This window comes from Neocloeon triangulifer, unplaced genomic scaffold (assembly GCF_031216515.1).
Source record: "Neocloeon triangulifer isolate White Clay Creek 2 clone unplaced genomic scaffold, ASM3121651v1 ptg000015l, whole genome shotgun sequence".
Lineage (NCBI taxonomy): Eukaryota > Metazoa > Arthropoda > Insecta > Ephemeroptera > Baetidae > Neocloeon > Neocloeon triangulifer.
Window position 1 is genome coordinate 6,227,427 of NW_026775557.1, and position 244,286 is coordinate 6,471,712.

Below are 244,286 nucleotides of genomic sequence, written 5' to 3' on the forward strand. Positions count from 1 at the left end.
CTTTTTGCATTTCTTATACTCCAGGATGTTTTTTATTGATTTCTATTTATTTTATACTAACTAAAAGCCTCAGACAAATCCATCCATATCAAATTTTAAATTTTTATAAAAGCAATATGTGCACACAAACAGTTTTTATATATTTATAAAAATGACTATTACAATAAATGCAAAAAAAAAATCACTGTAATCAGTGACTTGAGTGAAGTGGATTTAAAAATTTCAAGTTTAAATCCAATCAATTTAAAAAGTATTTAAATAAATGAAATTGTAAAAAGTAAAAATATAATAAATAAAATTTTATTGGTTAAAAGTTTAGTCCCACAATTCATTAAATAATAATTAAATTTGAATAAATTTTAACACTTAAATTACTTCTTATTTTATTTGCAGGCATGTGATTTTTAACTTTGGTTTAATTATCAATGATTATAAAATGATACGTATATATTAATAATCACAATTTGATACTAAAATATAATATGATGCATAATCATGGTACGATAATATTAAGACTTCAGGGAAAAAATATTATAACTAAAAATCCATATCTATGCAACGCGCCGATTCTTCTTGTACATCCTGGTTGCATACCTTGCAGCGATGAGCCATCAATAAGGTCACAGCTTTTACGACTCTCCACTCTTAGCAGCCATTCTCTAAACCTATACCAAGATTTTTTATGAAGTTATTACATTTAATTGTGCAGTAAAATGTTTATATTTCCGGCATAATTCGCGATCGTTTGTCCAAAATGGCCGTTTGCAGGTGACACATTTCTCTCCAATGCTGCAGCAGGAGTTTTATATTCCGTATCCGACAACACATGAAAGCAATTCAACATCAAGCGCACTCGTGTGTGTGTTGAAAAATTGTATAGGCCAGTAAACATAATTCGAATATTTAACTCAATTAGCCTTCCAATTATGAGCGCAATTACGCTTATTAAAAATTCGCCGCTCTGCCAGCGGTGCAGTCGCAAATGTTTGCTTAATCAAATCAGCAGTCTGACTTGGGCGAGCACAACGTTTGCACTCTCGAACCAGAGCAGAGAGCGTTCAAAATTAATTTCTGCACTTTTGTTTGTTGCGAAACGTCGTCTCGAGATTTGTTTGGTGCGCAGTATTCCCGTGAAATGTTTGGCGGTGAATTTTTAATTACTTCTTGAGAAAGTTAGTGTCTGCGGCTCAGGCACGATTTGGCGTTTGGTGTTTAAAAGTGCGAAGGATCAACCTTGGAGTGCCTTTTCGAATAGATATAATTTGCTCAAACCAACTCAACGTGGATCGAGAAAAGGTATACATTTGTTTCAATCTTGCTGATTTATTTTAATTAAAATAAATTTCTACAAACTGATTTTAAATGTTACAACATTTTATAGAAAATAATATCAATTTAAATTACCATTATTTAAATTGCTTTAAAAATTAATATTAACTTTATTAAATTTCTTGTTTTTTTTTAAATGACCTATTTATCCAATAAAATAAAATATATTAAATTTAAAATAAACTTTAAAAAATTTAAATTGAGAGTGAACATTAGAACTGTTACATTATCTTTGGATGCTTTCATTACGAGTTCTCTTGTTGATAAATATATCAATACCTAAATATAATCAGTAAATATTTGAGAATATTATAAAATATTTATGTTGATCTGTCTAATTATTACAATATATAAACTTTGAATGTTAAAATGCATTTAAATATTTTTATTGAATTTGCTATGATCAACTAATATAGCCCTGGGGCCCCGGGGGAAAACAAATCAAAATTATTTTCAGAGAGTATTACTCAAACATTTTTGGCCACCTCGGTTGGATAATCGTTTTTGCAAAACCTTCCACGCAGATTTGCACGAATCCTTTCTTACTTAATGATCACGTCACTAAAAGGCCGTGTAATATATTTTTATCCGAAAAGAGTTGGAGTGGAAGGGAAAGAAAGCCGCCGCTATGGAGAGTACAAGGAAGCTGAGCCTCTCGTCATAAATCACTGGTCAAAGGGTAGCAATTAAAGTGCAATCACGGTGCCAGGCAAAAAAAAAATACATATACTCGGCATCAAGAGACACACACACACAGCTCAGGCACTAATCTAATTGTCACTTAGGCGCATTAGTGATGAGCACAAAAAAGACACCCGCGCCCCGAGCGATTTCCGAGAGGAGCGATACAGAGAGCCTTGCTTTGGGCGACGAGCTACCTAGCCGGACCCTCTTTGTGAAGCGCGCGCTCGACAGGTAGATCGAGGCGGATGGCGCCTCGCGGCCCAGACACAAACGAATATCACAAAAAACACAAAAGAAAAATATATATCGCCCCCTCCAGTTGGGCGAGCAAGGATTAAACGAAGCGCGGCGAGGACGGATGACCCGAGAAAAGAAACGCCGCTTTTTGCACTGACAGAGCAGGCCATTCTTTAATTGAAAGGGAAACTTACTTTTCTGCTAGGTCCACATGCTTTTTTGTGCATGCCCTGCCAAATTGCGTTTGACACAAAAAGCACCTGAATAGAGAAGCTTTATTTCTGCCCTCTTTCATAGTTCATTTTTCGCTTTGTTATGCCGCGGCCGAGCTGTGTCAATGCGCAGGTGAGTTATGTCTGGCAAAACATATTTTTCTATTATTTCGCCGCGCCGCTCGGCCTTGCCAACCCGCAGGAATAATATTTTTGTGAGCGAGAACTCTCTATGTGATATGATTTATGCCTCATTTGGCACACAATCGCATTTTCCACCCCTGTGACTGCACTTTCGTTGCTCTACAAGAATTCCAAAGGGTCTGCGGTCTGAGGAAAAATATTTGTACAGTTCCGATATTCCGCTTAAATAAAAATAAAAAAATGAGGAAACTGATGAGAGCAAAAGAGATAGACAAGTATTCCTTTCTTTTGAGACAAAAGTTATTTCTATGAATGCTTCCCAAAGCTAAATCTCTGACAAATATGGTGATTTGAATATAAAATCGACTTTTCCTCGATGGCTTTTTGTGGGTTTTGGATATCGTTTTTCTTAAACAATAAAATCTCAAAAAACCCAACGAGGAAAAGCCGAATTTAAATTCAAATCAAAATGAATCAACCCTCGATCATGAACTTCTACTACAAAACCCTGAAAAATAGTTTTAGGTATTTTATATGATTATTTATACTATGGTTTATTAGTCCAATATATATAAAGTAACAAAAAAAATATTAGCTAAAAATTATTTTATCAATTTATCTTCATCTATTAATTGTTTTTTAAGGAAACAGAAATTGTTCGTCTTGTTCGATAAAACGGCTTCCAACCAATAGCAAGACTTTTGCCAAAAACCCAACGTGAACAAGACAGGACCCATTAATCCGCTCAAATGAGCTATTAATATTTGTTTCCTTAAATAAATATTATAAAAATAAGGAATTAAATCCACTCATTCCCATGCACGGTCTAAAAACACATCTATTATTTCTTCAATATCTTCTTTCTATTGTTGTTTATTGTTTACAATCACAATTTCGGAAGCTTCCCATTGCACACATTACGAATAAAGAACAATTATTTGATCGTTTAGCGTAAAACTCTCATATAATAAAACGTACTAAATCTAAACGCTATAAGTCAACAGTCCAAAAAATATCTCTTTGCCATCGTAAAGGACCTTTAAATAATTGTATAAAATAAATAAAAATATGGAAATCTTATATTAGCTGCTTTTTTAGTTTTTTTTTTTTTTTTATAAAGTAAATTTTTTTCAATTTTTTGGCTATGGTCTATGCGTCACTACTCCATAAATGACACACTATTTAAATTTGAAAATAAAATGTTATTAAATTCCATGCATTTTATACAACTTGGAACTTCAACCTATACAAAAAATGTCTGCAATACAGCTTTCATGCCTTGACAGAACCACAATCTTATTTGTCCTTAATTATAATTATGACATTTTGTCATTTAAAAAATTTAAAACTCAAAAAATGACAAAGATTTTTTTCCTAGTATGTTATGGAGTAATTTTTTTCCTAATTATTATATCTTTAAAGAGGAGCAAGTTTGGCTACTATAAAGTCAAGAAATCATTACAAATAAATTTTAGCTGACCTGAGTAATGAATTAATTATGTTGATTTTGATATAAAATTTTGCTTCCACTATAAAATTTAAGAACAAGCTGACATCAAATATTTATAATTTGAAATTGAAAATTTAATCTGAAAAGAAATAATTATTTATTAATGAATAAAATAATGCAGAAAAGTTTACTTAACTTATGACTAACGTTACTAAAATCAAAATTAATATCTGACAAACGATTCAGTAATTTATTATTCCATCTCGATTGTGAGCAACCCTATCCATTAGTTGATCAAACTCTGGTATAAAGGGGGTGCGTGAGCAAAGCGAAAGAAATCCTTGATGAGAAAAACATATATCACGAAATCTCCAGCACTATTTGATGTTTGGTTTCCCGTATGCGTGCGTCCGGAACAAGCTGCAAACCCATATTGCAGACGCACACAAACGTACGTTATATACCTGCCGTGTGTTTCGAGAATCAGAGACGGGTGCCCGCCTTTTCTGGAGCCAGGAGGGCGGATTGCGCCGAGGGCAATGAGTGCATAAATCTCGATTATGGAGCACGGCGAGTACATAAATATTACCGCGAGCGCATAGTGAGGCCACCTCTGAACCCCAACAGCACTGCAAGCCCTCGGAAAAAAACGCGCGGCTCTTCTTTTTTATTGTGCGCGCCTGTCAGCCCCTTATGAATTTATTACCCAAAACAGACGCCGACGCCGCGCGCGAACAGTCGTCGTCACATACAAAACACGGATTTGTAATATAATTGCTTGTCGTGTCTCCCTCGCCTGCCTGTTTATTTCTGCGAGTCCATTATTATTAGAAGAGTCTATTTTCTATATTTTCTGCTCTCGCCGGGGATAAATGATTGCTCAAAGATAGTGCCGACACCCGAATTGGCAGGTCATTCAGACAAAATGGCAATAATTCTTTTTCGTTTTCTTTAATATCAGTCGCTGGCGCCGGCAGGTAGCTTCATATTAGTTTTTTAAACTCTATAATAACCTCATTTTATTTTTCGGTTCATTGCATTTTTATTCAGGTTAAGTTGCAATAAAGTCAATAAAGAAGATATTGATATTAAATGACTATTCATAATCATCTATACACAATACTTTGCTTGATTGGGGTTTTTATTTTTATAAATAATTATGTAAATTAAATATTTTTGATGGCATGTTCCAAACAAAGCTATTCTAGAAATTCTAGCCGATCTCTTTTAATTTAATTCCTCATGTGCCAGAGAGTAATTTTTTAACTGTAGATTTGGACAACAAGTCATGCGTTTTATTTTTTTTTTAAAGTTCCTTTCTTAAAAATAAAATAATATTTTAGTGTTAATATTGATATAATCATTAGTTTTATTTTAATTTATAGTTACATATTTTTACAATATTTTATATGTATTTTTTTATTAAATATCTTTAAAGACAAATAAATCAGTTTTTTTAGTAGATCGTTTAATAGAGACAATATTAAAATTTATAACACTAAATTTTGTAAATAAAACATGACCCAGTAACAATAAATAATATTTTTAAGGTAAACATACAAATTGTCGACCTCTGTAACGCTCTGTAAGTTGATTATAATTATCAATAAATGAAATCATAGCATTACATTGGCTTGCACAATGAATTGAATTGTTGTATTAATTATTGTATAATCCAGAAACCCGCCTAAAACCGTGACGCGTGCTGCCTATAGCTATAAAATAACTAAATTTAGTTTGAGAATAAAAGCTCTAATCTCTACATGAAACATAGATCAATATAACAGATTATATAAGTATTTTCATTAGATTGCCATGCAAGATACAAAAGAGTCTTATTATTATTCACTATATTATATATAAATTTATCAAGCGTGCGATATGAAGATTTAATCGCATTGTAATTTATGGCTGGCGGCTACGTTCTTGTTTCTTGTAATTTGCGTTGATTAAACAATAAAAAACATCGGTGCGTGATCAAGTGCCAGAAAATGAGAATAACTGCAACGCGACTTATTGATTTCAAACACTGATTTTTATGCGTTTAATAGCACATCGAGCGACTCCGTTTATCAAAAGCAGGGGCGGAAAGGGAAACGTGCTGACGATAGTTTTAGTTTTTAACAGGACTCAATAGGGCCAGGCAGAAAATGGTGGAAACGCAGTGTCGCGTGGTGCATTAACGTGATATCTTTTAATCAGTGTACAGCCATTTTATTTTATGTACTCTGAAATCTAAAAGCCATTATGCAGCACGCCGATTATGGAGAAAAATGGAGAACAAACGATATAAACAAAAACATTGCCAGATAAAAACGCCACTCACATGACTTTATATTTTTTTAATAAGTACCTGATTTTTTTTATAAAAATTGCGTGTCAAACCAATTTTACATATGAAAGCGGCCGAGTAATTATTTCAAATAATTGTGTGATAAATGGACAATTGTTCAAGAGTAACAAAAATTCCAGATTTGTATGTGTATGGCTTGGAAATTTACTTTTGTTAACATCAATATTAGAATAATATAAATACTTTTTTTGTTGCATTAAATTTCGTTTCAAATAAGAGAATGTTTTAAGCTGTGCGGCAATTAAGAGGCCTGATCAGGCAAAATGCGAGTGGAATCATTTTCAGAGAAAGGCAATTTATTTTTACCTTCAGACTTCAGCACAAACATTTTTATGCCACACAAGCCGCTCGCGAATATTGACTCACCAGAAGCAATCACCTGGGCTTAGAAGCATTTCAATGTCATAATTCGAGTCCGAAAGCAGAGAGAGCGATGAGGAGTTCACGTCTTCCTCTTCTCGGAAGCTGATATTGCCGAGACTCAACCTTGAATGCCAAACAACCAAAAATAATAATCATGTGGAATAAATAAACAAACGCCGCAAAGACTATTTAAATTGGTCATTGCTGGTGGCCTTTGCATGTCAAAGAGACAATAAGTGCATGATTGTTGTTTTTTTTTTACAAATATTTCATGCGTTTTAACTTTCAACATACCAATGAACACATATTTAACTGTGTAATTATAAATACAATATCAGTTTATACGGACAACTCGCTTCTTTTTTCATAAATTATCTCACGTTTTATCTTGTGAAAAGCTTTTTCATTGCTGAAAATAGTTTGTAATATGTTACAGCCGATTTAAAGATTACGTGCATGTAAATTTGAAGTAATACTAACAAAAAGTGACAAATTAATTCAGGCTGTTACTAATAGACTGTTATTTCACTTTTTTCAATTTTAAAAGAAATGAGTTATCACCTGGAGTGTTAATATGTTCTCAAAGAAAACTTAATAGTTTATTCCTTGTTGGAAATCATTGTATTTTTGTTGACAATTGACTTAAATTAATTATTATTGAATAGTGATAAAATAGTTTGACTAAATAATAAAATAAATTAAACTGTTAAAAATGAAAAGGCAATTTCAATAAATTGCTGCATTGAAATAGAGTATTAAAATGTCGCTGGGCAGATTGCATGTTGTCATAATAAAATAAAAAAATTTGACCAGCGAGCAGGGTGGCTTATGTCAGTTATGTCCAACAGCGAGGTCGGGCAAGAAGCCACGAGACTCCTTGAACAAAAACACTTGAACCTTGTCTTGGCTTGTCCACAATTGCCTCCTGTCAACAACATATTATGTACATAATATTAATTGAGGTATTTAATTTATATTGAAAACATTAAAAAAAATATTAATATTTTAATATAAAAAATTAAAATATTAACAAATCCAAAAATTTTGATCAATTTTGGGCAAATCTATCCCTTTCAGAGCCAGAGAGCATTATTTTAGCGTGGGACTCAAAATATTTCATTTCTTAGACTTTTCTCTCTTCACTGAAAAAAGAATGTTTTTGTTTTTGTATTTTGTCTTTTCGCACAAAAATTATCGTTAATTCTTTTTTGCAATATAATCTTATTAAATATCTTGCGGTCTTATTTCAAGAGAATTGAACGTGTTGCTTATTCTCAAGTGCATAAATATGTAACGCATTTCCAGACACCTCCATAATTATACTTAAAAAGCATCAGCTGTGAGCAAGTTTTATAATTTACAATCAGAAACAGAAACAAACTTGTTCATGGATATATTTGATAATTGGATGATTGCTATTTAAATTATACCACTGCTCTATTCTAATTAAACTGCGACTGACTGTTTCAGTTTAGATGAGCCGGCGATAAAAAGTGGGCAGAGTGTCAGGAGGAGAGCAAATAATTGAGCGCCGGTGATACCAATTTTGTATTTCGTTTCATCCAAACGACAATCTGCGCGAAAACACGCGTCTCCAACAGCAAACAGTTAATTTGCCACTTATTGTTAATTTTGCTGATTGTTGATTCAACACTTGTGGACAAGGAGAGAAATTAATCTAGTGCGTTGATCAAAGGGAACAATTATTATTTTCTTTCGTTATATATATTTGAACAAAATAATTGAAGCAATTGCAGTGGCTCTTTTTCCAATAATTAGCACAATTAAAATTATCTCCAGTTAAAAATTGATTAGAATCAAGTGTACAACTGACACAATTAAAATTTTCGCAAAACCGCACGTGCAAAAATTACTAAGAATTTTTGATGCAATGGCCAACTTCAAAAGTATACGCAGGGTCGCATTCCAGATTGAGCTACTCAAGTTGTAATTAAAACGCAGGTATACATCAAGAACAGTGCGCCATAAAAAGCTCCGTTCCTAACTTGCAGGGGGCAATAAAAAACGAAAACGAAATAAAGTTTTCCCCGAAATGCGCTCAAAGAGGATTATTTCTCTCATGCGTCTTTGACACAGCATCTCCCACGTGGATGTAATGTTAATGACACTTTGCACATTTTCCACAAATCTCTGCGAAAAGCGTCGCCGGCGGCACTGCTTTGACTTTTGTGATGCGTGCAAATGACTCTATTGTTGCCATAAATCTCTTAATTGATCATTATGTGTTTGTTTTATGGTGTTCTTTCACAGAGATTTTATATCTTGTTCATTATATTATAAAAAGATTATATCGCACACGGCGCTAATCACGGCATGAAGATTAAGAAAATTGCTTTATTTTTGTCGCAGCCAGATATTGAAATGCACCACATTACTGATTACTTCAGCCTCTCGCCTCTCCAAATATAAACTCAAGTAAAGAGTAGCTTTCAAATGTTTCTATTTAAAATTTTTAAATAACTTTAATTCTTTGAAGAAATTGACGCTCAAAGAGATGATCGTGAAAGTGAAGAAATTGGGCTCTTTTGTTTACTTTAAAATAAAGTGGAACCAAAAAAAAATTGAAAAAAATTAAATTGGGTGGCGCCTTCTGCACCACTAATAAAGGGCACAGGCCAACAAGACTTTGCCTGACCTTAAAAACAAAAACAAAAAAGCTCGATTACTTCGCTTCCAATTAATTATGTGTGTTTAATGTTCTCCTTTAACTTGAAGAAATAAGTTCAATTCAAAAAGCACCAACTGCTGAACTATCAGAATTAATTAGCAGAAATTGAATATGCACTTTTCAAAGAATACTTTTAAATATACATTTTTAATTAAAAGAAAATTAAAGCGTTTTTTTAATATCAAATAATACTAATCATCAACTATTTGAATATATTTTTATTACATAAATAACAAAATATAAGTATAAATTTATTAATATGATAAAACTTAAAATCTTATAAAATATTTTACAACAATAAAGTATGCAGTAAGAATTATGTACTAAATTTATATTAATTATTTTAAACTTGATAGGTTAATTCAACAAATCCAATCTCAAATTCCTGAACACCCGATTTGGCTAGTGATTTGCATCAATTTGCATAAACTCTCGCTTATACGCCTCAATATACAATGATTTTACTCCACACGGAATCTCACTTTCGTCTCGTAATTTCCTGCCGGCTGTGCCTCTTGAAAACACGCCAAAGTCGCCGCAGATTACAACAAAAGGACCAAAAATCACCTCGAGAGACGCACCATCGGGGGGCCCCAGTGCTCCAGTGGAAGAGAAAATACGCTCAGCGCAGCATCAGCTGGAATATAATAAATATGATCATTCGAGCAGCGAGTTGATCGCGCGCGGCGGCAATAAAGCGAGCGAGAAGCAGCATTCGAATGGCCCAAGGTGAAACCCAAGACCAGTAGCCGTCACGCAACGCATGCATACATGAGTATTGAAAAAGCAAAAATTCTGACGGCCGCCGAGCTACTGTGCTACCCGCCGGTCACGCTATTTCTCTTCTTTCCTGGTGCAGAGAGGATAGGGCGCGGCACTCGCGGTCCACACCTTTCTTTCTTTCCTCGCCGGCCGAGCCAATCGCTCGAGATTAAAACGCGCTCATTACGCTGGGTACGTGCGTGTCTGTGTAATTAAAACACGCACGACACTATGCCTGTCTGTCTTTCTCGCTGCCGTTTGTTTCGAAGCCATGCCGTTCGCCACGATAATTATTGCACTGGTACACCGAGCGAGCACGCGAATCGCAATGGCGGTGTCACATTTGAGAGAGCTTTGAATTTTCAACTGTAAATTAAAGTTTTCCATCAGAAATCATTTTTACAAACTATATTTTACCTGAAAGTTACTTTCGATGCATTTGATGATTTTTTTAAAATTTCTCAAAAGTTTTATTGGAAGAATTTAGTGTCAAAATTGATTGATTGGGAACAAATTTGGAAGTTTGTATAATGTTCTAATGTTGATATTTTGACAAATTATTGAAAATCATACTTTTGATATTACATTCAACTTTTGTTTTTGAAAGAGGTCAACTCGTTATTTTTAATTAATATTCAATAAATTGAATAATTTAATGTTAAAGCACGGACGCAGATACGGTTTCTGAAATTTAAGAAGAATAAATAAGTTCTGGAAAATTAAAATTTTAAAATAGATCGTTTTGTTTGCTGGAGACTCTGGAGAACAATAAATAAATAAAAACTTTAGCTTGACCGGGTGTAACTTAAGATATTTTTTATATAGAAGTTATTACTCTAAAAAGAATTGAAAGAAATATTAATTTGAGCTGGTTACATTCATAAAAGTTCATAAAAGTGACAACAAAATTCAAAATTGATATAAGTTCTTACTTTTTTAGAAACTCTGCAACTTTTTTATATTATATATAAAAAAAATGGCAGTATATATATTTATTAAATTTATAGAGCAAAAAGAGAACTAATTAAGGACCCCTTATTGACACAGCAAATTGATTCTTAACAAAAATGATGATTGACATTTTATTGTTTGCTAATAATTTCAAAAAATTGCTCCTATTGTTGTGAAAACTTCATTTGACTCTCCCATTAAGGAATCCATAAGAAATAAAAAATGCCGACTAAACACCTTACAGCAGCAAAATTCGAGTAAATTAAAATAAAATTTTATTTTATCCTCTGCAATGCTCTGCCTAAGACGATAAACTAAAATTTAAAATGTTTCAACTGAATTTTCCCTTTTTCATGAAATATATATGCATTGGAATTAGTGGTTTTTAATTTATTGCAATTCTATTTATTGCTGTTTGCTGTTTATTGTCAAATTGTTGCAAAATGTTTTACAAAATGGAAAGTAGAGGGAAGAAGTTACAACGGAAAAATTTAATTGATGCGTTAACTGAAATCTCCAAGATCAAAAGAACAACCAATTAACTTTTGAATGTTAAGATCTATAACAGTTTGATCATCAGATTACTCAATCTAAAATTTTAAGCAAAAATTATAAAAAATAGCATAAATATTGTCATGTTAAAATTCATATAGGGTGAATGCAACCCCAATACAGACAAACACAGCCGGTTGCCAACATCTTACATATTAAGGGGCGTCTAATTTTGTGTACGTTTTATACAAAAATAAGCCGCATTCTGTTTATTTAAAAAAAAAATGTGAATAAATTACAAGCGTTGGAGTATTTTTATTGTTATGATGTGGAGATGCATAAGAATTCAGTTGCATACATACAATCGTAAAATTTGTATTCACGAGGAAAATAAGAAAACTACTGCGTCCCTTCGAGGAAAAAGTGTCGGCGGTGTGATGCAAGAAACGGCTGTAAAGCAGATTGATGCTGCTGGATAAAGGTGAAATAAAATTTATATGGATGTGTGGCTGGAGGGCTTGCATGCCGACTTCATCGCGCGTAACCTGGTAGCTCATCTCCTTTATGCTTTATATTATGAGATATCGACGCTCTCTCGCATGAGCAGCTCCCGATTTATATAAATATATTTATGATTGCCAACAGCTTTTATAAATTCGGCCTCAATCATAATCATCGCGCAAAGCAGCAGCGGCGATCCAGACCTGATTTTTTTTCCACACACTCTTTTATAATGGACAATCATAAAAACAGTAGCGCTTTTTCGCACGCATGCAGATTGAAGACCCACGCTCCTTTGTGGGTGAGATGGGAAAATTACAAACCGCTCTGAAGACGTAGCGTTTTTTTGAAACAATTTAATCCGGTTATTTGACCAGCGCTCTGCTTTCGTACGTTTTGGGAAAAAAGCTCTCGTTTTCTTTCCACGGTCCTATACAGTGCATAAATTAACTCTGCCTGTGAATTTCCAGGATATCGTTTTTTTTATTGCATACCTGATGATATCAAGAAAAAGTGGTTAATAGCTTTATAAAAGCAGCTCAATCAAGTTTTTACTCAACTGCAATGCTGGTGTGGTCCACGGTTGTTAATCCTTATAAAAAAGTAAATAATAATATTAATAATTTTTGTTTTTTGTTATTAATTCTTATTCAATCAAAACAGTAACCAAATCTAAGCATTTTTGTACATCCAAGGACCAGCAAATTCCTTTCAAAGCGCAGGTGAAATAAGATTTTAATGGTGCTTCGATTATTCAGAAATTAATCCAAATAAAACGTTTGGTTTTATAGCATAAGTTAAAAAATGCTCAGATTAATTTATTTAAATAAACACAGATATAAAACAGTCGCAATAAAAAAAATGCCCGCAGCAGGGGTTTTACAATAGAAAATTGTGCACACGTGTCATAAATATTAAAATTTTGATTAGCAAAGCTCATTATCCCGTGGGCGCGGAGGGTGCGCATTGAAAGTTGAAAATCGAATTGCGTGCGGGTAATTGGGATTTTACTGCACCTCCGCTCAATGAATTCCATTAGTATGTTTTAAAAATGCCTGCTAGTTTTGTGTTCACTCTCAGCATAATATATTTTGATAAGTCGCATCGATCAAAACACATTTCCATGCTAAATATCGACGTAATAAAAATCTGATTAACAATGCGCGAGAGCGGCGAGTTTTAGTTCGGCGCGTATCAGCATAAATTAATATCTAATCAATCGCGGGCATCACGATTTGATGTATCACAAAGCACGCATTTCTCTTTTTATAGATTGTAATCGGCTCGATTCATCAAATCGGTTTTATTCATGAGACTGGAATGGAATAAAATCAGAATTAAATATAAATCCAAGCAAGTTTCAGGTTTTGTTTCTCATTGTCTGATTCCCTCCAGCTCAAGGTTAGAAATATTAAATGGAAGCAAACGTTGAAAAATACTTTAATTTATTATGCAAAAATAATACTTATTCAAAAATAGAGATTCCAGTTTTAAAATTTTAGATTTTTGTCGTAAAAATATTACTAAAAACTGCAAAATTAGAAATAAGGGAATATAATTTTATTATTTTTATCAAAACTTTTCTCATTTTATTTGTGAACTTTGTTATCTTAGGCGATTTTTGACCTGATGCACACATGAAAACAGGCTGAAAACAGTGAATATGCCACTATCTGGCCACCATTTTCCCACATTTCAGTGGATGTGTTGGAAAAGTCGCGTTTTGCAGAGTGCTGGAAACAAGAATTGCGAGCAACCATTGGTTGTTTTGCTCATTTCCTGGTAAGCTTTTGTCAACTATATGGGACTCTCACTTCCGTTTTTATGCGTTTCCTCCTGCAAAATGTGGCATGCTGAGAGCATTCGACTAGAAAAATTTAATTATTTTATGACACGTCAAATGATTGCATTAAAAAGTTTCACCTCAAAAACAAAGTGATATAATTTTATTGTATGACAATAATATTTAAACAAAATTTCACACATATATCACTAAATAAACCGCATAATTTATGGAGTTTTGATGTTTCTCAGGAAATCTATGCAACTCGCAACTCATAAATTCAAAAATTATTGTAAAATTTTAATATTTAATTTTTTTACAATTGCACATATTGATCAGACTACATTAAAACACAAAACTGTACACAAATTAAATCAAATTAAAATGCAGAACCAATTTTCTATTATAATTGTTGTTTATTTTTTCACATTGTTACATTGAATTGTTGGAAACAATTTATTTAAAAAAGGAATTGTTCGACAAAACGGCACCACCACTAGCAAGAATTTTACTGAAACTTCCGAGTTCAAAAATATCCTATCCACCGCAGTGAGCTTCCATCTCTTCATATTTCTTAAGAAATTATGAGACACAAAAATCATACCAATATTTCGAGCATTGAAATCTCTCGAATAAATTTAAGTAAAAATATTAGTTCATAGTTCTAAAGAATTTTACATATTTTGTATTAATTTCACAACATAGAATGTGATTATCTTCTCAGCGCTTCTTTCATTAAAATAAATATTCTAATATAATGAATAAATATTAGGTTGTTTGTTCCATTGCTAATCATTTGTAACCTTTAAAATCTTGGGTATAATAGAAGTCCAATTTGTGCTCATGACTGCGCTGCTTGTTTATCAAGAGCTCAATCGTGCCAAAGTTTGACCAAAATCTTGTTAAAAAAAAACAGTACGCCTGAAAATAACAGTTTGCAAATTAGCACTAATTGCTTTATTACCACAATTTGTATTATTTTTTTTTCAGCAGAAGCAGTTTATATATAAAACACTGCTAATTAAATGTAGTCATTACTTCTGACTTACAAAAGTAATTGCACTGCTCATTAAGTATTTGCTGTAATCGTACACATCCTCCCTGATATACAAATATAAAGAACCTCATTTTCCTTATCGTGCCTGAATTTGAATGAAATCTGCAGCGGGTGTTTTTTGCTGTTCACAAAAAAAAAAACGCGAGCAAAGTCACGAGAGTTTTAGAACCAAGAGTAAGTAATATAATTGGCTGCTTGTATTCGTGAATTTCTACTTATCATCAAGAAATCGATGCCGCCAATGGTGAAAGAAAAAGAATTGCTGTCGACTTTGTAAATTAACACTTGATATCAAACGGCTCAAAGAAGGTTTCTCATCACAGTTATTGGCACGAATTTTGTCGTGGCAGGCGAAAATAAAATTAGCACTTTTAGAGATTTGTTTATTTAATTTAATTCAAACGTGGCATTTCATTTTACACCTGTCACTTGTTACCAATAATAAGGAATCAAAGAGAAATTGAACATGAATATTTACTTTTTTTGACAAACTTAACAAAAATAATTTTTTTTAATTAATTAATTTTTTTTAAATCTCTATGATAATCTCGTTTTAAACATGTAATAACCTGAAATAAGTTATTTTATTATATTTTTCTTGCTGTTGGCGGATTAGGTGCAGAGAGGCGCAGGGCTGTGGTGGTTCTCTTTGCCGTTGCTCCGTCGCTCAGAGCCAAGTTGCGTGATGCAAAGATGATGGAGGTCTCCTCGCCGCGAGTTGTAAATGCGCCTGCAGCAACGCCAGTACCAAGAAATCTTCCCCAGTTGAGCCTCCACTTCGCGAGAGCCAAGAAGCTTGTGTTTAAAAGAGTTGCCGCGCCTAAGAAGACGCGCGCGCGATAGAGAGAGCATCATAATATTGTGACTTTAGAGTAAAAGTTTAACTGGCTTGAAGATCAACTGAAGTCCTTAAAATTTCTCAAAACAAAAATATCAAAATTCCACTTTTAAAGGAGATAATAATGTTAAATACATTAATTTAATTTAAACATGAATAAGAAGGAATAAAGTTATTTGATTTTTCTTGTTGTTTATAAACCAATCGTTTTTTTCCAAAACAATTTCAACCAACTAAATCTGAGCTGCAAGTAAAATCATATTTATTTACTACTTAAAAATTTATGTAACAAACTCATTACACGTTTCTTTACATTTTTGAATAATTCATGTAATATTTCCTGTGAGATGCATATCCTCCGAAACAAATTTCAAAAGGAGGATAATGCAGGTGGCGGTGATTGTGTGATCACTCATTTAACATGTACATGCATTAATAATAATTGGCTTGATATATATAGCGCTACTTTTCATTCATTTCCGAGCATAAAGTGCAACGATTTTGCGCAGGGGCATTAATTTTTATTGCCATATTCAAGTTTTATTCCGCAAAACCTTTTTACATCGTCTTCCTCCTTCTAACGCTTTTGCATAATTCGCGAGAAACTTCAAGACAAGGAAAGCTAAAAGCAGTCGTATGTATATGAATGTAATATAAAAAAAAAACACTTCATGGAGCTAATTACCGCGAGGCAGGCGCGGGATTCTCTTTTATAGCGCATCCACCCGAGCGGCGTAAATCACAAAACGTGACTACCGTGAGTGAGTGTCATTACAACAAGAGTTCATTTTCGGCACGTTAATGGAGCCGCGTTTTCCAAGATATCGGCCCACCTGTGAGGCGGATGCGTGCCCAATTTGCATGTGTGTATTCAGGCAGCCGCAACAAATGCGAGTAAAACAGACGCGGCGCTTTTCAATTACTGCTCATTAGCCATTTAACTTGACTCATTTAATTGACGGCAGTTAATTATTTTATATTATTCTTTGTGATGCTTGACCATTAAAATAATCCATCCTTACATTTAATAAAAATTTGATTCGTATTACCATAATTTTCAGACTAATTTTACTGCATTTTATTTTTAATTAACGTTTTTTAAGTTTAAAAAAAAATAACTGAAAAAAACTCAAACAAAACCAACATTTAATTAGGTTCAGCCATCTTTAAAATTACGAATGAAGTTCCCACATCACTTTATTTCTGATCAGGAGGAAATTATTTTTGCTTGTGTTATGGCAGAGTGCAATTAAATTCTTTGAACCCTTATTTTTCTAGAATCAATTAACAGACAAATCTAGGCGGAAAATAATCTTTGAAAAACTCGCTGTTAGGAATATATTGCCGTCTGAAGGTGTCCTTCAATTCACCAGCCAGTCAGTCCGAAACGCAATCGGAAATACCTTTGAAAGCCCCAAGCTGCCTGCCAGAGTGCGAGAGTTAGCCCAAGAATTGTCTTTAATTACACACACAATTCTCGCAGTCACGATAGTGCCATTCAAGAATCAATATAAGACGTTCGAGCTGCTTCAAGCATTTTATTTGTTCAAACACGAGTGTGGGTGCATGAGAAAAGATGCACTCTCAAAGGTTGGCAAAACACAATTCAATCATTGTTTTATAATAATGAAATGCAATAATTGTATGTATCTTAAAACCTAGCATTATAAGAAGAAAACTTGATGTCTGTCAAACAAGATAGAAAAATAACAAATATAAGGGCTAACATAATCAATTCTCATAAATACTGTAACCAAATTTCAAAAATCATTTCTTGATTGAAGAATTTGACACTCGAGGAGATGATCATGGAAATGAAACGATCGGGCTTTTCCTCGTTGCAGAATTTTTTTTTATTCAAAAACAAACTGGTAGAGCCATTTGTTTTTTAATAAAAACAATTTTCTGCAACGAGGAAAAGCCCGATCGCTTCATTTCCATCATTTCTTGATATATAATTAAATTAGCGACTCCAAGAAAAATGATTTTTTGATGTTAAATTAAATGCTTTATAATCATCTCATCTCACAACCGTAAACTGTAACCTAGAAACATCAACTGAGGATGTCTTTGGTTAGAATGTAAATTCAAAATGAAATGGTAAGGCCAAAGTTATATAAAAATAAAAATCTTTTTTAACATATTGATATTTTAGATAAAAGTATGAAAAATGTTTAAAATTCAAAATTACTTAATAAAAATTAAAAACATAACAATGTATATTATAGATGAATATAAAAAAATGTTTTAAATAATTTAAAAATAAAATTAAATAAAAACCCAATAAAATAAATAAAAACATTTACATTTTTCTTTTAACTTTTTCATTACATACATTCCTTTTTTAGTATGTTTCTAGACGCGGCACCAAATTATTTCGATGATTACAGAGAATGAAATATTTTAATTTCTAATTATGGTAAAAAAAAGAATGAAACGCATGAGAACAACTATGCAACCAGCGCAACTTAATAGTCAAGCGGCACAGGATACTCCTCAGGTGAAACTAAAAATGAATCTCGTAAAGCGCAAATCAATTTTTGCCTAGTTTTCAGTGATTTCAAGGAATAAAATAACTAAAATTACAGCAGTAAAATATTTTAACGTGGAAAAACTAATAAATATCAAGGCTTATTAATGTCCCGAAAAGACTAGAATAAAATGCCTTGCAAAGTCAAATTCAGTAATTATATAACAAATGATTCAAATTTGCTTTAAAGATGTTCAGTTAAAATAATATGCAGGTTTGTGTGTTTAGAAACACTTTTATTTGCTTACATGCTGCGAGTTACATACTGGTAGACTAACACATCATCAGTACTATATAGAGATAGTTAAACAGATTTTATTTTCATGTTCAGTCATTACGCAGTTCTAAATGTTCCGGACACAAGAGAAAATACAAATTACACATCAGTATATTTGCATGTTTACTGTTTTATTCAAAGTAGCATTTTAGCAGCAAAATGTGTGTCGGCGACGGTGGAGCCGCAGACAAACGCGCCTTCCTCCGCCGACCGTCCATCCATGGAAAATTACAAATTACACTTTTATGGCAACAAACATGCTACTAAGTAAGTCTGTTTATTGCAGCAAACGCGATTTTTTTCTCATACATTTATATTTTCTTGTTGTGTGTGTGAGTCTATTTGTAAACAATCTTTTAGTGAATTGGTGGCTCCTCAGTCATGAAAAACGACAATTATTTTGAATATATAGCAGTCAATACAATTAAAAATGAAGTCTATTTTATATTGTAGTTCGAGCGTCGGACCGCACTTATTCCTCCGGAGGCAAAGTCAATTTGCAGCTAGAGTGGCGGAAAAAGTCAGTTTCTCGCCCTGTGCAGTCCGCCGGCAGACAATCATGCAGCAGTCAATTAAATGTTTTTATACAGGTATATCAGAATGATCATATATATAACATTTACATATTACTTGTTATTGTTGTATCAGCAATGCAATGGTGTCTCGTGAACTTACTTTCTTAAAAATTTTGCTAAACAATCGGATCGAACAAGCTGTCGGTGAAACATAAATTGGCTAATCGAACGAATGCACTTTGAACTGAACGTTTCTACCTTTGCAAAACCTCTTACATTAAAATTCAAATGGCTAATTACATAAACTTTCCGAGGGAAATATTCTTACGATTACGTTTTTAAGAATCTAAAAATCAGCGGTTTTTGTTGGCTGATCAGACAGTTATTGTTGGCAAATTTCAATATTTTAGCATCATTCAGTGTGAGATGGCGAAATAAAAGTGGAGCCGGCTCGGGGACATTGGATGCCCCGACGGTCGGCGCTTTTGGATTCAGCAGCAGTTCTTTGCCTTGCCCCCGACCGATCGAATAAATGTAAGGCCACTCAGGCAAGCGACCGGCAGGGGTGTCAGCAATAGCACAAAATTCAGTAATTCGTGTCTTGCACTTTTTAGTGCGCCCCCTCGTCAACAAAGCGGGGCGCGCCGTTAGGTAAAAAAGAAAACAAACAAATAATTACGCCATTTAATTATTTTTCGATCCCGTCAGTTCTATGAAAAACATTTTGATGATTTGTTTGTTGTTTGTTTTTCAAAGTCTTGCAAGCCTCAGTCATATGTAATGCAATATTCTTTTCCTTGTAAGTCTTTTGAATTCAGTACAGAAATAAATTGAACTAGCTAAACAACAATCGGTAGTTTCCTTCCTCAGTTTAAATGTTTACAAGTCTCTATATAGTGTTATCATTTAGTCCAATAGTTGCTGTTAATCGTGTTTTTGCCATCTTTCCTAAGGGGAAATGGTTATACTTTGTCCTCAGACTAACTACTTGTTAATTCTCGGAAAGAGTAATCATAGGATTAAAATACGCATCCATATCTGCGATCGCTAAACTAATTTTAAAAGACTTAAAAGTGTATGCCAATTATAATTTTCCTATGATTAAACTTGTATGCGGCTAATTGCAGGGACAGAATCTTCCGATCGGGTTTCTCAGTGCAGCAAATTAATAAAATTTGTGTCAGTCCTCATTTTTCAGTAGTCAAGAATCAGTCGGTTGTGGTGTTGCAAACACGTTACGAGGTCAAGAATCAAGTTGTGAATGTCTCACAATGAGACATTTGCAAAAACTCCACACATGAAATTTCATTAAATAAAAATTCTGTCCCTGCTTATCTAAATAACTATATATGAAATATTTCATAAAGAATCTAACTACATTATTATTTAATATAATTGTCAGAATACTAAATAATATATTGAATAATAATAATAATTGAATTATCAATACGTAAGCTTAACTTGTAACAAAACTCCAAAACGAAAATTTTAGTCGCCAACACGCAATAAATTGCAATAGGGTTCTCTCGTGTGCATAATCCAACGTGTCAGATTTCCAGCCTCAGGCCTTCATCCTTATCATTTTAGTTTGTAACTTTGCATATCACATCTGACAAGTAATTCGATTACTTGGTCATTCTTTTCATCTCACAATCCTGTTATTGCAAACGTTTGAACCTCTCACTTAAGATTTAAACAAGGAACTCACGATATCAGCTGTGTTTTCTATTAATATAATTAATTGCCGGCTTATTAACATGCCAGCACACGAGTCCCCCTGTTAGTGAATTTCAGCGCAATTTATAATTCTTGTAAATAAACCAAATGAACAAAATCAATTCTGATCATCATATAAATGTTTCCAATCCTCTGGATTGCTTCTGCATGTAAAAGACTTGTTAATCAATTTAACCATCCTTTGAGGTTACAATGTTTGAGACACACTCGTCATTTTCTATCAGTCGTTCATCAAAATTGGTTTTAAAAACCCAAATCAGCCATCACGAAAAACTCTTAACAAACCTCATAAAAAAGAGATTCCAAGATTAATTAATTAAAACAGTGTGTTTTGAAAGTTTAGATGTTTGACACCCAATTTCGTCATCAGCCAAAATCCTATTGAATCAACAATTTTTCTCACCATATTTTTCTTTACTCTCAAGCTTTGATACTCCTTCCTTTTAGAACAACGGGTCACTTCGCAGACCAGCCAGCTTGAAGCCTTGAATGACCATTTCCTGCAAAATTTATTTTTTTTTTTTTAGAAAAAAAACATGAAACAAGTATTATGAAATAAATCATCAAACCTGCTGTTGCGAATCCTGGGACTGCTTGTACAGCTCCGCAGACCATTCAATGAGCTGTCGAGGTGTTGGGACAGCCAAATTCTCGGGCACAGTTGTTTTCAACCATTTTTCTCGCAATCCATTCTATATGGAAAAAAAATATTTTCAAATTGGTCCAATTTAAATTGTAAACAGTATACAGGGAAAAAATGACACATTAGATTCAATTATTCGAGGTAAATTTGCGATATATCATGAAATTGAAAGACCTTACCATGAACCAATCAGAAAATCCTCCTCTTTGCAGCGGCTGCAAGATGTTGGAACACCCGTTGGGCATGATTGCCAAGCAGCATGCCATTTTTTCCATTGCATCAGCCACAAACTCATCATTGTGAGAATCAAGGCAGTCGACAACCAGGGCATTAGGCACTGTGATGTGGCTGAACCAGATTTCCTTGATCCACTGCCTGAAGCTCTCAGTCTCCATCACCATGGTTTTCTGGGACTTGATGCGCACAAGGTTCGACTTCACCTCGGGACAGTCTTTGTAAGAGTCGATCGAGTCCTAAAAACCAATAGTGTAAAATGTCTGTTCAGAGCTTTCTAGTTGGAAAAATCTTACTGGGAAAATGAGGCAAGGTGGCAAAACTTGGCCATCCTCTAGAGCAGAGAGAACCAACAGAGCAAAGGTGTACTTGGGTGATGATTTTGGCAGAAGTTCCATTTTCTTTACGTTAATGCCACATGAGCTCAAATCCACATCAGCATCTAAAATGAAATAAATAATATTCAAATTTTCCCTTCCCTAAATTATTTGACTACATCCTAGAACAAAATAATAATTTCTAAATTATTCACCTGCAATGGGGTAGGAGAAACTAATGGGAAGCTCGTCCATACAGCCGATGAAGAACATTTTCTCCAGGGACCTTCTGAACTCGCTAACAGCTTGAGTCATGAATTCAGGATAGATGTCTTCACAAATATTTCGGTGTGGTTGCAAGATTGAGGAATAACGATGCAAAAAGCGGAACAGCCAAGAACTCGACACTTTGAAGTCATCATTGCATGTTGTCAGTTTGCCTAGTTTAATTGCTTGGTCCCTCAAAAGAATGTTCGACATGGGCTGCCACCTGCAAAAGAATTTAATTTAAATTTCAGCAAAAATTACCAATATAATCTTCACCTCTCAGTTTCAGTCAGAATCCAGTGCACAAGCTTATGCTCAACTTTCGTATCTAGAGCCAACTTCTTCTTGGTATTTACCATGTTCCTGCGGCACCACCGAGCATACCAGCCGTTCGAGCAGGCCATTTGATAGCCAGCTGCAGAAAATAGTTCTTGGGCTTTCTTGCGAACGTCCAGCTTCTTGATGGCTCCATCGCCGAATGTGATTTCCACCCACTGAAAATTGCAAATTAGAATTAAATATAGTTGAAATAATTAAGCCTGAAGTAGTAACGAAAAAATATATAAATATTGGACCAGAAAAAAATTATATTTCATGGAAATAGGTCAGCTTTTAACTCATAAAAATCCAAAATCAAAAGCAATTTTGGATAAGCTTGGTACTTAGATCTATAATACAAATTTAATAGTCATTTTCTTTTTTCACATTGTATGGTTATAGGTTGGAATTGAAATTGTGATGTATTATTTAGGTCAAAGGCTATCGATATAACCTTGACAAGTTGCTTGTCAATGTTGATGTCCGTGACTTGGCGTCCATCTTTTCTCTCCCTCTTTTCAATCTTGAGTTTGGTGTCCTGGGTGGACGTCTTGACCCAGCCGCAGACAGTGCGGTGGGACATGCCAAAGGCGTGCGCCGCTTTCCACGGACTGGAATTGGCGGCCACAAGGCGCACGGCAGTCTTGAACCACGGCGGGTAGTGCAGATGGTTGCAGCTGCGCTGCTTCTTGGTCTCGTCCTTCAGTCTGCGGAGCCACGTGGTGAACCAGTTCGAGGCGGTGTCCGAGTCGCGCACCGCCTCTTCAGCCTTTTGCACCAGGGCATCTCTGGTGATTGAGTTGACGGCTTCGTCGTTGACGCACGGCAGCAGCCAGTCTCGGAAGGCCTCGTCGGCGCTGCTGCTGTCCGCCGTGTCCATCAGTTCTGGCGCGGGCTGCGGCTCGTCAGTCAGCTTTTGTTTGTTGTCGTAGTCCCGCACCCAGTCGGACACGGTTGTGTTGTGGACGTTGAACTTCCTGGCCGTCTCCAGGAAGGTGTGAGTCTTCGCGAAAATCACCACGCGCTCCTTGAACTGGGGCAGGTATCGGTCGCCCCTGCTGCGCTGCGGCCCCCCGGCCGCCCCCTTGGCCCCGCCGGCCTCCTTCATCTCCTCGAGCGGCCGCTGCACCGCATGCACGTCCGAAACGCTCTCTTCGCTGACGCCTCCGTTTCTCCTTATCAAATCATTTTCCCAACTGCGTTCGTACGCCTTGTTGACACGCCGCCATCTTTGTGATTGTCCACTGTCCACTACGTTTACAAGTGGCGTTTTAACAGGGAGCCAAATATTTCAGAGGTACTCTCTGGTTTAAAATGTTATTATTTTGCTAAATTTCAATTAAAAAAAGTAATTTTACATTAAAAAATTATTTTTTGTGTTTTTTTAATTTAAAAAACAGTTAACTACATAAAATAGTTTTGAGAACTATAAAAACTTTAAAATCCTGTCGAATACTCTAAGAAAATATAATTGGATTTAGCGCAAATTTGCAAATTTAGCGTACCGATTTATACTGACACCTGCAGGAATTCGTAGGAACTTGCTTAGTTCGGTTTACGGTCGCTACGGAAAAGTCCAGCGCGTTGTCGAAACGATTTCGGAACCTAACAAAAGTGTCGGCAGTGAAATTTTCAATGGATCCAGTTTAATTTGCAACCTTTACGTTAACTCTACTTGCTAAAAACGCAACGCAGTTGCCAGTGAGGCGATTGAAGATGCAACGGATCAATACATCTCTCCGTGTCATCGCTTCCCGTCGCTAGGAATTTCAGGTAATTTGACCAAAAATTCATACAGAAACGAAAATATTACATGCTTAGTTTGGTGATAATGATCATGAAGGTCACACGCTGGCCTGTTATCGTAAACCGGCTATCGTTATCTCACCTCTGGTTTTCGAAATCAAATTCTCGTTTACCTTATTTAGCACTTTGGAAAAATATTTTTCATCTTTTAATATCTTTTACAACTAAATATTGTATATAGACAGGAAAATGCATCCTTTTTTAATGTTTCAATATAATTTATGACACTTGTGATTTATGGTTAATGATTGGCACAATAAGAGAATAAGAAGACATTATTATATTTTGATCATTTTGCAAAAATCTCGTATTTATCACAGTTGTCATGATATTTTTTTAAAGTTATGGAATGTAAAAATATGTATGTAAATTCGAAAAGCGAATTCAGATATATCAAAAACTAGAAAAGCTGCCTTAATATAATGAACTTACACTACATAGAGCAGTTTGCTTATTTCAAAAGCAAGTCTGGCCTCGGCGAGAGCTATTCGTGAAATAAAAAAATAAAAATAAATTCGGATGAAATACAATTTAGCAGCACATTCCTTTAGCTGGCTCTCCAAGCGCCACTGACTCGAGGCTGACGTTGCCCATGACCTCTTCGGTCGGAGGCGCCGTCGCCGGCGTTTCTGAATCGTAAACCTTCAACGTGTGTCCCCCTTGCTTGCTCAAGTTTATGAACTCCATCGCCGTTGAGAGAAAAATTTCCTCAATACCTAAGAAATTTTAATGAAATGTTATAAAAAAAAGATTTTAAAATTAATTTTACCATAGTCCTGAAGGGCCGATGACTCAAAGTAAGCAGCGCCCATGGTTTGAGCAAACTGTTGGGCTTCGTCCCTGGAAACTCTGCGTTCGCTTGCCAAGTCAGTCTTGTTTCCAACCAAGCACATCACCATGGGCTCAGGCACGTTTTTCTGCAGCTCTGTAATCAAATTAAATTTGGGAAAAAGAATGAAATTTTCAATGATTATAATTCCAAGTTGACTTTATATGTTAAATGAAATAAACTTCCATATTTTTTTTTTAATCGAGGTTGCTCTTCCGTGACAAGGACAAATAATCAAATCTGTGCAACAATAGTAATTAGAGCCTCCCTATTGACTCAGTCTAATCATGTCTTTAGGGTCAATTTATAAATTATTTGAAACAAGGAAAAATTTCAGCAACCATGGTTTTGATTTGACTGTGTAATAATAAGGAGAGTCCTTATTAATTGCTACCAGAATTTTTTTAATGAAGTTTGTTGATTTTTTAAAAAAAAATAGTCTGATCAACTTTTAGACAATATGAAAGTTTAATTATCATTTTTTATAATAGACTAATCATTTTTTATATATAAAATTTAATGATAAAATTTATTATGTTTAAAAAAATTAATTTAAAAAAATTTTTAATGGTAAATAATGTCATATTTGATATTCACATAAATTTATTTTCAGAAAACTATCAATTAATTTCTGTTGAAATAAACTACAAAGACTAAAATTAATCAAAAGCTATGAAAAGATGCCATTAAAAAATAATGATATTTGGAAAACATTGCCAAAAATTGTATTGCTAATTTTAAATTTTAAACAAATAATAATGCATACCTTTAACCCACATTCGAACCGCCTCAAACGAGTGCACTTGCGTAATGTCAAAAACCAAAAGCGCCGCGTTTGCATTTCTGTAGTACATTGGCGCCATGGCCCTGAACCGCTCCTGTCCAGCCGTGTCCCAAACCTACAAATTTAATCAATCAATCATTCCGTTTAAGTCAGTCAAAGTGAAATTATACAACCTGTAGTTTTATCCTGGTGTTGTCCAGGTTGATTTTGCAGGTGAAAAACGAGGCGCCTATCGTCGGGCTGATGTGGTGACTGAACATTTTTCCTATGTATCGAACCACCAGGCTGGTTTTCCCTACACCTGCAACACGATTAGAATAATAGCCTTTTGCTTTACTTGCAATTCGCAAACTTCTTCTGTGCGTAGCCGGGTTTATTTTGGTCTGCGCGTGTCACGTGATTTGCTGCGCTTACCTTGGGCGCCGAGCACCACGATTTTTCCCTCGATGACCTTCATGCTGATTTTTTTGGCGCTGGTTGACCCCCTCGGTCTCAGGTCACAGCATTGCTAAGCACAAAAATCGCAATTTGTTTGTTTACGTAATTAAAAAGGGGGTGACGAGTGAAGTGAAGAGAAAAACAGGTGGGCTGTGGTCGATCGGAAAGCGTTCACGTAGTTCGGCCAAAACTCAAGAGATATCTCTCGAGACCCTTTGATTGCTACGATCTCCACGTTGGGAACTGGTTTTTATATAACCCGTTCGCCCATATTTTTCAGGAAACTAGCGAAAAGGTTTATTTCGGGATTTTGTGATCAAAAACTCAGCGGGGATTTAAACCTTTTAATAAAAGGTTTTATTTTAAGCTGGTGTTCATTTGTTGCCTCATTTACATTAATTAAAATTTTCTTTAATAAAATTTTTTTTTCTTTTTAAATATAACATCATAATTAAATTTAAATCTTTAGATACTTTTTTCACTACACTGTCAAATGTTAAAACAAAAAATAACAGGAAATATATTTTTTATTCACGTAGATTATTTTAGTATTATTTTTTTTCCTTAGAGAAACGAATTTTTACAAATATTGACATTTTCTACAAGTTCGGTTGGAAATTTTGATACTTTGTAGATAAATATTTTTAAATTAAGTATTACTCATACAAATTGTTTACTTTAATTACCATTAATTTTTAAAATATTTTTGCATCGACGCAGTGATTGGCTAAAGTCAAGATTTTTAACATTTTCTTGTATTTGCTGGCACATTAAAAACAATTAAAGCTTTTCGCCAAATCTTGGTCAGTTGGTCACTTACTGTGGCCCTATTTTACATGAATGAATACAAATATTGGTAAATTTTGTTCTAAATTGAGTGCTAAAAAAAAATACACACACATTTTGAAAAGTTGACCTGCTTTTTTCTTTGTGCTTTTCTACCAAGAATACAAAAAAGAGCCGCAGCTATAGTTGGCTCTAGCTCAAAGTAAATTATTTTAATTTCCAATATTCCACTTCAGTTTAAAAATAGGCAAGCTCATCTATCTTTTTACTTCATTTTTTAAGCTCTTCCTCAATTTCAAAACAGTCGATGAGAAGTTTTGCTATTTATATACCCCTGCAGCGTCAATGAAGAGAAAAAGTTTCTATGAGTAAAATTCGCTAGCTTCCCTTTTTATACGAGTCGTAATTTAATTAATCCCGTCGCAAAAGTTTTGGCGCGCGTGGTGGGAAGACAATTCTCTGTGTTTTGAAGAAATGTTCGTGTGTCGCGAGTCTATAGTGAAATAAAGCCTTTTGAGAATCGCCAGCCTTGGGAGTTTCGTCCTTTGGTCGGTCGTAAAAAGCAGCGCAGTCTCTCTCGGCTAATGATCTCGGGGACTCTCAGCTGCAGCGCCGAGAAGAAGTTGCAGAAAATGCTTTTCTCCTTGAACCCCCTGATGAACGAGAATGAAGAGTTGTGGCTGTGGCGTAATATCCGTCTTATGGGATCTTGAAAAGATTTGGGTCAGCTCTGTGACACCTCTCGGTATAGCCTGCTTTGTATATATTTGCAATTGCATTACTCTTGAAGCCCAGAAAACATCTCTTGTTTTTATATTTGGGTCAAATTACTATGTAGTACAACTGATGTGCACAACAATCGTCTCCTTTTAAAACAATTTTCAAATTTTGGCATTATTTATTTTATTATAAATGGGTTATAAATTTTTAAACATTATGAAAATTAAAAAATTTAAAATTAATAAAAGCCAGCGTTTTAATTTTTTCTTTGTACTAAAAAAATTCATATCATTTCATTACCAAAATTTGTATTTTTCCCGTGGGAATTTGGCCATGCATTGATTAATTTGAAGGGTACAAACAAGTTCCCGATTCAGGATTTTATGAATCTTAAAAATAGCAATAAATTTTTATTGAAAAAATAAAAATTGAACAAAATAAAAAATTTCAATAAATTAAAAAAAAATCCATTTATTTGTAATTAACATTTTTGAAACCCATTTGTGTTGTAAAATCTTGTTAGCCCAATTTGATTCGAACTTGAGTTATATAAGAATAATACTTCACAAAAAAAATGCATTTTTCAATGAGGTTAAAAACCAAGATCCTTCTGTTTACTTTGGTACCGTCCGTACAGTCTTTGATACAATTTATATTAAACAAATGGAATATCGTTGAAAGGGGTGAACGCAGGGGTGAAAAATCAATCAACCTTAAAATCATACACGAGCAATCAATTATCGTAAGAGGCTTATTTGAAGGGATGTACAGAAGAATCCTTTTAATTCCAAATGGAAATGGATGGCGTGCTTTAGTATACTGCTGGGTTGACAAGGAATTGATTCTCTAAAATTAGAGCGGGTCGGAACATCTGCTCGTAGCATGAGCGATAAATAAATCAACCCCGCAACTCCGGGTGGTGAGCTGCTGCATGTGTTGGATGTGCGCAATAATTTTGCACTTGCCAGCAACTAACGCAAAGTGGACGGACATTAATAGTGTGTCGCCCTCCGGTGTGTGCGTGAATTATATAAAAAGTGCCACGGCCCAATATCCTTATAGGTCATAAAGGGGTATATATTTAGAGAGCAGTGTCCCCTGTGGCCTTCTTCGCGCTGCTTTAGTGTCAAACCGGGGGCACGTTTCGTTTTCCGACAAATGTGCCACGAGTTGGTCGCCGCTGCATGGTCGTGTTGCAATTCGCCTCTCGAACGTAGATAGATTTAGGTCAGCGGCTAAATCAGATGCATACAAGGCAGACTGCATTATTCTCGCGAGTGCACTGCAAGTGAACCTCATTTTTAATGCATCCTTTTCTCGCGCGATCGAATTGTTCACTATGAGCGCGTGTAACTTTTTAGCCTTACAAAACTTTTTTCTGCTTACGGCAATGAAAGTGCAGTTTCCACTGCATAATATTGAACTTGCTGTCATTTTATCAACTGATTGATGGTGGGAGGCAATCAGACGCCATGCAGGTGTACATATATCTCATAGTTGCTGTGCAGAATTGATTAAATGAAAAATTTATATACATGGCGTGTCATAATAACAAGCAAAATATTCGTTTTTCTAGCATTGCTCGAGACGTAAATTTTTATTTTGTTTTTTCAATTTTCAATAGGTGCGCATTATTTTAATTTTCAATTAAAGCACCATGACTTGATGACCTGTTTACTCGTTTTTTATAAAATGTAATTATAGAAAATATTAATTATTCATGTTTTAAATTAAAGAAGGGTGATCTTTTGCATTAAAACCTCAATTTTAAACAATAATTCCCCTTTAATTTAGAAATTAAGATTTTTTTAGTTCTTTTCCAACAAGCTTATAATATATTATAAGCTATATAATTATCTTTTTTAATTAAACAAATACAATATTTATGTTATTAGGAAGAATTATATTCTTGGACAGGAAACTGTTTTAGTCTTAAACCTTAAAAAATAGATATAATTCTATTTTATTGTGTCGTGCTTTCTAAAATATTAAAAGTCATAATATCTGTGGTTCGGGCACAATTATAATAAATCACAAACTATAAACGAACGATTTAAGCTTTTGGTCGTCAAATTCCAATCACTGGTGTGGCACCGCTACAATGAATATGCCTGGAAGCCATATTAATTTGGAATTCAAATTTAAAGTGCACACGCAGCAGAAATTAGAACTCTCTTTGTTTACCCATAAATAATTATCACGTGTATTATTTGCGGGCCGCGTGCCATTTGAAATCCAACGCACACACCACTCTACATTGTCATTTGCTGCGTAAATATTTTAACTGCGCTCCCTCGTAAATCAAGCGTTGGATGACACATGTATGTATATATTGCTCATTGTGCATTACTTAGCGCTCTTTGTACACGCCAGGCGTTGCAGTGAAATATGAATACAGAATGATTAATTTATCAGACCATGCTCGCAAACGCCTGATGAGCAATGAAGTAAAACATTCATTTTGTGCAAATTGTTTCGTAGAGTAAAAATTTTGGATTTTGGTTGAGCACTGTCAGTTATTACATTCAATATTTTTCATTTTTTCACAATTAGTCTAATAAAAATAATTTCGAATTTGAAAAATTTAATTTATATAATTCTGTAAGTTTCAATTAAAGCTTGATTTCATCTGAGGCTATAAATACTCAACCCGGTTGCCAACCTGTTTGTGTAAAAAAGGGTTTTGCGCACTGCACACTAAATATATAGCCTTTCCATCTCCATCCAGTGCCGCTTGTTACCAACTGGGAATCTGCTATTCGTGAGGGGAGTCTCTCTAAACTCCTCATCAGGAGTATACCTAGTGCGTAGCAACATAATCTCGAATTGCCAATTTTAGCTTCTCTCGTTTGGGCCCTAAACGATTAGTTTCATATTTAAATAATATTTAAAATCTTTCATTAAATTTAATTATAATTTTTTTTTAAACAATACTGCAGCAAAGCTCGGACCCTTTTAGATAAAAAAGGCGCAAGCATCGCGAAATTGAAAATTGCTCAACAGAGCGGCGCCCATTCTTCTGCGGTGCAAATACAAAGCGAGGCAGGCCGTCTGAGGATTTTCAGCGGCTAATTAGCAGTCTGCCGACTCAGTGACCCTCTTAACACGCAATCCGCCGGTGTGTCTCTGTACACAGCGCTCTAAAAAAGGGTTAATCCGGAGGTGTCATTGAACGGCGCTGATATTGTTCCCCTGCCTCGCTCCAGCGGGACGTGGATTTTTTGTATCCCTCGCATGCAGCAAGGCTTGGACTGTTGCTAGGCAGAGAGCAGCGTTTCCACATAGGAATAGGAAGGGGAAGCGACAATCTGCACACAGCCCGACAGCTTTCGACACGCCACTTGGGGCGCAGGGTTCGAGGCCCGGATTCGGCCCGAGGCCGCCCGAATTCGGCCAAAGTCAAAAAGTCTAGGCCGCTTTTCGGTGTCGCGATATATATTCGAAATAAAAAGGCGCAGAGAGACAAAACCATATGATTGCGTTTCCCCTCCGAATAAGACCAATGGAGAGCATGCTCGGGTACCACGTGACAGACCTGCCTGGGTGCCAGCTGATGCGAGAAGCAGCAGGGGGACCTTGCCAGAGAACAGCCAGCTCGGTGAATACGCCAGTGAGACACACGAGTCCGAACTCTGAGCGTTCGCGAATTGGGCCCATCACGGCAGTGTGAATATCGACCTGATCTGCACCTTGTTTCGTAGCACTTTGAGTTTGTTTCATTTCCTCGTAGTGTTTCGCCGCTTCAAAGACCTCAGAGGTGAGCCATTCCACCTTTATTCTCGCCCTTTTCAAATTTGACACAAATGCACCTTTTTGTGGCTGCGTGCGCGACATTTTGTGCATTCTGTCCGAACGAATTGACAGTTTTTGAATTTTTTCTTCAATTTATTACCAGGGAGTGGTATTTGAAAGTGCTCAATCATTGCTCAAAGAGAGAAAATGAACACCCGAGAGCTTCTTTTTACGTAATAAAACAAACAGCTTATGTGACATGCAAATCGAGAGCTGTCTGGTGTGTGAAGAACGACTCGAGTTGCAGACTGCTTCTTTTTATATTATGCCTCTTCCTCTCTTCCTTGACGAATTTTCGACACGTTTTGAGTTACGTCCGTATCAAATTGACGTACGGGTGCCCCGGACGAGCTTAATAACGCTGAGAAACGATTTGCATAAAACAAACGGCAGGAAGTAGGTGAATTGGAATATTATGCTGAACTGAAGCACAGTTACAAAATTGAATTTTTTTTTTTTTAAGTGAAGGAATAAAAAACAAGGCTCATTAAATGCGCCATTATATTCAAACAACTTAACTGCACGCAAAAATAATGAGAAATTTATGCAATTGAATTTTAAATCCAATAAATCTTCATCAATTTACATAATTCTCGTTAAATGGCTCTTTAAGGTCTTGCTTTGTGTTTGCATTTTTTATTATCTTCAGCTGTCAATCACACTCTTGCATGCATTAATTTGCATTACATCACATTGACAGGCCAATTGGCTTCCAATCAACCCTGTTACGCACACGCTATAAGCAATTTTCTTCAATTTCCATTTTCAAAATCAATACAATTGATGAGTAGAATTTTTACTTATTCATAAATAGACCAATCACTGATACTCTAACCTTTCAATATTTTAGTCTCTTAAAATTTGATGAAAATATTTTATGCATGCTCAAGAATAAAAAATTATGCTAAATCTAAAAAAATCTAAACCTTTATTTTAATTGAAATGTGTTGAAATGTTTGTAATTTTATAAAATTTATTTTCATTAATATTAAAAATAAAAAAAACATTCAAACTTGACACCTTATTTTTAAAATATTCAATTTTTAGGAAAATAATTAATAATTATTATTGATCTTGCCATCGATGAATAAATGTTGCTTTAGCCCTTTTCTCTGCGGACGCCGTTCGAGCACGAAAATGTGAATCAGAGGGAACTGGATCGTGTGCACAAACAGGGCGAGTGTCTTCCTCTGCCATCCTATATTGATTTTGCTCCAACCGGTATGACACATGGGGGAATTTGAGAAACACGCTCCCCGTGCATGCATTGAGCAGCAGCATTATTGGCTTTCCAAGACAAATGCCGTTGCTTATTCAAGCTGGCGAATTCTCAATGAGACACTCGAAATGGAAACGCGGCCGAGTATGATTACAGTTGGGAGAGAAGAAGTCGGCTCCAGCCCCGCGCTGCTGCAACCCTTTTGCTGCTTTTTCCGCGCCACCGCCAGCATAATAACCCAGCCGAGCCATAAAAGCCGCGGCAGCTCCATTGTGTAGTGTGTGCGGTGCATGCTGAGCGCATTATACATAATTCAGGCCAATTTAGTTTAATGATTGTTACTTTTAATCCCCCAGCTTAAATCTTGTTTCAAGCGTACCAGGAAAAAAAAGCATTTGAAAAAATCTGAAGGAACTGTCAAAGTTTTTAACAAATACCAGGAAAATCATTCACATATCTGGGAATTTGGTTTTTGAGATAGTGGAATTATTCAAGTGGCTCTGCTTTTGATGAGGCTAACGCACGTTTCGTCTTGTCAGCTGGTCTGATAAGACCACTGCGGAGGAAGAGGTTGGAAAACATGCAGGCAGTGTGGTGTAAATGTCCCTTCTCTCTCTCTCTCGGGCAGGGCGTTCGTTTGTGTTTTTATTAACAAGCAAGGCCACGGGATCTCATATCATGTGTGTTATTAAACGCAACCACGAACGTGCCACGTGATTTCTTAAATTTCAATCTCTCGCCAGCCAGAAGAGTGTTGTCGAAGGACGGCTTTTGGCACTCGAGTGTCACATTATTTTCAAACGCACAAAGAGGGCACCAACCGGGTTTTCATCAAGCTTGGAGAGAGGAAAAAAATCATTGCGAAGCCAAAACTAGTGCTTTGGTTTTGCGGCAATCTCTCAATAAAAGTGGGCCAGCGAGCGCCGTGCTAATTTTAAACATTGAAAGTGCAGGAAGGGGGTCAAACTGGACGGAAGTGTACTTTTTTTCTGCAGTGCTATTTCTATTTGAAATGTATAAACTGGCATGCCATGGTACGCTTAACTAAATTTTCCAATAGCAAGAAACTGTTATTTGATTCTTTTTTTATTTTGCAGCATAATTATTCATTATTATTATTTTTGTTTAGTACTCGAGAAATCAATCACGTTTTAAATATTATTAAATTAAATGACATATAAAAATATTAATTACATTTACAATTATTATAAAGTTTTCTATTATACATAAAATAAAATTTTGCTTATTTAATTATTTAACGTTGTTTTGAGCAAATTTATGTTATAAATACATATATTTGTATGATTATTAATTATTATGCATAATTTCCATAATTTCCATTCAAATTTTTTTTGCAATTAATAATATTCAAATACTGTCTGCGGGCATTGTTAAAGCTACTAGTTTAATCATCAAAGGATTAAAGTCTGCTAATTTATCGGCGGCGTTGCGTTTTGTTTAAGAATGAAATAGATTCATAACAATGAATTACAATATATTTAACGCTATGTTCTATGAACTATAAAAAATTAAAAATGTGTTAAACTTGAAGTCTCAATCATCTTGATGATTTTATTATTGCTTTATTGTGAACATTTATTACATTTATTAGGCAGGAGAGCAAAAATTTGATTCTCAAAACTCATAGTAGAGCTTTATTGCATTTTAATTCACATTTGATCGCTGAAGAAAATGTATCAAGTTTAAAATATTAATTAATAAAATGTACAATCGCTTCTGATTGGCCCTCAAACAGTGAAAATTGATTTCATTGTTGCATTGGAGAAAACTAAATTTCATTGTATGGATTTCCTCCCTGTTTTTTGCGACACATTTTTTGCCTGACACCCAAATTTTTGGTTGCAGTCCCTCGCGAGTGCAGCAGCAGCAGCCTGGTTGAGCCCGCGTCAATCATTCGGACCGCCACCGCACCTCCGCCATGCCCCGCGCCCCGCGGATCGCCTGTCCACCCGCCCAAGTGCTCCAACTGCAGCCCAAGGGTCCCCGCGTCCGTGGCAGCGCTCGGCAGGGTCCGTGACCTTAATTGCACCACCACCAGCGGCACCACGTCCGCGTCTGTGCCCACGCAACCTGCAGTGAAAAGTGAGTAACGATTCCAGATTTTGTTTGCGATTGCTTGCGTGCAATTATAATCATCGCTCCCATTTGTTGCGCTGACCTGAAAAATTCCCTTGACCCGCCCACACGTCAAATCGGTTCTCGCACAAGAATATTACCAGAAAAACTAACTTTAAAAAAATCGATAATCATCTCCTGGAAAAAAAATAAATTTGAGCAAAATTGGTCCCTTAATTATTGATTAGACATTAAATCGTATTTATTTATATTAAATTTAAGCATTTTAATTTTAATAAATTTGAAGTTCCTCAACTAAAACTTCAATTGTTTTAAAATTAATTAAAATCAATTTACCCATTTAATGAAACTTTTAACAGTTGGTTGAACAACTTTTCCCAGCGTCAGTTTTCTCTGGCAGTTTGAGAACTGCAGCCTCTCTCCAATGTGCATTGTGCATCGATTTTCAACGCTATTTGCGGTCAAGCCGGCACATCCACTAATCCTTTATAGCTCTATCTTGATGAAAGAAATCAACATCTGCTTGCATTTTTTTTTGCGGTTTACTGCGCTCGAGAACGGTTTCTCTCTCTTGTTAACTCACCCGCGTTTATTCGCAACTACTGACTTTAATTACCCGCGGTGCATCGGATAATTACACTTTCAACTCACAATGACAAGTAAAAGTCAAGATTTCTTATTATTTGTCTCATTCACAATTATAGATAAAATGGCGGTGACTATTAAGGAATTCAATTGCAGATAGCAGAAGTTAAAGAGCTGGAATTATTATTTCCCCATGATTTATAATATGGGCATGTTCAGTGTTTACTTGCACAATTTAATTGCTGTTGAAAGAATCAATGCATAATATACAAATTTTGTAATAAACTTGTCATAGAAGTTATTTCTTAAAGTTTCCTCAGATTTGAAATTCTAGTAATTATTTATTTTATTATCAATTTATTCATTTTAATCTGGAAATATTGTGCTGCCAATATTTGGAAGGAAAAGAAGGTGCATCGCTGGTGTAAGACCAACCACAAATTAAGTTGATTGCCATTTTAGCAAAATAATAGGAGTCATTCACTATATTGCGCTACATTGTATAGAATGATAAATAAATGCATTTTTTGTCCCATCGCGGATGTCAATAATTCTCAGCTGGTTGATTACAATTTTTATGAAATGACGGTGGCTCGAGAGCGAAAGGGAAAATATGCATTACAGCAACAGAGAGAAGAGAAAGCTGCTGCTGGTTGAAGTAGAGCCTTTTTGTGTGTTGTGCCATTCTCGCGCTCGGATAAAAGTTTTGTGCAGTAATATACGAATAGCCGCACCAGATACCTCCAGCGAAAGTTAAAAGGCGTAAAATGTCTAATTTCAATTACTAGAGTTGTACTGTACGTTCGCGTGCTCCACATTCTATTGTGGAAGACCCTGCAGTGCGTTTTGTAATGAGACTATATTTATATATAAAATATAATGAAATACAATCGGATATACGCGTTCAGTAAAAAAGAAATCAAAAGCGACCGATTTTCAACGCGTGAATCTGGAGCAGACTAACAACAATTATCACATCTTTAATTGCTGGTAATTATGATTTCCATGATGCAAGAAACGGTTCAGATTGCTGAATCAGTCATTTAGAATATGCTTGATAAGATTGAAATGTGTGGAATTGTAAAAATAACTATTTGTTTGTCAACGAGTGATAGAAATTTACATAAATAATAAACGCGAAGAAGTTAATGAGTTCAGCACTGCTGGACGAACGTTGACTCCAAGCTAATATTGTGAAGTGAATAAGGTTAAGACGTATTAGCAGTTAAATCTTTTGATATATATTTGCAACGTAATACGTAAATTTTAATTGAGGTTTAATGATAGAAACCAATTCAAAAACCAATTATAAATTTTCTATAATGCTCTAGGCAGAAGTTAAAAAATACAAAAAAGATTTACACTTTACAATGATTGAATTATTTTTGCATTATTATTTTTAATAAAAAAAAAAAAATAATAAAAATCGTTTTTCAATAAGAAGACTGTCATGAGCGCAATTGATTTATTTAATTTATTGTAAGAAGTGTCTGAAAATTCTAAAATCAAATCTATCAAATTTATAATTTAAATTAATTTGAATAAAAAAAGATTTAGTCATTCTGCATTTAATGATTACAAAATTAATCTCAAGTGCAAATGTCGTATCTCAAAATCAAGCATAAAAAATTCGTGTTTAAAATATTGAAGTTGATTGAACTCGTTTGACCTTCAAGTAGGCCCTTGAGAAGCGCGTTTGTTGCAAAATTCTTGAGCTCTCGGTGCCAACAGATGAAAGGACAAGTCCGTTTTGAGTTTTTGATGGGCCCAAATTGATGGCGCGCCTTGTGGCATGTCAGCTGGGCAGGCACCGCGCGTTTATTTCGGGATTGGATCATCTGCACCCATTGACGTCAGCCGCAGTTAGCATTCTCGGGGCTTCTTTTTTCCCTCAACCCGCGTATCAGGGTCAAGCGTGACTTTTCCATTTTCTTCGTCGCGAAGACACTCTTTTTGTCTTGGCAACGAGCGCCCGCGGGGAGCCGAGTAAGAAAAGAAGGAGGACATCAAAGGAGCAGAGACAAAAAATTGATCAGCCAAGAAAAACTCGCAGATATTTCCTCCACTGCCATTTTTCCGTCTCTTAATCGAATTGCGCATTAGAATTGGAGAGAAATAATGGATGTGTGCCGAAGTCGAGCCGCTGATCACGTGTTCAATTAATTATCTCTGATCTTTCGTTTCTCCACGCCGAGCTTAAGATTATGGTCGCTCTCGGGCCTGGGAGACAACTTGGCGCTGAGTGTTTTCGTGTTTATTTTGACTGCAGGGCACATCTTTGTTTTGCTCACGGCGAACACATGCACAGCAGTGCCAACTTCGCGAGCATAGAAGATCCGCACTTCTTTTTTGCGAATTGGTCTCGGCCTTGTTTCTTGACAGCGAGAGATATTGCACTCGTGGCGGCTGTAAAGTTCACAGCTGCTGCAAAATATTATCAAGAGGGACAGATTTAGATCGCGCTGTATGTTATTAAGCGGAGGAGAAATTGCGCAACAAAACTTTATCGGAGCAATTTATGCGACACGAGAGTAAATTGGCAAGTGCGGTTGACTTGTTTAAAATTAGCATGAAAGCTGCCGTTCATTTTTGCAGTGGGCGTTTAATCTGCCTGTGCGGAGATTATCCTTTAAAAATAAGTAGTGGTGCGATTAGCAATGAGGATAAACATGAGTATATTCACTTCCTTGTTTTTAACCAGCGCAGCCTAAAGCGAAATTACTTTTGTTCGACGTATTTACTGTAAAACAAGATAAGCTACAATCGCAAGCTTCTCAATAAAGTTCTGCTAAATATGTCAATTAAATCCGCAAAAATGATTAGTTTAATATCAAGTTTATCAATTATAATTATTTGATTTTATTAGAAAAAACTAATATGGTTAAAAATATCACTATTTTCACTGATTATGTAGTAATTATAAAAGAATATATATTTTTTTAAGTAATGGCGATCAAATGTTGAATGTTCAAGTTAAAAGCATCAGAATTTGCATTTAAATATAGATTGCCCACTCGTATACATTGATATTTTTTTATTATTTATGGGTCGCGTTCCAACTGTGATGAAATCCAATATCGAAAGCCTATACACAAAGTCTCCTCTTCCTTTCGCAGCTCAAAGGCGTTTTCCTCCCAAGGAATTTAACCGCTGCTTGGTTGTATGTTTCTTGCATAAGAGGATTGCAAAGGGCTGAAAGCAATGTTCGCCAGGGTGGTTTTGTAGTGTGAGTTTCGACGGCTGCAGCGCGCGATGAAGCCCTACTCGCGTCGCAAATATATACAATCGGCGCAAACAAGCAATCAAGTGACGCAACGCAGATCCTCTTTTATAAGCGCAAATTCTTTTCGAATAATCCGCTTTTTCGCCGATCATGGTGTGTGTGAAAACCGTTGCACGTTTTTCTGCGTGCTGTCGCGAAACGAGGCCCTTGGTCTATTTTCGCGCGAGCAGCACCAGCGACGACCAACTCAAGAATTTCGTGGTGACAAACTTACTCGTCAGCTGATTAGGCCGATTTTCAAAACATTTTGTTCTTCTCTGTAGGAAAGAAACGTCCGAGAATCGTATGTAAGGGAATATTTTTGTAACAATGACGAGGAAACACGCAAGGAAACGAGAGCAATAAAGAAATAAAGCCAGCCGATCGTGTTCACAAAAACGTTGCTGTGACCATACATTTCGCTATAGCGCCTATATTGTTACGCATTTCCTTTCCCGAAGGCCCGCTTAATAATTCACCATAGAATATACGTGTGTGTCTACGTGACAGTCACACTGAGAGCCCCCCAGCTGGATATTTTTTGTGTATATATTTTTTATTCCATTGACTCTTCATTGGAAAGCTCCACGCCAGCACCTAAAAAGGGAAAATTATTTGATAGGCATACCCGTCGTGTCTTTATCAAATCAATTATTTAGGCTAAATCGGGCTAAAAACTCGCAAAATTATTTTTCTCTATCATTTTTCTCAAGAAAGTTGTATATAGAAATTTATTAAACACAAAATGTGTACAACTTTTCAACGTACAATTAATTATTTATAATTCATTCTCGCAGCTTCAGACAAGCTTAAATTATTTTTACGGCATTCACTAAAATGATACAAGTTAAATTCTGACCAAGAAAGTTGTTAAATCCTATTTTATATTGATGTAAATGAAAAATATATGAATTACTTATACATTTGCGAGAACATTATCAATATTCTAATAAGTAATTAGTAACTTTTGACTAAACGCCTTTTACGTGGAATTACGTTCCGAGACTCAAAATACTGAGGCAAAACCAGTGTAAAAAAGTTAATTTTGGGAAATTTTCGCCCTCAATTGATGTTTTTTACTATCACAACAGGAATTTTCTAACTTTTTTACACTGGTTTTTTCTCATTATCTCGTGTCTCGGAACGTAATTCCACGTAAAGGCGCGTTTAGTCAAAAGATACTAATTTAATTATTTCCCGTTTCGAGTGGTTTCCTTTGGTTTTCAATTCTCAAAATTCTAACTTTTTTGAAAAATTTTTATATAAAAATTTTCATGATAATTGTATTTAAATTCGGCCTTTCTTTCATGAGTTGTTTGAGCATTTTATTATTGTTTTGTAGAATAAATAATGTCCTGCCCCATAAAATTTATGTTTATGGCTTTTTGCTGTTCCTATGCATATATTGCGTATATTCTGAACGGAAATTAAATAAATAAATATTATTATACGAAACAATAAACGAATTTAGCCCATAGAGGAGAAGCCAAATTTCAATCGACACTCGACGTGAAATTCTGCTACAAAACAAATATTTAATTTAAGTTTCAAATTATTTTTACATTAGTGATATTTACAATGATGAATTTTTATTCGACATTATTTAAAATACCAAAAACCTTTTAAAATGTGAGAACCACAAAGATATAAACCGCATCAGTCAACTGCAGCGCTGCGCACCGCAAATTTCCGCCTTCACTCATCATTCCCGCAACGACTTAAAATTCGAAGAAACCAAACACGGAGGGTGGCATGTGAGGCAGCAGAATTTACCCCATAGCGATTTCACCCTGCGTGCTGCTTGCTCCATCTGAGGCAATGAGAGCTCAAAAGGAAATGGGTTGGCCCATGTTGTGTGCTGCGATCGCCTGCACAATGGCACAAGGTCATCGACTCGGTTCCTGCCGGCCGAGTCGTTGACCTCCTCCCCCAGACACAGCCGGTCAGAGTCGAGCCGGCAATGAGTGCACTTGCTCGCTGCCCGGTTATTGTATTTCATTTTTTTTTTTATGTCACTCGCCGCGAGACGCATCCATATAGAAAAATGACTCACGGGCAAAGTCGAGACGCAAAAATCCGAGAATTTTTGCGGCGGAAACTTGGCTCACTTCACACTTGGTGCGATCGATGTTTTCGCAATCTGCAGAGTTGATCGAGTTGTCGTGCCCTCTTTTGCGTGTTTATCAGATAATTTCTCTCAAGCATACACGCCAAGAACTTTGAACAAGTTTTCCCAATGACGATGGAAACTTGAAGGATTTCGGCGCAAGGCAGAGATGAAGTTAATTCGAGCCCTCGGGACGCTTTGTCTGTTTATCAAAGTAATGAAATTAATTTAAGGAGTGCTGAGACTTGATAAAGTATTACAAAGTTCTAAGTTTTGGGCTCGACGTTCGCAGCGACATGGCAATAAATTCTGGAAATTTATCGTTGCATTTTAATAAATTGTGTAACATTTCTTGAGCATCCAATTTTCCTCTCGAGCTTCAAAAGCTTTAAATCTGGAATAATTATAATTGATTAAAAATGAGGAGCACTAAAAAAAGTAGCTGTCACACCACCTGACTTGTTGTGAAACATAAGGAGCTCTTTTCCTGCTATTCCTATTTAGTCGTTGCATTCGACTCGGAAGAGACCTAGTTGACATAATGTTTTTACAATAAAGTCTGATAGAAACCGTTAAACCCATTGGGAAAGATGCACCTCGCAGCCAGTTCGGCGGTTTTCGCCGCTCGCCCGAGAACAAGCGGCAAAGGTGAAATGGAGATGCCTCTCGGCCGTGAACATATAATTTGTGTATCGTGAAAAGTGTCACGCCCTCGAGGCGTCCAATTTGAAGAAAAAGAGTTGCAGTTGTTTTACCATCAGGAACAGAGTCGTAAAAAATAATAACGCGATTCGGGAGAGATTAAATTGTTAATTGGTTTTGTTCCTCACACTCGTGCTGAATATTCACGATTTGCTTTCACCTGTGGTGATAGCGAATTAAGTAACACAAACAAATTGTCTCAGCGGCAGTCGGATCCAAAGAAAGTTTTTTACCCAGCTTGGGATAATCGAGGCGAATATAGTATAAAAGTTTTCCTTTCACTGCTGCTTGAGTTATTCAACTTAGAACAGATATATGGATTACGTAACTCGCTATTGAGGCTACGTCAATGTATTTTTATACCGGGAAAGATTAATGAATATATAATATTGAAATAATTAGAAATTATAAATTAAATTTTGTGGTCGAATTTCACTATCGAGGGTTGATTCGTGGTGATTTGAATTTAAAATCCTTGAAGGGTTTTGTGAGTCATTTAAGAAAAAAACAATATCCTGCTCGAATTTTGTGTTAAAATGTAACTTTCAATAATTTTCACGGAGAATTGTTTCTTTGAATGATAAGTATTGTTAAAAGATTGATTTTTATACTAATTCTTGTAAAATGATTTCACAGCTCATGAATTATGGCTGTAGCCGAAACATGTAGAGCAGGATATTGTTTTTTTTTTTAAACAATGAACAATTCAAAAAACCCATCGAGGAAAAGCCGATTTTAAATTCAAATCACTATAAATAAAATTTTCATGTAACAAACCCTCAATAATAATAATTAAATTTTCATGGCGCGTTTTTGTCGACGTGATTGCACTCCAAGTTGAAACTAAAGCTGCCTGCGTGCAGAAGAACTCTTCTCGCCATTGAAACTCGTCTTCGGACTGGCTCTTTCTGGGCATGACATCACCCGAGGAAACACAATATAATTCGCCGCCCGCCTCTGCTTGCCCCAACAAAAAGGTTCTCTTGACACAAAAGCCCAGGTCAGAAAATCGTACAAAAGCCATCTGATATAATATATTTTATTATGTACACCGGCTATCTAAAATTACATAATGTACTCCAGTTTCCCCAGCAGCGGCGCGACTTGTAAAAAACGGGTGGTATTCCAAGGCTATATTGATTTGCGCTCGAGCTAGGAGTCGATAATTACCAGCAAGCGAGAACATGCGCCATGCAAATAAATGGAGCGATTGCCTAGAAATTGACCCCGGCCGCCCGAAAACAATGAGGAGTGTCACGTGTAACGCTAAATCAATTGGTGACACATACGTGGCATTTTTTTTTCTTTTGTACTGTGAAGAGATATCTAACTTGATATGGTGCTTTTCAACATAAACGCACGGTAACAGCTGTTGATACTGAAGTGCGATATCAGAAAACAGCAGTTTCAGCTTCCTGCTTATTTAAAAAATTTCCTGCCTTTTATCTCCCCCATGACTCAGAACTTTGATAATTATGTGCATTACTAAATTAAATGATTGATGTACATTTTGACGATTATATTAATTATTTCAAAATAAAAACTTAGGATTATCATTCAGCAAAAAATTTACTCCACCTAATAAATTTCGAGTGACGTAATCTTTTTTTAGAAGATTGAATAAATAAAATTAAATCGGGATTAAGCTCATGCTAATTATATTTTACTTTTTATATTCTTTCGCATGAAGGAAATTGATGAGATTGCGCATGTTGATTTCAACAAAAACCTCCAGAAATAGATCAGATCTATCGAGATCTATAAGGCTTAGCTAGATCTAAAAATAAATTGTGGAGGGCGAATTCCTTGTTGACCACCAGTTCTGGCACGTGTGAGTCCGAATCTTCTGGTGCCGCTGACACGTGGTGTGTTTTGTACACAAAGCACCAGAGCTAGCGGTCCGATACGTATTTGGTGGTGGCTGCGCGTCGAGTGCCACTAGAAATAAACTTGGCATGCACCGACCGTGCCATCATCTGCCGACTGCCCCTGCTAATTGTCGCGCCCAACTGACCTCTGAGGTGACCGCGATTGTCACGAATTTCCTGTCATTACCGAGGAATATAATTTAATAAAATGCACAGAATGCACATTTCGAAAGTGCATTCGAAAGGCCGAATCGACAATTATTGCCGGCGGTGAGCACCGGTGCACGTGCGAAGGACGAGCAGCGATCACCGCGTGATATTACAACTGACGAAACCTGCGCGCACCTCCTGCATGCGCTCGCGTGCAATCACAAATCCTTGACTCCACACTTTTGACGAGCAGCCACTTTGCCGGCTTATTTTCATTACCGCTCACATATGATGCACAGCAAAATGTTCACAGGTTATTGAGCACCAATTGTTTGCAGACTTGCCTTGAAAGTTTTCTTTTATTGCATCCCTTCGACTAAAACTTGATTCGAGCAATTTATTTTACAATTAATTATATCGTACATCAAATTATGCTCTTAAAATCTATTCTAATTTATAGCGTTATTCCTCACTTTTTGCTTATTTGCTTTTAAATTTAAGATAAAATGATTTTTTTTTTTAATTCTAACAATAAGTTAGAGATTCAATTTCAGGCAAGATGGGAAATGATGAATTTGTTTATAAAACAAAAATATGAGTAAGGCTGATTTGGGCTGATTATTAGAAAAGAAAAACATTAATAACAATTAAAAGCCATGAAGAGGCAATATTTTTTTATTTAGAAATTCTATATATTATCAAACAATGTTATTATTGTTGTTTATTTGTCCAAATTTTTACAAATACATTGTTTTCATTAAATTTTGAAGTCGTTTTTCGTTAATAGAAAGATGCACCTCCTTTCTAATTATTCACAAAGTTTTTTCTAACTTAATTTAAAAAAAAAATATTATTTATTATTATTTTTTTTTTTTTATTTTTTTTTTGTAAAGAAGGCTCAATCATTAATCATAATATTGTTTTTAACAAGATCATAAATAGCAAGTTTCCATTGACACCCACCTGATACCCACTATAAAGTAGAAATAATTTCAACGGGTTTCAAAGCCAATACACATGCCCTGGGTGAATTTATTGACCGATTGCGGTGAAAAACGAAAGGAATTCCTGATGGCTGAGAGGGCTATTTTTACAATCATCATGAACAGCAGGCCTCTCTCTCTCCACACACACATATTTTGGCAAGACTCATATTCCGCAGGGCGCGGCGGCGTTTAATTTAATTTCAAGTGCGTCGCTCTCGCTTCCAATGACGCAGATTAATTATTGAGCATTCAAGCACAGCGCACTTCTTGAGGTTTTTCTCGCGTTAATTACTGCCGTGGCCTTCCGAAAGAAATTGTGAAACGTCCTTGAATTAATTTGCAATTACACATATATTTATTCCGCTCAGGCGCAATTTGCAGCAGGAAAATCCACCTGTGCGTCAAACGTTCTCGCAGCTGCGCTCCATTATTTATTATTCTCACAATAAATATTGAGTGATTCAATTCCAAGCCGGAGCATTCAAACATGCAAAACAAAGAGGCTAAATGTAAACAGCGCGCATTATGTTTGCCCGGAAGGGCTTTGGGCTGCAACTCGCATCCCATTATCTGAAACGCACACTCGTGTATAGTGCGAGGGAGCAAACACGTCGTTCTGACTAATTTCCCAATCTAATGTACCTACGGTGGGTTGTTGACCTAATCTATGAGCCATTTACATCTAACCACGCCCGCTTCCAATTTAAACCTAGCATGCCGTGTACATTTGCAGAATTATATACGCGCGTATTTTCGCATATGTGCGCGACTTGGCACTCGTCCCGATTTATAAATCACGCAGCCGCGGACATAGATTCGCCTCTTTTCAAACAACCCGTTTACACTCACAAACAAACTTTCCGGTGGAAAATGTAAATGCAAAATCGAAATGATAATAACGCTGGCGCAAATCGATCGCAATAAAGGCAAAATTGGGACACATGAAGGCGTTGGGCAATCGAAAGCGTTATATTTTTTGTATGGATAGTTTGTGTACTCACTGTTAACTGTTACTTGAGAGTTATTGTGCGAACAAAACAGACAGCCAGAGTGCGAGCCATGAAAATGTGAAATCGTGAGAGTTTCCTTGGCTGTAATGATGCAACCTCGTTCATTAAAACAATAATAAGGGAAAGAAAGAAGATGCGAGGTGCTGGTAAGGCTGCTTCTGTTGATTATGTTTTTTAGTAAAATTGCTCCCGGAATAACAAGATGTGCAAGAAAATTGTCTAAATTGGTCGAGACTTTTCTAGAAATGTTATATAAGAGTTTGACAGCAAAAAAATCTGTTTGGAGGAGAGCGGGAGAGAGATCAGCTCGGGTCACATTTACGCACTATCCAACTACGCACTAAAATTAATTCCGGATCGCGCTGCACAACTTCTTTCAAGGCGAAATCTGCTTGGCAGCCGTGGAGTCAAATGCACGCATTGTATGTTGCAATGAAGCTCCTAATAAGGTTTATACTTTTGGATTTCATGCCCAATTATTAGTTTGCCGTTTTGGTTAACCAATCATAATGAAACAATAGACAGAAAGTAAGTTCAAGTGGAGTGGCCTATAACCTTGGGATAGAAAGGAATTATTCCTCTCTGATATAAACCACAAACATTTCATAATAATAATAATATCCAATAAGTTAGTTTTTATTTTTAAACGAACACAATCTTTTTTTAAATTTCTATTACGCTGTTGAACCAAAAGCTTTTTTTATGAAAATAAATGAAAAAGCTGTTATATATTCAAATAGATGTTAACGCCGATATTTAAAATTCACGCAAAAATCACGATGTATGTAATGAGCCAAATTTACAGTAAGTCGCCAGCCAGTCTTGCTGATAAAAAATCTGGTTCTTGGCCGCACATTATGATTGATGAGGCGGAAATTTGACGGCTGCCAAGAAATAAATCTAGGAAAGTCGCGCATCCATTCGGGTCGTTGTACATCTGCTAGAAAATCAAGTTTATTGCCCAACTTCTGCGAATCCAATTTCTTTCCCAGTCGGTGCAGTCGCGGAGGAAGTCGCTGGGGCGCGAACGGAACAGACATATAAGCAGATCAATATTTCATGTATAGCGCGGGCGGAGAGCGGCGAAGACGTCAAAAGGGGCACAATGGCAAAATGAATGGTTCGCATTTGCACACAAATGTTTCCCGAGTTGACTGACGCGCGCGACTGCGGTTCCGCGATCGCCCTTCTCGCCAACAACAATTCGCGCGAGCAGATGCGTGGGCGCATCCTTTCCTCGCGCACGTGTGCACCGAAAAGCTGAATCATCACTTATTTTTTTTTCTTTTCTAATTGGTCTCCTTCGCCCAAGGTGCAATAAAAACACACTTCCTTTCCGCCGAGTAGCCATAAAACGATTACGCACGTCCTCGGGGTCTATGGTGAAATTTGCCAAATTCACATCTGTAATTGAAATCGTGCATCGCGCTGCAATTCAACGAGTGCAGGCGGCCTGAAGTGGGTTAACTTTGGTTCAAGGAGCGCGTGTGCTGTTTGTGGTATCGCGGCGAGTTCGCTCGTTACCCAACATCAGTTGTTGCACTTCTCGAGGCTGCACGACGGCTAATTTGGCCGGTCTATTTCTCGCCTGGCTGCCGGCGAAGTGAAATTAAAAGCTGCGAATAATATAGAAACGCTGATAGAAATCGTATTTGCTTTTGACAATTAAGCATCTTTTAATAAAATATTTATTTTATAAACCCTTAAAATATTTTAGTCGAGGTTCACTATCGAGGGTTGATTCTTGGTGATTTGAATTAAAAATTTGTCTATTCCTCGATGGGTTTTTTTGAGTTTTTATTGTTTAAGAACAAAATATCCTGATCTACATGTTTCTTCTCTCGACTACCGCCGAGAAAGCTCATGAATTATGGCTGCAGCCCGCAGCCAAAACATGTAGAGCAGGATATTGTTTTTTCTTAAACAATAAAAACTCGCAAAAACTTCTTTGAGGAAAAGCCGAATTTCAAATTCAAATCACCGCAAAATATTTTTTAACTGAAAAAGCTTTTAAAATCATCATATAAAGGATTTATAAATACTTCAATCATAATCCCAGAATAATAACTCTCCCCAAACGAGGGCTCCCCAAACGATTTGAATTTTCTTTTTTTAAACCATAAACAATGCTATTGTGTCTTGCTCATTTTATAAATTATAGTTGCATGATTATTTATAATTTACAAAATATTTGAATTAATGGAATAAAAGAACATAGATATAACTAAAAAAAAAGATAAAAAATATATTATTACTTAAATTTAAAATAAAAAAATCATCTAAAAATAAAAAATACTAAATAATAGATTATTATTTTAAAAAATTTCAGACTTTTAATAACCTTCTTTAAAAATTTTATGATATGTTTTCATTGTGTGTTGTAGTAAAGTGCACTTGAGGGCTTTTAAATTTCCATCTCATCGCCGATATACGCCAGAGTGATTTTGTCTCAAATTAATGTCAGTTGGTTGCTTCATAATCTCCTGTAATTTAGCAAATCGCAATCTCCAGCGCCTGTCAGAGATTAGAGAAACTCGGTGCAGTTGATTAAGCCGTGGAATTAAAAGCCAACTGTGGTCACATTATTTGAAGTGTTGCACGTTAGAAAGCACATCTTGCCGCTGCAATTTATGCATGCGCGGCGACAAAATAAGTTGGTTCGCCGTACAAGCATTCTCCGTTTTACTGCGGCCGCTTCATTATTTCTTATTTCACTCGCTGCAAACGCGATGACTTTCAATTACGTTTTATATGCGGCTGTTTAACCTCAATTCTCGATGCGTTTTGTTTTACTGCGTCCCTACAGAGCTTTTTTCACCACGTGTTAATTCTTTTGGAAGTAGAACTTTTCAACTTGTGCCCCTTATTTAGCCCTGCGCGTGCCGTTTATTTCATGAATTGTTGATAAAAACGCGAGTTGCAAAAGTGCACAACAATTGCGATGCGCTCGCGCGCAGGATTAGTTTCTTTATCTAATTAGCAAGTTTGTTGAAACTCTTTTATACTGAACACTGAGCCGCGGCAAGAGCTATCTTTGTTTCGTTCTTTGTTCTGCGCGACGATCCTTATTGCTGTACACCAAGATTGTCTATTAGGTAAACGGCGTGAGAGGAGATTAGAAAGTGAATTTAGCGCAAATTATCGCGAGTCCGGGGCGAGAGAAACCATCATTATATTGGCTTCGTGCACGCAAATGGATTGATTCGGGAAAACAATTTCATGCTGACGTCAGCGATGAGAATATACGTCAAAATTGACATTTTTTATTCTAAAGTTTCTTATTCCCCAAGAGAATACAGACAAAATGTTTTTTTTTTAATTGTAAAAACATTCATTAGTTTTTTTTCTGAAAATAATTGAACTTTTATATTTTATATTATCAGATATAGATTAAAATTATTCTCAATATTTTTTGTACGTTTTTACGATCAAGCAATTTTTTCAGGACAAATTGATCACGTTTATTTTTTTACATCTTCCAATTAATTTGCTGTTCTTCACTTTTTATCTGATAATTGTATCAAATGACAATTAATTCTAATATTTTTTGTTCGTACCTAGCCCTTGACGCTCCAATTACAATAACTGACCTAAATTAAGGATAGCTTAGGTCATGACCTCTTTTTTTTGCAAAACACTTTTCCTCCAATCACGCTGCGCCAAATTAGCAATTGACATTTGCAAGTAGGTCGATTTGGGTGCCCGATCAGAGCTGGAGGTGTCACCCGCCGATCCTCTTCCGGCTTTCGTTTCAGCTTTTGCCATCACGCTAATATCAGAAAGGTTGGGCTGGTCGCGGCGACGTCGGAGAGCAAAAGCGGCGCAGCGCCTCCCGAGCGCAGCTGCTGCTGGTCTGTTGCTAGGTGGACCGGGACTCTGGCAAAGCGCTTATAGGTGTTGCTGAGGATGGCCTGTGCCAGTCGGGGCATTAAACATACACATTCACATGTATTAAATCCGCCGTGCGCAACCTTGGCTCGGTCCGCGTGTGTTAAAAAAAATATATATAAAACATTCAAATAATAATGCGCACATTATTATTTGCAAGTCAAGAATAATTTTTCAAGGTTTTTCCTCACTTGTCGGAGAAATTTTTTGACTTTTTTTTATTGGTGCAATTTTTCAGGGTGCGTGACTGTTTATTAGGGCAGCAGGAGCGAATGTGGCACGCGGTGGAAAAATAATCAATGTGCGACGAAGTGCGCACATAAGCAGTTTAGGAAGTTGCGTTGTAGAGGGGGCCAGGATCTGCTGCGAGCGCAGATAGAGGGCCTTTAAACCAGCTGATGGTTGCGAACGCAACGGGACTCGATCGCGTAAATGTCCTGCCAAATTGCGTGCAGTTCTCCGCGGGCGATGCTTTTTCGCAAGTGCAGTCGACTCGGTGCAGAGGAGGGCGCCGCGAAAACGTGATTTTTTGCGTAAGTTAATCGCTGGGCTCTCCGTACGTAAAGCTGAATGTAATAAATATTAAAGGGTGCGCCTTTTGGTTCTTGCAATAATTGTGCACTGGCGCGAGAGATGCAGCGCGGTGCACACCCCGTCCATCGAGTGACCCCGTTTCGCGTTCCCCGACCCCCGCCCTAGTCTGGAACTCGTCGATTGCCTCGTTCTTTTGCATTAGAAATGCAGTTTTTATTAAACGCACGAATGCGTCCAACAAACTCTGCGCTATATTAACCGAGTTTTTTTCTTCTCATTGTTGCAGGAGGAGGGATGCATTGCGCCGTGCTCGAGGGCGAGGATGCAGAGCCGCACGAGTTGTTCGCAGCCCTTGGCGTGCTGGTGCTCGAGGGCCGAGTGCCTGGCGCCACCGAACGGGGCTACGGCGAAGGGCCTCACTGCCCTCCACTCGGGGCCAAACCTCGCGCGGCTGGCCTCCCGCACCAGTGCGATCCCAACACCAATTCGCTGGTAAGTAAATAGTCTTATTTTTTAAAAGTGTGTAAATTCAAAATATATATTAAATTCTAATTTGTTTTAATTTTTGCACATTTTTATTTTTTGATTAGAATTTACAGTTTTGAAATTTTATCTCGATTTGAAAAATTTGGTTGTTAAATTTTTCTTAATTTTATTTACATTTCAATGATATTATTTGATTATACAATTATTATATTTCACTATTATATCACTGAACTGCTCAGGAGATTGTTTCCCTTAGGCACAACATAGATAGGAAAACCAATTATTGTGAGTCTCATAACAAGCTTCCAGAGTGAAATGATACGGAATATTAATAATAACTTTATGCAACGTAATGCAAAGCAGAGTATCAATTTTCAAGGCCTTGACTTCATAATGCGATATTCTACTCTCCGATGTAATATTTTTTTCCTTTGACTAATTTTCTGACCTTTTCGCAGTGTCGACGAGAACTGGAATTCAGGAAAAGAATATCTCTGCTGTGGCAGTCGGGGATTCCTATGAAATTGGAGGTTCTTGTTTGCCCGGACTGCGCCTGTGGAGCTCAAAGGGCGGCTTGTCCAGAGCCGTCTGTCAAACCGTCACCATCCGACTTGCTTCTCGAGCAGTGGACAATCTCAGTGCAGCCAAATACGTAATTTGAAATTTAATTTTATACTTTCCTGTGACTTATTTGCTTCTCTTTTTGTAGAAATGGAGATGAGGGAGGAGGAATGGGCGTGAGGGCGCTGTTGCAGGCTGTCCGATCACAGTTGTTCTTTTCCCAGCTGGGCGCCTGGTTGTCCAGCTCTGGAGGACGCTTCCCGAGACACATCTGCTACAGGCTGACAGTCCCTGGAGAGCCTTTTACATCACACTTTCAGCGAACACCAGTGGAACACAGCTTTCCAGCAGTCAAGATAGGCAGACCCAACAACAGAGTCACTTTTCAGGTATTTTACTCACCAAATTTTGTTTGCCAACGAATTATAAACAATTAATTTCTTCCAGGTGTCATTGAAGAGTTTGCCGAGGGGCGAGAGTGGAGTTATGCCCAGATTGTTGTGCGTCCACAAACAGGATGAAATCTGCTCATCAGTAGCCACAAACACAAATAGTACAACTGCCAATACTGCCAATGATCTCAAAAATAACGAATTGCAAGCTTTCATTTTTGTTTTATTTAATTGCAGTCTAATATTTTTCATTACTAGATTCCCATTAAGTAATGCTGGAGTGAGGAGGAAAAACAGCATTGAAGAAAACGGAGACAGTCCCCTTCTCGGAGCAAGTTTACTAGATCCGCCTCGTGAACGCAGAAGGGGCGCTGCTGGGCAATACCAGAGTCCTAGTTTGGAAACTCCGGACCATCTTTTGTTCTCCAGACCTTCTCCTGCAGAAAGTAAATAAATTAAATTTTTTTTCTCTCTGAATTACTAAACAAATTTTTTTCAATTTAGCAACAGCCAGGGAAAAGGAGCGCCCGCAACATCGTACCAGCAGACACAATCGAGTGAGAAGGAGAGACTCTTTGAGGTCCAGCGTACTTGACGACAGAATGCACGTTGGTTGCAACAAGTCTGGGAAACATCACTGCTGCACTGAAGAAGAGGTGTGTTCTATTTTTATTTTATTGAGCCCCAGATGTGAAATATCGTAATTTTCTTTCAGGGGGCTCCTAAAAAGGAAGAGAGCACATCAAAATCTCAAGAAGTGGAGAAGCAAGCCAGTAAGGAGCAGACTGCTGAAGGCCAAAAAGCGGCTCCCAAAGCTGCCAGCAAGCTGAATCTGAGCCCTCAGGAAGTGGAAGAAGTGCTGGCTGTGCTGAGGTATCGAACTCGACCAGCAACACCTCCTCTAAAGGACCAACTCGGTGAGCCAATGTTGACAGTCAACATGGCCATGGCAAAGGGACCTACACTGCCAAAGTCTTTCCTCGAAAAGGGTGCGAGACACAAACACTCTCTGGAGAACGCCAAGGAAGCAGCCTGCAATGGAATGGTCGACAAAGCGGACAAACTTCTCCAGGCAATTTTGAGACCAAGCCAGGAGGGCAACATTGCTTTGGCCGATGCTCAAGGAAAACCCACTGGGCTGGAGAGGCTGAAACACCTTTTCAACAAAACAGTTTCTGTTTCTGGAAAGGAAACTGCCAACGGTGGAGAGGTAGTAAATGTCAGCAACTCATAAATTCAAGACTAATTTCTTTAAATTTTGCAGATTCCGAACGGAGTCAAAATCCCATCAGCCATGGACAAAGCCCAGTTCAGACGATCTCTCGATTCAGCCGCATCTATGGTTTTCCGATCTGGACTGCCGCTCACCTCAAGTCCTGCCCCCGTTCGCAAAGGGACCTGCTTCGACTTTGACAGCTCACTTAACTCAGTTCAAGCCATCAGAAGGTAAATGATTGACAAAAATTGTTGAATACATTAATTGATTTCAAATGCCCTCTGCAGTGCTCTGTTCGATAGTCAATCGCTGTCAAGTCCCGCTTGCACCGACGAGGACAGCTGCACTGCCTCGCCAGATGTGGAAAACCCGCCATCTCCGTTTGCCACCCGGCACCACCCAAAACTGTCCTGGTCTCCAACCTCAGGTTCCCTGCTTGGCTCTTTCGAGGAGTCTGTCCTAAACGGCCGGCTCGAACCGGTCAGCACCGTCCACGGGTTCACTGCAGAACTCGGAGCATCCGGCTCCTTCTGTCCCAAACACCTCAATCTGCCTGTCACTGTATTTTTCTACACCCTCGGGGATAACGACAAGGTTTCAACTCCATACCTGGTAATTAGAAAATTATAAAATAAATTGAAACAATTCTGAAGATATGCTGTCGACAGGGCCACATAAACCTGGGCAAGAAAGGATACAGCGTGCCAAGAAGTGGCACCATCCAAGTGACCTTGTTCAATCCGCTGGGCACTGTAGTGAAAATGTTTGTGGTGGCTTACGACCTCTCAGACATGCCGCCCTGCTCACAGACGTTCCTCAGACAGCGCACACTGTACCTCCCAAGCCAGGAGAATGGCAATGGACAGATGCAGCACTCAAACCTCCGCTACCTCATTCATCTCAGGTTCGTTCTAAAAGCTGGAATGTTACACTTTTTCATGATTAAATTGGAATTCCAGGTTCTCAAGCTCCAAGTCGGGCCGCGTATTCTTGCACTCCGACGTACGAATGATTATTTTCCGCAAATCCGACCAAGACACCGCCACGGCCCACTCCGAAGAGGAGGGCGACTCGTCCGCGCACGAGTTGCGTTCCTTCATCAGCGGGCCGACCAACCCAAAATTCTCGCCCCGCAAGTAGACCCGGCCGAGAACTTTGTTTTTTTATTATCTGTGATACCAGCATGATGGAACTTTCAAATTGAGCCCTCTCTCAGAAAGCAAACGGTCGAAATGCTACAATGTGGTACACACTTGCAATTACACTCTCCTCAATCTGGTGGACTTCTTGTTTGTCAAATTATTGCGACAACCTGATTTTCAGTTGAGTTTCATTCACTCTGAGCTGATTGAACGTCGATCGCTCGACCCGAAGATGTTGATTTTGATTTAACGCGAATTTAATATTGATTTTTTTGATGATCGCGTCTCTGTAAAATACTATTGTCTAGTACAGTTTGACCACTTGTAAGTATGTAGGCGTTAAAAATCAATGGATGTAAAGAATAATTACTTGTGATGTGAGGTTCAATTTATCTCTCGTGATACGCCAGCTGTCGTCTGGCCCTGATATATATAAATCTAATTGTTAATTTTATCGATCATAAATAGTGATTTTGCCTCGGAAGTCTGCGCACATTGTGTTAACTTCCGCTGGATAATAGGCAGCCGTGATAACACGATTTTCCTGCGAAGGGTGGCCGTGCTTATATATCTTCAAAACCTATCAAGGTCGCAGCTCCTCTGCCGACTTGTGTATAATGTACAACTGGAATTGGGAGTTCTTCATTTCTTGTCTCGCAAGCTTTAACAACAACAGTCGGCCGCCCTGCAAAATATTCACCTGAAGTGGGAAAATCTTAGGACAGTTAAATTTAAAATTGTAAGGATGATCACCTTTTGACCTCTAGTTCTTCCACAAATCTGTAGAGAGATGTACACACTTGTCGTTTTAGCAAAATTTATTTCTAATTTGGCTTCAGTTGATAATGTGTGCATAACGTTCTCTTTGTACATTACAAATCGCACTCATCAATTTACTGCTACATTGATTTGATAATCATTAACTTTGCTTCCGAGGAAGCGTATTAATCGATTGATTATTTTCATGCTAATCATCAGGATGTTATGTGTGTTCTTTATATTATTATCCGTCGTGTATTCAATTAGCAAACATTTAACCGCAGTTGGAAATGAATATTGATTATATCTCTATATTTTAGTTTCAAACTATTCACCATGTGACATATTACTGTAGTGATTATTAATCATCATTTTTTTTTATGTACACAAGAGAAGAAATTGTGTTTTTGATTGCATTGTACTGTTTGGTTCAGCTCGAGCGAAAGCGACTTTGATTTTTTTGGTTTTGTTTGCTCCTGATTGGCGTAGCATATTTTAATTTCAAATAATTATTCTGACCGAATTGGATTTTCATATTGTAGCATGTGTAAAATTAATTAATTAATTTAAAAGGTACATTGGCTTGCATTAAGAATTAACATGATATACCAAGGAAAAAATAAACTTCAGATTTCATTTAGATAGTAGATCATTCAAAAACGTGACAGGGAATCGCAGGCAGAACATGCACCATAAATCTTGCTAAAATCATGTTTATGGAAAATATAAAGTAAAATTTATTTATGATAAACGAGTGCAAACATGCTACAAACCATTGTTTGATTACACAACAACATACTCTATGGATTGTAATAATATTGAATTATGGAACTGTATAGCATGGAATAGCAGATGAAACTTAAATAAATATATTATCCTACAAAAAAAAATACCAATGTATTCATTGCACTCTTCTCATTTCCCTATAAAAAATTCAATGTCCAATTTTCTGTCAATTTAATTGTATAACTTGCATGAGGAAATTATTTACTATTGCCGGTCAAAATATTCGAGAGAATATAATTGAAGCGGATTATCAGGAAAACGTTCATGAGATGTAAAAGGATTTGGGGAAGTGAATTTTCTTGATTTTTATTTAAAGCAAGACAATCTCTTCCAATTTAGGGTCACGGCCGATCTACGTAAAAATTTAATTTTTTATTAATATAAATTATTTACTGTTTTGTACGTTTTATGCAGAACTGCTATTGATGTGACTTCTCCACATTAAGAAAAAAAAACACCTTTTTTATTCCTACAAGTTGAAAATAATGAATTAATTTTAAATTTAATATATAGGCTGTGTAGCCCTCTCATTTTTTGATATTTTATTTTGCTAGGCGCATTTTTCACAATGCAAGTGATAAACAATTAACACGAATAAATTCATAATATATTGATTTTCACGGCTTTCTTTATAAATAATAAGCCAAAAGACTAGAATTTTGAAAAAACAATTTGCCGCTGCGGATTGGACAATTGTAAATGATAAATTTATTTCTTGGTTAATATTTTATTTTGCTAGGCCTTTTTCAAAATGATTACACCAATAAAATCATTAGAATATTTAAATATTGGCCCCCAAAAACATAGAATTCTACTAATCTAATGGAGCAGAAATTCGAAGCTAAATAAAAATAATAAAAAGGACTGTACGTTTCATTTAAAGTCAATTATTTGAACGAAAGTAATCCACTATTTTAATTTGATTTTTTTACTCTATTTTTATGGTATAAGAGTTTTGTGATAAATTCTAGTCAGTTTTAATAATTTGTTACTGTTTGTTTCACATTTACAGGGAAATTGAACTTTTCAAAGTTTCTTTTTATCAAAATCAATCAAAATGAGAATAAATCTTGATGTGAATTAAATAATTATTGATAATTATGTGGTTTTGCATAATTTCAAAAATTTATCCTCCAGGCGTATTTTTATCATCGAAATTTTCGCGGTGCTGGGTTGAATATTTTGGTGCAGCCCCGCCCCTTTGCCCCAAATCACATGACGAGAGTAGACAAAACTGACAACAATAATATTTTTTATGACATTTGGATTCGGAGAAGTGGACTTAGTCATCAATAAGATCACTAACTAGTCTCCAAAAATTCTGTAGGGTTTTACTGCAATTTTAAATTTCATCCGTCTGCTATCATATCTTAAAAATTGATATAAGAATGTAGAATGTCTGCGAAATCAGGAAACTTGACGGATCTTGAGCTGAAGGAAGAGGAAAACGCTGCGAGAAAAAGGTTTGAAAAATTCAATAGTGTTTTTGAAATTTTTTTACATTGTCAATTTTTTAGTCACGGACTTTTGGATGATGACGAGGCTGCAGCTCTTGGAACGGCTGTGCTCAACATTTATGAACCTTCTTTGACAAAGGTCAGGCAGCAGCTTGCAGAGGCCAGGTTACTTATTTGCAAATACTGAAAATAAATATGTCATTTTCAAATTGATCCTGGATTTTCAGCACCAAACAGCACTTGTTAATCGAGCAGCTTCAATGCGAGAATGAAAGATTGGAACTCGGTCAAAGCGAATATAATTTGCAAGAAACTGTAAGCAAATTAAACTCAAAAGAACAGCGGCAGTGAAAATATATTTTAACTAATTTGCCTATTTCAGTTTGCGAAAGTTAAAGTTTACCATGCCAAGTTGGTGAGCATCAAAAAAGACATGGCAATGCTGCATGAAAAGTCAACCAAGCTGAAGGTTTGCAAACTGATAAAACTGCTCTTGGCCTCATTCTATTGAATCAAAAAATTTGTTATTGCAGAAACGAGCCAATCGACTACAGGAGCATTGCCAAAAACAAGCCCTTCAAAAGGAACTAGATAAGGACCGGCAAATGCAACGGGAGCTAAAACTGGTCGAGGACACAACCAAGTGATTCACCGAGGTGCTTTGTTAATTAATAATATATTTTTGTTGATCTGCTATTTTCACATTCCAAAAAAATGACACATTTCAAGGCTGAACAACACTCTTGGAGTGCTGACAAATTCGTGCTCTAATTATTGTTAATACATAATAAATTTTATCAAGCGCTAGCAATAAATTTTTAATGAAATAAAAAATACATAAAATATTTAGGTGATTTGATTTTTTTAATCAAATGAAAAGCAATTTAATTACTATATAGGTTTTTATTGATACTGAATTTCATCTGTTGTTAAAGGAAACAAAAAACTATCATAGTAACTTATAGTTTAAGATAGTGAGCAGTCTAGACATATTCTCAAAATATAAATTTCTCACCAAAAATTATCAAATAAAATGTCAAGCTTCAATTTTCGCATTGTGTCTGAAAACAATCCATGGCTTGGCAGTACAAAGAGCAACATATAATGCAAACCAACTGGAAACATCAATAGTCTTCCCTAAACAACTAAAGTTTTAAAATAATGGATTACAACAGATTCAGCATAATTATCAATTTTCGTGATCATAAACACTGAAACAAGTATGCCTCATTGATGCTCCACTGTGTTCTTTGAGCTGATAGATTTGTCGTATTGAAGAAATCCCAAACAAAATTAATTTTAACATCACAGCCTTTTACATGCAATTAATTGGAAATTATTTTTCACTTTTTGTGTGCTTTAATAATTTTTTTTAATATTTCAATTAGAATTAGAAGTTAGAAATTAATTACAACTCTTTGCTTCTTGTGGTCGTTAATACTCCACCAAAACGTGGCCAGTTTCTTTTCCACACTGATTCTATCAAAGTTTTGATTTTTTATTATTTGCCAATTCATATGAATTCATAAGTCGCTACCTGCGTTAGACTAGACTAAATCTGTTTTGCGACTTAAAAAAAGCTTTAACTCACTAGAGCTCGCGATAAAATAATTCTGTAGAAGAATTCCTTGATCGAGGGTTGATTTATGATGTTCAAATCAAAATTCCGCTTTTCCTTGATGTGTGGTTTCAATTGCTTAGCATAAAAAACAAACAATATCGTCGTCCTCCAGACTCAAACGACCAATCAAGGAAAAGCCAAATTTCAACTAAAACACCATAAAATAATTCCTCGTTGTAAAATTTAAATCAAAATATAATTTGTAAAAAAAAAGAAAGATTAAAATTAACTTTGATAGATCACAACTTAGAGAGAAAAAGCTCTAAAATAATGTTGGTAATGAGACCCCAACATAGCCATAGACACTAAACACCAATTTGGATTGCTATGGGGTCAGAGGAAACACCAAAGATTAACACGAGGCGCTTTGCTTGGTCAGCTCTGGGCCTGAAGGTGCTGCTTGGGGCTGCCTGATTCTCGGCTGGGTGCCAGTTGTCAAGTGGCGGACATGGTTGCTCCAATCACCAGTTGGGATCGAGGTGCGGTAAAAACGACTTGAAGTCTTGTTGAAGACTGGGAGAAGCTCATTGGCTTCACTTGAGAGAGCCTACAACACACGAATTCATTTTTAGTAAGAAAAATTGATGCAGAAGCAATTTAAATTTTGATTCTTTCTTCATAATATTCTTTGTTCACCTTAAGATAGACGACGGCATCAGTACCGAGACCTTCGCAAGACTGAAGAACAAGATCACCCTGCAAATAACGGGCGTACAGACGAGAAAGGGGCAGGCCGTAACCGTAGCCAGCCAGAGGAACAGTGGGTGAAGCACTCTTTGAAGGTTGAGGGGCTGTCGAGTACATGTAGTTGAACAGCAAGTCGGTCTGGCTGCGAGGAATGCCTCCGCCACGGTCTGAGACCTATGGATTAAGAAAATAATAAAAATTTCATTCAAAATGTGCCATACAATTTTTTTTTCATTTCAGAAATAAAAATTAGCTAAAATTTCAAGGAAAAATAGTGCATGAAGTTCAATTATTCTAATTGGATTCACATCATTTCTTCACCTAAAAATTTTTGTTACTTAATTTGTTAAAACAATTATTTTATTGTCTTTTAATAAAAAAAAATAAAAAAAATTTATTACGATTTTGAGTATAAATTTAAAAAAAACTATCCATGTTAATTTTATGAAATTCTATTTAAATTTTTTTATAATTATTTAAAAAAAAAACAATAATTTAATTACATATATTAAAAAGTGTAAAATTAAATTTTAAAGTAATATAATTATTGTTTCATTCCATTTTAACATTATTATTCACTACCTTAATGCAAACGTCTTCGCTTGCCGCCACAACATGTGCAACAACAGGAGGAACCTTTTCTTTTTCTCCGTGGAATTCCATGACGGCGCGCATCGAGTTCTTGAACAACTCGAACAGCATGTGGTACAAATGGGATGGCACATAGACCACTTGGATGGGTGCGTTAGCCTCCAACCCTGAAATAATTTACAATTTTTAGAATAAATTATGTTTATGCTCAATTTAAAAACCTCACCATTGTACTCATGAAGTTCTAGCTCTGGCGAGGCCAGGTAGTATTGGTCGCAGAGAAAACGAGCATTCTCGTAAGCGTCCCTGACGACGCCAACCACATCACAGTTGGGATCGATGCTGCCCACATGACGGCTATTGCTGACCACATTCAACTCGGTTCCAAACAGCATTGCTGAAAAAATTTAAGGATAAATATATAATAAAAAATAGTGACTGGCACATAAAATCATAAAATAATTTTTTTTTTTGTACTTTTCATTTTATTTTTCTTCTTGTGATGAGATTTATTTTTTTTTAAATTTTTTATTGCTTACTGTGCTGGTTGATGAGCATTCGAATGCTGATGCGGGACATGTAGAGACGGTCCAAGAAGTACTGGATGCTGTTTTCAGTCTGTTGGTCCACGGGGTGCGACTCCTTCAGCTCGAGCACTCCCTGCGCCATGGTCTGCACAGTGTCTGAGTGGCGGTTGCGAATCATGACTAGCGCCTCGCAAAACCTTTCAGAGAAAAAGTAAGTTTTAATGAAAGATTTTTACAGCTAAATGTTTAAATTTACTGGGTCAGCGTCTTGTCTGAAGCGTCCGATTGTTCAAACTTCAGCAGGTCCTTGAAGCTCTGAGCGTACCACTGGTTGACAAGGGTGGCCGACGGCATCCTCAGCAGATTTTCCGGCAGCAGGTGGATTTCCTTCATAATGTTGGCCAGCCGGACCGGCAGTTCCTTGCGCAGGAATATGTATGACGTGCGCTCGCAAGCATTTTGTCCTAAAATCAAAGTTGATAAAAATTGATCATTTATTGTATTAATTATAATTATATAAATAAATTGTAAAGCCCAGAAAAATTAAAATAAAATGTAAAAGAAGTTATTTTATTCATATTTATTGATAATTGTGTTTATATTAACTAATATGAATAAAATATTTAACAATTAACTTCCTTTATAAATTTTAATTTAGTTTTCTGGGTTTAATAAAAAAAAAAAAAAACTAATTTCAGATTTTTAAGAGATCGTCTTTTTATCCTTTTATTTTATTTTTACAATAGTTCCTGTTATTAAAATTAAAAATTTTTTAATAACAAAAGTAATTCATTACTTTCCCTGCCAAAGATTATTAATTAAAAGATTAAAATATATAAAATCGTATTAGCTCAAAAAAAAAATGCAAATTAGCTAACCTTGTAGGGCGTTTTGCAAAACTGTGGCTTGACAAGGGGATCAAGTTGCAAATTTCGCCCAGCCACGGATAGAATTTCGCTTCCCGATTTATTTTCCACAGTCGCAAAAATTTGAATTAAATTTTTGTACATAAGAGTGCATCTTGCATTGCAAACGAGTTCAACGACTTCTTTCTACACTTGCACTTTTGCGTTGGCTCATAAAGCCTGTTATATACTGTCCGTCGTTAGCACGCGGAATTAATAGGGCCCCACATGCAAGTGACTGTGCGAGTCGATGGCCTTGGTCATAATTTCTCTCTCTCGTTCCTCCTCGACTCTTCTGCACAAGCAGCCGACGCACAACTCGCACACGCATGCGAATTAATTAAATACACAGACCAAGGACGCGCGATTAAAGTGAACTCTGCGCGTACCAAACAACATTGACAGAATTATCAATAATCCTCCTCCTCTTTTAGATGACGAAGAAGCCGTCGACTGCTTATTCCATATGAAACAAGTTGTTTGTGTACACATTTTATTACGAAGAACGCGAGATTACGTGTCTCTTAAACTGGTCTACGTGCTCTTCTGCGATAACAGATTGGAATTATGGCTTAGGAGAAGCCTTTCGAGTGCCCTGTTTCTTGCTAGAAAAATTGACACCCGCTATAGGGTGTCAATTGAATTCATTTTTCAAAACTCTAGAAAAAAAAAAATAAAAAAAAATATAATGTTTTGTTAAAGAATAATACGATCGTGGGATGATTCATGGTGTTTTGAATTTAAAATCAGCTTTGCCTTTACTAAAATAATATTCATAAAAATTCCTTAAAAACTTTTTAATGCTAAAAATTGTGTGGTTTGAAAATCTGGTTGAAAAAATGTTGATTTGATGAAAACAATTAATTTTTGTACTGAACCTAATCAAAATGATTAACCAACTTATGAATTATGGCTGCAGCCCGAAGCCAAAACAGGAAGAGCAGAATATTATTTTCCTTGAAACTACTAAAAATACCCATATCGTGGAAAATCCAAACACTAATAATTCTCACTGTTAGATTTAATTTCAAAATATTTAGAAATTGATTCATTATTCAGAGTTGGATTAATTGAAATTTAATTTAATTGGCATCGTGTGATTAGGGCCAGTGCCAAGCCACCTCGGAGCGTGTCAAGCGACAAAGTGGCAGAGAGATTTATCTCAAAGGACCATTTGCTTGCTTGGCAAGGACGAGACTTGAGCACACAAGTCTTTCATGCCAGAGCATTGAGCACAATTTGCATCAAGGGAGTTGCACAACAAGTGCATATTTGCAATAGCGGAAAGTTGGCTGAGAGAGCTCGATCGCTCTATTTGCAATCAACACAAGAAAGAAAAGGCTGCAGTGGGTGTAAATAGCAGAAGCTTTTACTTATTAATTGGTGACAAGTTTAAATTTTTTGTATTGCTTCATTCATAGCTCAAGTATTTATGTAATTTACTTATTCGTACTAAATCAAAATTAAATTGATTCAAATTATTTTAAATTGCGTTTAAAACAGATGAAAAATCACAGTAGCAGAAAAAATAGCTAGATTAATTGATTTTAATAATTAAGATTCATTAGGAGTATGTTTTTTTTGGGTTAAATCTACTAATTCCTATAATTGAAAGCATTTTTTTAAAACTAAATACAATTAACATTATTACGTAAGCTCACAATTCAAGGCGTATTAATTATGACAGCTGATAAGATAATAATCGAACTTTCACTGATCAAAAGTTGGCCGCCGTCAATGGCATCAGATATTTCCGGAAAACGCGTGGCGTCGCAAAAAATGTCCCCTCGCAAGGTCTTATCAATTGGCGAGCAGGACACTCGGCTACAGCACAAGATGAATTCCAATAAAGTCTGACGCAGCCAGCGCGCTTTATCTCCGCTCAACACGCGCCGGTTCATTGCCTTGCCCCATTTTCAGCGGCGCGATTCTGTCGCACAGGCAATAAAACGCTTTTTTTCCATTTTGCAAAAGCCACGTGATCGTAGGCAACAGGTGCGGAAAAGTTTGTAAGAAAAAATGTGGAAATTAATCAACTTTTAGCGAAATTTTATTTTTACACGTCCGAGCCAGAAATAGACGCGGCGGTTATTTTGGCCAGGTATGTTATGAGCCAGAAAAAGCGCCGGTCTGTGACTTTTGTTTGGATTTTTCAGACTGCTTGGGCAGACGCCAGTGCGCGTTTGTTTGTTTTCCGGCGCTGCAACACTTCCTTTTGGCAGCGCCGAATTCAATTCAACTTCGGAGCCAACAAAATTTCAGCCTTGGCTTTAAAAGAGTTCAACGGTTTGTAATTTTGCTAAATTTCAAGTAAAAATTATTAATTAAAATTAAAAAGGTTTTATTTATTCAAAAAGCAGTTTTAGGGTTTCATTTTTAAGAGGTTTTTACGTGGTTTTGCAAGAAAAACTTGGCTTTACATACCAATGTTTTACTTTTAATTAAGAAACTAATTTTAAACGACTAAAAATTTTATCTTCTTTTGTCTCTAAAAGGAAAAAAATGAAAATAAAATACGGAAAATTGGGCAACATTACTGGCTTTTTTATGGTTTGTGATACAAAAAGATGAAATATTTGAGTCATTTCAAATTAATTTATTGCACATTTTCAGTAAAATCGCGTCGATCGTCAGGCGGGTTCAGTCAATAAAGCCGCGTTTATTCAGCAGCAGCATTTTGTGCCCAAACAAAACACAGACGCCTGAATAGCTAATGCAATGCACACACATGACGTGACCCACTTTTGGCGCTCTCGCTTTATCACTGATGATGCCTCAACCGGCGCTCTTTGGGGAAATACAATTTAAAGCTGCCAACAAATTGACCAACCCGAAAATCGATTTTCCGCCCACGGGCTTTTCCGTAATTTCCGAGAACCGACCTGATTCTTGTTAAAAAAGACACGTTGTTTACAATGAATTTGTACCAGGGTCGTTTTAATTAAGTCGCGTGAGTTTGGTTCGCGCCGGTTTCAACTGGAATTTATATAACGAGTACAACATTATGCGGTTGCATGGCAAAATTAATGGCTATGTTCGTGGCACTCTCAGCTGATTTTCATGCTTGCAGCAAAGTTGTAAAAGAATTAACAAGGGCGCTGGACTCTCACTTTCACTTTGTCTATTGCGTCTCAGATAAATCGTAATACATGAACAGGACAGGCATGAGCTAATTTTTAAACAATCACAAACAAATTTACACCAATTATTAGATAAAAGAATTGGTAAAATTTTCTTTATATTTATTTATTTATAATTTTAATTAACAATAGCAAATTTAATTTCACTTATTTCTCATTTGTTTGAAGAAGTTGACACTCGAGGAGATGATCATGGAAATGAAGCGATCGGGCTTTTCCTCGTTGCAGAAAAAGCCCGATCGCTTCATTTCCACTTATTTCTCAATTTGAATTTTGAAAACAAGACCAATTTATTTCGCCTGTCTTCAATTTTATTTTAACATTCTTATCACCAGCATCAAATTATCTGCCTTCTAATTATCTGCATCATGTTTCATGTTATTCAATTGCAATAAGTTTCAACAAAGAAGTAAAATTAAAAGCGTCCAACGTTCAATTGTTTCCAATCGGTTGAGAAGCAGACGCAATTGAAGCGATCAAATTTATAAATTAAAACCAGCAATTATAAAAAGATCAAAGTTCAAAAGCTTTTTACAATTCATTCCAAGACGCACTTAATATTTTTTCCGCATGAGTCACGCCGCAATTTCATTATCTCTCGTTGCTCAGCGATTTCATCAAAACAATAAATGTTTTTCTCATAGTAAGCATTTTTTTTTTTTTTTTAGAAAAATAATGAATCAAACACGACCTGAAAACGAAAGGTACAAGCGGCGAGTGACGTCACGGAAACACACCTTTCTTGAGCCCACCAATGGAATAATGGAGGCAAAGCTTGGCTCTTTCACGACCTTAGAGTGACCTCAAAACAGCCGGCGCGACTTCCTCGAAGAATCGACCATTATCTGCTCTTTTTTACTCAATTTCATTCGTTTCCGCATGCGACTTTCGGCTCGAAATGAAATTGACCACAGGAAAATGTATCTGTGAAATATTCAATGTGGGTTGATTAAAATGAAAAAGTAAAAATTAATGCGGTGTGCACTTGCGTCACGGCAGATTGAGACTGAAAATAATTTTATGGCGGTTTAGAAGCGGCGGCGACATGCGTCATTCGGACAATTTTTTCTTGGCACCGCTTGCGAGTAAACATTACAGGAATTTCTGAGATTTTCCATTCATACAAGTTCAGCAAACTCGGAATAAAGTTTTCAAGTTTACTCGGATATACAATTTTAAACTAATTTTGTGCACAATTTTAGTAAATGTTATAACATTTGTCAATTATTTTTCTAATCAATTTTTTATGAATTTTTAAATTTTTTTATTAATAAAAATTATTGAAATCCCACATTTAGCTAAAATTATTCATCATTAAAAATAAAATGTAAGATAATCTGTTTGCCATTCTACATTTTGAGCGTCATTATCTCGCTGCCATTCGCCCTTGATTCAACCTCGCCGTATCCACGCAATTATCAATTTTCGCGACACGATTACTTCCTAATGTTGTTCGGAACAAGAGCGAGTTCCAAGTCTCACGGAAAATGGGTGCGGAAAAGAGGCTCTCAATATCGATCTCGCAATCAATTCGAGCATCTGGCACTGCGGCCTTTGAACACGCACGAATGAATAATTCCTTGCAAATTTAATCGAAAATAACAATCGGAAAAACCCCAACTCGGCGCCATCAATATGAATTCTAACTTTGTCTTCTCGTGACATTTCTGTTTGACCATTCAATCAAGTGCACGTTTTGCTGCGTGGGTGCTTTTGCAATTAGCACTTTCCTGAAGCTTTCGCCAGCTGGTATTAGCAAGTTCGTGCAAAGAGAGGAAAGCAGAGGCTTTGGAAATTCGCTACGCAGTTCATATCTGAAATTGAACAAAAAATCTACCCTCATTGCAACTTTCAACTCTTGCAAACATCTGAAATTTTGTAGTAGAAGTTCACGATCGAGGGTTGATTCGGTGATTTGAATTTAAAGTCAGCTTTTCCTTGATGGGTTTTGTGAGTTAATTGTTAAAAAAAAAGATATCCGGCTCTAAATCTGCTCTAAATGTTTCGGTTAAATTGTAACTGAAAAGAATTTTTGAAAAAATGGATTATTTCAGGAAAACGCTTTTATGAAATTAATTTAACCTCTCATTTTTGTCAAAAAAATTTCACAGCGTATGATTCATGAATTATGGCTGCAGACGAAACATGTAGAGCAGGATATTATATTTTTTTTACTTCTCAAAACTCGTCGGGAAAAGCCGACTTTAAATTATACAAACACTATCTCCAAATTTATTAAAAAAATATTTTCATTATCAATGATTTAGGTAAAATTTATTCATTAAAATTTTTCACATACTTAATTCGAGGTTGAAAATTGTTTCAATTTTAATTATTTCTAATTAGAGAAAAATAGGGACAATAGAAACTGCATTTCCTAATCATTTCAATTTGCCATTTTGCACATTTTTATTCGCAGAGCTACTTAATTCAAAAGTGAGAATTTCACAATTAAAACATGAAGTTGCAGTTGTCAACTTATAATTGGGCACTGACACTTCAGGGAGGCTGCCAAGGATGCGAATCTCCCAGAATTTTATTGTATTCAAGTTCATCTCGAGAACAGATCGACAAAGTCTGGCACATGCTCAAAGACGATTTTGCAAAAGTGCTTTACTTTCAAGCTGCAAATGGCCCTCGTCAAATATCGCAATGATGAACTGCTGATTTAGTTTAAATTTAACATGAATTTAAATTTGTATATACAAAATTATATTCTTCTTGTATTGCTTGTTAAAATACTCATCAATTGTTAATCATTTTAAATCGACTTATTATAATTATTCCGTGAAATTTAAGAGGTTTGAATACACATTTATAAAAAAAAATGCTTGAAATTTATATTAAATTTGACACGGATATTTTTTTCAACGCAAATTAATTTTTAGAAAGAAATGAGAAATACTGAAAAAGGAAAGGACTTCATTAAGTTCATTAAGTTTTTTTTTATTAATTTCATTTCCTCAGAAAATCATAATTCTTTTACTTTCATCTGATCTATCTTTAAAAATGAAAAAAATCATCCCCTAAATTAAAATCAATATCTGCCGTTTCCCCGAGAGTTCGTTGACCCCTGAGACCCCAAACACCGTGACTTTCATCCCGTTTTAGGCGAAATATTTATTCGGAGCCATGAAACGCATCTCTCAGGAATGGGGTGAGAAGTGCATACGTGCGGGACTCACCAAAGTCAATGAATTGCTTGGTCGAGAGGGGCGACGGGTTGAACTGCGAGTAAAAGTCGAGCATTTTGCCGATGTTCCTGACAGCCAGGGTGGTCCTCATCGTTGTTGTTGGGGCCGGGGCGGGTTTGCGAAAAAAACTGAAAGTCGGTGCTTGTGCGTCGACGACCCTTTCACATCGTCGTCCGCCGCCTCGTGAGACAAGTGAACTGACGAGAGGAAAAACGAAACAACATCAACAACAACTCGCGCCCATGCTACGAACGAACGAAAACACACTCGACAACCTTCCAGATCATGCGGGAGGGGGGAGGGGGAGGGGAAAACGGGATGACGAGCCTCCGTCCCGTGCCAAGAAGGTGCGATGCCAACCTCGGGCCACCGCAACAAAATCCGTCCGCCAACCAAAATCCTCACATTCGAAAAGACGCGCATAATTTTTGTATTTTTCTTTCTTATTACTGTCAATGCCGTTTATTGGAAGATAATTATGAACATAATTTTTTTTTTTTATTGGGGTTCCTCTCACAATAACAGTGGCATTCATTAACCAAAATGCCATCTCTTGGATATTTAAAGTACTAGCAAGAATTCTATTTTTCTATTTCACAAAGTTTTCTCTACACTATACATGCTTTTTTTAAACTTATTATAATATATCAAAGAGAAACAAAATTATATAATAAATTAATGATGCTCCGAAAATTCGCAAACTGCAATCAAAATAAAAAAGAATTAAACTTTTCGAACTTTTCAGCTTTTTCAGTTGAATGTAATTAAGTCGTATAGATTGCCACCTAGTGTTCAACTCGCAAACTACTAGGAACTCACAAAACGTTATAAACAAAAACGTAAACAAAAAACACGACACGAAGGTAGAAAAATCAGTTCTCTATCAAATTTTTGAAATTGATCTCTTTGTAGTGAAACTCTAAATTAATCGGCTGCTGGAATAATTATGTGAAAACTTCTTCTCAACAAAAAGAAAAATGGTAAGTTGCCAAGTTGGTTGAAAAATTATTTTATAATTAATTGTTATGAAAAGTTTATTTGTGTTGGTTTATTATGTAATGGAAATTTAAAGTGTATTGAAAATATTTTCACTCTGCTTTTTTTAAAGACTGAAAGTGTGGACCCGGTCGTCTTGAAAACGTTTGGTCTGCTTTTGGGAACGCACTACGAGATTATTGAGAAGTGCCTCGTGAACTTGAAACCAGCCGAACTGTGCCGAGTGGCCAGGGTGTGCAAATCGTGGAGCAAAGTGGCAAAGTCCCTCGTGGCAAAACAAAGCAGACCCATGGCCGTAATATGTGATGTTGAGACCAACCCGATGAAGGCAAATTTTTTAGTATTTTTTGTGAATTGTGATTGAAATTTTCCTTTTTCATTTTAGGAGGTGGTCACGACTGACGCAATTAAACACTGCTACGAAGACTGCATTGGCTATCAGTCCACAGTGTGCTTCTCATTTGTGGCAGAAAAATGCTTTCAGCAACTAGGTATTTTTTTCAATTTTATTTTTCATTTAAAACTGAAAATCATTACTTCAGATCTTCCGGGACTGAGGAAATTCATGTCACCGTCGTGCAGGAATTTTTGCGTGCCGGCAGATGGGATCGTCGGTACCAAATTGGATGGCACCGCTGATGCTGTACGTTAGCAGTTTTAATTACGATAAGTTGACTAATTATTTGATTTTAATAATTCGCAGTTGTTGAGCTTCCAGTTCATTCCGAACAACGCTCGCTGCAAATTCAAAGCTAGGTTGAGCAGCTTTCTGCTTCCACCTGTGCCAGGAGTGGAAATTTACACATTCCATGGAACAACTGATCCATCGGCAGAGTACAGATTTCAAAACGAAAAGGTAAAATTTCTTTCTAAAATTTGCCCGACTGATTTGTTTTGAATGCAGCTGGATTCTGGAAGTATTGCTGAAATAATTCCACAAAGTGAAAAGGTCAAGTGTGCTGTGGTTGTTGCATTTGAAAGCCCTGAGCGAGCTGCTGAGTTTTACTCGGATTTGGCCAAAAGGTTGTAAAATGATTAACAAAATTTTTGATTTAATAAATTGTTGTTCGGAACAGGCAAGAAGAGCCCTTTGCATTTGGTGGCTATTTTGCCTCGGACGAAAACTCCATGTACGCTGATTACGGAGTGGCTCAAAGCTACAGGACTTTGTCAGCTTGTGGAATTGTGATAACCGGGGACAATGTTGAGGCAGCCTCGGTCGTTGTGAAAACACAATCAAACAAAGACATCAAGGAGAGTTTGGAAAAGGTATAAAAAAATTGTTTATTAAAAGTATATTAAAATCATTTGTTTCTTTGTTTTCCAGCTCAAGGCAAGCAACTTTCCTGACAAAAACACCATTTGCCTGATGTTCAGCTGCGTTGGCAGGACGAAAACTGCAAAAGAGATAAAAGTTTACCAAAGTTTATTCCCAAATGTGCCCTTAACTGGCTGCACAGGGTTTGGGGAATTCGGCATGGACTGCTTTGCAGGCAATGATAGAGATCAACCTTCTTTGAACAAGAAGATCAAAGAGGAGAAAAGCATGCTTCACAGTTTTGCTTCTGTTTACGTCATGATTCATTGGAAGATTTGATTTAATCAATTTTTGTTTGTATTCATCATTACTCTCATATTTGTCAATCGTCGAGGTCTTAAAAGTCACTAAAATAACAATCTGGATAATGAACTTTTTTACACGTTTATTTCATGTCAAATTTATTAATTTCTTCTAAATGTATTATTATTATTAAGGGTGAGGCTTCACTTGTTTTGTAAGATTTATTGAATATTAAAATGGACTGGAAATTAGAATAATAAGACTTGATTTTCCTTTGAAAAAAAAATTACAGTCACATCTTCTTCAAATTACCAAAAATGATCTATCTTGACTGCTATAAATACTTGTTTTTTTTTTTAATTTCAAAAATTGATTATTGTTATAAACAAATTAAATATTATTTTCCATGATTTCTGCACTGCATAAATAATCTTTGTATGAGTAACAAGAAAGTTTTGAATGAAATTCTATAAAGAAATATTTCTGAAAGCCATAATTATTGCCAAATTACGAAAAATTATGCTTCCGTAAAAATATACAATAAACCACACTCTCTGACGCAAGTGAGTGATCTGATAATAAAGCATATGGGAGCTTTGCACTGCACACGCATCTGCTTTCATCATCACTCTAATCACACCTCTCCGATAATTGATAAGGGGTTTCCGTATCATGCAGAGCGAATCGCACCAAATTCACTGAACCAGCAGTTTAAGACTGGACTTATACAAAATAACTACGACTCGTTCCTCTCCTTTGCGGATCAAAGATCTACTAATATTATTAACATGGGACACTTCATTTGGCTGACGACTGCTGTGGTGATTTTTACTTGCAATGCGATTGCTCAAGAATTTGCTATCTCCTACAAAGGCTAGTAAAATTTATACATATATTATCTGTTGAAAATAAAAATTACTTTCAACTAATAATGAAACAAATTTAATTAATTTCCTTTTAGTAAACTTAATAGAAGTTAGTGGCCTTTCGAATAATGAGACAATAAACCTACTGGACGACGAATGCGGTGAAGGGTCGTACCAGGGTGAAAATGGAGTTTGTGAGCTTTGCAAAGGTGCACAAAATCTTGAATCTCTCTAGGAACTAAATTTTCTAATCGTGTGCAATGTAGATTACTTGTTTTTTTGCCGAGAAAGCAAAGAGTGCTGCAAAGTTGATTATTTAAAATGCGACGATATTTTCTTAATATGCAGATGTCAAGATGGAATGGTATGGGACATCTTCCAGGAGGCCTGCGTGTATAGAATTTGAGCGTATTTTTATTATTCTGTATTTTAATAAAATCTTTTTTTAAATACGCAGAATGGAACCTACATGGCCGACAATTATTGAAGAAGCGGTTGCATGGTGGATTTTAGCCATCGTATTGCCCGTTGGTGTACTTCTGATTGTGCTTAGCATCGGTGGCGTCATCATTTTCGTTGTTTTAAGAAAGCGAAGGAGAAGGTATTTCTGATATTATTATTTCATTTGGTAATTTAAAAAAAAAACTATACGACTTATTTTAATATATAAAGTATCCTTGCTTTTTTAGATAATTTTTTTAACATAAATTTTTAGAAGGATAAAATTATTCTGAGATGTTAACTATATTTTAAAATTGCAGTAAGATCGCGAATGCTGGCAGAGTTATAGGACCAGCGAATACGACAATTCCCTTGCCATCGGCTCCGATGGGTGACAACGTCTGGAGCCAGACGAGCCCATATATAAACTACACGCAGCCGCAAACAAATGTCGCACCTCCACAGTCAACTGCAACAAATCTGCTTTATCCTAACCTCGCGCAAAATAATGAAGTCACGGATCACAACATTTCGGGGAATAATTTTCCTCCACCATATGATGCCGTCGTCAAAATTAAATAAAGTAATAGACTTATTACATTTTCTCGCGTCTGCGTCTGTTTTCATAAGAAATTAAGTTTGATTCATAATTATAATAAAAAACCTAGTTAATCCATAATTTGTACAACAAATTATTTTGTTCTTAACTACTCAATTAATTTAAATAAAGAAACTGAATTATCGTTGATATATAATATGATATGCTGACGATTGCAATTGTGGTATAAACCAGCGATTTTCCATAAGGACTGGGCTGTATAATTATTTAATACCCAAACATTCTTTTTGTCTAAATAAAAATAAATGATGTTAACTTTTCAGAGTAATTTCGATAATAGTAAAATAAATCCCAATCGAATTTTTTCAAATAACTCCATTAACTCCAAGCTTGTCTAACCTCCAAAATAAAATTTACTTTAAAAATCAAGATATAACAATGGCAAAAAAATTAATACTTTTTATATTATTGTAGAAAGACGCTCACGTTAATATGGTTATTGATTTCCATTAAAGATAAGGGGAAATCTGAAAAAATGATGATATATCCGATATATCCTCTTATAGACTATTTGGCCTAAAGCAGCAACTCATGCAACATTCTTTGAATGGCTGTTTAAATTCTTGTTTAATTTCACTCTTTCAAGTTTATTATTTAATGGGCTTACAGTGAGCTGAGGAAGGGAATCGCGAGCTCAAAAATTACACACATATATTGGCAAAATAACATTTTTGCATGAATGTAATCTCATTCATTAAGTTCCTGCTCTAGTATAGTTTATGTACTAAAACTTAAATAATTTTTTCAATTAAGGTTGAGTACAGGGTATAGGCAATTTGAACGTCTGTGGTGTCAAGCAGGTTGCATAGATGTGAATAAAAAAAATTGCAAACCCAAGGTTAATATGATGTACTTTATACGTGACGGAAATAGCGTTTTTAGAACTCCAAGAGCGCTTTTAAAATAAACAAGAATATAAGTGATAAGAATAACGTGTCGCTCAGCGAGGTGCTAATGCGGCTGCACGTGGCCAATTGCAAAAAACAACCCATGACCGTGACAAGAGGAGTCTCGACCGTTGCTTTAGGTAAACGTTGCTCGCACAGTGCGAATGCGTCTCAGCTCCGTCTCTCCGTCGTGTCCACGTGAAAATCAACTGCCACTTCCTAAACGGCTTCTGACTGCGCTGCTAATGCAATTTCCACCTCGCTAATTAATTGAAAAGAGGCTGAGAGCGATGACGGCTGTTTACCGCGGGTGCTAATTGTCCGGCGAGCTGATATATACGAATTTGCCCAGAGAGTCACATTCTGGCTTTGGATTTCTTCGTATTCGGACGTTGCATCTAAGTGGCTGGAAAGGTAAATTTAAATACATCATCATGTAAATGACGTTTGTTTCCGGTACTTGAACATATTATAAAAAAAAAACAGAATACTGCTTAATTAATTTGCTTTATTTAGCCTAAAACAAGTATCATCTGGTTATAAATCAATTGTTTTTGCGCGTTATTTGTTTGAACTATTTCGAACATTTATTTCTTTTGTTTCAATTTTAAAATTAAAAAATAAATTATCCAATAAATTAAAAGGGTGGAGTATAAGATGTTCAGTTTGGTCAAATGGAATTAAAATCTTTGTCTGACAATGAATCTACCAAATAAATCTATGCTAAATTTTGTTGTTCATCTCTTTTAACTGTATTAATTTAATGTCAATAAATCAATTCGCAGGTTGATATGTATGATCCAAGCAATCCGCTGATCTGGGCTTTGTGCGGTCTCATCGTTTTAATAGTTTTCCTAACAGCGCTAGTAATTCGTCTTTACTGCAATTCAACTCAAAATAGTAAGCCCAATAAAATAAAATAAATGGGATTTTACCACTTAATTATTCTTATTATCTTTAATTAAGGTCCTTATTATGGCCAAGATGATAATTTCCGCGTGGTGACAGTGCTCAGCAGTTCTTGGCAAGACAAGACTCAGCCTCCCCCTTACGTTCCTTTGTCGAGACGGCTGGATTCTGAGTCAAATTCCGAGTGCATGGACTTTTCCAAAAAGTAGCAGCAGAGACTACTCCGATCTTATTATTATTGTAAGGGTGGCAATCGTGACTGAAATAAAATGCTGGCCGATTTATTTTACATTTGAACAATTTATTTCTGCACATGAAGATTTGTCGCAATTTCACAAACTATTTATATAAATATCGCGAGCGAGTCTCCTTAAAATATAGCACGAATTCCAAAATCAAAAACCGTCCAAATCATTTTATCACAAAAACAATATGGAAAACCAATGTTTGTCGATATTAAACATTCATAATAGAATTATTATTTTTTTTATTTTTACTTTTTATTATTACTTTATGTTGTGAGAGAAGGTCATCAGCGTTCCGCGTGGCTTCTTTTCATACACTTACATTAATAAATAATAATATAATCTCGCAATGACCGTTCACGTTCTTAATCAATGAATTCACACCCATTATTCGATAGCGTTATGGTTATTTTATAAGTGGAGTAGCGTTCGTAATTAAATCTCAACCAATTTTTTACAAGATGCGTATACAGGTAGATTAATTAAAATCAGCGAGATACACTTGTGTATATAATTACAATATTTATACATACATAAAACGTTTCGCTTCTTCTTCTTCTTTTTTTTTATGGCAAGATAATGAGGCAAGCGCTGATCATCAGTTATGTTTTCATAGAAAAATAATTGTAACAACAATCAATGTACGTACGTGACAAAAGCACACATAATTACTATTATGCAAAAAGAACGGGGCCCGTCTCTTAACCCTTTCAAGGGCCCTCCCGAGCGGCCCCTTTGATATGAAACAGGGATTTTTTTCTATTGGCACTATTAATTCACGCATATTTTCTTAATCAATTATGACTGTAGATGGCAACGAGAGTGGCTCTTAACTTTACACGGCGGATATGATATGGTTACACACGAGCGAGTATGTAAATAATGTGTAACAAACAAAGGTTACTCTTTATATCCGTACGCTCTCTCTCTCATCCGCTACTTCTCACCCATTTGCAGCTCAATTTTCACCTGTCTGTATGTACAAAGACGTTAATTTTTTTTTTACTGAAGACGCAAGAGAAGACTGAATCTCAGGGAGTTAGGGGTGGTTTTGGTTTTTACACGAATTATAATTATTTACAAATAAACGGTGGCTCATTGAAAGCCACGCGTCTGAGCTAATTACAACTTAAATATCTTGGCAACGTGATAAAACTATTCAAAACGATCAACAAAAGATGAATTATTATTCATAAAGAAAATGGTCTCGCCGATCAAAATTCGACGTCGATCAAGTGGCTCTAAATAAATATGTAAAATAAATCATTGTAATTATTGCAAAGTATTATTGTTGGGGCGCTGACCGCTTTCTAATACAAAAAAGTTATTGATTACTTATATAGCACCCGAATACACAAAAAAATAATATCCATTAAACGTGAGATCAATTTTTTCTTTCAATATCTTGGAATGCGTTGTTTGTTCAAGGTTCAAAAACGTTTTTGGAATTTGGGCGTGTTTGCACTAAACAAATGATTTTGGCACTTTTGCTCTGTACTTTCTTCTTTGAAACGCTTGTAAATTCAGCTACAGGAGCAGTCTTATTTTTATTGGAGGGTTAATTAATTAAGTAAAAATAGATTCACTGTGCGAAGATAAACAAAATTGAGCATTCAATATGTCTGGCAAACAAAAACAGGGGTTGAATGTTTCCCATTTTATCAGAGAGCAAATTTCGACACAATCATCATGGTATTCAGATATGTTACACGTTAGTCCTGGAGACAGTCTTTAGGAGAATTCCCAGCACATTTTGGCTGACGGGCAAAACAAAAGAGCTATACAATAAAAATCTCCGCAATCTTTGAGCTGGCGCCATTGGGCTTCTCTTCCGAAGGTCTCCGGCCAGAAAAAATTCAGCACTCCACTTTTCCCTTACATTTATGGCTAACGAATTAAAAAAAAAAACTTCAATTTGTAAGTCATCTGACTGTACACGCAATTTTCTTACACTCTAAAATGTCAAAGTGGCGCAGGTCCGTGGCACTGAGAGCAGCATAGAGAGCGCGCCGAAACTTTTTTACATTACAGCACTTGAGAACCAAAATCAATCGGAATGTTAAAAACAGGTGGGCGTTTCACGGGCGGGAATCCAGAGTCATAATATATGTATAATGTTATATGTGATGTATTGTACTTTACGCAGGACTCACACCTTTGATAACCTTGGAAGAATCAAGACAGAGTGAAGAGCGAGTAGTGGTCCAGATATAATTATATAATCAATTTGTCCATTTGTGTTGATTTTGAATGATTTTCTGAAAGCACTTTGCGTTCGTTTTACTTGAAGTGCTCCCACGAGCGGCGGCTGGACAGGGCGTCCGACGGGTGTCCCAGGGGGTGGTGGGGCGGCGGGGGCGGCTGCAGGGGGTTGCCTTGCGTCGCCTCCGCGTAATTGCTGCTGCCACTGCTGCTGGTGTGGTGGGACTGGGGGTGCGACACGGACAAGCCACTACTGCCGGCCCGCTTTAGCCAACCTCATTTCTTATCGAGGTCCTTCGGCTTGGTGTCCAGATTTTGGGACGAGGTCACCGACACGTGCGAGTTGCCGCTCGGGTACACCTTCTCCAGGTGCTTCAAACTCTCAGTCAGGAAGTTCTGCAACAAATTTCAATTAGTGAGTTTTATATATAAAAAAATTGCAGTAAGTTATTTTAAATTTTTAATTTTTACAAAGAATTTAATAATAGACATATTTTTTTTTCTTTCCACAGAGTTTTTTTATAAGAAAACTTTGTGCTCTTTGTGTTTGTATTTACATTTTAAATTCCCTTCATACTATTTGAATATTTATATGATGTATCTCAATTTTAACAGAGAATGGCAAGAAAGCCTTTTGATTCGCCATTGAACTGAATTATCACCTACATAAAAAAATTTACCCCACAGAAAGACGGATAAATATTATGTCAATATAAATATCATTGAAAGTCTGGAATTGTGGAAATGTCACAAATATTAATTATTAATTTTGTATGAAAATTATAGAATAATTTGAAGCAAATAAATATACATACTTAATAAAATAAATTAAAATAATAATATATAACAAAAATTGCGTTAATGCATATATTCAAAAAAATCCTTAAATTTAATAAAGAATGTATTTTGTTTGCCTCAAAAGACGAAGTAATTTATTTTGTATTATTATTTTTATCAAACTAACCTGGATAGCAGTGAGAGCTGCAACGATGGCTGGGCTGCCGAAGCCGTGGGTGATGAGCGAGAAATGTGTGAGGTGTCGCTGGATGCTGGGATCCAAGATAATCTGCGGCCGAGTGTTGCACAGCGGTGAGCGATCTTGATTAAGCAGGTCCATCAATTCTTTGGTTATCTGCCTGTAAAACGACAAGAAAGCAGCTTTTTACTTCACCGTCGGACACAACTTTCCCAGAATCTGCGGCCATTGGCGGCGAAATAAATAAATATATATAAAGCACGCCGCTTATTTTATTCAAATGCACACACACACACACACACGTATAATACAAAACACACGCCGTGTTCGAAAGAGAATCAAGCGCGAGATTTATCGATTTGCGAGAGCTCGCAATTCAATGCAGCTCCTGACCTCTCCGACTTCATTCCGCTTTGCGCGCTGTTTTTATTGTGAATCACCAGACCGTGCCATTCTCGCTTATTTATTTGTTCCTCGGCGTATTTTTTGTTTATCTCTCCGCGTGTGTGCGGAGAGGCTGCGATAATCATATAATAAGCTCTCTCGTTTCATAATTCTAATCATTTCTGCTGCTTTCTCGGAAGCACTTTTTGTACACGTGCAATTTCCATCTGATCTGAAAGTCGTGATGAGGCGCGCGTGATTTTGCGCGAGTGTCGCTCGACTTGGGCGATCTCGTGCCGATGCGACACAAGATTTACATTCAATTTGGGACGGTTCTCACGGCCGCGCTTTGTTTAACGTGTGTGTGCACTCGGGGCGTGTTCGTCTCGCGAATGCTTACTTTGTGGCGTGGATGAGCTCCTTGCGTCTGTACGACTCGGAAGGGTCGGCGTGCTGCCGGCTGAGGTACTCGGCGACCTGGCGCGCGGGGAATTCTGTCTCGCAGACGTATCCGAAGTCTCTCGCCAGGTGAATGGCTTCGCCTGAAATCACAGAAATACCAAATTTATAAATGTCATCAAGTCAATTTCAAGTGGTACAATAATATCTAAAATATTTCGTTTAATTTCCATGTTTTTATGTAATTTTGGTAGATTTTTTTTATAATTGATTTCTTCCTAATAAAAGACATAATAAAAATACTAGAGTAATATTTAATATAATAGATTAATGCATCAACTACATTAATTATAATAATTAATATATTTAATTTAATTTTTTGCTCAGGTCAATCTGCAATCATGGCTAACTGAGCTGATCTTCCATTGTTAAAACAACGGTAACTGTCACGTTTCTCCGTAAAAATATGCAAATGTTTCGGTCCAATTAGACCAATTGTGAGCCGACCGCTCGCAAGACTGAAATTTCCCAGAATCAATTACTTTTTTCCTACAGCCCAACGTATTTATAAGAACGCCAAATGCGGCAAGATAATTTGAATAAAGAAAGCAGGGTCTGAAGAGTCAGGTCAAAAAATCCACGTTCGCATCTCGCAGGATGGACGAATCCTCCTGCGACCGGTTTTTTCATCATTCGCGCGGCTGACGTCACATATCTCGAAGCTCTCAAGGGAAACGCTCGGCGGAATAATATATAACAATATATATTTGTACGTTTAAACGCGGCAAGTAATTCATCTGACTGAGAGGGCAGCTAGTCGGCGTGCCCATTCATTCAACACACACACACGGGCCGCTTTATCAATTTTATAATAACGCGTAAAGCAAATCTCATTCTGCGGTGCACGCCCGTCCTATCTCAGGCCTGTATCTTAAAGCGCCGCTTAATTGAGATGGATAACTTTCAATTATTTAGAGACGAGCGAAATTCATTTCTCAAGTAGCATCAATAAAAATTTATAAGCGAGCACCTCTTGAGGTAAATGAACTTTGTGCTTTACAAAAATAAAAAAAAATAAAAATGAAAATTAAGGAAATTGTTCGTTCGGCTGCTGGCCTCGATCGCGACCGGATAATAATAGTGATCAGCGCGGCAGTCTCCGAATCTGCTCGCAAACTTGCACTACGCAGCTACTTGCTCACAAACGGATACAATTATCGCGAGATACCCCATTTCATTCCAGAGTGGTTATTTTTCCTATACATTGCGGGGAATCTTTTCGAAATAAAAGTGTGCCGCCGGGGCGCACCCATTCGAGCTTTTTATATTCACCTGTTTCGCTGCTCCTGCTTAAATTATGAATGGGCAATCATAATTCATCCGTCTCGTAATGATATGCGCGTCGTGGAGGGCAATTTCACTTCAGCGGGAAATTATGAATTATTATTACGAGAGAGAGCCGAAAACAGAGGCGGAATAACAAACGGCACAAACAGTAACTTAATAATAATAATAATAATAACGGAGCCATCAATCGGACAGTGCATTGATTGGCGATGCCGCGATAATTTTAATTACGGCCGCGGCTTTTAGGCCTTTCTGCTTCTGTGGAATGGACGATTGCTGTGTATGCAGCGATTTGAAAGACGTGCATTCATTCGGGTGACAGCCGTGCTGCATTCACCGTGTGGCGAAAAGTAATATGACAAAACATAACTGTTCTCTGCTCCACAAAGCCACCGCTATTGATTAATTACACATCGCGTTCGGCCCGTAATTAAAAATTAATAAATTTCGATCGACGGGCCTGATTGAAAATAAAATGTGTAATATTCTCGTGGATTGGACTTTCTTTGTCAGGCCTGTGCGATCGACACAAATAATGATTGCTCTCAATCTTTGTGCTGGTGGAACACAATCAGATTTGTTAACGAAGAGATCTTTTCTAATTTTAATTTGTGGAAAGAAAATGCAAATTTCAAAAGTGAATGGAGAATTTAATAATATGGAAGTCGAAATGCCAAAAGGCGAATCAGCGTGTTTACTCAAATTAGTACTCGATTGATGACTTGACTACCCATTGAGACTTTCAACACAAATTTCTTCAAAAGCGTCTATAATAATAGGTATTACGCCTCCCAGAAATCGCTACTGGCGCTTCTATGCAGAGAGAAAAACACCCAGCATCAGTATAGAATAATGGGCATAGGAGCGTTCGTAAAACGGTGTTTCACCCAGGGCAAGTAAATTTGGAAAATAATAGTAAATAAGCAAGCGGGCCAACGCAAATCAACACCTGTGTCCAAAATAAATCTGCATAAACGACGCCCACCGGGGAAATTCCCGGTCGATGGCCTCAGGGGCCACCTTGAAAAGATGTTCAAGGTGCAAACCTCTTGAAAAATTCTCATTGATAACATTCCTTCGTATATTTCAAATGAAATTCACACTTGATTTTATCACACTGAAGATAAAAAGAAAAACGAATAAAAATTTGGATCTGATATTTTTTCTTTTTACTTTTTTTAATGAAAAGGCCGCACGCGTTCAAATCAAAAGAGGAAAACAAAACCCACGCGTTTTTCTCGCCGAGCGTGTCGATCTCCGCGTGCTTTTAATTACAGCGGCCACTGGTGAGTGTGTGTGTTAGAAAGGAATGCATTTACTTTTATTTATTTCGGTGTCAGAGAAACGAAAATTCCGACTCGCCTGTCGGCCGAAATTATTATTAATTTACTTTCCAAGACACCGTTCAGCAAATTGGCGAAAGAAAGAAATTTCGAGCGCTTGGAATTGCGAATTTATTTTCACGGGCGACCGCAAAAATTGTTTAACTTCTGCGCCGGAGATGCAGAAATTGCTGCGACGAGATATCATTTCACATCAAAAGCCACTACTTTTATACGTGTCAGAATCTCTCGCCGGCAAATTACGACTGCAGCGAAATAAAATAACGACCGCGCGCGATGAAAGTCTAGGATGATGATGGCGATGATTGATCCTCCCGACACAATAAATATCATAACCGCGACGACCGTGTGTTTATACCGTGTGGTGTGTGTGCGAGTGGGTAATGGAATGGGCTAAAACCACAAGAATCATATATAATATCGCTATTGTGTGTCCAACACTGTGGAAAAACGAGCTTCCAGGAACGCAATCCTATCCGAATGGGGATACGATTTTGATGCTGACCTTTTGTTTGTCTGCAGCAAACACACACACCGTGTAATCTGTGCGTCGAGGACAATTATCTGTTACTCGGAAAATGATATCAGCGCAGTGGTCCATCCTGAGACGTTAACGCGAAGGCCCACTTGAGTGTCGACGACGGGCACAAAAAAAAATTGTGCGCAGTCACTCTTCAATTGGTATTTCCGAAAACAAATAACGGCCTGGTGGATAAAATTTCTTTTTAATCTCCGCTCAAAAGGGTGTCAAGTTGGTGCGAAAACTGCGAGAATTCCTCTCCAATATATCTGAATAACCCTTCGAGAGGAAAAAAGGTTCGAGGCAAAAAAATATTAGGGTCTGATGACCATATAAAAACGTAATACGAGAGAGAGTCCTGAAATTATACTCGTCTATAGAGAGAAGGAATATAAATCTGAAGGTACATAAAACTCCGGCGAGTGCATCATTTTGTGATTTTTGTGAGAAAGAAATTCTCTCGCCGAGCTGTGTGCATTAAATCGTTTAATCTGCGTAAACGATCTGTGTGTTGGGTAATTTACAGGCGTGCATATGTGTGCTATAAGCCATAACCCGGTCGTGATTAACTCGCGAAAGTAATCCAACTTTTCCGCGGCCGTAATTCAATCAAAATAATTGCCCTCGGATTAAAGCGAAACAATTTTCTCCATTTTTACGCTAAACTGATAAAAAAAAAATAATAATCTGCTCAAAGGGGCGGAGTTTGATGTACATTCTTTTTGATCTACCTAATAATTTTCTAGCACTGCTTTTGGCTTTTGTGATGCAAATAGTTTCGCGATGACAGCTGCGATTGCCATTGCCATATTTATTATGTGTGTTTATTTCCACTCAAGCGAGCGGCAGATGCAAAGTGGCGCGTTCGAATTCCCTCTTGTGATCGCACCCCCTCTGCATTACAAGCACGACAAATTACTCTCATTTCTCTCCAATGAGGGTACACTCGTCACACGTCATCATCAACAGGGGCCTGTTGAATACGTGCTTGAAAATGAATTTTTAATTAGAGCATTAAAGAAATGAATTGAAACTGAATTTCAATTATTTAAATCAGACCTTTGTAAAAATTTTTCTCAAAAAATTTTGAGAAAAATGCACGAGTTTGTTCCTTTTTCAAATTTTGCAGTTTGTATTATTTCTTGCACGAATTATTAAAAGAAATTAAAATTTGATATGTTTTTAAATAGTTCATTTTGCTTCAAACACACTCCATGGTATATTTTCTTTACAATTAATACATACAAGATTTGTCGTTTGCGGTGGAACAGACCAATTAAGCTGATATCGGCGTGATTCAAGTCGGCACATTTGCATACTTACAGGCGCAAAAATTTCTAAAAAGGGGCTACACCTGCGAGAATAATGTGGTGCTAATATTAAACAAAGAGACGCCGCCGCCGCGACAATGACCGGAGACAATAATGAGCGGTCTTGCCTCATTAGGTTCTAATTCTTCCGCGCCAGAATAAGAAGATTGCGGCGCATTGTTCGACTTTTTAAAGGATGCGCGCGCGATTATTACACAGAGCGCAGAGAAAGAGACGAGAGGCCTTTTCTTTTGTGTTTAATATTCACGCAGCCTCGTCGCGATAATAAACCCCCCAAACCTTCTATTTTTAATAACTCTCTATTCTGGCTCATTTACTCGTCCAAAAAAATATTAATCAACCCTTTTCCTTACCTTCAACTAGCGACGTGAGCAGGGTGACGTTGGCAGCCTTTCTGCGGCCAGCAGGCAGGTTCAGCCCAATCTTTTCCAGCTTCTCGCGCAGCAATCTGCCACCGTTTTTGGATTTGGCCCTGGAAATATATTAACACAATATTATTATACCATTTATATAAACATATTTTATTTTAAAATAAACGTTATAAATTATAACAAACATATTCTATATTATTATTAATTTAGATTTTTTTTAATTTTATTACAAGCTTTTATTTAAATAATTTTATGTGTTAAATTTAATTTTTTTTATTGTCTTAACACATTTAAAAGTATTTTATGAATTAAACATATGAGAAAATATAATAAATGTAACAGAAAGTTTGAAATATACTTGATTATTTGAAAGAAAATTCCTTGCGAGTAGCTTCTCCCGTTAGTGTGCAAATAATGTGATTATTAAATTATGATTTAAGATAAAAATAAAAATTGTTGGAAATTTTCATATTTAAGTCGTGAATGATATTACGATCGTATAATACTAAATCTGAAAGAAATTCAGTTTGATATTCCGTCATTTGCTCCGATTGGCCGCAGTTTGCTCTCGTCTTTGCTCCGCTTGCAAATGAGGTACGTGCCTGATTAATCGGGGTCGGCACTGTGCACAGCGCTTTGTTGGTTTATGTGCCCATTATTTGCTCTTGTGTTCTTCGGCGTCGTCTTGTTATCAAGCAAGCGAAACTTAATGAAGACCGAGCAAGAACGTGATTTCCGACGCGTTTCCAACTTATTTGCTCTCTGCGAACGAAATATTCACGGCAGGGGAGAGCGCCGCGTGTATAATAATACGCGAAAATTAAACTGAGACGTGCGATCGCTTTTCTCTGGAAACGAGTGAAAATATTTAATATGAAATATATATCGAGTGCGGGGGAAGAATTTGATATTGGAGAAAATTTCACACCGAGTGAAAGGCGACTTGCCTAAAACCAAAACGTGCAAAGTGCGCGCAGCAGGAAAAACCACAGAGCGCTGAAATTATTGTTTATTCCAATCTATACATGCAACGGAGGGATAAATGGAGTTACATTTATCCTCGGCAGCATTTTGCCCATATTTTTATTAATGCTTATTACAGAGTGCACTCTCAATATAATCCACACAGCAGGAAAAGGCAAAAGCCGCAGCTGCAAAGAGTGTGTAATTTGCATCGATTGTTTTATGTTTGTACTGCGAGTGTCTGTGTGTGATTGTTTGACCCTTGCGCCACCGAGGGTTAGCTTGAAATGAAATTACGTACAAATCCATCTATCTGCACCGGTTATTTTTATGCCCAGACAGTTACAAAAAAACGCTAATGGCGGTGCGGTTAAAAATGGTTTTCGCAGCCGGTACTGTTCACTTTTCCTTGAGCAAAAACACAAACGCTCCTTGATTGTTTTCTCAACACAGACTCTCTCGGAATCTCAACCAACATCCGCGTGCTCGTGTATGTATATACGCGATTTTAGCGCTCAGGTTGTACACTCTCGACATGCTTTTCTTCGCCGAGCATTATTAAATAATATGAAGACATTGTCCGCCAGCACTATCAATTTAAGTCTGCTGAGCCCACTTGCCGTGCCTGAGCGACCACACCTCCAATTTTCTTTGTCAACATTTTGGGCCCGGTACTGATGTGAATAAACAAACATGCGAGAGGTCAACAGGTACGTTAAAAGAAAAAAGAAAAATAATTTGTCCATCCGCTATTTGGAATTTATATATTTTTTAGTATTATTTATAAGATTTTTCAGATATATTTAAATCATTCACCAATAACAAAAATCTTGGTGTTAAATAATATTAAAATGCATGATTTTTTTTCCAATTTAGCTGGAATTATATTCAAGATCGTGCAGAATTAATTAAGAACAACACTATATCCTTAAAACTCGCAATTAATTTTGCTCGGCAGTATTTTTTTCCAAACCGCTATTCTCCGCATTATTATTTTGGGAGAGCCCGGTGTTAGGACAATGCAAAAGTGCGCGGCCAAAGAGTTACGGGATTATTTGTAAGGGCTCTGAGAGAGAAAAAAATTGATTGGGAGACGACACCATGGGGAGAGGCTAATAATATTTTCCTTTCTTTATGCGCCTAATTATGGGCGTCCCTCCATTTTAATTACATTCCTCGCTCTTATTGGTTGCAACAACAAAAACGCAGCGATTTTCATGCGGGAAAGAAAGAAAAATATATAATACACAGACAGCGGTGCGCAGACAGACAATGCAGAGAGGAGAGCGGGCAAATTATGTTCACCGGCACATAAAATTAAATCGGTGATGATGACGAGCAAAGCCGCTTTGAAGAGAGAACGAATATAAAGAGGGACAAAACAAAAAGCGGCGAAAAATAATTTTCAATCTCTGCTCGCCTCGCTGGTAATTAATGGAGAGAAAACACACTCTCGTGTACTTAATATTTCATCGCGATTGCTCGCTCAATTAATAAGAGTGGTGATTTATAATGCGGCAGGTTCGATAAATTCTGCGTTCTTGATTGAACGGACTTTTAATGCATTTGTTGTATCGAGAAACTGCATCTCGTCGGCGAGAAATTCGCTTAAGTGTGAGATGAGCTAATTATCACATAATGCTACAAAAATAATCGAATGTAGAACTGAGCTTGCGGAGGAATTCCAGAACAAAATAATGCAGATCAGATTATTTCCTCATTACGCGGCTCATTGAAATTTCATCCTTGCAGTCGCGGATTGAATTATGAGCGCATTGAAAACGCTCCGGCACTTGATCAAATAAACAGCCTCTGGCTCGGAGCGCGCGCGGCGGCCGCGAAAAATGCTGCGTTTTATTATGCATATGCAGAGTAGAGCGTCTCGTTTTCCCGCAGCTAAACGGCTTCTTCTTATTGGCGATTAGTATCGAAATAATAAAATTTATTTACGGCTCTCTCGCGCGCGCGATGATCTATCTTTGCTTTATTTCTCTCTCCGACTGCAACTTTCAGCATTTATAAGTTATATTTTATATTAAATGGCTCTTCGTGATAAGGAAGAGCCAAGTCGGTTGGTGAAATTTACTCAACTATTGAAATAATGTACAGTTAAAAGGGGAAAGGTCATTTCTGAAATTTCAAGTTTAGATCAAATTAAAATAAATTTAAATTTTTATTAGGCGCAAGAATTATTGAAAAAAAAAAAAATTAATCAACAATTTTCTCGTAAAGGCTAATCACATGACAAATTAAAATGGACGTGGGCAAAGTGAAAAATGATGATGGCTTGTTTATTTTCGTTTATTCACGAGCAGTGACGAGTCAATAAAGAAAAAAGCAACTGAGTTTTTTTTTTTTCATTTCAAAAGTCTGCGTCGTCCGCGTATTTAATTTGCGCAGCCAAATATGGAGACGGACGAGACGCTACAATGATTTATCGGCGACGTCGGGATAAGTTTATCAACCTTTGACATTAATTTCGCCGTTCGCAAATAACTCGAATGCTCAAGATGCTGCATCTGGAATTTATTCTCGAAGCAGCTCGGAAATCGATTTGGGAGGCATGTCTAATAAGCGTCTCGCTGACGGACAGAGCGAGACAGACGGCGTGAGAAATCAAGAAGGAAATGCACTATTCGCTCATTCAGTAGAAATGGAGTGACAAAATAATTGAGTTTGTGCCACACAACATGAATGTCAATCTTGCATGGATACAAATGGACAAAATTCAATTAACAAAATTAAATTACAAGTTTTATGCAAATTTATATTTTTATAATTTATTTATTTTTTTAAATATTTAATTTAATTAATAGATCAACTTGAAAAAAGTCTGCGTTTTCTTACCTTCTGAGGACACCACCGAGGAGAGACGCGTTGAGGCACTCAGGTGGCGACAGCCTGCGCTGCACTTCACCCACCGTCACCTTATACTTGGATGTGGAGCTCAACAGGGACAACCTGCCAGGTACGCTGCAGAAGACGTCTGTTGGGGCGGAAACACCGCTCAGGACCATATCCTTTGTGACCTCGCGAGGTTTCATGCCTGAAGCAAAAAATCCTTTGTCAATTAACACTCGTCGTGTCCGAAATTAAGTGTTGTGAAGTTAAATAACTAAATATTTATCCTAATTTGACTAATTAATGTACATATTTTTTTTTACCACAATGAAGAGCCTTCAAGATTAGATTTATTTAAATTGATTTTGTTTAACCAATCTTTTCCTCTTTGAGAAAGAATTAATCGCCTCTTTAAAAAATAGAAATCTCAATAATTTCCCCATCACTCTTGGCCTGATTGCTTCCTGCAAGAATAATTTCGCCGCGGATTTACGGACCTGCAACCACCGCAGCTGAATATAATCAGAGACGGACGGACCTCATTACAAATCACCTCTCACTTGGGCGGTGCAGCATTAAAACAAACTTAACGACAGCTCCCATGCAGTTACACGAACGCACACCATTAATAACGAATCAGCATGGAGTAAATTACAATTTCATCCGCCAAATCGGATGATGATCTCTCGCGGTTGTTTGTTTTCTCTTTTTGATGGTGATCCTTCACGTCTCTCCAAAATTAAAATTGAATTCCTAGCCGCTCGCTTTATCATATTATTATTATTATTTTTTCTCTCTCTCTCTCTCTGCGCGCGTTTGATTTGAAAAACCCCCTGCGCGCGTTCTTTCATCAACTTTCGGCGCGGCAGCAGCTCTACCCCCGCGACGCGCGGCGGCATTTAATTAAAATGCCTCGGTCTTTTTAATACAATAAATAACAAAACGGCATTCCTCGCTCTCCTTTTCCGTCTGCGCTTTTGTTTACGACTAGCTCTGTACGTTTCCTCCGCAAAACGTTTTAATTAAACGCGAGCGAGTTTGAAATTAAAAAAAAAAAAGTATCAAGAAGCTGCGATGGGCGCGGCTTTTTAAGACGTTTCCTTCCGTTGGCCTCTTTTTTCTCGAAATTATACCTCGCCATATCTCGATCACCGTCCGGCCAATTGACTGGTGGAAATTTCTATACATGCGTATATGGTGTGTCCGCGCGGACACGGTGCGTGCGATGAATATTAAACAATTTGGTTTCCAGAGAGTGCATTTTTTGTGTCTCATTATATGCGCGCACAGAGAGCGGCTGCTGCGGTTATTCTTATCGGCTGCTGACTCACGAGAGAAATCTCTGCACGCTAATTTTGCATATTAGAATGCTAGTTCAGCTCTTTCACGAAACATCACTTAAAAAGTGGCTTGCTTGTTTGTATAAGTTGTATTGTTTACCAACATCAAAGAACGAAAGAAAGCATTGTTTTAATTTAAGAGTCTGACAGCAGAGCAGAGTCGTTAATAAAATATTGGTAAAAATTCAATTCTATTAAAATTTCATGCTAATATATAATGCAATAAATTTAGTTCTTTAATTATACTTTATATAGATTGAAATAATTTTAAATTGAAAAGTATTATGCATATCTTTGTTCTCAAAAAAGGAATGAATTAAATAAATAGCATCAAATTTTTTTGACAACTTTGAAATAAACCCAAAAAATTGTTTGCATTGTATTCAAAAGAATCTCTAAATCTGACCAATGGATTTTAAACAACATCCCGACAGCTAATAAAATAATATTTGAAGAGGCCGAAGAAGCTATTTTCCTGCTCTCTTGCGTCCAATCTATATTTATCCAAGATCAATAAGCGAAATATTTTCAAGCGAAAGAATTTCCCGTCCCTCTTGTGCACAAGGCGGGCCCGGATGATGGACAGAGCGAGGACGTGGAGCATGAAATACATATTATTTTAGAGATATAATAGCCGCCCCAGCTAACATGGGGCTGCGTTGCAATGTGATCATCTCTAAAGGAGGATAAATAGCTTTTGTATCGAGCAGTAATATTTCCCTCGGTACAACAAGCAGCAGAAAGATGTTTTCTTTGCTGTTTTATTTTTTCTTTTTAGATATATATAAAAAGTGGCGGTTGCGTCGAGAGCATTTCGGTACATGGATCTTTCGCTCGAGATTGAGAATTCCTGGCTGCTCCTCTTTTCGCCAACCAGCCAGACGCACGGCGCTGGTCAACTTCAAAAGATCCATCTATGCAATATACACGGCAGCACCGTTAGTTATTAAAATGTTACGAGTAGCGCAGAGTGGGCAACTTTTTTTATCACAGCCTATGCCTGCGTGCGGTCATGGCATCTCTGGCTATTTTCGGAGGCAGTAAAAATTTACTATTTTTAATATGAATAAATACGTCACCTATATTTATGTTGACCTGAATTTTTTCTATGACGAATTTTACATTTAAGTATGGATTTTTGTTAGTAAATTAATCAAATAATAACTAATCATGTCTGAATAATACATACTGATGTTTACACTTTACTTTATCAAAAAAGCCTGTGACAGGTGCACATTGATCTTATAACCACTATGTTTCCCTTAGCTTGAGGGAGTATTTTATTTAAATTAATTTTTTTTAATTCTAAAGAATAATATATAAATCAATTAATATACCTACTAAAACTAAAATGTTATAGTTGAATCCGTTAAGCTTTAAATAAAAATATAATAAGTAATATATAAAAAGATCAAAAAGTGAATGTAAAATATTTAAATTAAAAATTTTTAAATCTAAAAATGCTACTAGCTTGAAGTCAATAATAAATCTCTCATCAGAAGCAGAACCTTTCGATCGACACTGCTTTGTTACAGACGTGCATGCCGCGCGCGTCAAAAGAACCACTCGTCATTCGATTAAATTTCCCATTGCGTATACCCAATTATAATTACCATTTTTACATGTGTCAAAGGCGCGCAGCGTTTTATTCTCTCTGTGTACATTGGTTTAAGGCGCGCTGCACTCCTATAAATATACAGAGATGTGCCCGATAGATTACACTTCAGCAGATTTTACGCTCGAAACCAATTCTCGTTTTCCATCCGGTGGCGACTCTCTCTGCAGGCTCATTTCGAGCATAATGCGCATTTAGGAAGATTATACCTATTTTATTTTAATAGAATCTCGCGTGAGAATGGGAGTAAAAAAAAATAGAAGTCCGCTCTGCTCAGAAAAAGTGTTGAAAAGACTCGGATTTAACGAGCTGCAGAGATTTTGTGCTTAATCGAGCTCGGCTAATATCTTCATATATCATCATCTGAGCAAAACAAAGAGATCATTAATTTTAGCAGCATCACACCGAGAGATTGTATCTGACTGAGAAGAGCATCACAGAGATTGCCCATGGCTCAAATATGCAGCGCGCATCTTTCTCTCTCTGGTGGACCGAAAATAAAACACAATACAGTTATTATTAATGACCTGAATATATAAGCAATGGCGATTATTAATGACGGATTATAAAATATGAAATGCCCGAATTTCCCGATTTCGTGAAACGCCGCGCGCGTGATCGTTTCAGGTTGACGCCTCTCTCTACTCTCGCTGTTGCATGATGCGTGTGTACCATTTTTCAAATAACGGGCGCAAATTTAATATAAAAGAAAACCGCGAGCAATTTGGTGGAATTTGGCCAATTGTGTCTCTGCCCTGGGCGGGAATAACACAAATTTTCTTCTTTCTCCTGCCGAAATCGTCGTTTTAATTTATTTATATTGCTACTTAATTCCACCTCGTGACCTCCCGAGGCAGGCGCGCCGCACGAGCGACCGGTCCATTCGATCCGAAGCGCCCTCGGCCAAAAATGTTTTAAATGCCCGCGTCTGTCGATACTTTATCTTTAGAGGAAAAAGAGTTGATAATAATTTCGGTGGCTCCCGTGAAAGAGGAGAAAAAGAGATGCTCTTTGTTGCCGCGCCGGTGTAAATATGTGAGCTTTGTAATTATAGACACACGTGAAAATAATGTGGCCTGTGTGGCTGCAGGGCGAACGACGCGGCGACCAAAGGCACAGCACACCGAATTCCGACATGCTATCTCACTTCAGCAGTCAAAGACATAAACATTTCAGTCGAGATTTGATCAAGCTTCTTGCGTTGAAAAAGAGCGACGTTTTAGTTTTTTTTGCATAATCAAAACGTTGGACGGATTTAATGCCACATTCTATAACGGTTCGGTTGCATAGCTTCTGCCCTAAATGGGACGAAAATTTTATACCAACGAAAATTTTACAGAAGAAATATTCATAAATCGCATTCTTTTTTTAAGTCAAAGAAAGTCATGGCAAAAACAGGGCAAAAATAAAGTCTATTTTTTTATTAAATAAAAATATTAAACTAAACCCGGAATGACTAATAAAAATTGGCTTTTAAGATAAAAATTATATAATTTTATAGGTAAAATAAATTTTTCTTTAAAAATCATCTCTCCTATTAAAATATGAGTTTACAAATTTTTACGATGAGCAAAATAAATAATAACGCGCAATTCCAAGTCATGCTAAGGAAATTATTTGCTAATCGACGGAAAAAGGCCATCAATTTTTACAACTCTCGCAAAAGCAACTTCCTCTGGGTGATTTTGAACGCGAGCCGTGCGCAATTACGATCGTACAACCTCCGCTTCTGCAACAAATCTCTCTCCCTTTGGTAAAATTTATATAGACGCGGGCCTCGCTACAATTATAGATAAAATGCTCGCGTCTAGAACGGCGAGGAGACGCGACACCGGGAATTTGAATCTTCCGAAGAGTCTGATGGCATGCAATTAGAAGAGGAGCTCTTTGCCGCGGTCCATCTCATGCAATAAGACGATGGAATTTGTGCTCAAAGTGGTAGCGCAAGCGAGAGGGGAGGGCAAATATGCGCGAGGAGCTGCTCCCGATCCGAGAGAGATGATCTATAGTTGGTAGCCGAAATGTAATTTTTTACAATCTCGGCTACTGTTTTTCTACAGGGAGCTGCAGTAGATATTCCGGGGCCGATAATCACCATTCACGGCGACCGGCCAGGGCGAGGTTATTATTTATTACTGTAATAATCAATTTTTTTCACCGGCTTAATAATCGAGAGACCTCTTTCCCAGCGTCAAAATCAAGAACTCGGTCGGCCAAGACCAATTTGGCGGAAAATAAACCCGATCTTGTCGGTTGTTTGAATTAAAATATACAATCTGGTTCGGCATATAAATTCAGCACACGTCCGCGCGCGAAACGTTCTTCGTCTGGAATTCCTCTTTCAAAATTGCACAAAGTGCAGCACAACTGCATTATTTTAATCACATTCAAAATTGATTATATCGACCGAGGACGGTGTAATTACCGCGACGGGTCTAATTACGAAATTACTCTCTGCCATTTTGTCTGCGAATATACCGACGACGAATTTAATTACGCGTCTCTGGCGGCGGCGAAAATGACATGAAATTAGAGTGGCACGGTGTTGATCATCATTATCGGTCATTATTTATGGCTCCTGCATCGATAGTGCGCTCATGAATATTTATATAATTGTGCGTGTGTGTGTACACACTGGCTGCCCTCCGTAATTACAATGCCTCAGAAGGAAAAAAGAGCTGCTATATGACGTCACACGATGAAATATGAAAAATACATCAGGTACGCGCGGCGTTCTGTAATTATATTATTCCTGCATCCCGAGAGATGTAAGACCGCGACCGACTAGCTCTTGATACACTCCATCATCCATCAGATGGGACCCCTCGCCGAGAAACTATTAGTGTAATTAAAAGAGCTGCATGACTCCTCAAATATAGCAGCACCATCATTAAAGAAGTATGTGCCGTGCTTCTTTGAATCCCGGGCCACAGCCCGAACGTATTTCTGCGCGCACAATGATACCGTGTTCTCCGATTTGATCGACTGGAGCAGATTGACTATTGAGGCTTTGCTTTCATCACTGATGTTTCAGAGACTTGCTGCGACTATTATAGATTTAACCACCATCTGAGTCGTATTAAACGAAACTTTAATTTTGGTAAGAAGAAAAATATAAAATTGAAATTAATAAATATTGTATTGTAAAGTATTCGTTAATATTAGTTTTTTACGGTGCTTTTACTTTGATGTTTGTTTGCATTAATTGTCAATATTATTTTATTATTAACTAAAATTATATTAATTTCCCATAGTAATGTCATAAAAATGAATAAATTTATAAAGTAAGTCATGAATCTATAATGTGAATAAATTAGAAATTCCATTAAAATTTTTATAATAAATTTTTTTCAGTTGAATTAAATGTAATTTTATATTTATTCTTGGCTCTTCTGAAAATAAATGTACTACGATCAATTGAAAGAAAAGAGGTGTCTTCAATTAACTTTTTTTCGCAAACACAAAAAAGGATCGGTTTAGGTAAACGCTGCACAAAAAGAAACCACGCGCGGCGCTAAATCAAAGGAGTCTCACCGCGCGCCGCATTATACTGCAAAAATGCCGCAGCGAAAAATCCAAAGTTTGCGGTGGCGAGATATTTTCAAAGCGCTCTCAATTCCCCGCGTGCTGTCGCATCACTCGCGCGTCGGGTTTGAAGTTTGCGGTCTGACGCGCGGAGTCCAAGGTGCCCCTGCAGCCCGTCGTCAGCAACGGGATACCCTTGAGAAAAAAATTGCGGGCAAATCGCGAAGGTGCGACAAACACGGTAACGCGATTCATTTCGTTTGCCGCACCGAATTACTCCACTCCACTGAGCCAGGACGTTATATATTTTTTCATTCACATCGGACTTGAATGGAGGCGCCGGGGATGTAAATTTTTTGTATTTTCTTTAAAATGAGATTTTTCACCGAGCGATTCCCTATATATATAAGCTGTGTGGTCTATTTCTTGTGTGTCGGGCGGGTTGCAGAGATATCGCGAGTGCACATCCATCAAGGGGGGTGGGCGAGGGTGCGGAGTCAATCTCCGGTCTGGCCCGCACACGGATGGGGCGCCCTGGCTCGTATCTCACGCTACAATAGAAAAGAGCTCTCGGTAAATAGAAAAGGCTTCCTCTCTTAAAGGGTCATCGAGTTTTTAATGCCATCGGCAGAAAAATTGCCTTGCTTTACGGCCGCCTGCACAATCGACCCGAGGAGCAGAAAAAGCGAATGCAATTTTTATTAGATTACGCCCATTTGCAGCTCGACCAGGACGGGACAGACCTTGGCCCGCGAAGATTTCAGAGAGAGAAAGAGTGACGAATTCCGGCTGGCGTGCTGTACTTTATAATTGAGTGCTTGTTCGAGCAGCGGGAGGTATTGCAAGGGGTTAACTCCGCCTCGGGGCCTCGGTTGACACGCCCGGGAGCCATCTTGGTCCAACTGTTGGCCCAACCAACGGCATCTGGCCCTTTATTTAGCTCACTGACTTTTCGCGCCGCGCGTCGTTAATTTGTCCGAAATCCGCAAACGACGATATTGTTTGCATTTTTTGCCTGCGGTTGGGGCATATTTGAGGTTGGGCTCGTCAGATTATACGCGCAAAATCAATATCCGGGTTGGTTTGGAGTTTCGTATTGGCGTATTATTTAATTCGAGCAACGGTTTTCAGCGAAACCCCGTGATTTTATTCTTTTCTGTGTGATCTCATTGTTATTCCGGGGTGTAAAGTAACCGTCAGGGCGTGAAATAAGGGCGTGCGCAGCGAGTAGGAAACGCGACCGACGCATAATAGGCACCCCGGCATCGGCAAACAAAATATCACTATGCCCGCGAGCGGTGTCGAGTTGCAACCAGCAGATGTCTTAATGTGTGAAAAATATGTATTCAATCGCGTCACTTTTTTATGATTGCCAGCAAATTGGCCTAGTGCGTTTCCACAACGGAGATGCGGAGAGAGAGTGAAATCTCCCTCCCGCTGGCTGCACTGGAAATCGAATTTCACGCACTCCTAGAGTGCATTAGACTTGATTAACTTCCAATTTGTAGCGAATTAACGCGGAAATAAAAATGGAATAATAATTATGATTGATTATACATGTATTTTTTGTAGCAAAATCTAATATTGAAGGCTCTGTTAAAATGTTTAAAAACATTCAATTAAATTATAAATTAAATAAGAAAAAGTAATTATTTTGTACTCACTTTTCAGCAACGGAAGATCGTTGATGAATCCGCTGTCTTCAACGTTTGTGTTCTGCAACAAGAGGAAGAGGGAATTTGAAATCAGTGCACACAAGCTGTACACATAAGTACATGGCATTACACGCCGAAAGCAGGCAGCTCTCGCATATTACTAATCTAAAATGCACCAGCAGCCCCATAGGCATCGTAAACACATAGAGGGCTCATTTCAAATATCCGAGCATGGCGTGCATCATTTTGCGATGTGATGAATTCGCGCTCGGCTACGAAACCGAGCGGCCAAATATTCGCCTATAAGAGGCCGTGCGCATTATTGCATTTTTGTCATAAATGAGAATGAGTTGAGCGCACAAGCAGACGTAATAAAACGGCACTCGGCAATCGCAAATTTCAAAAAACCATCAAAAGTAGTCGGCGGCGGCACAATAAAGTGCTCTCGCGCGCGGTATTTTCACTGATGTGCGTCCGCTTTTCATGTGTTATAAATTTTATTTAATATTATAATATATATTATTTTGTGCAGCACGCGAAATATGTTGTTTCGGCAATGCGCGTGGCTGCGGATAAAAACGGTTCTTTGTAAACGAAATATGTGCAAACCAGCCGCCGCGTGCGCCGGATAAAAGGGGTTTAAAGGTAAAAAGAGACGATTATGCGTGGAATGCACACACGCTTTTGCTGCGAATTTATCCCGGTTCAAAACTTTTGTCAGCAGTCGCACGCCGACTACATGAGGAAGGTATAGAAATTAAGCAGTCCACGAGTTCAAAAATTCTAAATTGATGGAAGCAAAATTTTGTTATCAAATTTTCCAATAATGTTAAGCAATAATAATACTTCAATTCAATTTGATTTTTTACTTTGTCACACTTATTTTATATTTTATTTCTTTTAGCATTAAATAATTCTAAACTTTAATCAATGAATGGAAGATTGCAATGCTACTATTTTTAATGTTTATTAATATATTCTTCAAAAATTAAAAGGCAGCTCGCATATGGCAATAAATATGTTAGATTTACATTTTCTCTTCAATAGAACTGCATTATGCGTGTTATTATAAAATAAATTTTGGAAATTTAATCTATTGTAAGAAATATATATCAACTAATGCTATAAAATCTCTACAAGGACTGAAAAGAAAAAAATACTATATTGTTAAAATGATAAATTATATAATAAAACGAAAAAATTAAAATAAATGTTAAATTAATTAAATTAAAGATATTGCATTGAAATAATTTTTTAAATACACTTATTTCTAATTAATGTAAAATTATTTATCCATTCATTTATCTAACCAGCATTCTTCACACGCATTACATGTAATACTTTTGTGTGTATTGACTTGATGTAAGATGTGTATTTCAATGTATTTGAGCGGCGAATAAATAAATAAATAAATTTTTAAAACATAAAAACACATTGAAAACTCCAAGTATGTGACCGTTTAACCCTAGTTTATCATCTATTCACTCTCAATAAACAATTTTTTGAATAAGATTTTTCATTGCTGTTTCAATAGTTGTTTCATCAGATCAATTATGATTGATATTTTTGTCAATTTAATTTTTTTTTTAAATATATAATATATACATTTTTAAAATAAAAAACTTTTGACACCATCATGGTGGAACATTAAAATGGAATTTTAACTCTAAATTTCATGAATATTCAATTGATATGCTTTTTTTAAATAACATTTTGGAATTTAATCTTTAAAAATATTTAAGGGATAAAATGTCTAAAAGGAATGGAAAAAAATTTATTGTAAAAAACAATAAATTGCAGATTAAATAAATAAAAAAATAAGGCAAAATAAACTATTAATTTGTCACTAAAAGATATATTACAATAAAATTTTCAAAATACTAGTTAAAATAATTAATTATATAAAATTTTTAAAGCAGTAGCTTTAAAGTAAAAAATTTTAAATTCCAAGCATTTGACCGGCCGTTTAATCAACACATCTATCACTATCAATACCCGCTGAATAAAGCTCGACCGAATTGCTGAAATGGGAGAATTTTCCGCTCGATTGGCGTGAAATCACGATTGTGCATCTCGCATTGCACCGAGAGAGCCGCAAAGCCAGTGCTAATTGCAAACTACAGGTTTTGATTTCAATGAGTTAACGTATGTGCCGGTCAATTCAATTGAAACGAAAGAGCACGGCTTCGCACAAAGGAGGCGAAACGCCATAAATTTCACGCGATCAGCCAAAGAAAGAAAGAAGCGTGCGCGTTCGAGTATCAATTTAATTTGCGCCGTTTTCTCGCAGTGAATTTATCATTTACAAGAAGTCGTGTGGATAGAATGGCGCGGAATAAATCAAAACAACACTTCTCCGATTGCGAGCACTTTGTTTCAAAGCAGCAGACCTGCTCGTTCGACCAATGCGCTGACACGGTGAAAGATTGCGGACAAGAAAATTTCGTGCGAGCTGGAAAAGGCGTTCATAATTATCGGCGGGTAAAATTGATGACCGTTTTTGTCGACGGCAATAAATATCGACATTGGATATATGAAAAGAAACCAAATTAATAATTTACACAAGAGCAGAGAAGTCTCTAAAAAAGGCAAAACTCGTCGTCGATCCGCGCGCACTTGCATAATGAGCCGCGGCTGCAATTATCAGTCACTTTGAATCATAATTGAACAAGAGCGCGCGTTTGAATATCAATTTGGAATTTTTCCGTCGCAGATTACAATTTTCATATCATCATAAAGCAATTACTGCGACCAGGTAGCTGCTGTGCGTTAATGCACCGCCATTATGTCTCGGCCTGTCTGCTCTCGGAATGAAAATTTTAAATAAATTACAGTAGATGATGCTCAAGAATGAAGGGGACGACGACACGCACGCCAATAATAAAATCGTCTCTTGAGTTCATGTTTGCAGATGTCTTGTCGGATTCCTCGACTGCGGCTCAATGGTGAGACGCGCCGACGACGGTCGCGTAATTCGCTGCTGCTTAATTTAATCGCGACGTGCACATAAATTTCGCATTGTTGATGAACACAATACAAAACCGAATGTGACAATGGAATTCGCAGGTTCTTGCTAAAGTTCTCTAAAAGGAAACTATAGGAAATTCTTCCCTGAATCTGAAAGTTGTGAATGTATTTTAACAGGAAATAATTTGTATGATCAAAAGAGGCAAATAATTGTCTTATTCGAGCCTAATTGTAATTTTCAGCACCAAATTTAAATTAAGCTGGGCAACAAAAGTGTATTCAATGATAGGATTTTGACTGCTTTTCTCAATTTCTTTTAAATTTTTAAATATTCACTTTAAAAATTTCTTCCATTTAATTAAAAAATTCTAGGTGGCTCAATTAAAAAAATTCATCCATTGAGCTCTGCCTGGTCCACACCTATGGAAATTCCACCGTAACCAATTTCGCAAATTAATTCATTCAAAACCTGCTTCTGTTTTGACCTTTTTCAAACCTACTCAAAGCATAAACACGAATTTCGCGACTTTGATTGGCATCCAGGGTTGAATTCAATCTACAACCTCACATTAAAGTGCCTGATGCGTTCCGAGCAGCTCGTCCTCTCTTATTTTATATCCCGGCCAAATTACTCCTTGTGTCAAACCCAAGGTTCGAGTCCTCAGCGCCGTGTGTTTTTTTAAGGTCGAAACAAATTATAATTCCCTTACAAGAAGAGGTGGTTCTCGGGCTTATTTGTGTGGCGTGGTTTGATGCAGAAGCAACAAGCTACTGTATAATTACATACACACATTGCTGCTCTCCGCGCGCCGTAAATACATTTATGTTCGGACGGAGGACGACGCGGACACGAAAAGGAGCACCGGGCTGCCGCTGGAAACACCTCTTCTGCTCAGTTTATTATTACCCACACACACAAGCCCCATTCTTTTCCAACGCAGAAGAAAAGAAATGAGAGAACGGCGGGTCAAAGAATGGAGAACGTTCGGAAAGTAATTATACCAGCAGCAGACCCTTTTCATATAATATCGGACAGCCATTTTTTTCTTAATAAATTATTTTTTATTGCTCTATTCCTGCCTCGCATTCATAATGAGAATATATACGTCCCCGCGACTTCTTCTTCTTCTTCTCTTTTATTGTGCGCGCGGCAATAATAATTTGTAATTACTCTCCGTGCGTGGCACGCTCTTCTTTTCCTCTTTCGAGAGAGAAAAACCAGTGGACCAGAATAATGAGGCAGACACTGTAAAAACAACACTCCTTTTTGTCTGGGCGCGATGATTTTCAGTTTTTATTGTCTTTTTCAGAATAAATATATGATTAATTGCCCTAGAGGAATGTTTTCGATTCATACATCACGACGCGGAGGGATAAATAATTGCACGGGTGGGTACCAATAAAATAACGTGTATTGCATGTTCGGTTTGGGATTTTATTGCAAGCACCGACACTTTCAATACAGGTTCAATTTTTGGCTCGTAAATATAACGACACCAAGAGTGTACATAATTGTCCCTCTCTGTCCTCGGGCTGCAAGTCAGGTGTGCTCGCAATAAAACTTTTTCGTTTCGCAAAGATTGAAAAGGAAAAATCACTTGCATGCGAAGAAAGAAGAGAGATCGAAAAAAGTGCATGAGAGAGGAAATGGATCTCATGCCTGCTTTTGCAAGAAATATGGATTACACCTGCCATGTATCTCTCTCTGCCATCTTAATTAATTACTCACATGCTCACCGGTAATTATTAATAATATATTATGATCCAGATACACGCATCGGAGAGTGAAAGTGAGTCGGAATTGCTGCGTATTTTGCTAGAAAATTATTGGATGCGATATTTTTCCCGTATCAATAAAAAAATTATCCCCGTCGAGCAGTTTTATTGTTTACTTTCACTGTGATGAAAAGCCTCGCGTGGAGGCAGCTCTTCATCATTTCAGATTGACAGAAATCAATCTCACCGGCCGCTCGAGCCATCAATCAGACTCGGCGGATTTTTAATTGAAACCAAAGTCTCTTGCATATATAAATTTTTCAAAACAAACAAACGCTTTCCTCTCCCTGCATATACGGAGTGTACAAAATAAATTTATGAAAATTGTCTATGGGTGAAGTAAAGTGTTAACCAGTCACGGGCGAGGATAATAAAAATTCCAGGCGCCTCCTGCTTCATTCACAGCCGACTGCGTTATTTCAATCGTATAATTTGGACAAACAAGGCAGCTGAAAGACTGTATGGAAAGAGGAGGAAAAAAACTGTAAATGAACGCGGCAGCGTCGGCGTGGTAATTAATCAAAAAAATGAATGGCCACACGATGGAATGCGCCAACTTATTTGAATGGTCGTTTTGAGGAAACATGACTCTCGGTCTCTATGCTATTATATTAATTCTCTCTAAAATAATTACACGGATGGAAAAAAACGCGGCTTTGACTTTGACTGAGTGATCCGCGAGCTCGAATAATGGCGCTTCTTAAATGAGTGAAATTCATGAATCATCTCGCTCATGCATACACATCTCAGCGCAGAGAGATGCAAAGCTGTGTGTGTATTAAACTTTTCAAAAGAGAGTGAGAGGCGCTTAAGGTGCACAAACTCAAAACGTAGAGATGCATGCGAGCATTTATAAATAAATCATTATGCTAAGCGGTTCAAGGCTGGCTGTTTTCATAATATAAAATATAATAAAAACACGCCGTCGTGCATGTTTGCCTCACACCTTCGAGATGGATGGATGGATTGTTGGTGGCATTGCTGCAGAAAACATCGCGTTTTTTTTCGCATGCAACGAACAAGGTGCAGCAGCGACTAAATAATACGTCCCGAGCAGTGTGTCAGCGAAGACGGATGCTTTTTCTCCTTGAAAATATAGCGCGAGATTGATCTCGATAAATTCACTCGCGCGTAAGCTAATTATTATGTGAGTTTAATTGTGATTATAAATTACGAGAAAATGGGAAAGCCGGCGCTGAGCATTAATATCAGGCATTTATCACGTGAGAGCGGCCGAGGGAAGTGCTGCAGAGACTCCCATGATTTACTTCGAATGCGGTTTGAGGTGAAAAATCGATTAGTTTTACCTCCGTGAAAGATCTGCTCTAGAAAAATGTTTAAATTTTTATTTTAATATCAATTTGGTATGGTTAAATAGGTTGCTGAAAAGGAAGTTTTTCTAAATAATAATTGAAATCGTGTACTTTTTGGTACTTATCAACATCTTTAAATGGAAGATCTCTAGTTTGTATAGAATAAGTAATATATTCTCAACGAAATTCTTCAAATTTCTTTTTATTTTTAATTAATATCAATTCATTATCAATTAAGAGACATTAAGTTTAGGTAAACAGGAAACTTGCGACAAACATAATATTTTTACAAATTAACAGTGAAACAATATTGTAGAAAAAATTTATGTTTTTTTTTCCATAGCTTTGCTCAACAGTAATACAATACAACATGGAAAATTACAAAATTAACAATAATAGAATAAATAATTTAAATCAAAAACATAAAAGTTTTTAAAATATATATCTTTTAAATAAAGTTTAAATTGCAATAAATAAAAGCAGATAATAAATAATTATTTTAAAAATAAAAACTTTTTTTAACTAGTTGTATGAAGCACTTTAATAATTGAATGCTAATCACTCTCATTACCACACGTGATTAGCTCTTGAATATTATAATGTGAACATGCGCTCTCGGCCACGGCTAATTCAATCGGAGCCAGCGGTGCATGTAAACGAGAGAATCGTAATAATAATTAAAGCGCGTCGGATTACAGCACGGCACGGCTGTCTCTCATCGTAACGCCTAATTAAAGCACGTGCAGGTGCATTCATTTTCTAATTAATAATAACAAGATGATCAGAATCGCACTGCTCAAGTGAGAGGTGGCGATTGCTGTAATCATCGCGTCAGTCTGCACGAGTTAAAATATTACATTGCGTCATTTCGCACATATCAGCTGATTGTTGAAGATCCCTTTTGGATCGATGTGAAGTGCCCTCGAGCGAAGCGGGGGAGAGAATAATTTTACTTTTGTGCACTGCTGGCGATTTTCGAGGGATCACTTCAGAGCGGAATAAATAAAACCGTTCTATTCGTCGGAGGTGTCGCAAGTTTTGGGAACAAAATCACTTCTTTTACGATCGCCTTTTTCGTTCTCATTCATGAGAGGCATTTTCAAAAATTATAAACACACCTCTGACATCAAAACGTCTCTATTTTTATATGCACGCGAGTGACAGTGGCGTGCAATCTGCTTTGGGATAAAATCTTGATTAATGTCTGACCGCGGCCGTAAATCAGGCGAGCCCTTTTAATCAGTCACTCACGCGAAGGATTATTTTCGGCAGGTTGAAAAAAGTGCACGTGTGGAAGAAGAGGAAGGAGATTTCCATCGAATGCACTTTTCTCGGGCAGTAAAAATATTTATGACGAAAAATCTGAATAAGCCGTTAATTATTGTGTGTATCTCTCTGCAAAGTGAGAGGCGACTTTTAAGGCTTTCCCCCGTGGTGCGCACGTGAAAATCGTAAATTGCTCGATAAACAGGCAGAGAATGAAAGACCGGCGGGCTAAATAATAATATAAGAGAACTTTTCTCGTTTTTTTTTTCGATTTAAAACACGCGTGTGTAGGAAGAACACATACGGAGAGATCCGCTACATCCATCCACCTTTGACGCAGCAGAATAAGAAAAGAAACGAACTTTTAAGCCTTTTGACCGCCGCTTTGTTTATTACAATATTGTGAGTGTTTTTCAGCCGCTGAAATGCGTTTCACCATCTACGGTTATTACCAAACACATACATATGCCAGCCGAGCAGTACAAACATAAACAATTCAATTGTACGCGTTTTGTAATAAATATTAAACAGGAATCGGTCTCCAGAAAGAAAGAGAGGCTTCTATTTACATGATTTCACTTCTGCTTATAAACGGCTTGAAACGGACGTTCGAACCGCACAATTAAAGCGAATAAAGCGTTTAGTAATTGAACGATTTGAATTTAGCGCCAGACTATTATTGTGCGTGTACGAACATGCATTATGGTAGCGATTTAATAGAGCAAGTGAGGTATACATTGTAATAAAACAGCGTTTATGGCCACAATTGGAGAACTTTCAAATTGTATAAAATAGCTTCAAGGGATCTATTTGAATCCAAATGAAAAAATAAATATATGCTCAGGATAAAATTTTAATCAAGTTTTGCCAAGAGCAATCTTGGTTAGATTGTTCACATAAAAGGTAAATGAAAAATTAATTTCTCAGATTTAATTATAAATGATGGTGGTTTTATTTGATAATAAATGTTGTGAAAACATCAGTTTCGTTATACAAGAGGTTTATTGCATCAATCATTCCAAACTTTTTCCAATTACAAAAATTTGCAAAATTTAACTTTCCAAGTCGGTGATTAATTTTCATATCCAGGAACTTCTTTTTTATGCACAAACGATTAATTGAACTTTTCCATTCACAATTTTCAGCCGCGGCGTCAGTGCAACTCTCGCAGGATAATAACTTAATTCCGCACGCATGCAGTTTCCAATCAGGTGATTGAGCACCGGCGCACGATTATTTATAATGAGCAGCGCGAGAGAAGAATAGAGTGCTTGGCGGCGCTGGGCATTAAACGCACTTCTTCTTCTTCGGTACGATTGAGCGGCGCGATTAATGCAGAGAGCAACAACGTATTTATTACTGTCAATAATTGTAAATGAAATTTATTGCAAATAATGATGCTGGCGAGAATCGCATATCAGCAGATGTGTTATACAATATAAATTTTCCGCGCATTAATGGCATTTACGTGGTCAAGCGGCGGTGCGAGGAGAGTGATGCATAATCATTACCCGCGTGTAAATACATGTGCACTTCTCGGCGCTTACTTGCCGACTTAACTTACTTATAAGAAGAGTTGCGCTCACTCTCGTTTTAATGCCCGCGTATCATTTATCATTACTCCCTGCGTTTATATATGGCAAAATTGATTGTTATCGGCGCGCACTCTCAATGCAATGCCTCAATTAAAATATCATTATGCACTCCCACTCGCGCCGCGGCCACTTGCATTTATTATCGCGCGCACACCGGTGGCTAACTTAATTTGCCCGCTCTTAATTGACGCTAAACGAGTGGGACGAACCGCTTAATAGGACGAGTTGCACTCGAAGAATTATTTCGCAAAATATCTACCGATGAAAATATCAAATTAAAAACTTCCTCTTTTCCTCTCTTAATAAAATTTATATATATTAACGGCACATTGTTGTTGCGCATGAGTCACAAAACCTCGCCCATATTTTCGTTGCTTTTTATCCCAGGCGAATCTCTCTGCCTAAATTTGTAAGCCCGGCTCATTAATTTACCAGATTTAAGTGCGATAAGAATTATGTATACGCGCACATTTACATTCAAATGCAGCACCGCTCTTTCTTTCTTTCTTGTGCGAGCCTCCTTTGACGAGATTTATTTCCGAAACGCGGCATCCTGATCAAGCTGATTTTACAGTTATCGTATATTAAGCGAGATGGCCAAAAGGACCGTGAGAAAGCCCACTCTTGGTGCAGCGCGAAAAAGGCGCCTTCTTTCGCACATTGACAGTAATGAGTGCAAATGAGGCGATTTTCGCGCTAAAATATCTATCGGCCGTTTTATTAGAGGGTCGTGGGTTGTTTCGTAACTGTAAATTTTTGCAAGCAGGTGTCAAATTACAATAATACGAGGCATCTTTTGTTTCTCTAAAGTGAAGGAAGATAATTTGCGTAGTAAAAATTTGTTTTTATATTGTGTGCCAGAATTTTTATACCAGAAAAATAAAATTTATAAATCATTGCCCTTGAATAAAAAAAAAAAAAAATTAAAAATTGTCTTAGGGTTTTGTATTTTTTTTTTTTTTAATTTAGAAAGAGTAATATCAGAAGAAATTATCGACATTAAAATAAATAAATTGCTAGCAATAAATAAAATAAATATATTCATGAAATTTTTAGAATTTGCATATTAACACTTATCTGATGTCAATAAAATGTGTAGAATAGTAAATGAGGAGCGCGTGAGTGCAATAAAAACCGAGATTTGACCCGAGCAGAGCACGTTTCTCTCAATATAACTATTCGGCTAATTTATTTATCTCAGCCTACAGCGACCAGTGCAAGAAGGCGTGCTGACCTCTGTACTTGACCCGCAACGCGCGCCACGTGGCTTTCGGTTCGCCGCCGGGCCCCACCTTGAGTGGATAATGAAATGCGCCATTGATGCGATGGGTACCTCAAGGCGATTTTGAGGCATTTCATTCAACCGGAGTAAATCCCCCGATGCTGCAGCTGAGTCTCTCGCGCGCCGTGTAATAATAAAATAATGGCCAGCCCGCGAGCCAGACGCGGACTAGTCCCGACCCGGCGCGCCGACCAGTCACTCACTCAGTCATACGCCACCGCAGGCTTGTTCCTTGTTTTTCATTCACCGCTCATTCAAATTGCTGATGAGCTCAACTCGCTCTCATCAATGAGCGTGCAAAATTGTAGAATTCTACACATTTTTGTTCTTTTCCCTTACAAATCAATAAATATTATTTTATTTCATGAATCTTAGACACATTTGATGAGATGATGCAAATAAGGTAAAAAAGGAGCATTATGAGAGATTATTAATCTTATAGATATAATATTATTTAAGTCAGTGCTGTATTCAAACACTTTGTATGTACTAAATAAGTTTAAAATGACTCCATTTGTAAGCATAGTCAAAATTTTAAATAATTTTGCACAAAATATATAAAACAAATATAAAAAAAAAAAATAAAACTATGACAATTAGCGTAAATAAAAAATAATCATATTGAAAATTCAAAGACTAATTTAAATTTAAATTAAATAAAACTAAATACAACAATATTTACTTCAGCCCAAGTCATGTTGACCAAATACATATTTCCGGTTGTATTCAACTGACAAAATGATACAGCAGCTCAGCATCACCGTTCGTTAAGGAGAGGAAAAGGAAAGTTCGCTTCCTTCATCTTTTCTACTGCGAGATAATTATCGTCCAGACCGACAATCTGGCCGGACAAATTAAAACTTTCGCTCGGTGCGATGATCTCATTTGCTCGCTCTGACAAGAGGCTAATTTCGTGCATTCTAATGCGCGTATATTTCTGCACCTTGAATGTGAAAAGACCGGCAAAAAAAGCGCCAACGTATGTATCGGTGATGAGGCATTCAATCACTTTCAGAGCGCGCAGGAGGAAAATATAGATACGGGGAGCAGGACTGTGAGGGGCCGACGCAATCTCTCGGCCTGGCCATTGTCCCGGCGTCTCGGATGTCGCAACCGCGATCCGCAATAACTCACTCTCCGCTCGAAAACGGAAAATTTTGCATTTCGTTGAAATTTACGGCGGTCATATTTCACTCGGCGCTTTTCGCTGCACATTGTCGGCGTGTCGTCGTGAGCAGCAATAATAAAATAATAATAAAACTTCTGCACGTCATGATTAATGAAATATTGTTCGGCCGCCGAGAAATGAGAGGCACATTATAATAGAGAGCGGCGGCCGGGATGCTCCTCATCGCTGCGCGTATATGCACAATGTCGGGCATTAATTGTGTGACCACACACGGCGCATATAAAGAGAATAGAAGCAACAGCACACGCCGAGACCAAGATTCATGTGGACGAGATATATATTTTTCCATCTGCAGGTATTTAAAATCATTACCGCAAACCACAGGCCGATGTAGTCGATCTGTGCGCGCTCTGTGTGATTTTTGTCATCAATTACGGGGCCAATTTTTTGACCAATCGAGCAGAACCGATTTTGTCCGCAGGTGGCAAATTGGCCCGACGGTCTTCTCGGAATACAAATATTCGGAGATCATATTTTTTATTATTTCCATTTGGAATGCGATCGGATCGTTTTTTTTTTATTCGAGAGAGGTGCGCGCGCTGCTTCGTGGTCTCTCTTTCTCTCACGAGAAAAACAAAGGTAATCAATCTCCTACCTGATTGTCGTCCACGCTAGATAGAGCATTGTGCAGGACCAGCGAGTCCTGTCCGTCGAGTCCGGGGTGGCCGGATGGCACCAGGACGTCGGGTCTGCGAACGCCGTACTCGCTGCGGCGGTTTGTCTCGTACGAAAACGCGGCTGCTGAGTGCATGTTTGCCTGAAACAAATTAACGCAATTAACATTAAATTTCAGATGAAGCAAATATAAAATTATTACAATGATTAATCTAAATTTATATTTTAATTTTCAGTGTTTTAAATGCTTATTTCTTTATTTAATTTTTTCATAAGATAAAATATATTTTTTAATAATTTGTAAATTAAATTGTTTGGAATCAAATTTCAATTAAAACAAACACAATTCTGGTCAGCTAGTACATAATAAATATTGCAATAAATAGTTTATTTACTTGTTCTATTGGTGAAGTAGAAATAATCGGAATAATATATTATAATGAAGAAAATACAATCTGCTGTCACAGAGTTATAATTGTTATGTATATCATATTATTATTATCATTTCGTGAAGTTTTATAAAATTGAGCAGGGGAGATAAAATTTCATTGATTAATTAAAAGATCAAGATACAAAAAAATCCACGATGAATGAATTTAAGAAAATATATATTTCACTCAAAACTACCAGATGTTGTGAAAATAACTAGAGAGAGTCAAGAGTGTCAAGAATAAAAATCAAAACTTATTTGCCCATGCCCACTGGAGAACAATACAAAGTTTAAAAATATTAAAAACAGCCGTGACTAGATAATTTACACGTGCGCCCACTTTTCTTTGGCCAAATCAGTCCCATCTCCAGAGAGAGAGACTCGTCGTAAAAGTGGCCATTCGAAATAAAGAACGAAAAAAAAAATATGCACCACCACTAAGTGGCCTTTAACAATTTTCCGAGGAGCAGCCAACAGCACTTAAGAGGTGATGGGCGCGAGCAGAGGTGGCGAAGCAGGCAGCTGCTGCAGCGCGATTCCTGCGTCGACCATCAGCGCAGGTGAGATATTCTCTCTGCGAGTGGCATTTTTATGGCACGGTTAAAAATTTAATCCTCCCGAAGTGAAACAAGTTTATTTGGAGGATGATACCTCGTCGCGCGATGGGAAATAAAGTTAACAGCAGAAAAACGAAAATGTATATAAAAAGGTTGGAGAGAGAAAGAGCAGCTCTAGCTGGAGAGATGTAAACATTTTATGCGTCAATCATGGGCGTGTACGCGACGAATATCATTAGGTTAGATCCTCTTTTATGCACGGTATCAAGTGACACTATCAAATAAGGTTGGCATCCACAGCGGAGCACCTTGTGTTGTGGGGCACCGATTTTCGCCGCCTTTATCGATATATACAAAAACTTTGTCAGGGGAAAAAGAAGAACCTTTGCTTATTTTGCCCGTGTGTAGAAAAAAGCCATTCCAGGAGATTGGTGCGACGTCTTTATTTGTGATTTGTGAGATGATGGAAGATGAGAAAAACATGAAAAAATATTACCCTTCTGCTGCACCTTTTTAAAGTTTTTAGAAAGGATAAATTTTTAAAAAATTTACTAAAAATAACGAAGTTAAATTATAGGAAATTGTCGTATTTGCATAATTGATAGGATTACTTTCAAGAAATAATTTTTAGCCCAAATTTTTATCTATTCTTTTTAAATGAGAATTGTTGATACTTTTTATGAAACAAAGGTAAATCTCATTGTAAGCAATTTAATAACATTTAATTGTCGATAAAATGATATTAATATTTTATTGAAGCCTGAAATTCATTTCTTATGTATTTTTCTCGAAATAAACCCACTCCTTGAATGATTTGACTTTGAAAAACCTTGAATTGTTTTCTCGTTTACTGTACATTTTCCTATTTTTCCCATGCAGCACTTAAGACAGGAATAAACGTTATTTTCGCGCGATCGCGACACAAAATGAGATGCATAAATTCATCGCACGCAGAGTATATTATATGCACCTGCCTGCAGTTTGGCCGTGAACTCGGCAGTGCAGCATCCGTGTGGATTGCGCGAGTGTGTGTCACCTGCACGCACGTCTTCGCCGTTTAATATATGGTCATATTCTATACTAGGATCATTGGTAACGAGCGAGCGAGAGAGAGACACGTAGAGATGCGCCGCTCAGATTTTATAACAACTGCAGCCGCGAAAGACATTAGCTGTGTGTGTGTGTCGGTCGGAGCGCGCATGCAATCATCGTAATAATCGCGAGCGGCGGTCATGTGACTGCATTATTGTGTTATGGAAATGCATCTGCCGACCTGCGAAGCCTCAAGGATGAGCGAGCGGTTGACAAGGAATTAAGTCGGCCTGTCATTTTTAATTAATACGTTATTTGCCTCGGATGCACTTCGAGTATATAAGAAAAAGAAGAAGAAGAAGTGCACTCGGCTTAGTCACAAGTTGCGTGCCCACTTGAAGGATAATGCGCGCAAGATTTCCGCGCGAATACGTCAGCGTGATATTTTATTGTTTCCGTTTCGAATAACAATAGAAAATGAGAATATTTCAATGAATGGAATTTACAGAAGAATTTAGAACTCCTGGGAATATATCTATCTATGGATATTTTTCTTTTAATCTATGATTAAAAAATCAAGTGATTAAATTTATGCATTCTTAATTTTTAAGATTTTAAAATATTTTAATGCATTATTTGAACTCTTATTGCCCAGTGATAAATAATTTAAATTTGCAAGAAAAACTCTATAAAATGAAAATAAATTAATAAATTTAAAGTTGAACACAAACCCTGCTCATCAGCTCTGTTATGTTGGCCAAAAAAAAAGATGTCTACCTCCCAGAGCCATAAGGCCCCATGGCTCTGACGGCAGCAGTGTACCAACATAATTTCGGGATGAGCAGGGTTTGGTTGAACAGAAATGTTTTTATTGAGGTAAAATTTTTACTATTAATTTATTGATATTAAATTTTAATATTTAGTGTTTTTAAATAATAATTTGCTATTATTTCTTCCGGGAAAGAACCTACAAAAGTACTAGTAATGACATATATGCTATGTAAAAATTACTTTCAAAAATGTTTCCCCAAAAGTAAAACTGCAAATTATTTCTTCAACATTCTTTTCTCATTTTTAGGAAACAAATTTCCTCCAAAAGGAAACCCTTTCTTTTCGAGTATCCAGGCGCCTTGCTTATTGGAAAGTATGCAACTGGCACAGCCGCCGTGCAAAAAGTGGAGCATACTTGAAGCACGCGGAGGGGTGGGTAGTTGTATGAAATGTGTCTTCATCATCACGTTGAATGCGAGGAATGTCCCGTTGTCATCCGATGATAAGGAGGCTCGCAATGCTCTACATACATAGAGTTCGGCAAGGGGAATTTGTGTATAGCAGCCTAGCTACTCTCTCTCTAATACACATTTCATATTTTCGATTGAAAATCTGCGCGATCCCCTTTCAGCTCGGCACCCCATCCGAGCAGCAGCTCCCTTCTCGGCTCTCTCATCTCATCATCTGCTGCTGGAATTCTCCACTAAGATCATCTCATCAGCATGTATAAAGTTTGCCAGTTACTCCAAAAAGTTGTTCGTCTTATATAACTCCTTGGAATGCAGTCTGTTGCTGTACTTGATATGAGCGCAGAGCGAAGAAGAAGAAGCTCAAGCCCGACCGGATTGTTAACATTTACCCGCCAACCCTTTATTGCTGCAGAAATTCAGCGAGGGGAAACTTGAACAAAAACAAAAATCCAGACCCCTCTCGCGAAAAATACAATTTTAAATCTCAATCCGGCGAGGAAAAATGAATGACCCCGAAAAACGGATTCTTTTTTTAAACAATGGGTTGTTTTTATGCGCAAGTCATGCGGCGGTAGGGATTCGCGTGTGTATGTATTTTGTCATCTGCAGGCAAAGTGAAGGAGGCCTTTCTTATCAGCTGCTGAGCTGCCGGCCATCGGCAGGGTGTGGCTTCCAAGCTCATCATCGACTATCTGCTCATCTGCCTGCGATCCATCACTCGCGTTTCTTTCCCTCTGCCGTGCTCATTGTTGTGACCAGCAATTATTGTTACATTCCTCACTGCTGGCGGAGTGAAAGAGAGAAAGAAAGAGATGCAAAGACAATGGGCCGTCGCGCGTGTACACATTCGCGAGATAAGGTGTAATGAAGAGCGCGGCGGTAACGGCTCTCAGATCGCACCTTTCACGCCGAATTGCCCAATTAGGGATGCCACTTTATCAATATTTTCAATTTGAAAGCGTGCAAACGCCGCCCGAGGACATGACATTCGCGAGACGAATTGCACATGGCCCGAAAATAAATAATTTATGAATTAATACAGCTTACAAAATTAAAAAGAAAAAAAACTGCAATTAATTTTGTAAATCTTATCACAAACCTTTTTCCTGATTGAGATCATAGAACGATTTCCATTCAACAGAGTTTTGCAACCGCCAAGGCAGGTTTTGATCAATTGATATCACTTTATAGACAGAAAACGTCTTCACGTCCTCATATGTTCTTCCTTCGCTCAAGTACGGATTGATCTCAATTTGCTGCACCGAGTACGCTTAACAGGCTCGTGATTTATTTGGAAATTATTATTCATGACTGTGCAAAGCGGCCGCATCACTTTATGCTGCGCAATTCCATGTATGGACATATATATAACTTTTTTGGAAAGCGCTAACTGCGGTAGTTGGAAAGTCTGGAAATTGAAATTTTACTCCACCGGTTTGTCTAATTTAATTTTGATTGGCAACAAGAGCGTCGTCCGATTGATAAAAATCAACACCTGGGCGAAAATTTATGCCGGGGTCGGATCTTTTTACACGCGGGAGAGTCCCGAGACAAGATATAAAAGTCATACAGAACAAGGAATAAATCTTGCCGATCGGTGGAAACGTAAAAAGAGACTGAGAGATTAAACTCGAAACGAGCAGAGAGACGAGTTGTCTTTTTACTCGCCGAAGAGAAAATGTGTCCAAACAAACAAACAAACCCCAGCATCAGATCGAACCGAGAGCGTAGGATGCGCGCGGCTACTTTTTGTTTTCAATATATACAGAGTAAAGTACGTGCCATCAATAATTTATTAATAATATCAAAGGCCAATCAGGTAGGTGATTCAGAAACCGGCATTCATTTGCATCCAGGTCAGATATCAAAACGACCTTTTTCCGAGGAAAGCCAGAAAAGTGTATGCGCGCGACAAATTGAGTTTCAGTGTTAACGTGAAAACGAATGTGCTTCTGCTCCGCCGCTACTCTTTGTGGATCACGTCAGCCGACCGCGGCGATTGATTGATGTTTCAATTAATGATGAACCCGGATCTCTAATTTAAGTAGTGCTGTTTCAGACGCAGACGAGAAGCTGCATTGCGAGATAGAGTATCTGCACTTTTCATCAACTCGGCTGCTGCTGCGTTTTTCTCTCTCTCCGCAGAGAGAAAGATGGGTGAGATACAGTCATAACATTTTTAACGAGAGAGACCTGACGGCGCTGACCTTTTTTGCCCATTATGAGCAGCGGAGCCTACTTTTCGAATTGGTTGAAAATTTTCGTATTTAATGCCAACATGAGCGAATATAATAAATTTCTCCGGCGCTCGTTAACTTGATTCGAGCGCATTGTCTGCTTTCTTTGCGTTCATTTATCATTTAGTTGTTTATTGTGGAAGCCCCCGAGCCGCTTATTTATTTATATACGTTTGCATAATCTAAGAAGAAGCATCAGCAGAAATGTCGTCCGCCGGCTGCTGCGCGTCAAGACAAAGGGAAATATTGATAAAATATTTCGACTCCTGGATAATGCTTTATTCTCGCATGCCCATCATCAAATAATAATAATATAAATAAATACGCTCTTGAATTTAATACTCGAGGCGGCGGCAGCGCGCAATCTGATCGCCGAGCGGAATTTATCATTATGCATTATTTAGTACGTAAGTGAGCGTTTTTATCACGCGGGGACGATCGCGCATTCCTGCCCAAGATCGCGCCGGAATTGAAAAGAATCGAGTGCAGTGACCCTGAATATAAAAGCCCGACTTTGTTCAATTTGCCTGCTGATCGATCGGTCAATTCTCGTTGATAAATTATAACTTTTTGCCGCCGCCGGATTAAGAAATGACGCGCTGATTCAATTAACCCTGCTCGGGCCGTGGGCAAACAATAATTATCTTGTTTAGTAAAATGGAGATTAATAACTGCATGCCCGTTGCAGAAGTTAATTAAAATCCTGAGTGGAAAAGTCTGTTCAAATCTGGTCGCAGTTATTCAGGCTAATTACGCTGGAATGCGAAGCAAAAAATTTAAGGAGAGATATTTTTTGTTAAATTTAATTCACTTTAACATTTTCAAGTATTTCTAGGCATAAAAAAGAGTTAAAGTTACAATTTTTAGGTTTTTTAAATATAATTGTCAACTGCATATGAAACGTTTATAAGTCTTTATTATTTTTTTTTACTCAATGTGGCGGGTGTGGTCTTGTGCAGGGCGACAATCGTAAAGTCACCATCGCACACATGTTTATTGCAGCTTATTTGCATTTACAATTGCATCTCGGATTCGATAGTGTCCATCTTAATTGCCGAGTGCGTGTACGCGACGTTTTGCAAATTATCTAGATTGGCTCGCTCTCTGTCGTCTGGTCATTTCTCGTCTCTGTGTGTGTGTGTTTGTGCAGGCGGCTAATCTCACTCTCTGCGTTGCTCGCCGTCGGATGAATAATTGCGCATGCATTACAATATGTTGTACGTTGAGAGCCACAAATAATCCGACCGCTCTCGCATTTGTAATTTAAATCAATTTCTCCGCGACACATTTACAACGTTAATTGAATTTCATGCCGCCGTTCCGAATCGAGCCATTAATAATTTTCCTCGGCTATGCAGAGTGTAATTTATTTATTGTCAAATTGCTACCGAGTAATTGCCGAATTCGGGCCGAGTATGCGGGAAAAATTATTCACGGCCGGATTGCACCTGACATTTCCCGGTCAATTAGCATAGACCTAAAAAGAGAGTGCTAAACGCTTCTTTCTTTCTTTCTCTCTCCGCCCGGGTACAACGCACCATTTTTGTTTTATAACGGAGGCTCCTGCTTGATAAACATACTCTCTGACGGAGAAAGGTGCGCGCGTGGGAAAATTCGTGAGACCTCTGGCCGCGACTTGTATCTACAAACAAGCATCTGTGGGTCGCGCCGGCACCAAACTGTCACCTGCTGTGGCCCGCTCGGATGCAAAATTATTCAAATTTAGCGGCCTTGCCTTCGGCTGAGCCGGTCGTGTATTAACATAATATTGGCTTTTTGCGATACATCGCAAACGGCCCGTCGCAGATTCCTCCCTTTGTCTTATTGCAGCAAAATAAATATCGAATTCAGGCATAAAATATCATGAAGGGCTTTTATTCATTTAAGATCAGGAAAAAAATACTGAAAATTCTCTTAAATTGGCTCATTTAAATTGTCAAAAAGTATTTGTTTTTAAATTAAATGTTCAATTGAATTTTTAAAAACGGCAAAATAATCCATTGAGAGTTAAATCCAATATTTCCAATTATAAAAAAATGATCATCATCCTACCCACGATAGAAGAAGTACAATATATTGCATCATAATGAATATGGAGCAATTTGAAGTAATAATATAATTTAAAAAAAAAAATTACATAAAACTAATAAATTATAAACAAGAAGTTCCTTGAGTTTAAATTAAAAGAAAGTGAAGAATTGATCACTAAATTATCAAGATTTAATAAAATATAAATAATAATTTAAAAAAATTTCATTATAAATAAAATAAGTTTTATACAAATGTTAAAATTTTACTGGTGGCTTCCAATATTTTTATAAATATTTTTTTGGATCATGATACTCATGCTCTAAATTTTTACAATTCATTTGCTTACAATTGGATTAGATAAAATTAATTATATGAAAAAGAACCATAAAATTTGACATCATAGGTAAATGCGGTTTATTTTAGTGCTTCAATTGACAGCTATTTTAAGTAGACCAGCTTCTTTCTTTCCCAAGCCAAAGATGCATTGCGCACCTCCTCGTTCAACAATCCGCATATAATCCTGTACTGGGCCAAATCGCGATAGGGGATCCGCCGCGGCACAAAAAGACGAAACTGTTCCATTAATAATTACGGCATGTGTGAGCGCCGATCGTACCACTCGCTGTGCGCCGACAATAATAATTGCGGGCACTCAGATATGAAATGAAATTTATCGGATCGTTTTCGCGGTGCACGGAGGTGACATCGTTTAAAAGCCGGAGCTATCCATGTGAAATTTATCCAACAGGTGCTGAACGAGAATGGAAAAAAGAAAAATGATCATAAGAATTATATAAATTGTAATTCAAACAAAAAAGCGAGACGGTTTTGGAATTGCTGCGAAAGGCGAGGCATTTTTTGGCAACAGCCGAGGAATGCAGAGAGCAAAAGAATTAAAGAAAACTGGTTCGGCTGCTGGAGATGAAAAGAAAATGCCACCCAGTCCAAATGAAGCGTTCGCCCGTGTAATTGAATGATATTATGCAAATTGGCGATTATTCCGAAATTATGTCCTCCACATTTGCATACGGAGCCTCATACATCGATCGGCGGCGCGTGAAAAGAAGCAGCCGTTCTTCACACTTTTGGCGAGAATCGAGCGCCAATTAAAAGAGATGTCCGACCAGTGTTAAAAGTGAAAAAGTCGTCCAGCGTCTCTCTCTTTTTTTCTAATTGCGAGTTGCAAGAGGAAGTTTTGTACGTTTTCTTTGAGTGCTGTATAGACGAGGGAAAGTCGAGCGCAGTGATTGAATTTTACCACACACTTTGATGGAAATTAATTTCGAGGCAGCTGTCCTTAACAAAGAGATCGTTATCTGCAGGTCGGTTGCAGCAGATTTCTACTAGATATCCATTTGTTGAATAGATCCATTTCTCGTCGTTCGACGAAAGAAGCATGTTAAACTCGATGTCATACAAAGTCACAGTTAATCACTCTATATGTTTGAGATTGCGTATCGAGATAAATAACGCAGGGAGTTCACTATCACTTGGCGAGATCTGCGCTATCCATCTTACTCAATCGGCAATAAAATTTGCATCAAAGTATGGAAAATCTAACTTATCTCTCCAACATGTTAATAAAATTCAATTTCTCATCGAGAAAAATTCTCAATTATTTTTCATTTAAAAATATTTTATCCTTACAAACAAGGAAGATATACATTTTATTGCTGAATGCGTGCAGCCTTTTGCTTTTATGCAACTCTCGGGTGCAATAAAATAATTAAGAAGCAGCAGTAGCATTGAACAAAAGTGACTGCAATTATATGGTCGCCAATGCAAATAGTCTGATTGAAAAGTTTTTCTCCGCAGAAATTCCACTGGAGAGGCAGTTAATTAAAAAACGTTGAAATATTGCTAAAGCCAATTCTGATGCTCCGTTTGATACGGTGAAATTCATTCGAATTGGTTTTATATACGTTTGTGCCAGCTGGAGAATAAAAATAAAACGCCAACCGCGGTGGACAATTTAATTAAAACTGGACGAACTGTAATTTGATACTCGCGCGACACTTTTTATTAGATGTCTGTCTGAATCGGTGGAATGGTCAAAGATAATGATTAATGATAAAAAAAAATAACAGTTTTAGTTTTTATCGTTTGAAATTGAATACGTTTTTTTTTTTAAACAACTGCTTTTCTCAAAGGGTTTTCTGTGTCGTTTATTGTTTTGAAATATCTTTTCTAATTTTGAGAATTGTACTTTTCCAGTGTGGTAAGTGGAAAATGTAAAATTTTTCATAAGTACGTGGAAAGTAATTAAAAAAATTAATTTGTCAATAATAATTATTAACGTACAAATTTAAAGTTTAATATTTTTCTAACAAGCAATTAATCACAATTGATTGTTTTCACTTGTTTTAAGATAAAGAAAATCAAAAATAATTGTAAATAAATTATTTTTCATATTAAGATTGATTAAGATGTTCAGATTTGCTATTATATTTAATTAAAAACCATAATGTTGAATTCAATAAACTCTCGAAAATTAAAAACCGATAGGTTTGTAATAATTATAGACCAGCAATTTAACAAAGTCATTATCAGAGCAGAAAATTGAAATTGGTACTCACCACGTGGAGAGAGTCAGCGTCGGGTCTGCGGAGGACATCGTGCGAGCGCTGTCCGAGCTGGTGGGGCTGGTAGTGCGCCGACTGGTGCAGGGAGTTGAGCTGCGAGTACGGGTCAGGGTTCAGGTGTCCAGGGTGGAAGTCGAGCTGCTGCTGCGGAGGGAACGGCGGCGGGAAGTAGGGCGGCTGGAAGTCGGTGGTCGGCGTCATCCTGGGCGCCGACGTGAACGACGCCGTGCCCGCTGCGGTGCCGATCGCCGTGATGGAGCCCAGCCCGCCTGAGTGGCCGGTCACACGCTCCTGAAAACAAAATCAGTCAAAATTTGAATTGAATTTCCAACTTGGGCGTCAGAAAAGCTTTCACCAGATTTGAAGAACAAGTTTTGAGCAAAATTTTATAAATTTTATCCACTTTTGCGCCTCTGGAAATTTCTTCTAGGAATTATTTAAACTACGCATATAAATCTCTCAGCTATAAAAATACGCCGCTTTGAATAAACCCATAAAGCCAAACTTTCATTTCAAAACGTTTTGCAAACGCGCGGAATTTTTTTCGGTCCCGCAGAATGCCGTCGTCGTTTTACGAGCCTAATGCCTTATTATCGTCCAAACACGCACAAACGCCGGAGGAATGTGTACGCGAAATTAATTCGCCATTATGCGCACACAATAGGAATAATGCCGGCTGCGGAGAAGTTTAAATATTTTTCAGCTCAAAATTAATTTTCTCGGCCGAGCGGTGCGCGGCCCTTAAAAGGCCTGGCGTTGTGGGCTGCGGCGCTCGCTCTGCCTGATATTTTCATTTGCCATTCTAAATAGACCACACACGCTCGTCATCTCAACGCACACGTGCATATTTTAATTAAAAGCAGACCATCCGACCGCTTAATCGCCTAGGAGAGAATAAAGAGACAATGGACACAACTTGAACTGCCTGCAAGAGCAGAGAAAAATTCATATGGTCATTGTTTTGCGACGTGTTAATCATATTTTGAATAATTTTGCTGTCTGTTCTCCGGCACTGCGGACGGGTACAAATTAACCCTGGCCACTTAATATTCATTTCAATTATTCAAATGGTAATTTATTTATGGAGGATTTAAATAAATAATCCACTCTTATGCCGGACAAATTGAATATAAATATGCTTTGTGCTCATTAATTCGTAACTGCATATAATTGAAAAGAATTTGTCCAAAAGTACGCTTTCAGTCCTAAATTTAGAACGGCGCGAGGGGTCAACGGCGGACATACAAACGAGGGGCGTTGCCACCTGATTTGGCCTCGGGGCTAAAAGGCGACCAGAATATACGTGTGCGTGCAAGTACACCCATAGAACGCCAATTAGCATAAAATTATCTCATCGGCGACGACTTCTGTGCAGGAATTAAAAATCGTAATGCGCTTTTAATCGTGTCGCGCCGCCGCCGCCGCCGCGCGTGAGAACCAACATGCCGTGCATTCTTGATGCGAGTGTAATTGACTGGTCACTTTATATTTATTGGATTGCAGTGACGAGAAAGAACGAGTGACTCATTGGCTGTGCGGTAGCCACTTTTATCGCAATCGGACGCATTTGTATTAACGCCGTCGCCGCCAATCGCGGCAACTTCATGCGTTCATGTCACCCGCGACGGCTCACATAGGGATATATTTTCTGTATATTTTGCGTTAAGAAAAATACATATTTGATCACTACTGAAGTTTTAATTTCAGCCTAACAATGTAATACAGGAGCTGAATCAGGAGGGTCATATTAATTAATTTGCATTATTATGACGGGTTGTAAAACACTTGTTAAAATTTAGCCAAACGTTGACATCTTTGTTTTAATTAAAACCATATTTGGATATGTAGATTGTCATTTATCAATAATAAATTCACAATAGGTCACAGATATGCCTCGTGAATCGTATTTTCATACATAATTTTTAAGTATGTTGTGAGTTGGTCATCAGAATATATTTACTTTTGCCATCAATTCTTAACAAATTACTTTCACAATATTTTATAAACTATTAAGAACTAAATTGATAACAAAAATGCAAAATATTTAAAAATATAAAAAATAAAAAGAAACTAAATATAATCCAAATAAGCAATAAAACATTGCTTGCAGATATTTTAAAGGTTTAATTTTGCATTAAAAGTATTTGTTTTTACTAAATAATATTTCTCAATTAAAAATAATTTGCTTGCTGATCTTTCCCAATATTCTTACCTCCATAGCGGTGGACATTGTGTAGCACAGCGCCAGATTTGCAACTGGTTCGCGAATTCACTCGGGAAATCAAAGTCGATCGGTTCGACGGTTGGTGCGAATTGGCGCGAAAAAGGAACGTTGCGATCAGGCCGCGATCAAAATCCACATGTCGCGGAGCTGCGGGGCGGATGCGCGCTAATCAAGGGCCAGATCACTTCTACGGCGACAGCAGAAATCATCTCTCGTGGGGGCGGACGAGTAATATGTAAAATTCAAAAACGCGGGCACTGCTTCACAAGAACGGGGAGTCGGGAGCGTGTTTCTCTCTCTTTTGATAAAACGCGCACTGCACATGCACCAAATGTTTAATACGAGAGCACCTGAGCGGGCGCGAGTGCAGCGGACAAATAAATGCGTTCGCGGCGCGCGATCCTGGTGGCGGGTCGGTCGTTTAACTACTGAATGAAAAGGGATTTTTACAATAAGCAAGATTTGTAGTGTAGAGTAGGAGTATGATATTAAATATAGAAGTGGGGAGATTCGAGCGTTAGTAAGTGGCCGATCTCGAGTTCCCTGAAGCTAAATACGACCAAACACCGCCGCGCCTCTTGCCTGCGCTTTTCAAAAAGACTGCTGCTGCCGCCGCCGCCGCCGCTTTACCCACCTAAATACATGCCCTATGTACCGCTTGCTGCTGGTCGGGTGTACATATTTTGTGTTATAACTTTTTCCCTGTGAATTTCCCCCCTCGGGGCCCAGCTCAACTATAAAGGTTATCGCCGCTGCCGCGCACTATCTTTCACTTTGCTCAACGCAAGAAGTGCTGCGTTTTTGCATTTTCGCCGACTTCTCTGATCAGGAACCGAAAAGTGAAATAAAATTAGCGTCAGCCACCCCTCGTTTTCCTATCTAGTATTCGGGGGTTTATTTCCCTCAAATCTTGGCAAACAATAATTTGAATTTTATGTCTGACAGAAAAAAACTTGAATATAAATTATATATTATAGCGGTAAAAATGCTACAAGTAGTTAATTATTTTATTTTGCGAATATTTTGAAATGCAAATTAATAAAAATAAAATTATTTATAATTTTGTTTTTATTTTCGTGGCAATTTCCAATTACTTTTGAACACTATGTGGATTAATAAAAATAAAGAACTAATAATTATTAAAAATTATGTTCATATTAATTAGTTTTATGACACTTATCTGTTGGTAACTTTAGTATTGAGAATTTTTATATATTATTCAGAAAAAAATACTTTTCTCAGGTTTCATTGAAGATTCTCTTGTTGCTATTAAATGATCGTAGATATCAGCAGTTAAGAAAAATACAAAATGTTAAAAAAAAAGACAATGTACAGAGGCGTGTACATGAAATCGAATCTGGCACTATATTGGATCATCACGTTTATCGTTAAGCCCGACATTAATTGGCTCTCTTTCTCTCGTAATATATCACGGCGTGCGGCTGTGATTGATAAACTCTGCGCTTGTTTGAACACGAGCCAATAAACGCTTCAACATCAAAAAGCTCATACGCGAAACAATACCACATCATACTATACTGCAAATCCAATATTCAATTTTCCTCATGGAAAAAAACATTAATTAACTTTTGTGATTTGTATTCCTTAATAGGATGAAGTGACACGTGCGTGGTTTGCAAATTATGATCTCTGACGAAGTGTGACGCTTTTTAATTGAGCGGCATCTCTCTCTGGTCGTCCTTTTGATGTTTTTATCGCGAGAAATTGAAATGGCGATGAGCGAGACAAATTATTATGCGTCTGATTGATACTCGCATCAAATCATTAAATATGCACATAAATAAGCGGCACCGACTCTGTTATATATATATTTTTCCATCATAACTTTCAGATCGGTCGCTCGCCGTAAATTAAAAAGAGTTTGATATGAATTCGAAATTAAAACGACTCGTTTTTACAACGGACTAATTGCAGAGAAATAAAAATACAGCGCAGTGCTAAATGTCACAAAGAGTTGAAGTGATTATAAAATCAAGAGATTTTATTAGAATTGTCGTCGGATTAGAGCATGTGCGTGCCAAGATGTGGAAAAGCAATCACCGCTGTCGTCCCGATAGGGCAATAAATGAGGCGGAGGCGTAATAAATTTCATCCTTTTATTCTCCGCAGGATGATCTAATTCGCCGGCAGCTCTCGGCCTTTATTTTCACCAACAATAAATAATTTGCTAATATGCACAAGAGATCAAGGTGGGTGGTTCATCATGACTAACAGGCAGGTAAGAGGCAGAGCAAGAGTTCATGATTTGCCTCGCCATTTGCAAATCTATCACAATAATTGCACTCTAACCGTATTCCCGTAAATAAACGCCTGCAGCTGAGCGCAAGCGAGAGATTTGTGCCATTTGCTTGTCAACATTTTTCATTATTAGAGAGCTGCAGCTGCACCACTAGGGAGAAAAATGTAACGAGCAGTGAAAAATGCTTTCATTCTTTATTGGTTCGCGCTGACTGAGAGTTAAACAGAAGCCAAGCAATTAGCGATTAAAAATATTAATGTAATCCCACAGCCTTGTCACAACATTAACAAGTAAAGGAAATTTATTTTTTCCATGTCTATTAGTTTTGATTAATGTTTGATATACTTCACCTAACGTTATAGTTTAAAAGAGCGGAATAAAATAGAAAAAAGTGTATGGATGGGTAAATGAATAGAAAATAAAATATACAATCATGTTTATCTATTTGGAACATTTTCAGCACAAAAACACAGAAACTAAAGTGTTTTTGTGAACTAAATGAAGCCAAACACACTCACTAACAACCTTATTTAACCGTGCATTGGATACAGAGAAAGAATTGCAATTAATTTACTATTTAACACAAGAAAAACACAAAAATCGCACCGGTACACAATTGAAACAAAAAGCACTAAAACTCTGTAACTCGACTATAAAAGTTTTAGGAAGCAGACAATCAGCTGTAGGAAAAACGCCCCTTAACAGCCATAGTGATAAGAAAAACCGCCTAATTAAACCGGTAGCAATCAGGCAGTAGTGCCAACCCGAAAAATGTAGTCTGGAATTTACTAGATATATACCTTAAATTTTAAATTAGAAATGGAAGTTCCATTTAAATAGGATGAGGAGTCTCTTTGGCGCGCAATGCTAATTTTCTATACAGGGGAGATTTGCAATTTCATTGAACCGATTTTCTAATCCTTGCGGAGGCTGCAATTTCGCTTATTATTGTCACCATAGCATGCAAGTGAGAGTCGCACGAGCCAACATCTGTCCCTTCTTGTGCATTCCTTGTCGCGAAAACAGAATTTACACACAATACGCCGCCGCCGAGTACCAGGAAAAATTCAAAATGCACGTCGTTTTCGTTTGCACACGTGTTTATATAGCATTGCGGCTCGCAAGTATAAATTATCGCGCCAAGAAGTGCTTAGTTGTGATTTGCATGTGCCCACTATATATGCCTCTCTCTACTTAATTTGCTAAGAAGGATAATGATGCAGCACCTCTAGCGTTTCCATGAACGTAAGTCTAGGAGAGGCGTTGATCGTTTCTCGTTTTGTGCGTTGTCACATTTCTGCAGTTCGCAGAGTGGGTAGAGAGAGATTAATTTTGATCGTCTAGACTCGCCGTTTTATTATTCGCGCGGCCGTAATTACAATAATCACAATAATATAGCAATAATGCTAATCTCATGCATGTTTCAGAAGTGGAAGCAGCAGCAAAATTGTGCCGAGAGGAGAAACCGCGAGCCACTTTTACATTCCTCGCGCAACGTGCGAAATAGGATTAATTGTTTCACGGAAAGGGAAATTGCGATTTAATTCAAATTTAATCGCTCTTCCATCATTCCGCTGTCAACACAGGTAATTCTTTTAGCTGTAAATCAACTTGATTAGATGTAAAAAAAGCCGAAGAAGGAAATGCGAATTCATTCACATTTCATTGAGTTAAATTAAAAAAAATATATATATTTATATCTCACAAAAAATCAATATTTGCTTACTTAAAAAAAAAATATATATCAATAAATGCCAAAATAAAAATTTGATGTTAAATCACAATTTTTTTATATCAAAAAGGGAAAAAGTTAAAGAGTTTTTTGACACGAACATTTAAATTAAATAATTTAATTTTCACAGACACTTGAGATATAAAAGGCTTTGCTAAGAGTAGTGCTATTTGAAATTAATTTTTTTCTGCAAACAAACACCTAATAAAAGAGTTGTTGCCAAATACATGCTCTTTCTTTTTTGCATTAAAAAAAATTTGCGATAAATTTTCTTTATCCTTGGAATAATGGTGATGTCTTGACAATTATCCTTGTAATAATTGTGACAAAATAAATTTATTTTTTTATAGAAAAAAAAATTAAAATTTAGCAAAAGATTTCGATTTAATTTTTATAAGGAAATTTAAAATTACTTATTTGAATCCGTGACGCCCTTATAGTGCGATGTGCCAAGAGAAAATATGCACTTCTTATACTCTCTCTGGTTGAGAATGGCTCCCTAACCAGCTCTCGCGATTTGATATCTTCGGCGTGCTGCTGATGCTGCAGAAGAAAAGAGCATTCAGCAAAGGGGAATATCGGCATCTGCCGCCGCAATCAGCGAGCGCTTCTCGCCGCACCAGATACAAAATAGATTCGCGCCCGACACCAAACGTATATTTTTCTCGGAAAGTCGTCACTTTTTCGCATCGGCAGCCACTTTTATACCCACAGGAATATTTTATATATTTGTTTATTTACGGGTGCAGCCCATAACTCAGGCACGCCGCGTTGATTTGTAGGCACCGATAACAACAATAAATCTCGGCATTTGCATTTAAGTGAAGCAGGTTGGTGTACTTGTTTCATAAAATCAGACACCACACCGCATAGTGGAGGAGGAGGAGGCACTTTTTGCGCGGCTGCCAACACATTTCGCTACCGATCGAGTTGGCAAATAAATAAATTTCATTATTGTCACACCATGAGAAATTTCCGTGAAATCAGTTTGAAATCGAGGCTCACAACGATGCATGAAAATATAAAGCATATCAGGATCGATTTATCGACACAGATAGAAATATATATATAATTTTTAATTTTTATGAATTGACCTCGTCAGAATGCTCAGCTCTCTCGGCAGGGAAAATCTCGGCTCGGATTAAACAAGCGCGATTTTTCTCTGATTTAATTCGGTCCACGCGAGAGTGTGCACTTGTTAGTGCATTTGTTCCACGGCTTTGCGCGGCGAGACTGACACTTGACATGTATATGTAACCATAACAACGACAACTCTCTGCTCCGCATGCAGAGTGCAGGAGAAAACACACACACATGCATGCTCGAGGAACGGACGAGATTTTGAAAAATGACTTGCCTGCATTGTTAATCATGCATCGGCAATGAAATGAAACCCTATACTTTGAGAGGGGCTTCGCCAGGCGAGTTATTACCGGTGCGCGATTTGCATATTTGCGTTGCAATCGGCGCAACTCGAGAGCCTGATTATATATTTAATTTTATATTTATTTCAACAGAGTTAATCCCTTCCGTCGCGGCTATTTTGAATTGAAAGCTGCGTAGCTTCAAATATTTATAAACATAAAAGTTGGAATGAAAAAATTTAAAACCAAATTTAGAAACTTAAACAGAAATGCTTTGAATCATTCAAATTTTAAAGAGGTGGTGAGATATGTAACTTTTGTTAAAATCATTTACATAATTAACTTTCCACCTTCTATATAAATAAAAATTGTAATAACCACATAAATTAATTCTAACTGAGATCTAAAAAGCCCTTCAAAAAGCCTTTGTATTATTTTATGTGAAAAATAATAATAATAATCTGTAAATAAATAAATCATATATAAAATTAAAAATGAATATATTTAAATAAAATTCAATGCTCAAAAATAAAAAATCTAAATAATATTTAATTATATTTTATACCTGTAACAAAAGTTGCAGAAAGACATCTATTTTTCTTAGAAAATCAAGTATATTTTTTATAATAAAAATAGAAAAATTTCTTTCTTTTAAATTTCTATTAATTCATCCCATAAATAGACAGCTCATAAATTGTCTAACGCTTGGTCAATTAGTCTTGAGAAAATTTGCAGATGCAAATTTGATGCAAATTGAAGCGCCGCGTCGTGCAATTTGCTAATTATATAGAACACGGCGTTTGTGTGCGTTTGAATTATAATATGAGCCGGGTTTGCGGGGAATTTAATTGCGAGGCTGGTTGGACGGAGTGAATACCTGCTTTTGCATGCGAGTGCCTATATATGCACGTAATATATTTGATTATAATGGTGATATTTAACACGACATCACATACAAAACATATTTCTCCGCTCGCTCGTTATTCGATGCAGATTAATCCGCGTTCGTAATAATTGTATTAATATTCATCAAGTGCATAAATTTTCAGAGAGAGAGAGAGCATGCACTGCATGTGTCTTAACCTCTCGCCGGTCTGTAATTTAGGTCATTTATGCAGAAAATCACCTGGCTGCAATCTGCGTGCAAAAACATGCTATAGAGCGGTTCTAATTTTCTCGCGTCTTTCATGTCCGACAAGCGCGGCGAAAGAAAATGAGAGGAATATAAATTTGCATCTACAAGGAAAGTCTCTTTTCGCCAGATGAGTAATGCCCTCTTCCCGTTTTTGCTGCCAGGCCTCCCAGGTCGCCGCAGACAATTTTTATCTCTTCCATTTAAAAACATGCTGGCGAATAAAAATATGTCCACACGCCGTTGTTAAACCGCCGCGAGATTTTTTATATATATTTTTTATATACAACACACCGATGCACTTTTCATCTCGACGGGCACGCCAGACTCGTTTCCACTCCAAGTGAGAATATCTCCATTAGCCCCGGCCGTTGAAACGTCTCTCGATTACAAAAATTTCACCTTTCAACCCAATAAGTGCGGAAAACGCCTTAATTCATATGCAAATAGCCCCAGAGCGTCTTGATTCAATTTCTCGCAAACGAATAAATTTACCTATTTTAATCTGATTTAATATAATACTTGGCGTGTTTTTATGGCTAAACGCGCGGCGCTCCATATACGAGATAAGGATTTTAAATTTAAAAATTAAAAAAAAAGTCTCGGTACAGCTTAAAGCCATTAGTCGCAGCAGTTCAAACTTAATCCCGGCCAGACGGATAAGATCACTATCTGGTCATGTCGCAAAGTAACTTGGGGCCAACCGCGCCGGCATTTATTTGTTGTTGAAAATTGATGGAATTTGCCGAGCTGCTACTTTTATATGCCTCTCTTGGCTTTAATTAATGTATGTTCGCATCGGCTCTGCGTACAAATGTACAAAGAAAGCCAATTGACAAGTGGCTGTTAATGAGTAATTTAGCAGTCTGCCGTCGCATGTGTGTGTGAGAAATGTAAAATATGTTAAATTATCTCTTCATCGCGACCGCGCGGCGAGCGTGAGATGCATTCACGCGCAGATGACCCTTGCATCAGGAATAAAAAGGGACACTTGGGTCAGGCTGATTTACTTGATTGACTCCGAGTGTGGATTTGAGTACTAATTGGTTTCTAATTTAAAGTTGCTTTTTTTTTTTTTTTCAATCAATTGATTAAAATAGTCATTTATAAAAATTTATAGTTAAATGAAGGAAAATTTTTAGAAATTTATAATTTTATTGATAATTTTTCAAGATATAAAAAAAATTTGTAAAAACAGTAAGGAAAATATTGTAAACCCACTTCACGCAGAAGAACTTAATAATTAATTTATTTTAAATGCTTTTCTTATTATTTTCACAGCCCACGCGCTGCATAATTATAGATTTATGGTGCTTTTACCGATTTGAAAGAAGTTCAAGAACGATTTTTCCCACTTTGCGAAAGTGCCACTTTTCACCTGGGGCCGCTGGCAGTGTGGAATTAAATAATCAAGCGAGTACACATCATATACTGTACTGTACACCCAGGTGGACTAGTCAACCCACACACCGCTGTCCGGGTTCACCTGCGCGCGCGATGATGGTTTTGTATTTTCCGCGGTCGAACGCCCTTCGCGGCCGCAGGATGCTAATGTGTGCATTTAAGGCGATTTCTCAAGCAGCATGCAAGCCATAACTACTAATCCAGCCTATCCTAACCGGCGCCTAATAAGCCGTCATCATCTTCATCAGAGGTGCATCATTATTTTGAAACTCGCTCTCAAGGAGCGCACGCTTGAAATGCTCACCGCAAGTTTCGTGATGACCATTCCACACCATGTTATACCTTGTTGGAAATATCAGATGGAAAAGAAGCTGCTCGTTCGTTGCCGGAATTTACACTCTCGGCGAGGTAGCATTTTTCGGTCGAAATCCGCGTGTAAATGTTATAGGAGGAAAACCTTTTTGCTCCCACGTGGTTCTAACTAAAGATTTTCTCATTTTTTTTTTTTGCCACCATAAAACACGCTTCGATTTCCGACAAGGGACGAAATTTTCCTCAAAGTGCGCCGCCGATGCAGCAATATAGAATTAAAGGCAAAAACTCTCAAATTCAAGCGGTACCGCGCGTGTTTTCTTTCAACCCCTTCGCCTTATCAAGGTCAAGGTTGAAAGATTTCCCTGATATTACACCCTTTTCTACATGATGTCGAAAGGAATCTTTTTGCCAACAAAAGAGGGGAAAACAAAAAGCCGGTGGAGCCGTAAAAGCGTCAAAATTTCTCAGGTAATATAAAAAGCAAAAAGGGAGGAAAATATGGCTTTTATGAAAAAGGAACAAATTATTATTTTCCATAAGAGCTGAATGGAAAAAGTGGGTGAAAGTTTTAATCCGAAGAGGTTGTAGGTTTTCGATCAAATGCAAATAAAAAATAAATCACGCCGCTTAATGGATTAGACGCGAGAGGAGAATAACTTATTATTATATTTTATAAATAAATCCGTCCGCTCTCCGCACTGCTGCCTTATTTATTATGGGTGCTGGCTGTGCAAATAACAATGACATCTTATTGATACGGAATATAATGAGATGGAAAGAGCGCGGATAATTATTTATCTGACATGCGGCTGAACACGCGGATGACAATCGTACGTCGCGGGAGATAAAGCGCGGACAACTTTCACGCATCGAAAAAGTAATTATTGAGTTGTACATTCAGCAGAGAGCATAGATGCAGCGTTTGGAAAAAGAAATACAAATCATGCTTTCAGCACCGGCGCAGGGTATTTATTTATCCCAGTTATGGTTGTGAATCAGATTATTATTACGATTGCAAAATTGAAACGGTCTCTATCGAGTGCAGTGTCATTGAAGCAAGTTGTTTCTATATTTAATTGAAGCTAGAAAACACACAGATTGCAAATATCGGACGTTAACCAGAGATGGATTTGTATCTTTCAAACCAATTATCAATTGAAAGATGTCGGTTTAATTTAATTGGGTAACCGTACCTGCAGATAACTGGAACGGAAACGAGGAAACAAAAAATAATAAATTTGCAGAAGATAATAAGCTTCGTGTTAAATGAGAAATTTTAAATAATTCAACAAAAATTTAATAAAATTGTTTTTCACTTAAAAATTTATTTACATATTTATATAATATTACATTTAAAAAAAATTATCTTCAATCATTAATACCCTTCCTGTTGTGACAATTAATTTTACGAGGGGACAAATTGCTTGAGAGTTGAATTCCGATATATCCTCCTGGCAATTGCTGCGAGTCAATTTTTCATGCTTATCACAACGCAATTACGGTGGCGTCATTTGAACACGAGACTTATTTATAAATTCGATTCGAATTGTGTGCTTATTATTTGAGGGAGCATACGCCGGGTACACGGAACATTGCACCTCTTTCTCTCAAGTGTCAGTTTCCCATAAATTTTCATAATATATAAGAGACTGCACAGGAGATTTGATTAATACACGGCAGCTATTGCTCTCTCAGTGCGCCGCATATTTTGATCGCCGACTGATATTTCACTCAGGGCGTGTCATTCCCAGGCTCGTACGTGCATTCAAGCAGAGTGACAGCGCGGCGTGTGCGATATTTATCAAAAATATTAAATATACAATTTCGAAAATATACAAAATTAAAATAAAAGCAGCTATTTATATTTATTAATCCCAGAGAGAGATGGTTCAATGGAGCGGACCGAGCTAGAGAGAGATCGAGGTTGACATGCGTGATAGATTTTAATTGCTTCAAATCACGGGTGGTTAATTGCGCCTCTAATTACTCCCATTAACGGCCATCAATATATATTGCAGGTGGATGGAAAAGACAATGAATAAAGCAGATGGAAAGGTGATGTGCGCGGTTCATTAGCGGCGAGAAAGATGCTGGTGTCATTTTATTTATGTCCGCCGCGTCGCGACGACAACAAACTGCCGCGAGAATAAACACACACTTCGCACGGCCAAGGTGCACTTCTGCGGCCGCCAGGCATTTCTTTTTTATACCTTGAGGCAACAGATGCGCAAAAAAAATAGAAAATAAACGATCGTGATTCACCACGTCTCAAGAGGAAAGAGCGAGCGGAAATTATACTTGAGAATAAAATGAGGAAAATATGATTTTAATTTTTTATTCCAATAGAAATAACTCTGGCGTTAGATAATTGTGATAGAAATCAGGTTTGGGTAATTTAATAATTAAATTGGGAGGTAAAAATTTCCTCCCTGCAAGGCAAAAAACCCATATATATATTTTCGTCTAACTGGAAATGAAAAGCCACAAGTTGAGTTCGACGACTCACTAATGCGGCAAAACAAACACTACAAATTGCACGCTTTTTATTGCAAGTGGCCGCGGGACAAGTCGCGAAATTGAATCGAAAAAGGCGGTGGTTGGCTTTAAGTGGGTCAGCAGAAGAAATCCGCCGAGTGCCGCCGGAGGAAAATAAGTAATTTTCGTCTGGCTTTATAATAATTTAATAATACAAGCAAATTTTCGCTTTTCTACCTTGAGCAATTGCTGCAGCGTGGATGCAAGGATGCGATCGTCGTGTTGCTGCATTTTCAGTAATTCCAGGCAGGTAAGGCACGCGTGATAGCTGTTGGCAGCTCCAAGGCACGATCGAGACTGTCCGCTGATAATTTTTAGTGGGGGTGGCGGACTCGAAATTAGGCGTTCGAGCGCGAAACTGCCTCTTTGCCTAGCGGGTATGTGAGTGTGTTTTAAGAGAAAAAAGTCACCCCCTCCCCTAATAACAAGCTTTTTTTTTCAAAAGGCGAAGCGAGAGATAATAAAACCCTTTGCGCGCGAGAAGGCAGCTCGCGGGGTGAGTGCACTGCGGACAAAGAGAGTCAGGGTCGCGTCCGACAATGGCCAAAGCGTGACCCCAAGCCCAGGGTTGACGACCCCTCGGAGCGGAGGTTAAGGTCCGGAGGCGATTGTTTGTCGCGCGGGGGATGTTTTCTTTTGGAAAGAATAAAAACCGCTGGCCTTCTGCGAAGAACCAAGTTTATTGACTCGTCAACTGGCCGGAAATCGGGCGTGAAAAATGCCTGTGAAAATGTAAAATGAGAGCCGATGAAAGGTTCGTTTTGTTGGTCAAACAAATTACGCTGTGAAGCTCTGTGTACTTTGTGAATGTGTTTTAAAAATAGCTGCAGCAACACGTGCTAAGTGGCAAAAAATTGGTACTCGAGGAGAATAAATGAAAAATAAAAGGAAAGGAAAGATGGGAAACGGACCTATTTTTTGTCCTAACTGGACTAAAAGAAAATTAAATATGAAATAAAAGTCTGGCAATTTTTTTAGGAAGAATTTAAAACAAGATTGTTTATATAAAAATCCGCAGTGTAAGTCTATAGAGAAACTTCTTTTGCTGTGACAAAAATTCTCTCCATTCTTTTGCCGGAACAAAAGTCTCGCAGCAGACACGCCGTAATTTGATTTGAATAGGCAGAGTCTTTAAGTTTAACTGGATTTTGCACCAAGCGCGTCCTCAATAAAATAACTCTTTGACCCCGCGTCACACGCAGCATAATAGAGGTTGGGATAAAAAAAAAAAACAAGAGCGCGTCTCTCGAACCGCTACTGCATGGCGCGGAGAGAAACAACCCTTTTCAGCGTGGCAACGCATAATGCATGTTGCACTCTTCTATGGGGCAATAAAACTCTGTGGCATCCAAGGCCAAGTTTGTTAACCCGCTGACGACAATTGAGGAGAGGAGACAAAAAAAATTGTGAATAAAAAGCAAACGGTGAGTGATAATTAACTTAATTCCAAATACATAATAAAAATCTATTAAATTTGAAAAAAAAATCACATTTTGATATATAAAAAAAAAGATAATTGTGAACTGGCGAAATTCTCAAAATGTTCTGTGACAAAATGGGATGGACATGCCATTTACTTTTATTTCGCGTGCTCGGAATTTCTCTCTGCCTGGCTTTTGTGGAGCGTTTTCAAATATTTGAACAAAGTCAAACAAAAGCTGCGTGGCTTTATCAAAATATTTCCACGGGAGCAACAGGTGCCGGAGCAAAACACGCACTGGTTCGAAAAATAGTCGCGAGAGCAGCAGACGAATGCTTAATAATCGAGCAGGCAACAATGAGAGCTTTTGCAGCCCCGCCCGGTTTTCTGGCTGCTCGAAAAAGCACCTGCTACCTGCGGAGATACAAGGCGCAGCACCACACGGAGAAGAATGCCTCATCATGCAGCAGCAGCAGCAGCGTGTGGTGCTCTTTCTTGCCTGCCCCTTGTATGGGACCATGTTTTATATTTATATAAATCGCCCGCGCGACTAACTAACACGCATATTCTGCGCGCTATTCATCTCCGCGGACGGAAATATTATTGCAAGTCGCGGGTCGGTCTTTTCAAAGGACAATGCCGGAGAGAAAAGTGAAATAATAAAATATATATAACAATGATATGATGATTTCTCATGTTGTTCTCCGAGAGGACGGTAAATTGAGTTATGGGGAGTTTGAAAGTTTCGAGAGTTTGCTTTTGTTTCAGCCTCTGAATGCTCCCTGCTTTTATTTCATATTACAATCTTGATGCTCATTCTTCTCTTCAATGCGCAACAATTTCAATCGCCCGAGGCGCATTTTTGGCCTGACAATTTCGCCTCAATGAAAATAAAACGCTGCGCGCGGAGAAAGAGGAGATCGCATGATTTGTAGTTTTGCCTCTATAAAATGAAATTGCTCGAGCGTTATTATTATTGCCTGCTTTTTACTCATTAACTGATAAAGGTGAATTCCGGCATGCTGCTGTTTAGCGCGTGATTTGTGACCCCTGAGCTTTTCCCAAACGCTCGTTTGCGCAGCAGTGCCGGTTAGAAACTCGTAAAATTTGAGATGAATCCAAGTGGCAATAAAATTGAACTCGGGATAATGGATTTAAAAGTTGCGGGGAAACAATTTATACGTCGTATTGCGGCCTGATTAAAATTTTCTATTTAAAAAACATATATTTATAAAAAGCAATACAAATGATTAAGCTAAAGAAATTAAAATAATATTTTCTGATAATTTCGTCCAAGGGATAATTTTTATATATTTGAGTTTTAATTATTATACTTAAAACAACTTATTGATAAACAATAATAAAATTGCGCACAACTTCTCAAAAATAAGTCTTCAAATAAAAAATAAAATAGTTTAATTATGATATTTTTAATTTTATTTTCGATTTTATTTCACTTGTTTGAAGAATTTTGAAATTACTGCGCACATATTTTCATAAAGTTTCCAAATTAAAAGATAAAGAAACAAAAGGGTAAATAAAGATATTTTTTTACTATTTTTTCAAATTTATTTAACGTGTTTATTAAATTTTTATATAATTGCACAAAACTTTCCATAAATTAAAAAAAAAAATCTGCTAATTGTAAGCCTCTTCTTTTGCATAATTTTTTTTAAATTTTTAAATCATTTGAATTGGCTGAGAAGAATAAATAATCATAATAAAAAAAACCGGCAAATGAATATATTTTAAGCTATATTTTTCTTTTAATTTCACTTGTTTGTTTTACCTTCTCATTTTGTTAATTACAAAAATTTAAAATGAGTATATTATTATTTCCAGTTTTTTTAAAATCTTATTTAAAGTGTTAATAATTTACTTTCATCATTGTAGGGAGTTCTTTTTATTTCTTAATAACAAATTTCAGGAAACACGCGATTCTTCTCTGCGGTCGGCAGGGCAATAATTAACAAATAGACACGGCGCGCTTGTATACACATTATATAATTCTGCGATAAAAGCTCTCTCTCCGCTTAAAAGAATTAAAGACACAGAAAATGCCATCGGTGCTGCTGCGACACACAGGCCGGATCGGCAGCAGCAACATTTCTGGTCAAGAGAGAAGAAGAAGAAGAAGTTGTGTGTTCTCACCGACGAAAAAAGTCGTCTGGCAAGCTAAAAGTCATCCATACCATGTTGGTGTGGATAAATAACGCAAAGGGACGAGGGTTTCTGCTCTCTGCGGCTGAATTTTTCTCTCTCTTCCTCGAGCGGTAACGTCATCGAGGTGCGTTTTATTTAGATGTTTCAGCCGCAGGGTAAGTAGGGAATACCTTCGTCTTTCCACACTTCTTCTTCTTCTACCTGCTGCCGCGTGATTTGCCGGATTCCTTTCGATCAATAAAATTGCACCAAATTCAAAACGTGTAGTCTTTTTATTTATTATTATTTAAATTTTTTAATCGTTTCGATTAAAGATGCAAAGTGGACGCTTCTTCTTTCATAATCAGCCACCATATTGGGGGCCCGAATTAAAAAACCCAAACGAGCTGCCGGATTATTTATAAATAATTCATGACACGGCGTCTTCTTCTCTCGTTTTTAAGCTTCACGGAATTAAATTTCACACAGAAACGGGCTGAAAATTGCTTTTAATCTTGCACTGCGTGGCAGGTTCGAAAATTTCAGAAATCGTTCGGAATAAAACGTCGAAGAAGCAGGACGAGCGCGCATTGACGACTTGTTCTGACAGAGAAAGCGCCTCTCGTCTTTCGTTCGTTGTCTTGCATCTCTCGAATAACTTTTTAATTTGTGCAACAGCGCGACAGACGTAAAGAGAGAAAGAGAAGATGTTTCATTGTGTGTTATGTTCGCCTTGTGCGTGGAAAATTAATCGGCCTTTCCTCTCGAGTGTGTGACGGACACGTGACGAGCAGGAAAAAAGTAGAAATTTTTATATATTATTTGTCGACCGATGTTATTCGGCAATTAATGGAATGTAAAATTAGACGCTTTTGCCCTAATTTGGCGGTCCTAATGTCCTGGTTCCCGAGAAATGCCATTTTATTGGCCATTGTTAGCCAAAAAAGGCCCGGGTGCGCGGACGACGAAAGCCGGCTAATTTCAAGTATCAATCCGCGCGCGGCGGCGGCGTGATTTGCAAGAAGACGGCAAAAAATCTTGAAAAGAAAATAATAAAAAGGAGAGAGAGAGACACACACACACTCCAACATGAGCAAACTGGTCTGTCTGCAGCCGCAGTCTCTCTCTCTCTCCGGCGCTGCTTAAAAGTAACTGTACATTTTTAGGACACATACGAAATTTCGGCTGGCCAGGGCGGCCGATCTTGTAGAATCTGAAACGGGGCGAAACTCACCACTACGTCGTTGGACACGTCAATGTCCGACTCGGACCCGTCGATGAGCACGAAGGCGACGTCGTTGTTGTTGTTGGATTGCTTGCGCGGCGACAAAGCGTCGCCGTCCGAGTCGTCGACGATCTCGACCTTGCGTTTGCGGCCTCCGCCGCCCCCGTCACCTGACGAGGAACCGGTGGGGCTGTCTGCCGCCCCCAGAGGACTCAGCTGGGCCATTTCGGGGTATTGGTGCGTGCGTGCGTCTCGAAGGCTGGCCTCGGTGCAAGTCTCGGTGGTGGAGCTGCCCGGGGCCTCGCCAAGAGCGACGAGGAGGAGAAGCCGAGAGGAGATGGAAAACAGGTACACGGATGGGTGGTGGGAGAGGCGGCGCGAAGGGGAGGTAGATCATTATCCCTGACCGAGCCGCCAAAATCGGCCCTGGGGGAGTGGGTCGCGCGCTGCACCCCCTCGATTGGGGCGAAAAATGCAACCCCTGGCACAACAGGTTGTTTTCGTTTCTCTCCGGGGCTACCTGCTGCGAGGCTGGCGCCCGAAATAAAATCTTTCCTTTGTGCTCCGTGTCAGCTTTATTTCTCTGTCAGAGACCTTGAAGTAATAACTTCTTGTAAAGAAGAAGAAGAGGCCAGAGAGTGCCACCTTTGGATAATGCAAGAGTGTTATAAAAGCGGACGGAGATTTCTCCTCTCCGCTGGCTGCGGCTGCTGCGTGTAATAAAGAATCGCCTTTTTTATAAACATCAGCGTGCATGTTTTTCGTATGAGCCTTCTTTAATCGCGGTGCCCCCATCGCAGAAAAACGACCAAATGAATTTGGATGTATAATTTTTGGGAGACCCGCGTTGCTCCTAATTTCAAACCTCGTAAATGTTTCAAAATTATTTACCCTAAAATATTTGCCCTGAAATATTTTTCATTACCATTCATTAAAAGGTAATTAGAAATGATCAAAATGGTCTATTCAAGATTTATTTTTTATTTTTTAGGACCTTAATTATTAGGGGATTCGGAGTGAAAAATTTAGGACATTTATTTTTAGGACATTATTTGTATTTTTATGGTAACTGAAGATGTTGGGTTTTAGGACAAATTAATTTAGGGACAATAACGGCGACTCTGATTTTTGGGTGTGCGGACTGGTTCTACTTTATCATAGAGATCTGACTGCGAGTGAGATAATAAAAAAGTGGCCGTCGCGTTTCCCTTCGCAATTATAAATACACGCACTACCTTTATGAAATTTCTCTCAAGGGGGTGACCTATAAGCACAAAATTTGCGAAAACCGTTCGTTGAACTCCCTGCGATGGAAATATAAAATACGCGGACAATTGGACTTTTGGCAAGCGTGAGAGTCTGCAGAATAAACACGGACAGTGCTGTGTGCGCTTCGCAAGTGACAATTGCAAGAAGCATTAGCCTGAGCAAACACTCGGCACGCCGGCGAGATGAGATCAGAGGTGACACATTGCGGCCGTTCGGATTCCCGGCGGAGGTTTGGTGTGTGAGTAAATAGCGGGGGCGTGCAAAAGGCATCGTCCACAGTAGTTTTACAGCTTCGCCCGAGGGTTTCAAGAACCAGAGGTAGAGGAAGCAAGGCGAGCGCGTGCCTTTCGTATGTATACAGAGAGAAGCTTTAAATCGGCAGCCCTGCAGCCTTTACTAACCAACTGACTAACTATCCAGGCACTCTGTTTATATGTGTAGTAGTGGAGAAAGATATACTCCCAATCTGTATCGCCCTCGGGCACGTTTCATTTGAATCAAAAAAGAGAGAAGCCGCGAGAAAAAAGAAGAAGCCGGCGGCGGCCAGCGGCGGCAGCGTTACCTGACAAAAAGCGCGAGATGATATACCTCTTGACAATGGACCGTGATGATCCTTTTCAATTAAACTGCCTTTGATACTTCTCCACACTTTCGGTTTCGGGCTCGGACGCCGTGGCTTTTTATGTTTCCCAACAATAGGTGGAAAACTAACATTTCTTTTTTCAATTGCTGACAAATATAGGTCTAAGTACAAACATATAATCGAAACTTTAATTTTAAATTTGTGTAAAGAAATTTGCTTTAATTGGTTTCTTTTATATTTAAAAATTTCTTCTAATGTGCATCAGCAAGAAATTCCTGGGCTAAAAACAAGCAGACTGAATGCAGGTGTTGTCCATTAACTCAGGCAGCATTTCTCATCAACTCTCTGACCTCAAAAGCTTATTAAAAGCGAGCCCGGTCCAGCCGCGCTAGCACCTGAGAGTTCTTTTCATCAAAATATATACAAAAACCATTCTGCCGCGTGTGATACAGTGATGAGACGCTCTGGTATCAAAAGGAACAAAGCAAATGCATAGCTGAGAAAACAAAGGGACCATTTAATACGCATTTTTTTCACAGAATTTTTTAATTCCTCCGCACACGGCGCGTATATATATTAAATTCTCTTTCGTGTGCTTCTTGCGCCTGCTTTTTTACGAGATGAAATAATATTAGGCGGTGGCTCCAGAGGTTACCTAGCGGTACATGGCGGCAAATTTTTACATAGGGGAACCTCCTCCAGCATCCAAGCTCTCGAGCACAGTCGAAAATCATCGCTCGTCCACGTGTGCGTTTGGATGCCGCGCGCGCTGTTTTATTCTTATCTAACCTTAACCCGTATATGGAAGTCCCCTTTATAATGTCGGTGTATAATATAATTGCGTGCCGACATGAAAGAAAAAAATATATGCGTCAGCCGAATTTTTGCTCGGGTGATTTTAAAAATAAATAATTAAAGGATTCGTTCCAGGCATCTTCAGCACTGATGGCAAACATCCAAAGCTCTAACATATTCCTTTGAACTTTTGGTATAACAAGTTAATGCATTTGCTAGACCACAAAACATTGAAATTTAATCTAAAATAATAAACTATTGATTTTAATTAAATTTGTACTTTTTTTTAATTTTATGTTTTTAAAATTTTATTATTAAAATTATTTATCAATATTTTATTCTTTTAATTCATCAAAAGTAATTTATTTGGATCTTAATATTAATGAATTTGTGTAAGTTTTACTACGTGTTCAAAATATTAAATTCATAATTTAATAGCATTTAGCAAAAGATACTGTTTACTTGATTAGTATGATTTCACAAAGATTTTTTTCCATCCTTTGATATTTTTATAAATGCAAAAGATACAAATATGAAGTTCCCACTAAATTATCTGCAAAAATTCTTACTTTATTCAGACCGCACAAAACGTCAGTTAACTTATTTTTAGACAAGGAAAGTTCTGAAAGGTTGAGAGCTTTTCCTTTTTATCAAAAAGGCCGCAGATTTTTTTTCTCGCACTAGCTAATTACACCCCTCACTTTTTATCCCGTCTTTCGGCACTTTAAAGGCTCTCAAAGGTTCACGCGGCCTTGCTTGCATGTGCAGCGATTTTCATTTATGACAGCAGATGCAGCCGAGTTTTCCATGGAAGCTCTGCGTGCAGAGAGGGATGGATAATAATTTTGTCCTTCAAAAGCTTGAGCTTGTATATTATAGCATATATATCATTGTGCTAAGTGCATGAATTATAATTTTGCCGCGTGCACACAAGAGAGTGATAATAACACAACGCAGCCGCTGACCGTATCATTGCTAATTTAATTGTTCGCCGGTGAAAATAAATATAAAATCACATACACAGCGGTTAATTATTGCCATCGCGGCGTGCGTTTACATCGAGTGGAACACGGGTCGTGAATAAAAATGAAGCGGAATGAGAAATGACTGCGTTTTATAAAATATATATCTAGCACCTCACAAGCAGGCGGCTGTCGGTGTTTGTTAATTGTGCGGCGCATATATAATGCACGGTGCGGCGCTCACCTATACAAGAGTGTAACTTGTCATGCTCTCCGAGGATTATCTCTAGTTTATTGGCATTAGAGGGCGACTTTTGCTTGCACATTTTGCATCAACTTGTAACACAAACGGTAGCAGAGAATTATGAAGAGAGAGAAACAGGTGCATCATATATAATTGCCATATATAATTGAAAAAATTTAGGCAAAAGCTAAAACTTGTATTTATTGAATTTCTATTATCTCAGATAAGCATTATAATAAAAAGAATTTATTGATTTATTGAATTGATGGATTCATGTATAAAATATTATCTCCCAAAATCAATCCAATCAAAATTACTCCAACTGGAACTATTAAATTTAAACTGGACACCGAGTGAAAATATTTAAGTAAGATTTGGTTTTTATTACACTTGTTTTGTGAAGCACACTGTTGCATGAGTGGAGTGAGATCTTATTTTCCCTTCTTGTTGCCGCCGCGTCCTGAATATTGTACAGTGCGTGTGTGGGTAAATTCATTAAATACATAATAATCGCGGCGAGCAATAACAAGTTTTGGGACAACGCCTTTCGAAAAATTGTGCTCTTTAAAGGGCGCTCTCGTTGGCCTGATTGGCTCATTATGAATAAAACACACAGGCCAAGCAACACCGCCTTTCGAAAACTCTTTTTATTTCTTGTGTGTCCCTTTTTTCGAGTCCTCTTGCTGGCTTTTTATTGCCCGTTAGGAAATATAACGCGACTTGAACTTTTATTGCGCTTGGCAGACACCAGCTCCGTTCGGTTGCATAATAAATAATTTCAAAGCTCTTTTGTGTTTTTGAAAAAAAAAAATTGTACAAGCTAAAATTATGCATAAATATTTTTATTAAAAAAAATGATAAGAAGCGGCAACGGCATCGCCATTACGAGGCATTGTGCATATAATTACGGAATTTACATAAAAACAAGGTGACTATAGACGCGTTTACTCGATCAAATATAATTATAGATGATTTTATGTGCGCGAACGAGTAAAAAGAACGAACGCAGTCGTCGCCGCAATATAATCCTGCCAAGCGACGCGGCGCGTAAAGACTATTTATTGGTGGATAACGCGCGCTGGTAAACATGCGATTTGATATGACACATGCTTTCCAATATAATTACACATTTCCATCAGGTGCAATTCCTGTCAGTCTCAATATCAAGATTAATAATAAATAATATGCAAGAGCACACACGTAAAGCTCCATTAATGCGTTATCCGCGCCGAGACCATAAACTTTTTCATCGCTGCTCTACAGTGTGATCGGCAGTTTTCGATCTCGCACTGATTTCCTTGGGTAATACACAATAAGTCCGCTTCAATTGCAATGCATCATGTATAATACACAAATTTATATTAAAAAAAAAATACACTCCTTATGAAAATATATAATTATAGTTTAAATTTAAATTTTCATTTTCAATAAAAATAAATCAAATCAATTTGTATTCAAATTTTCCGCCAAATTATTAATGACAATTAAATATTTAAATTTAAATTTTTTTGAATGCGTGTCAATAAAATTATTTGTTTGAGAAAAGAAAATATTTTAAATCGAGATTAAAACCCAATTATTTTTGCCTCTAGAAATCATGCATGTGATGAATTTTTAAGTAAGCAAAACCAATTTTCATCAATTTCGTTGCAGACCACCGTTGCTCCACTTTTTGCGCTAGAAATTTCCGGCATCATGCAAAAAGAGAGCCCGAATATGGTGTGTCCGCTTTAATTATCGACACAATTGTGCGCCACTTCAGATTCGCACGTAATTAGACGGACAAAAAGCGAAAGAAGAGCTCCGGCAGCAGCGCGCGTGTAATAAATTACACCAGTTCAAGCGGCTGCACAGGTTGCATACCCGCAAGGGAACCGAAGCATATATCGCATAGGGAAAATTAATTTCAGACTTGATTAAAAAGGCGAGCTGCCATCGTCGAGTGAAGCGAAATTAAAAATGAAAAAAAAACACACATACTCGCGTGTGTGTCGAAATGGGGTCCAGAAACAGAGCAGGGAGGGGCCGACGATGTTAGTTTTGTTCGGGTGTCATCAACATCTCGTGCATTAGCATTTTCGGATTAAAAAATAAATTTCACCAACTTGAAATGGGCTCGCAACAATTTTATGACCTGTCTTTCTTTCTTTTATGGCTCGGCTGCATTTTGACAGCGAAACAGCCTCAAACCAGACCTTTTATTATGATTATTAAAACCAACTGGACTAGAATAGCGAGTGGAGGACGGCCCTTTATTTATTTGTGTTCCAGAATAAAAGGTTTTGGGTTGTGGATTATAGTCAGGGGTTTTAGTTTTATAAATTTTTTTAATATAATAATCTCTTTTCATTAATATAAAATCAAAATAGGCAGCAGACGCTCACTTGACTTAATAGTTGTAGAAGCTATTACAAGACAATTTTATTTTCACCATATGATTTTATTTATTTAATTATAATAACATTGAGCAACAATTTAAAAATTTAATGCAATGCTATTTTTACTTCAAAATTGTAACATCATTAATAAAATTTTATATGAAATTTAAATTGTATTTTATTAAAATTATTTTACAAAATGCTTAATTTGCAAAATATTTGTCATAAAACAGAAAAATAATTTTATTAAAATGTAAATAATAATAAATAATAGTTGTTTGCTTTATCTTTTAATATTGCTGATTAAACTGACCAATGATTTAAGTTACACAACCGCGGTCAGACAAAATGCGTCTTGACCGAATCTGGACATAAATCTAATTGCCAACAATAAAGACAACCGTTTATTTCATCCTGCACGCATGCATCGATAAATATTCCAGCCCAGTGTTCGCCCCGCGGGGACCGACTCAACATAATATTAATATCAATTTATATATATATTTATGCACGCGGTGCAATGGAAATGAATATAAAGAGAAAGAATATTAAATTTGAGCAAATGCCGGACGAGAGCCCGCGCGAACGCACAACTCTCGCGCCGCGACTGATGAAAAAGGTCGTCAACCTCAGGGCAACAGGTGCCCTTTCCCCCCACTCCGCAGAGATACCTGTTGTGATGCGAGGTGTCTTATATTTTATGCGACTTTATAAAGATTAACTCGCTGCTGTTGCTCTTTAATTAAACCTTTTATTTGTACGTCTCTCTTTTGTATTCCTTTCGCCCGAGTGTGTATCGGGCCGCTCGAATCTTATTTCTTATATTTTATTTTTCGCTCAATACACAAACAAGTCGGTTGGTTTTTTTGCTGGAACAACAACTGGTTGTTCAGTGAGTCTGGCCGATCGCCGTCAATTAATTTGAGATTCTCCATGCGATTTTGCCCCCGCCTTACACGAAAAAGTTTGACGCCGGCTAATTTGCATCCTATTCCCACCGGTGGGTATTTAGATATTAACGCACTTAAGTATCGGTTTTGTTGGTCATCTCACAAATTGGCTTCGACGCGGCCGTCGCGACCAACAAACGTGTTTTTCAAGCTTTTGTATGTAATTTGAGAGGAGCCACCGCGTAGATTTTATCTCAAATTTGTAATTTATGAAGTAATTACGCAATCTTTTTCCTCCACTCGTTCGCAGAAATTCTTCTCGTCCAATCTGCAACTGCTTGATTTCCATTTGATTTCAAAGGGACAAAGCATTAATCCAAACTCTTCGAGATGTAACTGTAAAGGCTGAATTGGTAATTAAGTTCCAGCACGCGGTTGTCAATTTTTTGCAACGCGCGTATTATGAAATTGCTTCGAGATAAGATGAGGTGTCGTATTAATTTGATACGTTGGTAGTGGCCCAGGTCATTACTTTGACAATGCTAATTTATCACGCGCTGCTTTGATTTATGCTGCGGCCCTTTGATGCCCTCGCGGAATTCGCGACCAAATGAGAAACGAGATGCATTCCGAGAGCTGCCGCTGATTAAACTGCTTTGTTCCTCCCGCCGATTGTTAGGTACAGCAGGTACAGTATGCCCTTTCAAATATGTTATTATCAGAAGACACAAAAATCAAATATAAACTTTGCAGTTAAACATTAAAATTAATGCTTAAATAATTATTATTTAATACTTAAAATATATTTATATATAATTTGTAACTTTTTTTAAAATTATATTTTTCAATATTAAGTTTTATTAATTAAATTTTTACAATTTGCAGCATGAGATTCTCATTTCTTGCAAATATCAATATTTAAAATCAAAAAAAGTTTTATGTGCTCTATTTTATATGTTTTAGGATATATCGTAGAACTGATATAATTTATTATTGCTAATTATTATTCACCGAAAAAAATGCTTCTTCAGTTATTATGAATTATTATGAAATACACATAAAATATTCATTCATTCGACCTTATAAAAATACTCTTGCCTTTATGTTCAACATGCAAATCAAATTTTACAACAGAACATTATAAATTAAAAGAGCGCTATCTGTTAAAATTTGAAGAAATAAATAAAAGTAGCAAAAGAATTATTAAAAATTTAACAGAACCCACTTTTGACCTAGGTTTCTCATTTGATTAAATTTTTGGAATTCCGAAACAGATCAAAATTCCCCACCTGAGAAATGCCAAGCCGCATTTTCGTATATGATATTATGCGGTCATGCAGAGTGATGAGGGGTCCGAGAAAGATATATAATAAAGCCGAGAAAACTGATTGTTCTAAGGCCCCATTGTGTACATCATTTGCAGCATGATGATTCCTCGAGATGGAGCGCGGCCTAATGTCCGCTCGAAATGATATCTGGTCGGGTCGGAGCATCTTTCTTTCTCTCTCTATCTCTCGTGTGGCGCGTACAAAAAGAAATTCAAAGGAGCAATTGTGTTTTGTAGCTGCTGCCGTACAGCATGTAAAATTGGACATAATATTTGCACTCTTATGCCGCCTTGATGATGATGGCGTCCATTGTTTTCGCGAAATCTAATTTGTCAGATGATATCACTGCGAGCGCTGCATCTCCACATCGCGAGCATGATTAATACCAGAACATGCGAGAAATGCGAACAAGCGGAGAACACACTTGTGCCCTCGTGGATAATAATTGCAAGTGTGCATGCGGTCGTATATTTTTAGTGTAATAATATTTCGTCCTGTTAAAACGGAGCGGTGAAATTGAATAACAGCATTGTTGGGTTTGGTCATTTGTGGCGAGGGAAATTTCGTATGAGTTGATTTCAAACATATATCTATGGAAAACCAGGCAATTGTGTAAAATTTAAAAAAAAATAGCCTCTTGTGGTGTCGAATGTTATTACAAATTAAGAAAATTTAATTAAAATAGTTTGGCAAATTGAAGACAGTTTGTATCACACAGTAATTTCTCAATTTTTCTTTAAATTTAATTAAAAAAATAATTATTTTTAAATCCGAGTTTACGTTAACGTAATCTTAATCTCTCATGTTAAATTATATTGACATTACTTGCAAAAAGACAATATCAGGAAAATGATGAGTTAGTTTTGTCTGAAATTTTAATAGAACCGGCAAGTTATAAACTAATTGTTAATATTTGATAAATAAAAAATTTAAATAAATTTTAAAAAGAATTAGACACATTTTTTTAAGGTTTGTGAATCATTGAAAGGTATCAAAATTTACCTACATTATTTGCATCTTAACAATTATAATATTATTATTAATAAAAACAACTTTTTTGCAATGAGGAAAAGCCCGATTTCTTCATTTCCAATTGTAATATTGACGTTTTTCCTAATAGTAATTTAATTTGACAAATTAATTTGTCTTAAAACACTTAAAAAATAATCTGCTTAATGAATTTATTCAAAACCTGACTTTCTCACATCCTCATTCACGGTTCCCTTTTAAGTCTTATCAGGAAGAAACCGCACTTTAAAACTAAACAAACCGCTTTTACATCCTCCCAAATTAATGTTCCTGCCGCTCTCATCTCATCTGGTCGCACCAAGAGCGTTAATCTATCGCGAAAGAATGACTTCTTTTTCAATTAAACACGAAAAGTGTGAGAAAACGGGTATAATTGCCGTTCATTAATACTGGAAAACACACATACCAAGAGAAAGAGAGACACGCGGGCTTATATATAAAAGTTGTTAAAAACCACCCCGGGGGATTGGCTGCAGCTTCTATACTCGTCGACATGTCGGGGCACTTTTTGCACTCGGTGGCCTGCTGAGCGAGCGATTTAAGCAGATGCACTCGCCGAGCTGCATAATATTACATTAACGCGAGCCGCACGTCTAATTTACCTATAATTTCAGCGCATCTCTCTCGCGTGTTTAATGAACTTCTTGTCTCGCATTGAGTTTCATTCTCACTTACACAGGCTGGCGGGCATCGCGGAGATGAATTTAAAATTGCATGCCGAGCCGATGTCAAATATATAATTCAAGTTCACCGGATTCCCATGCATGGGCTAATTAGAAGCGCGGGGACCACGGCCGGTCTCTGTGCAGCCACGTCATAATGCAACCTGTTTTTGTCCTCTGCGCTGCATATAATATGCTGTTAATGTATTTATGTGTGCATGCGTTTCGCTGAAAAAAGCGGCTGGCAGTAAACTTCTCTGCTTCGAGTATATGAGCGAGTGTAATTAAATTTATTATCTCGGCGGCGGTAGAGGACAAAGTGTGTGAGTGCAGCAGCGGAGGATGATAATGGTTCGCGGGCACTTTTCTTTCGCATGTGTAACAGTACAATTTTATTTAATTTTAATTGTGCCCGGTCGTCCGGATTGCAGCTCATTCCGCTCCCAGCTAGCTTTTCGTAGCTGGACTCTAAGCAGCTTGTTACCAGCAGATTTTCACAGATGATCGTAGAGATATGTTTGCTCCTTGCTATATGTACAGTGAGAGTCGCCAAAGGGGCTTTCGATACGCGCTCAGCAGAGTGCCAGATTGTGTTTTATTAATATAAAATGTACATTGTAAGTGGTAAACCTAATATTTATATGTTTGATATTTCATACAAGCACCAAAAGGTTTACAACCTTGATGCTGTTTGAAAAAATATAAAAAAATTATAAATTAAAATTACAAAGACAAATCATTTTTTTTTCATTTCCTTTTTGCCTTGTATTTTTTTTCCTTTTTGAACATCACTTGCGATTAAAATTGAATTCTCTAAGCATTAAAAAGGTGCAGGTGAGCAACAGTGAGCAATGCAATATGGCTTTTGTGTCTTGTGTTATGTTTAATTCGTAATATCACAACAGTAATTTCTGAATTTGCCTAAAGATTATTTCAGCGATGGGTTCATAATATTACAAAAATGCAGCTTTATTCCTCTAGCATTTCATTTGTTTTTAATAACTTATAAACATTGCCTATAAAAATATCTTTAATAAATGATTAACATATTAATTTAAAAGTTTATTAATTTATTATTACATTATTATTCTATTTATTAATTTTATTAACGATTTTTTTACATTATAGTTTTACTTTACAATAATTTGTAATTAAGAATTCTTCTTTTAAAAATATTTAAAATGTAACGTAGAAAAGAAAACAAATATATTTTTTATTGTTTCGAAATACAAAAGACTGAAAGGGTATGTTATTTGGAAGCAAACCTCCTGTGGAATCAAGTGTGGGGTAAAGTAAATTCTTATTAAAAAATATAAGATTGAAGTTAAAAATATGAATTTTCACAAAAAAAAAAAAAATATGTATCCTATCTTTAGAAAAAGAGGTTCAAATTCAAATTACAAGCATTAATTTCATTAAATTAGCTGCACAAACTTTTAATATTTAAAATAAATACTTTTGATTTGAACACCCTCACAAAAGGAACTGATCAATCAAACTCTAAATTGGCTTAATTGATTAATTTTTAGCGTTGCTTCATTTCAAAAAGTATAATTGCAAACGAGCTGCAAGGAATTTTCGTATCAAAATTCTGTTCTCTGGCCGAGTTTTATTGTGATGATGATTTCAAGTGGAATCCATTACCACACTAGTTTTACTCGGCGTTAATCGCTGTTTATGCCAACACAATTTCCAAACACCACAAATCTCGGCCGCCATCGCACAAACAAGAGGCACGGCGATTATATTGCCGGATCGCGCGTATATGAGGCTTAATGCTCTGCTTTATGTTTTGACATAATATGCAACACACGGCCATGTAAATTATTAGCACTAACGACACCATACATTTGCGCCGCGGCTGTCTTAACAAGGTGGTTATTTGTGTTGTGAATTTGCTCGCGTTTTATCCGCCGCGGCGTGCATAATGCGGGATTAAATCCTTTTATTGCGAGCAAGAAGAGCCGCACTTAATGAAAACTTTTTATATTTTCAATTTACCTCGTAATTTATAATCCTCGCAATTAAAAGGTTATTCATATGTACAATCTCTTTTGATCTTTAAAAGGAGCGAGAGAGCAGTTAGGCGTCGAGAGATGCACTTTGGACGGATGATTTTATTAGATAAGTGGGGAAGCGTCAGGAACCGTGTTTTTTAAGAGGCAATAAATTAAATCGCAGCAATAAACGTTGATTTATTCAGCCGCGTTGCACAAAACAAATTTTTATGTACGAATCCATCGGGTGCATCACTTAAACTAGCGTTTTCCGGAGGTTGTAACTTATCGGTATCTCGTTTCACCTAGCATAGAGGAGTGGTGCGCAGAGGTCACACCCTGGAAACTATTTTCGTCATAAACGTGTCCAAATAGCCGGATCCGCTCGCTAAAGTGTTAGAAAAAAGTGGTGCCTTCAAAAGAGGCCACCACGAAAAACGGCGCAGCTTGATGATTTATCAGACGCATTTTCAGCACCTTTTCTAAATCAGGAAACGCAAAAGCCGCCGAGACTAATTACAAGGGAACATTCATTCATGGATTTAAACCTGAATGGAAATTAATCTGGTAATAAGGTCAGGCTATATTTTGACGGCCCGAAGAAATTAGCACGCATTATTTTTATACACAGACAGGTGCTCTCTGCGCGAAAATCTGATCCACATCGCATGGCCGATAATTTTAAACAGTTATAGCTGCGCGGAGTTTGATTGCCCTCTGATGTATCGCATCCGCGTATTTTCGCCGGTAATGAGAGTCAATCTATCCGAACCGCAAAAAACAATCACCAAAAGTGTATACACATGACCTGGCGCGTCCGATTGCTTCCTTAATAGAGACCAAATTGCCACAGAGAGGTCCTCCTCTCTTTGCGCAATATAAACCGGCAGTTTGGCCAAGACGGATTCGAACGCATTATCTATCATTAAAATAATTACACATGCTAAAATATTAATAGCTCCGCTCGGTGTGTCATTTATGTGCAGTTTTGTACATTTTTGTAACTGCCTGTCAATTTTTTGCCGCTGTGTTGATGTTTCGCCTGCAAATGACGTAATGCGTTCGAGAGCCACTTAGGAATTTAACCGACTCCGCGAGAGGATAATGAAGACTTCAAGTATTGGAAGAGCACAAAAAAGAAGTTCTGCACTCTATCTTTTCGAGAAAATTGCTAAATTTGTCCAAATTTTTTTTGCTCAAAACTTGATAATAGAGAAAAAAAATTATATTTGAGCCAAGTATTCAAGAACCACAAAATTTGCAGTTTCAGCTCCGTTGGGAAGATTGTTAGTAAAAGAATTTGCTTTTTTTTAGTTAAAGTGAAAAGTCGTTTGAGAAATTTGCAAATTTCCCTACCTGGTGAATGCTTGGCTCATACATGTCTTCGGACGAGGGTGGCCACTGCTGGCCGTTGTTTGGCCGGACACCTTGCCTGGCCCACAGGGCGGCTGCTGCCTTACTCACCTAAAACACAAACAAGTTATCGGTCAATTAATTATCTCGGTTCGTTGAGTGAAATAATTCACAATATTTATTATACAAAAAAAAAAAATCGTTTAAATAAAAAAAGGGAATTATTTAGAAGAGTCGTAAAATGACACACAGAGATTTCCTGCTAAATCCACGTGCAGCCAATTAAAGTCCACTTTGGCCAGCAATTTTCCCGTTGCCGATTTTTTCCTACAAGCAGCCATAAAAGTGCAGGCCGCCACACGAACTTATTTATTTTCAATAATGCGGGCATGTTTCCAAATAATTAAAGCGTGCGCGGTCCACGAAAGGATCGAAAAAAAAGGCTTTTTTGTGTATTTGTTTCAGTGTTTGGAAAATTCGAGCGGCGGCACGCGAGAAGAAAACGAAGCTGCGAGGAAAGCACGAGGAGCAGCGGCCGTAAACTGATAAATAATGGTGTGAACTGCATGGCGCAAAACGTGCCAAAGCCTGTGGTCACGTAAAGAAATGACACGCGTCTCCAGCTCTACTTTATTGGTCGTCGTCATGCTCTCCTTGAGTTGGCCATAACTTTTAAACAACCAACAGCTTATCTTTGTTTTCAGGAATCAGATAAAAGCATTTTGCATTATAAAACTTAATAATATTTGATTCTAATAATTCATATATTTTGGGGTGAATCAATTTCACAGAAACAGTGTAATTAGTCTTTAAAGTAATTAATGATATGCATTAAGTTTTATTTTTGGATAATTCATAAGGAGTGTTATTGAACCTCATACATAATAACAAAACAAGCACACACAGGTAGTGAAGTAATTGTGTAAATTTGTGTTTATCTATTTTACGAGAGGGATAACTATTTATTTTTTATTTATTTTACTACAGTTCAAAATATTTCTTTTGTGCATTCAAGACTAGCCTAGTTTTAAATGAAAATAAATAAAAACAATAAAATATATAAATAAAATATAAAAAATAATTTATAATATTGTTAATGTTTTTATTAATATATATATAAAGGAAATAATTTATTTGAAATAAAAAGAAAAGAAATTTTTATTATATTATTTTAAGGAGTTGATGTTGCTTTTTGTAACGCGTGGGCAGCGCATCCTCGAGAACAGACCGACAATTAAACTTTTCTCAGAATGGCGCCAATTTGTGCCTCAAATCTATAATTACGAGCACTCTTTCATCTCTCGTATCAATCCCAACAACGCACCGTCCTAATTGTACGACTATAGAGCTCTATACATTAATGCAACCTCACCTCTTTGTTAATGGCACCATTTTCGCGTTCATCTAATCTCGTTTCCCCGACAATGAGCCGCCGCCGCGCGATGAGCGGAGGATTTTTTCAAGCTCGGCCGAGCATGAAAGTGTGGGCGTGTGTATAATTCCCCTTGCCGCGGCCAGTTTTATATAAAAAGCAGCTCGGCGATTGAGACGTGACCAGAAGATACATACTTGAGCAAATCCGAAACCGAAAGTATGAAGCAAAATTTCCCCAAAGGCTCAATTTCGCTTTAGTTAAAATCATTATGATATTTTGTGATAATAATTTTTAAAGCTTTTATTCTTTTGACCTCTCATTTCAAAGAGGTTGTGCTGGGATAAGATAAAAAATGCTGATAAATACAGAAACAAGAAATTTCAATTTTATTCACTTAAGGTGGTTTTGGTGAATCATTGGCAGATCCAGTTTCGCACATTTCTTTTTTATTATACACATTGCCGTGGCAGGTTTAACTGATATCATAAATAATGGATGGTGCGCCGAAGATAACTGCGCCCGTCTCCGGGCACTTTCCCATACAAATTCAACCGCGAGGGGGTTTTAATTTATTTAAATGAACGTGTCGGTCTCATTCCCGCTCTTGTTTATTGCTCGCTGTGCGAAAATATTACGAGTCCGGAGCACGCACCAGAAAGAGATAGAAAGCATTTCTCCTTTTTTTCTTTCTAAAATATTGTATTAAATTTTGATTTCGTGAGATAAGCTCAGCAGTCCGATATAATATATAAATCCCTTTTACAGTCATTTTCCGCCGATATTAAAGCTCATCACTTCGTCCGAGGCAATAAAATGTGAATTTTACCCCGCAATAAAATAGAGACTTCTTCATCTTTACTAATAAAACGGATTTTTTCCAACTCGGCGGGATAAAATCTTAAAATCAGAGCAGAAACGCACGAGTTTTTTTTGTTTTTGTCTGGTCGTTTTTATACGTTATTATTTTTTTTCGCCGACGATAAACGTGCTAAGAGCCGCTAAATGCGCGCGCGGGGAAAGAGCTGTAAATATATAGATACGATTATATGGAGGGAAAAAAGAAGCATCACGCTATATCTGTGAAAGAGTATCCCGGTGCTGCTGCCGAGAGACGATTTGCATTCGTAATGCGAGGTTTCGAACTCGTTTGACTCAACCTCTAGGGCAAATATAATAATTTTCAGGACATTTTCCCAAGAATGTTGCTCTTTTATTATACGCGTGCTCTCTGCTCAGAGATATTTATAAATGCCTTTTGATCTCGCGGGGCATCTCAGATATCGATAGCACGGAAATCAAAACAAAAAAGACCGGGCCATAAAGTGATTTCATCCCGCTGCAATATATTTATGATACAGTTCGACGATTGCCCAATTTTTCTATAATTTTTATGACGAAGTTCATCGACACGCTGCTGCACTGATTGGTGTCGTCAAATCCATTTAATGACGCATCACCAAAGGCGATTTTCTTTCTTCAGCTCTGACAAAAATGCATTTGAAATTTATGTTTAATGGTAATAAAATTGCCCTTCATTCATCTCGGAATAACGCCTCTGACCAGGCCACTCTTGGAATATCTTTGAATTGTTTTAAATAAAATCAGTTTTTGTTATTTAAATTAATGCAAATTAAGTTAAGAATATTAAATTAATCCCATGAAATTTTCTTAACCCACAAATTATGGCTGGAAATTTGATCAAAAAGAGCTCAAATAATCCCATTTTTCTGCTTCAAACTTTCTTGAATGAGATTTTCAATAGTTTTGCTCTCTGAAAACACACAAAAATTGTGTTTATTTATTTTTATCAGAACTTATTCTTCTCAGAAGATCAAAATCAAGATATATTCTCTCTTCATTACCCAAATAAATGAATTTTTCTTAACATTATAATGCTTATTTAAGTAACTTTTTTCCTTTATTATTATTACTCATTATTCATAAGACTGAATATTCGACAAACGCTGTCTCATAACTCTGACGAAGTTGTTGTAGTTTATTTAGCATTTTCGCTGCTCGTCTGGCTCGTTATCGACAGAGCGTGCGGAAGACATTCGCTCGATGGAAGGGTAGGCAACCGGCATTACCGAATGGTATCGCACCTGCGCAGCACATAAAAATACCATTCAGGAAATTTAAATGTCCCATAAAAGATAATCTGCGCGTTGTTGCGCGGCATTTTTGGCCGAAAATCTCTTTTCGGAATGAATTTATAATACAAAAAGAATTTCAAATTCAAATCTCTTGGCGGCAAGCCTGGGAATTTGGAGTGGTGAATTTTTATGTCCCTAAATAACTGTTTGTGCGTCTCTTTCCGCGTCCGAACGGACCGAAGGCGTTTTCACTCCTTTTATTTTATTACACATACGCCTATAAAAATTCAAAATTGACACTTTAATTACAAATCTAATAAGCTCGTGGGCAGCAGATGTGAATAAATAAAATATTTATATGCACACCTCCGTCCGTGTCTGCATGGCAGTTTACGGTCGCACTCAATTTGCGTCTGGAAAATGCGTTATTATTCATCCCCAGATAATGGAGAAACGTTTTCTCGCTGAAAAAAAAGGTTTCTCTCCTAGATATGCTAATCAGCTTTATATTGGCATTAGTTTTCTGCCATATTTATCTTGCTTATATGTGAAGGTGTTTGCTCCTTTTGCATATAAATATACATAAGAGAGCTCTTTTCTCGTCTCGAGAGTGGCTTCAGGGCAAACATCCACTCCGATAGATAACCTGAGCACGCCGTTCTAAATATCTGCTGCCTCAAATAATGGCGAGTTATTCGCATCGGCGTGGAAAACGCTCGGGCGGGATGACACTGCGCGTCTGTCAGGCCTTTCTACGTGAGCGCACTCAATAAATAGCGCGATAAATGCACAAATGCGCCGCCGTCTCGCTGATAGCGCGCATAACATTATTTGATGAGAGATGTGCGCTGATTAGGAAAGGTGCCCTCGATCTCGAGTTCACTTTTCTTCCAGAGGTGACACATTCTCTTATTTCTTTAAAATAACTATGAATATAAAATTACAATTTACCCGTGGTTACATAATTAGAGTAAAAAATTTTAATTCTCTCCCAATGTGACATTTTTATTATTTCTCTGTAAGATTTGTTGCATGAAAAAGCATAAAAATAAAATCTACTCAATATTTAACACAAATTACTTTTTTGTCATGTTTTATTTTCTATAATGCATAAATTGTACTTTTTATTTAACAATATAGGGTGCGTCCAGGAAAGATTTGAGGGTAAATGTTAAAAATTTTTCTTGAAAACATGCCATTCCAATTTTCAAGTATGTTGTTGGGGTGGTCAAGAGGCCTCGCTCACCAAATTTCCAAGTCAAAATAAGGGGTGCTTTTCCGGGAAATCAGATTTTTCCAAAAACAAAAAATATGAAATATCTTTGCTCCTATTGAGAAATTATTAATGATCTTTTCACTTCCAGACGTAACTTTTTACGCCCGACAACTTTTCTGTTGACAACTTTTGCGTACGTCAAAGGTCAAGGTCACTAAATTGCAAATTTCACTTTCTGACGCAATTTTCGCAAAGAAGCACCCCTCAGAAATTTTTCGCAGTATAGGAAAAAATGTAGCCCCAAGTGTGTAGAACAACATTCTTGATTTCCAGAATGGCATTATTTTTAGTTTTTTAATTAATTTTAAATGAATATTAAAAAACAGTGAAAAATCGCTTTTCCGCAATAGAAAGTAATTTTCAAACAGCGATAACTCATTTTCTGTTAGAGATACGCAAAAATGTTATAGAACAAAAAGGATTTTTTTTGACTTTTTGCATCCAGCCATGTATAGTTTATACAGGTCAGATCACTTGGGGTCATTGACCTTAGTGACCTGTGACCTTAAAGAGCAGTTTACTGAATATTTGGCACATAGTTAAGAAGAACTATTTTATGGAATGGTTTTAATAAGCTCATTTCCCACAAATTATTTTTAGAGGTCACAGGTCACCGAGGTCAATGACCCCAAGTGACCTGACCTGTATAAACAATACATGGCTGGATGCAAAAAGTCAAAAAAAAATCCTTTTTGTTCTATAACATTTTTGCGTATCTCTAACAGAAAATGAGTTATCGCTGTTTGAAAATTACTTTCTATTGCGGAAAAGCGATTTTTCACAGTTTTTTAATATTCATTTAAAATTAATTAAAAAACTAAAAATAATGCCATTCTGGAAATCAAGAATGTTGTTCTACACACTTGGGGCTACATTTTTTCCTATACTGCGAAAAATTTCTGAGGGGTGCTTCTTTGCGAAAATTGCGTCAGAAAGTGAAATTTGCAATTTAGTGACCTTGACCTTTGACGTACGCAAAAGTTGTCAACAGAAAAGTTGTCGGGCGTAAAAAGTTACGTCTGGAAGTGAAAAGATCATTAATAATTTCTCAATAGGAGCAAAGATATTTCATATTTTTTGTTTTTGGAAAAATCTGATTTCCCGGAAAAGCACCCCTTATTTTGACTTGAAAATTTGGTGAGCGAGGCCTCTTGACCACCCCAACAACATACTTGAAAATTGGAATGGCATGTTTTCAAGAAAAATTTTTAACATTTACCCTCAAATCTTTCCTGGACGCACCCTATAATATTTACAAATTTAATATTTCAAATAATTACAAGTTTTTCTCTTTTGTGTAGTTGAATAAATGTGTTTATTTATTATGTAATAGTTCAATAAATATATGTAATTAAGTTGCATAGTATTTTCATATTCAAAATTTACAAAAAATTTTGTAAGTCTGCTTTGTCAAAGTAAGTCAAATTTAATTTAATGTTCCATAATACCAATTAATCAAATTAGTACATTACACTGCACCACACAACTATCAAAATGAATGAAAAACATTTTTTCAATGATAACACATAATTATAGAAGGAATAGATTATAATAATCTACATTTAAATAATTAATAACTTTTTGCAACTCCAATAACTCGACTGCCAGAATTGCGACAAACAACAAGGAAATTTGTGTAATAAAATAAACTTTTAAAAATAAAATCAGCGTTCTAGAATGAAAAGTAATAATAATATAATTCCAATATTAAATCAATCTCACTGCATAAAATAAATCTCTTTTGACAACACAATTGTTTTCCTCGTTCAATTTTCCGCATTAGTTTTATAATTTTATTTCGCGAGAAACCATTAAATTATATTATTAATTTACGAGAAAACCATTGCATGATTTCATTAATTTGTCATTAGACACGAGGAAATTTACAATCGCAAAAGGCATGCAGTGGTAAAAAAAAGCGTCAATAATGAGTAGAGTTTGCGCGACCAATTAAATTTCTAACCGAGCATCGAGTTGATTGAGCAGTGACACGAAACGCTTAATTACGGAATAAAGAGGCATTATTTTCCTCGTCTCGTTACATTGACATGCTTGAATATATCCACTTTACTCTCTGCGCGGCGCAGATACAATTAGTTCCGAAGAAATGTGTTTTATAGAAAACCGGCAGTTGCAATTTGCATGCGAAATCAGATATTCGCAGAAAGAATTAACCGCTGAGGCGCTTTAATTGTTGGAAGAAAAGCTGCGAGCGCTTTCGAGCCAATTAAATGAATTTTTAATTCGGACCAGTCGAATAACAAAGCAAATCAAGCAAGAACAAGCAACCTTTCAATCCCTTTTGCGAGACAACGATCTCGTGCTCGGCGTAAGAAATCTGCTGCTTTCAGCACTTACATTGTGCTGCTGCTGCTGGAAATAACCAATCGATCGATGGTCATGTCAAAGCACTTTGTTCGAATATAAAATAGCCCGGGAGGAAATAAATTGATTTCGAATACGAGTTGAATTATATTCTAGGAAGAAAATCTGTTTGATTAAATCTAACGCCAGAAATTGAATTTCAAAAGCTCTACATTTACATAGTGAAAATCGGATAAAAGTGTTTGTATAATAAAAAAATAAATAAAATATAGAAAAAAAATATATTATTAAAAAGTAGCATTCTAAGTTATATTATTAAATTATACAAGATAAACAATTAATGTAACTGGAAAAAATTCCTCCGCCTACTTTGAAATCGAGTTTTGGCCAAATATAATCTTCTAGGAAAACCTAGTGCGTGACGTCTCTGTTTGAATAATAAAATTCTACGACAAAAACAGGACAAAGTTTTCACTAAATCTTAAACGTTAGCAGCGTTGTAGGTCTACGACGTAGAATTTACATCGCGCATTATTTTCAGGCTGCGGCAGTGGAAATTTTTGGGCATGTTGGGATGCTCATTACAGTAAAATATAGCCTTGTATGCTGCTTTGGTCGTCCGAGTGCGTCTATTATAACCAGGCCGGCTACTGTTTTTATGGCCTGCTGGTATTTTGCGCTGGAATTATTCGGCCGGGGCGCCTTAATTTTTCATCCGCTCCACGACCGACCGGCTTAATCAGCATTTCAGGCCGGCGATGCTCGCACTGATGGGCGTAAATTTGGCAAAAACAGAAGCCGCGCACACTGGACGAGAATTCACCGATATTAAAATCGGGGAGCTGAAAAATAAATTAAGCATTTGACGTTTTTAATTATTTTCGTTGCTTTTCACAGGGCCGCCCCGATTTAATTTAGACTGGTCATGCCTTTTTTATATATTTTAAGTGCCGCCGTGGATGATTTGTTTTCATAAATTCATTGCTTATGTTGGAGAGATAATTTTTCAGATTTTTATAACTGCTCGTAAAATTGGGTATATATTGATGCTCGCAGCCCAAATTTGACGTTTAAAAGTCTGTTATCGGTCGATCTGCTGCTTCTTCTTTCTGCCTCTGAGAGTGACTGACGCCTTTCAATTACTGAAAAATGCCGGGGCACCAATCGGATTGATTGCCACTCGCGATATCAATTAAATAATAATCCGGCAGCCGACGGATCGCCCAGCGAGAGGCTTTTAGCAGTCTGAAAGATTTCTCTGTTTCTCTCTCGCAGTCCAAATTACTCATCCCACCCGATCGCGTCCATATCAAACGGATAAAAAGCCCATTTATTTAGCTCGGCACAAGTGCTAATTACTAAGCGCGCAGAACAAGCTACTGCTCTGCTCGGAAATAATAATTGTTATGCCTCACCCTGCTGCTGCTGCTTTGATTCACATCACATTTGTAAAAAATTAAATGAACACATTAAAAGTTGGCCTTTTTGGTTGCGAGGAATTTTAAATGTACACCTGCAGCTTGTGTAAGTTTTATAATGTACAGCACTTTTGCCGTAATCAAGAATGATTTGGAACGAGTTTTTCTGTACAACGTCAATTTGGCCCAGGTAGAAAATCACTTTTTAAATGCGTAACGCCACTCTGGGTACAACAACATTAACCGTTGGCAGAAATATTTTCACCTCGGCTGCTCCAAAAGAGGAGCTGAAGAATTAAAAAAGTGTCATATCTTTTCTATTTTGGTTTTGGTTACTTTCTTCAGAGCACCATTTTATAATTATTTCCTCATTCAGGGCCTCTGAATTGTTGACTAAAGAGCCAATTAATGGCCTCAAAAAGCGTGAAAAATTGGCGAATTTCAATGATATACACACCAGATCGTGCACTGCGGGTTCAGTAACATCTCCTCCAATTTATCTCTTCATTATCAGCGGGGACAAAGAGAGAAATAGCGCCGATCGAGAGGAATGTGGAACGCATGCCGGCAGCCGAATAACACAGCCTCAATGTACAGTACACACACATGCACTCTGCCAACCTGAAAGCTGCATGTAGATTCTTTTCTCGTGCCTCTTCTTGTCCGACCCGTGCTTATATTCAGCCGCCGGAATGCGATTTTTGAATCAACCATGTTTTAATTAACGAGCCATCAGCCTGCGTTACATACGCGCAGAGCTTACTTGCTATAGCTGATGTTTCTGTTCAATTCTTAATCACTATATACATTATTTCTGATTAATTAATAGTGAAAATTAATTGTTACATAAAGCGGGCTTTAATTTCTTCTATAGTAATCTCATGGTATCATGAGTTTTAAAAATGTCTAAAATCCAATATTTTTTGATAAAAAGCAAACAGAGTTTAATAATATTTATAATTATTATCAATATCTATATCTATATTTGCTACTGTCAATGAGTTTTTTATATTATTTTAAATACGTTGTAAAAGGTGTAAAACTTTTCTATATTCAAATTTTTAAAGTTATAACATTTATAAGTTAAAAAAAAATACAATTTTTAGTCTACATATAAATTAAAAATTAAAATAAATAAAATTGTTATCAAAAAATATATTTTTTAAGTACAAAACATATTAAACGTAACTAAGCTTTTTTCCAATTTTTGTGCTACTTTTTATATGACAACAAAATTGAAGTGATTGGAATGAAAGTAGTGCAATTAGAGCCAGAGCAAGGGCTGCTGCAAAATAATATAATGCGCTGCACCTCGCTTTTCTTTCAAAACTAAATCAAACGCCCAAGTTGCGCGAACGTGTGCAGAAAGCCGCTTTCACCGCAGCTCGTTATACTCGACGTGTTGAGCAAAAATTACCCCCGAGGGTGCTGCACAAAGATATACGAATAATAAATGCATGCATATTACGAACGGTCGGAGTGCGGCACGGCTGCACTCGTGATGGATGTGCCATGCAAATCATCAGGTGGCTGCACTTCTCTCTCTGCAGCGGATCATATTTCAAGATATAAAAGATGGCGCGCAGATAATATAATTCAATTAAGCAAAGGAGAGTGCATTATCCACACCACCACACCCGAGCAATCCATAACAATGAGATGTGCACACTTTTATTGTTACTTTTCATATATTTTATGTTCTCTCCAATAATGTGGCGTTTTAACATGTACAAGTGAACGTGCTGAATTAATTTAATAAGCGAGCAGCTGCTTCGGCGAATTAATGCAATTGCAGTTTTATTGCCCTTGTTTCAGCAGAAATTACACTCGGCACAAATCACCTGGTTAAATGAATTTATAAAAGAAGTCCGCGCGTTTACATTATATATGCCTTTGATCTCTTGTACTTATTATTCTCGAGCGCACTTACTATGCGCGCGGTCGGTGCCATAAAAATGGCCGGTAAGTCGATATCTGAATCGCGATCGCTGAGCAACAAGTGTTAAATTTGTTCGCAGGTAATTTGTTTGTTAAGAAAAATTCAACAAAGGTAGTTAAATATTTTTAAATGCATTCCAATTAAAAAAATGACAGAAAGTGAACATAATGGGCAAAAGAAATATGCAATGGTTTATTGATATAAATTTAATACTTGAATCGCAGCCACACAAACTTTAAACTCCAAGATTTTGTAAAAATTAATTAATTATTGTTGGAGACTCATTGCAATTTATTTTTACTTTTACTCTAATATTATTTGACATCCATGACACTCAAACATTAAATTCCCATAAAAGAAGACAATTTTTATTAATTATAGGGTTTAATAAATAAAAAATTATTTAAATATAAAAAAAAGCTAAAACCTTTATTGGTTTAAAAATAGTTCTACTAATAAACACAAATTTATGATAGTTATTAAAATGATATTATAGATTTTAAACATTTAAATTTTATTTTATTGTTTATAAATAATTGCTTTTAACACGTACAGAATCTATCTTAAACTAATTTATATCCACCAATTTCTTTCTATGATAATGAATAATGATCAAAGTTATTATGAAACCAACTTGGTAAAAATTGCAGTTTGCCAAATCCAGTGATTAGCTCCACGAGTAGCCAAGTGTACAGTTACGCCTTATGTGCGACAGGCATGTACTCCGGTACAAACATAATTGAGAGCATTGACATTAGGGTCGCAATAATAAATAACCGGGGCCGAAATTCCTAGCGATGAAATTTATAATCAGCGGTTGGATTTTCGGCGCGCTACTTGCTAACCATTCGACCGCATAAAAGGTGCGAATGTCCGTGTGATTGATGACGACCATAAATTCCCGTGGTCGCTTGCTTGGCGGATAATTGATAGATCGGCTAATTAATGCGAATTCGCGCGCGCAATGGCGGTGATTAGCGCATTCATTTGGCCGCCGTTTCAAAACACATTTCTCGAAATGCGTGCTTGAATAAATCGAGTTTTAAATGCGGGCGGTTTATATTCATGAATTGTTGTAAACGCCCCGAGTACACATCGTGAGATGCACATTCATCACTTGCCAAGGGTGACTCTATTGACGCGCGCAGGATGATGAACTGCCGCGGCTCCCAGAAGTGTAGTCAGAAAAGAGTCTTTCAAAAAGTAGCCCGGGCAGTTCGAGATGCTGGGCAGAGAATCGGTCCAGGAGTGAAACTCAAACGGGCATTATTTATTACGAGTAACATGCGGTTTGATTGTGATATTATTTTTTATATCCATACAACATGCCTACCGTGAGGGATAAATTCGTAAAATTAACAATTGATTTCCTAATTTTATATAATAAATAATTTAAGAGTAATATTAATGTTATACCATGGAGTAAGGCGTAAAAAATAATTTATATTAAATCAGTACATACTGGTATTATTGTCAAAGGTTTCAAATTTATTTTACTCGAGAAATTTACAATTTTAAGATTATGCATACATTAGATTACAAGACATGAGCCTACGAAATCATATAAAATTAAAATAATATTTTTTACTGAATTAAATAATAAATTATTATATAAAATTTTCAAAAAATTTACAGTTTAAAAGATTAATTTAAAGTGTATATTTTATAAATAATTAATTTAAAAGTTAGTTATTACTATTATTACGGTAATGGACTATGCAGCACCCCCTTTCGGCGTTTTCCATGCAATTGTGAAGAAGCAAAACAAGCACACACGCTTTTTAAATACTCGTCCTACCTTTTGTGCTGCGGCATGCACGAGTTCAGGTATTTGTATCACTCTCTCATCTCTCATATTTATTCTTTCATCTTTTGGCTCCCGTGCGAGCATCATTAATCTTGTATATTAAAAATGAGATCTGAATTGTATCGCCGCGTGGTGAAACTGTGCGCCGACTGCGACGGAAAATAAAAATGATATAAATATAATACGCATCCCATTATCCATGCATCAGTCATAACTTTCATAAGATATGCTGCTGCTCCCTATTCATCCTGAAGAAGAAGAAGAAAAAAAACGAATCGCAGCGTTTTCAGCTCATCTATCATATCGTTTTCAAAAGGATGTTATCAGTTGTGTGTGTGTAAAATAATAGAAATCGGACGGTGCGCCGTTGAAATAATTACAAGAATAATGGTTTTGAATCGTGTTTGTGGGCGACACGCTGCGTTTGTCGATGGCAAAAGTTGTTTTTGTGTTTCGTCCGCACTGCCATGCCTCTTGTAATCATAAATATGAAATGATTCACGGGGATGTGAAAAATAATTGTGGAACTTGTAAACAAAAGCAGATTTACAAATTCAGTCAGTGAAAAAAAAATTTAAACGGGTTAAACAGAAAAAAAATTTAATGTACAGAATGTCAGGTGAAATTTTAAATTTGAGGGCATTTATTTCAACAATCAGAAATTTAATAAAAGTTGCATATTCTGCTTTAAAACAAAATTGATCGATAAAATTCACAAAAGTTTAAATTTTGAATCCAAAATTATGCGAACATTTAGAAAATATAAATAATTTAAAAGAAAAACATTATAGTGGAAGTTAAAGCTGTATAAGTTTTCATTAGGATAAAATGTGACTAAAAAAACAACCGCATTTGCCTGGCGTCAATAAAATAATCGCAGAAAAACCACAAGCATTAGTCGGCCTGTCGCCAATTCTGCCCTCAGGCGAGAGCGATAAAAAGCAGAAAAGCGCGACGGAATTGCCGCGAGCTGCGGCGAGCAGCTTGGGCGGCCGATCGACAGAGAGCAGCAAAGACGAGAGGCAGCCGGTGGTGCTACCTGACGGGAGGCTGCGCAACTGCTCCTGGACCAGAGGCTGGTTCGTGATTGGCATCATCGCCCACAGCGCGCGGCGATGGAATCGACCCTAATAAAGCTATATAAATAAATGCACTTCTCACGAGAGCCAAGCCGGATTTTAATCAGGCGTGATCTGGATGCATGAAATTATTTTTCGGAGATTTGCGCTAAACGACGAGTGCACGACCACACTCGCAATAAAGTAAAAAAGCTGCGGGCTGTTGTTTGCTGCTTTTCACCGCGCCAGATCGCCGCTCTCGATCGCGTGCATCTGATTTTTCGGGGTTGGATTTATTTTGCTCAAGTTCAAGATGCAAATCTGAATGAGCTTGAAGATTTTAAATAAAGGGATATTTACTGTACCAGCGTTTCCTGAGATTGATCTAATAAATTTCACTCTTCCATCTAGGGTTGCAAATTTGAATTTTCATTTTTTTTTTATCTAATTTCCTAAATACATTTTTTCGTTGGGAGTTATTTTATTTTAAATTATTTAGTTTTGATTTATAATTTCTTAAATAAATTGATAAAATGAGTAATTTTTTATGCGGTCCAAAAAATCAATGCACCAATGTGGTTATTGGTATTGGAGATTATAATTTTCATTGTTGGAAAACTCTCCTTATTTTGTTTTTTATTTTCCTCTAATGTTACAATCACACAGTATCTGAATAATTTTTGAATAAAAGGTCTGAAATATGCAACATTTCATTCTTTAACTATCAACTCTCGAAAATAATTTTGATTTAATTTTGAGTTAATATCTTTGTGTTAAATTAATAAAATTCTGAGGTTAAAAGCTCTATTGCAAAAAAAAGTAAATCAAAATTCACTCAATCAAGTTTCATTATTAAGGATTATCATAGTACTAACTCTTTAAGGTTTTTTAATTTTCAAAATTCAATAAGTTGCTTTGTGGAAATGATATGTTAATTTTTTATAAAGATACATCTTTACAGAGTGGCAATTGCTGGCCTATTTTATCCGTCTCTTCCAAATATTGTGATTTTGGTGTATTGTAATTGAGTGAATTATTAAAAAGTCTTTAAGAGATGGCATGCGAGTTAAAAAATAAAAACTGAGGCCCATTATATCATTTTAGTAACATGTTGACACGCATAGAACAATTAAAATAAATTATAATGATCTCACCATTCAAAAATTTCCAATTTTCAACAATTTTAATTTTTCAAGAAGCTTTCTATACCCTAAGGTATACATAGAATATTTAAACAATAAATTATTTGTAAAATTTAATGGAAAACTTAGCAGCTGATAATATTTTTGAGTTATACTCTTAACTGCACTTCTATTAAAGCAATTAGCACCTTCCCTTTGTCCTATCGCTCTCTTTAATGGCCAATCTGAGCCTTTTTTCCGCGCCACAACAAAAGCAGTCCGAGCAGTCAATAATCATTTCGAGTGTGGTGCTGGATATAATTTTATTGCCCTCAATGTTTTGTTGGCCGGCAAAGTAAGCAAGCAGCATGTCTATGGCGAGGAAATAAATAAAAGTGTTGGTGAGTCGCGGCCGATACTGGTGCAGCACGCGGATTAGTACCGATCATGCGAGAGTTGTTGCGTTTCATGGCTACGAAGAACACAAAAACGATTTGGTGGCCAGATAAAGCGTGATGCCTGGAGCGTGCCCGCGGATCAAAAGGTCAAGTTTGGAGATATCCCACCTCGCGGGTACCCCACCCCCGGAGGCGGAGACTTTGGGTCCACCTCCTCTGCTGCTTAGTTAAAACAAAAGCTTCGGCATCCTTGAAATATTGCCCGCAATATAATCATAAAATTATAAAATTCAACGCACGGAATAATTGCGCCGCAGTAAAATAAACTCGGTGCCGTGCGAGCGTTCAAATCTCTTGCTCTGTTAAGTCTGTCTATTTTAATTACGATTCGCGGCGGCCGCGAGAGAGGCACGTTAATTGAAAATGGGACTTTTCTAGAGATGGAATCGTTTGTCTGCCAGAGCGGTGCATAATTTACGGCTATAAATCTGCCACAGATGCGCGAGGCGAGATGACCCTTCGGACACGAGAAAAGTTAACTCGTGACCCCGCACGTTGGCCATACACACGTTTATTTGTAGGCACGTTCAAGTCTTTAACAACAACAATGGAGAACAAGTGAACTCGGTGAACAGCCATTCAGATTTGCGCAAGGCAAACATCGTGGAAAAATATTTGCATTTATTATTAATGTGCAAATTGGTCTTATATTAAAAAATTGTTTAAAATTTTATTTAATTCAAATTTTAACTTCTCAAACGACATTATGATGATTATTTAAAGATGCTTCTTAATAAATTATCATTGATAAATTTGTCAAAATAAAGTTCAGAATTGTATAATTAACTTTTGTCGTTAATAAGTTAATGAGAAGTGAAAAAATTCTTATTTCACGGGGTAAATTTTTTTTAATTTATTTAATTTTTAAGTTTCTAGCCTGGTGCTCTGAAATGAGGTTCTATAACGTCTACAGCGTCTATAGAAATTGCTCATAAATGTAAGTTAATGAAATAGAATAAAAAACAGCAGATGAACACGAGATATGTTCTTTGGGCTAAAAATTTTAATTAGCATTCCAGAGTTCCAGACATCACATGTTCCAAATCACCAGTTTTGATATTGCTATATTTTGTCCATAAAAATTTCCCTTGCCTTTGCGTTAATATAGCAAAATCTAGATGTGTCCTTAGAGTCTAGGATGTTTTATTAAAAACCAGAAGTGATCAAGACGTCAAGCAAATGTCACAGCAATCGCATGGAAACACGCTCAACTTCAATAAAAACCACACGAGGTGCGACGATGAAATACTGGCGCGGGCAAGGTTGACGTCGCTAGGCGTGTTGACGTTTGACAAGTTTATCATGACCACTGCCATAAGTCGAGCCGGACAAGAAAAAAAAAACAAGATGCAGCTCAGCTCGAGAGCGGCGGCGCAACGAGAGATCAGCTCAGCCTGCAGGCCTCGAAATCACACCGCGCGGCATAAATAGCCCTACGCGCGGCAGTTTATCAACCAACGTGCCGTGATTGTTAATTAATTAATTACTCAAGTGTGTGTGTCGGGATGATCTTGTTAAACGAGGCAGGTAATGAGCTGATGTCTCAATTAGCGCTCGTCAAGCTCCGTGTTGAGTCGCGTAGGTGCATATTTGCATTCCGAATTTTCCGGCCCCATCGGCTGGCAAATTGCAAATTTGTGGTACGAGATTGGATTTGTGTCTATTCAGGATATAAATAGTGTCATCGTAAGTAATGCCTCAGCACCCACAACCTTAAAAATTAAAGGTCAAATAGGAAATTGTATACTTAATTATTAAAAAAAAAATGTATATCTTGCACAATGAAAGAATAGACATTTGAAATTTAATTCAAACGAAATATATCAAATTTAAATAAATATACAAATTATATATTAAAAATCAAATCTCAACTTGAATTTATTCAAACTGAAAATTGCTGCTCCTTTGAAGATAAATTATAAAACTTGTGGGTCAATTTTATAATTAAACTAATGTTAAATTTATACCTAAAATTATTATAACGCCAAAAGCTGTTTTTTAATGAAATTTTCTGTTTGATTCATCGAGCAGATATAGGTGTTGAGGAGTCATTTGTCATTTGAGAAATGTCCACTGTCTTGGCTCTTTTTATTTATTATTATATATTTTTTTACTCTCTATAGCTTCTGTCGGCAGCAATTGCAACACTTGCTCAGATGCATGTTAATGAAGTTTCCACGTCAACACAACGCACAATGAAGCATAAACGCATAAATCAAGAAAAATAATCCATTAAAAGAATGCCGGTGACATTGACAATGTGTGCGAGACGAGAAAAGTTGTCTCTTATGTATTATTGAGAAGCAAATTGGAGCCTTATACGGAACTGTTGTTCGGGTTATGTAACAAAATGAATTGGTTCAATTGTTGTCCATTAAAATTTTAATTTCTAAAATTACTTAAAACAAAGCCCTGCTGCGCGGCTTGGATTTAATTACATTTTGTGCAAATTAAATCTGCACGTTTCGACCGTTGTATTATTGTTACCGGGCGTAATTATCACCGCTGGTGATCCGCGCCAATTAATTATTTTCCGAGTGCAAAATGCGCCTCATGTGCGTGCCTTAATAGGGCGTCCGCGTGCACGACCAGCAGCGCAGCATTCATTACTCATCTTGCTCTTTGCGGGCGCACAATAACAAGAAAACAGCATGAAATAAAAAAATAAAATAAAAAGAGATACGGAGAGAAAAGAGGTGGACAAGAGGAACTGCGGCTCCAAATTAATGACATTGAATCATAACTTGCTTCTGCTGTGGAATGGAATAATGACGTGCAAGAATGGAATTGTAAATTTATAATATAACAATGGGAATAACAACAGTAGTGAGGTCTCGCCTATATATTATGCTCGTGATACTCTCATAAGTGACTTTATAGCGGTGTGCAAATTACAAGGGGCCACCCTGAATCATTATAATTAATTGCAGGATTTGTAAATTAAAAAAGGATCGCTTGGAAAAATGAAATATTTTGAAAACAATGAGCCATAATTTAAATTAAAATTTGTGAGATGATGAATATACAAAGAATAAAAAATGTGTTTGTCAATAAAATTCAAAATTATTCAAATGCTTTTCTTTTCTGTTTTTGATCCCAAAGAATCGATTGCGGAGCTATGAGTGAGATTTATTCTATTCTTACTCATAATTCATATTTTTGTATTGATAAAGGCAGGAAGAGGCGAGGCAAATAATATAAGGAATCCCCAAGAGGTAGTTTCGTTGCGTGCTGCTATTTTTACAGCGCTCACAAGAAACTCCTCTCTGCACCTTTTCCGAATCGTCCCGCGCCATAATTTCAGCGCCTGCCAATAAAATGCTATTTTCTAATCTGCATCATTTCCATTTTATTGCTCGTTTTGTCGTAAAGGAGGAAATTATGAACATGAAAAAATTTTCTGGAATTTTTCCACGTAATAAGTGAGTCAAAATCTTTCTGGGCGAAGGAATAATTTTCACCCGCGTGCGTTCAACATTTCATTTCAAATGGGATAATAAAACGATCGGCCGTTGATTTAATTTGGGAAATGGACAAATGTGTATAATCTCGTGACTTTATCGCCATTACCCACCGGCTTAATTCGTTTGAGCATCTCTGGCCGCGAAGCCTAGCTTATTTCCAAAAGGGGGACGAAACTCCTCAAAATTACATCCCGCGAGATTTTGTGTGATTGCCGTGCGCGAGTTGCGTCTAATGATACGTCTGATGCGCGCACCGCGGAATATTATTAGATTTGAGAGCATGTTGCTGTGATACGAGACCCTTTCGTAAAATAAAGTAATTGCGTGCGGTTTCACTAGATCTCTCTCTGTGAAAGGGTCACCATCAAATTATTATATTGTTCTAATACCGGCGGCTGCAATCTCTTTAGCGATAAACACGCGTTTTGGCTTCTTGTCTCCTCACGGGAAACCTCAAAACCTTCCTGGAATCTGGCGCCTTTTGTGTGTGGGAAAGGTAGAAATAGCATGGAATTGCTTTCAACAAAATTAGGGATGTTATATATAATTCCAACAAAAGCGAGGAAATTTCTTTGTAAAAAATTAGTTTTGCTGGAGATAATTTCAATTAAAACTTAAAAATAGTTTCAACGGCTTAATTTATATTCCGAAGCTGACATCAGCTGAAATGAAACTAAATAATTATCTTAATTATTATAAAATAATTTTTTAAATGCAAGTTAAATGTCTATCGATGAGATTTGATAAAAATTGAATTTTATGCCTCTTTTTGGTTTGTTAAGAGTTTGATATTTCATCACTTTTTCAAAAACCCATTTAGATTTTCTTGTATTTCATTTTTTAAATTATTACTTGCTCTTAAGCAATTAAAAATATTTAGCTCTTTACATTCACAATCATGAAAAACTATAAAATTTATTATTCTATATTAATAAAACTGTTTCATATTTTAACTTTTACTTTTAAGGGATAGCAGAGCAGTCCCCTAATTACATAATACCTTAGCTTAATACTTGATTAAACCCTCTTGTTTTCGTTGGAAAACAAATTTCAGGAATGCGTGTGTGTCGCCTGGAGAGAGTTTGGAACCGTGTTTCGGTCTGTCTCACTCTCTCGCGCCCTAAACAAACACACGCGTTTCATAAGCCGAGAGCGTCGATTACGCAATTACACGGCGGCGGTTTGATTTCCAAAAGTGTTATTTACCAGCAGCAAATAAGCAAATGCAATTATAATTATTGAACGTGTGTGTACCAAGCTGCATGAAACACAAATACTCTATGTGCATTAGGACGTACACACAGCAGCTCTCTAGGCTGCACAAACAGCTCTCGCGTGTGTATGTTGTTGGGTCTGCAAGCAGCTCACACAGGGAACCATAATACACACCAAACAAGCAAGCAAGGTCTTTGCTTTGTGCACGCCCGTAATCAGCTCTCTCGCGAATATTAATAATAACGTGTTGCTTTGTACGGTGTGTGTTTGTGTGCTGCGGGATGGGATGGATAACGCTCTGTGCTCTCTGCTCCAAGTGTTAATATGATAATCCAGCTAATTGTTGGCAAAACTCGCGCCGCTCCGTGTCTGCTGTCGAGCAAAAGCACGGCAAAGCCTCGCTCGCTCTCACACACAGAGAGCAGCAAAGGCCAATTATTTTCCATTGTGTGTAATTTACGGGCAAAGCACGCCCGCCACTAATTTGTCACGTGATAATCACGTTTCCAGTACACATCGGAAATTTGATTTGTGATGTCAAAAATTTATTATGATAATTAGGAATGATCGGTCAAGCGGATGAATTAAATACGTTTCATAGATTAATTTAAAGCATCTTCGTGTGGCAAACGATTTTAAAATTATTAAAAAGTTGTACATTTAACTAAAAAACTGCATGATTGTGTAAATAACTAAAAATCTTTTAATTTTTTTTTTCTTGAATGCCTCATTGTCAGTAATAGAGAAAGGTATATTATAAACTGCAATTAATATTGTTTAATTTTGAATTAAATGTCAAATTTTGTGTTAAAAATTGTTTTTTTGGAAGAAATGTTAATTACAGTAATTTTTCACAGAAAATTGTCAATTTGAGTGCAAAATAATTTTTGAAAAAATATTTTTTTGTACAAAATTTTGTCAAAATGTTTTCACAGCTCATGAATTATGGCTGCAGCCCGCAGCCGAAACATATAGAGCAGGATATTGTTTTTTCTTAAACAATAAAAACTCACAAAAACCCATCGAGGAGAAGCCGAATTTAAATTCAAATCAACATGCAATTAATACATTAAAAGTTGCATTTAATTGAAGCCTAAGTGAGAGCAACAATGAAAATATTTATCTATAGAACACATTCATAATGTCAAAAATGTTGGCCCCCAGACTTTTATAAACTATACTAATAATCACTGTTTTAATGTTTGAAGTTTTGCACGTTTTGTTTGGTTTGTTAAAATTAATATTTTTACAAATTTATTTTAAATAGAATGAAATATAAAATTGATAATATTATTAAATATATAAAAAATGTTACTGTAAAAAGAAATTAATGCAGAATAAATTTTTTTTAAATAAAATAAATGTATAATTTATTTTAAATTGTTGTATATTTTATACTAAATTTAAATACATTACCGAAATGTTTTTATTACAATCTGAACACAATAAAATTCTGATTTAACGGGACCTTCCTTGGCTTATTATTAACAAAATGCAAATCGTGAAAGGGCAAATTGTGACCATCAAAATCACTTGATGCGTGTCATTGGCATCATGGCTCATTTCTAGCAATAAATCTGCTTCAATAAAAACACAAACGCATCCAAGTCAACCGTATTTCACAATTTTCTAAGAAATTCGCCCACAAAATGCAGGCTATAAATAATCAAAATTGTATAATTACGTTTGCTGGTTTAAATTTATGGTGACTCATAAATTACAAATAATTACAATGAAGTTGCACTTCATAACACATCATTTTTCCCTTTTTTGTGCTTCATAGTGAATTAAACTACTTTCCTGGTTTGAAAAGTGAACTACGTGGAAGTTCAAAAGTGCAGCAGGCTGGCGTTGCAATTAATGAGCTTTTCCTATTAATCGTTAGTATACTTGCTTGGGTATTGAAGGCGATTTTATAAATATGCCCATCAGCGTTCAGGAAGCCGCGCATAAATTCCATTACTCGATGTTCTCGACTATTCATTTAACCCTTGAATATTTATAAATTAAAATAATACACCTGCATCAAAAATTTTGTCCGCAGCAAAAATTTCAATTTTAAAATTCCAACACGCGAAACACGAATCAGTATGCTCGCAGGCTGTGATTGCAAATCACACAAGGAAATTCGTGATTTGATTGCGTGGAGGAATTGATGAAATCTGAAAAATTTCCGCTTCCTCGCCTGCACGGCCCTTTCCCTTCAAAACGCACGCGGCCGAATGTAAATCAGGTTGGCGTGGCTCGGCACAAAGGTGGTGATTTTGAGCAGTGCGTTTTCATTCTCTTGTCAAGCCGTGGCCCTTTTCTCTCTCCTTTTTATTTTAATAAGCTCGCGAGAGAGTCAACAGGTGGTGCGTAATTGCCCTCAGTTATAACTCATCCCCCTCACCCTGATATTTAGATTTGACAGGTCAATTTGCTGCGCGCATGATGAATTTCATTTAAGGTGCATATGCATATTTTAATAATGGTCGAGCAAAATAATTGCAGGCCCCCCTATAATGTTTATTCAAACCGAGTTTACTAAGAGAGGTGATAATAAAAATTGATAATAAAAGAGCTTATGCAAAATGGCAAGACATTAACAAATGCAATTTTCACTTTTCTCATTTTATAAATAGCTGTTTTAATTTGTTACTTATTCTTGATTATGTTTTTTTTTCTATTATATTTAAAGGTTTGAGCAACTTTCTCAGTCTCAAAAAACTATAAATTACTATTTTCACACCATTGAATTTCTCCCTTCTATACTTGAAATTAATTTGTATTGATGATAATGTACAATTTATGAATATTTGGTAATTTGGAATGCATTGAATAATAAAAAAATCTGTTTGCAGTGATACATTAATCGTTCGAATTCACATCTGAAGACAAAATTGACCAGAATTCCTTTATACATTTCTGGCAATAGCATCTGAATTAAAATCGCAATAAAAATCAGTGACAACGTAAAACATAAATTCAAATTTTAAATTATATGTAATAAAAAAATTATAAAAATCACTTAAATATATATAAATGAAACTTTAAATATTGTTTATTATTATCTAGGATAATGCCATAAATTTGTATTAATTTTAAATTATTAAAAGTTTTAAATTTAATTAATTTCTGGTGCAAAAACTGTAGGCTATTTAGATAAATAGGCATATTTCTTCAAAATTTCACACCAATCGATCTTTGATACATGGGAATTAAAGCAAAAAATGTTGCAACAAAAGGTGCAAATTGAATTTCATGTTAGCCAACATCGGCGCCAGCCACAAAAACCCCTTCTACCCTTTTGTACTGCTGGAATTGTATATAATTGATCACCGTCGCCAGTGCGCTGATGCTGAGGCGAATTCCCAGCCGATCCGTCGATAAAGAGAGAATCAATTTGGCATTAAAAGTTGGAAATTGGCCGTTTCGCATTTGAGGCGTCTACAGCTCTGCGCTGTCAAATTATCATTTTCATTTTCAAAGGGCGCCATAAAGTTCAAACACAGCCCTCTGCCGCAGACGGAGGCTAATTATAAATTTACAGGTCTCACTTGCCACTTGATATATATAATGCATAAAAGAGCACAAAGGAAAAAGGCGCGCACCATATATTAATTTCATACGAAATATTAATTCCCGAAAGAAAAGTTTTCGGTCGGGGCTTTTCACAGAGAGAGAGACGCCGGCAATTAGCTGAACGTTTCCCATCGTAAATCGGATCAAAAGTCGGATGGGATAATTTGTATGTTACAGAAAAACACGGTGTTTTCCTTCTTTCTTTCTTCCTCTCCGAAAGGTCATAATCCCCGAGACAGGACGTTTTTTTTCCTTTCGGACGCGCAGGTAGAGATACTTTTGCGGGTCGGCTCCAATAAAACACACACAAGTCTAATGAAATGAAAAGAGGCGCCGAGAGAAGTGAAACGCACACCCCCTCAGCCCAACGTTTTCCCACAAAACACGACGATTTCGCCTGTATATAATTATCATCTTGAGCGTAATCCCTATCATTGCTGCACCGCGCGAGTTGCTTTTCCACCCGGCCGGGGAATAAATCACCGAGTGCCTTTTTAATGCGCCCGCGCTCATAATCTTATTATAATGCGATAATAATAACCCGGCGCAAGCACCTTTTAAACACAGCCCGAGACAGTTAAGAAAGAGTTTGAACCCTTCTTCCTGGGAAGAAATTTCGGGAGACGCGGCGCCGATTTTATTATTTTGTCTTTTTTATCATGTTAAAATAAAAGAATAAGAAGTTTCGGCGTTTTTATTCGGGCGCACAGAAAACTTTTTGTTTAACTTTTTATTATTTTATAATGTATATATCCCGAGCTCTTTTCGCTTTTCTACACAAAATTTATATGTATATATTCGGTGGCTGCCGAGCGCACAAAAAGTTTTCTTTTCTCGGCGGGCGCGCGCGAGGGAGAAGCCGCGCCGAGAGAGAGAAAACTTCATTACCTCGTTTTCAGAGAGTGAGCGAGGCAGTGGAGGAAAATAATTGTGTGTATACTTCAGGGAGGCTCCCTTTCTTGCACTGCTTTGCTTGTTTATTAAAAACTTTTCCTCGCGCGCCAACCCTGCTTAAATGCAATCTTTCAATTGGAATAAACGCCGGCAATCTTCACCCGCCAAGCTCCCAGCGACGGAAAAAATTGCAAAAATTCTTTTACGTAGAAAGTTAAATTTCTGCTATTGCATATATCAGTAGAGGTATTACGCTTGCATAAGCAGGATTAATTATTAAAGAGTTAAGTAATTATAATATAATTTATATAATCAAACTCAATATTAATTGTGATTAGGAAAATATATAATGAAAAGATTGCTTTTCCCAGACATAAAACTTCTTGTTCAATAAGGTGTTTGTTCTGGTACACAATGTGCTCGACATTTATTTTATTTAAATAAAAATGTATAAATTTTAATAATAAATCGGAAAAATAATAAATAATAATAATATCTGTAAATCATTTAAGTCTAAAAAAATTTTGACAAAAAACATAAAAATTATTATATTGAGGTTATTTAATTTAAATTTTTTAATAAGATTAAACTTATTGTCGTTTATTTGTCCAAATTGTTACATCACATTGTTTAACATACAAATTGTTGAAAACATTTATTTGGAAAAAAACAGAAATTGTTGGACAAAACGGCACCACCACTAGCAAAAATCTTGCTAAAACTTCCGAGGCCAAAAAGACCCCATCCGCCGCAGGGAGAATTTTTATAAAATTCAATTCTTTTATGTAGATGAAAACTTTCAAAACTGCTAGTTTCTTTTCTAATTACGGACTTCTTCATTTGAGATAGAAAATTATATAAAAATGATAAAAAAAGGTACTTACCATGGTGCAAGGTGAATACAAAAGGAAGCAAACAACGGAAAAGCGAAACGAAACGTCGCGAGTGTGTGTCTTTGGCAGGCGAAATTGAAAATCGCCGACGGAAGTTGTGTGAAGGGTGCGCGCACAAACGAACGAAAAACAAACTAGTTCACAAGTGAGAGAGCGGCATATTAGCAGGCGTGCATGCAAATGTATGCAGCGAGGGTGGTGTGCAGTGCGGGGCAGCAGATCTTCTCGCGTAAGTAGCCACGTGCATGCAACAATGAGCAGGGCTCGCAGTGATATGATTTTGCCTGCAGTCTTTGCCGAGCGATTCTGGCTGGCTGCCGACGCTGCTATCACTTGGTTGGCTGGTAGCCTCGAGCTCAGACCGACTCAACCTCTGGCGGAGGGGAACCAGTATTATACACACACACACACTCCCAATAAAAGTTTCCCCTCTCCACTGAAAACTTGAGCTATGATATATACTCGCTTGTACGAACTATTAAATTTGGCTCCGGGAAATCTGAAATCTCTACCACTTGCATACTATGACGGCAAAAGAAAATGAAAAAATAAAAATAAACTAAACTTTGGTTGAATATGAAATTCAAAATTTAAGATAAATGCAAAAAAAAGCGCAGAAAGAAGTTAACTATTTTAAAATTTTTAATAAATTTTGGCTAGCAAAATTATTATTAATTATATTTAATTTTTCATTCATCTTCATGTGGACCAACATCAAAGTTCTGAAGAAATTATTACCATGAAAGCGAAAGACTGCATTAGTTTAATTTTGGCTCTTAAGATGATTCTAATGTGGTGCAATGATTAAAAATATAGTAAAAACAAAAATTCAAAAGTATATAAATTGAAATTAAGACTATTAAAAGATGGTGATTTGAATTTAATATCGGCTTTTCCTCGATGGGTTTTTGTGAGTTGTTTATTGTTTCAGAAAAACAATAAACAACTCACAAAAACCCTTCGAGGAAAAGCCGATTTTAAATTCAAATCACCATGAATCAACCCTCGATCGTGAAATTCTACCAAAAAACTATTAAAAGATTTTAAGATCAGACATTACACTAACAAATAATTTGATTCAAGAATTTTGATGAATTTAGTCACAAAATCTCTGTTGTATCAATAAGCTGACAAGCATGTTCTGCTAAATAGATTATCCTCAGGCTGAATTCAAGCTGTCAATCTTTTCAAAAGAACTTTGTGCATTCGCTCAACAATGCTGGGACAACGTAACTATGCAGTTGCGCAAACACAATCACGATCACTCTCTCGAAATGCGGGTGGTTCTTTTTAAACACAGCTCAATTGTAAATACAGAGGTTTTTTTACAATTTTTTTAGTTTCAATAGTTTTTTACTGTAAAAAGCTCAGGTTTGTCTAAATGACAGCAAATAAGAGAAGCTTATCAATATTTACAAACAATACAAACATTCCCTCAGGGCCACCCAAAGATTTTTTGATCAAAGAAAATTTCTTTTCAAATTCAGAAATAATTGCCGTTTTATAAAAAAAATTAATAAATTTTAAAAATTACAAAAAAAGGGGATGAATTTAAAAAAAAAATATTAAAACCCACCGAGTTAAAAGAATATGAAAAAAGAAAAAGAAAATTGACCTCAAAAAGGCTTTCTTTTGTCCATTCTTATATTAATATGGAGGAAATTGTGGAAAAATCAAAAATAACATTTGGAATTTGTAAAAACAAAAACACAAATTTTCGATTTTCACTAAATATATTTCCGCAGAGCAATAAGCCAACCCAAATATTTGTCTGGCAAATTCGCAATAATCTACCGCAATTAATTTTTTAATTTAAATCTTAATATAAATTAAACTCAGAGATTAAGCACAACTTTGGAGTTTTTTGTAAAAAAAAAAAATGAGCAAAAACAGTGTGGAAAGAAAGCATTGAATCAAAGCAAGGTTCATGATGGGTGTCTGCATTACACGCGGAAAGTGGTGGTGCGCCGCCGTGGGCAAGACGAGCGAGCAAGCCGGGGAGTTTTAAGCGTGCCAGGCCCGCGGCTCCGCTTCGTGAGCTCGTCTCGTGCCGCCGGCGATGCGTCCAGCTCGCGGCGCATTCACGATCCACACTAATTACGCTCGCACACACACACCTCGCTGATAATATTCACACAGCTTTCAATTATCTCCCACTCTCTCTCGCCAGATTAATCTCGTGCCACGAAAATCCGCCCTCTTTTTTCCATTTGCAAAAAGCGGTTGCTCCTTTTCAATGGTGTGGGTAAACAATACCCCGGAGACACTCGGATTTTGTCGCTCTCCCGACCTTGCGCAAATTAAAACGTGTTACTTGTCAACCGCGCGGCTCTGTGCAAATTTCTCCGGGGCGAATCCGCGAAACTCTCTGTTCTGCGGTTGAAAATAAAACTAAACTCATGCATGAGTCAGTCAGCGAGATGAAGATAATATTGGAATAAAACTTAATTTGATGACAGAGTCAGCGAGAAATATTACTTTAAAAATTTAAAAACCTCGTAGTAAATCAACTTCACGTGAGAGATAATTTGTTTGCAATTTCAGCTATGCAGTCTGGTTTTTTCTGCGGTTTCCATCAGAAATTCCAGGCGACTGCCGACATTGTTCCCATTCATATAGCCGCTCACGTTCCTCATCCTGCAAATTCCTAACAACGAAACCCATCTTATGCTCCTTTCTCCCCCGGCCCAGTGGGTCTCAAAGTCATCTTGTTATCAGCCCCAAAATGGGGATGATCTGAGTTATTGGCCCTTGCGATTTCGTAGGCCTGTCTATGCCACCGCTGGGCCTTTTTCATGAAATAACAATTAAAAAAAATTAATTAACTAAAAAGCCACAGCCAAAATTTTTGTTTATAGCGTTGATATTTTTTAAGTATCGAACATATGAATTTATTAATTTTTCATTTTTTTGATATTTCAATATTATTATTTTTTAACTAGTTTTTTAAGAAAAATTAGAAAAAATATTTTTATCAAAGTTAAGTTTAATCACATATTTATTTTTCACATAACAAATGACGTTTCATATTAAAATCACGTTAGATTTATGGAGGCATAATAAGGAAAATTAATACATCCTCCTTTATAATTTTTTCTGAGATTTTGCGGTTCATAATGAAGTTTATTACAAACTTATGAATCAACCCGATTTCACCCAAAAATATTTACAGCATGTTTCCTTTCCGTATCTAAATAGTTAATGATCTGCAGGCAGGTAATTTTTCAACACCAGGCCCCTTCGACATACAAAACGCGCCGCCACCTTCCAGGAAATTTTTATGCAAGATCCTAGAAATATCGGCGCTTCTTCCTCTGCTCTCGGTTTTTTATGCATTTTGTTGCCGTTTCGGATCCTTATTTCGTTCGGACAGGGCGCGAGAGTTGTTAAGCGATTGCTTGACTCATGATATAATAGTATTCAAGCGAGGTGTGTTTTCAGTCATGATCACATAATACAGCCGCGAGAGAGAGTCTATAACTTTTCAAGCAGCATAAACGCGGCACCTCACCTTGAACTATCCGGTAATCGTGACCCGAACCGTGCGGCTCATTCATCACTTTGTAATTTAAAAAACAATTAAAGAAAGAGATTTCCTCTCTCAGTCAGTGACGAGCAGTTTGAAATGCGTCACAAAAGAGGATAATAAACGTAAAATTATCTGAAAAATTATTTCAACGTCTCAAATTTTTACATTTCTTTAACACCAAAGCAATTTTTCTCATTAGAAGGCGTTTTCTGAGAAAAATCCAAACAAAACAATTTTCCTTTTTTTCTGCGCTCAGGTGTAAAATTATAAATTTTTTGCTGCACTGCACAAAGGAAATTTTTGGGTATAAAAACCATACAATCTTGGTTAGAAAAAAATGGGAAACGCGAGCGAGGCTCACTTATTTGTGGCCGTGCCGCCGATTGCGTGCCCGATACTCACTCGGCACATCGCATGTCTCATGCATCGTGAATTCCTCCAAAGCAACCCTCTCCCACACAACACTTGCCTTGTTCCTGCTCCACGGCTCATCTCTCCGCCAGCTCGGCCAGCAGACAATTAGCGTCGTAAATTTTATGACGAAATTTTCCTCTCTGCTTTGCCACTGCAGCGAGAGATCCTCCATTTTTATTATCGAGGGCAATCAATCGCTTTGGAAACGATGCTCCGACGCTACAGAAAGAGGAAACTTTTTAGTTCTGACTACCGGTTTTGCTTAAAATTTATGATCCGCGATGGCGGTTTTGGTTTCAGCTCTGAGAGTTTGAATTTGTGAAATCCTCAAGCTTAACGAAGTGCATTCAACGTATGAAATATTTGGTGTTATGCAGCTCTCAACCGCGATTTAAAATAATAAAAAATTGCAAATAAAAGATAGTTATTTTTATTTAAAAATTACAAAAAAATACAGCTTCTTCTTGTAATTTTAATATATATATATATATATATATATATATATATATATATATATATATATATATATATATATATATATATATATATATCATATCGATCAAAATTAGCTTCAAAATTAAGTGAAGGAGCCACCTCAACACATGATTTAAGGCAACGCAAGCTGAGATTTTTTGTTTCGCTCTTTTTTTATCCGCAGATTTTTTATTTTATTATAAATTGGGGATTCAATCAGAGCAAAGCTCGAAGCGCTTTAAAATCTAGAAAATAAGCTTTAAAATGAAGTGAAGCAGCCGCCTTAACACATGATTTAACGCCGCGCGAGCTGAGTTATTTTTTCTTAGTTTGGCACTTTGGCTCTTTTTTCCGCAGATATTTCTTGATTTTATTAAAAATTGCTAATTCAGTCAGAGCTAAGCTCGAAGCACTTTAGAATCTAGAAAATTAGCTTTAAAATGAAGTGAAGCAGCCGCCTCAACACATGATTTAACGCCGCGCAAGCTGAGATTTTTTTTTTTTTTGCTTTTTTGCTCTTTTTTTTGCAGATATTTGATTTTATTATAAATTTAGGATTCATGCAGAGCAAAGCTCGAAGCGCTTTAAAATCTAGAAATTAAGCTTTAAAATGAAGTGAAGCAGCCGCCTCAACACATGATTTAACGCCGCGCAAGCTGAGATTTTTTTTTTTTTGCTTTTTTGCTCTTTTTTTTGCAGATATTTGATTTTATTATAAATTTAGGATTCATGCAGAGCAAAGCTCGAAGCGCTTTAAAATCTAGAAATTAAGCTTTAAAATGAAGTGAAGCAGCCGCCTCAACACATGATTTAACGCCGCGCAAGCTCAGTTAATTTTTTTATTTCGCTTTTTTACTCTTTTTTTTCCGCAGATATTTGATTTTATTATAAATTTAGGATTCATGCAGAGCAAAGCTCGAAGCGCTTTAAAATCTAGAAATTAAGCTTTAAAATGAAGTGAAGCAGCCGCCTCAACACATGATTTAACGCCGCGCAAGCTGAGATTTTTTTTTTTTTTTTGCTTTTTTGCTCTTTTTTTTGCAGATATTTGATTTTATTATAAATTGATGATTCATGCAGAGCAAAGCTCGAAGCGCTTTAAAATCTAGAAAATAAGCTTTAAAATGAAGTGAAGCAGCCGCCTCAACACATGATTTAACGCCGCGCAAGCTGAGTTAATTTTTTTATTTGGCTTTTTTACTCTTTTTTTTCCGCAGATATTTGATTTTATTATAAATTGATGATTCATGCAGAGCAAAGCTCGAAGCGCTTTAAAATCTAGAAAATAAGCTTTAAAATGAAGTGAAGCAGCCGCCTCAACACATGATTTAACGCCGCGCAAGCTGAGTTAATTTTTTTATTTGGCTTTTTTACTCTTTTTTTTCCGCAGATATTTGATTTTATTATAAATTGATGATTCATGCAGAGCTAAGCTCGAAGCACTTTAGAATCTAGAAAATTAGCTTTAAAATGAAGTGAAGCAGCCGCCTCAACACATGATTTAACGCCGCGCAAGCTGAGATTTTTTTTTTTTTGCTTTTTTGCTCTTTTTTTTGCAGATATTTGATTTTATTATAAATTTAGGATTCATGCAGAGCAAAGCTCGAAGCGCTTTAAAATCTAGAAATTAAGCTTTAAAATGAAGTGAAGCAGCCGCCTCAACACATGATTTAACGCCGCGCAAGCTGAGATTTTTTTTTTTTGCTTTTTTGCTCTTTTTTTTGCAGATATTTGATTTTATTATAAATTTAGGATTCATGCAGAGCAAAGCTCGAAGCGCTTTAAAATCTAGAAATTTAGCTTTAAAATGAAGTGAAGCAGCCGCCTCAACACATGATTTAACGCCGCGCAAGCTGAGTTAATTTTTTTATTTGGCTTTTTTACTCTTTTTTTTCCGCAGATATTTGATTTTATTATAAATTGATGATTCATGCAGAGCAAAGCTCGAAGCGCTTTAAAATCTAGAAATTAAGCTTTAAAATGAAGTGAAGCAGCCGCCTCAACACATGATTTAACGCCGCGCAAGCTGAGATTTTTTTTTTTTTGCTTTTTTGCTCTTTTTTTTGCAGATATTTGATTTTATTATAAATTTAGGATTCATGCAGAGCAAAGCTCGAAGCGCTTTAAAATCTAGAAATTAAGCTTTAAAATGAAGTGAAGCAGCCGCCTCAACACATGATTTAACGCCGCGCAAGCTGAGTTAATTTTTTTATTTCGCTTTACTACTCTTTTTTTTCCGCAGATATTTGATTTTATTATAAATTTAGGATTCATGCAGAGCAAAGCTCGAAGCGCTTTAAAATCTAGAAATTAAGCTTTAAAATGAAGTGAAGCAGCCGCCTCAACACATGATTTAACGCCGCGCAAGCTGAGTTAAATTTTTTTTTTTTTTTGCTTTTTACTCATTTTTTCCGCAGATATTTTGATTTTATTATAAATTGAGGATTCATGCAGAGCAAAGCTCGAAGCGCTTTAAAATCTAGAAAATAAGCTTTAAAATGAAGTGAAGCAGCCGCCTCAACACATGATTTAACGCCGCGCAAGCTGAGATTTTTTTTTTTTTTGCTTTTTTGCTCTTTTTTTTGCAGATATTTGATTTTATTATAAATTTAGGATTCATGCAGAGCAAAGCTCGAAGCGCTTTAAAATCTAGAAATTAAGCTTTAAAATGAAGTGAAGCAGCCGCCTCAACACATGATTTAACGCCGCGCAAGCTGAGTTAATTTTTTTATTTGGCTTTTTTACTCTTTTTTTTCCGCAGATATTTGATTTTATTATAAATTGAGGATTCATGCAGAGCAAAGCTCAAAGCGCTTTAAAATCTAGAAAATAAGCTTTAAAATGAAGTGAAGCAGCCGCCTCAACACATGATTTAACGCTACGCAAGCTGAGATTTTTTTTTTTTTGCTTTTTTGCTCTTTTTTTTGCAGATATTTGATTTTATTATAAATTTAGGATTCATGCAGAGCAAAGCTCGAAGCGCTTTAAAATCTAGAAATTAAGCTTTAAAATGAAGTGAAGCAGCCGCCTCAACACATGATTTAACGCCGCGCGAGCTGAGTTATTTTTTCTTAGTTTGGCACTTTGGCTCTTTTTTCCGCAGATATTTCTTGATTTTATTAAAAATTGCTAATTCAGTCAGAGCTAAGCTCGAAGCACTTTAGAATCTAGAAAATTAGCTTTAAAATGAAGTGAAGCAGCCGCCTCAACACATGATTTAACGCCGCGCAAGCTGAGTTAAATTTTTTTTTTTTTGCTTTTTACTCATTTTTTCCGCAGATATTTTGATTTTATTATAAATTGAGGATTCATGCAGAGCAAAGCTCGAAGCGCTTTAAAATCTAGAAAATAAGCTTTAAAATGAAGTGAAGCAGCCGCCTCAACACATGATTTAACGCTACGCAAGCTGAGATTTTTTTTTTTTTGCTTTTTTGCTCTTTTTTTTGCAGATATTTGATTTTATTATAAATTTAGGATTCATGCAGAGCAAAGCTCGAAGCGCTTTAAAATCTAGAAATTAAGCTTTAAAATGAAGTGAAGCAGCCGCCTCAACACATGATTTAACGCTACGCAAGCTGAGATTTTTTTTTTTTTGCTTTTTTGCTCTTTTTTTTGCAGATATTTGATTTTATTATAAATTTAGGATTCATGCAGAGCAAAGCTCGAAGCGCTTTAAAATCTAGAAATTAAGCTTTAAAATGAAGTGAAGCAGCCGCCTCAACACATGATTTAACGCCGCGCAAGCTGAGATTTTTTTTTTTTTTGCTTTTTTGCTCTTTTTTCCGCAGATATTTGATTTTATTATAAATTGAGGATTCAGTCAGAGCAAAGCTCGAAGTGCTTTAAAATCTAGAAAATAAGCTTTAAAATGAAGTGAAGCAGCCGCCTCAACACATGATTTAACGCCGCGCAAGCTGAGTTAATTTTTTTATTTGGCTTTTTTACTCTTTTTTTTCCGCAGATATTTGATTTTATTATAAATTGAGGATTCAGTCAGAGCAAAGCTCGAAGTGCTTTAAAATCTAAAAATTAAGCTTTAAAATGAAGTGAAGCAGCCGCCTCAACACATGATTTTACGCAACGCAAGCTTTTTTTTTTGTTTGGCTCTTTTTTTTGCATTTACGGAATCTTGGCGCAATTCTCAAGGAAACCTTAATGGCGCCCCGTCATCAATTCGTCATTTCGTTTGGAAAGTTTAATAACAGAGTGTGCCGTAAAACATCGCGAGGAAAAAAACACACTGGCCGGTCGTCCTTCTTTTATAGCGAGCGTGGGAGTCGCAATTTGGGCTGCTCATTGGCAGCCTCTCCGCCGCTGCTCAATTATTATTTTTTATTCGCTCCCCGCAGCCTAACAACAATGAAAGAGCTCATAAGATATTCACGCCGCACGTACACACAATCTGCTTGCCAAAATCAATGCGGAGCAGCCAACAAATGTATGCACCTGCCTGTCGAAATATCCACCAAGGGGCGTGGAGCAGCTTTTTCTTCACGCTTCCTCGCAAAGACTTCTGTCTCCTGTGGTGGGAAGCACAATTTGATATCCCCACCGAGAGGAAAGAAAGAAAAAGATGCTCTTCTCTTGTGTGTTTGTCACACCCTGGAGCAATGGGAAAAAATAATACATACGTGGCCGATTGTTTTGTGTTTCGTGCGCGGCAATTAATATTCAGGCAGGAGGAAAAATATTGTGTCCCTACACACGTCTATAATTATTATTATTCCAATCAAGATGCAATCGAAATTATACACAAGATTCTCTCCGCTGCTCCTTTTCTAACGCGCAAGAGCAGATGCTGCTTTTTTGTCAGACTTTTGCCTTTAAATATTAATTTATCGCTGATCTGCAATTTGGATGAAAAATTGATGTAAAAAGGGTTGCTTGATTTTCATAAGACATTTTTATTAGTTTCCTTGGGATATTGATTAAAGGCGATTGTTTTCGGCTGTTATTAAATTTCACAGCCAGAGCTACTGTTGTAAATTTTATACCGCAGCTAATGCATCTGGCCTTTTTTGTACGAGGAAGAAAGGTGCTATTATTTTCTATATCTTCATATAATAAACTACCTCACACGTTAATTTATTTTCACAAATACCTGCACAATGGAATTTAGGTTCTATAAAATTGGTTGCATGATGCGTGTATAGACAAACTATATATAATTTTTGATCTAAAATAAATTCCGATAGTGGATATTATAAAATTTGTAATATTAATTGTGTCATTCTGATTACATTTTTTTTCTAATTTTTTTTGTATAACTTTTCTCCTGCCAGTAAAGACTTTGAAATTTTTACTATAGACTTTATCTTAAACTTCTGCACAGAGTTTTTGTACAATTATTTACTTTTCAGATCTAAAAGGTTTAATATTATTTATTTTTTTGAACATGCAGGTAAAAATAAATTTAGTATTTAGTTTTTTTTTGCCTTGGAAAAATGAAAAGGGAGTTTTTCATCTTTTTCAAATATTGAAAATAAATTAATTTACTCTCTTTGTAATTTGAAACGCAGCACTTGTAAAAACATTTTAAATTATAATTGTCTTCCTCAAAATTGTTGTTAGTTCTCATAAGTGTTGACTGTGTAGAGAAGGCTCTTTTTATTTGAATTTTTATTAAGTCCTTTTCTAATGAATATATGTGTCAAAAACTGTTTGGAAAGTAAAAAAATACTGGTTTCTCACTTTATACCGATGTTATGCTCACTTGCATACAAATTATTGTGATTTTGATCTCACTTTGTGATATATTATCCAAATTGAATTTATTTATTACCATCCGCGTCGAAAAAGACTTTGCAGCCAATTTTCCTCTTGTGTGCCGAGACGAGCCCTTCTCGTAATATTCTTCAATTATTCTTTTTTCCTCTGCTCTCTGGTCTGCAAAACTCTGATTGTGAACCGCGGCCGTGCTGCATCAAACGAATATAAATTAAAGCACGAGACTAGGGCCTCTTCTCTCGGCGCGGCGTGTATAAAATATTGTTGTGTGTTCACTCGGACGTGGTTTATTTTTGTAAAAGAGTTACTGCTGATGAAGATCCTGCAACCGAGTCGTGACTTATAGGGCGGGTGATAATGTACATACGGCCAACAAAATACATAATGGACCTTGCGCGCGGTCGAGCACCAAGATGGCTGCTTGTTATTGTCTCAATTGGAATTTTTCTCTTTCTCTCTCAAGAGAAAAAGAAAATGAGCCGCCATGCTCTCTTCTTCGGCGTAATTAAGGAAAGCCCAAAATGAAGCAGATGATAAATTATTTGATTGTGAAAAAATCCGTTCCAAATTAATTGACGCCAGACGAGTGTAATTAAAAGCTTTGAAAATAATTAATTGTTTTCCGTGGCATTCCGAAATTCTACAAAATTAATTACGCGCGGCTGCTTCTTGTATGCAAAAGCGCCGTGTGTCTCTGCTGTCTGGATTCCAGATTTTTTGCAATATCTCATGCGAAAACGCCCGGCCCCTTTTGTGCCGCGGTGGTAGATCGTTCGGCGAGATAAGCAGTCAGCGCAGAAACAAAGTTCAGATTATATATATTTTAAAAGAGGCCTGGAAAAAACATCTCACTGATGGCATGTTGTATTGCGTTCGTTGCTGCCGTAAAAAAAATATCAAAAGGTTGGTACTACCACTTGCTGCCAGAGACTTTGCATACACACATATTCATTATTCCGCTGCCATTTCGAACCCCATGATTATAATTTTTCTGCTCCGGCTCGGCCTTGTCTCGGCTGGCTGCTCCTCAAAAGCCAGGAAAAATCAACTTTTGCTGTTATGAAGTATAAATATTTAATAAAATAAATGTACAAAAAGAAAAAAAAAAATTTAATCAAACATTATGCTTTCCATTCTGTTTTTACATATATTTTCACAATTAGTTTTTTGGTTATTATTTAATAATTATTATATTTTTATAACATAATATTAATTTTTAATTATTAATTTTTATAAGCATTTCATTGCTATTTTAATTCATCTCTATGTTTCAGACCAAAAATTCTATTCAGCAAGTTAAAGTTTTATTAATAAATACCAATACTTTTCTGCTGTGGATTTAATGCTGTTCTATAAGAAACATTGTTTACATTTTCAATTAAATACTGTTAATTTTGTCTGCGCATTTTTTTGCATGTTTACCGGCTAAAATCTGCAAAACTAAACTAATGTAAATTAAAAGAACATTTGAAAAAAACATATTAAGAAAACTTATAGAAATAAATTAGCATTCATCATGTAGTTGAGAAATTGGTCACTACAAAATATTATTCGAAAAATCTATAAATTCCTTATTTGCTAATTTCAAGCATTATCTCCATTATTTAATGTTATGCTTTTCCCGAAAGACTAATTATAGTACAAATATTAAATACTTGGTTTATTGACCGCGGTGAAATTCTTCAAAATATAAAATCACGACAAATAATGATTCAATATTTATTTCGCCGAGCTGTTCAATTTCTCTCTTGGCATCCGCGTGAGTGATTCACATTATTATTTGTCACAAAAGTAATTTATGGGCGTGAAATCATTAAATTATGAGATCCAAACCCTTGTCAAAGTGAGCCTTGAAAAAGCAACTCATCAGCGCGCGCCGCCAGTTTTCCCGTACATAATACGCGCGCGGACCAATTAATTTTTATATGGGTTGTACGAACGAGAGAGACGAGAGAGCATCAAAGGAAAGAATGCTCCGTCGTGTGTATGCTTAATGCAGGGTGTATGGTTTCTTGTAATTAGTGGGTATGAGCGGCCACAAATTAATTTTTTATCCACACTCATTTCGGAAAGCGATTCGAACTATTTCTCTTGTTGGATAAATGAGCTGCCGGTAATATTTATTGGGCTCGCGGGACCTGCAAAGCGGCGGCTTTTCTTTTGGAGTTTTCCGCCCGTGCTGCTGCTGCTGCGAGAGCTGAGATTGAACAGCAGAGAGGTCTCGATCTTATTATCTTTATTGGCCGTTGAAATCCATCATCGCAATAGTCACATTTCACATTAGGGAAGTTACAGAGAAAAATAGAGATTGAGAGAGGCGCAAAGATTGCAGTTTGATACTTAAAAGAATAACTGGCTTGTAAATACTTATTATTATTTTTTTTTAACTTTTAGACAGTTTTTTATCACTGGTGCACATCGGGGTTTGTTGCTGCAATAATGGTTTTATTTATTTACAAAAAATTATTTTATACAGTAAAAACAGCTGAAATTATGTATAATTGATCAAATTTACTTTTTAATAATAATACAAGGCTAATTTTAAACAATTTCTGTGTGGAAATATAGCAATTTAATATGGCAAAAATGTAATATAGTTCAGAATTTAAAAATATTGATTCCTTTAGAAAATATCCTCGGAATTAACTTTTATTAATGTTATATTTATTTTATTTTTGAAATATTTACCTTCTTCCAGTCTTTAACACTTATCATTTTTTGCTGTTAATTCTATGAAAATTAACCCATTTTTCCAGCTGAAATTGAAAATTCCTGTGTTAACGCTGTTTTTCTCTCTTGGCGCCTCTCTGCTTATCTGCATCACAACATTATCTCCGCTCTTTTAATAGAGGGTAAAACACAAGAGCGGAGCGAAATGTGTATGTAAGCCCTTTCTGATGTAGCCATTAAACTAAATGTTTTGTTATAATATCACAGCAGCTCATTGGAATTCCTCACTCTGGAGATGCAAAAGTGGTCATCACGGTCGCCAGCAGACGCGCGGCTTGGTAGGCGAACAATTTTATGGTACACAACGCAACCGCTTTCGAGAGATTCATGTTATTAGTCGCGTACAAAGGCATTTCAAAGGCTTTAAAATGATAAGTGGATGCTACCTTTCCATATTACAACAGGCCATTTTGAATTTTATTGGCGGGGAAAAATTGCACTAGGCTGTTAAAATTTTAATTAGTCTCCTTTCTTTTTTTCGGCAAAAAATAAAGAAGGAATCGCTACTGGATTTGCCCTCCAACCTTGGCGCAGAAGGAAGCGAATATAAAATGCAAATCGACCCTTATTCTCGCTTCGGCTCCCGCGTACACTTTTACGACGCGGCCACCTAATGAATTCTGCACGAGGCACTTGGCCTGGGAGAGAATGTGCATGCGGCTCCTGGCTTTGAAAAATGCCACCAGCGAAAATAATTTTTCCACCGTACCGGGAATGGAGTGGCGTGTCGTCGGTTCATCCTTTTTTTTATGTATATAAATTTTCTGGTGAGATCCAGCACGGACATAATAACACAATTGAGGCGTGGGAGCTTCATCGGAGCAGGACGATCGAATTCATTTGTGCGAGTGGAGGGAAGAAAGAAAGTATGTATATAGTGTGATCGCTCGTGGCGCAGAAGCAGGGAAAATCACGCCGTGAGAGATCACCCCCTTGAGCGCAATTTTTAGGCGATCTCACACACTTTTGCCGTCGGCTCAATATATTAATATGGAATGTTTTAAAACGAGTCTCAACACAGTCAAAAGGTATAAATATAAGACAAGGGACCTGTCTTTCTTTCCTGGTCTCTTCTCACGTTTATTGCTGCAGCCTGGGAAATCGGAGGCATGGAATTTGGTTAAACGCTGTAATTAATGTCCTAAAATAATTTATATAAATTCGAGTCCATAAAATTTTGACTGAGCAAAAACCGTTCGGCGAAAATAAAGGTCACACTCGTGTTTTTCCCACAAAAGACATTTGTTTATTTTAACTTTCAGAGGTCAAAGTGCAAAAACAAAATTACCTATTTTTATTGAATTTTTCTTTGGTTAATTATCAGCCTTTTTTGTATGTAGTTTATTATTGTTTTTGTCTCTCTGCAATAATTTGAAATTTAAAAAAAGTTGAGACATTTATGTCAAAAATTGCAACGTCCCAATTTTAATATAATTTTGCTAAATTATGTTCTTTGAAGTATTTCTTTTGTGCAATGAATTATATAAATTTTGTATGTGAAAGTTTTTTTTTAATATTTATGAATTTTGTAAAATTTACTCTAACTGTTTTTGAAGTGTAAAAAAATATTTCGCGTATACTCATTTGAGTTTTATTTTGAAAATCGCTGACGAAGAACCATAAAGAAAAACCATCTCTATAAACTTTTTACGAGACGAACGCTCGCTCTCTTTATTGACATGTCAGCCCACTCGGGGTTTTTATTGCCGCGACGACACCTTTTTTTTACCACTGACGCAAGAGAGGCTGCAGTGATTGATTGTGCCCCATTCATAATAGCGCAATATTTCGCTTCTCGCATGGGTGGGACTCTTTTTTAATTCTCGCCAGTGTTTGCGGCAGCGGTGTTGAGTGAACTAAACGGGTTAAGGGTCAAGTCAAGCCAGCAGACGCAAGACGGGAGCCGCCGAATCCCCAGGAGCCAGCGGGGGTCGTGTCTGATAGACAGATTTCCCGATCAGCAGGGAGCAGCGACCGACCGTAGACAAGTCTATCCTTGATAATCTGTATTCGCAATGCAAGGAGGTTGTTTGGATTTTGGAATGAAACCAATTTTCATCTCCCTGGGACTTAATAGTCAAAGGTATCAGAAACAATTTGTAACAAATTAAAGAAATATGTATAGGTTTATAATCGTTCATAATTCAAATCCAGGACAAAAATTAATATCGTCAACAAATTATATATAACATAAATTATGTAATTAATTTTAAAACTTTATTTTTAAATTGAAAATTATTCTAATTTAATTTTTATTTAGCTTTTAAATTCATTGATTTATCTATGTATTTTAGGTTAATGTTATATTTATTTTGTAAATTCTCTTTTCTGGTCTTCATTAGGTTATATAGTTTAGTGTTTCATTTAGATTAATATATATGTTTTGAGCACAATAAGTTCAAACTACTATGAAATATTAAATATATCATAACAACTGCAATAAATCCATGGACATTGTTTCCTTATAATAAATTTATGTAATTTAATGTAAGTGATTAAAAATAATAATAATTATAATAATAATGAAATCCAAAGTCTGCAACGTAAGGTGCAATTTAAATGTAAATCTTGCGTGACATTAGAATGTATCATAATTGGTTTATATATGATTTATACATATAATAACAAATTCGAACAAATATTTGCGATTATGATTATATATTTATATGTTATTTTAACTATTCATGATTGAGAATCAAAATATTTGCCATTACCTTTGGCATTTACTGCAGTGAAACATATCATGGACCCACAAGATTAACAAAAGGAAATAACTTTATTTGTTCTTTTACTACAGTATTTCAAATTCTTTATTTATAATTTTAATTAACTTCAAAATTAGGTCATTGGGTTTTATCTTTTCAATTTTGGTTGAACTAGTGAACTGTCGTTGACAATTTTCAGCCGCATTATTGATGGCAGCACCCCTCCCTGCAATTGAAATCTCGTTCCCAATCAAAGGTTAACCAAGCGTGTTTGAAGTGAAATTGCAAAAGCTCCCCTATAAAGCCCGTTTTCAATCTTTGATGCATCAAACAAACTTTTTGATGCAATTTCTGAGCAAAAATAAACAATCCGATCAAAGAGTGAGCAAAATTTTGAAATAATTCTGCAGCGGCCGTTAATCGGCTTCTCGGATTTCAACTCGATCAATCACGCCGCCTCATTATTCACGTCTGAAAAGTTGTTGCACACGGTGTACATAATTGTTTATCGCCATTAAAACGCGTGTCGTGTAACCGCACTGTACGTATACATAATATGCTAATAATCAACATAAATCTACGCGTGCTTATGCCGCGGTGCACTGCAGAGCGCGGCGCTGAAGTGAGCGAGTGCGCGCGATTGACAGTAATTGCGAGTGCGATATTTAATCATAAATTCCAGTAGGGCATTTTACGCTGTTAGATAGGTATGAATAATTGGCGATCGCTACTAACTTGGTGTCGTTTATGTCCGCCGGTGCGTTACAAAACAAAGTGCAGCACCGCGCGCGTGTTTCAATGTAAATAATGTTCATGTATTTTTCAAGGAGCTTTAGTTGGACTTGTTTACGGCAGCAGGAAAATCCTATTTTGCACCGATTACTCAGTTTCAAGTCGATATAAAATAGGGTCAAGAATCAAAGAAAAGTGATATAAATTACATTTTGCAACGTTTATGATATTGAGTAAATAGGTTGAATGTTTTATTTTTGTTGTTTAATAAGTTCAAGTTCATTTTTACATTTAAAAAAGCTCATTTGTTTGAAAAATCACCCAATTTTTTAGAGGAAGAATCCTGTTGTTTTGAACGGAATTTTTATATATTATGCTTTTAATATAATAAATAGCAAAAATACTCAATAATTTGAAAAAATAATTTTAAAACAGGAACACATTCATTTCACTTATACACATAAATATTTAATTTTTGTTGCATCTGCATTCATTGTGTAGAAATGAGTTCATTAAATGAAAAATCGTCACAGTCCTTCGCAAAATAGAAGATTCGCTCAAGTTACTTTACGCGTTTGATAAAAACATACTATTTTTCTCAATTGAACTTTTGCTTGATATTTGTGAATGTACAGAATGAATTAAGCGATATTTTTATTACATTGCATTAAAAAACTACATCAAATTTAAATTTGTCTTCGAATTTAAATGAGCTGAAGATTTTTTTATATGCACAACAAGAACATGCACAAATTTCTTTATTCAATTACATCAACGGCACATTTGAGAGAAGAGATTTCACAAACTTCATTTCTGCGCCGACAAGTTTTGCGAGCAAGAGAGGCGGTTTAAGTGTCAGTCAGCAGTCATCTCTGTGGAGCAGCGTCTCCGCCGCAGAACACAAGGAGAAGTTCCTGATCCTGATGGTGGCGCGAGATCTCATTTCCCGTTCAGATTTACAAATAATGCGCCCAAGACCGTGCCTGCCTGAACACACCGTGTCACAAAACGGCAGCACACAGGGGTTGCCATGGTGACGCGACCGAGCCGTGCAAAGGGGAAGGAAGCCCGGCTATATCAAAAGGTGGTTGTGCGAGAAACAAATGTGATATCGCCAAAGTAATCCCGCCGAGCATTTCACCCCGGCGAGTGGGTATTAATATTGGCTTGGCACTCCGACGACGCTTCGGCTCCTTCTCAAGCAAACACACATAATACCTTCCTCGGCTGCCCCTCGCGTTCACAGACTGCTAGGGTGGCCAAGAAAAGCAATGATTCGATTTGGCGAGGGGTTAGGTCGTTAGCACTGCGTTTTCGGGGATGGTCTTCAAGAGAGAGTCGTGGTGACGAAGTTACACATCAGTTAGACGCCAATATTTGAAATTACTTTTTTATATACGATATGAAAGCAAAAAATAAATAATTGCATAATAATTCAGGGCCAAGAGATTAAATATTTCTTGTATAAAAGGGGAAACTTACAAATCAAGGATGTGGAAAAAAATTAAAATTATTTATTTTGGAAGTGAAGAAAACATAGGCTTTTCTCCTCATTAAAATTTATGTATTAAAACTCAAACTTTGCGCGATCCTATTTCATGTGAGCAAGAAAAGTACAAAAAAACGGCAAAATTAGTATAAAAAAAACTTTTATTGCCGAACATAAAATTCATGATGTATTATAATTAATTAATTGTTGTTCCTTTCTCTTCTTTTCCTGCTTTTTTGGTGCAAATTTTTAAATCTAATATCCCGCACAATCGAGGTTAACAGACTGAATGTGGGTGGGAAAATATCCCAGCTCAGCACTTTTCCAAACAACGCCGCGGTGCTGAGAGAGTGAGCGACCGTGTTTGCGAGAGATTTAAAGTGGATGGGCCACAACCGAGGGATGGTTTTTATCAACGAGCTACATTGTTCTCATCTCCTCGCTGCAAAAGCTTTTAATGCCGGCTGGTTTCAACCCAGTCAGTCGCAGAGTTCTGTTGTACACAAGCAGGCATCAAGCTGCCGACTAACTGCTCCGGCTGCGGATAATGGCACGACCGACGGGCCTCGCTCTCTGCGGATGAGCACCGCGCGCGCATTTCGCAGCCAGCCCGGTACTCGAATAATTAAATGAACCTCGGCATAACTTTGGCATACCCAACGGCCCGGTGGTGTGCTTTAAATAATGGCATTATAACACCTCGCAGCGGCATCAAATATTGTGCGCCGCGTGCATGAATATGCCATTGATTTAGCAATCAGCCGGCATTGATTTTCAAACGGCCGCCCTCTGGCGAAGTTACCACAGTGCCATGTAAATTTCCACGCGGAAATTTCCCATTGAAAAAGATACTTTTTCGCCAACGAGAGCAGGATAATGGTTTTCGCTTTCATCAATCATTTTCTCAAAACTCTCAAACACTTCAAAGCTTTCATATTTATTATTAATATGTTCATATTTTAATTTAATTCAAATTAATTAAGATTAATTAATTTTCAAGAAAGAAAAAAAGAAAATTTATTTTTCCTATGGTCACAGTGCAAGCTTATTATTTTTAAATTTTAAATTTTTTATGCTTCTCTAGAATATCACCAGACGAATTGCTTCCGTTGGTAGAAAAAAAACCTTTCCAGTTAAGTATAATTATTTTCACTTTTTTTTTCGTTCTAATTCAAATTTAAACTCTTAAAGCAAATTGAAACTGGAGATATAATTCAAAAGAGAATCGGGTTTGCGTCTCTATTTTTTCCAAAAATAAATTGCTGCTCGTCCGAAAAATCGCCCTGGGCGGCGTCTCCGTCAAAACACACACAGAACAACATTGAATAAGTCTCAGGAGGAAAGGTTGAAAGGCACAAAATAATGGAATCAGCTCCCAAGATCTGCGGATGTATCCTTTTTTTATATATCAATCCGGCGGTCGTCGTCGTCGTCGGCGGCGGCGGCGGTGCACGGGAGGAAAAATTGATTTGGCCAAAATCGTGTGTGGCACAAAGCTGGAGGAGCTTTCGGGGGCTGCGAGCGAGGGAGCAAGAGAGAGAGAGGGTGGGTTGCTATGCCAGCAGCAACAAAAATATTGATGTGCACAGGGGTGACGCTGGAAGGGTTGCTGCGCGGCAAGATGGCCGATGTGGCAACCCCTGCGAGCGATCGCACGCCAGCAGCGCCGGCGAAAGGGGTTGCGGAGCGGCTGGGGCTGTTCGCCGGGGGCGCACCCTGCTGGCCACGCCCACTTGCGCGTGGCAAAATCTCGCCCAAGGGCGGAGCGTCGTCATCGTCCTCGCTCGATCTGGCGAAAAAGGGTCCGCAACCCCTCTTGAAACCACAGCCAGCAGCAGCAGCCGGCAAATGTAATATTCCGCACGCGGCGCACTGGCGCAGCAATAAAATTTTCCAAACTGTTAAAATAATTATATCGTGCTTTATTGTGGCAGAGAGAGAGAACGAACGCTACGTCGAGAGAAAGAGTCTCTTGATATGATATGGTGTGCACTGCTCCCAGGAGGAAACTCTCTCTCTGTGCTGCGCCGCGAAAAATGGAAATGATAATGACACACGCTCTCTTTCTCTCTCTCTCTCTCTCGTATTCTCTCACCGGCAGATATGGCCCCTTTTCCTCCCTTTTCCTCTTCGTCTGCTTTCGTGTGTGAGTTACACACATTTACCGCAGCTCTGATTTTATATGTGGCTTTAAGTTTAGACGGGAAAATTTACATTTTTACCAACAGATTTTATATTTTATATTCTTCACCAGAGTCTATATTGTTTCTCATCAAACACCGAGCAGCTAATTCTGATCTCTTTTAGTATGCAAAAGATAAGATCGAGACGAGCAAGGTGATTTAAGTTAAGCCCCTTAAAATTATACTCAATAATAATGTGTAGCGCTCTCTCGCACCCCCTCTTCCTCTCCAACCTCGGCAGGATATTAATACGAGATGTAATTTTATCGGTTGGCTTTGGAGGTTGCTTAAAAGGCAGTTAAATTTTATACCTCCCTTGAACGAAACCATTGCAAAAGTTAAGGCCCGGTGATTGTATGAAAATAATTTTTGCAAATATCAAATCAACCCTGCCGGGAACTGTCTCAGTTATAAAAGATGAAACTTTGCCTCTTTTTGAAATTTTGTTGAATTAATGTGCTGATCTTATAACATCATTATAAAGAACTTTGCTATATAAACAGATTTATTGCCATTCTTTTCAAATTTAAATATTTTAGGTTTGTTTCGATTCCCTACTTTATTTGAAAAAGGGGTGCAAATTCTCACTGGAATTAATTTGAGTTAATTCAAACTCATCTATTTTAGATTTTTTCTGAGTTTAATTTTAAATTTTCCAACTAATTTTCTAATTAGCAGGAAATATTTAAAATTTAAATAAAACATTAATATTGGGACTTCAGTTTCCAATTAAATCTTTCAACTCTTTATGACATATATATTGAAAAATTAAAAATTTTAAATTGTTGTCTCGTTAAATAAAATTGACTTTCAGTGCATAAGCCTAAAATATCAAACGTTTTGAGGAGGAACGATCAGTAAACACCTATCTTAATAAGAAATTTGACGATTCCCTTCTATTAAAACTGATAAGTAATAAATCTCGGTACGCACACATGCACTTAATCTCTCCACGCAGCAGTTGTTGAATTTTCATCCCGAAACATCGAAGCCCAATTTACATATTTATCTGAAAGACAATTATTCAAGATAGATCTACTGGGGGACCCTTTGTAACCACAGCAAGTTTAATCTGCCTTGCGCTGGAAAACCTGTCTGCCGAGGATAAATTTAATACGGTGCGTGAAATAAGTTACGAGAGAGAGAGAAGCGCGCGCATCTATTGTTTGCATCCGAAACCAGGCTGAGCGTAATCGCGGCCTCATCTCGTATTCAATATTTCCAATACGCCCGATTTTAATTTATACACACGCGAGAGAGAAAGAGGAGGTGCGCGGCGGCATATAATAATTTTTTTTTACCACACGGAATGCGAGCAATGAAAAGGAATTCTCTCTCCTAAATCAAAAGCCGAGAGAGAGTAATTAAAGCGTTGCGGCGCCGAGGAATGCAAACAACCCTTTTCTCATCGCACGCCACGCCAACACGGACAGAAGCCGGCGCAGAACCCTAAATTTAATAATTACCGCTCGAACCGTTGCAGGCTTTGCGCGGGGATGCTCGATTATTACACGTTACGGCAATGATAATAAGCACGGCGGCAAGACAGGTAGCGTCCTCCCCTGACAATAATCGCGGCCAGCGCGCGTGGGAACAAGACATCTCAAATATTTTGCCACAAGCGAGCACGATGGTCCCTGGGAAAGGCACAAATAAATACAATATACAGACACCACCGCGTGCACACGCGGCCATTATATTATATACGTCTATCGTGCTACCGAGTCGCGCGGCAATCGCTTTTATTTTTTATATTCCACTCCGATGCTTCAAACGAAATTAACAAAATAAATAAAATTAGCTACGATTTGTATTAAGCTGTATTTTAATCTTTTAACAACTTTAAATTTGAATTAAAAACAATAGTAATTTTTAATTTAAATTTTTTTATCACATATTTTTATTTCATATTAAATAAATATTTCTCTTTTTATGATTTCAGCAGCTTTATGATGAGATATACTTTACTGGTATATTAAATAATAGCGTAATATTTAAAATTTTTATTCATATTTTCTAGTAACATTGAACTCGCTGTCAGATCATATTGTTGTAGATCCATTCTTCTTTCAGTCCCCATGGAATATTGACTAATTTTGCGACAAATAAAATGTAATCAACATATTGAGAATCATTCAATAACTGCATTTAGAGAGTCAGTCAAATATTGCAGTACCCAACGAGGTCAATTTTTTTTGTACACATGATGATCCTTAAATGATTTGTGAATTTGACTATTAATTGCACAATATTCGCAATTACAAATTTTATTCTACAAAGTAAAAAATCAGCAAAGTACAACTCAATATTTATTTCATTGTTTAAAATCAACAAGCCCGTATAATTTTCTGTTATTCAGTTACCTTATTAGCAAGTTACACAACTGCACTGCTCAAAGATATGAAAATTAAAAAAATATATCAATTAAGATCCTGAAAATTTTCTATTTTTTCCCCCTTTTTGAAACTGTTTGCTTTTGCAGACCTGATAATTTAATTGCCAAATGTAATTTTGGTCAGGTGGTCAAGTCATGCAAGAATAAAATTCCAATGTTGTTTTCTTATTTCATTTCAATCCATTAATTGTAAGATAAATGTCGTATATATCAAAATATTGGGAATGATTATTCAGAGCAGGAAAGCGCAAACATAATTTTCTAGCCAGTTCAACTATTTTGACTGCTCTGATATAATAACAGTTCAAACCAACTCACGTCTGCATAATTTTTGTATCTTTCAAAAGGACACAAAAAGCGCAGCTTGATCTCTTGTGTGTGGCAACAAATTATTGTAATTTGGCTGGCGCGCGCTCTCTTGCAGCAGTTTTTCTGTGAAAACCACGGCTTTGAATGTTCACATCGGAATGAGAGGTTCGTTTTCTGTTGACGCCAGCCGATCATTTCGAGAGATTATAAAAGATTTCACAGACGTTTTATTAAATGGCCGCGCGCGAGTTAAATGCCACTAAGAGGGACAAAAGGCAAATATGGCCTTATTATTACCGCAGAGCGATTTATTAGAGGGAATTATATTTTTCGGATATTATTATACATATCTGAAGAAACCCTTTGCTCTCTGCCTCGTACGTGATCATTTATGTTATTTGGTGGCCGCCGTGCCTCGGCGTCACTGGACGAAAATAATTTGATAAATTATACGGCTCGGCGTTCATGGAAATTAACATGAGACATATAATAGAAATAATGTTTCTATCCTAATTATACGTGCAAGTTTTGAAGAAATAATATGTATATTTTGCGCTGAAAGTGCGCTTTGCTTTTTCCTCTTGACCACGGACACAAATAGTTTTGTTTTTAAATTAAAATTTCCCTTAAATGATTCCATCAAGAAATGATGGACTTGGGAAAATTTCTAGAACTCTATAAAATTCAAAAGTAGCGAGAAGCGGGCCAATTCGATCGTATATCAATAAAAAACAACCAAATTATACAAAGTGCAATAAAAATTCTTGGAATTTTGGAGCAGAAACGAGATTTGTGAAGCTTGCGTGCAGCGAGCTGGACGCAAAGAAAGAAACTCCACGTGCTGCCAGCATAGGTTGGGGTCAAAATTTTTGTCTGCGCGCGTGAATTCGCATTGTCTGCATATATAGGATTGCGACGAGCTTGGTTTGCGTGTTGGCGTGATATCATTACACAGGCCGGCCATTAAAACCATCAAAGCCTACCTTATTCCATTAGTTTCTCGCTGGATTTCATGGTAATCCGCACTCGAGATCTCTCAAAATAAATTATGATGGAATTGGAAGGATTTCGTCGCCGCTGGCCAATCTCGCTGCTTTTACGCGCTCGCTGCGTTTATAACAGACGGGAGGGAGGCAAATTAATTTTTAAAAGAGGGAAAGGAGTTTTGCATACTTTAGGAAATAGAAATAAAACTCAAATAAATCTGACTGTGGTCTCAAAATTATATTTCATTTAATTAAGAATAATATTTTTGTAATATTTGCAGAATATGCAGTCAAAAATTTTCTAAACAATAATTTTAACTTTAACACGTTTAATATGTTTAAAATTTAATAACTTTAAAAAATAAATTTTATGTTTTACTTTTAATTTTATTATTATATTAATTATTTTAATTTAAACTTATTGTAGCTATTTTTTATTTTCTTGTTTCTTAATTTAGATTGTAATAATTCAGTGTTCTATTATGATATTAAATAGTTCTTGGATTGATAACACATTAAACTCTGTTAAATAATTAAATTCTTTTGAGTTGGGCTTTAGGAACATCACGTGAATGTCAGAACATGATTTTAATTAAAAAATCTAAAAGGAATATAAGTAACTTTAAACTAATAAATTAATTTTGATTAATAAATTACTTGATAACATGATAGTAGGTCAAAATTAAGCATTGCTTTTTTGTTTATGCAATTCAACTCAAGCCCAATCTAGCCTATTTAACATATACGTATTTTATTTATTTATTTCTTACATTTTATGTATCTTCGTCCAGCTTCCTTTTGGAATAAAGCAATCGTGATTAAATCATAAGAAAAAAAAAATATATAAATCGCATTGTCTAATTTTTTTACTCGTTTCCGTTTCTTTTGCACTTGAAGCTGCAATCTCATTTTATTTATCCTGCTTGATGTCGAGGAGCGTATACGTGTGTTTATTTGTTTGTATTTATTTATATACGCCGAGCAGCCGCAGCAGCAAAACAAGAATCGTCAATTGGCCCAAGGCTGGTATTAATTAGGCAGGGCGTACACTCGGCGGCGCATCGGTTCTCTCCCTCTCAGACTGCGTACCGAGGAAGAAATTGCTCAGATAACGCGTAACTCACACAGCAAATAATGAAAGATGCTTCTTTGCAGTCGATCGTCTTCTCCACTCTCATCGGGATGCGCGCACAGCCTATTATGAGCGCACTTGTTTCTTCCTCTCGTTTTAATTAGCTTGGAAAAGAAGAAGAAGAAGAAGTCGCGCGTCATGTTCGCAGTGCCTGCAGTGTAATTACCCGCATTACATGCGCGCAGCTGTTCGGCGACAAACTTTTCTTACGCTTGCAATTCTCTTCACACTTTATTTTAATTCAATTTATCAAATTGATTCAAATCTTTTAATTGATCAGAGATGCATAATTACTTCAATGGCTTTGTTGAATATGTAAAGAATGTTTGTTTGGAACTTTCATTTTAATAAATTTCAAAATTAGCTTTCATTAATTTCTTCACGTATGAATAAACAAAATATTTTAATTCCTAGTATTTTTCTATATAAGTATTAAATGAGTTTTAAAAGACAATTAACGCAACATTTTACTCAATTTGTGCAAAGAGGGCTTAAAATCTTGGCCTCATTCGTGAATTCAACCATATTTTACTGATTTATTCTTTAAAACCAATTCCACGAAAATTGTTAATTTACTATAAAATGGTTAAGTAAATTCTGATGTTTTAATTTATTCAGTTTTTCCCATTTTCTTTTAAATCTTTTTGAAGCAGTGACTGTTTTCAAGTAAGCAACTGGGTGGACAAATGTGTTGTGCGGGGTGCCTATGGTGACATTGTCACAGGCGCTTGGTGACACTTCATTAAAACGATCCTCTATTTTCTCCAACTATTTTGAACTTTGTTTTAAGTTTTACGTATTATTTTGGAGTTGTAACTCGGAATCTCAATCTGATGGGTGTGACCAGTTCTTTTATTTTATTTTTTTTTACTTTTTCGCGAGCAAGCGATAGCAGCAGTCGGAGGGGAACCGCCTTCGCTGTGTGTCCGCATCGGGAGAAAAAATCTGGGCGCTGCTGCAAATTACTAATTTTACGCGCATTAATGCAGGAATGTTTCGAATTATGTTGATTAATCACATCACCGCGCGAGAGAAGAGATTTTTATGGAAAAAAGTTCTCTATAGCAGCATAATCTGGAGGGCTCATTAAATTTTCCGGCACGGTCGAAGAAAAAAACAAAAGGAGAATTAAAAGCGAGGGAGTGATGGATAAAATAATAGAATCAACGTTGTTGAGGATGAATTTGGCCCAAGGGACACAACAGACACAACACAATTCCTGGGCAGACAGGAATGCTGCTGACGAAGAAGTACCATTCGAAGCCCAACGGCCAGTGGGCGATCAATGCTCGGCTAACTCGCAACACATATACACGCCTCGCATTTCTTTTCGGTAGTTTGGGAGATATAAATCTGGCCGGGCATCGCGAGCAAGACTCTGCTCTGGTGCGCTACAGACACTACTCCACTTTTTGCCTCTCAGCTATTTTGAATAATAAAACGGCGGCCGCTTGATTTTTCTTGAGTTAGTCCGGCCTCCCATTTTCTTTCCTCTCACAAGCTATGCTAAATGAGGTTTTATTTTAGAGAATAATTACATAATATAATATTCGTTGATATAAAATAAAAGTATATAATTAAAAATAATACAATTTTCATTATTTTAGGTTTATTTTAAAATAATATAAGATATTTTTCAATTTTTTTTTTTAAATATTTATTATATTTTAGGGTTTTATATAATTTTAGTAAATTTTTTTCACGTTCTACGACTTTGAATGATTTTTTTTCTGATAATTATTATAAAAATAAATAATAAAGGCAGAATAAATAATTTTTTGTAACATATAGAAATGATAATATCTGTTATCAGTTAATCATCTTTTTCTCTACTGAATTCGTTGTATTAAATATCTGCATTTAATTAAAATATTCTGAATTAAATAAATTGCACATTTTAATAATATAAAAACAAAAGAGGCATTTTAAATTCTTTAGATGGGAGAAAAGTGCATTCTGTGTCCATGAATTTTAAAAATTTCAAGTAATAATAAGATTTCAATAAAATAAAATTAACACAATTCTCTAAGTAAGCTTCTTGGCACAATTTTCCCTCGGCGAGCTCGATTAAGACGCGCGTAGGCGACGCTCTCCGCGAAAATAATTAATTACCTGCCCGCGCGTCTACCAGCATGTAAATATCGGACAATTTATTATTGATCGCAGCTTATCTGTCGGTGCATCTCTCTCGCCATTACAGAAAGAAATATTATTTGCAGATTGCACGGGCCGATAAAAAGCGCAGAGCCTGCGGAGCCGCGCGCCACAATATGAAGTTATTAGAACAAAAGCTCGGCGGCGGCCGACGAGTTATTGTTTTATAATTCAAGCCTAAGGTGGTGCATTGCGGGTGGCATCCGTCACGTATGTGAGGGGAGAGAGCTGACGAATGCACTTGAGTCACTGTCGTCGCCGAAAGTACTTCTCATACCACATCTCCCAAGAACAAATCCAAGCTTCATGAATATTTATGGGAGATGTTTTGACTTGACGTGCCCTTTAATGTTCTTTTAGTTTCGCAGCTGTGCGGAGAATTAAAAATGAAATTTGCATCTGCACGAAGGTAAGAAAGAAAGAAAGAAAATCAAGGAATGGAAATATCGTTGAAGGCTTCTGTCTCTGCCTCCCACCTGTAATCATTCTTCTTTTCCCTGCTCATATTCAGTTAATTACAATCTGCTACACGCCGGCAGTCGAGTGTGGCTGAGCCAAAATGATAGATGTTGATTACAAAGGATGAATGGTATGGAGCTTGAAGATGGAATGGAATCTTTGGAGGAGGATGAGGAATTTCTGTTTCAAACCTTCAGCGCATTGGATTTAGGCCAGAATTAAAAAAGAAAAAAATTATTTAAAAATAATAAAAATAAATGATTTAATAGAACATTACTGATAATAAGGTCTTATTTTAATATATTATTTTCTTTTTAAAATTTAATTAGTATTTTAATCAAATTTTTAATGCTATAAATTACATTTACCTGGCACAAATTTAGTGGTGCAAATTTTTTTTTAAATTAAATTAATTTAAAATCAATTTTTAATATAATTTATATATAATATAAAGACTTCTGATGGATTCTTAAATGCAATACCTTGTCTTCATATCCATCTTTTAATGACCTTTTCTGCTCATTTTTCCAATTTCAATTATTTTTGTACAACTCGAGTAGAATAATTAATAAAAAAATATATATATTTAATTTATTTTAAAGTTTTCGGTTTCATTTGATTTGCATTGAAAATGAAACTCAACTTGGAGGCACCTCGCCGATTTCAATGCAATATTTCATTTTGGCGCGTGCAAACAAAAACGGAAACACTCGCTTTCTTTGTATGCCCCGAAACGAAATCGTGTGGCATTTGATGATGCAAATGAGAAAGACCGATCAACCGCTAAACGCCCTGCTCGCCTCCTTAAGCAGGCTTATGCTAATGAATTATTGTGGTGTTTTGACTCGGCGGCACAAAAATGTCCCTCAAGCGCATTTACACCGAGACCGAGAAGAACGGAGTGAAAAAAATCAATGAGGATTACCCTGTGAGCGATGTTCTTATAAATATTTCACTCATTCTCTCTCTGGCGAGCATAGTAAAGGCATCACGTGCCGTAGTAAATGCAAATTTAACCCTCTCGGTGAGGTGAATCACTCTTCCGAAATTTGTGTTTGGATAGAGCCCTGCTATAAACTCTGGGGCGTTTTATGCAAATTATAATCCGACTAGACAGAACTGGGTCGAATTTGATGTACTGAAAGTTTTTTTGTTGTACAGGCAAATTTACAAATAAATTTATATTGAATTAAACTCCTTTGTTTTGTTCTTTGAATATCTTTGGAATGAAGAAAATGAGGGCTTGGGCCAAAATAAAATTTAAAATTGACGATCATCATAAATTGCAACCAATCCCCCTATGTTATTATTCGTTTTTCTGCTGGCGAGCTACGGTGCTTTTTTATATTCCTAAAACAATTATGGAGATGCACCCAAATTGCCCTGAACGTGCTTTATTATTTTGGGCAGAAATCAATCACGAGTAATTACATTGATCAGATTGACAGGAGCAACAAATCTTGTCAAAGAAAGGCGCAGCGAAACGGCAGCAACGTCGAGGAAACAAGGTTAATGGTTTTTTAGGAAGGGCCGCTCGTCAGATTTTTTCCGTGCAGTTTAATGCACTCACGGTCCGATCCCACGAATAATGTGCATCAGGAAAATTATAAGCCTTGTGCACACCGGGTTTTCACATTCCGGGATAATTTATGAAGACGCACTTCACACTAAATCAGCCTGCGACTTATTACGGCTGCATTCTCTCATTATTGTATGCACAACGAACGCACATCAAACTGTCGCCCCAAACCTATAAATCATAAAAAGCCTGACCGAACATTATAGTTTTCTGGAAACACACATACGAGCAGGCAAAATATTCACCAATTTAATATGTTTAAAATCAGCCTTCTAATTTGTTCATAAACATCTTTCGTCTAAATTATAAAAGTGGAATTCTAGTCTTGTCAAGTATGTTGATTTAATTTAAAATTATATAAATGGAGTACTTTACATTTTTACCAACAGCATGATAATATCTGAAAAAAATTTATATTATTACTGATCATGTATATTCATCGCTGTGTATAATATGGAGAATATATAAATAAAGTATTTATTAAATAATTAGATAAATAAAAAAATGACAATTATATAAAAAAACGAATAATTAAATAAATTATTAAATAAATGATTAAATAAATACATAATTTTACTGTGAAAAAATTTCAGTTTAATTCAAGCCTCATTTTATATTGCAATGTTTTAAGATTTCCAAATTATTTTACTTTTTGTCTTCTTAAAGGAATTTTGTTTTTGTAATTATTATATCGAATTTATATGCTAATTTTAAACTATTTTCTGTGGTAGATGTTGTGTATAAAATAATAACACAATCAATTATTCCTTTCAAGAACAACAGTCTGAATGTTGTTTTTGTAACACATAAGAAAAAAATTAAATCCAGAGCTCACAATTAGAAGGAGCGGAAATCCAATTGGCGAGGCCCGCACACGCGAGCATAAATAATTCCAAATCCGCCACAATTCAAATGTCTACGCGGCTTGAAAAATGTTGATTGCCAGATTTAATGGCACACCTAAAAACTTGCTCGCTGGGGAATGAAACAAAACTTGTCTTGCCGTATATTCATATTTTCTACCGCGGAGCAGAGAGAATTAAAATGATAAATATAAATTTCATTCCGCATATATGACACGAAATGAGCGCGATAATTACGAAAGTAAAGCAAAGGCGAGGGTTGATGAATGGAGGCTGGAATGCGAGTACAAGAATGTTAATTACACCAGAGGCGCGCTCGCTGTGGCCCACGTGGCCGCCGCGCAGTAATGTTTAATAGCAACAGAGAAAACACTTTGATTATACGGTCCGGCCACTCTGTTTCTCTCTTCTGTTTTATTATTAGGCTACCTGTAATAATTTTTAAAAATCCATCCCGACCCGCGTGTATGAAAAGTATTTTAAATATCATCAGCAGCCCGACGGACCTCATCTAGCTTCTGCCGTGATTCGATACAAAAAAATTTCAACACGCCTCTTGCATACCGCTCATTCCTACATGTCAGTAAAGGAGCTAATTTTACACCTGGCTCCTTTGAACCCTTTTCTTTTCCAAAAAATAATAATAATGCTTTGGGATTGCAAAATTAAAATGGATCAAATATTGAATTTTCTAGAATAATTCCTAGCGTTTCCCGCATTTCTAATGACAAAGCGCTTAATGCTGGTGAGTTGTTTTTTAAAATTAATCTACCATCGTAAAAGTTTTTTAACCAGGAACTTGTGTCTTCATATCAAGAAAAAACTTGATTCAGCAATTAAAGAAAATATTGATTTCTCGACTTCATGGAACGTGTTGCACCACAAATTAAAATTTATAATGTTATTTTGTTAATAAATTTGTAGTAATTTTTTTATAGAAAGATGGATTGAAAAAAAGAGTACTGCTTTGTAACTTTGAAAAACAAAAGAAATCTTCCACTGGCAAATTAAATTTTAATTTGTATAAAATTTGCTTCAGCTGAAGCGTGGTTAGAGAAAATTTTTTTAGTTTTATGCAATTAAATTACTTGAAAATATTAAATAATCATAAATATTGCACCCAAAATTATTTTAATGTTATGTAAATTTGTTCTCTACATATAGATTATGAGGCGGAAAGTATTTAACAGAAACTATATAATTGATAATTACTTACATAAATTTGTGTTGTAAATTGCAATGTTCAGCATTGTAAGTAAAAGTGTCAGACTTCTTACCTGAAACAAAAAAAATAAATAAATTTATATATTATTACTGTTTTAAGAAATTCAAATAAATTAATTAATAAGGAATTAAAATATGTTCTTAATCAAACTAAAATTTTATTTAATATTCAGTTTGATTGTAAGTTAATTTAAAATTATTTTCTATTTCATATCGTCATAGTTGCTCTCCGCGAACAAGGCGAATAATTGCTTGGGTTGCGAACGTCGAGGGTAATGAGCAAAACGCACCACCTGTCGCGTCTCTCAAAGCTAGAGACTTGATATATTCCCGGCAGCCTCGCTTCTCGCGCATACATTTTAATGGCTAAATTATCATAAAAGAGATAAGAGCCGGCGCGCCGAGCACCACCGAGCATCAAGATTCGAGCTGCACGGAATTAAGGCGAAATCATCTTCGCTGCTCCCTCCGCTCCTTTTTTCTACCAATATACATACGTAATGTGCTGCTTTAATACAATACATGCGGCGCGATGCAGCGCTCCGTAATAAAGCACCCATAAAATTTAATCATCTGCAACGTAATTTGGCCTCTTAAGAGCGGGCTATAATTTTTATATATCACCGCCTAATGAGATGCAAATTCTGCGGAAAATGGTGCGCTTTATGGCTGGAAACAACTCTTTTGGTCCTGCGTTTAGATCAAAGGAGGTTCCTCAGATAGTAGAAATCTTCTTTTCTCACCGACAGTTTCTCTGGACCAAAATCTCACGAAGAAAATATTGAAAGAAAAATATTTCACCCAAAGAAAGAAATAATGAAAAAATTGAAAAAGTTTATTCTCAAATTTAAAATTAAATAATATAAAAATAATGAGAAAATTAAAAAAAAAAAATCATAAAAGGGCTTTTGTTCAACTTCTACTGAAGTGTACCAAGAGCAATTTATTAAGGAAAAAAATTATCCTTTATTGTTGTGTCCAGAGGAATGTTTTATTTATTCTCCTTAATAGTTTGATTTTTCTTTTTTTCTAAACAATTCCACCAAATTCTAATAATTTAAATGGATCGTTGTCACCTATAGCATTAAATTATAATTATTTCATTTTCCTTTTTGATGGAAAAAATTCAAGAACAAGATTATATTGAACAAATTTTTTTCTCGGCTTTTACTAATATTTTCCACCAGCATGCCCGCTGGTCATTGCAGAGAGATGTAGGGAATTTGCAAAACGAAACTCATTCGTGCAAATTATAATCAAAACAAACATTTGTTGTTTGCATAAACTCATCCTTAAATATCCATTTGCTGAACAAACAGACAAACAAGCGGCGAATTCGAGCTCAAAAAAACAACCGCGCGCGCGTCCTCAGCAGATTCCGCCAGCAAAGGCTTTTTTCATCATCAAACAGCGCACACAGAGCTTTTCACAAAGTGGAAAAATGAAAAAAATAAAAACCAGTAGGTCGAAAAATTTCGTCACCTTATCATTTGCACATGCCGATTTCCAAATTAATTCGGATGATGCGGAAAAAATTAATTACGCACACAAACTTTTATTTTAGCAAATTGAGAGAGAGGAAATTATTTATGCTGAGCGCGTGGTTTTGATACATCCGAGGCGGCCAAAACCGAAACGAGCCCGGCGGCCAAATTGTTTGCGTTTTCACATGTTGGGCTTTGTTTATTTATATAATCATCGTTCCTCTCTTTTCCTCTAACTGCTGCTGTTGATCCTTTTTATTTCCCAGAGCTGCCTCTATATAAATATGAAATGCCGCGTGCGTTTTCTCTGATGACAAAATGTTCATCACATCATGCGAAATATAAAATCAGCCCACACTTGTTTTTCTTGCTAACGCAATAACATTTTTTTTCCTGAAGGCAACGTACCTGCCGCCGCGTCTTTTGCCGCTCAAATGTGCGCCAACGATAATGGAGTTTTTGCCAGCGACAAATTTGGCCGAGTGGGAATTTGTCGTTAGAGCGTGCTGGGTATTTATTTTGTTGTGCGCGCCTGTTTATTCAAATCAAATTGCTTAATTCAATGTAAATATTGTTTGCACGTTTGTTCCTCTGCTCGCGCACCATACACAACAGGCGCACACAAATGAATATTTGATCGCGAGTGCTGCATCCTAACAGCACCCCCAAAATTTTAGCAATTTTGTGCACTCAAGGGTAATGAGAAATGAACTCAGTAAAAGTTGATTGATTAGATTAATATTAATACTAATGCTATTTTTTTTGTAATAAAATTTAAATATACATTTTTTTTTAATTTTTTGTAATAATAAAAAGTATTTCAATATCAATTTAACGGCAATTTATAACTTTTAAATTATTTAAAAAAAATCATTCAAGTTATTTTCAATGTCGAAAATTAAAAACTTATATCCACACAATTTTACGCTTTATTTCGTTTGTTTATATGAAAATTGTATATTATTTTGTCCATCGCAAATATGAATATATACATCATTAATTTCAATGAAATTTGCTATTTGCTTCATCAAACTGGTAGCAGCCTTGGAAATGTAGATGCCTAAAATTTATTATTTTACTAACCTGTTCAATAGAATTAAATATTATTAAATAGCATTAAAATAGAAACTTGCGACCCATGCCAAGCCTTAACTCAAAATTTTCCCCGCGTAGAATAAGTCGCCGCATATATCACGTGGTGCATGGAACAACTCGACAAACGGATGTGGAACAACTATCCATGAAAAAATTCTCCGTATACCATCAACATCCACGAATTTGGGAACAAGATTTTTTTTAATAATTGACCCAAACTTATTTGCATTAAATCTATTAAAATAAAAATTGTTGTTGAATGTTGGAAAGCAGAAGAAACAACAAAATGTTTCAAGGAATAACAAAGAAGATTGGTTTCCACTCGACAATAAATTAAATATAGAAATAATGAAGTAATCACAATAATCATAAAAAAAATATATTGAAGGAAAATTTTATTAAATTTGCATTTATAGAACTTACAAGTCTTCTTGCCTTTATCTCATGTCAATGATTTTAAAAATATAAAAAGATTTATCATCCAGCTGGAAAATAAACTTGTCAAAATTTGAATAAAGAAAAAATCAATTAATCAATCTAAAAATTCACACATCATGGCACACACAAAAATGTCTCTGCCGGAATAAAATACGTTTTTGTGCAAAACAAATTGTCGCAATCACGAAATCACACACTATCCCGTTTGTATCTACACTAATTTCAAAACAATTTTAAATACGTAACGAACACCACACCATTTTTTTGCTAGTTAATGGAATGTAAAAATGTGTACTCATATGTGTGATTCGCGGTGCCGGCGGAATAAGTCAAGCAGCGCAGTGTGTTTTATATGGCGAGTATAATGTGTGCAGCAGTCCGCTCTCGCCGGCGGGCGTATTGAAATTTTTAATGCGAAAAAGCAGCGCCATATTGCGGCCGTGTAGTGGTCAGTGTTGCTCCGAATCAGAATTAGCCAGATTGTAGGCGAGATAGCCCTCTTTTGCGGCCGCGGCCAGCCGCACCACACTCGGCCAATCGAACGAAATTTTTCGTTTTTTCCTCAATACGATCGCGTGCGAAACGGACAATTTTTCTTTTCGCCCCAAATTGGTATAATTTATTTGATTAGAAGTTTTTGGCATTCAGTCAAAAATTGATGTAAAATTGTTTAGTTATGAAAATTAAGAAAATAAATTAATTAAAAATGATTCACTCTTGTTTTGTATTGCTCCATTTGTTTCAAATCAGTAAATTTATAATGCATTTCATTTAAATTAATAATTACCATATTTCTTATAAAACCCAAAACAATCACTTTTTTAAACTAAAATCATTTAAGTTAATAATTAGTTTTTGATATAACAGAAAATTTTTAATTGAAAAATCTCATGATGACAAAAATTGTTTGCCTTTTAATTGTCAGATCATTTTCCTTTAAAATTTATGAACTTGCAATTATTACGATTAAAAAAAACCCCAGCACAATTATCGAATTTCTTTCACAATGCTTAGCACATGGCACAGCTCTTCTTTGTTAATTCAACGTCAATGATTGTTTTCATAGAAAAAGATGTAATGAATGTACATATACGTGTGTGCATTTATTAAATCTGAATGCATCCCTGGAGGCGGCGCGCGCGCGCACACATCAAAACCAGCCAGCAAAACTCTCTCTTGCTCGCAGACTCTATGGCTTGTGTGATGCGACCGCCGCGGATGCTCTCAGCTATTAATTAAAAATGCAAATTTATTCCTCTAAATGCGCAGCGATTTATGCACTCTCTGATTTATAAACTGGCGAGAGAAAGAGTCTGCATCTGCGCTCATCACGTGGAATAATAATTATTTTAATGTGAGTAACCAAAATATGTCTGTCGGCAACATTGGGGAAATGCGTATTTTTTTTATAATTCTAGTTTTGGAACTTTTGAAATGCAGCTTGTTGAATATTCATGCAAGTTTTTATGCAAATAAATCATAATTCTGATCTTCCTGCTGAATAATGATGTTGAGATTAATATTATGCAAATGAAAAAAGCGTATATGTATATTTAAAAATAAAAAACTATTGCATTTGCAAGTAATATTATAATTTTTTTGGAAAACATCAGCTGCCTTGTGAGAATTTATTTGGACCAAAAGTGTTTCGGTTTCCTAAAAAGAAATTGATCTGCTAAAGGACTTCAGGTTATTTGACTAACAAAAATTTAATTATTTAATTGTTTTTGGTGAAAAAATACTCTTGTAACGGGTTTAGATATTTAAGATTCTTGCTCCAAATTCCACGATCCGTCGTTTGGGAAAGTGTAAAGAATGCAAATTTCGCATGTTTTTTTTTTTATTGGATCGCGTGACACCGCAGCAGATTGGCGAGCTCTGCATTTTTTACACACGATCCGCGTGCCATTTGCGCGTTTTGTTCTGGATCACGATCTCTTTCTCTCTCGCCGTTGTTTACGCAAATCGCACGAATTTCTTCACGTTTATCTGTTTAATTCTCTTGAAAATAAGAGAAAAACAGAGCAGCCCAAATTGGTCGTAAAACGCGCGCGCTCTGCGCCGATGCTGTTTTTCCTTTGGCCGGCCGCGCGCATATTAAAACGAAAACTTGACGCCCAAGGGGCCTTGAAAAAAAAAAGAGAAGGGAGCTCACTTGATTACTATAATTGTGGCATTCTTTCCATCCTTAAGTCCTCCCTCTCAAATATATATCTCTCGGAGAGTGCACGGGGGCGGACCATTCCGAAAAGGAGCACTTATTCACAACAAACAGGGGGAAATTTTTATATTTTTTTTCTGCTGACCACAGGAAATCATAAAATATTATTGTGCGAGCCGAGCCGAGTGACACTTGTAACGAGAGAGGCCTGTAATTATGAAAGAAAGAAACAAAGGGATCTGAGTTTGGCGATCTTCAAATATTTTTGTGCCGCTCTCAATGGTTTGTGCTTTGGGAAATATCATTGACATAAGAAAAGTGTTCAGTGTTTTATTTATTTTTATTTTTTATATGATAATGTATTTTAAAAATTTACATCCGCATCATTATAAATTTTAATTAAGTTCTTGCGCAATTATCGAAAATAATTTTTTCGTTTCTGTGATGCACAATATAATTATGCTGTGGTTAATAATTTGTTATTGCAAAATAAACATATAATCAATATTCAAATAAATATCTTGTTCTTTATTAATCAGTTGCTTAATTATCATCTTTTGACACTTCAGACCAGACTTATTAGGTTTACACTAAAAGTACATGTTTAATGGGAGATTTTCAGACAATATATACATTAAATTTCAAGCTATCATGTTGAACAACTAAAAAAATATATGACTTCTATAAATTTTAAATACAAAAAATATGATTCTTAAAAATTGTAAAATTAAAAGTAAATTGTAAAGATTATGTAAACTATAAATGAATATTACAAATTATAATAACGTTTAATTTAAAGATAGTAAAATTAAAATAAGAGCTGTTTTTATTTGTTTACTTACTTGAAAAAAAAACACTTTTTATGATCTGCGTAAATATTTAATTTAAAAAAATACCAGTTATGAATAATGGAATAATTATGCATACTTATTATATGAGAGGGAGCGATACAAATTAAGAATTCATATACATAATTGATTAAAGTTTTAAGTAAATATAATTTTACCAATTTTTTTCACATTATTATTGGCCGCAATGAGGTATATAGTTTGATAAGCAACTTTTTTTTAAACAAGCGCAGCCTCTTTGTATAGAAAAAAGCAACGAGCGCCGGGGCAGATCATAATTTAACCCGGCACGCGATATAATTCACGAAACCGTGCGGAAAATTTCAGTAAACGCAATCCGCCCGCAGGAAAGGATTTATAATTTCGCCCACCGTCGACCGAGCGTGCTCACTTTTCAATGATGGAAAAATTACGCGTCCAAACAACACACAGAGTCAGAATTCAAAGGAGCAAAAAATCAGCCCCGGCCGTACCGTTTGATGCTCTGATTGTGCGTACGCACGGAATGGGTACAAACACGAATTAGGCACTGCTCTGGAAACGCAAGACTTAAATCATAGTCAAAAGAGCAGCTGTAATTAGGACTATATGGGGAACCAAAACATTAAGGCGAATAAAAAGGGTACTTGGCCCGCGGCTCGGAGAAAAGGGTGGATCTTGGCGTGGAGATCAACCTGGCGCGATAAACTCTCTTTTCTTTTTCGGCTGCTGCTCGGCTGTCCGGCCATTATTTATTCTGTGCTTTGTGCCCATGATATATTGCCAAACGCATTATCGCAAGCGCACAGCCGAAATTCCCTCCGATTTAATGACCACAGAGAAGTTTTCTTCTTGAGCGACTCACTAACTTGAGGTATGTATATGCCCCGTACTTAAACATGCATATTCACCGCGCGCGTGAATACATTACGCCGAGGGTTTCTGCGTTGGTCCTCGTCGGCGCGCGGTTGTTATTATTAATGCACGAGAGCTAGAGAATGTACCGCGCGCGTCTCGAAAATTGCCGGGTTCGCTTGAATTTTTCTTGAATAATTTATTCAAAAGAAAAGGGTCTTTCACTGCTCGCCGGCCGACTTTGTGCATTAGCTCATTATAAAAACTTGACGGATCATAAAGTCTCGCACCGTTAATTCATCAAGATTTAACCCATTTTTTTTTATCAAGGAAGTGAATTAATATAACCCAGGTGAACCTCGAATGGAAAACCAAAATAAATTCATTTTCTTGTTTATATACTGCACGAAATATTGTTTAAAAACTTTGTTAAATTTGATAAAGGAATTTTTCAAAAGTTTCAAAAGAAAATGAGCTAGCGCAAGATTGATTAAATTTTTCAAATTTTTTACTTTGAATAAACAATTAAGAACCTTGCATTAATTAAGTTAAAAATTATTGCCATCGGCTCAGCATTGAGCCAATATAGGGATATGATGCAATTTTTCACCTTTGAATGTCATGATTTGGTCTCATAGCAAAATTTACTTTTTTTTAAATTTTCGGACTCTCTATTATATTTTTTACAATCTTTAATAAATCTTTTTCTCTTGCTTTGATGTAAATAAAATAAATGTTTTCATACTTCTCAAACAAAACTCTCATAATCTTGTGAATTGCAAATGGATAAATTATTTTTATTATAAAAATCTAAATTGACAAAAAAAATAGCAAGGATGAAGTTCAAAGAACTCGAAAGTTATAAATGGAAATGAATTGCTTCTGTTGGTTTTATTTTCAATTTTCGCTTTTTCCCACTGGCAATATTTGTACGCCGCTTCGGTAAATAAGTTGGTCACGATTCACAACGATCATTTGGTGCACTAGCTTTAAAAATTTTTGCTGCTGGTGGCACCAAAGAGTGATCAACCGCAAGGTATTCAAAGGAGGAGCGAATTTGGTGGGCAGTGCGGCCGATTGGGCGAGACAGTAGCCTGGGAGGAGATGCTGCAGAGCTGCTTTAAGGTGTGGGACCCCAAGGAGCATCGTGCTCTCGAATTTTTCGAGTTTTTCGGAGTCCATGCATACGTCAGAAAAGGAGCTGCTATCCTTGATAATAATATGACACGCCACCATTTTCACTCGGCGCTCCGGCCCTATGTATTATATGCTTATAATAATAATTCGTGGGTATTTTTCGACGTTTCGTGCTCGTCGGGCATTTTTATAGTAGTGTGTCGGGCGCTGAGCTTTTATAATTTGACTATTGCATCGAACGCCTTCAGCCATTTCTGATTCCGTAGAGCGAAGAGAAAATTATCATCGTGCGTTCGTCTCTGATCGCGCGGCCGTGGTGCTGCTCATTTGCCTTAATTATAAATAATTGAAAGAGAACCGAAATTTTCACGGGAATCGTCCAGTTTCACAACTCATTCTATAAATCATCATCGCCGCGAAAAGAACAAAAATATCTCTGCAATTAAAAAAGTAATCAAGCGTTTCCACGCTTAATTTATAGTGGAACATTGTCAGCATAGCGAGGAGGAAACAATTAAGTGATAAAATGGTAATTTTCTATGTATTATAGAAAAATGTTTGGAGATGTTTTATTGGCAGTAGTCGTAAAAGTAAATCATAACCACAACATTAACAGAGAGATGTTCTAAAAATGCGGCTGTAAAATTCAATCTCGCATTAGCAACGTTAATTAATGAAAATAATAATTCAATTTCATAGGTTCAAAAGCTTATAATATTAAACTGTTTTTTATTTTGAGGGAACTTTGTATAAAAAAATGGCTCAGTTTTACATGTGAGGGGTTGTGCGAGAATGTGAAGGTATGCAATCCTCTGCGTAGGCGTGCATTCTGGTTGCATAACTACAAATTAACAGGATGAAAAGATCCTTATCAAGCTTTTCAGTATTCTTACTGACGGAGAATTTAAAAAAAATTTAAGTTTATTTTTATTATCTCATGTGGCAATTTATTGTTAAAAATGTTTATTCTATTTTATAAAACATAGAATTTATTTTTTGTTATTTTTATATAATTATATATTATTCAACATTAAACTGTCTGTATATTTACTTGATCATTTGATTAAATATGCACTTGAGTAATAGAAGTTTATATATGATATTATATTGTGCCATAGTTATTTTATATTAACAAGTGCTCCATATTATGAACCTAATGTAATTAAAAATTTACTCTGGAGGTCAAATGGCGGTTGGTACAGTTTTATTGATTTCTGATGATTGCCGAATCATATAATAAAAAATTATGAATAATTATAAAATACCAATACAGAGCATAAAAACCGACAACTTCAGATTTAGCTTATTAGATAAAACTAATTAATATTGTTATCATTGCTATTTATATACTTTTATAAGGCGTTACCACAATGATGCGCCCCAATTTGTAACATAGTACAAAACAAGTAAAAAGAAAGAGCAAAAAATTAGCAAATTACAATAAATCAAATATAGTGTTTAAAGCTTTAAACTATCTCCAAACCCTTTTGTGGTTGAAAATATTCATAGTTGATCAATTAATTGTAAATCCAGAAAAATATTTCATAAAAAAAAAAGTGCTTTTACAGAATCAACCTTTGACCATAATAAAGTAACTCAAACTGCAGCTCAAATAGAAGGAAAACGCCCGAAAACAAAAGAAATAATTGGCAAGACGGAAAGAGACGGAGGAAGGGATAAGACTGCGAATTTATTCTAGGAGATCGCAAGAAGCTGTAGCGATTTTGTGTTGTGTGTGCGTATTATGTTTATTTTTTTTCGTGCGCCGAAGGGCGGACGGTGCCTTTTGGTTGTCCGCTCGGCGACGACGGCGGCGGAGGTTGCCTGAAGGGGGCGTGCAACAGGGCAGGTTGCCTGCTATCATCAAAGGTCATCCAGGCTAAAGCTGTATAGCCATATAGAGCGCCGCGGGTCCTCACGATCTCTCTGCTTATTAGAGGGGCCCGTGAACCATACCGCGCGCCGAGCAGACGAGCCAAATAACAACTAACCAAACTACTCTTTTATTTCGCTCGGCTGCTCAACCGATGGCCGCTCTTCGCAACACACGAATTACGAATTGTTGTTGCGCGGCTAATTGTTATTGCCGCACCAACCAATCGGCAATCCGCGTCCCGTCCGCTTCTGTTCGCAGTGATGGCGGATTCTTTCTTTGCCAAATTGCTCTCGAAATTCGGCTGCGATGGCTGCGAGAGAGAGCGAGAGGCAGGCGTTCGTTCTCTACGAGGCCTTGGTCCCGCCGACCACTCAAGGGCAATCGCTCTCGGAACTTTCCTCGGCTGGGACGCCTCGAGAAACCCGGCAACGATCTATTGGCCGCCAAACTGTCTAGATCAAATTTTTATTAAAAAAAAAATATTGTAAATGTTTCATCAAAAATGTATTCATATTACTTTTATTGAATAATAATAAAATATATATTTTTTTTATTCCAAACAATTGCCAAAGGCGCAACATTTATGGCACCTCTAAAAAGCATGAACAACGAGATTAGAGTGCGGCTGGAAGTAATTCCGACGATGGTGTTTTCGGCTCGGAGCCGGTTTTGATATCAAACGTAATGAAATTTGTGATTAAAACATGCTCTTGGTGGGGTGCCCGAAGGCCTGGCCTGGAGCTACGAAGGGAGGAGCCTTCGGGCCACGATGTTTATTGGTCCACCCCGAGCTACGAGAAGGGATACAAGAGGGGAACTCAACGGTGCACATCAACATTCAAGAGCCGCACAAGAGGAAAAAAGAAAAGAAACTTTTTTGGAGAACGCAATATTGGCCTCTCGGTTGCGAGCTGCGTGCGAGAGTGGAATTTTTCGCGGTCGGAAAGAGATGTATATAAAAAAAGTTTGAGATAGAGAGAGCTTTGGAGTTAGATTTGAACTTGGCTGTATTGAAAAAGAGGATCAAAAAATTTAGCCATGAAAATCAAGTTTGGTAATAAATTTTATTTAATTATCTCAACATGCAAAATAGAAATTAAAATTACATTTGAGTGTAAATGTAACAGAGATAATATGTATGTATAATAAATTTTTAATTTAAAATAATTAATTAATTTGGAATGAACATTTGTTTCACAAAAATGTTTTTTTTTCTTCATTGCAAGAATAATTTTGTATAATTTTTCTCGACCGTAAAATAAAAGGACAATGGAAATAAGAATAAATTCACATTATTTTATCAGACAATTGAGAAAAAAAGAATATATTCGAATGAGAATATCTGATAGAAAATCCGTGTCTATTTTCAAAAACGGCGGCGATGAAGAAACAGCGCGAAATAAAAAGAGGCCATGCACACGAGAGGAGGGCGCGCAAATGCACGCAAGGGTGCATCTTTTTCGCTGGTCGGCAGGGATTTTTCCACCCCGAAAGAAGTGAGGGGGGCACATTTTAGTTGAGACTGCACACACATGCGGAAGCACCCATTGTGTGTGTGTCGCGGGGGTTTCGGGTGCCTCGGGGTGTTCCTATTATAAAACCACTTCAGACCGGGCTGCCTCTTTCACTTTTCATGCACCCCATCCTGCGCGAGCGACTGCTCCGCTCGCTAGAGAGACTTATACATATAACTATCTCCGCTGATCCAGCCCTCGGGGCGTGCAGCTCTGGCTGCGCGAATAAAAGCAGAGCCGCCGCCGACCGTCGACTTGCAGTCGAAAATTCAATGTTGCACGCAGTCGGGCGCGGGCAAATACGCAGCATATGATCGGCGGCGGCGGCGACAGGGTGTACGGATTTTTTTTGTATCAAACTTGCAGTGCTTTCGAAACTGGATCTGCACACGGGTGTGTTTGCTGAAGCGTCTGGCTCTCTGTCCTGCAACCGTGTGTGGCAGATATATGAAAGTCAAATATTTGCTCGGATTGCTTTGAAATTTTGTATTCATATATATCTGGTGCTGTTTATATGAAATGCAACTGCGAGACGTGGGCTTAATTAGTTTTGTCACGTGTCGCGCAGCCACATGTCATATGAGATGAGTGCTTTGAAGTAGCCCGGCCAGATTGTTATTCATTTTGATGTCAAGTTTCGTTGGCAAATAATATCGTGTTTGACCTAAACAGACCAAACACAATGAAATCTGAATCATATTTATAGGGAAGGAATCAACTTGGTCTTAATTGTGCAGGATATATACAGATTTTTTAAACAACAAAATCTCCTACCAAATTATATGATTAATTTAAAAATTCCTTATTTTCAACACGGAATTAAGCCTTCTCTTTAATAAGAGCAGTAAAAAAACTGTAATTTTAGCATATACACTTTGTTTTGGAAAATTCTAATTTAAAATATAAATGCTTTATTTGACGATTTTAATTTATATACTGGGATCAATTTCTTCTTCTTTTTTTTAATTGAATCTTTTAAAAAAAGTTTAAAACACCTGGTGAGCTATTTCGTATGCTACATGAATTGGCTGCGTTACATGTTAATTTAATTATAAAATTATGTTTAATGCAACATTTAATCTGAAAGCTTTTAGTTCGTGTATAGGAGCAACAACTGCAGAGATTGAAAGAGGACGCAAGCTGCCGCTTTGGGCTTCTGATCAGGCATTCAAAGTGATGAGAGTCGCTTCGCAATAATGCATTTCAGTCTTCAAAGGGCATAGAATCTAATAATGCATGGTCTTATGACGAGGACGTCCTTACCAGCTGCAAGCGTACATGTGTCCTATAAGTTCTCATAATCATTGTGTTTGGTTCTATATTAAGTTCTATCTAATAAATTATGTTATTTCGTTCCTTAATTATTAAATAAAATTTCAAATTCATGATAATGTTGAGTACAAAACACTTCCTCTAAATCTATTGCCAGAATTAAAACGAAATTTTCTGGTTTCACGATTTTAAATTTAAGGTCGGCTTTTCCTACGATGGGTTTTGTGAACAGGATATTGTTTTTTCTTAAACAATAAACAACTCGAAAAACACAATTGAGGAAAAGACGACTTCAAATTCAAATCTAAAATACGTTTCAGATTTCGTTATGATTTTGAAGTTGTTTCATCTAATGTTTTAATGTTGCCTTATTAAATCATCTGACAATGAGAACGATAATTATTTGGAATAATTGATTTTGAATAAATACAATGAATTTTTTAGACACAATATAGGAACGTTATTTGATTTGACTTACAATTTAAATGCATCATTGGAAAAAAAGAAGAAATAAAAAAGCTGCGCTATAATTATTATATATAATAAAAATTTACGTCGCTTTTAGAGAAGTCAAATAATGATAAACTTATATTGATATATTTTAAAAACTGAATTTCATTTTAGATGTCGCATTTCCACCACACACGAATAATGTAATTTCTTCTTTCGCTCCACCCCACACTGTTTGCTTTTTTGTCTTTCTCTGCGTCGTACCAGGAGAGTGTAGAAGTTTTGTGTGTGCTTTATATGTGTGTGTGCGTCTCAAACAATGGCCCGGCTGTATTTATTGTGCAGGCTGAAGAGTTTTCCTGGCTCTTGAACAGCTCCATAATTATCATCACCCCCACATAGCCTCTCTCCTTGGCACAACATTTTGATGCTTATTATAAAATTTATTAAACACAAACATTACGCTGCTGAAGGAGATCCTCGTTTGCGTTTTCAGCGCCGAGTGCAAGCAGAGGGACTCGAGCATCAGCTCCGGTCGCCGCGGTAATTAGGGGGATGTGATATCAGCACAGTTATGACTCAACTTCACATGAAAAGTGGATACGCCGCTCGCAATCACGTGGCCTCTTTCAAACTCTGTTTTAAATACACACAGACTCGCTTTTGATTACACTTTTATATACTCGTGTGCAAAGAAGAAACTCGTCACAACATAGAAAAACGTATAAAATATGATGATTTTTTCTACACTTATTTGGTTAAAAAAGTTGTACGCAAAAAAAAAACAGATTTCGCAACCAGGATGAAATTTACTGCCGAAAGTTAACAAGATCTTTTGTTTTACAAATGAATGAGGTGTGAGCAAACTTAGAAAAATTGAAACGTGTCGATGAGCTTTTTACAACATGCAAATGATGCAAATTAGCCTCTCGGCGGAAAGAGGTGCAGGAGAGAGAATAAGGCACGTCGCCGTTTTTACACAAGCGCACCCACTTAAGGTGCAAATTAATTAAGCGGGCATAAATCTCGGCGGGACGCGGCGGGAATTGCCAATTGGGCGGCACACGGCGCGCATTATTAACTCGCCAAGATATATTGAGACGCGAGCTAATCGATTTTCTGCCGCAAAAACAAGCTTGTCGCTCCGCGTGCCGAGGAGCGAGAGGGATATTGCCTTAAACCCGGAGCATAATACGCCGAATACTAATTGGAAGACTGAACCGCTTTTAAAGCGAGGGAGGATGTTTTTCGAAAAAATGTGTTTCTATTGTTTATTATTGTAGTTTATGCGTTCACATTATTGCAAATTCATTGTTTTTTCAATTATTGAAAACGATTTATTTATAAAAAAACGAATTGTTGAACAAAACGGCACTACCATTAGCAAGAATTTCGCAAGAACATCCAAGTTCAGGAAAGACCCAGTAATGAATAATCAAATACGCATTAAAATTAAACATTTTTAAATTACACAATTCTAAATTTTTTTTACAGTCTAAACTTATTACATTTGTAAATTTTTAAAGTACAAATTTTTTTATATATATTTTTAAATTTAATTAAAAAAAACAATTTTGAAAATTAGATAGAATACTTAATGTTAAAAATCATTATTTTCTTTTTTAAATTGCCAGATTTATAATTTAATCAAAATTTAAAGATATAAATCCAGAAACCTCGCCTACTGATAAACATTAATTAAGTCACAGATGGAACTCTTATCGAAAGAATGTTCGGTCCGCTCAAAAATTGCATAAATATTCACGTTAAAAATTAAAAATAATGACAAATAAAAACGAATTTCAATTAATTTTTAAATTTGTAAAATTAAACAAAAATAAATATTGAATTCTACTTTTTTTCTGATTGAATGATCAATCTCAAGTAATCCCCAACTCCTCTCTTGCAATGATCCGTCCGGCCTTTCTATTTACCGAGAGCCATTAACTGGAGGCGATTTTAATTTGACAGCTTAAACGGGCCAATAATAACCGCACGCGGTGTGGTATAATTTCTGATAACCACAGGCGGGCGAACGAAAAAAGGGGTCCAGAGCACATCTCTCTGATTCTTTTCTTCTGTGGTGCGAGGAAAGAAATTAAACGGTAGCGCGAATTGGGCGAAAGAGAGCAGATGAGTGTAATTAGTGCTGCAGGTACCCCATCCATTCCGTCGGTCACTCTCTTCTTCTCGAATTAACTTTACGATTCGGCGCCGCCCCCCTATTATTACAAATAGACCCCCAGCTAACTAAGAGATGTGCCGGCGCTAATTCCACCTCTGGCCGCGCTATTAGCGTGATTAAAAACGACTAACTGTTTACACGAACTCTCAACACTCCGCGCTCAGATTTCTCAGGAATCCGCTCTGGTATGCCAACGATCTCGGCCCCAAAACTTCGAGTTTTGCTCGCATTTATTGGAAAGTCGTGACTGCAATTAAAGCGTAGAATTCGGGTCGCTGATCGGGATTTTTAATACGTGACACTGTCTTTCCTCCTAGACGGCAATTTGAATTTTTTGGGGTAATTATTCGCAAGAATTAAAGCAGAAAAGAAGTATTAAAAAACACCTGCAGGCAACGAAAAAAATATAAATCTCCTCTCACAATCAGATTAATACTGATGTATTTAAAAAAAAAAATTGATAGCCGAACATTTATTTTACGAAAAAACTTCTCTCAATTTAAAATTTAAATTTATGTTTAAATAATAATCTCACAGAACATTATAATTCAAAACTACAGCTGTTCAGTCTGATATCTTCATTTGATTTTTTTTTCGCTGCTCAAATAAAAAAGCCAATGAGACACACCTCCTCTTTTTGGCTCGCATCTGTTAAAAAGTGTCCATTGCAATTATACCTCCCACTGGCAGGACGAAATGACACGCATAACCATAACGCCACCGCCGCGCGATAATAGTAAAATAACAGTATAGCGAGTCAAATTGCGCGCGCGTCCCCCTTCGCATATCTCGCCGGCAGTATAATAATATGCATGGCTCAATTAGCGACCCTCGGCGCAAACCCGCTATTAGAACCGCAGCTAAAAACCATGAAATCGTTATTTATTCCCAGTGCGCGCGCCCCCGATTGTCAATCATTCTTATTTTGCACTGCACGGCACAGAGAGGGGTGGTCGGCGGCGCGCCAGAGAGATTTGTATTTATACAAATTTTTTCTGTGAAAACATTCCGCATTTAAATAAATGCATGCTCAGTCACACGTATATATTCACTCGAAACCAAAGAGGAAAACAACAAAAGCAGCGAGAGGAATGATTAAATTATTTGCCGGGCTGAGCGAGCAACTGCAAAAGAAAGAACGAAACGCGAAAAAAGACGGCAAAAGAATAATTAATTTTCCCATCTGTCATCTACACCCTCTCCTGAACGTGGCTGTATTTTTCACGGGGCTTTGCCGCTTTTTGCTCCCTCGTCCTCTCTCTGCTCAGGCCCTTTTTACGCTCTTTCATATTTTTATATATATTCGCCGGCGACGACCAATGCTGCACCAGAGCAATATGGGCGTCTCTGCCGTGTTTTGCACTTTTTATCTCGGAAATTTTATCTTCTTTCCCTCTCTCGCTGCGACTTTCCCTTCTGCTTTGCTCCCTTTGTTTTCCAGCCAGACAAAGGTAATTACATCTCCTATTTCACGTAAACTTTGTCCGCAGGATGATTTGTAGAGGGAGGAATCCGCCGTTGTACATCTGTCAATCGTAATCATTATTGATTTAAATGTTAAGTTTCTTCGTTTATCTTCACATTTTTTTTATGCATCGCTTTGCATTGTTTTGTTTGACATTGTTAATGTATCTAGTTGCATTACAGATTTCATTGATGCGACAATTTTTTGAACAAAATAAATTTTAATGATGTGTAAGTAAAGAAATGTGCAACACATGAATTTATCTTATTTATTATTGTTATTCAGATTCATTGTTGTTTGTAATTTTTTTTTCTTAATTAAAATTGACTAGACAGAAATGTTTAGATTAATTATTTATAATTATAATGTTTAATTAAAAATATTTTTAACTTTAAATTTCAAATAATGTTAAAAAAATTAAATTTTAAAATTTTATAAATTAAAATGCTAATTTGAATTTTAAAATTAGATAATAAGTTATATTAATTTTATTTTTACAATCTAATTTCAAATTTAATTCAATTTTATTTAATATTTTTATTTTTAATTTGTACAACAAACAAAATTTGATATTTTTTAAATTTTTTTTTGCCAATTACACAAAAAAGGAAAACTCAATAATATTAATTGTTTTACTTCAACCAATCAAATTCAATCCTTCTCCAAGGCTAATGGTCTCATAAAGAAGGAGAAATAAATATATTTCCTAATAAATTATAAATTTTTCCACTCCGCGAAAGGGAAATTTTTATTTATATTTAATAATTTTTTTCCTTTTTTTTATTTTTGCTCTGAACCGAAACGCGGCTATATGCTGATAAAATGATTCGGCTGCGCGGGGTGCGAGACTCGCGGCATGAAGGGGTGGCAACAAGGGCACCCATCAGACATGCAAACTCATCTTGGAGTGTAAATACGCGAAATAAAACGATTCCGTGTGCTTCAAGTGACATAATAATGTTGTAATGATTTGGCGCGCGCCGCTCTTGGTGTGTGTCCTATCTCGGAGTGTCGACGACAACTCAAAAAAGCAACGAGGAATTAATTCACGGGCAGCTGAACGCCGAGTGTTTCATCTCAGCACCCCGCCGAAAAGGGGTGTTGCTGAAAAATAAAGCGAGAGCGACTCTAAACCATTGAAGCGGTCACGAACTGATGACACAGCAGCAGTCGAGCGCCGCTTGTGCATGCGCGCCCACCGCAATTTACAATCAATAGCTGCATTTCAAATTAAACTATTTATATTTATACAAACCCCCACCGGAACGTTTCTTTTTTCAGTCCGTTATCTTCCGTATAAAAACTTGTGAATGGATTTTAGTCCGGGTGCTTCGCGCCCCCCTGCTTCAATTATGCCACTCGCATGATTATTTCTATTGTGTGCGCACAATCAAGAGACGGACAGGTTTGTGATTGCGGATTATCAATTGAGGCCTGCTTTGAACTTTACAATTCGGAAAACCCTGCTGAGAGGTTTAAAGTAAATTTAGAACAACCCTCTCTACAGAATAGTTCAATTTAAATAGAATTTTAAGAAAAATTAAAAAAAAATTCATGAATTTCATCTTCCAGGCATTGTTGAGAAAATATTTTTTTTAAATCATCAAATAATATTATTTTAAAACATTTTTTTTTTAATTTTTCAAAGTTTATTCAATTAGATTTGGAGAAAAATCAATCGACATTATTCTCCCCTATGCTTGCAAAAATAAAACCGAGCATACCGCGATGAAATCGGCCCGTAACAAAGACCACATCCGGCGCCCGCGAGACTGTATCAAAAACGGGACGACCTCTGATCTCCTTCCCTCCTCTCCATTTCATGCTTAATTTGCCTAACTTCATTTTCGATCCAACATCAAAAGTAGTGTGGCCATATGTGAGTCAGTCTCAGTTCTCGGTGTGGCTAAAAAAACTGCGCGTCGGATCAGATAAATGCCCCGTGTTTTGTCAACCCCTAAAAGGCAGCAAGCTGTCGGCCCGTGGAGCGTCGATTTTGTCGGCGCTTCGGAGTGCAGTTGCCATGGTGAAAAAATGCCCCCTGGGGTCGTGGCCAATTGATGCCCATCTAGGCATGCATCGAAAGGCACTGACCGCGGGCTTGTTGATGCCATTTCCTCAATCACCGGACAAATCGTCGCCCCAATAAAGACTTCAATACCTCAATAAGTTCAATAACATGCGTTTTATTTTTATTTAGTGCCAAATAAATATATTAAAAAGTGCAGTGAGTAGAAAAATTATTAAAACACTTTAATTTAAGGAATAAAAATTAAAATTTTAAATTAATGTTTTTACTTATTATTTTAAAATTACTTTTTATTATTAAAATTTCTTTGATGTAATTTGAATTTGATAATTTTAAATTAAAACTAATTATATTTGATACAGTATATATTGCCCATATTATTTATTACTTTAAAAAACAAATTATAAATTTTTTACCACATTTCAAAACCTTTTAAAAGTTTAGAGAATACAACTTCTGGAACCTCAATTGAGAGCAATTTATTTCATAAATAAATTAAAAATTCAAGGATTTGATTATAATTGATGAAATTAAAATTCTGAAGTATTGCAATGAAGACAAATAGCAATTCTTCAGAATATTCTTACTAATATAAAAATCTTTCCTTTTAATGATTTATAGTAAAAATACCTGCAGTTTAAAGAGAAAAGATACCATTTTCCACTGTGCTGCGCGTGTACGAACTATACCTCAACTATGGAAACAAAGGGCTTTGCACTGCACCTTAACGCATAATTATTCTATTCATTCATCCATTCGTGAAATAATGAGAGGCACTTGAACAATTTGAGCATATAAATTTCACCCACTCTCAACATTTTGACTGACTATGGGAGAGAAAATTAGCCTAGACAGACAGATACCGTCGTGTATATTTTAATGGATAATGTCTGTCCACGTGCCCATGCAAAACATGATACACTTGAAGTGCGTCTGGCTGGTGAGAAGGGCTCTCAACTCACGACGCATTAGTGCAGCCTCTGCAGTGGATCAAAAAGCATCAAGTCAACTGGTGGGAATATATGCGAGGCACGCGACCTTCCCTTAGCAAAAATAATAACGAAAGAGGACTTTGAATTAAGAGTCGTCGTGTTTTCGCTTTTCAAGCCTAGGCTTTTAATTTCCATTTTTGTTTTTTAATTAATGGCGCATATATTATCAAAAAAGCAAAACTGACTGAGGAAAGTTTTTGGCAAACTATAGTAATTTGTGCAAAGAGAACCGTGGCAACAACTTTTTAAACTGCGGCGTCGAAAGAGCAAAAAGCTAGCATAATTAAAAACGAGAAAGATATACCCTTTATTTTATACTTTTCCTCTCTCAAAAGGCAATTAGTAGACTCGCATCAGCACGCCGCTGGCGTTTGTCACTTTTCCAGCAAAATAAAAAGCAAATAGCGGCTCGTGTTTGCGGCGCAGCCTTTTTTCCCCAAACAGGTGGAAATTTTTCATTTTTTTTCAAACTCGCAAATTACGCCGGATTAAGAGGCTGAACTTTGTCTGCTAATTAAGTGTTCATGAATTTTTTGTGTCTTTTAAATTTGAGCTGCGACCCCACGAGAGGGCGACTTTTAAAAAGTTTGGTCCGTGTGCGCAATTATGAATTAAGAATGGAGCCGGAACGAGCGAAACTTTTTTGTCTCTGCGACTAAACACGGTATGGCTCGTCTCTCTCTTTCTCGGCTGCCGAGCGCTTCTCTCTCTCTATATATATTATATGAAAATAAAGCATGTGCTGCCGCTGCTGCATCAAAAGATCAAAGAAACGTTTTTAATGACTTCTCATCTTTTATATACTTCTCTGACTTAACTCCACCCTTCCTCTCTCGCTCTCATAAAAGAAAGCAGCTGAATGCAAAGTTTGCCCAAGAAAAACTTCATCTTTTCTTTTGTCCCTGCCTCTTTTTCCTCCCTCTCATTCTTCTTTCTCTCTCTCTCTCCTTTTATTTGTTTCAATTCACTCAAGTTATTTTAAGACCGTGTTATTAAAATTGCACAAAGCAGACAAGTTACGTGTAAATATTGTCTTGTTGTTTCAATGAGCTCCCGCCCTTGCACATAATTCATATACCGGGGCGCTCCGGCAAAATCATCCCTTTGAAATAAAGCAGGCGCACCGAGTCTGCGAGATGCCCCCGTTTTAATTTCAAAATGTCAACTTTGTAATGGAGCGCAATGGAAATTGTGCTTGCTGTATATGCTTGCCAAATATTTAGCAACAGTGCTGGAAATCTGTAGCATAAACAAACCAACAGGGAAAATTGAAATATTTTACATCGTAAATGTTGATTTTAATTAAATATTTTCATTTGTTAAATTTTTAGATAAATACATTAATAATTAATTTTTATTTTACAGTTAATATGGAAAGTAAACGTTGATTCAAAAATATACAAAAAATCTGAATATAAGATCAGTTGTAAAACGTAAACTTTTAATTATATTAAATCAAAATTTTTGTATATCCTCTTAAGTTGTAGGATTAAAATTTTACTGCAATTAATGTAAGGAAAAAAATTATCTCCCGCAGATTAAATTATTTTCATCAAAATGGGATAATCAGAGATATTATATTGCATTCAATATTCAGAACTTTTTCCATACTCTTCAATAGCTCTTTTCACAATAATACGCATTTATCACACATAATATCAAATACAATATATCGTTGAGCGCTGCATAAAGAGGTGCGCGTGCGAACGGGCGACTTCATTAAACAAATCTCGGCCCGGTTTATTATCCACACATTCTCGATCCACCCACAAAGCGTGTCATTTGTTTGCGCTGCTTCGCATAGAGAGAAAATAATAAAGTGTGTGTGTGGCCCCGGCGCGCGCGCGCCCGTTGCAGTTATTAGAGGGCCGCGGGAATAATAAAGTCGAGGGTGTATCTCAATCAGTAAGAGCAGCGGCGTATATAATGTATTCCGAAAATACACACAAGCCGCGTGTGCGTTCGCTGTTCGCATTTTTTGCGGCTCGACTTGAGGGGCTTGAAAACGCTCTTGATGGTGACAATATCGGTGGTCGCGTGCCGCCATAATGAGAGCAGGGGTTGTTCACTCTCCAAGAAAAACACGGCAACACTTTCACCCAGCATTGCACTCTCCTGACGTGACTAATTGTCTTTTTGGAAATTCCAACTATATCTCTTTGATTTACAATTCTTTTCCTGCTCAAACAAAATGTCATCGGCATGCCTGCCTTTTTATTTTTAATAAATTTAAACCACAATAATTCATATAATACCTTAAATAATGATATTTATTTTATTGATAGCGGAGTTTTGGATTTTACCTTTAAGCATAGAACTCCTTATATTTTTATGAAATATTATCTTGAGGAGTGAGAAAAAATTGATTCAATTATTTATTTTTGTTTGTGCAATTCTAGATAGATTTTCAAAATTTTAGAATAATTGTAATCGTATAATATGCAAAACAACCAGAATTTCCAAGAGAAATCAATGCCACGTTTATGAGGCTTATTAAAGCAAGTTGATACGGCAGTATATTATTTATTTAGTTCTCAATTTATTTAAAACAAATTAAAATATACTTGTAAATAATAAAAATTGGTAATATTATTTTATAATTAATACTAATGTAAAAATATAAACAAATTAAATTAATAATAATAAAATGTACAAAATTTTATGATGAAATTATGAAATAAATCATTATTTAAAAATTTTTATTATATTTTATTTTTATATTAATGTGTATTTGTTTTCAAAAAGTTAAAACTCAAGGAGAATAATTATGATGTTATCCAATGGATATTTGGATAATGTCTATATAAAAAAAGATCAAAACGTTCCATTTTATAATAATTGCAATCATTAACTTAAAATAATTAAGTTCATCATTGACACAACTTAATCATTGTGCACGTTCTTTTTACGTATGCCATAGTTTGAAATATGATGCACATAAGTGACATGCAGCCATCTCTATACATATTTCAATTTTGCAGCTCGGGTCGGAGCAAAATGTAAATTCCAGCCAGCGATCCTTCCCCTTAATATACATGCTACCAACAAAAGAGGTACATGCACGTACAATATAATACACTTTTATTGTGTAGAAGCAAAGGGTTGTCAAAGCGCAGCATTGTAGCCAACTCTCTATATGCATGAGCCGCCGTTCTATTAGAAAAAAGACAGCAGCTCAGTAGTTTTAATATTGTGCGCCAAGGCTTACAGAGAATGTACATCCATAGAGGGTTGCATATTATCCATTTATGTGCGCGCGCGATGCATCCATCGCTCATAGTGCTACTATTCAATAAAGATAGAGCGAGAGCAAATGCTCACAACAAACAAATCCCTTATTTTTCGCTGTGAGCACAAATGCTGCCAATCCCACACTCGACTCGATGCAAATGTCATCAGCACGCAGACCGAGTGAGTAGGACATTCACTCTCTGCTCTTTTGTGAGTAATTAATACAACACAGATATACTGTGGAGCAGGCCACTTAGTAGTTGCAAACACACACATGTCCTCTTTTGAAAGATCAAGGGGTCTCTTTTACGGGATTGCTATATAATGCGTTCAATTGGAAAATTGAGATGTCGAAACGGTAAAAATCAACCATGTATGCTTCTTCACTTCGCACGTTAATTTGATCAAATACAAATTTCATTCTTGTCATCACATTCCAAGTTATAAGGTAAAATATCACTCATGCTCTTTTTCATTTAGCGTTGATGGCGTTGATAATATCGCATGTTTTGGTTTTAATCTATTTTTATTACCGTACTTCTGTGACTAAAATATTTAATAAATCTGCGAAAAGAACAAAAAAAAATGAAATAAGTTCAATCTGAATATTTAAAGCATCCATTATGATTTTGTTTGAACACTTTGACATGCATGATTCGTTTTGAAATTTTGGTTCAATATTTTTTTTTTTTTTTTTTTTTTTTAATTTAAATTAGTACTCTTGACTCTACGCCTTTAAAATTTTTTTAAAAATAATAAGAATTTTTTATTTATAGAAATGGAAAGCAATATAGTTATAAATTACAAATGTCATTAGTTAAAGAATTAGGTTCCCTTGCTCGTAATTGATATTTCCATTCGTTATCATATCATCTAACACAGTAAAACATTGATTTAAAGAAATATAATTATTAAATAATTGGAATGTTTTCTAGCGGGAACAATTTTTCAACAACACATAAATTTTTTTTAAATAATCAATAAATTTAATAAAACAAAATATTATTAATTATCATAAATGTATAATAAAAAATAAATATATGTGGGCAATTTTGAAAAGAAAAAGTTTTAAATTAATATAGTTTTTTTTTTTTTTTAAATGCAAGCAAAAAAATAATAGCCCCTTACTGAAGTTAAATGCAGCGCAGCACGCTTTTATGCCCATTTAGTTTTGACTCGCAAGGGACTTTCAAGCGTGTTTTGAACTGTCGTTTAGCTGATTATTTGACAAAGGGTGAAAATTTCGGTGCAAAGTGGCTGTGGAAATTAGTCTTGCCCTCTCCTTACTTAATAATAAATCCGAGGCGGGTCAGAAAGCGCAGGAGGCAAGCAAGGGCGAAATTCTGTTTACGCCTCAAGGAAGTGGAAGTAATCACATTAGAATGAAACTGCCGCGTGTCCACCTCAAAGGTGCTGTCTCGGGCGTGCAACTTCTTGGGGTGCTCGAGCGGCCCGGCCGAGCAAAGTTAATCAAGTCCGAAAACCGCCATCACAATAACAACATCAACAATTGCCGCGCCGTTGTGCCCGAGCGGCAAACTTTTGTGTGTTGTTTAAGAGCAAGTTTGACTTCTGTGATGGTAATTAATAAAGGAGTCGCCCTCAGCACTCGCGGCTACTTCTCATTGTGCCGCCGCGCCGCCGCTAGCTTCTGGCCCCTTGCTAATTGTGCAAACCCATTTCAATGTGAAAGAGCCAAAGAGAGAGAGAGAGAGAGACGAGCCACATGGGCAAAGAGAAAGCTTTCCTCCTCGGCTCTTTTGCCCATTTCAAGACTCACTTATTGCTCACAGTCGCAGTGAGCGACGACCCGAAACTGGATTCGCTTTGCAAAGACGTGGCACGAGTTTTCTGAAAATTGCAATTTTTCAACCAAAATTTTATAAATTTATGTAATATTTTTGCTAGGATTGTTTTTTCTTTGGCATAAATTATCTGATATTATAAGTTTTATGTTGCGCCAAATTTCCAAAAAGTTGAAGATTTATTTATGTTGAATTAAATATTAAATATTTAAATATATATTTTGAGGCGAGAAGAAACGCAGGTATGTTTATGCTGCCATGAGAAAAAAAATCACAGTTTGATGTAAATTTAGTTTTATTAATTAAATCCACACAAAAAAACGCTTCTTATGTTTAGATATTATACGTTAAGATTGAAAATAATTTATGTTCAATCAATGAAAAGAGCAATTTTTGTCAACTCATGAATCCTGAGATACAATTTGATTTGTCCTTATTACACCGAGAAAATCGCAAGTAATTCAAGTTTTGACTTGACAGTTAATATAAGTAGTTAGTACCATTCCTTAAATATTTACAATTGTGTTCGTTTATGTTATATTTTTTTACTTTACAACTCTAAATATTAAACGTTAGAAAATTATTTGTTTGTGGATGAAAATCTTCTTTATTAAAATGATTTATCAGAAAACACTCTATGAAAATTTTGCTCCATTTTATGTTGAAAAATGAAATGATTAATTGATTAATAAATGAATTATCTATCCTATTTATGCCCAAAAACCCAAAGAGTAAAATTGTAATCTCTCAAGTATTTATTAACATCATTCAGTTCAGTAGATTTATATAACAAATGCAGCAACTATTCTATGGTATAATTTGTAGAAAAAAACTCATTAGTTATTATATTAAGCCATATATAATAACTACAACTACTATTATTTCAGACCATTTTATTAAAATAATAATGAAGAAAAATATATTCTTTAAAATGAACTATATAATATTAAATAAAATCAAAATTGAAAAGATAGAGCTTTAAAAATATTTTTATGACAGTTTTAAATTTATTTTAAGCTATAACATCTCGAGAAAAATCTTTTATTGCTTTTTTTAACAGTTCTAAATTATTCTTTTAAATTTATATTAAAAGTATATATTTTTGACGACAGTCAAAATACATACAATGAAGACTGACCTTTATTTATAAATTTTGAAGTGCGACTATAAAACGTGAGATAGTTTTGTTCATTTTTTGTCATATTTTTGTTGAAGTATAATTTTAATTTATGGATGACGGTATTTTGGCAGAATGCCCGCGATTGTACCTCTAAAATTAACATTTAAAACTACATACTTATGATACCCACTCTTATCATTTGGCTGTGATATTAAATATTAAACCACAATGAAATGTTTAAATAAAAAAAAATTAATAAAACACCTTTGGTGTTTGCCCATCCACGTGCTCAACAAAAAGCCCCGCATGACCGCGCATATACAAAACGTCAATAATTAATTTAAAACTTTGATCAAGAACGGACACGGTGAGAATGAATGAACGAAAGGTCAGTGACCTGCGGGGTGCCTACCTGCCAGGAGTTGGAGTCGAGGGCGAGGAAGGACATGGCGGCGACCTGCTGTCTGTCGGCCCACGACGACAGATGGGCCTGCGGGCTGGTCAGTTGGTGCTGCTCGGCGACGACGTGCGACGGCGGCTGCTGCTCCCGGAGGCCGACCAGCTTGGACGCTCGGACGACGAGTCGGACAGGACAGACGACGACGACGTGCTGCGGCGCTGCTTGTGCAAGGTCGGCCTAATCGGTCGGCGGTGTTTGGCACAATATCGAGCTGGCGCTGCTTCAGGGCGAGCCGAGTGCACTCGCGGCGAGCCAGGCATGGGCTACCGTGGTTGGTGATTCGGCGCGAGTGCGCGGTGAGATTGTCTCCTGGCACCCGATACACACGGCCTGCCTGCCTTCTGGTTGGCTGCGGGCTATCTATTCTCTCTGCTCCTGTGATAATATCGATTGATATGATGACACGAAATTCTCTCAAGCCCAGCGCCATCCGACCCTTAATGCTCGCCGTCGGCCCGTTTGATTTAAAAAAAATTTATATCCGCAATTTCAGAAGAAATATCCCTTTACATATTGGCGCTGATTATTTGACTAAAAAAACCTTCAATATAAAGTTAAACTAATTGGCTACATTTGCCTATGCTATATTTTCATCTCTTTTTAACATTCAATTAATTTCTAATAATTTGATTTGGAATTTTTGAAAATATGTATTTTGGTAGATATTGCCGATTGATTGATAATTTGCCACATTCACTTTTTGAATCAAATAAAAATGTTGTTTATTATTTTAAAATTTCAAGCATTAGGTTCGGATCTCATTAAAATTGATTTTGCCCATCATAGATTAAAAATTATGAAGTCATGTTTGTTGTTTTAAAATCTAAACATTTAAAAATATTATTATAACTAAAGCCTTATTTAATAACTTTTTAAATAAAAATAAACTTTTTTCATTAAATTTGTAATATTATAGCATTTATTTTTAAAATTTTAACAAAAATGGCTATGGTATTTAAAAAATTTTTGTATTGAAAAACATGATTAAAAAATTATAAAATATCAAACAAATACATAATTTTAAAATAAAGCTTCATAATCACAATCATTTCCATACCTATTTCTAAACTAAAATTAATCAGACGACAGACAGCATCGAGAACTGACTTTAATTCTAAGTATAATTAATTAATTATGTAATAAAATGTAAAGGCTTCATTAATATTTAGTGCTATTTCAGTCTATGGATATTATCGGAATTTGGAGTCATACCTGATTTTAAATCAATTTTAATGAGACAAGTAGTGTAATTTTTTTCTAACCTAAAATGAATAAATCATAGAATTAATATTTCAAGATTAAGTAATGGATTCTTATGTTTACGTTTTACAATAAATTAAAAGATTTCTTCAATTAAATAAAAAAAATCAGAGTTTAAAGTAATTTAAGTCTTATGTTCTATCGTTCGATTTGAATTGAAATTAGTAACAAAATCAAAAAATTAATAAAACAGGCAGCGAAACGCGCGTATAAATAATGAGGGCATTAAAAATGAAGATATTTGGCCAAATTACCGCCGCCGGCCGCATAGCATAATGACAATTTTATAGCTCGCCCGTGGCGCCAATAAATTAAAAGCTGAACAAATCGAATATCCGCGTGCGCGGAACAAGCGGCTGGCGCGCATAATGAAATTTATCTCGGCTTAGCATAAATAACCATAGCGCAAGAGTTGATCGCGGCTTGTGTCACGCGTGCCCCGCCGCGCCAATCCGTGCACTACCATTTTTGCATAAAACAACACAAATACTTTATACATATAGAGCGCAGCGTATGGGCCCACGGGCACCAGGTAACACTTTGCATATCAATTTCACCTTGTTTGCATGTACTGTTCACACACACCACCGCACCGGCGCGTGCGGCAGCATGATTCGTGAAACATTGTGCCGTATGGGTATTATGTGTGATGGGTGTAGTGATTTGCCACATGTAACCGCGCCAGTGCCATCAAATTGCGATTGTGAAATATTGGCGTGGCGCCCCCGACAAGTTGCGGAAAATTGACATACTCGTTTTTATTCTATTTTATTAAGAGTAAGGATTAGAAGGTGGAAAATTTACTATCCAGCTGACTCAATAGAAATAAACGTATAGAAAAATAATTTAGTCTATATCGAACGGTTGTAGAAAAACAAATTTGGTAAATTTATTGTTTTTCAATTATTATTAATATATAATGCTATATTGTTTTGCTATTCTTTACTCAAGATTATTAGAAATTGTTCATTGTAAGAAATTCATTTCATAAACAGGTGTTTGGATAAAAAATAAAGCAAATGGAAATAGTTAATTGTCTATTAAAAAAAAAGTACAAAATATATATATTTTTTAAATTATTTAACAATATTATTTTTCAAAGGAACAAAAATTATAACTTATTTAAATCATTATTTTTAATATTTTCTGCTTTTATCATTTTTAATGAATAATAAATAAACTACAACTTTGATGATACACTAAACTGCACTAAACACATAATATGCATCAAACAATAAAAATAAATTTTAATTAAATCGTGAACCACAGGTAACTGTAGTAAAATTTAAAAAATTCTTGTATAAATGGTAGAACTATAGTTATTACTGAAGTGAATTCTATAATAATAAATTAAGAATGAAATTAAGCAATTCATTAACTAATAAAAATCTTTTTTGTATTAAATTGAATAGAGCATAATTACCTGCTGGGTTTGGAGAATTAATTTTTGATTTTAATATGAATAAGCAAAAATATGCTTCGCTACATGTTTTGGCTGCGGGATGTATATAGCGATGATTTATGTGAATTTGTGATTTTTTTCCAAAAATTATTTGCAATATTTAATTATTTTTTAAATTAATCATGCCATTAAAAAAATGCTAAACTGAAACGGTTTTAGTTAAAAATATGATTAATATAGCTTCTTTTGAAAAATGTCTACTTCCATATTTAATGAAAACTTCGTAACATTTTAACCAAAAAAATGATTTTGCAACTCATGAATTATGACAAAGCCGAGAAAGGATTATATTGTTTCCCTAAGCTGGAACTTGAAGCCAATCGAGGAATACTATATTTTTAAATTCTGTGCACCATGTTATATGGAGATTTGTATAAAATGCAATAATTCTTCTACGATGCGAATTTAAAAAAATAATAGAATTGTAATTTCGTATTTATAAATGATATAAAGCTTACATTTAAACCAACTAAATGCAAATTTAGATTTTTTCTTAAAATTTGTATTTTCATTATTATTAATTATGTTGTAGCAAATAATTTAGTTAACATTAAGTTTACCACAAGGCAATCTCTGCCTTTAACAAGATACAAGATACGACATCCAATTATTCAAAACTATAAATAAAAACTAAAAACAAAATTTGAGAATTAGAAAAAATTCACAAAAATTTTTGTAAACGCTTTGCAGAAAAAATTAACACTTTTTTTCAATATGAAAAATTTGAATTCTTAACTAGAGTACTTTATAAAAATAAAACTTAATTTACAGCTCACACATTAATGATGCATTATTTTTGCTGAAGAGATATTTTTCTATACTTAATGGTAGTTAATTATTCTGCTATAAGAACACAACAAGATATTTCAATTTAACACGTAATTTAATCCTCAAGGGAAAATTTGAAATAAAAAATCAACTTCTGTCTGAATAGTTTTGAACGTGACTTTATGATGGTTCAAAGAAATATTTCAGCGATCGCAATCATTTCGGAAGGGTGAGCAAAGATAACAGCGAACGCGTCTCGTTCAAAACAACCAATTTTCCGCGACCCTTGGCATGCAAATCGAGCCGCGCATTTCTCTCGCTGGCATTCGCCGCCGACGTGCACAGGGCAGCGAGATATCACGCGCCACAATCGGCCCATTATTAACCGATCGGCGGGGGGCGGGGGTGGGTGGATGCGAGAGCGATAATCATGCGCTTCGCATTTACAATCAGTTCATGGGTAAGTGGATTATGGGTCGAGTGATGCATGTCATTAGTCATCCTTGCAGATCCCCGAATGCAGATCGCAAGACCGTCTGCCGACCAGAGCTAGAGCGTCTCGGCACAGCTCGCGCAAGCACCCTTTGATCTCGGCGCTTTTCCCAACCACTTGATTTGTATGGTAATTGATACAAGGCTAATTTATTTTAGATGTGCTGGGGGTGGGTTCAATTTTATAGTTCCTTTGAGGCTCAAATCTGCATTTCATTCTTTTAAAATGAGTTTCATCAAATTTAAAAAAAGGCAGAAAATTAATTTTTTGCATCAGAAAAGTTTAAAGTTGTATGTAAAATTATTTGAATTTTAAATAAACAAGTTTGGAATTTGATTTTTGTTTTATTTAATAAAAAATAATTTTGAATGGTTTTTTTTATTAAATATTGTATAGTTTAAATTTCTGATTAAACAAAAGGGGCAATATTTTGCAATATTTTTTCAATTTGAAACTGGATTGTATTATGTAATCTTCCCACGCACCCATATTTCAAGGTCAAGTTTACTATTTCCCCTAAATTTTTCGTTTACACTAACCAAGCCACCCACGAAACACACTTTTCTTCCGCATCAAGAATCCAAGCGAGAAACCTCATAGCAGGTTCTGCTCCTTTATCAGCAGCAGATGGAGCGTCGTAATGAAAGAAATAAGTTCTTACAAGAAGGACAAAATAATTCTCCACTTAAAAGGCACAATAAAACTCGACAGCGTCCTAGTTCCTTTGTGCGGCGACTGAAGAAGCAGAAAATGTTTTATTGCGAGTTTTTTTTTATTCTTATCTCCTCTCTTTCCATTATGAACCAATAAAAAAGTTTACCCAAGCGACCGCCTTGTGTATTTAAAAATTACCTGGATAATGTAGCGGAGAATTTGTATTTTACTTTTTTACAAATTATATTGTTAATGCGTTATGTGAATCTCAAAGGGGTGCAATTCTGCGAGAAAAAATTATTTTCTCTATGGTGGAATATATTTTTTACCCTCCTGCTACACATATGTGCTTCCAAAAGGAGTTAAGCAAACACACGGCGGATTCAATGCAATGCGCAAAAGATGCTTTTGATCTTGTAATACCCGTTTTTTTTTTACAAAATCATATTTTCCTGAGAAAAGCAAATAAAGAAGAGTTCTGCTGCTACCTGCTGTGCATTTTTATCCCGGAGATCTTCAAAAAGAAGCGATTTTATTCTTTCGCACGATTTTTTTTTTACAAAATCACCTGCTGGAAAAATACTTCTTCTCCAAAAAGCCTCTGTTTTCTGTTTTATTTTTTAGAGGGCAGAATAATTTTAATCTGCATACAAAGCGGAAACGAAATAATAAAATTAAAACCAGCGTGGCCTGCTGAAAATTCCAATTAAAATTAACATTTCTTTGAAGTGCTTGCGCCCGGTTTGTTTTTATTCCGAGTGTGTAAATTTTTTCCTCCCTCGTCGAGTTTATCCGAGAGAGAATAATAATAATAAGCGCGAAAGGCAGCACGGAAATAAATAATATTCTCTCGGTGAAATCTCTCCGTGTGTGATAAAGCAATTTAAATCTCATTTAAAAATTTAATTTGAGCCCGTCTTGCATAAAAAGCGCACCAATATCGGCTGGGAAAATGTATTTTGTAAAAAGCGAGAGGCAATAAAAAGTTTGACGCGGCGCGTTGATGGCTCTGTAATAGGGTGGCTCGAGGTTCGTGTTAATCGCCAGGTCGCCGAGAATAAGGTACCTGAGCCGAGGTGACCAGAGCCGAAGTCGAACCGCGTCTCATTTAGTGGGAAAGACACCCCGCCGAGTGCGGAACACGACTCTTTTTATCCCTTGTCTTAATGGGTCGAGGGTCTCTCGCTCTTGAAATATCCAAGCAACAATCAGTAACGAGAAGATAATGAATATTTAACCCTGGATAAGGCACTCGCGCCGCGCGCAATCACCATAAATCGTGTGGAGGAAAAAAAACAAAAAGCACTCGCGCGCGACGACAAGAGTTATATTTTCTCAACTTTTTTAATGGGCTCTATTACATGTGGAACGAAAACGAAATTAAAAATAAAAAAGAAAGACGCGCGAGGGACCAAAGTGGGAAAAATTATAAATTCAATTCCATCGTTTCTTGGCAATATGCTAAACAGGCGTAGTGATAAATCTTTTGGCTTTGCGGCAGACGTTTTTGGTTGTTAGCAGACCGCTAGTCATATAATGCAAATACCTGATCGACTTCATCAAACCACCGCTTAACAAAAAGTGAGAGTTGTGCTCCGAGGTTTGCCCAAAGCTTCAATAATTTGCGGATGTGGAAAATTGTCCGCTATATTAACTAAAATTGCACAAATCTATGAGACAGTTTAATTTCAAGTATTTCAACAGGCAGTTAACTTATAGCCAAAGTTTGAATAAAATGAAATCCATGCAAAATTTACTATTTCTGCCAAAGGTGCTGAGAGAAATCTCGCGGAGGGCATTCAACATGATATGGTCTCTTAGGGCCACATGCACGAAAAAGCTAAATATTTATTTTGTTTGAAGAAGTTGACACTCGACGAGATGATCATGGAAATGAATAAGCGATCGGGCTTTTCCTCGTTGCAGAAAATTGTTTTTATTCAAAAAAAGAGCCATTTGATTTTGAATAAAAACAATTTTCTGCAACGAGGAAAAGCCCGATCGCTTCATTTCTAGATATTCATTATTTCGATTTTTTCTAATTCCATAATATAATTTGATTTCTGTATTGATAAATTATTTGTACAGGGTGCATCTTGTAATAAAATTAATAGGTTTATTGTACAAGCAAATAGAGATACCAATCATGGTAAGTGATTTTTTATTTAAATTCAATTGTGCTTGAAGATATAAATTACCCAAGATATTAAGACCGATTTAAGCAAGTTTAAACATTTCCATAATGTTTCTTTTGTAGAGCGTTCTGCATCAACACGAATCCCCCATTTTTTACTTTTTCTTTTACAAATTCAGAATCCGACATAATAAAAAAAGTGATTTTTTTTATAAGATTCACAGTTCATTTAGCGCCTACATAGGTTTTGTGATCAATTATAGACAAACCGCGTACCAATAAATCCTCTCCTTCACCAAATTAAACCCTCCGAAGAGCAAAAGTCGAAAAAGTTCCCATGCCCGTCATAAAAAGCCGAGCCGGCAAATTAAGCTCGCGCCTTCGTAACTAATAGTTCACCTCGTCGGAAAAAGAACTCTTTCCCAGAAAAGTGGCCCAATAAAATATTATAAAAAATAATAATGATAATAAAACCGTGCTCGCATGCATGCGCGCGGCTCAGTCGAAAAGTGGCGCCCGCGTCCGAGGAGAAAAAAAAATATAAATAATAAAAATAAGCAGTGCGAGTTTAACTTGTGGAGGATGAAGCGCAGTGCTCGCGCAGCTCATAGGGCACCGCAGGTATAAACTGGATTATAAATGCCCCTGAAAGCTACGCTGTAATCTTCGTTGGCGGTTGCGCCAGGGGCCAAATCGAGCGTGCGGATCAGCCCGAGTGCAGCCCAGGTAAATGCCGGCTGGCTGGTGAGCTGAGCCGTGTTCATGCCCGAAAACAGATTTATGCCGCAGACAAGGGTATCTAATTATTAGCTGACTGACTCGGCTCTCTCTCGTTCGCTCAACGGCGCAGATTTTAATATCCCCCTGCGCCGCGCTCAACACCCATGTGCCTCTTCAACTGTCTCGCACCGCACGTGAATTATTATATGCGCAGCTTTTTTCGAGAAAAAAGTTGCCGCAGAGTTTTACGACCTGCGATAGGGGTTTTCTCACTCACTCCGACGCACTTCACACTGATGCCGATCTTAATTTTTTAATTATAGCCTCTTTAATCACAGGTCCCGGCTCTTTAAGATGACTTATGCCTCTCTTTTCTCGACAGTTCAGAGTCGAGCGAGTTTTTATATATTTCCTGCGACTTAAAAATTCTGATTTTTCTATTCCTTGTGCATATTTGTGAAGAATTGAGCACGATGAGAAGGGGGTTTTAGCGAGCACCTCAGGGGGTCATGTGCAATCGACACGTCCTTCTTTCACAACCCTTTGCGATGAAGTCACTTGTGAAAACGGAATACGTGCAAAATTCTCATTTGCACTGCCAGGCAAGCTTCAATCACATTTCAATGATGCTTGGTAAGTGGTAAGTTAAAATTGGATCTACACAGAGCAAACCTTTACATAAGAAATAGAAGAATTTATTTTTTTAAAGAAACGTGATATTCAAACATTATTAGATCTCATAAAAGCTATATGATTAAATAATAATTTTATATATTAACTGTGATAATGTAAATGTTTGTTGTAAATTAAAAATTTGAGGACAAAAAATAATTCAATTCAGTTAAATAATAAATAGAAATAATAAAATATTTAGTTAATCGATAAAGTAAATTATAATTAAAGTTTTAATGGTCATTTTAGTTACCACCTTATTTGTTTCATTCCACAACTAAAATTCAAAAATCAATTTTTTTTATTATTTATTAAATTAACTTGAATAATGCATGTAATAATGTTAAAAATATAGGTTTAGCAAGATTACAAGAATCTTTTTCCGTCTTTCTAAGCTAGCATCTAATCCATTGTCACTTTTGAAATACATAGAAGCATGAATTATGTTCATAATATAGTATTTTGCAGCTTGTATCACTAAAACCGAGGATTTATAAAAAAGAAATTGCACGAGAGCGGAATTAAAAGTTTCGCCGTCTTTCTTCTCGTCGCCCTGCGAATATTATAGAAGTGAAAGAGAGCGAGCTAATTTCGCTCGCGTCGTGGCGTGCGAGAAGAAGATAGAAAACTGCAGCAGCCGTGGGTGGGTGGATGGGTGGGTGGCAAAGGAGCGCAAGAAGAAAAGGACACACAATGAGAGCGCGGAATACAGAGAGAGAAGCAGTCCGCGTGGCTGGCTGGCGTACAATATAATAGGAGAGCTCTCGCAACACCCGCCAGGCACTAACTCGACATGAAAAAGTAACAAAAAAGATATAAATGTAACATGGGACCTCGGCTCACAATTTCTATTCTTTCTTACGACTTTCCTCCTTGTGCTGTTAACAAAAAATTTCATCCTCAGCAGCGTTTGAGTATAAATTGAACTGCAGAAAGCAAGATTCCTCTCAATTCGGCAAATTTCATCCGGGCGGGAAAAATTGATCCTCTCGCACTCACTCACCGATATCAAATTCCAATCACGCGCCGGATTAGCTTTGTTTAAGTTGAGGTAAAAAGAGCGCCGCTGCTTTTTAATGGGTGAGCAGCGCGTGTGCACTTTCATCAGGCAAATTATTTCCGTCAGCCCCTGCTTTGGCAAAGTAAAAAACACAACGCACCCCACCGTCGAACGCGGCGCGGAGGTGTATTAAGTAGCAGGTAATGGATGAGGGTAATGAGAAATTTTCGAACGACGGCGTTCACTCGCTGTAAATTAGATGAGTCTCTGTTGTAATACTTTTGTGTGCGGCGGCACTGGGGATCAAGAGCGAGTTTTTCGCCACAGACAAAAAGCGCGCTCGAAAATCAATTCAATTAGCCTTCAAAGAGGGTGGTTCGCTGTATTTTATTTATTTTCAGTATGGCGTGTTCATCAATCAAATTATATATATAAAGAAGTAGTGTTTCTCTTTCATATACAGAGTGCTATTGCGTTTTGATGTAGAAAGAGACAAAAGACAAAATGGTGACTTTTTATTTCGAGCAATATTTCAACTGAAATCATATGGAAGACAAAGAAAACTAGAACAATTTCTCACAATATTACTTACTTAATTATTAAAAATTGAAATAAAAACGTTAGGGAATGTTTTTAACAGCCTGAATGAACAAATTTTAAATAAATATTGATTTAGTATATCAATTATTATTTCAATTTTTCAATTGCACGCTGACTTAATTATAATTAATATTAACATGTATGTATTTTAATTATTATACTGCTGCAAACAAAATATCTAGAACTTATAAGTTCTAAAAATACTAAAAAAAAATATACAATAAATTCATTTTTAATCAACTTTTACAAATAATTCTATTAATTCTTATCCTAGCCAATTTAATTCAGTCATAACGTCATAAGTTTTCTGGCTTATTTATTAAAAAAAAAAAATAGATTAACTTGATGTCTCGCCAACTTATGCAACACGCAGAGCAAAGCTGTTGAGCAGGCTGCAGAAAACTGTTGATGCCCGTTTGATTTTTGGTAAGATTAAATTTTTAAATAAGCAGAAAGAGAAACATGAGCAATAATTTAAATTTAGAAAAAAGAACAAACGAGAGAGATTTTTTTCATTTGGCGTAAGCAAGCATTTTTTTCTAATCTGAAAAAATGAAAAGAAAAGGCGGAATGTATGAAAACAAACAAACACGCACTTCTCATTTTCCGCGAGCGCCGGAATGATCACTGCCCGTGAATTTGCATGCATGAGAGAGAGCGGTGGTGAGTATTTCACCTCTATTGTGGGCTGATGACTTTTGTCTGTCACTACTTGGTCGCAAGTTAATCTCTCAAACCTCCCACGCCGGAGCAGCAGCCGCGCCGACGACGAGAGATGCGCGTTGATGCTGCGTTTTCTGCTGCTGCTGCTGTTATTATTATTATCATCGTCATTATTGTAAGAGAGAAGAGCTGCTGAAGAGTTTACAAATGAGAAGCAAATTGTGCACGACAGCGGGGAGAAAAGGAGTCTTGGCAAACACGCGCCTGCCCGCCGCCCTCGCGCGCAAACAATAACATCAACACAACACAAAAGCCCTCGACCGCAACCTGTCACAATGACCTTTGTGCGTGATAACTGATCGTGCATGCCCATTGTTCGCTGCACTGCATGGTGACAAGGATTTTGAATCACATGCTGATCGCCACAAGCATATTTCATGCTCGGAACCAAAAATGTAGGGCATTTTTTTCGTTACAATAAATTGTTGCAAAAGACAAAAAGATGCAGGAGATTAATTATTAAACTCTGGCTCAAGATACCAAAATAATAAAAATTTTGTAGAGAATCTGAATTTGATTCAAAACGCTGCATAATATATCTGGCCTGTCAAAATTGATGGTTAAAAATTCAAAACTGAAGAAAATACTATTAAAGAATAACCTTTTTTATCGCGTAGCGCGTAGCTGATAATTTAAAATGCCTAAATTGTGATGAATTGGCGGGTTTAGCCTCGCTTTTCTCTTATTTCATTAGATAAATCACAAGTTTTTTCCCTTTGCCCTAAGTAAGGGGTTTTTTCTCTAAATTTTGTAATTTTAGACCTGACATTTTCTAAAGACTACTGTTAATATTCTTGTCTACCAGAACAACAATAAAATTGAATTGAATTTAGTGTTGATTCCATTGATTTACTAGAGGGGATATAGAAAAAGTTATCCTGAATGAATTGATTTAAGGCAGGATGAAAAATATATTTATCCCTAGACAGTCGGTTAAATTTTAACCCTTTGGATTTATCCCGCGATATCTTGGATACCTGGATAGCTAATTTTATTGAATCTCCCCCAATAATTATATTTCATAATTTTTATTATTTCTGATGTCTGTCATATAGTATATTGATTCCTAGTTACTGCGAATTATAATAATGGATCTTTTCCGTGGATAAGCAAAAAAGAATTATCGGAAACCGTTACCTATGAAAAGCCGTCAGTGGGGTGAAATTGGAATCGAAATTGCACGCGATATGGGCTCTTTCTTATGCGTGCTCTCTTCTTTCATCTCATCACACTCGGCTTGGCACGACTTGGCAAACTTTGCTCAAGAAACATAATTCCCAATTATTGCACTCAAGTTAGCACAGGAGTGATATACGTAAATCAAAACACTTCACGAACAGATGCAGCACTATATAGCAAAAAGCATACCAAGAAGGGAGGAAACTTTTTTCTCAAAGAGATTCAAAGCGCAAAGACTGCCTTTTGGTTATGTCTTATGTCCAAATAGCATCATTTTCGGTTAAACAATTACACTTTTTTCGCATGGATTTAGAATAACGGGGAGAAAAGAAAAAAGTTTTTTAATTGATATAAATTATTTCTTATTATTTTTTATATGATTAAAAATATGCAACAAAAATTAGATTTTTTTCTTCCTCTGCTGCGTACATTAATTATTATACATTTTTATTACTATGCTAATACAGGAAAACAACATTCATGAGGAAAAATGAACGTGTAATACATTTTTAATTATAAATTATCTTTTGAGAATTTAAAACCCATAAAGAAACCACTCAAAACGGGAAACGGGAAATAATTAAATTAGTACTGTGACTAATCGCCTTGACGTGGAATTACGTTCCAAGACGACGAGATATTTCAGGAATTTTCTAACTTTTTTACACCGGCTTTGTCTCAAATATCTCGTCGTCTCGGAACGTAATTCCACGCCAAGACGATTAGCGATTAGTCACAGTAGTAATTTAATTATAAATTATTTGCCGATTGAAAAAAGATTTTTCGTTTCGTTCTGAGCCAATTCATTTATAGCAAAAGAGCAAACGTTAGAGATTTAATTTCAACCCTGCAGCAGTGCGCGTAGTGTCGGCAACAGCGCTGGAAAAATTCCGGCTCAATTCCCTTTTGATTAGCAACTGATGAAATTCAAATTAATCTCTTTGTTGTCACTCTTAAATGACCACCGAGAGAGGAAAAACGATGTGTCCAAAATGAATAAAAAAAAACTCGCTGCAAAACACAAAGGGCAGAGTGGGTATATAATATACGCGCCTCTCTTTTTCTCTGTGTGTGTATTTAATAAACTCTACCGAGTTATTCATTTTTTTTTTCGGTGAAAAAAATGATGATGTGCGGTTGGCTGTGTGTGCGTTTATATACAAAACGCGGCGTCGGTGGCGGCGGCGGCGGTGGATGAGGTTATAGTTGATTTAGAATCTTGCTGTGTGTATATGAATGTGCACGGAAGGGGTGTATGCACGGTGTGCGCGCGCGTGGTGTGTGTAAATTTTTCGAGTTGTTCTTTGAAGTGAACTGAAAGAAAATTTAGCCCCGGGCTAATGAGCGTTTGATGATATTCCAAACTCGATTTACATATTTATTAGTCGAGAGCACAAACACACTCGCATGCACGCATCGTGCGCGCTCGTCTGGCGCGCCTCGGTAAATGGAAGAGTTTTGCGGCGGTGGCTGCGAATGCCTCTCTACGCCCCCGCCACCCCCACAATTGAAACAAAAAATCCGCGGGTACAATACAAGTTAGCGAGTTTTATCTCCAAGATTTCTTTTTGAGCAAAAAAATCATGAAATATCTAGCAGCTCACATAAAGTTGTTGATTTCAGAAAACTGAACATGTTGAATTAATATTAGTGAAACAATCGCTATACTGCATTACTTCGCGAATTGCATGATGTGCAAGATAGAATAGAGGACAAATTATGAGTAGATATTTATTTATAACAGGCGTGGTCTAGACTTAAATGAAATGGAATAGAAATTACAGAAAATGTAGAAAAGAAGTAGGATAAGTCAATTTTGAATTCTGGCACCCAAGATTG

At 36.5% G+C, this 244,286-nt stretch overlaps 8 protein-coding genes across 12 annotated transcripts; 4 read left to right on the plus strand and 4 right to left on the minus strand.

Annotated features, from left to right (window-relative positions):
• Nucleotides 1–18,596: 18,596 nt before the first annotated feature.
• On the minus strand, nucleotides 18,597–23,949 carry LOC132202842 (uncharacterized). The gene is made up of 7 exons (XM_059630086.1): nucleotides 23,138–23,949; nucleotides 22,642–22,859; nucleotides 22,314–22,588; nucleotides 22,078–22,223; nucleotides 21,727–22,020; nucleotides 21,474–21,596; nucleotides 18,597–21,404 (listed from the first exon to the last, which is right to left on the minus strand). The coding sequence occupies exons 1-7, from the start codon at nucleotides 23,789–23,791 to the stop codon at nucleotides 21,348–21,350; spliced, it is 1,767 nt and encodes a 588-aa protein (XP_059486069.1). The 5' UTR covers nucleotides 23,792–23,949; the 3' UTR covers nucleotides 18,597–21,347.
• A 329-nt stretch (nucleotides 23,950–24,278) lies between these two features.
• LOC132202841 (atos homolog protein A) lies at nucleotides 24,279–55,700 on the plus strand. Of its 4 annotated transcripts, none has more exons than XM_059630082.1 (13): nucleotides 24,279–24,456; nucleotides 34,924–35,160; nucleotides 50,533–50,738; nucleotides 51,191–51,384; nucleotides 51,442–51,682; nucleotides 51,741–51,889; nucleotides 51,944–52,131; nucleotides 52,190–52,341; nucleotides 52,401–52,895; nucleotides 52,950–53,131; nucleotides 53,189–53,513; nucleotides 53,570–53,805; nucleotides 53,861–55,700. In XM_059630082.1, exons 3-13 carry the CDS (start codon nucleotides 50,541–50,543, stop codon nucleotides 54,039–54,041), a joined length of 2,541 nt encoding a protein of 846 aa, XP_059486065.1. In that variant the 5' UTR covers nucleotides 24,279–24,456; nucleotides 34,924–35,160; nucleotides 50,533–50,540; the 3' UTR covers nucleotides 54,042–55,700. The 4 variants fall into 4 exon arrangements, with proteins under 4 accessions (XP_059486065.1, XP_059486064.1, XP_059486067.1 ...); XM_059630081.1 differs by lacking the exon at nucleotides 24,279–24,456 and adding an exon at nucleotides 31,632–31,803; XM_059630084.1 differs by lacking the exons at nucleotides 24,279–24,456; nucleotides 34,924–35,160 and adding an exon at nucleotides 48,842–48,919.
• Nucleotides 24,620–26,716, minus strand: LOC132202409 (ras-related protein Rab-31). Its single transcript, XM_059629306.1, has 5 exons — nucleotides 26,517–26,716; nucleotides 26,276–26,403; nucleotides 26,085–26,217; nucleotides 25,259–25,414; nucleotides 24,620–25,205 (listed from the first exon to the last, which is right to left on the minus strand). The coding sequence occupies exons 1-5, from the start codon at nucleotides 26,557–26,559 to the stop codon at nucleotides 25,021–25,023; spliced, it is 645 nt and encodes a 214-aa protein (XP_059485289.1). The 5' UTR covers nucleotides 26,560–26,716; the 3' UTR covers nucleotides 24,620–25,020.
• Nucleotides 55,701–56,788: 1,088 nt separating the features above from the next.
• LOC132202551 (biogenesis of lysosome-related organelles complex 1 subunit 6-like) lies at nucleotides 56,789–57,890 on the plus strand. Its single transcript, XM_059629525.1, has 5 exons — nucleotides 56,789–57,051; nucleotides 57,106–57,210; nucleotides 57,273–57,360; nucleotides 57,428–57,514; nucleotides 57,579–57,890. The coding sequence occupies exons 1-5, from the start codon at nucleotides 56,984–56,986 to the stop codon at nucleotides 57,690–57,692; spliced, it is 462 nt and encodes a 153-aa protein (XP_059485508.1). The 5' UTR covers nucleotides 56,789–56,983; the 3' UTR covers nucleotides 57,693–57,890.
• Nucleotides 57,891–57,928: 38 nt separating this feature from the next.
• On the minus strand, nucleotides 57,929–67,992 carry LOC132202550 (pyruvate dehydrogenase (acetyl-transferring) kinase, mitochondrial). The gene is made up of 7 exons (XM_059629524.1): nucleotides 67,702–67,992; nucleotides 60,728–60,935; nucleotides 60,484–60,668; nucleotides 60,171–60,341; nucleotides 59,936–60,111; nucleotides 59,303–59,527; nucleotides 57,929–59,213 (listed from the first exon to the last, which is right to left on the minus strand). The coding sequence occupies exons 1-7, from the start codon at nucleotides 67,799–67,801 to the stop codon at nucleotides 59,019–59,021; spliced, it is 1,260 nt and encodes a 419-aa protein (XP_059485507.1). The 5' UTR covers nucleotides 67,802–67,992; the 3' UTR covers nucleotides 57,929–59,018.
• A 528-nt stretch (nucleotides 67,993–68,520) lies between these two features.
• On the plus strand, nucleotides 68,521–70,521 carry LOC132202402 (F-box only protein 22-like). The gene is made up of 9 exons (XM_059629296.1): nucleotides 68,521–68,573; nucleotides 68,623–68,690; nucleotides 68,819–69,034; nucleotides 69,092–69,197; nucleotides 69,249–69,349; nucleotides 69,410–69,562; nucleotides 69,611–69,729; nucleotides 69,783–69,975; nucleotides 70,034–70,521. Exons 2-9 carry the CDS (start codon nucleotides 68,688–68,690, stop codon nucleotides 70,301–70,303), a joined length of 1,161 nt encoding a protein of 386 aa, XP_059485279.1. The 5' UTR covers nucleotides 68,521–68,573; nucleotides 68,623–68,687; the 3' UTR covers nucleotides 70,304–70,521.
• A 417-nt stretch (nucleotides 70,522–70,938) lies between these two features.
• On the plus strand, nucleotides 70,939–72,449 carry LOC132202435 (uncharacterized). Of its 2 annotated transcripts, none has more exons than XM_059629349.1 (5): nucleotides 70,939–71,140; nucleotides 71,241–71,342; nucleotides 71,400–71,526; nucleotides 71,591–71,734; nucleotides 71,895–72,449. In XM_059629349.1, the coding sequence occupies exons 1-5, from the start codon at nucleotides 71,056–71,058 to the stop codon at nucleotides 72,154–72,156; spliced, it is 720 nt and encodes a 239-aa protein (XP_059485332.1). In that variant the 5' UTR covers nucleotides 70,939–71,055; the 3' UTR covers nucleotides 72,157–72,449. The 2 variants fall into 2 exon arrangements, with proteins under 2 accessions (XP_059485332.1, XP_059485331.1); XM_059629348.1 differs by having other exon boundaries at nucleotides 70,942–71,140; nucleotides 71,229–71,342.
• Nucleotides 72,450–74,269: 1,820 nt separating this feature from the next.
• On the minus strand, nucleotides 74,270–230,954 carry LOC132202408 (transcription factor AP-2-epsilon). Its single transcript, XM_059629305.1, has 10 exons — nucleotides 230,735–230,954; nucleotides 148,406–148,513; nucleotides 117,154–117,450; nucleotides 107,030–107,191; nucleotides 95,056–95,107; nucleotides 86,918–87,131; nucleotides 83,090–83,208; nucleotides 78,197–78,338; nucleotides 77,401–77,572; nucleotides 74,270–76,832 (listed from the first exon to the last, which is right to left on the minus strand). Exons 1-10 carry the CDS (start codon nucleotides 230,768–230,770, stop codon nucleotides 76,713–76,715), a joined length of 1,422 nt encoding a protein of 473 aa, XP_059485288.1. The 5' UTR covers nucleotides 230,771–230,954; the 3' UTR covers nucleotides 74,270–76,712.
• Between the last annotated feature and the right edge of the window lie 13,332 nt (nucleotides 230,955–244,286).

Excerpts from the sequence above, each read along its gene's own strand:
- LOC132202842 (XM_059630086.1), bottom strand. The coding sequence starts at position 23,791 with ATGAAGGAGGCCGGCGGGGCCAAGGGGGCGGCCGGGGGGCCGCAGCGC. Across the intron at positions 22,224-22,313 it reads TTTCTCCTACCCCATTGCAG|ATGCTGATGTGGATTTGAGC; the intron begins GTGAATAATTTA and ends ATTTCATTTTAG. Across the intron at positions 21,405-21,473 it reads CCCAGGATTCGCAACAGCAG|GAAATGGTCATTCAAGGCTT; the intron begins GTTTGATGATTT and ends TAAATTTTGCAG.
- LOC132202409 (XM_059629306.1), bottom strand. The coding sequence starts at position 26,559 with ATGAAGGTCATCGAGGGAAAAATCGTGGTGCTCGGCGCCCAAG. Across the intron at positions 26,404-26,516 it reads CGTGGTGCTCGGCGCCCAAG|GTGTAGGGAAAACCAGCCTG; the intron begins GTAAGCGCAGCA and ends ATCGTGTTGCAG. Across the intron at positions 25,415-26,084 it reads GGTTCGAATGTGGGTTAAAG|AGCTGCAGAAAAACGTGCCT; the intron begins GTATGCATTATT and ends ATTTGATTACAG.
- LOC132202841 (XM_059630082.1), top strand. The coding sequence starts at position 50,541 with ATGCATTGCGCCGTGCTCGAGGGCGAGGATGCAGAGCCGCACGAGTTG. Across the intron at positions 53,132-53,188 it reads TCAGTTCAAGCCATCAGAAG|TGCTCTGTTCGATAGTCAAT; the intron begins GTAAATGATTGA and ends TGCCCTCTGCAG. Across the intron at positions 53,806-53,860 it reads CGCTACCTCATTCATCTCAG|GTTCTCAAGCTCCAAGTCGG; the intron begins GTTCGTTCTAAA and ends TTGGAATTCCAG.
- LOC132202551 (XM_059629525.1), top strand. The coding sequence starts at position 56,984 with ATGTCTGCGAAATCAGGAAACTTGACGGATCTTGAGCTGAAGGAAGAG. Across the intron at positions 57,211-57,272 it reads CAGCAGCTTGCAGAGGCCAG|CACCAAACAGCACTTGTTAA; the intron begins GTTACTTATTTG and ends CTGGATTTTCAG. Across the intron at positions 57,515-57,578 it reads AAAAGTCAACCAAGCTGAAG|AAACGAGCCAATCGACTACA; the intron begins GTTTGCAAACTG and ends TTGTTATTGCAG.
- LOC132202550 (XM_059629524.1), bottom strand. The coding sequence starts at position 67,801 with ATGAGGACCACCCTGGCTGTCAGGAACATCGGCAAAATGCTCGACTTT. Across the intron at positions 60,112-60,170 it reads AGAACTTCATGAGTACAATG|GGTTGGAGGCTAACGCACCC; the intron begins GTGAGGTTTTTA and ends AAATTATTTCAG. Across the intron at positions 59,528-59,935 it reads GCGAAGACGTTTGCATTAAG|GTCTCAGACCGTGGCGGAGG; the intron begins GTAGTGAATAAT and ends CTTAATCCATAG.
- LOC132202402 (XM_059629296.1), top strand. Across the intron at positions 69,563-69,610 it reads ACAGATTTCAAAACGAAAAG|CTGGATTCTGGAAGTATTGC; the intron begins GTAAAATTTCTT and ends TTTTGAATGCAG. Across the intron at positions 69,730-69,782 it reads TACTCGGATTTGGCCAAAAG|GCAAGAAGAGCCCTTTGCAT; the intron begins GTTGTAAAATGA and ends TGTTCGGAACAG.
- LOC132202435 (XM_059629348.1), top strand. The coding sequence starts at position 71,056 with ATGGGACACTTCATTTGGCTGACGACTGCTGTGGTGATTTTTACTTGC. Across the intron at positions 71,343-71,399 it reads AGTTTGTGAGCTTTGCAAAG|ATTACTTGTTTTTTTGCCGA; the intron begins GTGCACAAAATC and ends TGTGCAATGTAG. Across the intron at positions 71,527-71,590 it reads ATCTTCCAGGAGGCCTGCGT|AATGGAACCTACATGGCCGA; the intron begins GTATAGAATTTG and ends TTAAATACGCAG.
- LOC132202408 (XM_059629305.1), bottom strand. The coding sequence starts at position 230,770 with ATGTCCTTCCTCGCCCTCGACTCCAACTCCTGGCAG. Across the intron at positions 95,108-107,029 it reads CTAGCGTGGACGACAATCAG|AACACAAACGTTGAAGACAG; the intron begins GTAGGAGATTGA and ends CTCTTGTTGCAG. Across the intron at positions 87,132-95,055 it reads CGATCTTCCGTTGCTGAAAA|GATTTTTTGCTTCAGGCATG; the intron begins GTGAGTACAAAA and ends TAATTGACAAAG.